Source organism: Fistularia commersonii, chromosome 1, assembly GCF_037954325.1.
Source record: "Fistularia commersonii isolate RoL2024-O1a breed Wild chromosome 1, RoL_Fcom_v1.0, whole genome shotgun sequence".
NCBI lineage: Eukaryota > Metazoa > Chordata > Actinopteri > Syngnathiformes > Fistulariidae > Fistularia > Fistularia commersonii.
The window spans coordinates 24482932-24700757 of NC_141284.1; the positions used below are offsets into that span (position 1 = coordinate 24482932).

A 217826-nucleotide genomic window follows, 5' to 3' on the forward strand; every position below is an offset into this window, starting at 1 on the left:
CATCTAAATAGATCAATTAAAAAAATCTCTGTGTCCAAAATTTGCAAGTACGGTATCAGACACATGAGAGGTGAGGTGCAAAACGATCTTTTTCACATCAGCACACCACTGAAATAAGGTGTTTAACCGTCCCAAATGTAATTGTTTGGTCAATTAACATTTTGGAAGTCTAGAAAGATACACTATTCAATTATTTAATATGCATTCATGTATACAAAGGTACACTGTTTGGCAATTATTGCAGAGGTCTAGTGAACCCACATCAAAGAATGGAAGGCCAGTGTTTCGCAGGATGCATCTCTGAGTTGCTTTGCATAGAAATAAATGAAGCCTGTCTCTGCTGATGCACTCTGCTTTGTGGGTGTACAAGGGTGTACCACCAATCTAAAGCTATGAAATGTCTGCTCTTTAATTTTTTCAATTCATTTGTCAGGTGACAAAAAAATGACAAAATGACAAAAAAATATCCATTCTCAAGTCTTAGTTCACAATGACCACCCTCTCTCACCACAGTGACCTTTTAAATCTTGATACAGTTTACAGCTCATTCTCAGAGTGTGTGTGCATCACGTGTGTGTGTGCCCACACGTATCCTTGGTTTCTTCCGCCTTGTCATTTAAACAAAACAACGCTCCTAATTTTCTAATCCTTCTGTCTACAGTTTTCAAATAAATTTGCTTTAAGTTTTAAGCACAAGAGTTTCCTGGGATTTCTTTTTAAATTGAAATTAAAATGATCCTCAGGTTCTTGGGTTCATTTTAAGCTGGGGCTATACTGTCACGTATACTCCACCGTCATCTGCATCTTTACCTACCTGTGGCTGCTGCAGAGCTTTTCACTTCAGTCAAATCAAATGAGATCTTTGTTTGCCTGTAACTCACTGTGTGTACGTTCCACTGACACGGTAGCCCAGACAACAGTAATCTCTATTGTCGTCAACCTGAACCTCTCTGTAATTAATGTCGGCATGGTGACAACCAGATGTTGTGCAGCTGAATCTAGATGAGGAGTGAAATGTGCTGTTCAGGGTGCAAGCAATGATTATTGGAGGCTGAATGGATTTATGAAAGCACCATCTCATCTGGTGGAACCTTGTTAAATCTTCTTGGACCTTGCCCTCAAAAAGAGTAATGGATTACATTTTTTCCAATCTGAGTGAGAAAATAAGGAGAGCAATGTGACATAAAAAAATTATAAAATTTAACCTCGATGATTAATGCTTAGCATACACAGCTATTGGTAACTGTTTAGGGGTTTTTTTTTCGTCACAAGTAGAATAAAAAGGGAAGAAAACATTAAATTTGAAAAATATCTCACTCTGATTTAGTTAACCTGACATGATAAACCAAGTTGCTTGCGGAAATGCCCCGACACAGTTTTCTATGTGTGAGCATGCGTGAGCATGAAAACATGTCTGACGTACAATGAAGAAACAACTTAAAACGCCGGCCACAGCAATGCGAACAATTCAATGTAAATTAGATTTGCACCCGCTGACACGAAGGTTAGAACAGGCAGGTTGATGAAGCTCATGTGGAAACTGTTGACTTTCCATTCCTCATCAGCCATTGCTGTCTTTCCCTGGAGCCCTTGGGAGTTTATACGTAGTTCCACAGTGTCCTCTGCTGTCAATTTATGTTCACAACAACTCTCTTAACAACACCCATGTTGAATGTACATCCGTTCATTCTGATCGTCTTTCCCTTTTACCATTGCTTTTACCAAATGGTTTACCATTTCCTTATCATTAAATCTTTATATCCAGTCAGCATTATTTCATCTATGTATTTATTTGCTTTACAGAGCACACAATAGATGTAAAGATGCACAACACAGGCTGGACAACAGGAGCTGCAACAGTCAAATATCTGACAGCAATTTGAGCAAAAAAAAAAGGGAATGTGAACATGTGTGTTTACAGAGTTGGTCGAGAGCTGTAGGCAGCTTTGTTTACAAGAGAGATGGGGGAATAGCATAGCAATGAGGGCGCTGGAGATAAATCTATGGCTGGCCCCTGTAAACCAATGCGTAGCAACCTCCTTTTAATTCCCACTGTCCCCTGTTTGTTTTCATTGTCTTCCTCAGGCAACCGTCAGACCCCGAGCAGACCACTGGCCTCTCAGAGGTCAGGGCCTTCACAACAGACTGATCACTATTGCCTTAGGAAACTATTTTGTTCCGCGAGGGGCTTAGCAGGGAACATCTTCTAGCTGTCCCAATCAATCAGTCCACAATCTTAAGCCGACCAGCTTGTTGTTCCAATACTTCAGTTTGTGTTTATGTTACTTTATTTATTCTGATACATCACGAGGAACCTTTGCATATGTATTTTTGATTTTGAATGCTCATACATTGCATCGTCATAGATGTAAAGATTAAGGCCTTATAGTGTGCAAGTCCTAAACTGACATCTCTTAATTACATCAAGTGAAAATGAATAAACAATAATAAAATAAACAATTCAATCAATTCAGAGTAAATTAGTGTCTAATGTCCCTAGTTTATTACTACAGTTATTATAATTAATCGTAAAAAATATATCAAAATATTAATATTATAATTATTATATATTTTTAGAATCAGTGATTTTGTTTTGGTAATGGTGGTTAGACTACAATATAAAAATGCCCTTTTTTATGATTTATTATCAATGAATCCAGCCTATGTCAGTTTAGTAGTTTAGGAACGTAATGAATGGATAACAAACTAATTTATCATTCTAAATTGCTCTCCTCTGTTGCCACATGATAGTAAAAAAATCATTTTTTTGTCTTTTTTTTGAACTGCTGAAACATAGGTTGTTCCCATTGTTAAAAACAAGGATTACCTGTTATCGGATTGGATTCAGCTGACGTAGGAAGGCATTGTTGAGCAGGAGAGAGTCAAATTTGGATCTGTGTCCAGGTTACCAAAGACTCTGTGACGTAGTTAAACTGCAGATTTACCAAGACATGCAAACAGTCCTCACTGGATACATTGAGGCATGTTTGATTGAATGTTAGAATTTTTGCACGTCCTCTCACCCTGTGGCTGATCGACAAATTATTTTTCAGATGATTCCCTATCATACTTAAGCCCAACTTCATGTAATGTGCAGGCAAGCTTAAATATTCTACAGCCCGTCCAATTATAGTTCATGTAATTGCTCTCAAATGACAACAAAACTGAATTTTTCCCCTAACCAGCCTGATTGTGAAGTTCAAACCGACAAAATCAAATTCGATTGAAGCCAATTCTGCGGGCCAACCTGTCTTTACTTAGCATCCAAAGTCCTGACCTATGCAGAGCCGAGCGTCACTGCAGCCTCAGAGCACAAGAGAGCATGTTCAGGACACCCGACTGATGCTGTAGGCATACCTTTGACCTCTGCCCTCGGGTAATCTACCTGCAGGGTGCACCATCTAAGAACAGAGGAGTGACTTTCAATTTCACACATGCAGCTCATGCATGAGGGCTAGCTCATTTGTGATTTTACCTTTTGTAAAGCGTTTAATTGAAAATGTTGACAGTTTATTGCCATTGTGAGAGGCTACCTCACCACATGGGAAGATTAATTTTAACCCTTAATTGTATTATACCAATACAAAGTATCTCACAATGCATCATGAAAAGCAGTGTTCATCCACCATTAAATGGTCAGCCACCAAGCATTACATACCATCTTGATACATGATACAAAATTGCATTTTGTTTGTATTCTTATACTGTGATCGGGGAGATTCGAGAGTGAAAGATTTGGGAGGCCGGCCAAGAAGATGACAAGACGTAGCTGGGGTTATCAGACGTAGGTTGACCTTATTGATAATTACACAGGGGGGAGAAGATGGATAGGATGTGCAGATCGGAAACAAGACAAGAGTCAATGAGATAAAACAGAAACACAGATAAGAGTTTCTTTGACTGAAAACAGACTTTGTGAACTTGATAAGTTGTGACGGTCAGTTGTGATGTCTTGTTCTCTGTCCTCTTAAGCCTGACTGGCGTGAGATCGGGATAATCCATTTTGTGAATGCTTTTACAGGAATTACTAAGAGAACACTTCCTCTCTAAGGTAGGATGAGCTTCTCAGTGTGAGACCGGACTACAAATCAGATTCTCTCACTGTCCTTCTCCTCAGACCCGGCGGAGTACATTTTGATCCCATTCGGCGAGTATCCGAGATACGGATAGTCATTCCGGGGGGGCGGGGGGGTCTGCTGGGATTCATACCGAAGCCTGAATCAGGATGGAGATGTTTAAGAAGATGTTACCGGATGTAATGTCGCAGAAAATCACAGCATATGTGAGGGACTATTGCAAGAGGAATGGCCTACTGACATTGTCAGTCTTTGCTGTTGTGACAGGCTGTGTGCTGGGATTTCTCCTCCGCTCTCTCAACCTTTCCACACAGGTATGGATGTATGGATGTATGGATGTATGGATGTATGGATGTATGGATGTATGGATGTATGGATGGATGGATGGATGGATGGATGGATGGACGGACGGACGGACGGACGGATGGATGGATGGATGGATGGATGGTAACATAATATGAGGGCCATTGTGGTTATTGAAAAGGTAGTAAGGTGTTAATTAGGCCTGAAAAAGAATCTAATATCATTATACCATCACTAAGTAAGTCCTTTGCAAAGAATTTATCAACTGTGTTGTTTTGCGTGTGATTGATGTGATTAAATGTGATTAAATGTGATTAATGGCAAGCAAAGCCTTTGTAAATATTAAGCATAAAGGCTCTGGAAGTTTAATGAGCATGACTCTCGCTTCAGATCCAAAAGCAGCAAAAAGACCAATTTATTGTTTATAAAGGTTAAGGCAACAGATAATGAGAAAATAGGTAATAAACTTCAGATTCAAAAGCAGCAAAAAGACCAATTTATTGTTTATAAATGTTAAGGCAACAGATAATGAGAAAATATGTAATAAACTTGATTAATCAATAAATGTAATGCATTAGAGGCTAGACGTGAAGGACGTGAAGGCAGGATATCAAGATTTAATTCCTTGTTGACAATTTGCTAATGCTATTAAAAGCAATCATTAGAAATGTATGAAGTTTTAATTATTATTAAATGTCGATTCATGATTTTGAATTTATTCAAAACTGTAAAATTCATACCACATAATATTGACCATGTTTTGAGTCTTAAAGGGATAATATCATCCAATAACTTGATTTTAACCCTAAAAACTACTACTGTTAACTACTATGATGGGATTGGATTTTGTAACACTGAGCTCCAAAGAGCAGGCCTAAAAGGACACCTCAAATATGCCCGCTGTCCACAACATTACTCTGCTTTTTAATGTTGTCTCTTGCCGCTTAAAGTCTCTTGTAAGCTGGATTAATTCATCAACAACTAATTAACCAAATCAATCACAGGAGAAAAACAAGAGCTTTTCACAATATGCAAATACAGACAACAAAAAGGATGCAAGACTCAGTTATGATTGTGAAGGAAAAACAGCAAATGACAAAGGGACATATTCAGAATCATTATTGTCATACCAAAGATATATTGCCAGAGCTGATTCAAGTAATCACTCTGGCGTTGAGAAACAACAGTGTAATGCATTGATATTTAAAACAGCTGAAATTCAGTCCAATGATAAAGCAGATCTTGCTACTTTACATTAGATATCATTTGTGACAGGGCTGTGCCATTATGTATCCCTTGTAAAAGCTGCCATTCAAAACTCAGCAAAGATGATACTTCATCAGATGATCATTCATAAAGGGGCATATTTGTGGTCAACATCTGAGCAGTTTAAAATAAATGTGGTATTCAAAAAACACAAATATGAGATGAGAAAAAAATACAATACAAAACTGACACATTAGTTTTGATTATATCTTCACTGGAATTCATTACCCATCATGAATGGAGTCCGAATGCAGAATTTTAAAAAGCGCTGGGGAAAAAAAATATTTTAAAGACTTGATTAATAGTAAAATAAAATAAAAATATATTGGTTTTGTTGTTTCTCTTTAACAGGCCAAAATCTACTTCTCCTTTCCCGGGGAGCTGCTGATGAGAATGTTAAAGATGCTGATTCTGCCTCTGATCACCTCCAGGTACAAACTCCCCCCATGGCTCTGCGCACAGGTGGAAAATGACTGTAAAAATCAATGTCTGTTAAAACTGCCATAGTGTTTTCCTGGATCACAGAAAACTTGAGAAAAGACAATGTTTGGCATCACCACTTGCAAAGTTTCAAATATGAATAAAAAAATATAACAAAACAGCATATTGCACTGATCACAGGCTCCATACTGCTTTTTAGACAGTAAAAAAAAAAAGTATCAACATTGCGGCCAGTTGCAGAAATTACATCAGAATTAAGGTGGTACAACAACATCTTGTTGTCAGTTCTTATATCTGCGTTTAAAATGAGAAACATTTATTTCTAAAGCATTAATTCTACCGAATGAAGATTGTTTTTGCAGGTTTTGCATTATATTTTGGTAGATAAAGCACCAGCAGTATCAATAACGTAGGAAATGTTAGGAGGGGGGGGTGGGTGTTATTTTCATTCCTACTTTGTATTTGAGAATAAATAGTTCAAGGGAAAAGACTTTAATGATTTTTAATGATTTTTATAATATAAAATTTGAACAACGGAATTGTGTTACATGCTATATGTTAATGTAATCATATGGCAATTTCTGGAACTAATGTTTGATTATGATTTTTTTTAATTTCATGAATCTATATAAAATAACAAAGTATAACTTTACACAGAAATCAAGACAGCAAACAATCAATTGAGACAATACCTCACCCAGAAATGTTAATATTTTGGGAATACTATGGATTTATTCCCTTCTTGCTAATTTTTGCAGGCTTTAAGATATTAAGATGATCAAAAAAAGAGAGCGCATTTTGAAATAAATGATGGTAACTAAATCTTCCTGGTTCTAACCAATCATGAACCCCCTGATATGTGACACAGTCTTATGTCCGGCCTGTCCGCCATGGACACGAAGGCTAGCGGTCGCCTGGGGGTCTTGACTATCACTTACTACCTGTGGACGACCTTCATCGCCGTCATCGTCGGCATCGTGTTGGTGCTCATCATCCACCCTGGGACCGGCTCCGAGAAGGAGGGCCATCATGCCAGTTCGGGGCCTGTGATGACCTCAGCTGACGCCCTGCTCGACCTCATCAGGTAAACACTCAGATATGCAATCCGGGACAGACCATTCTGACTCCCTCAAGACAAAATAGAATAGATATTTAAAAAAAAAAAAAGCTTTATTCAACCCGTAGACTTTTTTTTTAATCAAGCTGTGATATCAGACGATGCTGCGACATGAAGAGTTCAACCTCTATTCCTATATTCCTGTATAGTGTAAGACAATTGTGGAAGGGAAGCCGTACTTGCATGGCTCTGTATGAAACAGTAAAACAAAAAACAAATCCCTTGACTCTGCACAATATGTCAGATAGCATGGAAAAACATTTTTTAGGTTCCCCATCCCTGACATGTTCCTGTGTTGATTTTCATTGCACAGGATGTCATATCATCTCAATCTGTGATATCCCACCTGCTGTATTTTGTCACTGATGCGCTCCAGAATGCAGCTTTGGGGTGTAAGACCCTCTACCTGTATTGGTCAGTTAAATTCAGCACATATTCAGTTTAGAGCTGCGGGATACTCCCTGCCTCATCTGCAACAGGAAGCTGCTTAACCACAAACCCTTATGGGATCAGCGTGATCCTGAGTGCTGACATAATAGTTTCCACTACAGAGGTTGAGTCAGATATCATGAAACACTCACGAAAGCCAAAGGTATTAGGAATCGAAATCTACAACCTCCAAAAGTAACCGTAAAACAACAAAAAAAAAAAAAAACGATCTATTTCATTTGCTTGCGACAAAATAAATTAAAAGGGAATCATCGAATTCAAAAAACGGCGACATCTTCATGAAAAACGAATTTCCATTTCCTTTGGAAAAAGTTGCAGCGTCACTTCAGCTGAGAATAGTGTCTTAACTGTAATCCGGCACCTTCTTAGAAGGATCTTCCCAAGGGTTACACTGTGTGAATTACTGGCTGCTGTCTGGTGTGTGTGCAGTCGGACTTGTCACAGGCCATTCATGTCTGGGATTCACTAATACCGTCTTCCAAAATTAGATTACTGAGCAAGCGGCTATCACTGTGTGTATGTTAAAGGTTAGGTTTACATGTCAGCCCTGTTACGTGTTCTTACAATTTACCGGGCTGAGTTCAGTATTGCTGACGCACGAACAAATAAATACAGCAAGTGCTTGATGAAGCCCTGTCTCCTTTCACCTTTCACACCTGTGTCCTCTGGTGACTTGTTATCCAAGAATTAGCAAGTGTATGCAAATAAAGACCCTGGAAAAAAAAAACACACACACAGGTTAGCTAAAAAAGGCAAATTCAGAAGAAATCTGTCAATAACATGATTGGATTATTATAAAAAATAAATAATATAATATAATAAAAATATTAAGAACCTGTTTTGTATTTTAGAGATTCAACCTAATTGGCTCTAACATCATTAACATTAGGGTAACATTAGGGTCTGATAATGTTACGCTTCATATGTTTGCTTATGCTGCATGCAAAAGAGGTCAATGGTCGTAAGCTTTCAGTCTTCCTGTTGTTCCGCGTTTGTTTCTAACCCACTCGGATGGGTGGATTGACACTGAGATTTTTTTGTCCAATGTGATTAAAGTGTAGATTTTCCCTGCATTTGTGAAATCACTTATTCTGGGATCAATCAAGTCAAGTCAATCCAGAGGTTATTTATATGGTGCCAAATCACATCAGAGTCATCTGATGACACTCATCAATCTCGAAAATAATTTCCAGAAAACCAACATTCCCCCATAAGCAAGCTCTTGGCAACAGCGGTGAATACATCGATGTGGGCGGCCTAGAAAGCGAGATAGAAAAGTGTGATAGAGGGAGGAATGGCGGTTGGGAAATGCAGGTCTAATACTAATGATAACAGCGGTGTTAACAGTTGTAATAACCGTCATGATAGAAATACAGCTTTAATTTTCATAAAATAAATTACACTTGTGGTTGCCTGGCAAGGCCACTGCAGTGGGTGAAGCCACGCCACCCTGGAATCTGCAAAATCACAGAGCCCAGGGACTTGGGAGACAGTATGAGTTGACTATCATTTATGACTGAGGGCACATAAGTAAAGACATCATGGGAAGAGTGAATGAGGATACCTGATAGCACACGTGCAAAATCCCTGAAAATGGATGTTCAGGTGAATTACAAGTCATATTCTGTCCAGAATTAAAAAAAAAATAATTTCAAAATCATTCACAAATTCAAGCCATATTCATGGAATGTTGTGAATCATAAGAAATTTACATGTTGACCTGCTGGCTATAGAATAATTTAAAAAATAAAAAGCACAGATTTATTTACAGATCTGTAATTGAATATATCCACCAGAGATATATGACACTCTTTGTTTGTCGTTAATAGGAACATGATCCCTTCAAATTTAATTGAAGCTACTTTTCAGCAGGTGAGTTCACAAAGATACAAGTTGTAATTCCAGTTCACAAATTAAACCTTTTAACCTTTAATAATCCTCCTCCATTCGTCTCTTCTCCAAATCCAGTATCGAACAGACCTGATACCCATTGTGCAGAACTCCAACATAAAGGAGTCGCAGGCCAACTATGTGTACGTCATGCCCGACTACCACAACCCCCGTCTGGGACACCCGGTTTTTCTGGAGATCACGCCTGCGCCGGATATCAAGTACAAGATGGTCCCAAGCACCAGCAAGGGCATGAACGTCCTGGGAATCGTCATCTTTTCTGCCACCATGGGTGAGACCATCGCGCCGCCCAGACACAAAAACAGAATCCAGAGCTACAAAACTATTGCTTTACCTGAGGTTATTGAAGTTTAAAATGAATTATTACTAATATTATCAATGGACTTTTTAAATGACCAGTGGAACTCATCCTTTGTGGCACCACTCCTAATGTTTCCATAGTAAACGGGAAAATAAATGTTACTTATATACACAATATAAACATACAGTAAGTGCATAAATATAAATATAAATATAAATATAAATATAAATATGAATATAAATATAAATATAAATATAAATATAAATATAAATATAAATATGTGGCCTTATTGATCGACTGGCGACCAGTCCCGGATCCTGTTGCTCAATGACAGCTGCAATAGGTTCAAGTACCCTCACAACCCAGAGTGCAGGCTTGTCAGTATAAATAATGAAGAAATGAATAAATATCATGTGTTTGCTTGGAAGTGTGTGTGTGTGTGTGTGTGTGTGTGTTCCATCTTTTGAAATGGTGTAGTACCTCCCAGGTCAAAGGTTGAACACGAGATAGAGCCTCATCTTGTTTTGATGGGTCTTAAAATAATTCGGAAGTGTTAAGATAACACTATAATAATATAACATAACACTCTTAGTTTTCTTTAAAATGAATTTGTTATGATGTTGACATCAAATGAACCTTAGAGGTCTGCTTACGTAAAATATTGGACTTGCTTTCTTGCTGCCATCAGTCATGACATTTGCATCGGCGAGAGCTGACTTGAGAACCACTGGCTCTTTGACACGTCATTTCCCAGTCTGATTAATGACATTAATTATAATCCAGGTCCAGAGAGGCAGGCCAGTGTCCTGGTACTGTTCCTGCTGACTCACCAAAAACGATTGTGCGACTCAGCAGAGCAGGGGGCATAAACAGTTTGATCGATGGCGCCTGCTTTTGTACTTAAATAACATATTAAAAAAAGCCAATGTTGGGAAAAAAAGTTCATCGATTTGGTCCAACATCACTCCTTATAACTCCAACTTTGATGAAAATTTCTTTTTTATTAAATAAACAACAGAACTGTTATTTAACTCATCAGATTATTGTGTCTTTATTTCAAACTAAAAATGTTTTATTAAGCAACAGCCATCAGAATATGAAATTATTTTTTATTTAATGGCCTTATAATGTGTGGTTTTCCTAAATTAGATGATTTTTGCTAACAACTTGTCACTACTGTTTTCATAAACATACGTTTAATTTTCTTAGTTAGACACTATTAAAATAACATTGGAATAAGGAATCAATTAGAAATGTGCATTATCAATAGGAAATCCCAATAAATGGGTGGAAATCTGCAATGAAACTGTAACCATTTAGGAAAATGACCATGAAATTGTAAAATGTTCAGAACAGAATAGCCTTTTATTACCCTTGCATTTCTAAAACATAACAAAATTATAAAATGTACATGTTAATTTTGTTGCGTTTATATCCTTTACTGCTCAAGTTGTTGTGTTCAAACAAGCCTCCACGTGACCGTGCTGCATGTTCTCAGGTCTCCTCCTGGGGAAGATGGGGGAACGTGGAGCGCCGCTGGTCAACGTGTGTCAGTGCATCAATGAGTGCGTCATGAAGATCATTAACGCAGCAATGTGGTAAATTTAAACTCTCTCTCTCTCTAACACACACACTTGCAGGTGGGAAAGAAAAGGGCCCTGCCACTGACTTATGTCTAAAATAGGACACCACAGCCATATTCTATCTAAAAATACACATCATCCAACAGCTCAGTGGCGCCTGAAGTGTCCTCTCATTCTCACGGCAGGTGATTACAGCAGGAGGACCAGTCATGGATTAAGCCTGTTGTGAATGGAGTGGGGGTGAGGGGTGGAGGGTTGCGTAAAAGAGATGTGTGCTTATACGCTTACAGGTGGTAAGGAAAGCACCCTGGGTGCATCACACTCCATGTGACTTCTGAACACCTGATCTAATTAGCGTTCCTTCACTCTCCAGCATGATTGTGCAATTTTAGAGGTGTAACATATCTAATATTACAAAATTACATTTGGTGTGTTTGGGTTTTCGGCTTCCACTTGAAGTAGTAACACGTGCGAATCTATAAATGCAAGATAAGATATTGAAGAAGAACCATACGCTCATAAAGAAATGTATTTCATTCTAACTGCAAGATGTGATTCAAATGATGACTGTTGTCTGTCAAAAATCTTGGTTTTGAATATCGTAACACTGTCACAAATAACAGGAAACGTATCAGAAAGTTTCAGAAAAGGGTATTCAAATGTTCTATCACACTCTTGCCTCCCACAGGTATTTCCCCTTTGGCATTGTGTTCCTGGTGGCAGGGAAGATTCTGGACATGCATGACCCGGCCCACCTTGGAGAGAAGCTGGGGATGTACTTCATCACGGTTCTGTCCGGTCTGTTTGTGCACGGCCTCATCCTGCTGCCGCTCTTCTACTTCTTCTTCACACGTAAAAACCCCTTCCCCTTTATCCGGGGGCTACTGCAGGCACTGGTCATCGCTTTGGCCACCTCTTCAAGGTGAGGGGAGACAGTGATTGTGACATTTAACCACCATTAGTAAATGGTCCATTCACAATTTATTTCTAAATATAATGAAGACTTCTGTCTTCGCATGGTTTATTTGATTTTTTTTTTTTTTTTTTTTTTCAAATTTTATGTGGCACTCTTGAAATATATTTAATATTTTGCCAGGTATCAGTTTTTAATGTTTTATAATTGCTATCAGTATTATTTAGACAATGCAGCCTTGGGGGGAGGGGGCACCGGCCAGTGTCTCCCTGAGCCAGTCCCAAGCCCAGATAAATGCAGACAGTTCAGTCAGGAAGGGCATCTGGCGTAAAACTTTTGCCATAGCCAAACATGCAAATCGAATCTAATAATCTCATACAGGATCAGTTGAGGCCCGGGTTAACAACGGACACCATTGGCACCGATAATCTACAGGGTACCAATGTAAATTGGGCTATAGTGGGTCGAAGAAGGAGAGGAGGAAGGCGTGTTCGGAAGCAGAGTGAGAAGAGGAAAGGCAAGAGTCTGGGACTGAGAGTTAGGTCTTTGAATATCGGGACTATGACGGGAAAAGGGAGAGAGTTGGTCGACATGATGCAGAGAAGGAAGCTGGATATACCGTCTGTCCAGAAGACCAGGTGGAAAGGCAGTAAGGCTAGAAGCTTAGGGGCAGCCTTTAAGTTGTACTGTCATGGTACTGACAGGGAGAGAAATGGAGTAGGAGTTATCTTGAAGGAGGAGTTTGTTAGGAATGTTCTGGAGGTGAAAGGAATGTCAGATAGACTTTTGAGTCTGAAACTAGAAATTGAAGGTGTGATGCTCAATGTTGTTAGTGGCTATGCCCTACCGGTTGGATGTGAGTTAGAGGAGAGGGAGTTCTGGAATGAGTCAGATGAAGTGGTGCAGACTTCAATGCATGTTGGTGCAAGCAATAGAGGTGATGAAGAAGTAATGCGCAGATTTGGTATACAGAATAGGAACACTGAGGGACAGGTGGTGGTAGACTTTGCAAAGAAGATGGAAATGGGTGTCGTAAACACCTTTTTCCAGAAAAGACAGGAACGTAGGGTAACTTATAAGAGCGCAAGTAACTTATGGGAGCACGCAAGTAAAGCTGTATGGCAATAAAAAATAAGTATGAAAAAACATTCATCAAAAGCCATTTTGAATACATTTTGTTACTGTTCATAAAGTAACACAATGCATTTCAGAGACTTTCGAAAACACTATCTTCGACGCTAAGCACTAAGCGTACTAATGCTACTTCACTAAACAAGAGTTGTCTTTGTATTCTTTCATGGTGAAACAAAATATAGAGCATCTTTCTTGGTTAAGACTATAATCAAATACAAATGTTTCTTTGGGAATTTTAAACTCTCTCTGTTGGTTAAGTCTTCATGTCTCTTCACCTCTGCCCTCGACCTTCCCCTGCAGCTCGGCTACTTTGCCGATCACCATGAAGTGTCTGCTGGAGAACTGCGGCGTGGACCGGCAGATCGCTCGCTTCGTGCTGCCTGTGGGAGCCACAATCAACATGGATGGGACGGCACTGTATGAGGCGGTGGCGGCAATCTTTATCGCTCAGGTCAACGAGTACGACTTGGACTTTGGTCAGCTGGTCACGATCAGGTACCGACCGATTCCCCTGCATCCTCTTTGAGTAAGTGTTTCGTGATCATTTAACTGGACTGCTTTCCCATCAGTATAACAGCAACCGCTGCAAGCATCGGGGCAGCGGGGATACCGCAAGCAGGCCTGGTTACCATGGTGATTGTCCTGACCTCTGTGGGATTACCACCTGCTGACATCTCCCTCATTGTGGCCATTGACTGGGTTCTGTGAGTTACGCAAAGCCTACAATTTAAGAGAATCTCGCATACCATCGAGAGCAAATGGTAAATTCTGCGTTTATCTGTTTTCACCTCCAGAGACCGATTCAGGACAATGATCAACGTCCTCGGTGATGCCTTGGCCGCTGGAATCATGGCTCACATTTGCAAGAAGGACTTTGAGAGGGCGGCTGCTGCCACCACCGCTGTTAAGACTGCGAGTGCTACAAATCATGGAGGAAACTCTAAACGGGTAAACACATGACGTCAAATGACAGAGGCTATACATACATACACACACCGACATATACAAAAACATACAGTATAAAGGCCTGCAGGTAGGAACCATGTGGTCTTGGTTAAAAAGCTTAAGGTGCGGATTTAAAAACAAGCAAAGGTCATTCTCAGGCTTCTCCTTCCTCCCTCCTTGCAGAGAGATACGGTCATCTCCATAGGCAACCAGAGCGTGGCACTGTCCGACGCGCCCCTGATCGCCCACCGCTGCGACTACGTGTTCGAGGTGGACGGGGACAGCGTCATGGAGAGACCCGTGGCCTGTTACAGCCTCTGCCAAGTGTGAGAAGACAGGATGGGAAGGGGGGACATGGGTGGAGTCGGGGTGACATCGCCGCCTCCAGCACGTTGCCTGATCCTTCGAGGTTAGGATTTTCGTCTGCCATGCCCGTGCTCAACCCTTCGTGAGGTGATGAGCTTTTAACTGTCTCAACTTGGAGAAGGGGAGAGAAACCGTGTGAAGGAGTCCCACCCGTGAACCGGATCACACAGACATGGAGTGTGTGGGAACCACGTGCTGCTAACAATCGTCATGCGCCTCGAGGAAGCTTCAGGTTGAGACTGGAGGACTGCGGCTGCCTTATCAGCGTCTCAGCTCATGCTGAGAACTTGGAAGACTTGAAGGTCACTAGAGAAAAGTAGCCTGTCAAAGTATTCTTCATCACTAGTTACTCTATCTTAGTGCAATAAGTCATATGACGATCAACTTTTTTTATACCTTAAGCTTTGAATATCGTGTTGTTTTATAATAAAAAATAAATAAAAAATTAATGTGCTTTTAAACTGGTGTTATTGACCCCACCCCGGAAACAGTAATTTCATTTATATAACTGAATATTTCTTTGATTGAAATGGGATTAATGCAGGATTTTCTCTGAAGAACTTGGGATTTACAAATGTTTTGGGTTTATTTAATGCAAAGTGTGTGTGATATTTTTTTTTCCCTAGTACTTTGAAAGGAATTCATTCAGGAAAATTAGTTTATTACAAAAGAATTGTAATCTCATGAAGATTAATGGATAAACCCACCTATTTGTCTTACAAGCACCCATGATTTCTCCTTACACTGGGAACCCTGGCCTACGGCTGTTTGACCACCCAATTTAAATAGTGTCTTATGTCCAGCAGAGGGTGCTCATTGATGTTTTATTGTCAGATGAAGCAAAAAGTTGTTGGGTAGAGAAACGTAAGCTGATAATGAAGTCCTCCTAATTATAAATACAAACAACTGAAGAGCTTGTATTAAATACTGATAACTCTAAAACAATCTATGTGCCACAATATTAGGGAGTACCTGCACGCACAGGTCCTTTCAAGACAAGCTTCAGAAGACATTTCATTATTTCACGCTTGAAAAGCCACCACGTCTTTATTTATTTAAAGGATCCAATGTTAGAAGACATTTAATGGACTTTTTAAACTTTATCTGTTCAAAACCAACAAAGAATCCATTATAAACACAATGACCAAACACATCAATAAATATGCGCCACCTCTTGATGTAAAATACACTTCTTCCTTCTCATAAATTAAGGCAGAATGCAGTTTATTCTGCAAATTCCAACAAATCCCTTGCATTTTGATTGGTCAGTAGAAAAAAATTATAAAAAGACAAAAAAAAAAAAGGTAACAGTCCAGGATCACAAGAAACTCCTCCCTGCTTTTAGCAAGTTGTGAAATATTGCACAAAATTGACATTGAACTTAACAAGACCTTTTAAGACGGCGAGCTGAAGCCTGTAGTGGAATGGGCCATTCTCAGGTGATGGGAGCTGGACAAGAACTGGTTTGACTGGAGCCTTAAAACAGTGAGGCAGGTGCTCAACTGGGGAACATTTGCTATTCGGAGCAGTCGGTCAAAATCAATACACTTTTAACCTTGGCCGAAACACCCTGAAGGAAATCGTGTCAGATTGAGTAATAAAAATAAATACAAAATAAAATAAAAAAAAACAACAGTACTCCTTGCTATAAAAGGAATACTTCCTGAATTGAAACTAATCAAATGTTAAAACGAAATTCCCACTAGGCACCGATCAGATGGTTGTGGGTTCAAAAGCGGTGGGTTTCATCCCCTTGCAGCTTCCAAGTGTCAGGACACGGCTGCTGCAGAACAAATCACAACTAACCCTGACTGCTCAAATGTTTCTACTTCAGAACCTCTTTAAGTTAATCAGCGAGGACTCTAGAAGAACGTCACTTTTCAACAGATGTCATGAAGGAAATCTGGTATCAAAAAAGAATTGACTTCAAAAATAGTTTCTATTTGTAATTTAGATTTTTATCAGGGATCCAAAACTTGAAAAACAAAACTTTCATGCCACCTTCAATGAGCTCAGGTTAATCTTGTTTTGCCTAACATCAGTTGATATGTATATACATTTGTACACACACACACACACACACGCGCGCACACACGCATACACACACACACACACACTATCTATTTTTTCCCTTCAAACATCTTAAAGCCTCTCAAATCCTTTAAGTGTCAGTTGCTTTAACTTTGTCTCATCACAAATGCAGATTTACTATTGTTTAGTAAAAATAACTCCAAACCAAATAAGACGAAAAGAAACAAACGAAACAAAATGTTCAGCGAAAAGAAATTAAATTTAATAGATTTGAGTTCAAAATGAAACAACCAAAAGAAAAAGAAAGAAAACAAAGCAAATCTAATTTAAATCATTAACAAAGGCCATTAGTTTCAATCAAAATTGTGATACACTCGAAAAGAGGTTGTAACTTACATTGTAACTAATAAAAATATTCAAGGGAAAAAATATCAAAAAGTCAAAAGAAAACAAATAAACCCCCCCCAAAAAAGAAAAGAAAAACGGAGCCCTCTGAGGCAGTGATGATGCTCTCAGTGAACCTTGGATATCAATCTTAGTACCGCTCAAAAATTAAGAAAATAAAGAGAACGGTGCAATTTTACCAAATCAAAATCTGCTCACAAACCGCTTACGGTCATAAAAGTCAATCTGTTTGCTTTTGGTCCATCTAATTATCCTACTCCTCAACTGGACTTGTTTTCAACAAGACTCCTCTGAAAAAAACACTGGATAATAAAAAAGACACTTTACATGTGGAACACATCACAAGAGCATTTCCCTCCAGGGTTTGTCACAATGAAACTGTTAAATCTGACAGGGAGGTGAGCAGAACGCGTAGATTAACATCACAGACTGATCCTCGTGGCGACCCAAAACAGATTGTATGAAAGTGCTTTTGCTCTCAGATTGACTGGAGACAGTGAGTGGTATTGTTGGTCTGCGTGGCCGCTGGATTATAATTTAAGGCATCTATTTCTACATATGACAAAGATCCAGGACGGTCACACGGATTTTCCAAAAGGAAACCACTGCCTCAGAGCAAAATGTTGTCTGCCATCTTTAGACTTAATATATTTACACACATCTTCAGCCAGTGAAATGTTGAGACTTGGGAGAACAATTTCCAGAATTTACCCTCTCATTCGTTTTCTGTGGCAGCAAAGGCCTGCCCCATGTATCTAATCACCACTGTTAAACATGCAACACATATGGTCTTTAAAAAAATGTTTGTTTCAATTCTTATTCTTGGGAATACGTTGGGATTTTTTTGGCCCTCTCCATCCTCTCCCTAGAAAATTCTAACTACAGTGTCCTCAAGCCCAAAGCATGAGTTTTAAGTTCACGAAACAAACGAAAAATAACCAAATAAAAAGAAAAAAAAAAAAAAAAAAGAAAAAACAGGAGATGAGCCACAACGAATTGTTCCTAGACACTGTTCAACAAGGTGCAGAAAAGTCAACATCATTACACTTTAACTCTGAAAACACGAAAACCCCACCAGACTTTCCGGACATGAACTTCTGCTCTGGCGCAGGTTATTTCCCTCTCTTCACTACACCTGATTGTCTGTCTCTCTACTTGTGGCCTTTGCTGGTCTTAAAGGACACTTGCAATATCTTGTCTCCCAGTCGGTAGCCATTGAGACTGGCGATTGCCATGGCCGCCTCCTCGTAGTTTGTCATGGTAACAAAGCCAAAACCCTTGCACTTGTTGGTGTTGAAGTCTCGGATCACCTTGACGTTGGTGACCGCGCCAAAGGGGCCAAACATTTGCCACAGGATGCTCTCATCAGCATCTTGGCCAAGGTTGTAGATGAAGATGCACCAGCCAGAGGAGGAATTCCCCGGGACGCCCACACTTCCCATGCCTCCCATGTGATCAACACCCATGGGAGAGAACCTAAGGATAAAAATCATAAAGAGCCAGGGATATTAAGATTCGTCATGCATAGGAATGCCTTCAACAGAGGATAACAGCTTGCCTCGCAGCACTGATGACACACATTCATATAGCTTAGAAAAAGAACAATATAGCTGAGGAAATTCCCATTCAGATAGGACTTTCTTCAGTATGGTTACATTATAGTTTCTGTTTTGAAGCAGGAAAACAATGCAACCACTTTTCAAAACAATCATATTAACTGAGTGTTCCCTCACACCTTCAGGCATCTGTATAAATAGGTAAGATATATATTACACTCACTTCCCGTGTGCAAACAGGAAGTGAATAAGATTTCACACAGACTAACAGCTGCCAGCAAAGAAAAATCCTTCGATGATGAAAAATTGACATCTAAACAAAACCAGCTGTGAACACCACAGGGGCGATGTCATCACTTAAGATTCGCACATGTGCGAGAGTATGCTTTTCAAATGAAAAGTACGGTTTGTAAACTCACCTGAACCGTTGTGCCTGGTGGTGCAGAGGACCCGCAAAGCGCCTCGACTGGTTGTGGTAGAGCTGAGAGATGATCTGTGTGTTCTTCACCTGGTTTGGGTTGGCAGCAAACTTCACTGTGATTGGCTCTGCGGCGCCAGGAGGTTTTTGGCCATTTAGGTTTTTGACAGCTTCTTCTGCTTCAGCCCGCTTGTCAAAACGGATAAATGCCACCCCACGGGACACACCTGAGTAAGAGATAAAAGCTCGGCTGACTAGTTCAGGTTGCACAACTGCATTGCAGGACAATATTACCCAGATAAAAGAGTGGAAATTTGGAAAAAGCAAGGAAGTCATTCACCTGTCGTACCTGTAGCCTGATCAACAAGTACACGAGAATTAATGATGCGCCCATAGCGTGAAAACATGTCCTCCACATCCTTCTGGGTCATGGACTTGGGGAGGCCACTAATATACAGGTTGGCATCCTTTATTGTATCGGAGCTGGGTCGTGCGTAGGACACCTAGCAACAGGGAGCAATAACCGCCGGCTTAAACTCCCCTACTACACACATGCAACACAAAGTGACAAGAAACTGCACCTTCACATTTAAAGACTTGTGCACTGACTGTTCTTTACACATTTTTACAAATGCGTATATTTACAGGCCTCTTTTTAAAGTGCTTTGATTCAAAATAATCAAAACCTGCACATAAGTTTCTCTTTAGAGGGGAATAGGCTCTATTGGAAATCATTAAAATAAAACAAACAAAACCCTTAGCTGATCTTATGATTAAAAAAACTGACACCTCCGTGGGATTTCATATTAAGTCCTCAATCTGTGCAACAATGAGTCACAAGTATGAAAGGAAACTATAAAAGGAAATAAAATGATCAAAAAAAAGCTACAGAATTACATGAAATATGTTGACTCCAACAAGATGCGTCAAATACGTAAAACTAAGTCAAACTCAAAAGACATGTCAAATAGGGCAGCAAGTGGGCTGTAAAAGCAGTATCACTTCCTCGGGCTGACATGTACTAGCTAGTTAGCGGACATCACAGGAGCCACAGGAGAGTTATATGATATGACATCTTTGGTTTGAGAATTGTAGAACACCTTATTGCACGTTACCTTGATAGTTTTGGACTGTAGCCTTAGTCCATTCAGTGTACTGATAGCTCTGTCTGCATCACTAGGGTTAAGATAGTTAACAAATCCGTACCCTAAACTGTGGCCTAGAGAAAAAAAAAGGAAAACAATAAAATAAAACAAAAAAACGTTGTATAGTTCAAAAAAGTCTGCAAACAAATATTTAAAAACAAAAACAAATCTCAACATTGCATGCTAGTCTAAAACAAACAAGAAACAGTTTAACAGGGGTCAATTAAATAAAGCTAGGCTATGGTGTTAAAAAACTTGCAACTCTCAATAAAATTGGAATAATTTCAAAACAAAAATCACATTAAAAGATTACTAAAAGCCAAAATAGGCGGTTGCTGTATATATTGCCAAATAAAAAAATAAACAAATAGTTAAAAAGGCCAAACAATAATAGGACTGAGGTTCATTTTCACTAGAGCCCAACCGATACTGAAATCTTATGTGGATAAATAGTTGGACTGTTTTCACGTTTTGTCAGCAAAATGTTTAATGTATTTTTATGTAAAATGTCCCCATTAGTGATCAATTCATCACACCTTTAAGATTCACAGTTCATGGCATTTATGTGTTTTCATGATTGACTCAGCTAACAAGCAAATTACAATCAAGGTGATGTTTAAATCAAAAACTAATATTTAAAATTGTAAAGGCAGCAACAGTCTCCTGGTAATTAGATGAGAAAACCATTGAATTTGGTTGTTTAATAAAATTACACCAGCAACTATACATCACAGCCTACATTCAACCAAATTCCAAAATCTACACAAACTTGTTTCCAGCTGGGGGCCTCCTGGCACTGTCAATACAAACTGATCAGATATTTCACATGTAATATATTGAGATGACTTTTTTCCATATCAGATAAAAGCATATTCCAATACTAATATATATGAGAAACGATGATAAATTTGACAAGAGTATATCGATCGGGCTCTAAAAGTAAGTCATTCCTGAAGTAGAGCAGCCACTGATAAGACTGGTTTGAGTCTGAAACATTTATTTCTTGCCATTACAAAAGCTGTGTCAAGTCACGGCTTGGTATGTCACTCGCCATTGCTCCAGAGTGCTGCATACCTGCAACCTTGTCGCGAATCAGCTTGGCCGATTCCACCTCCCCGATGCTGCTGAAGAGACTCCGCAGCTCCTCCTGCGTCATACTCTGGGGCAGGTAGTTCACAATCAGGTTGGTCTTGGCGTCCTTTCCTTCCTCCCCTCCCATGTGGTCTTCGTAACCGTTCGACATGTCATACACCTCCTGCAGGTCGGCCAGGTAAGCCGAAAGCACATAGCAAGATAAGCACACAGCGTATGCGCATCTCAAAGGAGATATTTCCTGTGAATGGCTGACTAGTCCGTTATTTGACCAACAACATTAAACTGATTGTATTCAGCTTTTCAAATGCAACAAATTTGATCAATCACTTTCATATACAAAAATAAACTCCATATTTAAATGTTGTACAACTGAAACAAGAGAGGCCTCTGGTACACAAATCCCTAAATGCAAGTCACAATATTATTTACGGTAAAAGATTTGTGGTAACAGACAATAAGATGTGATATAAAAGTAAGTGTCCTAAAATTACCAAGAAATTGAAAATAGCAGTCAACATGAACGTTCAATGTTACATTTAAATATGAAAATTATGCGTGGGGTGATGTTAAAGTCTTAAGTAGATGTTCAATTTAAAGCAAGATTTGTTTCTGTTTAAAAAATATAATATATACTTCAAATGCTGTAGTGTTTCAACAAACTATTGGGTCTTCTGATCTTTTGGAATTGTAACTCGGGATTTTGTGTGAGTATAGCTATGGTTCCAGTTTCAGAAAAACCTCTTACCAAAAGGGCTAAGGGTCACTTTGCTTTTGTATGTACAAAGGGTTAAATCTGTCAGGCCACCCAACAGTTTCTATATTACACAGGCATGAGGCTAGAATTAAGCAACAATTCAGCCTTGGTGTAGTAGCTTGGACAAGACCAGCCTCCATATAGAGGTCTGTGGAATATTTTACGACCAAAATGGGAATAAGACAATCAACGGCAGCATAAAGGTTCATCTTATGGAACCAGATAATGAAAACCACACAGTGTTTCATGTAAAAATATTGACAATTACAGTTCAAGTATATTGACAATTGTAACAAATACAAGATGCTGGCATTGTTGTTTTTAAAAAGGATTCACTGTAGGTTTAGCAGTGTCTCATCTGGCTGATACGGGGGCAGGTCTAAGAGGAAGACAGGCTGGTGGTCAATATGACAGAGGTCCATTCATGCAACAGAGGGGTAGCAATTGTGTATTCTGGTGGGCAAGAAGCGCTGCCCAAGAGGATGAATGAAAGGGCTGTGTTGAAAGTGCCAGACATGGGCAAAGTTGGTGGGAAGTGGCATGTGCCTGTTTTGTTGATTTCTGGTGCTGTCACCTTGATTTTAAGGAGCATTGATGGTTCACATTTAACAACTCACAACATTCCCTCATACTGTTCAGCACTTTGTGACCATCATACTTGTATTTAAGTACAATTTCTTTCAACAAATGTAGAATTAGTTTGAATGTCAAAATCAATTTTGAATCGTTAACATCCATTTGAGGAGGTCACACACTATTTAAAAAGGGACTGGATCCAATACTCACTTTCAAGTACTTAATGTGTCCTCGACGAACTGCCATGAAGACACTTCACTGCTCCTGAGGCTGGGTAGGGTGCAACAAAAATAAAGTGACAATGGTGCCAAGAGAATTATTGACTGGTCTGAACTGACTGATTATATTAAAACGGCTGAAAATCAACTTCATCAAAACTACATAAAATCAAGGAAGCACTGAATGGACAAACATCATATGACACAGAAGAGTTGTCTGCTGAATGCTGTGGGGATTTCACTGCGTAACTTTTGGGTCCAGTTAGAGGTGACAAAAATCTTAGGACATGTCAACACTGTGTTGTCAAGAGCAGTATTTAGGACAGCCCCATGACAATGTGGTTCTGACTTCATCACATGGTCGCAAATCAAAATAGGGGGTTTAAAGCATATCCTGTATCATCATAATTATTACTTTTAAAGGACTAATATAATTTGATATTTGAATATCTAAGGTAAACCAGGTGACAGTGTAAGATACCCCTACACTTTTGTACTACTATACTTGTCCTTTACAATTAAAGCTGAGGATGCATGCCAGCATGTCATCGTTTCGTGAAGCATGCGCGTGCAAACAGTCAGCATTTTATGGCATAAATCACATGCGATAGTTCTGCACCAATTCGTAATTTATGCACAGAAGCGGAAGACAGTGGACATATCTGCAATTGCATTCCAGAAACGTGGAAAGTGAATTCAGGATGAGGCTTGTTTTCAATCAATGGCTCATCTTCATGCAGACAGAAAGGCTTTCTACGTTGTGAAAAGCTAACTCAGGTTACAACGAGTGGCATTGCCAGAAGATTTGCATAGCACGCTGGACCACCAGTGATGACACACAACAACAATATTGCCGATACCACTGGTTGTGACATATGAAAGGGAAAACGAAGAGCCTATTATACGTGCATTTGGGATCTTGGTTTCTGATAATTCGCGGGTTTGATCTGCAACTAGGAAACGTGCTGAGGCCTGACAGGCATGAGCACAGAGCTAACATTAGCTTTACACCATGTACGGTTGAAAGGGTAAACAAACGTTCAACCAAGCTTGCCAAACCCAAAACAAAATAATGGCCTTTAAATCAGTGGAATGTTACAATGACAAATTTCTCTCGCATGAGCAGATAGTCTTGCAGTTACTTACCGGCTTGGTAATCTGAGGCATTGAGCCCCCAGTTTGAGGATCGTTGTTTGAATGCGTTTTTGTCCCCGCGCCGAAACACCAGCGGCCTGCTATGCTAGCTAGGCCGCTGAAGCTAGCATTAGCATGCTAAAGAGGGCCGCAGCATGTCAGCCATTCGCACTTTGATACCATCGAAGTATCACGCTACCGACGGACGCTAGACGCTTAGTTTTGCATTTATCGGCATCTCAAGTCTTACCAGCTTTTGGGGGTGATAGGCGTTTCTCTGCTTTTCTCTTGCTTTTTCTCTCGTGGCGATGCACACTTTCCTACAGGTCGGTTTCGCACGCAGTGAAGGAGAAGAGAACGCCAACGAAGGAGTCCTCTGACGAAAAGCCACCACGCCCACCCCGGTGGGCCCGCCCCTGCGGACAGAGTGAATCAAACAAAAATTAATTTTATGTATTACTATTCTTTAAAAAAAACGGCCCGAAACGAAGAGATTCTTATCAGGTTTTGAGTATTTGAGGGGCACACACGTAAATTCGACTATGACGACACGCTCAGCCATCCCTTTTGTGACGCCACAGTTTCAATTTTCACTGTCGAAGGAGTGTTTTGCTCTTCTCAAACACGCACAAAAAATCGGAGTTGTTTCATGAACGTTTTATTTGTGCTTTCCTCAAAACTGCTATCCACACTAGAGGAGATTATGCTTTGTAATGTATCGAATCAGATGGTGTGAATACGCTGACGTTGCCGTGGCCTGCTAGAAGGCTTTGATGTCGCCAACTCAAAATCTGATTGGTTGAAGCAATAGCGTCATCAACACTTTTTTTTTTGTGTACAGAACTGATTGTGCAGCCCCTCTGGTCAGATTTCTTTGACTTTGACCCTGCCTGACAACAGATGATGGCTGAAATGTGATTGGTTCAATGCTTTAATATGAGAATGTCAGTCGGGAAGCGGCACAACTAGGGGAAAAGCTATGGAGGGATGTGAACAGACTATTTGGAATAATCTAATAAGGATTCATGGACAAAATATAATTAACATCTGTGATTCTGATATTTTTATTGGCCAGCAGAGAAGGCTTTCCAGGCCCACCGCTGGTTTACACTACGATCAATTTCTCATCAATACACAATTTCTCATCAACACATATCTAAATACACTGTGGACAGCAAAATAAGATTTTCACTGTACAGGGAAACACATTTGTACACTGTGCATGTGACAATAAACACTCTTGAATCTTTACTTTTGTTAATTTAGAATATGGTTAAAAAATAACGTCAACCTTTTTTTCTTTTTTTAAACTACAAGTGTCGATGCCATTTCTTTCAGATTTTGTGTGGCAACTTTTAGGTAATATCTTCTTTGTTGTATCAAAATGTAAAAGCTTTGATTTGCTGGGGGAAACAGCTGAGAACAGTGAGAGTAAGTTTTAATCTGCGGTAAGAAATGTGTCTAGAATTTGACAGCTTTAATGATTCAATTAAAATAAAGCTTTTTTTTTACTCATTCTTGCATTTTAAAACCTCGGATTTTTGCAATGAAAATATATTTATTAACTAAATTGTCTCTTTAATGATAAAAAAACACTTTTAAACCCTTTTGCACAAGACATCCAACATTTTTAAAAACCATTGATTTAAAGTGTACACCATGACAAAGCAAAAACAAGTACATCTGAGAGTTTCATCTTGACAGAACAAAGAAGAACAGCAAATAGATTTATTTGAGAATTGCTGTCCTGTCAATTTGCCTCAGAGAATATCAAGAAAATGCAATAAATCACGAAAAATACAGAATAGTACTTTCCATACAACAAAAACAAGCTTGCAGTGGATGAAACAAACACCACAAAACACTACAAACACTACAAAACATCACTAAGGATCCAGGACTTATTGACCTGCAGGCAATACAAAATTCTCTGCAGCCTTTGGACCATAAATTAAAAAATCATATCAAAATATCATGCACAGAAAATACAAATTACCAGTCACTGTGTACTTTTACAACATTTGAGCAAAGGATACACTGCACAGTAGTATTTGTCAGTATCTGATATTTTGCCTTCATATTCTGAGGGGAGTTGAACTCTCATGAGGTGACCCATCATTGCGATCGAAACAGCCTGAATAATAAATGCAAAAATAAGAGAGGAAAATGTGAGTTATTTCAGACTTGGAAAGAATTGCACAATACTTTCTTTAGCTTAGCAGAGGACTCTTCACTTCTTGTAGACCATGGAACGTTTCCAGCATATAACCCCTAAACCAGCAGTTAAATACTGAAAGCCCCTCACAGTTGATTGGAAATATAGAAAAAGTCAATATCGAATTAGAATAAATGCTCCCCACTGATATATCTAGTGTAAAGCTTTGAAACTGTAATTTGGGAAAGCACTTTAGACTGGATTACATTCACCCATTCATCCATTCACACACACACTGGTGGTGCCACAGCTGCCATTCAAGGTTCTAACCAGACCCTCTGGGGAATCTGGGGGGTTCAGTTTGTTTCCCCGGGACAGGAAGAGCCGGGATTTCAAACTGTCAACCTTCCAATTGAGATGGGAGAACAATTTTATTGATCCCAAAGGAAATTGTTGTGCATTTCCTTCGAGATAAAGAAAGTTGTTCTCTCATCTCAACTGGAAGGTTGACAGTTGCAATTGGCAGGACCGATGCTCTACCATCAGAGCCATTTTTTTTGGATGACAACCAAAGAAGAGCCCAGCAACCAACCACTCCAAACACACACACACACACACACACACACACACACACACACACACACACACACTAAGTGTGAGAAACCCTGATAAAGTTCAGGCTCTCCAGCCTGCCATTGCACATCAAATATTAACCAAAGTGTTAAAATGTAATAAAAATCTGTCCCTCTGTCCCACCTGCAAAGCAAAAACCAGAAGTGAGCTCCAGATGACAAAGTCCAACAACGAGTGAAGGGTTGACTCAAGCTTCAACTTGCAACCCTGAAGGTGAAAAAGCAAGACGGACAACTATATGATGGTGAGGGAAGGAGAGGCAGTCACCTAGCTGACTGTATATACTTGCAGGTACTTGTATGTGAACCTGTGGGTAAAGTAGCTGCGGCTGATCAATGGTGCCCTTGCAGGGAGTCATAGTAGAGTTGCAGCACGTGCGTGGAACCCTGTGACCTCCAGTCTGATTAAACCAAGCGGTTTTTCGCCAGTCCCTGTAGTTGTAGATCCCACAGCACTGCAACTGGCAACAGTGATATGGTTGTGACATATTAGAATTTTGTGAACAGTTCTCAGATCTCGTTTTTTAGGGAAGAATAAGTTTCTAAGGGAAGTAGTGGTCTTCACTCAGTGATCACTATTCATGCCCTCTGCTGTCATATTTCACTGCTGTGACATTTGTCTCTTTCACTTTCTACATACCACTGATGCCATATAACTTCACTGCTGCACCACCTCCAAACTGTCTGTCTTTACACTGTAAAGCTTTTATGCTTGGTTGTCTCAGTTATCTGAAACCACTGAGCCACAGTTTCATTGGTGTTGCAAAGTATGGGAAGCTCTGCCACCCACCTGAAATCTAGCTTTCATTTTGATCAGTTTCAGCCACTCCACATTTGTCAATGCAATATGGAGAAAAAAATTTAAATCATTTCATACTCAGTAAAATAAATTTACAAAAAATTTAATAGGAGTGCTTTACATAGTTCCAGGCATTTTAAGCATTGGATTCAATTCAATTAAATCCAAAGTGTTTATTGTAATGTACATAGTAATAAAACCTGTTTCCCTTTACAGTGAAAATCGTACTTCCCAGACTGTATGATGGGATGTTAGTAGCATTGAAGGATATAATACAAAAAAAAAAAAGAATGAGCACATGAAACGGCAGTGAATGACAGATGTAAAGGAAATATTCAGCGTGCGGTTGTCAAAAGTTTAATATATATATATATATATATATAATTTTATAAAATTTGATATAATTTTTAAAATTGTATACAGTTCCTTGAAAATTGTCCTGCCTCTTCATAACAAGTAATTTTGAGCTAATATGACACACACACCGTTTTTTGTGCATCATCCACGGCCACGGAGTTGAGGTCCTCGCTGCGGCCTGTGTATTCACGGAAAAGTTCGCTGAGAGGAGTTAATTCGGACTCCAGCTGAAAGGAAAAATGAAAAAAAAAAAGATAACAACAAACTAAAATCAAGCTTAATGCTGAATGTTTATCATGACAGCACATGAAATCACCACACAATCACTCTTAGTACCTTTGAAGAGTAGAAATAGGCCAATGCACAAGCTGTGCTCTCCAGACAAAACACCACAACCAGCAGATACACAAACTGCAACAATAGAATACAACTGAAACATTTAGAATGGTGACTCAGTTACACACACTCACACAAACACACACACACACACACACATGCAACTTACCAACCCCTGCTTGCAGGGGACAGGCCTGTGGGCAGAGGATGAACCGAGCCTGGCACTGACCAATAGGAGTACAGCACTGGCAAGCAGCAGGAAACCCAGGAGCATAATATAATTGTGGGAGAAAAATAAAGCCCTCTTTCTGTACATGAGGAGGAAGTAGAATCCAGTCATGCCCAACACTAAGCCCACCACCTGGACACAGAAACACTTTCATTCATCCCTGAAAAAAACACACAGCTTGAGAGCTTTTGAGGCTGAAAATCACAACCATGAGGCTTCAAACTATCAGAGATGGTCTATTTGCTATTTCTACTTCTTCTTCTCCTTTTGGGTTTTACCTTCAGGGGTAGCCACAGCGAATCGACCTTCTCCATCTAACCCTATTCTCTGGATCTTCCTCTCTCACACCAACTACCTTCATATCTTCTCCAAGTATGTCCGACTATCGTTTAGATATAAAGGGAACTTTATCTAAATCTGAACAGAGTGTTCTCAACAAAACTACACACAATGACATACGATGAGGTTCATGGTTAGTGAGGCACTGACTTCCATGAGGCAGGAGAACTGCGTGCTCTTCGCCGCCGTTTTATGATCGCTCAGCACAGGAAACTCGTAAAACACATACAGTTGTTGACCAAAAAACAATGTACATTGGAAATATACAAAAACTGGTGAAGTTAAATGAAAAATACCTTCATAGTGCAAGCCACTGATAAATATAACCATTTAATTCTTTTTTTCATTTTACATTTTTTTCTTTTCAAGATTGGCAATTGAGGCAGGGCCTCTCCTGCCTCCCCTGATGCACATCACTGATTACACATATATATATGTATTCATTTTTTATTTCGTCTGCACTTTTCTGAAAGTACAGTTTTAGTTCCATGTCTTGTGACATGGAGATCAAGTAAATAGAAGCTGACTGCCACTTACAAAGAGAGAGAGGTAAACAGCAGAAAACGTGTCCTCTTCAGATGTCCAAAGGTTTTCAGTGATACACAAACTGGTAGTTTTGTTTAACTGTCTAACTTTTGTCATTTCTGCATAATGACAGGGTAACCTCAAGTGTGAAAGGGATTTTCTCATTTCCATGGGTGTGTTGTGGCCAAAAAGCTGGGAAAGGAAATCAAGACACTCACCCACAGCAGCAGACAGAAAACAACCAGGATGTTTGCAAGCGCTGTTCTCGTTCGGACATTCATTTTCACGGAGAGAGAGCACAATAGGCAGTCCAAGGGAAGAAACTTCGAAAGTGGAAGCCGGAAATCAACTTCCCCTGGTTTGATATGAAAGTGACCCAAAACGCGGAAACGTTGATTTACATGATGAGTGTCACTATGGGATGGGCTCATTCACCCATCGGAATGAACCCACAGCTCGTGAGCATAGGTGAGGGTGGGAACGTAGCTTCACCTTTTGGCTCAACTCCCTCTTCAGCACAACAGACCATCGCTGCAGACGCCAGTCGATCTTCCGCTCCATCCTTCACTCACTCGTGAACAAGACCCTGACTTGGGGCAGGACCTCTTCTACGACCCGGAGTGGGCATTCCACCCGTTTCCGGTTGAGCACCGTGGTCTCGGATTTGGAGGTGCTGATCCTAATCCCGGCCGATTCACACTCGGCTGCGAACCGTTCTGGAGATCATGGCCTGATGAAGCCAACAGAACCACATCATCTGCAAAAAGCAGAGACTCGATCCTGCGGCCATCAAACCGGATCCCCTCAATGTCCTGGCTGCCCTGTCCATAAATGCCATTACATAAAATCGTATGTGAAATTAACATTTTTAATTGAGTAAAGCTGTAAGATAACCGCGGTGGAGTATAAAATTATGGAGGCATATCTTCTTTTACTTCCGTCTTTTCCCTTCAGGGGGCGCCACAGCTAATCAAACCTCTCCATCGTACCCGATTCTTTGGATCCTCCTCTCTCACACAAACTACCTTCATATCCTCACTCACTATGTCCATAAATATTCTTTTTGGTCTTCTTCTAGACCTCCAATTCCAGCATTCATCTACCAATATATTCACTACCTCTGTACATGACTGAACCATCTCAGTCTGACTTCTCTGACCTTCTCTCCAAAACATGTGCTGTCCCTCTGATGGACTCATTCCTGATCTTATCCATCCCCGTCACTCCCAAAGAGAACCTCAACATCTTCATCTCTGCCTCCTGTCTTTTCGTCATTGTCACTGTTTCTAGACCATACGGCATGGCTGGTCTCACAACTGTCTTAAGACAAGATAAACTTTATTGATCCCCATTTGGGAAATTCCTTTGTCACAGCTGCGTAAAAGTTATAATATTGAATATTATTGTATAATATTGAATATAATATTGAAAAAAAAACACAAATAAATACAGCTGACAAAAACAACATCAGGGATGACAATGGGCAACATCAAGGAACAGTGACGGTGATAAACAGCTAGAACTAAACAATAATATATAAAGAGTGACCAAAAAAACACCTGCTCTTTCATTCTGGCTGATAGTCTTCTATCACATAGTACCCCAGACACTTTTCTTCACCCATTCCAACCTGCTTGAACCTGTTTCTTTACCTCTTTTCCACACTCTCTGTTGCTATGAACTGTTGAACCAAGTACCCGAAATCCTCCAACTTCTTGATCTCCACTCCCTGTAGCCTCACTGTTCCACTCTGGTTTCTCTCATTCATATAAATATAGTCTGTCTTGCTGCGACTAATTTTCATTCCTCTCCTTTCCTACATCTCTCTAAATTTTCTTCAGCCTGTTCTCAGCTTTCACTACAGATCACAATGTCATCTGCAAACATCATGGTTCATGGAGATTCCTGTCTAACTTCATCTGTCAGCCTGTCCATCACCGCTGCAAACAAGAAGGGGCTCATCTAATGATCATAATTCAAATTCTTCTGATGCATTTTCATTTGAATCATTATCATTATATGCTTCAATATTTTGATAGGTTTGCATATTTTCGCATTTGATTGTCGACTCTGGATGATCCTTCCTCTGCCGGCAGAAACCCTGCTGAAAGATAAATAGCGACAGGGTGTCCCCTGTTGGCAGTCCGGCTCCACAACAAGCACATTGTAACATACTAGCTGTTTTATTGAACGCCAGTACTTGCTTAAAGAATTTTATAAAAGAAGGCTGTTTAATTTTTTTCCTGCCTACCACTTGTTTCCTCCACAGTTGAGAAATACTTCCCTCTTGTGATGAAGAGATTGTAAGACTCATTAATGTCCCAGCTTTCTGATAATATACAAATTTAATCTGACTTAGCCAAAGCCACTTGTTTCATAATACATCCATTAAACTCTTCCACCATCTACATTTAAATGCAATATAAAAATGCAACGTTGTCGCAGTCCAGTCTCTAGACAGCACTATTTGTGTCTCACCATGTCGTATCACATACACATGTTGAACTACATCACGCAAGGCTGTTTATTCGATTTAAGATACTTTCGAGTGACTGTCAAAACTTGCTGAAAAGTGAGGTATTCTCTTAATTTTGAAATGTTACATGGTCACATGTTGGAAGGTATATTCCTGAAGGTATATTCAGGTCATTGTCAGTAAAAAAAATAAAATGAACATAAAAGAGGTACAAGCGGGAAAAGCTTAAAGTTACAGATTTACAATAAAAACAGTATCATGTTCATTAGTTTTTCGATCAAAAAGTTATTTGCTTTGGTTGTACATTCCAGGCAAATTACATAAGCATGAATCTGTGTATTCAAACTGAAGCAAGGAGTTTTTTGGGTATTTTACCAAACATTTACTGTATTTAATCTACTTTTTACTCTCATAAAGCTTTATGAGCTTTATCTATCTAAAGTTTTTCCACTTAAAGCATATGTATCGGCTCTGTGTTAAGTGTTTTAGTTTCTTGACACTTTACATCCCATATTTTCACACATTCATTGTCTACACCGCTTATCCTGCACTCGGTGCAGGTGGGGATGGCGGGTAGGGGTAGGGGGGCTGCAGTCCGCCCGAGCTGTCATTGGGCGAGACCTCACGCGTCACGGCGCTTGGACAATATAGGGCCTCCAGTGAACCTACTACTGCCGTAATTTTTCCACTAAATATTTGATTTAATTCTTAAAATGCTCACTATTTAAATGCATTTATTTACCTTAAATGTTGTTGTACACGTGGTACCCAAACAGAACTAAAAAAAAAACAACACAGTTTCCAAATGCTCCAAAGCTCAGGTCTCCCTAGAGACTCTTTTACTTGTCTGAGAGCTGATTGAACACAAATTTGCATCGTCTTCTGTTTAGTTAACTTTCAAATGAAAAAATATGACATACAGGATATCAACACCATAAAATATACAAAAAATGCAAAGTCCCTCTCCAGTTCAGCACATTCTAATACAGCTAACAGAAAAGACGCAGAATAAAATTTCCAGCATCATACTGACGGAATATACGCTTTTGCAGTGAAGGTTTTCATATCATGAGTACGGTACAATAGTTGAGAGTATGTTGTGAATCCCGGTGACACCCAAGATCAGGAAAATGAAGTCATCCCTCTACTTTTGTAAAATAATTGGATGTTTCACAGACCAAAATAGAGTGAAAAATAAATGCCCCCCCTCCTGGAACATTTTCAGATTCGAGATTCAGGGTCAAACGCGAACAGTTGTGAGGTTTTTCCGCAGCACAAAGACGGCACTGGCCAAAGCTGGACCACAGGGCAGCCGGGGATTATTTATTTCACTTTCCGTGAAACCATCTAACATTCCGGGCCCTGTCATCACTTGCTCGTGTAACTATAGCAACAACAGGCTTAGAAAACATCTGCTTAAGCTTCAGGTTTTCTTTTACACCCAAAATATTTTTTAGGGATTTGGGGCTGGCAGTTTGTGGATAAATAAAATCCATGAATCAAGAAGTCTAACACAGAGCATGAATAAATGAATTTCTTCAGCATAAGGAAGGGTATTTTTAATCCACATTTATTCAAATTCTTCCGAAATCATTATCTGAAATCAAAAGCCTTTCACAAACATATAGACACAAGAAATCTGACACAGCAGCTCTGATCCAGCCTTTTAATACGGAATGTAACGATTAGAAATATTAAAAGAAAATGTTGGTCTCTCCTTTTCCTTTTGTTTTTTTACTGTGGATTTGTTGAAGATGATTTTTGACCAAATATTACACTGATTATATATTTGGGCAGATCATAATTTTCCAATTCAATCAAGGAAAGTAATTAGTGTATATGCAGTCTTGTTCAGCTGGGTTTGCCGACAGCAAAGTATGAGAAGTAAGAAGATTACTAGCTGTCAGTGGCAGATTTGGAAAAACAATTTGACAGAGAAAATACAGACATCCATGAAGGGAGTTTGACTTGAAACAATAAAACAAAAAAAATAAATCTAAACTGAAAAAATAAAAAAAAGATAAATTAAATTCGATGACCAAATATTTATTAAACTGAATTTAACCTTTATGTGACCTCAAGAACCCTGAGGTCATAGGAAACCTGGAAGTTTGGATAAATGGTATAAAAGGACATCCGGTTTAGAATGTATAATCACAGCACGGTTGAAAAGGTGTCATTGACACACGGTACGGATTCTGCAATGTGCACCTTTTTTCTTTTTTCTTTTTTCTTTTTTTTTTGAAAAAAAAAGCACCAATGTAAAATTTTAAGAAGCTCCAATAAAGAAACTACGGGAGGAGCAAACCCTTGGAAAGCTCTCGCAGGTCCGGCTGTTTCACTCGTCACCGGTACGATCTCCGACAGTCTTTAGGCTGAAACTTAACGGTTGCTCCTCATGGCCTCTTTTGCTGCCAGGATGAGTGGAGTGAGGCTGGACAGAGGCTTGGCCAGTTTCAGGAAAGGATGCTTCAGACACACACGGAAATACATTATGTCAGAATCAATGTATATATTATATACTGAATATATGCAGTGTATGACAATAAGATTAGAAAAAGCTCTTGTGATTCTGATACACTTTATGTTTCTCGGACTACGTTACAATTTAATACCTGCAAAAGTTCTCGTCCTGATCCACGTTTCTCGACGTCCATCTCCAAGCAGCGAGACAGGAAGGATTTGAAGACGGGAGACAGTTTCTCTGGACTCTGCAGCTCAGGGGTTCCATTGGTGGCAATTAAATACAGAGCCTAAAACAAACATAGTAGGATACTTAGGCGCCAGTTTACGGTAGTCATTTCTGTAGTCACAGAACACAGAAAAATAAAAGGAAATTGAAAATAAAAATTTAATTCTTACTGATTACAGCTTATTCCCACTCTGAAAGGTGAATTTGAAATTTCCCCATGGTGGGGCAAGTAAAGGCACAATTCTATTCTATTCTATTCTGTAATTGCATTATACAAACCGTGAGAGGGCTGAGGCCTTTAACTGCCAATCTTCTTCACTTTGCTGGTATGTAAGGTATATATGCAGTATATATAAAAATAAAATATGTCCATCCTTTCAGTATAAAGACCAAAGAAGAGATTTATGGGTGGAGTGAAAGATGACATGAAGTTATTTAGTGTGAGAAAAGGAGATGCAGAACACAGGGTTGGATGGAGGCAGATGACTGAATTCCGACAGATATCTGTCATGCAGGAGGAGGTGCTGTGGTGGAAGAGAAGACGGACAACTGACAATTCTTGCTTGAGGGTTGCCACGGAATATAAAGTCTCCTTCATTTCTGGCTTCAGGCGAAAAGGCAGTGTTTTTACTACAAGTAGCGACAGAGACAGTCCTCCAGTCTCTCTTTGTGGTCTGAACTGCAGGTCAGATAAATCAAGAAACTTGAGCATGTTTCTTGATGCCATGGGAAGTAGCTGTACTGAAGTGTCTGTAACCCTTCTAAAAACAACCTCCATCGTCATATTCAAATCAGTATGCACTCACCCTGAGAGGGTTTTCGTTAAGATATGGAGGCTCTCCCTCCACCATCTCGATGGCCATGATCCCGAGGGACCAAATGTCCACTTTTGGTCCATACGCTTTTCTTGTCACCACCTCTGGAGCCATCCAGTACGGAGTCCCTACCATAGTACTACGCTTGCTCTGCTCTGGAGTGATCTGAGCACAGAATCCAAAGTCAGCTGAACAGGGAAGACAGAAAATCATGGTTTAAGTATTTCACTTACACTGTAGCTTTCAGAAATGCTTCAGAAATATGAAATTAAAAGCACATAAAAAGACATTACAGCCCAAAACAGCAAAAATTGGGGAAGAAGAAGGTGTTGTATACAGTGGTAAATGAAATTTACTGTAGTAGTTAATCAGAAAATGTATATTTCCCTGTTAGAAGTATGAGGACATTGGCATTCATCAAGTCCCAGTGTCATTTTTCAAATATATTATTATAATACAGGGAGTCAGGTTTTCAAAGAAATACAGAACTTAATTAGTGTTTCATGCCGATGTCTGTAAGCCGCAGATATACATTAAGGTGCATAACAGATTTCTGGTTTCTTAGAAAAATATTAAAGATATTTCCCTACTAAATTATTCCTACCACAACCATTAAAAACTGGGTCTGTTTGTATATGTACTCCCTTACTGAGTTTGACTGAGCCGTCCATTCCCAACAGTACGTTGTCACTCTTGATGTCTCTATGAATGACCTGGTTGGCATGAAGAAACTCCAAGGCCTGGAGGACCTGGATGCAAAGAGGGTACAATGTAAGGGTCCGCTGAAATCACACTTCCACGGGTTCGGCTCATTAGATTTTGTAACCACTCCCTGAATTCTACCTTGGACCTAACAGAGGAAGTGGGTGAGAGGAGAATGTTGGCCCAGCTGTCGTGCATACTGAATACACCCCTTGCGTGTGTGTGCGTGTGTGTGTGTGTGTGGGTGGAGGGTGATTCTCGTGCACCCTCCTCACTATGTGCCTGCTGCCCAAACTGTGCAGTCAGGAGTGTAATCGCAGCCTGTCAATAGAGGCAGTTTTATGCTGTTGATGTTCTTAAGGATATTATTATGAAGACATTTGGAGTACCTATACTCGCTGTTAAAACACGCAAATGCTCCTCAGATGCCCGATTGTTTTCCTGTTTCTCATAACTATTTATCGCAAAAGTTATTTAGTTATTGACACTTTAATTTTCAATACCCCTGTTCGCCACAGAGGGCTTTTTCGAGTAATATTCTGTATCTTGGTTTGTATTATCATAATCCGGTATATCTTTAACTTCTGTCCTTTTCTCAATCTATTCTTTGTTCTCAGGCATTCTTTTTTTGTTTATACTTCTCTACCCTGTCAATGTGGGGAAGCTGTTGTCACATAACATCATGAATGACATCTATTGTATGCTATCTTACCTCTCTGCACACAGCTGCGATCTGGGCCTCATCCATGCACGTCTCTGTCACAACATCTGTTAGCGAACCACCAGCCAGGTACTCCATCACCACAAAGAGTTCATCTCCCACTAGGAAACTAAACACATACGGGAACAGACAACTTGATGTATAGTTCTTTATTTTTTAATTAGATTTGCAATGTGAATTTCTTTGTTACCTATCTACAAAGTTAACAATGTTGGGATTCTTCATCTCCTTCATGACCAGGATCTCATTGATAATTAGCTCTTTCTTGGGCTGCTTCTGCAGGTTGATCTGTTTGATGGCCACCTGCGGAAGAAAAAAACAATACTCTGGAAGTGTCTCGCTTAAAATGCAAAAAGTATGGACAGTTAAAGGAATACTTCACCAATATGAAATTTGTATTAGATTTTTTTTTTTTTCCAAAAAAAAGACATGGTCATGAGTATGGTAGATATGACACTGCAGCCCAAAGTAGGATGGACAAAGTGGTACAAACACAAGAAAAAGAAAGCTATAAAACAATGTCAGGGATTTTATGTTGGGCAGTCTCATCCTTAAATTTTCTCCAGATAGCAAATAAAAAAATACTGTAATTCCTACACTATAATATCTCTTTTCTATTCTTTTTATATTCAGTTGAAATAGTGAAATAGTTAGAACATTTTACCTCTTGTCCAGTCGCCACATCTATTGCAGTATAAACAGTGCCAGATGCCCTGAAAGTGAAACACTGTGATATTATGAAACAATTTTGGTTTTGTTTACTTGCACTTTTAAAAGGAAGTCAATTCAATTATCATGTCAGAAAGATATCAGTGTCATAGGTTTCTGTGGCCAAAAATGTGGTTAATGCTACAATAACAAATACATACAAATATCACCATCAAATTGCCTAAGTACATTAAATTAAATAGACATTAATGTGGGCATTGTTTGTAGACAATGAAATTTGATTAAGTAACAATACCAATAGAAAGCAACACAGTATCAACATCGGTTCTGTTCACAATTCAAAATTAAATGATGGTTTCCTGATATGAACGTTGTCATCCATCCATCCAAATGACATCATCCAAAACAACATAATACATGCTGGAAATGCAGATAAGGTTTAACATATCCCCCAATTCATATTTCATGAGAGTTTTAATTCCTACTCACCCCTGGCCAATCTTTTCATAGCGGGTGTATTTCTTTTTAGGATCTCCGATACTGACAATAGTTCCTGAGAAGCACAAAAAACATTCATGCCGGCTCTTCCGGAGCTTTGCATCTCCTCTAGAGCGTAATCTCGTGCCTTTCACTCACTGAGTTTTTCCATGATCTCCTCGTCGGTCATCTTGCCTCCTTTCTTCTTCTGTTTGTCAGCTGACTTAGAGGCAGCGTCTACCTCAGGGGCAGGGATGGGGTCTATCACCGATCTTGTGTAAACCTGATGCAACACGGGAAAGATAATGACATATTTGTGCTCTAATCTGGCACACAGAAACTTTGATGACCTCAACTTTATTGAAAAAAGATGGGTTATGAATAGAAATGTATGAGTAGAAAAGTCAAAGCTAAATTTCCATGAAACATTTTTATGGAAATGTTGGTTATTTCTGTTTAATACTAAGGTTGTTGCAAATGGGTTCTAAGAAATGATAATCAAATCTGAAAGAAAAAAAAAAAACACTAATCAGTAAGTTAAATTGCAAATACAAATCTGTATGAAATAAATGAGAAAAGCGGAGAATTACCATCTGCAATCTATCTGCTGTGCATTATCACAGCAGTAGATAAAGTTGTCATATACTGCTTATATGTATATATATTTCAATATACAGTATATAGTATATTCATCATATTATATAGATAACATATAAATACATATACATTTATTTTAATAGATTGCATAAGAACAATGGAAACGCATGTGACCAGTAAGCGCCATTATTTGAATATCGAGTGAATTGATTTCCTTCTAAAATTGAATACTATTTTTATTTGAATATTATTTGACCTATGATTTACCTAATACACACTCACTCCGACCCCTGAGTGTTCAGATCACTTTACCCTACCAGTCGTAAAATGCTATTACGAGAAACAAAATTCCAAAGCCGACCACTTTGGCATGACTTTCTTTCATTCTATTATCTCTGTAAAATGATGTTTTTCAATGCTGCTCTCCCACATTTTCAACTCGGGGAAAACACCAGCCAATTTTAAAGATATGACCCACTGATTTGGTGTGTTCTGGCCGCGGGGCCACAACTGGGGGTGGCGTGTCATCATCGTCGTCGTCATCGCCATCCTTGCCACCTGACGGGGACGTCGCTGAACCCTGCTTGCCTGGCTGCAATCACAGGAATTAAACTCTATATGTACTGTTTATTGAATGAGAGTGGAGACACACTGTCGAACTACTCACCGACTGTGTGTCTTTATCTGAAAGAGACAAAACAATGCAATTGTTGGTACCAAGGAGAAAGACTGCAGAGTTAGAGACATCTGACTTCAATTTGCTGAGGCAAAGAAAACTGACCCGATGCGGAAAAACTGAGGTATTTCTGTTTTCCACTGGTGGAATCATAGAACTTGAGAATGTCGAGGACCGCCTGAGGATTCTGCTTCTGTTCTGATTTGCTGATGTTAGAGGTTTGAAGGAGACGGGCCCACTGCTCTGGCATTCCCTGGAAAAATCCACAGCTTTAAGTCGGAAAATACTCTTGTAGATCAAATGAAAATGGAATGAATCGGATAGACAAATGTGAATGAGAGGTGTTAAACTGCTGGTTGTCAGGTCGTATCGCCAGTCTCCTGAGAACTGAGTGTTGACTGGAACGCGCCAAAGTTTTATTTTTCACAAAATTCGAACAATTCGGTGCATACGCTCACAACGTTTAAAACCGATAAGGACAATCCCTGTGACTTTCATTGAGTCATTAAGGTGAAATCTGTCTTGAACGACTCGTCTTGAAATAGTCAGCCTATTTCGATGGGGGAGTTTTTTCGTCCCAGCGAGAGGGGAAACATGGTGGTCGGGTGTGTCGCATTTCAGGCAGCAGACAGAGGTTGAGATCAATGCGTATTGGCCCAATGGCCCACTGGTACATGTCACCTGTTTCATAGGGAAGGAGCCAACGCAAGAGGTCTGGCAGCGCCACCTAGAAATAGTTAAGACTCATGTCCACACAAAGCCTTGGGTCTGACACCGAACTCCTTGCACCTCACTGAGCGCCAGCGTGTTGGGAGGTTTCCCCCACTCAACAATACGGTTGCCTCTTTCTCATCCTGTTGGGAGGGGAGGAGGTCACTGACAGCTGTTTGAATGTATGTGCCAAACTGTCAGTCGGTATCCGGCACTCTTGGGAGTCCCGGATGGGGCACCAACTGGTGATTCCATAGTTTGTAGCCAGGAAACTTCAACGCTCAGATGTGCAACCACAGAGACACCTGGTAGGGGAACATCTTGTCTGATCTAGACCCAACTGGAATTCTGCGCAAGGCACACCATGCTTGTAAAAGCACTTGATTGTTCATAAGTGCACAGGATACCAGAGCACCTTCATCCAGCGGTCCTCAAACCCCCGGGTGCGGACCGGCATCGGTCCATGGGTCCTTTGGTACCGGGCCACACAGAAAGAATAAGTAACTCTCATTGATTTAGTGTTCTGGTAAGTTGTATTTTTCATGTACTTTATGTTTGTTTTTTGGTGTATCTTATTTTGAAGGCGTGTTTAAGCATTACTATAGCGACCAGAGAGCGTATGGGGGTAGTAAGGATGTTACTGTTATGTTGTTGGCACATGTTAGGATAGGGATGGGGAATTATTTTGGCTGGCGGGCCACATTTCTTATATAATTTTCCTGTGTGGGCCGACGAAGTATCATGTAAATTGAACTAAATGAAAATTGCAATTTGAATATTTAAAGTTTTTGGCATTTTATTTCAACTTTAAAATCATCAATGATCATATGAATGTACTGACATTATTTTATAGGTAATCATCCATACAAAATTAAACAAAAGGAAAAAATAGTTTCTAAATTCAGTACTGACTGACACTTACTAAGACTTAAAAATAGTTTGGCGGGCCGGATAAAAAAGCAAAACGGGCCTTATGTGGCATGCAGGCTGTAAAATACCCGTGCCTGTGTTAGGAGGACGCTACTGATAAAGTTACATACAAGTACACAATGGATTCACATTTAAAATTATATTTACAAAATACCACAGTTTTTGTGTTGCCCGTATCATTTTATTTTGTTGTATTTATCCACCACACTGTAAAGGCCGGTCCCTGAAACTATTGTCTGATATTAAACCGGTCAGTAGCGCAAAAAAGGTTGGGGACCGCTGCCTTAGTCCACTGTTTCTTCGCATCAAGAGTAATTAGATTGGTTGTTCAGGCATCAGATAAGGATGCCCTCCGGACACCTTCCTCTCAAGGTGTCAAGGCAGGACTAACCCGCAGGAGACCTAGTGGTCGACCCAGAACACGCTGGAAGGACTATAAACACCATCAGACCTAGAAATATTTTGAGGTCACGAAGGAAGATTGTGGAAGTCGACCAGGGTTGACGCAACGACCCCACTCCAGATGAGAAGTATGACGATTTGTAATGATAAAAGATTATCTTCTAAGAACAAATGGCTTTAGTGAATTGATCTGGTCTCATATCTATAGGGAAAGCTGGCGAGATCTACAACCGATCACAGTAAGCAAACACAACGACCAATCAGAATCGAAAGGAAAGCAAGACGCAGTGGAGACCCAAAAAATGAGAAACGGGTAACATGTTACTTCCAACTGGGTATAAAGTCAAGCAGGCACTTGCTTGTTCTGAACAAAAAATGAAAATGTTAATTCATTATTGAAAACTTTTAAGACACTTACAGTGAACTCTCCAGTTACAGCGTCAAATCCTACATGGATGGTGTGTTCAAAGTCTGAGGGAGATGAGATCTCAGGCCTGTCCTTGTCACGATCTTTCTTCCTGCCTCCTGCAGAAAAGTTTACACATCAGAGTGTTGATGGTCTCCCTCCCTGCATGTAAGAAGTGTTTCTCACCTTTCTCAGAGGCAAACATGGAGATGATCTTGTTTCTGGACTTCCTCTCCTCGGGTACAGACGGCAGCGGCCGAGAGCTGTGATTGGCAGACTGGGGGTCCTTGGCTCCTCCTCCTTGGCTGCTCATCCTGACAGGGGGGGCGGGGGGCTTGTCCTCACACACTCCGCTGTCACACATCTACACACACGTACACCTGCAGATGCGGGATGCAAATGCAGATATGATGCAGTCTGTCTGCTGCACTCTCAGTGACAATAAGTGGACAATATAAATACTAATATTGTGTCATGACTGCTTTTAAAATTGAAAATTTGAAATACAAAGTGTAAATAGACATTCTATACTCAGATCGATAATATTCATATCAATAATTGTTTTGGCTGGCGGGGCACATTCCTTATTTAATTTTCATGGGCGGGCCAACTAAATATCATGTAAATTGAACAAAATGAAAATTGCAATTTGAATATTTAAATTTTTTGGCATTTCATTTTAAGCTTAAAATTATTCATGATCATATAAATATACCGACATTATTTTGTATGTACTCATCCATACAAAATTTAACAAAAGGAAAAAATGAGGAGTTTCTAAATTCAGTATTGACTGAAACTTATTAAGACTTATTGAAATATTTAAAGAAAATAGTTTGGTGTGCCGGATATAAAAAAAAAAGTAAAACGGGCCATAAATGCTCAGGTCTGTTATAGTCGCATAAAATTCTCATTTTGTATGATGTTACTTTTTCCATGCCCCTGTTACACCCTACCCTCTTGAAAACAGCAGAAGCAAAAAAACAAACTGTTCAAAAGGCGGAGGTTATCCGTCCATCCATGAGGTGTGGATCAACAGAGAGGGAACAGAGTGTGAACAGGAAGCGACGCTGAATAGGTGAAGTGACGTGTTGAATCTCGTTCACAGTTTGAAGTGAACGAGGAAGGAAAGGAGGCGGGCAGGAGAAAGAGTGGGTGAGTAAAAAAGGAAGCAAAAAGGAGGAAGGGGGAGAGAAAAGAGGCCTGAATGAGAGCCTTCAAGACGCAGACTTTTTCTACTTAGTATCTTAGTTCAAAGCAAAGTATTCCTATGTCATATTTAGCCTACCATGACTGGACTTGTTCAATATTGGACGACATTGCACACCATAGCTGAGAGGTTCGTTCGGTTCATAAATGTTACTCAAATGTGAATTTATCCAAGTGTTCTCCAAATACAGCATATCTTAGTGCAAACTGCAGTTTTATTAAAGGCTGACGAGTTTCAAGTTCAAGGGCCTCTCTTTCTTGTTTATATGTGCCTTTTTTCACTTTTGGAAGTAATTGACAGTAATGATAGATTAAATTCATTATGACAGATTTTTACTTAAGGAAACACTTGGGGAATGGTTCAAGATGTGCGGATTACTAAATTAGTAAAATTAAAGAAAAAAAAAAAATCACACTTTTGATAAAGGACTAAAAATTAACTGATTCAGGACCTAATTTCATCACAGTTACTGACTGATAAATCACAAGAAAAATATTTGGTACTAATTCAGACGGTGTCATTTTACAAGATTGCAAGCCAGTTAAATTATGAGTCATTATAAAATATATGTGACAAGTTATATCTTAATCTTAGACTTGAATATACCTTCCAGTAGATTTTGCTGCGTTTTCAATTTTATTTTACATTGACTCATATTGGGATGCACTGATTGAATAGCAGTATCGATTGTTGAAAGATCAAGTTGTTTGCTTTACTTTGTTGCTATTTATCCCCCCTGTTGCACCACAGAAACAAAGCAACATAAATTATGAACTGAAATACTGTTTAAGTCTTTCAAGGAATCCATAATTTGCTGGTAGGCCATTGGACGTCAGAAAGGTAAATATTACTCAATATATCAATGCAGCCCCACTTTGTCTTTATTTATCTTTTTATTTTCATTAAAGGGCTTTTCAATAGAAGCACTGACAAGCACTGACTCTTACTCAAAAAGCAAAAAAGGGAAAAGTGAGGCTGAAGAAATGATCAAACGAAGAAATATAGACCCCAACTCCATTCCTTTGACAACAACTAGAAAATAAGAGGCAAAGAAAGTTTCCTAATTTCAGGTCAGACGGACAGCTGCTCGGTGTGAAACTAAACTAAAGATATCCGACAAACTTCAGGTTTGAATTTCCCTTTTCATATGCCGTGTCAGCATGACTTTTCCACACAAATACCATCTTTCAACTGTATTGATGACTGGACTCGTGTCTGATACAAAAACCCACAACACCTAACTGTGACATTCGTGAAGACATGAGAAATCCAAACTGCTTTTCCTCATCACATCAGCACAATAGCACATTACACCATGATGACAAAGTACCACTCAGAGGTTTTGTCCGTTTGTTAGAGGCCACAAAACGATGACACACCAACACTTGTGGCTGAATCTTTCACAACTCTGCCACTTTCATGCATCACAGCCTGTCTAATATTTCTATATTAATTGTCACATATATGTCGGTTATTAGCATCTGTGTTGGGCATTTACTACCTTTTCATTGGTAATTATAAAGCACTTGTCCATATCATGATTATTCTACAAGCTAGACTCCATTAAAAAAGGCTGAAACTTCTGAGTAAATTAATGATTAGCAGTCTGACATCTCTGAGCACACAAGGTTTAATCTGTGAGTGGCCTTACTAAGACTGACAGAGAAAGTGTTAGGTATGTCATAAGACTCTAACCTGGGAAATTGTTAATAGCATTATTTGTTAAGCTGCAATTAGGAGTTTATGATGGAAAAAAGATTTAGTTCAATGAGTGTTATATTACATTCAGGTAAAATAAACCATTAATAACTACCTCATGTGAAAAAATAAAAAGTTGTTGCTGGTGAATGTGTGTACATTTGTTATATCCTTTTTTTTTTTCTACTTATTTTTACTTTATCAATTACAACGGTTTTGGAGCACAGGATGGGAGGTGGCTGTCTTCACCTCAAAATTCCCAGAAATGTTTCTAAACAGATTTTCTAAGAGCGACAGGGTAGCAACATCATAAAGACACAACAATAAAACCCGAGTCTAAACAGGGAAAGCCACATGCACTCCTAGCTCACTTTCCACCCATGATTTTGTTCATTCTTTCTTTCACAAGACGGCTCCTGTTACTCACCTGATTGTTGTCTCTTCTGTGTCCTACAGAAGACCAGGTGAACAACAAAAACCCCTTAAAACCTCTTTCCCTACAGCTCATTTATCCGCCCGACTCTGGCTCATCATCAGCCTTCTGTCGGTCGTTTCAACCTCCTCGCGGCAGGTCTTAGCAGGCTGCCTCATTCCTCAGCACTCTTGGACGGAACATGTGTGCTCTTGCCCCGACAGGATAAAATTAGACCCGGTCCAGCCTTAATGTGCATTTTCAAAGTCAGAGCGTGTGTGTTGGACTAAATGTTGGGTGCTGGCTGGTCAAGCTGAGACAAGTTGTCTAGCAGCAGGAATTCCATCAGAGCACGGGCTCCTCCTGTTAATCGCACACATGCATACACAACTTTTCCTCGTGCAGGCACACACACACACACACACACTCCTACACAAAGCCCCCTTTTGCCAACAGCCGCTCCACTGTGAGCTCAAGCACATCTTTTATTAAACTTGGCTTTCAGCTCAGCTTTCTGAGGGGAGCAGGAAGGTGCACAGACCAAACACTGCATGCTTACGGGTTTTCACAATAGGACAAGCCTGAAGTTGTGTTTAAAGACTCTTCAATATGACAGCTGACTGGGATATTGCATTTAATTTTCAGAAAAGAACACATGATTTTAGTGGACTTTTTGACAACTATATGATTATTATTATTGATGAGGAGTTTTTGTGATTTATCGGAACATTTATCTCCATCCCCCCCAGTTATTTCTGTATGTTTTAGCCTGATTTGCTAATAAAAGCAAACTATCAGCAGATTTAGCCACTTTAATTTACAATGATCTTAAAACATTTGGTTTGACGAAAATGTGTCAGTGGTTAGCGAAATCCGTGTAATGACATGGCAAATAATTATCTGAATGAAAACAGTAAAAATATTAATCATTATTTTCAATAATAATAATAAAAAGAAAAATCAGCAATAGTAAATCTCAGTTTCACAATACTGCATATTATTTCACATTTTCTCCCAGGCCATATTAATACCATGACTCTTTTTTGGAACAATGTATTTGTATGAAAAAAAATCTTGTTTCATATTAGTCACTGTAGTTACATTTAATTTTAAGCATTCAACTGATGTGATTTGGTTACTGCAAAACACCCAAACTAATTCAAAAAAAAAAATCACAATATCTGCTTAAATGATGGGTGTGAAAAGTGGTCACGGGGATCCTTTCAAAACACTATCGGTTTATTCTGCCTTCCTGGCTGCAGGCTGCTGTTTCCAGATACACCAGTCTAACCTCTTGTTTCTGTTCTATGAGCTTTGTCTTCACTCACTCATTGCTTCTGAGTACTTTCTATTCCCCATGGCTGGCTGCTGTCAGGGGAAGCCCACTTCCTCATCCTGGAACTTCCCGAGCCCCCGAGAGTTCACCGCAGCGAAGCAGCCGATTAGAGAGAAGCAAATGCGGACGCCCAGCTGTTTACAGGAAGTGAACAGCAGCTCTTTTGTATTCAACATCTATAAAAGGAAATTCTGACAAGAACTTCCTGGAAGAAGTGATGAACACCCCCACACTAGCACCACTCCGGTTTAGGCCCCACACACATACAAACACACCTAGATACACAAATAAGATCACACACTCACACCACTTCTACAACCACTTCACTGTTTATGGGACTGGCAGAGATTGAAATGTAAACACACACACTCACACACACTCACACACACACACACAGAGCACCTTATCCTGTTGTTCAAACACTCGCCTCACCTCTGGGTCAACATTCTCAAAATCAAATGACTGAGTTGGCAGCCTGGGCTACGTCACAGCTGTTATGATTCGGAGCAGGTCTCACCCATAAGGGCGCCTTTATGATCACAGGTAGAAAACAACCGATTAAAGGTCAGCTTTTTTAACCGAGGCTATATTTTTTTGGGCCGAGCACTTTTGGAAAAAATGTACACCGTTAATATCAGGGGGCAATTTTTTTTATATTGGTAAATCCCAATAACTGGATGCAAAGGAAAAATGCACACACATAAATAAAAGATAATACTGTATCACAGATATGATCTGCTTTAAATGTAAATTCCAAAGGTATATGCATATTGTCTGAATTTCTCTCACTTCGCTAATTGTTTTTTGTAATGCCATTAGGAACATTTTGGTTATTTCTTCATTTATTTCTGGAATAATTCATACTGAATTGAAAGGTATTATTATTGACATTTAAATTTGATTTGTTCAGGATGTTGAAACTTTATTAAACTATTTTATTTCGAAGCCATTTTGTTTCTGAACTTTATTAAAGACAGTCTTCGCTGTTTTCCGGGGATTCTTGCTGATGTCTTGTTAATTGCTGAGTTTTTGAGATTTTTGGGAAATGTTGGCCCAAGTGTTAAACATGACTAGATGGAAATTTACCAGTTGATAATCCATTGTGGTTTTGAAAAGAGTATTTCAGGAATGTGCGCAAATTTTGGAGAAACTGTAAAGAGAACCAGAATAAAAACAGAACTAGACAACTGATCTGTGACTGGAACTAGAGACTAAAATTCAGACATTCGCTTTCCTTCTATGATTTTGAACAAGAACCAAGCACAATGTTTTCATACCTTCCCCCCGATGCCGTTTCTGTTACGAAATTGGCCGTGGGCTGCTTAATCCATGAAAAAGGTAAATCTACTGGTATTGATATTGACATTAGAACTGAAGAAGTCTCTTGTATGAAGGATGAAACGTCTTCAAGTGAAGAAATTCAAGTCCATTTGCCACAACAAGAGGATTTCTACAAGAAGTCTACTAATATTGCACATTTGGATCTTAAGAGCTACTGCTGGATTTTTTTGTAACAAGAATCAAATGACCTTGTTTAGAAAATACCGTCAAACATGTATAAACAATTCGTATGAATTAGACCAGATGATTTTCATCATTATAACGTTGTTGCAATGCTTCGCACAACTACTTTCACGCATTACATAGCATTGAAAAGAAAAGAGTGCGTGAATAACACAATCTGGATTTCTTCACCGCTTTTGACATGTATCTACAGATTTATTCTCAGCCTCTCGGTCAACTTGTACTATCTGTAAGAGAATTACCAAATCAAAACTCACCGGTTGTGCTGTCAAACCACAGAAAACCGAGCAAGTAGAAACTCCGCCCCCGTTTGTGATGATCCTCAAACTTTGGCGCTTACGATTCTTCGATCGTCCCAGGAGGTGAGACAAACTCGACCGTCTTTTCCAACATTCACCCATTCACTCGGGCGATCCTCCCTTCCCCCCCCCCCCGCCTCAAGACTGCCCCCGTCGTTCCCGGGGCCCCGGGGAAGGAATCTGGAGGAGGAAGCGGAACGTCGTGTTACGGATGGGATGTGAACCTGGCGGCTTCCGTAGAGCTCCGTGGCTCAAACCGTCCGGTGGCGCGGAGAGCGCGGCGGGCAGGAAGCGCGGAATTGCAAGCGTTACTTTGTCGACTTTGCGTCAAGAGCACTGAAACACAACACCGGAAGTAGATATTATATTTTTCAAAATAAAGGTGCGGGGCGGAACACTCGTTTACTAAGCCGCAAAATAAATCATTTTAACTTGTATTTTTTGATCAGTTGATCAAAATACCACTTAAATCGTCAATCTGATTTTTTTGGGGGGGACCTAACTTTGAAAAGTATCATTTCCTGACAAAAAATGTTCAGGTTCATTTCAGGTGATTTTTCAATTTACCAGAAACAATTATTGATACATTGAAATGAAATCCTTGTCGATTGTGAGTGTTTGTGGTGGCAAAATGTATCAAATGTAATTTCTAAATCAAATTTATTTCATTTATGTTTAATTCTCAGAGGTTGGCAAAGCAGCTAATGTCCTCAAATGTTCATGTCGTTACAATTTCAACTGTTATTTGACCGGCACTTTATTTTTAAATTTTATGATTTTACGATTGATTTTATGTATATATTCATTCCATATATTTCTCTGTTTTTGCTCACCTATATCAGATTGTTCAGTCTTCATGGCCGATACGACAGTACTATTCATCCATGTCATCACTCAGGAAACCACAGGAAAATCTGAGAAGTCATTGATTTAAGAATCTCCTTAAAAAGTTGGGGGGGAATTTGTTCAAGAGCAACTAAATTGAATATTTGAATATATTACTGATAAGAAAACATTATACTGAGAATATTCCACTGAAATAAGGCCCAGTATCAGTGCACAAAGACTGATTTATCATGTTGCATGTTAAACACTAAAGAGTATGGCCTTTCAACCCGCGGGACTGAGGGCTGGGGGGGGGCTGAGACGGGCATCGTGGATGTTCAAGGTTGTTGTTGTTGTTGTTTTTATTTTTATATTTAAATTATATTTAAATTTTCATTTTTATATTTAAATATTAAAATCCTCCACGTTGTTTCCTCGTCGAAACACCACAAGACCACATTTTATTTGTGTGTTTTTTTCTTTGAGACTCATGAACAACAGCCAGATCCTCCTTAGGAATAATAGCTGATGATCCATGAGATACGCAGTGTTTATGAAACCTTTGACAAGTGATTGCGGGATTTATTCGAAAGGCCGAACTTCCGGTTATAACCGGAAGTTGTTACCGGCGTTGTCACAGGCGTCTTGATGGTTTTCCTCATGGACGGATAAACACAAAGTAGCATCCCAAATCATCATTCAGCTAAACTCGGAAATATCAACCTATCGTCTTAGTGGAAATTCAAAAGTAGGCAACTACATGTGAATGTAATTACGTATTTCATTGGGCACAATCGAGATGTCTGGCAGTAATTCGCCACCACAATAGACAGTTTGGTTTCACTATCCGAGCACAGGCTGACACGGTTTGCGTGTTTCTGCTCTCGTTTCGGATAAATTAGCTAAACCGTTGCTGTTGACGAGGTGCTTCGTACATAATACCGTTTATATTAACGGTTAATAACTGTACCGTTTTCTAATGTCGTCGTTTGTTTTTATCAGGTGACATGACTTTCCTCAGGAGGTGGTTCACGGACGTGGACCTCTTCGCGGAGCGCGGTGACACCGACGCGGGGACTTTGTCCCAGGCCATCCGGGCCGCGGCGGCGGCGGCGGGGTCGGACACTGAGGCGGACGGCGGCGTGCTCTTCGGCCAGCTACAGGGCACCGTCGTCGGCCTCAGATATTACACCGGTCTGGTGAGCATCGCCTCCAGCAGCTCCAGCACCGGTGCACTGTTTGCAAGGAGGACACCTGACAAAGACACTTTTATTTTCATTATTTAAAAGGGAAATTTTGTTGCATCGCCCCATTTAAGAATAGTCGGTCCACAAACACAAAGAAAAAAAATGTAAAAAAATTACCTGCTGTGGGGAAATTAAATACCAACTTTAGCACCGGCACAATCACTGGACTTCAAATAATCTTTGTTGAAAGGAACATTAAACTTTAGATGAATCCCAAGAAACCCTCATGGCAGTTTCAACACATCACTTTACCTGCTTTGGTATCAAAAATCACACCCTTGATAATTCTATCAAGTCTGTCGGACTAGTAAAGTATAGCGGTGAAACGTTCTGATAAAATTGTTTGAATTCCTGCTTCAATTTAGATACTGAATTTTGCACCGAAGTTCTCACTATCAAAAAACAAATAGCTGATATATGATACAATACAATATGTATGTGTTCTAATGCAACTCAACTCATTAGCCTGGAGAAGTTATTTGTTTTTAGTTTACCCTATTTGTGACAAGAAGGAAAGTCTTTTGCGATAACGCCAATAGTCACATTGGTTTTTTTTTTTTTTTTACATTAATCATGATCATCTCTTGTTGTGCGAAATGAGTGATATTTGTCAAAATTGCACTTGATTGGTGAAATTCTTCCGACCTCTCTTGGGATTACCCAACAAATACCAAGATACATCACTGGTCTTTTCTCACCAGGTGAACAAAGGGGAAATGGTGGGTTTAGTTCGAGAGCCCAACAATCCATACGACCGCAATGCCGTGATGGTTGCCAACATTTATGGCAGCCAGGTGGGACATATCAAGCGGGAGCTGGCTGCTGCTATGGCCCACGTCATGGACAATCAGTTGGCCAAGGTGGAAGGGTGAGACCGTCAGCAGATTTTTAACGTCTCTATTGATAGATTTAACTACACATATTAAGGAAATATCAGCCTACAATCAGACCAAGCACAGATCGACCAGTGGACCGCGACGCAACAGAAAAAAACTTCATTAACTCAAACTGGCTTCTTTGTCTATTTTTTAATTGAAAAAAATTAATTGAGTGTGTCTCAACGTGCATGAGGAATATTTTTATTCACTTTTAGTCTCTTAAGTAAAACCATTTCTTAATTGATGAAACGTATCATTTAAAGTATATGAGCAATTTAATTTTTTTTTCTTTTTCAGTATAGGCTACAACTGCACAACATACTTCTTAAGTTGGAGTAAAATTTGCCAAAAGCTCTCACAACTGCAGTGTGTTGATGAATGTGGACATCTTTAGTTGAAATTTGTGTGTGTATCTGGGGTCATGTCTCACTGCTGTGTCAGGGTGGTGCATTCAGGGACCAGAAACACATTCACCATGCCGGTTATACTGTCCTTCTGGGGAAGAGAGGAGAATAAAAATGCTGTGATTCAAGCCATGGCACAGCGTGGATTCAAACTCACTGCTGGTGGAATCAAACCCACAGGTACACAAACATTTTCACTTGTTTTTCATCAATGCCCCTTGTCATGTGAAAATGTGTGTTTGGATTTTAGGTTCAACTCAGAAGTCATATAGTAGTACAGGAGGCAGGCCAGTGCCACATAAAAAAGGTGTTACGACTACACTGACTGCAATGGAGGTAAACTACCAATTTTTTCAGTTGTTATTATAGTATAAACCAAAATATGTTAGAGATCCACATTTACTTTGCAACAATTGCAGAGAGTATTTTCACATTGAACCAAGTCGGCTATATTTACTGTACACTTCATGACTTTTTTTTAATTCTCTCAGCTGAAGAATGCATTTGACAACCTGTTTGAGGGCTTGATGGAAGGTAAAGATGGTGAGAAAGAAGCAGCAGAGGTTGGTGTATTTTCCTGTCCTTTTAGGATGGTTACTTTTTGAAACAAATGTTTGCGGTGTATTGTAATTATTACAGCTTAGTTCATTTCATGTATTACATGGGGAAATGTTTCATGTTTTCATGGGGAAAAAGAATGGTCACAATAAATGGAAAGCATTTCAAGGAATAACTTTTCCCAGACTCCGATCATAAATCAAAGTGCAAACCTACAGGTTCAATTTAACACTATATCACCACTGGCTATTGGTGGCAACAATTCTATAAAAAAAAAAAATCACATAAAAAGTCTGCAAGAAATTCCCTTTTGTAAGGGAATGACTTGGGATCAAATGGGGAAACAAAATCTGAGCTGTATGCTGCATTTATTCTTTTGTATACTCTATAAACGGCTTCCTTCCCTTTGTGTGCAGTCTGTGGCGACCCCCCTCCTGCCGCACCAGAAACAGGCTTTATCCTGGATGTGTGCTCGAGAAAATAAATCTGGACTTCCACCCTTTTGGGAGAAGAGAGGTGAACTGTACTACAACACTGTCACCTGTTTCTCCGCCAAAGAAATACCAGAGAGGGTTTGTGGGGGGATCCTGGCTGATGATATGGGACTCGTGAGTAACATGTGGCCATACACATGCTCTAAATAGATTGTTAGGATGATGTGAATAATCACCAACAAAGTCTGTGTTTTATTGTATGCCTTGTCTCCCAAAATGAAATAAAGTAATATTTTAAATCTAAATTGTCCACATTGCTATGTGGCCCACTTGGGGCTGATATAAAGAAATACGTGTAATGTTAAATTAGATGAGAGTTGAATGTCACAGACACCAGAAATATTTACAAAAATCAACATTGAGATTTCCCTTTGACTTTGTTTGTTTGTTTTTTTTTTCCAGGGGAAAACTCTGACAACCATTGCTTTGATTCTAACCAACTTTCACAATGGAAAGGCATTGCCTGTAAAGGAATGTGTAAGTGTGGCCCTGCAATGACAATGAATACAAATATGAAAGACCAAGAGCAGATCACATCAATACCAAGCAGGCCATTGTTATCTAGGTGGTCTAATTTTTGCATTAACTTAGTCAATATGAAAGGCAAACAGATTCATCTATATATTTACAGGCCTCATTTAAACCTTATCCTGCAAATGCATTGATGCAGCTGAGCAGGGTCCGCTGTGAGTGACTTTTGTTGAACCATTTGAAATAACAGATCTTGTTTGTTGGTGCAGGAAGACTATTCGTCACCTGGAAAAGCCAAGGCTAAAGGGAAGATGAGTTCCAAACTAGAAGGTAACCCACAACATTCAACAGAGTCTGTACAGATCTGAATTATACCAATAAAGATTTAATACGTATAAACAGACTTGATTGAAAGGCAGCTGGGGGATGCAATGTCACTGTTTCAGGAAAATGCAGAGCAGATACTGGAGCAGCAGGAAGTACTTCCCTATGCTCAGACCTGTAAGTCTGATTTCAGTGAAATTTCATTCTTACCTCATTAGTTATTATAGGTAATGTGTTTTTGAGGCATTTGTTCATTTTAACTGATATTTTTCTCTCATTATTCTACACTAATGACCTAACGTCTTTGGAGGGATTAATTCACGCTTCTTAAACATAACATTGCATATGTCAATGCTCAGTCCGCAGGCGGAAGGGGAGACAGCAGGGGTTGTTGGAAGTGTTGACACCTCAGAGAAATGTAAGAACTCTTAACTGTCTCATATAACATCTTATTACTCTGCACTGAAAATGGTGTTTGCATTTTTGTGTTTTCACTTCACATGTTTTTCATTAATTTCACAGCGATATTATTTTACTTCTTTTTTTCTCCTGTAGGTACAAGTAAAAGAACAAAAAGTAAAGGAAAGTCCAATAAAGGTGAAATGTAACAGTTTGTGTTTGTGTCCATGAATTATGAGATTTTAATTGTCAAAATGTATACATAATTTTCTCATTGTCATCACGATAAATCTTTTTTAATTCACTTTTTTTTTGTAATTTGCTTATCACTTTTCTGATGTGTTTTATAATTGTGGTATAAGGCTATGTGTAAATTGGCAGCCGGTCACCTTTTTATCAGCAAAGTTGAAAAAAGACTGACATAAAAAAAACAAATGACTTAATATTTGGCAAGCAACATGTAAGTGTTAAAACAATGACCAGGAAAGTATCTGAAAAACAGAGAACAAACGTTCTAAAACTATTGAACTATTCTGTTTTAAAAGACAGATATGTGGCGTGCCAGTTTGCTTTTATTCATATGCTTGTTAAAAAGTGGAATTAAACCACTCCTCAATTTACTTTCTCATTAGATCTTTTTATCTACAATGTGTTATGCCTGACACATATTGGAATTGGGAATCTTATGATACTCATAAGGCTACCATGCTCAACATTGCTGAGCCATTGGACAAAAACTTTATTCAGTGAACTACTTTGGTGGTGCACATTATTGACCTTCTGATGAAAAAATCCTCTTTATTCTGGGTGAAATATGTGAAATGAGTATTGTATTTGCAATGCAGAGGCACCGATGTTGCTGGAGGATCTGGACTTTGCTGCAGCGCTGACTGGCCCGGCATCAAACACAAGTGGACCAAAGAAGAAGTCTGCCAAGAAGGCCTCTCCCAGTGAGTTTTACTAATATATGTTTATACTGTGGACATCATGTAGTTATTTAGAAATGTAGTAAGTTGTGGCATTTGTGTGTCCTGCAGATGTCGAATTGTGCGCCACTGAAAGTTCAGATGACCTGTCAACAAGAACAACTCTCATTGTCTGCCCGCTGTCTGTACTCAGCAACTGGCTGGTAGAGACACACAAAGACAAATTTTGTCCATCCCTCTACATGCACACTAAATATCTGCTAATCAATTAGTCATTAGGCATGAAAAACAAATTTGCCAAAATGTAGGAATATTTCTCGATTTACTTTAATTTTCACAAGTATGTGGTGTCTTAGTCAATGAAGTTGAAATATAAACATAAAGTCACATGCGACTCGAGCAAATCGATATCTTGAAGAAAAAGACAATTTGTCAAGAACTAAGCCACGTTTTTTAAAGAAAACTAGTATTTTGACAGTATAACAACCTGAAAATTATTGATTGACAGATGAAATTACAAACAAATTAGCTTACAATACCTTTTGACCCGGAACGTGTGTACGTATTTGTGATTGTCCAGGACCAGCTTGAACAGCACGTCCGACCTAACGTGAATCTAAATGTGTATCTGTACCATGGATCAGAGCGTAACAGAAGTAAGAAATTCCTGTCCTCTCAGGATGTGGTGATCACCACCTACAATGTCCTCTCAGCTGACTTTGGGGTGAGTGAAGGTGAATCCATGTACAGACTTAAGCTGTGCTAAGGTGTTGTGCAGAGCAAAAAAATGTACAAGAGAAATTTTATGTTCTTTTAGTTGTAAGAAAACCTCCAGCTGACATGATGTAATTTGATCCTTAAAAAAACTGCATATACAGATTGTTTAAACTTATAGTATTTGATTTGTGCCCCTTTCAGAATAGGAGTCCTTTGCATGGGATCAATTGGCTGAGAGTTGTCCTTGACGAAGGGCATGTCATAAGAAACCCCAATGCACAGATGAGTAAAGCTGTGCTTGATCTAAAGGCTCAGCGGCGCTGGATTCTGTCTGGTACACCTGCATTAAAACAGATACACACATATACAAGTATTACGTGTGGGTTGCAGTCATTTGAGTTAAGATTAATATTTGACATAATTTAGAAAGTGCTTGATTTTCATCACAATAGTTCTTTAAACCAATTTTTTACCACAAATGGACAACGTTATGCATATTTTTAGAAACAGAGCACATTGAAATACTCACATCTCATCTGATGTTTGAATGTGTTTTATATTTTTATACCTCACCTTCAGGCACTCCAATCCAGAACAGTGTGAAGGACCTGTGGATGCTGCTGGCGTTCCTGCGCTTGAAACCATTTGATGTGAAAGAGTGGTGGAACAGAGTGATTCTGAGGCCTGTGACACAAGGGGACAGGACAGGCTTGCAGTAAGTTGCCCTTCACAAACACTGCTGCCTTGTTGCAATTTCTGCACCAAGGGGCCCTGCTCACCACAACCTGAGTCTCTATCGTAAGTTGTATTCCACGTACCTGTACATTTTGGTAGAATAATTATACATGGATATTGAGGGAAAGTTATCTTTAACATGGGTTAAAACAATTTTGAATGCATGACAAGGATACAGGTCAAAACAGCACAGTTAAATGAAAAAAAAATCAAGTTACAGTTGATAAAAACAGAGAATCAATTAAACATTAAAAACGACACTGCAAAAAAACATGAAAACTAAAAATAACTTGTTACTGTTGTCGTCACGGTTTGCTGAAAGCATAGAGTTTTTTCGATATTATTCCTCTATGGTACTGCATTTACTTGGCGTAAAGAAAAACAAGGATAATTAAGAGACACATTGAATTTAAGATCTATCAGTAAATTTAGGTTACTGCGACTGTGGGCAGGAATCTTCAGACCCTGGTGAAGTGCATCACCCTCAGGAGGACTAAGAGCAGCGAAGTCAACGGCCGCCCCCTGGTGTGCCTGCCTGAGAAGACCGTCTGTGTGGAGCAGGTTGAGCTAAGTCAGTCTGAGAGGGAGGAGTATGAGCTGGCGCGCAATGAAGGAAGAAAGACAATCGGCAGGTTTGTGTGTCTGTGTACACAATTTTTGACACAGCACATAAGGGTGCCTTGATAAGGCGTATCACTACTGATGGATCTTTACTGTGGTTTTCTTTTGTTTTTGTTTTTATACTTTTTGTACGCTCGCAGGTATGTGGCTGAAGGGACTGTTTTGAAGAATTACGCTGACGTCCTGGTTATCCTGATGAAGCTCCGACAGCACTGCTGCCACCCTGATCTGCTGGCAAAGACCTCCTCAGATGCATGTAAGAATCTTCACGGGAGAAAATGAAACCTTTCAATCAAGAAGATTTTCCGAATGTTGCAGAAAATTAAGATAATGATGGTGTGATTATGTAAGCTTTTTCAGGAAGTTCAGAACTATGATACATATGTTGTCTCTTGGTTGGTTTGGGATATTGTACATAAACACTGCTGGTAAATGACTTGGACCTTTTAGATAAGAGGCCTTAGACATTCATACAGAGGCTTTTCACACTTATCTGGCTAACTTGACCTCTAAAAAGTACAATTGACAAACAATCATGGTCTATCTGCACTCATCCACTCAGTTCTGAGAGCAGGATCATGTCAGGGAACATTTTGTAAAGCATCTGTTTGTCTAGACAGCAGATGTGCTGTGTTCATCTGGGTGAAGAAAAATGTTAAGGGTGAAAAATCACTCACTCCCTTAAGATTTGACTAGACAAAATATGAAACACAACTGCCCAGCTCACCTGTGTCAGGAATAGCTAAACACTTAAAAAAACCCACATGAAATAATATTTTCTCAGTTCCTTTTCAGGCCTCAGCCTTGGAAATAACCCCACATGAAGCAAACAGGTCAATTCCATATTTCACAATTTAAATGCATGGTGAAGGAAAAGCATGAGGTGGAAAAAAATGGGTAAAATGCAATTAAAGTAGACTAGCTGCAGGTGTATCTGACAATAAGCTTGTAATATTATTTCACTCATACCTGCACCAATTGGAAAATATGCAAGATATTTCTTAAATACTGCTTCTATTGTCAGCTTTTTCTTCCTTCTAAAAGCTTAAAAAAAACCTCTGTGTACATTTGCAGGTTATTTTAATGCATATCCAGTCATGTCTCCTTTAATAGTAGGCTGAAAATCAGGAAACGAAAAGTTCTCAGACACTTTCAATAACAGATATAAGAATAGCGTGGAATGGTTTTGTAATTCTCAGTTAGCTTAAAAGTTAATCTTTAACGCAACTCTAAACCTGTCTTAATGTAGCCTTAAATCGTTAAATGTCGTTGTTGCGGATTATTTTGCCAGACTTTAAGGTTGTAAGCCTACTTTTGTTTGTGATGCTCAGTTCTGTGAAGGTTTTTTTATGCCGGAAGTCGTTTTATTCGTAAAATAAAACTTGTGTGGAAAAGAAGACTTACCAGACCTGTCTTCACCTTTTCTAACAGCAGGTGCCGCATCTACACCCGCCGAGCTACGAGAGCGCTTAATAGAGAAGCTGCGGCTGGTTTTAGCCAGCGGTTCCGATGAAGAATGTTCTGTGTGTCTGGACTCCATCCGTCTGCCAGTCATCACACACTGCGCCCACATTTATTGTCAGCCCTGCATCGCCCAGGTCATCGGCACCGAGCAGGTTTGTGTGTGTGTGTACTGTACTGTATGCTGCTTCCTGCAGGCACCAAATATTATTTAGATTTCTACTTACAATTTTGCTAAAAGTGAACGGATTCATATTTCTGTTTGATGCTGATGGTGATGCCCAGGAGTCATCGCGCTGTCCTCTCTGCCGAAGTGAGATAAAGATAAGCGAACTTGTGGAGTTTCCAGCAGAGGACGTTGAGGAGAACAGCACAAACCCTCAGGAGTGGAGAAGCAGTTCCAAGGTAGAATGTTGTATCATGTAATGTAAAAAGATTGGCAGGAGAACGTAGACTTGAGTTCTCTACTAATTATCAATTCTAACTGCAATAATTGTAATGGATTTTTTATCGAAATACAGATGTTTATGTTCGTTGAAAACTATCAATCCCAGTGTCTTTGGTTCACTCAAAAGTCTTCACTTTGTCTGCCTACTGACTCATAAGTCCCAACATGTGTGTGTATGTTTGTTTTTATGTGTGAACGCAGGTACAAGCACTGATGGGGAACTTGCTCAGACTGCGATGTGAAGATAGCAGCATCAAAAGTTTGATTGTCTCTCAGTTCACACGCTTCCTCACTATTCTGGAGACACCACTCAGGTGAAACACACGGGTAATCACACACACACAAGTATAGTCAATACCTGTGTGTGTGTGTGTGTGTGTGTGTGTGTGTGTGTGTGTGTGTGTGTGTGTCCAGATTATGCATTTTTGTCATCTAAACTAAAAAGTTCTCATGGTTTCAGTCAAACAGTTAAATTGAATTTTTACATAACTCCAGAAATGAGTGATTGGTTTCTCCATACCAATGTTTGGAAACATATTAACATGTTAATTATAAATTTAGTTATTCCTGAGATTATTTTTGGTCATCAGGAGTCCTACTTAGGTTATCTATTGGATTTTATAGTTAAATATAATGAAGTTATTTGCTGATAGTTTCTCCTCTGTCTTTCTTCATCAGGGAACATGGTTTCAGTTTTGTGCGTTTGGATGGCACCATGAGCCAAAACAAGCGAGCACAAGTCATTAAGCAGTTTCAAAGCTCTTCCACCAACAGCCCTGTCATCATGCTCCTGTCACTCAAAGCTGGAGGAGTGGGGTTAAACCTGACCGCAGCATCTCATGTCTATCTCATGGATCCTGTGAGTACTGATTCAGCCCAAGCACTCAACATTTGCACACAAATTTAATGTTTCCACAAGATTTTATATGCTTAGCTCTGAGCCACCTGCTCCTGCTCAACTGGATGTGGTCAGCTCATAGAACTTAGATAAAGGCTGTATTGCAGCCTGTATCCCTCCCAGTGTAATCACCAAAATTGCTGTTCTTTTAGTGGCATAGGCATTTATATGTTGTAGCTTTTTATGTTTTCATCAGACATTTATGCATTAAGGTGCAAAATCTCTTTATAAAACAACAAACAATGCTGTCATGATTGGGCAGTCCATCTTTTGCTACTGTGTATTGTGACATTGTCATCTGTCACGTTCTACTTCTGTGTCAGTGTGTTTACTTTCACTCAACTGTGCTATTGTGTTTCAGGCTTGGAACCCAGCCACTGAGGAGCAGTGTATAGATCGTTGTCATCGTCTGGGTCAAAAGAATAAAGTCTTTGTCACTAAGGTCAGAAAACATGGACTGAAAATGTGTCTGCGTTGCGCTGAATGAGTTATTGATCACGCGATGTCCCACCAACAACACACATAACACTACACTCTGACACAAATTCGGTGTCACCCAGATAAATCCCCTTTCCCGTGCTTAAAATTACCAATTTTATCACTCATATAAGGGAATGTTGATGAAAATGCATTAGACTGGACTGTCTTTTTTTGCGCTGCAGTTTATCGTGAAGGATTCAGTAGAGGAGAACATGGTCAAGATCCAGAAACAAAAGCAGGACTTAATGGAAAAGGCATTTGGCTCCACGAATGCAGACAGGAAAACATCCCGCATAGAAGACATCAAAGTCCTGCTTGAGCTTTAGGCAGCTCACCCTGTATCATTGGAGGATCACCTTCAGTGGCCAGACATCTGAAGTCGTGTCTTGCACTCTGCTCTTGTAATAATGTCTTTATTTTTCATGCAAGTTGATGTAAAAGACAGGGTTACTGATTTGTAGTTTGATCGTAAACACTCCAAAAGTGTTCTATGCATCCAGGCTGGATAAAGAGTGAAGACTCACATGTTACAGCAACTTTCTTGTCATACCTTTCAGATTTTTGGTACATTTTTCCATCCCCCAGATCAAGAAAACATAAGGTCATGTCTGCTGATGTTAAGGGGAAAAATATTAGTAACAAAAACATGGGCTTTACGGTTTATTATGTGTTACAGATTGACAAATGTTTTGAGACCGTGCACTTTTGTTTTTTTTAAATGTGTGACAACTGTCTTTGGAAGAAATGAATAAATATTATTCAGCCATTTAAGTCAGACTTCCCAACCCCCTGTGCTACCAAAAATGCCCCTGGGATCTTGAAAAGTATTTTCTTTAGACAACCTGACACCAATATCAAGGGTGGTACTAGTCATCATATTATGATTAAAAACATGTCTTATTTTTTTTCCATTAAGATGAGTATCATCAAAAATATAGTATTTTAAGGAAAAATCAAGCAGGAATATACAGGAATAGTCATTTTATGTGCCTTTTTTGTATGAAGAGGTGCAAAGATTTTAGTTTTCTTTTTTTTCAATTACATTTTTTCAATGCTTATTACAGTGTTTGATTAAAAAAACAATGCTTTTGCTGTATTGATTGTATTTTTCAGTTTTTTTTACAAACGTCACCAAACCCAGGTGTGTGATACTCGGGCCACAAGCTCAATCTGAAATGTCTGTGGAGCAGCGTTGATAAAGTAAAACGGTTTTTATATTTGGACATCCTTCAAATTAGATATAAGTGGCATCCACCAACAAATTGTGTCATAACATATGAATTCTGAAAGAGGTATTATGTTGTTATGTTCTGAGTCTTCAGTCGGGGCTCCAAATCATATTCTATTAACCAAATTCTATAACTATCAAACTTTTTTTACCTTCTAGCATACAGACTTAATTGCACATGTAAATATTTCACATAAACCTTAGAAGCTAAACTATCAATGAAACATTTACATGACTCCCTTTTTTGAACATTTTGTTTTTCTATGAAAAAACCCCTTTAAGCAGTCACCATAAGAGACAAAGGATTACAACACACATTCCGTCAACTTTAAGGGTAACATTCAAGACTTGCCAGCTAAAAAACACCAGTTTTGTTAATTCATATTTCACTGCAGAAATGAATTAACTAGATAATTTACATATTTTCTTTCAACTTTTTTTGTACCTTTAAAGGAATAAGAAACTTTTTTTTTCCCCATCGGCATCCAGCTCATGCACCATATTTCTTCCACCAATGTAATTAAAGTGGCTGCTGGTCTTGCTACAACAGCTTAAAGATTTAGACTTGTCAACTCCATTGATCCCAAGACATGACTAGTAATGGAGTGTGAATGGAGGGGAAAAGGGGACGGTTTATCTGATTTTAACTGAAAACAAAAGATTTGTTCATTATAGTTAAATTTCAGAAACAAAGTCCAGTTGCCGTGATATGATTTGATAGACCATGATCTGGATGAGAACCTTGAGAAATGTTTTTGTTAGTCTCAAAAATGTCAAATATCTACTGATGACTGGGGAAAAAGTACAAATTTTAAAGCTGTATCTTTTCGGAGGATTTAAAGTAATGCCTTTATTACAGTGAACTTAAAAAAAATGAAATGACAAGGTGAAGTTCATATCTTTATTAGCAACGGTGTTTCAGGGAACGGGGTGCTCTTAGATGCATATTTAGAACTTAGACATGATCGGAAAACCTTTCGTTTACAGTCTTGCTTGGTTGAAGTGAGTTTGCTGGAGCAAAAACAGGTTATTGTTAAGAGCAGTAGATATTGGTTTAAGGGCACACAGCTGGAGTGAAGGCAAGGACAATTGGAAACAGGGGAGGAGGGACTCCACTAAATCCGTTGTGCTTGTTGCAGCAGCTACAGTGAGGTTTGTAAACAGTGAACAGCAATAAGGCAGCTGGTTACACCACAGGCAGGAAATTAAACAGGTTATGGCACAAAGATTCACAGATGTGGGCCTGAAAACATGCATGAACAATTTACTGGGATATCACTTGTGTAGAATGCCACATATTGTAAGAAGAAAACTATCAACATCACTTGATGATGTGGTTTGAACTATATAACAACTGACCCACATTTTAGCTCTGTGCCATGCAAAATACAAACACAATAAGACAGTGTCACGTGACAGCTGTGGACACAGTGTATAACAGCCTGAGAGGAAGGAGTGCAAAAACAAAGCATGAACCTGTTGCTGCATTTTGAGATAGGTTTGGAAAGCAGGATCGGGAATGAAGAAATCCAGCAGACGCTGCTGCCCCAATTTTCCCTTTCAACATTAGGCCCTTTCAGTTGTCTATGTTGCTGAAAAGGTTCCATATTTTTAGGAAGACTAAATCATCTCCTTCAGACACACAAGAACACTGAAAGAAAACTGACATTATGAGGGGGGGAAAAGAAAAAACTACCTGAAACATTAGTCTCACACTGGAAATTAAGCAGTTTCATCAATCACAAGCTAGCATCTCCGTATACCAGCAAGTAACATGTTGTATTTTATTGGTTGGTATTGCTATTAATTGTTAAGATTCTATGAACCCCAATACTAATCATTCGGTTTTTAGATGTAATTTCACAAAATTCAGAGTTAGAGATTAATTTTCAACCTTAGATTTGAGGATTATAGGACTCCTGGAACTAAGGACATAATTTAAGGTGTGAGTGTGTATGTATATATATATATATATATATATATATATATATATATATATATATATATGTAAAATTTCCTCTAGATTGAGAGTATTTGCATGGGCTATATGGAATTACTTTCATTTTTGTATTGTGGAATCAAGCTCAAGATTCACAAAACCAAAAGCTGATTTAGAGGAAAAACCAATGCAGTCAATTTCAAGGAGAGATTTGTACTTAAACATGCATAACTGTATTATTCTCGCCGCACTGTTGCTCCACTGAGGAAATGTTCATGGAGATGTCTCATTGACTCTCGATTGCCTTCACATTAAGTTTCAAACACAAGTAAAATTTGCAATTATAGCTTTTGATTGCCATGTTTAAAGGTGAGGATTAAAATAGCCACATCACAATCCTTCTCTGATTACCCAATAACAGACAAAAGTAACTCCATAGTGCTGGTAGGTAGATTGCATTTTCCCATGTTAGCTCTTTCCTGGTGTTTTCATACTATGCTAAATTGACAAAAGTGCTGATGAACGTGGGCGGATGATTTGCATTTCTTCAACGGAACTCGACGGCAAACAATTCAAAATGTCAGCTGGTCCAACATGACAAAATAAATGGTTTACTCTGTCATTCATACACGTTATAGCAGGTGCCTTGGTTCCTGGGATTGGGAGGGTAGGGGGGGGTTCAATCCCACACTGAACCATTGCAAGTGGTCATCTGTCCGTAACACTCCTCCCCGCCCGCTACTTTAGGAAGGAGTCCAGCTTACGCTCAATGTTGGCGAAGGAGTCGTCACCCATGTAGTCGATCTGGCCGGCTTCCCAGCGTTGCTTTCTCTCCTCCGATGAAATCTGAGGATGGGGAGGAGGAGCCGAGGCTGTCGGCTGCTCTCTCGCGTCCTCGTGAAACTTGTCCTGTGTGACACAAAAAAAGAAATAATGGTCTCATTAAGCAGAATGAGAGCAAAACTTTATATGGCCTTATTTGTACGTGTTCAGTCCTTCTAGGAGTCCTGTCAGCCACGCTTTGTTTTTTTTTAACCCGAGTCACTAAATGGTACTTCTAGGAAATACAGAGGAAATGTCAAAGGACAGTGACACATTTTGTAACCCACTTGCAGCAGTAGATTTTTTTTCAAGGATGATGTAATTTGTAGGTTTCCAGTTTTTGCATCATGTCAACATAAACTTAAAATATTGTGTAGGATTAAAAAAAAAAAAATACAACAATCTAAATTTAAAAACCCTACCAAGGAACATCAGGTGAAACATTTTCTTTATAAAAAAAAACCTGGTAATTTTGAAAAATCACCAGAGCATGATATCAAAGCACAACACACACTAGGATCTCAAATTCACTAGAACTCCTTTGCTCTGTGTGCCTTAATAAATAATTTCTTTGAGAAACCCAAGCGAATTCCAAGCATGTTGACCACCAGCTAAAGATGCTGTAAAAAATTGAAAACTATGAACAAGGTTTCTTCAGATTATTCTAAAGAAACCATATTCGAAGATTTGTTTTGAGGCACCGGTATTACTTCCCCATATTCTCCCTTCCAGGATTGGTCATGTAAAATTATCACCAAAACTCCACAAAATAAACATATCTGTTTAAATCCCATGTTTGTGTCAGTAAGTGTTAAAATCATCTTAAGAATGTTTTTTACGTTCTTCCACCTTGGTCTTAAATATTACTAGTTAACAGAGCTATACAAGACTAGGTGGTTGCAGTGTGTTTGGTTATGCTATCGCATTTTTTTCCCCCCAGGTCTTTAAACAAATCCTGATAAAAAGTCCTTCCCAAACAGTGTTTTTCCGGTAATTATGAAAAATGCTCTGACTCGTTTGACGAGATCCTTCGCCGGGATTTTACACACCTGCTTTGGTGACTAATTCACTCAATAACCTGTCACAACAGAAAGCACCGCAACTGGCAGTCACTTCATTAGTGTTAACTTGAACAAAAACACAAAAAAATACCTTCAGGTTTTTATGCGGTGGTGAGAACAGAGCTGCAGTAAAAGTCATTCATGAGTTGGTTATTTACGGGAGACTTATGCAATTTAAAAACATGCAAGAGGAAAAAAAAAAGAATCCAGCCAACAATGACATGTTGCAACACGATGAAGATATCGCAATGATGCAACACAACGCCACACGGATAAACATTCTAAAAACAAACTTAAAAAAAATAAATAAATAAAAGGCAGCACAAGTGATAATATACAACCTCTGATGCTTCTATGAAGCCGCTATTGAAGGGAGAGTCCCCATAGGCTTGCTGCAGTGCAGGCAGCACGGACTTGGCGTACAGCTGCCACCACGTGAGCAGGAAATCTGGGTGCAGTTGGGATGTGCCGGGGGAGAGGGAGTGCCCGATGACTTCTCCCCTCTGACTGTCGTAAGAGTAGTTCCACGGCTTCATGTTTCCCAGAAAGTGAACCACCTTGGCATCACGGCCGTAACTGTGAAAGGAAAGCATTTAAAAAAGGGCACGGAGGGGTGTGAGAAAGAGGGACAAGAAACAGACATACCATTCAAGTCATGTGGAAACATTTCCGGAAGAACTAGGAAAACCCTCTTGTTTGTTATTTTTTTTTTACATAAGATGCGGCACATACGATCAGCAAAGCAATGGGGGGGCCGTGGCTACTGCTGAAACGGGCATAAAGTCTTGAAATGCGCCACATTTCGAAAAATATTTCAATGAGGTAAATAGATGAAAAAGCAAAAAACAGATCTTTGAGTTTAAGAGGGGGGAAAAAAATTATGCAGGTCAAACAAAATTGTTTGGAAAAATGTCACAGTTATAAAAATATGAAAAAAGAAAAATATCAAAAATTTACTTGAGCAGTTATTCTAATGTTAATTCCTAATCCATACTCACAAATAACTCAGATCTTAAATAGTAATTTCCTGCTAATTCTAATGAAACTTCTTGATAACGTGTTTGCTTTTAGGTAATTTTAGGGTTTTTGAGGTAACGGATTCATGGAGTCTTTTTTTCTCAATTACTGGTAAATCCTAGATTTACCACAACATTTCAGGGAAAGGAAAAAAAAAAAAACAATTTGTGGTGAAAAATAGCTATTTGCAGTCATTACAAACAAAAAAATATATTGAGCCCGAAGGATAAGTATTTTTAAGGGGACAGGAAAAGTATTAGTATTAGTAAAAGTATTTATTAGACAGTGAGGCCACGGTTAGATTTCCCTCAATGCATACAATTATTGTATGCAATATAGCTACAATAATTGCAGCTAAATTAGTGACTTCTTGTGACCCAACATGCAACAGACACACAAACCTTTGAACCGACCTTGGGATTTTTATGCTTCTGAACACAAAAACATATTTAATGTTTCACCAGGAAAATCAGGGAGATAAAGATGAAAGTGGAGTTGTGATGTAACTATGCACGCTCTGTGTGTGTGTGTGTGTGTGTGTGTCCACTGACTGTTTGAACGCCGGTAGATAGGAGTAGATGGAAACACTGCTGAGGTTGTAGATGAACGGGAGGTGTTTGGAGATATCTGCTGTTGCCCAAGTGTCAAAGTAACTGTTGAGGACTCCCTGATCTCCACCTGCAGACCGAACAGAAACACAGAAACAGACAAAAGCGTTACAAAACTTAACTTCTAAGCCTTACTCGCAAATAGAAAGCAAGTTTGATTTGCATTGTTGGTGTCAGACACAATGGTTGTTTCAATGGGTCTGAGAAATTATGAGTGGTTGTAGCCTTCATTTATCAAATGTGTAATTTTTTTGTGCACTTTAAATCCATGTGATATTTACCTCATCCACCCTCTCTTCCTTGGCTTTTGAAATCCAAACCGACACAGTACATATAAATACCAAGTCATGTGTTTCCAGATCACATGCCAAATATTCCCAACAGTGTCCTTTAAAACAAATAAACACTAAGATCTATGTTGACAATAGTGGAGGGTGATGCTGCATGCAGAGATCACATTTTGTAAAATCATGCATACAAAATGATCTATGTAACACAGTGTTTGTTAACAGGAGAAAGCCAGGAATGGGCGGACAGTGTGAGGACAACGCGGATCAAGGTTAAGATTGGGACATCTGCAGTCTGAATGTGTGTGTGTGTGTGTGTGTGTGAGGGGTTAGCAAGATATCAACTGAATGATCCAGCTGCTCTGTGCTCCTCAAAGTCTTTGGTTGCAGTCAACGTGGAAATCCTTGTGGCAGTTTTATAATTCCTTCAGTTCAGCATTTGAATCAAGCTGTTTAATTTGTTTTTATGTTTTATAAACAGAAGTTGTTTTAAAGCATGATTTGTAACCCCATCCCATGTACTTAGTAACTACAGTCGAACATGAGAATTTTTGTCTGAGCGATCTGGTTGCATCCAAACAAGCCAAAACAACAGAAAAAGATTGTGCAATTACGTATTAAGACAAAAAAAAAAAATCCTGTTAAGATTCACATGTGCATTGAACTGCATGCGATTATAAAAACGGGCAAGAAAATCATTGAAATTCAGACTACTGACTATCCATTTTTCCAAGCGAAATCCTTTTTTTTTCCGCAAACATTAGCCTTAAAACAGGTATCACATGTTTGCCTCATATTTGTTGATCAATGACAATTTTACAAATTGGTTATTGAATAAAGAAAAATCTTAATACTATGTTTGGTCCCAGCAAACACCAATGTCAAGGCCTGGACTTCAATCATTTCACTAAAAATACTGAAAACAGCTGACTGTATATTATTTAAATATCTTTTTTTTTTTTTCTGCCGTGCTGTTAAGCAACAATAATCCAGCATCTTCCAAACGTCAAAATGCAAGTGTCGAGACTGACATTTCAGTGTCAAAAATAATCATTACCCTAAGGAGGTTCTATAATTGACCTTTCAGAAAAATGTATATTTCACCTAGACTTTGTCTCTCCAACCACTGACATGGACACCATTGCTTGACCTCTTTGACCTTCCACAAAACGAAATCAAATGTCCGATCCAAGGTATGGGATTGTTTTATTGTACCTTATGGATTTGAGATATCCTCTTTTAAGGTTTATTGCTTAAGTACTCCATGTTTTCCCCTGAATCTGGGCTTTATGTAAATGAGAGCCATAATGGATCCACAAATGGATTGAATTTTTTTCCCCTTCAATTAACAACTCCACATTCCTGGGTTGGGTGTCTTGTTTCTCACAGAAATGCATACCAGCTGCAGATGTTTTGTTAAATATCTGAGACAGCTCCAGTCAGGAGCAGCAACTGGAATGTATTGTGTTGGCGCACTAGTAGAAAAACATCTCAGTGTACACCATAATAAGTCTTATTAGCTCAGTGTAGGGTTCCCACTCATGTAACTCAGTCACATTCCTATGTGACATTACATCTTACAGTCTTTATTAGGGATTTAGGAGAAGTGAAGGAAAATGTGAAAGTTTGAAATGTGAAAAATTCTCAGCAATGACTTCTTGACTTTGGTTGCCCCCTCACTTTCTGAACAACAGGACAGGCACATAGTGAAGTGCAGCTTCTACCTGCTAGTCTGATCTTGTCTTGCATAGAGGTCAATCATTGATAAATTGGGTGTAAAAATTTGTTTTCGCAGTTCTTAGCCCTGTGAAAATTCTTGCATTAAACATCATAAAACATCCTGCATTGTTTTCATTTTTTGAGAACATAGTGAAGGAGGAAAATAAAATGCGGTGTCTCACCATCAAAGCTGCCGTTTTCAGCACAGAATGCCAGGAGCTTTTCGTGCGTCTCGTTGGACGGCGTGAAAACAAAAACCCCTGAGTTGAAACAGTCTGGCCAACCGGGATCGGGTGCCGCGGAAAGCTCCTCCCTGTCAAAAAGCTCATCTATGTTTGAGAGCACCTACAAATATCAAAAATAAGTTAGATTCACCAACTGAAAAAAAGTCTGGTAGTCTTTTTCAATTCAAAGGTAAAATGCATAAATATGACGAGACTGCTGTTTTCAATACATAAACAAACATCTCTAATTGAATTGCCTTTTCTTGTATACGGGTTGCTTCTCACCAGTGTATCTGCATCCATGAACACACACTTGCTGTAGTGTGTGAGGGTCCAGCAGTGCAGCTTGGTGAATGTGACTCCCAGGTCTGGACGCTTCATCAGGGACAGATGAGCTGCATCACCAGAGTCCATGACATCAACCACACGCACCTCATCAAAGATAGAGCGCAGGACCTCTCTGGCAGACATCATAAGGAGAGGCAGTTATGTTTAACGTCGTGTGTGTGATACAACATCCTTTATGAGGCTTATGCTCACTATTAAAGAGGTTTCATGCAGTGTTAGTTACCATTTTGTTTTTTTACCTGCTGGGATCACCGACATGGGGTCCTATGAGGATGACAAGTTTCCTGGTTGTGTTGTGGTTCCGTAAGGACTGTCCAAGAACCATTGCTCCTTTGGCATAGCCGTCGTTCGTGGCCAACGTCACAAAGGCTTGGTCTGACGTGGAAATAGAAAACACTCGTCATACTTCCGTCATTTCTGACAATCACGTCACGCATTCTGTCCCAAAAGGTGCTCCTCGGTTTGGAATGTTGCCGCGTTTTACAGCTTCGTGACTGGAAACTGCCAATAAAGCCAGTTGCTGATGGAAATCGTTCTCTTGGAACAAACAGTAAAGAACACTTTTCTAAAAGCATGTTGACAGTTATTGGGCAGCTTTTCTCTTCTTTAAGAATCAGGAGTCCAATAAAGTTCAGTTCTTGGATCTTGTGACACAACAAAGATTGGTTTCTTCTGGTGTTTTTCCTTTTCACAAGTGGTGCTACTGGTGCACAGGTGAAAGACACTAGAAAAAAAAACAAACCAAAACACACACTGCCTTAAAGAAACAGTGTGACAGTGTACTTTGAATATCAGTTTATTTGAATCAAGATAAATTGAGCCTTTGCTGACAACAGAACCAGGTGCTCACTTAAATGTTTAATGGTTGGATGACTTGCGTAGAGGAGAAGGGTGAGGCCTAATGATTCGAGACATTCCAATCTACCCAAGGGTAAAAGTAAAACTACCGAGAAGCTGTCTGAGGATCATTCCTGAAGGATTTGGTTTGTGCAGCAGCGGCACAAGTGACTACACAGCATAGACTTTCTGGTCAGTCATTCCCCCTAATAAATGCATTATCTATAAATTCTGTATAGCAGAGATTATTATCACTGAGATGATGGAAAATAAGAAGTTATGTACTCAAAATTCAAAAATGTAAGATGTAAAACCCTGACCAGGTAGCACAGAGACACAGTGGTTAGTACTCCTGCCTCCCAGCGTAAAGGACCCCGCTTTCATTCCCACGAGTGGCCTTTCGATGAGAGTTTTTCTCCTTACTCTCCATGTATCGGCCTGGGTTTCCTCCCACAGTGGGAAAAACATGCAGGACATTAATTTGAAGAAACTGGGAAAAACTGCCCACATGCGTGACACGGTGTGAATGGTCGTCTGTCTCTATATGAGGCCCTGGGATCGACTGGCGTCCGGTCCAGTGCGCACCCTGCCTCTCGCCCAATGACAACCAGGACTAGCTCAAGCATCCCGACAATCCTAAGTGCAGTATAAGCAGTGGATGAGATCCTGCCTGAAAACACCAAGCAATAATCAGTAGAAAGAATGCAGACGATAGGTATTTCTACATCAGGGGTCTTAGACTCGTGGCCCGCGGGCCAATTGCTGCACTCGGAACAATATTTTGTTGACCCCTGCCTGAAATCAAATCTTTGTGTTAGTGCGGCCCGTGCGTTTTTTTTATCACATGCATCAGGGTGTTTTATACAATGGGTTTCAAAAAACCAACGGGCAAGGAAAAAATGGAAAAAGTAACTTTGCGATAAATTTTTTGCTTCAAAATTCGAAAATAAAATGATTTTTTGTGACATCGTCAAAATGATCTTTTCTTATTTCTATAAAAACCACAAAAAAAAGCAGCAAAAAAAAAAAAACGGTAAAATTAAAAAGAGTGATTTAATAACCAGAATACCCACCATTAGCCTTGTAAACATTATACCTCTTCTTACATATGCTCCTAATCAATTTTCAAATAAACTCTGGTGGCAAATTTTCCCACAGAGACAAGATTTTCTCTTTTAACTCAACAATATTTTTAGGGTGTAATTTCATCAATTCTTTCTTTAATATCCTTTTTTAACATAAATTCGTCATGTATTTTTTTGGAGGGACTGTCCATTCCATATAAAGATTTTTATGATTTACCTGTTTACCTTCTTCACTCTAAAACAAAGGAAAAATTTGGACTTAGTGTTACTTCTAGTCAATGATTTTACTGGTCCGGACCCCTTGACATCAAATTAGGCCGTACGTGGCCCCCAGACCAAAATGAATTTGACACCCCTGCTCTACACTGACTTCTGTTGCATCCACCGTTTTATATAGTGCTGTGATTAACAACTGTGGATGGAGTGTGTGTGTGTGTGTGTGGGGGGGGGGGGGGGGGGGGGGTCTGTGGGGCTGCTCTTGGGCCCAAAGCCAACAGATACCATTCATCAAGCTGAATGTGTGAGTTGTTGGGTGCTTCGGGGGAAACTTGATCAAAGAGAGTTTTGTCTGGTTGCTAGGGTTTGTTTGGAGGAGCTTAAGACAAGCTCAGTGCGGCCTGTGAGATGTTCTGGATGTGTGTACGGTGTTCCCACAGTTTGTCACATAAATGACATCCAGTTTGTGAAGCACAATCTAATTTTGTCATTGTCTATTAAGACTAAGATACACTTTTCCTGGATATAAAAATACTGAATTAACCTACTGATAAAACAGTAGTTTTTGCTTTTTTTGCTTTGTAATTTGTAAACATTGCTGACGTTACTGCTAATTATACCTTCCTGCCCTCTGAGCATGTGATCGGTATGGGAAGACTGACAATAAGGACCATTTATAGTAATACAGGGGAAGAAAAAAAAAAAAAACCTCGAAGGCCACACATTGTGGCGCACGTCCACACCAGGAACATGTTCAGCAAGTGAAAATATTAAGTTAGGGAGTTCATAAAGTCAGTTTCTGAAAATAAAAGCACAAAGTGCATTCGTTGTGCTGAAGCGCATCGACAGGATGCTCTTCGAAAATTGTGAAATTGACCAAGATAGGGAGATTATGCAACGTTACTTTCAACACAATACAGGAAAGCGGAATTTTCCCCATTCACGTTGTTTTTACGTGGGTCTTTAGAAGTAATTTGCAGAGAAACTGCAAAATAGGTTGTCACTGACGGGACCAAAAAAAAAAAAAAAGTGGGGGTCGACACCTTGTTGGACTTTAATAAACGGAAATCGTCCAAATTCTGCAAATTCTTGCTTGGCATCATCGCTTATCAGTCAAGGCATTCATTATCTCCACGTTTGCTGATTATCAGCTAAAACAACTAAAAAAAAAAAAAAAGAAAAAAAAAAGGGAGGGGTAGCAAAGTACAGACACCGAGGGACGGATTTTGCAACTGGACGAATTTGTTTATTAATTTTGTTTATTTTTTTATTTTTTTAAAGACTGGAAATCAACCAGCACAACGACATTAATTTTGAAAACCGTGCACCGGAAGTGCTGCTGCTAATGGCGGCGCGCTTGATTATGGTCCAAAACCTCTGCAGCAAGTCACCGAACCAAATTCATCACGACCACAACGGTCGATGCACAGCGATCCACGAACTCAAAATCTCGTTTTCTGTCGACGTGAAAGACGAGGAAACATATACACTTGTCACAGTCTTGGAAATACAGGATAAAAACGTTTAACGGGGGGTAAATGAACTAGGTAGCGCGTCCGGTCCGGGTCGGACCGGCACGTCAGAAGAGCGGCCGAATGTCCACCGAGTCCTGGCGTATCTTACCCGACATGGTGCCCTGGAGGGATTCAGCCCGGGGGTCTGGGGTCCTGAAAACACGGTAGAAGAGTTTGCACTGCGAAGAGCAGAGCCTCAGCAGCTGGGAGCAATTCAGCGCAGGAATTAAACCCAACATTTTCCGGGTCACGTGATCAGTGACAGCTGACACGCCCCCTGCTTCTGATTGACACTTTTTTTTTGCCGTTAAAGCGACCACACTTGGTAAAGGCGCAGTAAGAATGGGTCACCAGGGGAAACTTTTCCAATTAAGATCGTGGACCTTCTTTAATTATGCACCTGAGGTGCAAGTTCTTAATTGAAAGAGTTTTCACTCCTATCAGGTGCAAGATGTGTTCATGCCTGGTGAGGCACTGACTGATGTGCCTCACCTGCCATGATAGCTCAGCACAAGAAACTAGTAGCATACATTCAGTTGTTGACAAAGACACTATACGTTGGAAATATAGTTAATATAGCAAATTTCATATAGTATTTCAACATTTTAATAGCGGCATACAGAGACAGCAATATGGTCTTGGTGCAGAGCATGCCAGCAGTCAGCCATCATTGCGCAATCGACGTTGAGGCTCAACAGTCTGCAGCCTCACCGCACGTCTCTTTTTGAACAGTAAATGTGAAAATCCAATGATTTTGAATTAAAAAAAAATCTAAAACTGGCAAAGTTAAATAAAAATATCATTATAATGCAAATCGGTGATAAATATGGCCATTTAATTATTTTTTCATTTTACATTTTTTTTCTTTGCAAGATTGGCAAGTGAGGCACGGCCTCCCCTGACTGCACATCACTGACCTGAATGCAATATGAGTTGTGGCTTTTACTTACCTTAAATATTTGTGGATGTTCTCAGCCATCCGGTCATGGTAAGTTCTTGTCAAAACCTTGTGGTCGTGGCAGCTAGACTTTAATTTCTTCACTTGAATAAATTTCATCCCTCATTCGTGAGGCTTCTTCAATTCTGATGACCTGTGTTTCACATTCAGAAACTCTCCACAGGGAAATATAGAGAAATATGTTGTAAATGTATGAGTGTTTCATTGCAGTACACAGGTTAAATTGTGAGAAAAACAGAGCTGACTGAAGCGATAGATAGAAACCACGAGATCCTTGCACAACACTTACATCTAGTGGTCATGACTTTCATAGCAATTAAAATAGAAGAGGGTAAACAGTTACGGGACAGGCAGGTCATATATTTCCTAACTCATTGACAGGTCCAATGCAAAGACTACATATTTTCCCTTGTCTGTGGTAGTTTTTAATTATCTGGATCATGTTGACAGGAGTTGCCGGATGAAAATGATTCCAGCCACAGACACCTCAAGGAAAATGGGACTGACATACGTTACAACAACGTAATATTTTTGAAAAAAACAAAAAAAAACACAATCATGCCAAACACAAGAAATTCTAAACCCATCACTCAACTCATTAGCGCTCAACAAAAACATCTAGATGTATATATAATAAAACAGAAAATGGGAGTATATACACATCTGTATTATTATGAGCAAGCTGCCCTTTAATTCAAACACCTTGAGATGAGATGAGATGAGAACAACCTTATTTATCCCGAAGGAAATTGTTGTGCCAGAGTTTCAAGTAAAAAACATAACAGTAATAGATAATAGTAGAAAGGAGGAAGAATAAGAAATACAATGAAATATGAATTGTCTTAACTGTTAACTGTAACTACAAAGACTGAAGATTCCCTGCGGCTGAGGGAAGAGGAATTAAGTAGAACTAATAACAGAGTTATATGCAATCACTGTTAGTTTTTGTTGTTTTGGTTTTTTTTTTGCACAGACGTCACTGTGATCTGTAAGCGATATGTTAGACTTCCATAAATGTGCAATTCATATGGTTGAGTTGTGTGCCAACTAGTGTTATGTGTGTTCCTGTGTGTGTGGTTTTCTCTGTAGTCTCCCTGCTGCGCATGTGCTCTAAGGAGCAAGTCAGTGAATAATGCAGGAGGCTTTTTGAGAAAGTCTTTAGCTGACTGTTATACGCCGAAACCGACAGCCGATCTAGGCTCAGGGTCGACATCCAAAACTACAGGTGGTGAAGCATCATCAGGAGGTGGAACGCTTGTCTGAGTCCAGAGACTGTAACCGGAGAGGACCTCGGAGGCACAGAGTGAAAACTGGTCAGATCAAGTGTCTGAGAGACCTGAATGGGACGTAGAAAAATGGAAGCGTTTTACATGGTCTATTCAGAAGATAATTTCAGTAATGGCATTATAATGGACAGGTATGGAAATGTCTGTACTGTGTGTGTGATTCAGGTGTTTCTTGATTCGAGGTGGTTATTTGCTGTCTTTAAGGGTGCCAGGGGTGAAAATAGGTTGAAAGGGAGAGAAAAGGGGATGGTAAACAAGGAGTGAATTGTAAAAGAAAGGCAAATTAGAGGGAAATTAACCCCAAACTAGTTCTCAGCAAATTGCTTTTCCTCGTTTGGAAGCCTCAGCTTTGCTCGGGACTGCAAATCCCTCAACCTAACTGAGACTGAACGTAAGCCCTTAATTCCATCATTTTTCCTTCTTTCTTTACAGTTTCTTAAAGGCGACTTATTATTGCTGCTAAACAATTACTTGCCAAACCTATATACCAGCACAAGGATGCTGTAGGGAAGATTCAGGACCTAAACGGATAAGTCTAATGATGCAAATTTAAAGAGAAGCATCAGGGAATTGCCACCTGGGTGTTTAACTGTAATCGGAAAAGGGTGGAGAAAACAAGAGCACGTTCTGTGTGGTAGTGCATTCCTGAGTGTTGGGATAGAGGCTGAGCACTGCAGTAGAGCGGTTTCATCTGAGTGATGCATTTTGCCCTGTGCCTCGGGTTACAGGGCTTTGTGTGACAAAAAGACAGGTTGTGCAGGCAAACGGACAGCTCATGTTTTAAACATGTTTGACCACAATGCAAAATTTGACCACAGAAGAACCAGTGACAGATGACAACATGAATCAATTGTATGACTCACATTTGTACAGCAGCAGGTGGAAAAGGATAAATTGCGTATTTACATAGCCACAAAATGACATTTTAATCCGTCTTTGGACATCAGTATTCGTTTATTACCGGTTTAATGTTTTTGAAAGGTAAACTGAACTTGAATTTTCATCTTGTGCTCAACATCTGACACGGAATCTACCGTTTGAAATCTGGTGCAGTTTGTTGATACAAACTATTACTCATCGCTATTGTGTTTTTGAAAGAGCTTTATCGAAATGCTGCTCAAATATAAATGGAGTCAGAACAGTACTTAGGCCAGGTCCCAAGACAAACATCTATTGTTCTAATGGAAATGTACTAATACATAGTTAATTTTACTGATATACTTTTGTTTCCTTTTACCAATGTACTTCATATGTAAGCTCAAAAATCAGTTTTACTTTGTATCACATACATATGCAGAGCGAATCACTGCCCCCAAATATAGGACTATGTCTTATAGGGTATAGAAGAGCCTATGTCAATGGAAGTTCCTGCTTATAAGGTAAACAAAATGTCGCGTTTAAAACAGTTGTTTTCCCATGTCAAGATATGTATTTTTGGAAATACCCATGAATGGCTCCATTTTATTGTTTGAAAATCTTTTATAGGCATTCCCTGAAAAAAAAAATCCTTCCATGGGTGATGAATGTCTTACACTATGTTGTGTTTATGTATTTCTTTGGTGCAACACAAGACACCTATTTGGCCTTGACAGAGAGTCGACATCCTGTGTGGGATAAAAAGATGACAAATTTTGTGACAGAAAACAAAATGATCACATTGAAAAAGTGTTATATGTTAACTGTCAGACTACGCCTGTCCAAGGGTCCAGGCAGGTCAAAGATCCAATCTCTGACTCTCCCGAGTGACGTCTCCCAGGAGAGATAACCAATTCTCAGCCTACCTCGGCTCCAGCCTCTTTCGTGCACTGGTGTGACGCCCGGCGCAGCTCTGAGAGGCCGAGCAGCCGAATCGAAGGAAGAGGGATCCGCTCGGAGAGGATTACAACTTTGGACAGAGTCGCACTGGCTCCTATGAAGGTATCGTTCATTTATTAAGCTCTCACCTAAACCAAAAGGACAAGACGCGGAGTAACTGAGGCTGAAGGGTGTGGAAACTAGGGTGTGTGTGTGTATTGATTATTTTTGCACAACTGAACAGTGTAAGTGTTCTTTGTCGTTGCTGCTGATGAGAAAGCGATTGGTCGATTTAGAAATATTCCAGTAAATAAAGTTGGATCTCCTCTTTCACAAGCTCCTTCGTAAAAAATTTTGAAAATCTCCATATTTACAATATGTGCATCTATTTGAAACAGTGAAATCAATACTTTTTTAAAATTTAATTCATTCAGGGTGCTTTTATTGGACAGAAAGCTGTTTTGAGTGTGAATCAGAGCTGCGGTGTGTTTCAGGTGCTGCAGGCAGAAGCTACCATGGAGAATCGTGTCACACAAATTTCCAGAGAGGATCTAGAAGAGCTCCGAGAGGCTTTTAACAAAGTTGGTGAGTGTAGCTAGTGGTTAATGTAAAGGTGATACATAATGAATCTATGGTTCCATAAGTGACAGCGAAGCTGGACTTCCATCCAGCACAATAAGCCTTTCGTATTGATGGCCTAATCTGAGTTTTACAGTCAGCCATGAAATATGACTTTTACGTAAGAATTTTTTATTGCTGTGGTTGTGAAGTTCACGTACAACAAGTGTTACCTCTGAATGTAGGGCAACAAGATGTCACACTCTATCGCTTGATCAACAAATTGACAACTACATTATGCCATTAGTAATAAGGGAAACACACATCCTGCAAAAGGAGTGTGTGCATCTCAATAAAGTTGGGTTGCTGTCGGTTGTTACGCACTGCAAAGTTAAGCATAGGTGTAGTCAGATTACATTTGCCCATCATGCAGAGATGAATCATATTAAGATAGGATAAGAGAATCAGAATCATCTTATTGCCAGTAAAAATTCAACTTAAACAAAATATATTATCGCCCAGCTGAACTTTTTAAGCCAACACCGATGTTTTGGAACTGGAGTTTTGTTATCAGTGCATTGGCCACAGTGTCAAGATAGAAGGAAAAGATTTCACATTTGACATGAAAATGAACATTGGGTTGATATAAAATCCACTGCTGAACTTAAAAACCAAAAAAATATCGACATCACAAGGCTTGTGACAAAATGCAAACACCTGTGTTTTAATATCCGGACATAGACATTGCAGCCCGCGAGCATCCAAATATCAATATCTTCACCTACCATGCAAAACATCTGAATATGAATCCGATGCTCCGTACATTTCTTAGCAAATGAGAAAGAAAATAGCTGACATGTGTATAAATAGATCATTCATTTATTTTAAAGCCCATAATATGAAACTGAAACTCGTGACCGCCACAAGGCAATGTCGTGATTCACATTGATTCACATATTTTGATGGCTAACTATCCACAAAAGTAGATATGGTCATATACAGAAATGCAACAAAAGGAAAATTCCTCCCAAAAAATCAATGTTATAATAGGAACAACAAATAATGTTATCAATCAGAACCAACAAATATCTGTTTGCGCTATTCGGAAACAAGATCAACGGCAAACATCTCCATCAAGCATCACCAAAACTTATCATTTGTGGATTATATTGACCAAATAACTATATTTGTGGAACAGATTGACCCGCTGCATCTATGTGTGCATTTCTCTGTGTCTGTTTGTGGACAGATATTGATAACAGCGGTTATGTGAGTGACTTTGAACTCCACGAGCTGTTCAGGGAAGCCAGTTTCTCCTTACCAGGATACAAGGTGCGAGAGATCATTAAAACCTTTGTCACAGGAGACACCAATAAGGATGAGAAGATCACCTTCGACGAATTCGTCTCTGTAAGAAACAATGACCTCCGACATAATATCTGCCCTCGCGTTTAACTAACGGATTGCGTTCCTTGTTTAGATCTACCAGGAGCTGAAGAGTAAAAAGCTGAGCGAGACTTTCAGGAAAAGCATCACGAGGAAAGACGGAATCCGTTCCTTCGGAGGAACTTCAGGAAACTCCTGCGAGGGAACACAGCATTCCTATTCTGGTGGGAGACAGTTTCATAATCACCGCAGGTGTAACTTTAATCGTTCAAACATGATTACAAGTGCTGGGGATTATTTTTAAGCCCACAAAGCAGATTCATGGAGAAATATTCACTGTGTTGGACTAGCCCGTTTTCTTTACGCCTCATATTCCCAAATACTTACATATACATTTGCATGAAACAATATTAGACAATATCTAATATTTTGAATCATCTTGTGCCACTGTATATTATTGTGCTGAAGACAGCGATTAGTGATGTCATAGAAAGACATGTAACATCGGGCAGGCTTTAATTCACCGCTGTGTGTGTTTGTTCAGATGAAGAAAAGGTGGCGTTTGTCAACTGGATCAACAAAGCTTTGGCCAAAGATCCAGACTGCCAACATGTGCTGCCCATGAACCCTGACGACGAGAGCGTCTTCAATTCGGTCCGCGACGGCATCGTGCTATGGTGAGGCAAACGTGACAAGCGTTAAGACAACCGTCCCTCGCCTCGTTTATCATCAGCTTCGTAGCTGCTGATAAACAGGTTCAGTGAGAAACACAAGCGTCCTCATTTCACTGATTATAAGTCTTGTGAATAAAACAAAATCATTTTTGTTTTGAAATGACAAGGACTAATGGGAGCCACTTTTACTGGTTCATTGTTTCCCTTTTTTACCATGCTTAACATTTTTTGTCCTCTTTCAGCAAAATGATCAACCTGTCTCAACCCGACACGATTGACGAAAGAGTCATCAACACAAAGAAACTTACCCATTTTAAAATGACAGTGAGTCTTTTTGTCCCAAATCCTCATACATAATTAGCCGAAGGATAATAGTTAATCAAAAGGATCAACTGTGCATTTCATTAAACGCAGTTTATGGAAATTTAAATACTTTTCCAGTCTTCACAAAGTTGCTTTGAGCAACCAGCTGAGAAGAAATTAATACCAAATGTTTTATCTAAATGTATTTGAATTAAAAAGGCAGAAGTGCGGCTTCAGACAATCAAAGTGGTGGTGCAATAGCCTATGACATGAATCTTTATTACATGCTTTTATTGCGTCTGGTTTATATCCCTCATAACTCTGCAGTAGCTTCCTCTGTGGAAAAATATGGAATCTACCAAGAATGACCTGGATTAGATTAAATTACTTGGTGTTTGTGGGAAAACCAAGAAAGAAAATTGCGTTTTGAAAGAATGAAAAGGGTTGAACAATTGTTCTTTGTATCTTTAGGAGAATCTTGTCCTCGCCCTGAATTCGGCGTCAGCGATTGGCTGTACGGTGGTGAGCATTGATGCCCATGATTTGATGGCAGGGAAACCCCATTTGGTCCTGGGACTTTTGTGGCAGGTCATTAAAGTCGGCCTTTTTGCTGATATAGAGAAGACCAAGAACGAAGGTCAGAACGCACCCACGTTCGCATCTGTGTGTCTGTATTTGAGCTCATTGAATGCTTCTAAATGTTCCCGGCGCCTCAACCCAAAGAGTGGTGAATAGTGTTGACAAAAATGCAGCACAAGTTAGGTGGCGTGTAAAGAAGGAGCTTTGCAGGAAGAATGAAGGAAATGAGTGGGCCACTAACAGAAGTGGGCTGCTTTGAATCACTAACTCTCAGCTGAGATGACAGGTTTCCAAGGTGAACTGGCCAAATTAATACTCTGTTTCATTTTTGGACTCAATCAACCATTTCATTATGTGTTCAACGATAGCCCTTATAAAAATAACATCTCGCAAATCTGGACTGTGGTTGGGAACAATGACGTCTCAGTTGCACTACTGCGTGATTTAGCTATATAGCAGCATACCCTCAGCGTCGTACCATTTCCGTTGAAATTGTCATTCCCGCATCTGACTCAGATGGTCCAGTCTAAGGTTTAGAGGCAGGTAAAGTGGGATATATCCCAAAAATGGCACCCTCTTTTAGCAAGTCACATATCAAGAAATAGTCAAATCTGTTATTTTGGAAAAAAATAAATGTAAAATTAGCACATTTGTATTTGTATTTGTATTTCTAATTTCCTTGTTACATTTGGGTAATATTGATTCAATCAGTGTGATTGAAAGAAAAATGAGAATGATGAAATTAAAGCATGAAAGGAATATTTTCTGAGTATATTAATCACATTGCGTTTCTATTTTAAGAAAAAAATATACCGGTTTCATTTATTTATTTGTTGTTTTTTTTTAATCTTGGCCATATTTAAGTCCAAGTTGAAAATCACAAATAACTGTCCTCACGCAGGAATGATTTCCCTGCTGACGGAAGGGGAAAGTCAGGACAATCACATGTCTCACACCCCTGAGGGGTCTCTTCTCCGTTGGGTCAACTATCATCTGCGGAACGCTGGGGCTCAACGGATCAATAACTTCAGTGAAGACATCAAGGTCCTATTAAGAATATGGAAACCAGCACGGTCGTGACTATTTGATGCTAATCCCTGTATTCTTGTACTGTACGTCTGCAGGATTCGCACGCCTACTTTTACCTCCTGCAGCAGATCGCTCCCCAAGACGAGATTGACTCCAAGAAGAGCATCAAGATTGATATGAGAGGCCTAAATGTGAGTCTGTTTGTTTTGCTAAAGGTTGCACATTTATGGAAGCAACTGATGTATCTTCAACTCACATTCACTCACATTCATCTTCCGTATACGTTTTCTTACTCCGTCTATGCGAATTTCAAAGGAGCCTGACTGGGATAAAAGGGCTGAGCTGATGCTGCAACAGGCGGCACTTCTGGACTGCAGGCAGTTTGTTTCTCCTCATGACGTCACATCTGGAAACAGCAAACTCAACTTGGCCTTTGTTGCAAACCTGTATAACATGTACCCGGCTCTGCATGGGGCTCATGTAAATGGGAAGACCATCGAAGACGCCGAACTTGAGGGTGAGACCTTCATGTTGATTAGCGCGAAAACGAATCCGTTCGATGGATGCCGAGGTACATCACCGATCGCGGCGAGAACTTAACTGACTTCATCACTTCTTCATATTTTCACAGCCGAATCCAGAGAGGAGAAGACATTTCGTAACTGGATCAACTCTCTGGGCGTCTCTCCATTTGTCTACAACCTGTTCTAGTAAGTTAGCCTATATATCCCTATTTCTATCCTGAGGAAAACAATATCACAGAAAGTCAACAGCTGATGATTTGACTGAAGACCCAACTGGATAAGGTTCAGAGTAGTGTCTTCTTGTGCTTGGCTTATGCAGCGACCTCTGTGACGGCTTGGTGATTTTGCAGCTTTATGAGAAGGTCAATGTGCCGGTGAATTGGAAGAAAGTCAACATGCCACCTTATCCTGCCCTGGGCTCCAATATGAAGAGGGTACCACATCCAACCACATAGAAAGAAAAAAAAATAATGTAAAATGGCACAAAATCCCTTGACATCGCAGTTTATATTTCCTCATCTGGTAGCTGGAGAATTGTAACTATGCGGTCGACCTCGGAAGGGATGTGGCTAACTTCTCGCTAGTCGGAATCGGCGGGGATAACTTGAACGACGGGAGTCCCATGCACACCTTGGCATTGGTGTGGCAGCTCATGAGAAGGTACATGCTTTTGACCGTTTTCTGTGTTTGAGTCTTTGAATTAATACTTTGTGGAGAACCTGGTAATAGCAAATCTAAAAAAAAGTTGGACTAACAAAGCATGCAATAAAGTAGTGGGTATGCATTGGATTGCAGTATATAAGTCAACTTTTCCTGCCCTTAGGTATACAGTGCTGGTTTTATCAGATCTTGGTGATGGAGACAAAGTCGGAGATCAGATCATCCTCAACTGGGTAAACTCCACACTGAGCCAGAAACACAAGGACACACAGATCAGCAGCTTCAAGGTGTGTGTATATAAGTGACGAATAATCATATTGTTGAGGTACGGCAGGGTGAAAATAAAAACATCAATATGTTACTAAATCTGATTCACTGTGGAGAAATAGCATGTCAAACAGCATGGTGACGCTTAGTTCGGTTCTGCCCTTTTTTTTTTTTTGAACATTTATTAGAACAAGTTCCTTGACTGAGTCACAAACATCCTTACAAAAGCTCATGACAAGATACACATTATACAATATTCTTTATAGGTATAATTATTTCTACCATTCATTTAGCAATTCACTTATTTCCTCAATAGCGAGCGAAAGGGTTCTGCCCTTTCAAGTGACTTGCTGACTTATGAGAAAACATGGCAATCATTCTCAAGAATATGAAAAAAAGCATTAATTCACTACTTGGCTTCTTTTTTTTTTTTTGGTAATGGCATGTTTTTCTGATTTTGTGGGGAAATTGATGCTGTTTTTCTGTTCACTTTTTACCCTTTTTATTTGATAACTAGCCATATTTTAAAGCTGACTATATCTGTGTAGGACAAGATCATCAGCACCAGTCTGCCAGTGATTGACCTGATTGATGTCATCGCACCCGGAAACGTCAAGTGGGACATGGTGAAGAAAATGGAGGGAGGAGAGCTGAAGAGGGACGACAGACTTAACAATGCCAAGTAAATGTCACAGCTCACATTGATTTTCCTGCAATTTCGGTTGATTCTTTAAAAGTTTGCTCGGTCATACCCCTCTCCCTCTTCCAGGTATGCAATCTCATTGGCCCGCAAGATCGGAGCACGAGTTTACGCTCTGCCTGATGACTTGGTGGAGGTGAAGCCAAAGATGGTGCTCACGATATTTGCCAGCCTCATGGGCCATGGACTTAAAAAGGCCAACCGCTGAACAGAGACATGCTCAAATCACCCAGGAACTACAGCACAAGACACGTCTTTTTTAACTTGCATTGCATCCATTTCATTTCATTATTTTTCTTTTACCTGCAATCTTGCTTGAGGCATCCATTAAAAGGAAATCTGTCATTTAATCCATGAAACCAATGGGCCTTTTGGTACAAGAAATAGTATGTATTCAGTAAAAACCAAAACAATAGTTTGTTTTCTGTGCTCTTATACAACAAAAATTGAGTTCATAATTTTATTTTGTTTCATTGTTTTTGCTCTTGTATTGCTGTATTATATTTGATAGAAAAGAGAAATGAAGTATTGCACTTGCCTCTGCCATTGGAGAACTTTACCTCTGTAAATGTTGTGAATGTTGACTATCGCAAATTGATTATAAAAAAATCTGATTAAAGTTACTCAAAAACTGCTTACATGAATCTTGTCTGTCGGTGATAGTAGCTAAACTACAATTGTATATGAATAAAGAGGATGTTTCCTCTCAAGTAAAGAGATATTTGCTTTGATTTTACTGATGTCTTAACAAGTCTGAGCTCCTATTTTGCCACTTTTTGTTGATCCAGCACATAATTATTATCTTTCATGTTGCTTTCCAGGCAACGTCTCTCATAAAAGTCAAGTTTATCGGGTTACTGGGTTGAAAATTGATAGGGGAATAGTGACGTTGTTTCACAACATTTATTGCTTTAATTCTTTGGCTACAATTACAATAAAATATACTGCAACATCTGCAACAAAAATGACTGCATAAAGAAAGTAAGATAAGAAAACAAAGCATCACTCATTTGGGTTTTACAACATACTGTGATATGTCAAAAACGTTGGTCCTTTCACCATTATTCAATAATATCCATTAAAAAGCGGAGTATGCCCCTGCATCATAGATAAACAAATGTCAATAGTAATGACTCATTGGCTATTTAAGTAGTAATAAAACTATATTGTAATAAATTCAGGAATGATACATTTACACAAAGTGAAATTTTATTTTTCGCGTTTGTAGGTTTTTGACCCTCGGCGGCTTCCGTACCAATATAAATACGTCATTATGGAGCGAAACTTTTGACAGTGGCAGCACACTGCTGCTTACAACCAAATGAGTAACAGTCCACTATTAGTATGATTTAAAGAAAATACTTTCCAGTCCAAAACAGCAGTGAATTGCAAATAATGGAAGGGCTAGAGATGTCTGCGATGATACCGGCTCTTCAGGAGCTTGCAAGGTGACCAACTGGCTAAAGTTAGCTAAAGCTATGTTGTCAGACCCAGGAGGCTAAGTGACATGTTGATATTGTGCTTTTTCTTCATATTAAATTGTGTTACTGCTTCGTTTATTTTGCAGTGCCAGCGCGGGAGAATACGACCAGGTGGTGCAGAAACCCCGACAGATCCTCTGTCAGTTCATCGACCGCATACTGACCAATGTGGATGTCGGTGAGTTACAACACCATATAAGAACAACTGTATCTATCCCGAAGGAAATTACTGTGCCAGATTTACAAGAAAAATAGAACAATAATAAATAAAAGTAGAAAAATTGTATAAACGGTAAAAAAATAAGAGTCTTAATGTATTACAATTTACAGTAGGTGGGTGAGTTTTTTTTTGTTTGTTTTTTTTTGAAGGTTTTAAGATTTTAAGATTCCCTGTGGCGGAAGGGAGTGGAATTAATAACAAAATCAAACCCATGCAGTTGCATTTGCCTGTGTGATTATTACAGAGAAGATATAGAGAGACAGTTATGCTTATTTATTGTGACACGTACGTTACAAAGGTGGACGAAATACATGGACAAAAAAAATCTGAGCTTAAATAAATTCAATAGTGACAATTAAAGTAACTTTTTTCGTATATATATATATATCCTTTTCTTGATTTATTTTTAATAATAACCATTCAAAAAGTAAGAAACTGTCAGAAAAACGTAGTGTAGCATAAAATACAAATTCAAAAAAAGATTTGGAGTGGAAACATAGTCATAGCCAATGGAATTCAACAATACCAATATTACAATATACTTGTTTAAATGCAGCGCTTACTAAAAGAAAATTCTAAAAATATTTATTAATACCTCTAAATTAGATAAAGTCATCCAGTGAATGTTCACTGATCTGCATTGAAAACCTGAAGATATTAAATAAATTTGACGGACTGGGGGAAGAATAAAAACTGCATTAGCGTCCAGGTCACAAGCATAAGAGGAAATACATGGAATGCTATTGTGTTATTTTCATTGTTTCTCCAGTTGCTCTTGGGTTGAATAAGAAGACCAGCTCAGAGCCAGCCTGTGTGATGCTACTGGACTTTGTGCAGCATATCATAAAATCATCGTCCCTCATGTTTGCCAATCCTGCTTGCCCACCAACTGAATATCCAGATGCTACAAATAGCTGCTTCGGTAGGACCTCCTAAAAATGATGCAATATTAAGATGTTTAACAATTCATGATGCATTATATGGCACTAATTTTTCTCTTGATTTAGATTTCAGCAAGTGGGTGGCGGTGCATTTGCTGCGTGTGGCAGCAGCTCCAGACTGTGAGATCATTCACAGCCGTGTTTCTGCTGTGCTGTGCTCTTTGCTGCACATGCTGCGAGCTCGAGCGCCGTTCATCTTCAAACTCCTCTCACAGGAACTCATCGTTTTGGTGCGGGACCTCAGCAGAATCCTCTACGTCCACGTCGTCGCGCTGGCAGGTCAAGGACATGTTTTGGGGCTTAACGAACAGAGTCAGTGGCCTGTAACGCTGGAGTGCTTCAGCATCACTGCTGTATGTGCATCGTCCTACCTCACCCCTGCTCCTCTGGAACTGTCTTCCCCTCATGCCTTAGAATCACTGGCTGCCCTGACGTTGGGTGTCATAACTGATGTACTGAGAGGTGTTGTCTCTCATCAAGACCTCAGTGTTGCCTGGGAGACGGCTTGCTCCATCCTGGCTAATGGCAACATCAGGCTGAGGAAGATCTCCATGGTGTTGCTGAGGCAACTGGTTGAGCTCGGGAGGTTTCCTAAGAGGCAGGGACACGAGTTCTTCATGGCCTACCTTAACTTACTTGACACTCACACCTTCACGGCAAACTCAGATTTAAATGAACAAAAGACTTACGGAGGAGAGCTGCTGAATCTGACCCGGTGTTTGTTCAACTCAGCTGGTGATGCTCACACATACTTTGAGCCGATTTATCTCTTACAGTTGTTTGAGTCCGTGTGTTCTCTCGGAGAGGCGGGTGTCACGTTGGGGGATGAAGTTACCAAATCATTGTATATTCTCTTTGACTTTTTACTGTCTGTTGCCCCGAATCACAAGAGCACTTCATTGTTATGGGGGCAGCGAGTAACCGAGGTCTGCAAGAGGCTAGCAGGCACCATCGGAACGGAAACTCAAGCCAAGGTACACATCTATCACATACTTCCTTTTCACATTTTTCTTTCCATGTGTTCTAGGCAGCTTTGACGTTGTCTATCAAATCTTTTTTGCAAATAATTACCTGAAAAATCACGAAAACAACCTGAAAAAGTAGTAAGAATGAATATAATTATTAATAATAATTATCAGATTATGAATTCAATGAGAGTGTTTGGGGTAGTCTCTCACAAGCACTTAACTACACATTGAATTATGAGATGCCTCATTGTACTGGTCTGCAAATGGTAATTTTTTTGACAATTTTCTTGGTGCCTTCGTGTTTTTCAGTGTGTTGAGGGTTTTCTCAGAGTTGCGTTGAAAGCTGAGGCTGCTGCAGTGATGCAGGAGTTGGAAAATGGTGAATCAGCTGCCAAAAAATCCTGTAAATCCGTCACTAATTCAGTCAACAAGACAACAAAATCACCTTTGACGTAAGTTTATTCTATTCTATTCTATTCTATTCTATTCTATTCTATTCAAAGTTTATGAACATTTAGCGCTAGCGGTGAAAAAATAATTGAGGATCGAAAATCCATTGACAGGATTTGACTCACTGATTGGCTTTTCAAGTGATATTTATTTACTTCTTATTTATTATAAGAAGACTGGGAGGAAACCCTAATATAATATTAATAAATGAAATGTAAAAAAATCAAAAAACTTTTAAGTTTGAAACCTGCCTCACCGCAAGAAAGTCCCTGGTCCGATTCTGACACAAGGCCTCTCTGTGTGGAGTTTGAATGTCTCCCTGTATCTGTGTGAGTTTCCTCCGGGCCCTGCTTTCTGCCCTCAGTCCAAAAACATGTAGCAGGTCAACTAGAGACCCTAATTTGTCCAGACATATAAATGAGAGAGTGAATGGTTGTATGTCTGCATATGTGGCCCTGTGATCTCCTGTTGGCTGGTCCAGGGTGAACGCAGCCTTTTGCCCAATAACAGCTGGGATACACTCCAACCTCCAACCGGGACCCTGAGGGCAAAATAAGCAGTATTGATAATAAATGTATGAATGAATGAATGATTAATAGATCTTGCTCAGTTTTCAATCTTGACAAGACCCTTTCTGTATACTTGTACATTTTAGGATGTGTGTCATTTTTACCATTTAGCAAATCAAGTCATGATCAAAAAGGTTTGTAGATTGTTTTAATCAAATGGGCCATAACTCCGAACAGGAGACATTGCTGTTGTTTTTTTTTTTTTTAATATAATTCTCAAAGTGTAAAACTAATGCGGTTGTTTTTCATTCTGTTTGAGCTAAGGCAGGTGATTCTAAAATTCGGCGGGCTAGATGAATCTACTTGGGTAGCAATATTATGTTTGTTGAAAGCAAGAAAATAGCAGATTATTCTTTGGTTAAAATGTAGTGCATTAGTGGAAGAAAGTGTCTTCAAAATCACCATAAAAATCAAAAAGATCCCTCTGTGTCTGCGACATAAGAAACTCTGACCTTGGCCAGCTCTGTTGCTTGCTGCGGAGGATTCCTTGGTGTGTGTGTGTGTGTGTGTGTGTGTGTGTGTGTGTGTGTGTGTGTGTGTGTGTGTGTGTGTGTGTGTGTGTGTGTGTATACATACTCATATATATATATACATATATACGTATGTATGTATTTATATGTATATATGTATGTATATGTGTGTATGTATGTATGTATTTATATGTATGTATATATATATGTATGTATATGTCTATGTATATGTGTAGAAATACAGGACTGTCTCAGAAAATTTGAATATTGCGATAAAGTTCTTTATCTGCTGTAATGCAATTTTTAAAAAAAAAATTACTTTTTCATGATATTCTAATATTTTGAGATAGGATTTTTGAGTTTTCTTAAGATGTAAGCCATAATCAGCAATATTGAAATAATAAAAGGCTTGCAATATTTCAGTTCTAATGAATCCAGAATGTATGACATTTTTGTTTTTGTAATTCCATTACAGAAGATAAAGAACTTCATCACAATATTCAAATTTTCTGAGACAGCACTGTAGATGTGTATATACATGTGAAAACACATGTGTATATACACACATATATATGTATATATATATATATATATATATATACATACACACACACACACACACGCACACATATAGATGTGTATCTTGTATCTGGTTTTCTCTATGTTCCCAGTGAGGTGGACATGTGTATTCGCAGCCTGGTTTGGTCTGCGGCGAACACTCAGCTGGAGGAGTTACTGACATTAATAAACTCCGCTAATTCTGATGAAGCCGAGACGACACAAACTCTCTGCGCTCTGGATGGTCTGGCGCTCATCCTGCACCTGGCGGCCCGCTGCTCTTCGCCCACCAGGTATTCTTTTCTCACACTCAAGTCAGACAACGAGAGCACACTAACTACTTTCACCATTTCCTTCAGTTTATATTTTCCTTTTTTTGCTTTTTCTCAGTCCATCCCCCCTCCTCTGGGTGTCCCTTGAGAATCTGGGCAGGATATTGAAGAGCTGTCAGATAGTGTTGGAAGGAAGCTCCAAACCCATCTGTGACCAGAAGTACTATCAGTCTGCTGTCAAGTCTGTGATTCGGATTCTTGACTGTACCGTCTACCTGACCAGTAGGGATTAAACTCTTACCTTTATCTCTTTTTCCAGACACACATGCAGCTGTGATGGGTTTCATAGGTTGGCCATAGTGAATTCTTCCTATTTGCTGAAACAGTTTCTTCTCACTGTTTTTGAGTCAGTAATGACAGGCTTTTGGCTCAAATAGTGATTGAAGGGCGATAAGATGTAATGCTGAAGGGTTTTATCTTTTTTGAATTCAATTGCATCCAGAGATGGGGTATTTTCAGAGGTTTATAGTCTAATTCAAAGCTGCAATCTTGGTCGTCACCGATCTCACAATGTTATTACTTTGACCTAAATTTTGATTTGTCTGTTAGAATATCGGATATCCCAGAGTAAGGAGGTTCGGGCTGAGTTTGTAAATAACTGGCGCCCACAGTGAATCTCATTTCACAACACTTTTTGTCATCTTAACTGGACGCTGTTATTATTCTGGACTCACAAAGCGTTTCGTTTTCCACTTTCACCCACACAGGGGGGCTTTGTGGATATTTCAGAGTCAGTTGTTGTCCTAAAGAAACTGTATCAGGTTTAAATGGAGTTGTACCCCCAGCTTATCTCTTTTTCTCAGAGAAGGAAAAAATATAAAGGGTTGCCTTAGCATATAAATAAAATGACATACACTGTACTTGCTTGCAAATGATGTGTTTGATAGTGTGTTTTCTTCACCACTGTGGAATTTATTTTCAGCGGGCAGACAGATTGAAGACGGGCTCCAGCGGCAAGTGTGTGCTCTGCTGTCTCTTCCCTGGGTGTGTGAGATCAAGTCTCTCTCCGCCTACGACGTCTCAGGATTCCCTCCCTGGGTGCCGGCATTGGCCGAGAGACTCGGCTTCTGTTTCTGTCAGTATTCCCGTCACACTACAACGCAGTATTAATCTTCTATGTTTCTATTTAATAGCGTTTTACCACAAAGATGAAAACTTTGAAAAATGAGAGTCGCTACTAATAGGTGGAAATATTTCTCAGAAGAAAATGACATAAGTAATAATAATAATGAAAAATCCCATAATGAAGTGGCTTTTATTAAATTGAAACTGAATTTTAACAAGTGTTACTAAATAATTCATTTTATTCATCCCAGCTTTTCTGTTTCGTTAATCAAATTGAACATTAACTATGTTTGCCATGGTGACGGACAGGCTGACAGTTGAGGTTAAACAGGAATCGCTTTTGGAATTTAAATTCTGTGAAAGTTTATTATCAGTACATTATTCAAAGCCAACCTGCATGAGGTCGAGCACAAGTGGCACTGAAACTGAATTAATAAATTCAAATGTGTTTTGCTTGAATTGAAGCCATTCAAATCCAACGGTGTGATTTAGATTAAGTTTTTGTTTACATTTATTGTGACATAATTTTTACCATCAAAGATCAATGGTTTGATTTCAGTATTCAAATTCAATTTGAGTTCAGTAATTTATGTCCAAATCCAGCTCTTCACATTTTGTTTGTTTCCCATTTAACTTTTTTTTTAAAGGTTGAAATAAGTCTATTGAATTTCTTGCTTTAAATGCAATATAATTCAAATCATACATGCTCTTGTTATTTTGGATAAAAATTGTAAAATACAGGACTGATGTCAAACTCCTGTCTGTTCAGCATCCGATGTCCGAGCCGACAGTGTGTCCCTGCTGGCCCTCATACCTGGCAGTGTTTGTGGGAAGTGGCGCGCATGCGTGTTCTCCAAGGTGTTCCAGAGTCCGGATGAAGCTGTCCGAGCAGCAGCCGTCAGGGCCTTCCCTCTTCTTCTTCACCACTTGGGAAACACTCACCTTGACCTCATCAACACAACTCTGCTGTACGTTTGCATATACGTCCACAATCCCCACACCGACACTAAAATTTTCACCTCTCGTAATGTGGAACTGTATATGATATCGATGGAATTCGTCAGTCCCAGGTTGGACGACAGCTCGGAGCAAGTGAGGAGGGAGCTTGCCAGGACTGTGGGTCAGTTGAGCTGCATTCGCACGGAGATGTCACAGCTCAGCACCTCTGGCGCGGACCACGCCGAGATCCTCTGCCTGCAAATCGTTCTCGTCACGGATCATCGTGGGAATGCATCCCCATCCCTCCGAGCATCTACCGTCAAACCCTTCCTTCCTCTCCTTCAACAACAAGCTCCAAGTAGTATTAAACTAGGTACCGGTGATGTTTTCTTTTGTGGTAACATTTTAAGATGTGATAAAAGAACATGCTTGTGTTCTACAGAGATCAAGTCAGCGCCGCTGGATCATTTTCAACCACAGTATGATTTCATTCATATTTGAACCCTATTCATTGTATTCCGTCAGCTTTCCTGGATGCCCTGCCTCACCTCTGCCAGCATGCCAATCTGACGGGTGAAGACAGCGACTCCAGGGCTGTTCTCTGTCCCATCATTGGCCTCATGGAGGACAAGGATCCGGCTGTCCGGATGCGTTTCAGCCAATCAGTGCGTTTCTTGTTAACAGAGTCCGCAAGGTCCGCAGAGTCCGCAAGGGGAGAAGTTTCTCTGAGTGAGGTGAGTAATTTGATTACAGGAGTAGGCAACCTTCAATGCTCAACCGTTTCTCACAGCGGGAGCCAGAAACACTTTCCGACATCTAAAATGAAGATAACATTACATGTACCCCCCCACCATGCTATGTATAAAAACGAAAACTAGAAAATAAAACTCTGTTTCTGCATGCAACAAAAACATTTTGAAAAAAGGGGAAAAAAGACGTTGGGTTGGGTTGAAGGTTAGGCTTTAATATAGTACTCAGTGTCTATTTGAGTCCTCCTCGTAATTATGAAATAAAAGGATGAACTTAAATTAACTTAAACGATCCTCCTGCAACAAACCCAATGTTTCTATGTGCAGTCATCCTGTTATTGCATGTACTCGGACACTCGGTCACCACAAATAAAAAAAGGACTATTTCACTGAACGCTGCAAAATATGTATTTGCAAATTCAATAGCCAATTCAAATATTTATTTTACCTTCTTAATGTGATTTTTTTTTTTTTTTTTTCTCCTGAACCCCAGTGCACAGCGTGTACATGTTAGGGTTGTGATAGCTCAACGAATTACATTCACGGATGGTGTTGCGCAATAAAATAAAATACAATTTAAATTATATGATTTATTTTCGGAGGGGAGAATGAGCAACATGCCGCAGGCTCCCGTCCCCTGTTCTTTTAGAACTTCTTGAAGGGTTATAATACTTGATATTAAACAAGTAACATTTACTCAGTACATATTTCAATAGAATTGAGATAATAATTCACTAATATAATCATTACTGAACAAATGTATCAATTGGATTAGTGCTATGAAATTTTTTTCTTCTTACCACCACAGCTTCTGGTTGCCCGTCTGAAAGAGGCATTCAGCAATGCCAAACTCAGCAGAGATGATGAACTGCGTAACACACTCATTCTCACCACTGGAGAGATTGGCAGGTACGGAATCCCACGTTGCACACGTGCATTCTAAAGTGTCCATCAAATGTAAAAATGGTTTGATTTATTTGGCTTACCAGCAGCTGCGTGGACTTTTTTTTTTTTTTTTTAGGTTATGTGCACTTGAATATCTAACATTTATTTGCAAATAAATAGGAAAGTTCTTCCAATCATATTTTTGAATGTCTTGAATAATGTGTGAATTATATTTCCCCCTTTATTTAGATATCAACTAAGTGAATGGGGTTTGAAAAAGGGAGGGCAGGTTTTTGCAAACATATAGAAATATTATAAAAGTAAGTGACAAAACTGAAAAGGACTTAGTAATTTGTTCATTCTATATCCATTTGTATTTTTCCAGAGCTTCCCAGGGTAGTTTTGTATCATTTGCCCTCCTCCGATTGCTCCACTGTCTCCTGTCCAAGTCTTCCTCGGTGTCCGTGACGGCCTACACGCAGATCAGAGCCCTGGCCGCAGCAAAAGGGCTTAAACTGCAGACCCTCTTCAAACAGTACAAAAACCCAATTTGTCAGGTAGGAATTCATGCTGAAAGAAGTTGACGGTTATTCGTGGGGTTCATTGAGCCTTGTAAAGCCAGAGAAAGTGTGCATCTGCATTCATTGCTTAATGCATGGTCCAACAAATAGCAAAATATGTTAAATGCAGCTGCTTTTTGAAATATGTGAATCGAATAAAATGGTGAGGGAGTGTCTGTTGAGGTTAAGCACACAGTGTAAATTAACTGCAAAGCTTGCATTTTGTATGTGAGTTGGAAATATTTTTATCTGTATTTGATTGTCCTGCTGTGAGTAATAACTAAAGCTGATAAAAATGCAGTAATTGCAGTTTGGGCTGCTGAGTTTCTCTCTGCCACGTCACTGGTTATTCTGCATGAGTCTAATCGTGATAACACTGTTTCTACGTGATTGTTTGTGCATGTTCACTGTGACAGCGTGTAAATACACCAATCAGTTTTAATGAAGTCCTTTTCTTTCTTTTTTTTTTTTAATACCTGTTTAGTTCCTTGTTGAGTCACTGCATTCCCGTCATGTATCAGCCCTCCGGAGCACGGCGGATCACGGCCATGAATCGGCCAATCAGAGAGAGCTGGCCCTGGATATCTTGGCTCAGATCGCGCACGCTTTTGACTATCCAGACCTCCACCACTTCCTCTCCGTATGTACATACATGCAACAATTAAGTGCAAAAATGTCTATCATTTTAGGGCAAAAAATGATTTTCGGAGTGCAAGATAGGAGGGTTGGGTCTTTTAATCCATACTTGTATATCTAGCGGACACTCCGGGTACTCCTGCCTTACCTGGCGGCCAAGGCAAGCTCGACAGGCTCCGCTCTCATTCGGACTCTGGCCAATGAGCTGAAAGCAAACAGGAGAGAGATCCTGATCAACAACTTCAAGTACATCTTCAGCCATCTAGTCTGCTCCTGCACCAAAGAGGAGCTGGAGAGAGCCTTTCATTATCTACAGGTATTAACACCATGCATGAACCTGTCCTGTTTTTGAGAGATTTCAGGGCTTAATAAATTTTGTAATGTGTTGATGTAAAAATGCCGCATCTTTCAGGCGTAAAATACAAGCATCCCCAAACAGACTTAAAAAGCACTACGATTATGAAACAAAATAAAAAGTACAAATATTTCTTAATGTTGTTGTTACTAATTGAAAATAAAGATCATCTTTTTTCCGTAGTTTGGGTTTTGGTGCTTGAATACATGACAGTCATTATGATTTTAACAAAGTGTACATTTTGCAAAACTAGCAGGGGCTGTTTTTCTTATGGTATTGATGATGATTATGAGTTTTTCCTGTCCCTACTTTGGAGGTCAGGCGGCTCCAAAGAAACAAAACCGTATACACTGTAGCCCAGGGTGAACTGTGTGGTTCCATGAATTGAGCCCCATTGTTATCAGCTCAAAATGGTTTATCATTCCAGTTTGATTGTAGTTAATGTTAACATCACCAGATCAGTGAATACTTCTAATCTATCTCTACTTTGTACCCTGTCCCAGAGTGAGACAGAGATAGAACTGGGCTCCCTGCTTCGTCAAGATTTCCAGGGTCTTCACAACGAGCTGCTGCTACGCCTGGGCGAGCACTACCAGCAGGTCCAAGACATCGTCCACTTTTACACCTTCATCCACTGATTTCCTCAGCCGGTAATCCCTTCATCCATAATGGGTTCACCCATGTTACTTAACAGTGGTTTTGTGTATTCCTTTGCAGGTATTCAATGGTCTCGCAATCCTGGCCTCCTTTGTGTCGAATGATGATCCATACCAGGGTCCCAGGGACATCACCACCTCGGAAAGAATGGTACATATCTAGTTACTTTTCGTACCATTAGTAGGATTTGATCTTGGGATAATGGTGTCTGATATAAATATAGTTAACTTCTGACAAAATATAACCTTGCAAAAATTCCAGTGTTCTAGCATATAGCTTAGTATTGGCATGATGTGTCTTGATTTTGTCAACTGTTTGGCAGGCAGATTACCTGCAGCCGAAACTGCTGGGGATCCTCGCTTTCTTCAACATGCAGCTGCTCAGTTCCAGCGCAGGAGAGAAGGACCGCAAAAAGTTGGTAAGCGCTGCATTTGAGAAGCTGAAACCGAATCTCGCCTTGAAAATGACAAGAGCGCATGGTGTTGTAGAGGCGCTGATCCTCTTACAACTGTTTTTGTGCCCGAGTGGATGATTTGCAAGTATGATTTCCCATTGTGTGCAGGTCTTGACCAGTGTTGTGGCTCTTATGAAACTGATGGGCTCCAAACACATCAGCTCCGTCAGAGTGAAGATGATGACAACGTTGCGAACCGGCCTTCGATATAGAGAAGACTTTCCGCTGCTATGTTGCCAGTCAGTACCATGCACCGCACAATACCTATCCTGATAGACTGTCAAAAATGTTCGGATTTTTTCGTCAAAAATAAACAAAAGGTTCAATACAATTTCAATATGTTATAATGTGTAACAATAGTTTTGCTCGCTCGAACTCAGAATGTCTTAAATTGGCAATTACATTGACATTTCTATGTGACATCACCCTGTGTCATAATGCATCCATTCTGATTGGTCAGAGCATGGGAGTGTTTTGTCCGGAGCGTGGAGCCTTCTCACCTGGGCCCTCTGCTGAGTCATGTGATTGTGGCGCTGCTCCCACTGATTCCTCTGCAGCCCAAGGAAACCGCAGCCGTCATTCGCTTTCTGATACTGGACAACAGGTAAAGTTCTCGGCCTTCCAGGTGATGTTCTTCGAACCTCGGACCGCACACGACAGTTTGCAAAATTCAGTCCCAATTTCTTTGGACATTTCAAAATTACGGGCTTTTCGAAACCATTTTTCCGGGCAATTATTCATTTTAATTTTTGTAGTATGCTTACATGTACTTTGAATTTGGGAAGTTTTAAACAAATACATGTATTTCTTTCAAAACAAATATACATTTATACAGCGCGTATTGAAATACTTTTGAATTAGTGTTTTTATATTCTTCATATCCATGCTGTAATAATTGATTGAGACACCAAATTTAAACTGAGCTAATCTTTTTCTCACACAAAGCTGCGCGGCGACTAACACCAGTTTGCTATTAATTGTACTTGGTGTTGATTCCTGGTGTTTACAGAAACCGACTCGCGGTTGAAGAGATACTGTAGATCAGCAAACAGAACCTGCAGTGGAAAAAATAAAAAACGTGTAATACTGAATTTATTTATTTTCTGCCTTGAATGACCCTGAAGCTCAGCTTTGTAACGTGAATGTTTTTCTCACAGGGAAGAAGTCAATGACTACCTTCATGAGATTTACTTCCTGCCGGAGCATCCTGAGCTGAAAGACATCCACACCATTTTGCAGAACTACAAGAAGGTCTGTCATGTTGACTTAAAGTCAAAGCAAAAAAGTAACAGAAAAATCGCCTGAGGTGGCTGTGAATAGTAAATTTCACAATATTGTTATTTATTATTTATTTTTCCATCAGTTAACAGCCAGCAGCAATGACCTGGCATCCACCCTTCAGCTGTCTATGAGAGCTGTGCAACATGAGAATGTTGATGTCAGGATCCATGCACTGACCAGCCTCAAAGACATGATGCACAATAACCAGGTACACCATATGACACTGCAGCACTAACAACACAAAAGCACATTTGCCAATGTGCCAATCACAGGCTGCAGGTCAAAGTAGCACTCCAGAACTTCATCATAATGTTCTGCATTGCATCATGTATGTGTTTACATATTATTGTGTTCTGTACTGCAGGACTTGCTGCTGCAGCAGGTTTGTGCAAGCGAGGCGGTGGAGCCGGTCATCTCCAGCTTGGTGTCGGTGCTGCTGAAGGGCTGTCAGGATTCATCCCCCGAGGCCAGGCTCCTTTGTGGGGAGTGTCTCGGGGAGCTGGGGGCTGTGGACCCTGGACGTCTGGACCTGTCAAATACACACACTAATGGCAACCCCAACACTTTTGTGGTAAATGATTGGTTTTATATGATCATTTTCAATTAACGCCATTTTTTAGCCACTCACAATTTTCTCTGATATAAAATCCAAATTTTTCACATCAGAATTTTTGGAATTCAACTATATTTTGTCATTATTATTTTTCGTGCTTTTAATGCTTTTCTGATTTTAGTACTTTGTGCTTTAGTTACATTGTCTTGTTTGTGCAAATATCCCTACCTTGGTCTAGGTAAACATAGTTTGGTTTAAAACACGGCAGGACGAGTTAGGTATGAGCACAGAGGCTAAAACTAGCCAAAACTATCCCTTATCAGGAACTTTCGTTATGATGCCTTCAGTAAAGAGTCAAATATCATGCATGTTGTTTTTTTTTGGACAGAGTGGAGTTGAGGATCCTAACTTTGCCTATGAGCTGCTGACTGAACTGACCAGGACCTTCCTGGCTTATGCAGACAATGTGAGGGCACAGGACTCGGCTGCTTACGCTATTCAGGTAAACAAACGAGCCACCCTTGAGCAGATGTGCGTTGGATTAATCCGGCAGCTAAAAGTCATTCTTGCCCTTGTGTGTTTCAATGTTTATCTTCACCACATACGTTCACATGAAATGTAGGAGTTGCTCTCCATTTTTGAGTGTCGAGAGGGGCGAACTGATTCACCAGGACGACGTTTGTGGAGAAGATTCCCAGAGCAGATCCAAGAAATACTGGAACCTCACCTCAACAGCCGGTATTCCCTTTATGCCTTTAGTATTTCATTTATCATACCCCAACCCCAGCGCCTCTCACCATTTTTTTTTCACCAACATTCTTCTCTATCACCTCCATGTTAATCCGCAGGTACAAGAGCAGTCAGAAGGAGGTGAACTGGTCTAAACTGAAGAAGCCTGTGTATCTAAGTAACCAAGGCAGCAGGTTCTCTGACTGGTCAGCCACATGGGCTGGATACCTCATCAGCAAGGTGAGCCGACCTTTGCTCAGACTAGCAACTGCTGAGCAGTTGTGATGAATGGCCTCCATTTGTTTCCCTTTTTGCTCATCCATTGTTGACATTGTGCTCCATGAGTTTATAATGGCAGATAAAAGAGAGACAATATGTCACTTGGGAGAAAGTAATGTTTTAAATGTGGACAAATATTTAAATTAAAAATCATGATGACATACTGTTTCATCTGTTGTGAATAACATTTTTCCAGTATGTTAGAGTCTCTAATCTCAGACTGTCTCGTCTCTGACGATGGGGTTAAGATTTCAAAAATATCATATATCGATTGATGTTTTTTTTTCCCAAACAGCTTTGGTAATCAGAAAAAATACTCCTTTTATTGCATATTAAAAATGATTGTACTTTTAGCCATGGTATTAAGAAACCGATTTCATATGTTTCTCAGGTGAGACATAAGTTAGCCAGCAAGGTGTTCACCTGCTGCAGTTTCATCATCAAGCATGACTACAAGGTCACTATCTTCCTGCTGCCTCACATTCTCCTCTACATGCTGCTGGGCTGCACCTCTGCAGAGCAGCAGGAGGTAAGAAACACACAGATGCCGTCACCTGCACAGAATGTTAAAAGAGAATTGGGAAGTCACACAACCTCCTCCAGGTGACAGAGGAGGTTCTGGCTGTGCTGATGGAGGGAGACGGACAAGGAGTGGGGTGTATGCAGGACACGGCCTCCAGCCTGTCACAGCTTAGCACTCAAACCGTGTTCAGCATGTTGTCTCATCTAACACAATGGAGCCGCCACATCCTTAGTGCCAAAACCAAACACACTGGTAAGTGATACACTGACAAATGGAATAATACAATTATTACAGCAATAACCGGTGCTCATTTTGTAATGTTGGAATTAGTGCTATTATGTAACACTGTGCTCTTATGAAATAATGTATATATTATTATGTTCTATGCAAATATAAAATCCCTGCCGCTTACGACTACAGTATTTTTTTTCTCATGAATTATTATTACTATTTACTACTACCACTATTCTTGTTTTCAAAATGATTGTGTAGTTGCGCTTGTTCATCTGTTGTAATCACGAGTAGTTGTGTCATGTCATCATCATAACTCATAGTTGTACTACCTAGAAGTGTATTCTACAAGTGTATAACTACAATAAAAGTCCATTTTACAAATACTTTGTTTACAACAGTGTAATGTAACCCTAGATTTAAAACTAATGTAGTAATTCGGTGTTCACTGCTGAATGCTTGGAATTTTAATCCATTCTGTGACCAATTCTTAACAGATAGATAAACAATGATCTCACAAACTTATTTTCCAGAAATAATCAAGCTTGGTTTCTATTATTAGCTTTGAGTAAAAAACAATATTTTCAACAGAAAGTAGGGATTACGAGTGTGTGGAGGCCTTCCTTAAGGGTATCCCACAGAACGTCATGGCCAAGGCCTCACTGCGATCCAAAGCCTACACTCGTGCCCTCATGCACTTCGAGGCTTACATCTTGGAAAACAAAGAAAATATCCAGGACCACCTCACCTTTCTGCAGGTAAAACGACAACACAACAAGCTGACGTGGGTCTCGATGTTACACAAAAGATTGCAAAAGGATAAAAACAAAGAGCAACAAAAATTAATAATTTTCTCTCCAGTGACCAATGTACAAAAGGAAGTATTTTCCCACATGTGGCCATAAAAGTGTTGTTGCCATAGAGATCACCACTTTATATTGCATTGAGAAATGAGCATAGTGTAAACATGCCAAGCCCAATGTCAAGAATCTACTTGGGAATTAAAATGTCCCATCTGCAGGGTACAGTGTATGTCCTCACTTATCAATCACAGATTAAAAATGTTTTGTGGCCCCAGGTTTAGTATTGAAAGGAGGCAAAATTGTTGCTAAAGCGAAATTGTTATTGATCTTTGTGTTATTTTAATCTCGTCAGCTGATGTTGGTTTCTTGGTCTTCTGCTGCAGACACTGTACGCTGCGATTGATGAGCCTGACGGTGTGAGGGGGGTCAACGCCCTCCGGAGGGAAGAGCCGTCGCTACGGGAACAGATATTAGAGCATGAAAGCATTGGTCTGCTCAGAGATGCAACGGCTTGCTATGACAGGGCCATACAGCTGGAATCAGACCAGGTAAACACACACGCACGCGCGTGCGCACCCACACACACACCAGCGCACACCTCAGTGTTTGCATCACCCACAATGCTCATCTTTTGTGTTCTATTTCAACCAATATATGTTAATACCATATCATCTGTCAAACTTTATCTGTGAGTTTTCAATGACTGATTTAATTACTTCTCTTTCTGTCTAGATTGCCCATTACCATGGGGTCATGACCTCTATGCTCGGCCTGGGCCAGCTATCCACCGTTATCACGCAAGTTAACGGAGTTCTGGCCAGCAAGTAAGTCAGGCTTAAAATGAATTATTATCGTAGTTTAAGTTACCTAAGTTCAGTCCATAAATGTATGTACACACTCACACATTTAGGCACCACTGGAAGTCCGAGCTGAACACCTACAGAGTAGAGGCGGCCTGGAAGCTTGGGAAATGGGACCTGCTGGAAGATTATTTAAGTTCAGGTAATTAAATAGGTGATGATGATGCTTCAATAAAGCATATCACTTACTCTCTTCCTGCAAGATTTCATTCAATAACTATTTAATCATATCACGCTGATGACAGGGGGGATAAAATGGATTCGGACGGATTTTGCAAAGTATCGGGCTTAAAAGATTATTAAGTTAAACTGCACAATCCTTTTTTTTGTCTCCAGATCGTCAGTCCAATACCTGGGGTGTCCGACTGGGTCAATTGCTGCTAGCAACTAAAAAAAAGGATACTCAGAGTTTCTTTGAGAAGCTGAAGCTGGTCAGAAAGGAACAGGTGGTCCCCTTGTCTGCTGCCAGCTATGAGTGTGGAACCTATCAGAGAGGCTATGAGTACATCATAAGGTCTGTCAGCCCTTTTATATGTGTTATTTTTGTAGTCATCTTCCGAGAACATACTGTCACTTAACATATTCCAAAAAACATTGCTGATTCAGGCTCCACATGCTCAGCGAGTTGGAACACACTTTTAAAGAGCTGCAGAAGCGGGAGGGAAGCAGTCTCAGCCCCAGTCTCAGCCAGCTACCCTCACACTGGTCAGACCGCCTTGAGATGACCCAGAAGTCTTTTCGGGCCAAGGAGCCGATTCTAGCCCTCCGTCGAGCCCTTCTCAGCCTGAGAGCACAGTGAGCGTTCCCACAGAACAAGACATTATAAGATAGAAGTGGTAAAGCTGGTACCAAAGTAGGGGCTGCAACCAAAAACAAAATCAACACGGCTGTGTTTCTTCCGCAGGCCGATGAACAAGGAGCTGCTGGGTGAGTGCTGGCTACAGAGTGCAAGAGTAGCCAGGAAGGCTGGACACCACCAGACAGCTTTCAACGCACTTCTGAACACGGAAAACACGCACCTGGCAGAGCTGGTCACCGAGAAGGCCAAGTGGCTTTGGTCCAAGGTGTCCATTCGATTGATGCATCCGTTTCATCCGGGATAGGAAGAGATTCTTTCAGATTTGTGGAGTGTGGTTTTTTTTGCCCGCGTTGAATATGTCTTAATATAATGACAATAAAGCTATTGGCAAAAACTACATTAAAAACACCTTAACATTAGGAAACAAATTATCAGACAAAGGATAGTCAAGATAGATGTTGAATGTTTTAAAAACGATAGCTTGTATACACTGATGGTATACAAGCATCATGTGATGTGATTAGTTTATTAGTGATGAACACAATCCTCACTCTCAAAATGTGAATAAACTCCTGTGTCGGTTTGTCGTCAGGGTGATGTACATCAGTCCCTGATCGTCCTGCAGAAAGGCGTGGCCCAGTGTTTTCCTGACGATGAGCCCCTGACTGACCCTCGCAGTCTGCAGACAAAAGGCAAGGCCATGCTGCTGGTGGGACGCTTCATGGAGGAGACGGCCAATTTTGAATCTAATGCTATTATGAAGGCATACAAGGTAGGGAAGTGAATGAAATATGTTTGGCTAAACTATTAAGTCATTGATATATCAACATTTAAGTGAATTAATCATTGGATGCAGCTAGCAATTTTTTTGGAGCTGAATGTGTTTTGTCTCACTGTTTTTATAACAATGTTACTTCTAGGATGTGACAACCCTTCTTCCAGAGTGGGAGGATGGAAACTTCTATCTTGCCAAGTATTATGACAAAGTGATGCCGATGGTGACTGACAACAAGCTGGAAAAACAGGGGAACCTGATTCGTTATATTGTTACATACTTTGGAAAGTAAGCGTGCAGTTGCTGTTTAAACACTGTTACAGCACATTCACAACTTTTAAACTTCCTGTTTGAAACATATGCATGGGGCTGTGTCCACACTCACAGAGCCTTGCAGTTTGGAAACCAGTACATCTACCAGGCCATGCCACGCATGTTGTCACTTTGGCTTGACTTCGGAGCCAAAGTGTGTGAGTGTGAGAAAGGTGGGATCTAATATGGTCATTAACATACATGTCCTATAAGCCATTTTCACCTCATGTTTTTCTGCACCAATCCTAGTAGTTTAATTCGCCATCCTTGTATTCAATGTGACACTAGGAAAAAAAGCCCTGGCAACTACAGCATGAAAATCTATATTAAACAAATGTTTACTTGTGAATTAGGTTATCAGTTCTGCAGAGCATGGTGGCGGGAGGACAAAAATAATTACTGCCATTTGGTACGCTGACAAGAGACTGCAGGCTGAGGGTTGTTTTTAAGACAGAACATATCATTTAAAACTGCTCCGGATGAAAGGAAATCAGGAAAAATTAGCCACTGGCGACCATAGACGAGAACACACTGCAGTTAACACCATCTGTTTCAAATTTCCTTACAGCTGGGCGAGCAGACAAACAGATGCGGCAGGAACTGGGTAAAATCAACACGGTAGTGAGCGAGCACTGTGCCAACCTGGCGCCGTACCAGTTCCTGACTGCCTTCTCGCAGCTCATCTCCAGAGTGTGTCACTCCAGCGATGAGGTCTTCACTGTCCTCATGACCATTGTGGCCAAAGTATTCCTGGCATATCCCCAGCAGGCTATGTGGTTAATGACCGCTGTTTCTAAGGTGTGTGTGTGTGTGTGTGTGTGTGTGTGTGTGTGTGTGTGTGTGTGTGTGTGTGTGTGTGTGTGTGTGTGTGTGTGTGTGTGTGTGTGTGTGTGTGTGTGTGTGTGTGTTCCATAAGAATTGAGAACAAGGGCTTTCCTCACGAGATATTGTCTTTCATGTACACAGACATGTTACCTTTATATGTGCTAACAATTCATTATGTAATTATGACTTGTACAGTTTTTCAAACAACTGAAATTTTGTATTTTTTGCACATTTTTTTGTGTGTGTGTGTGTGTGTGATCAGTCATCCTACCCCACACGTATGAACCGCTGTAATCAGATCCTGAAGAAGGCCATCAGCCTCAAGCCATCCCTGGAGAAATTCATCAGCGATGCCAACAGGCTAACAGACAAACTGCTGGAGCTCTGCAACAAACCGGTGAGCATACAGTGGCATCAGTTTCTAATCACTGAAGATTTTACCCTGATTTTAATCAGTATTTTTTTCCAAACATGCATAAATCCTTACTGCTTTTGGTTATTTTCTAAATTTACACGGAAGATTTAATTACTAGTATTGTAACTACATTAAATTTAATGATTCTAGTTTTTGCCAAGAGGTTGTTAAAATGTATTACTGCGGCTCAGTAGTTAATAATTGGATTTTTTAGGCTTCACAAATTCACATAAACACCACTCAACGATTGGCGAGCAAACTTCTTAAAAGCCGAAAGAGGTGATGTGAAAATTGCAGCAATTGAAGAAATAATTACAACAAATTTTGTAAAAAAAATAACTGAAATGAAATGAAAAAAAAGTGAAAACACTTTTTAAAAATGTTCTGATTTATCTCTGGGAACAATAAATGTAGTATAAAAAGTATATCACTTGTGGAATGGCGCATGTACAGTACTTGTGAATCTGAATGTCTGAAAAAAATCATTCAGTGCTTTTTTAAAATTACACATTAGAAACTTTATTAATCTTACTTTATTACAAGCTACTATCCATTCGACAAATGTCAGCTTGCAATCAATCTCATCGGACAGGTGAACTATAGAAATTACACCGTTCACACAAGTCATAAGCTCACTATAAAATATTGTAAAACTCTGTTGGCAGATTAGTCCTAATCAATGTTATTGATTGCTTTAAGTGAAATGAAATGGTGGTGTTTGATTTCCGTAAAGATGCATTTGATGGAAAAAAAAAATCAATGTTTTTGAATGGTTCATCCAGGTGGATGGTAATAGCATCACCCTCAGCATGAGCATCCACTTCAAGCAATTAAAACGTCTGGTGGAGGAACCAACCTTCAGTCAGATTCTGATTCCACTGCAGTTGGTTCTCATCCCTACGCTGCCCTCTACTGGTGGGGCAAACACAAAGCATGATGCCTTTCCTGGACACTGGGCCTATCTGAATGGTTTCGAAGACACCGTAAGAAATCATTGGATCATTTCTACCCATTTGCTTGCCTGCTGAAAAACTTTAAATCATAATGATTCTGAAAATATATAGCAATTTAAATTCATGTGAACATTATAAACCCTGCTAAAAACATTCATGTGTTGATGCAGGTGGAGATCTTGGTCTCATTACAAAAGCCAAAGAAGATAAGTCTAAAGGGGTCAGATGGGCGGAGCTACACTATGATGTGTAAACCCAAAGATGATATGAGGAAAGACTGCAGGCTCATGGAGTTCAACTGCCTCATCAACAAGGTGTCTATGTCTCTGTTTTCAGTGAAAAAAATTAATTCTCACTGTCATTTTATCAAAAATAGTTAATCTGTTATGTAAACTTCTTGCTATACAACTTGTAATTTCTTTCTAAGCTCTATCAAGTCACACCTCAAATATACAGAAAGTCATAATATAGTGAGAGGTCACTCGTAATCCATTACTCTTATTAATATACTATACATATACTACCTTTCATGCGCTGTCAGAAACTGCCCTCTAATAAGAAAAGAAAAACAAATCGTGGTTATAATAAGCAAAATGAGGCAAAGGTAGAATGATATAATGAGAAGAAACAATTAATAGCAATAAGATAACATCAGTAATACATTAAAACATAAATTCAACTCTTTTCTAAACTTTCAGACTGATAGAAGCTTTAAAAGGAACCTATTTATCTTATAGATTGTATTATTTATGAAAAAGACCGACATCGACAAAAATTTCCAAGTGATATGAATCTGGCTCAAGTATATAATGTGTGTGTGTGTGTGTGTGTGTAGTGCCTACGTAAAGATGCTGAGTCAAGGCGCAGAGAGCTGCATATCCGTACATACGCCGTCATTCCTCTCAATGAGGAATGTGGCATCATTGAATGGGTCAACAACACTGCTGGGCTTCGGCACATTCTCACCAAACTCTACAAGGAAAGGGGTAAACATATACAGGAAAAGACAAAAATGAATAAGGTTTTGCAAATTAAATGGATTGAAAATATGCAATGGAATTTTTGGCCTACTTTTCCAGGTGTCTACTTGTCAGGAAAAGAACTGAGGAAACTGATACTTCCTAAGACTGCTCCCTTTGAGGAAAAGCTACGAATACACAAGGAGGTGCTGTGCGCTCGACACATTCCTGTCTTCCACGAGTGGTTCCTCCGAACGTTTCCTGACCCCACATCTTGGTACCTGTTTCCTATGACCTTAAAGTGTTTGTTCGTCATCATATTTCCAAGACGCAGTTTGTTCTTTTCACGGGAAAAAAAATAACAAACATCTTGGCCCCATGTACACAGGTACAGCAGCCGCTCTGCATACTGCCGCTCCACTGCCGTGATGTCCATGGTGGGTTACATCCTGGGTCTGGGGGATCGCCATGGTGAAAACATCCTCTTCGACTCGTTCACGGGGGAATGTGTTCATGTTGATTTCAACTGCCTCTTCAACAAGGTTTGACGTTGTCTTGGTTACTGATTGTACAAAATCAAAATAACTAACAATATCTCTCACTCATCTTGTTTTATAAACTTGTTTCTGTCAATTCTCTGGTACTCCCCTCCATCTCTTCCCACCAGGGGGAGACATTTGACGTGCCTGAGGTGGTTCCTTTCCGTTTGACCCAAAACATGGTCCATGCCATGGGACCGATGGGCACCGAGGGTCTCTTCAGGCAGGCCTGTGAGGTCACACTCAGGCTGATGAGAGATCAGCGAGAGCCACTGATGAGGTACCAATATAAATACTTTGTGATGAGCAAATCATCCTACAACAGCTTGCTCCATTATCAAAGGAATGAAACTATGCACAAAGTAGGTCAGCATCAATTTAGCAAACAAGACTGTGATTATATTGTCGCTGTATGATGCAATTAGGGGGGGGAGATAGAAAATTAGGTCTGATCAGTTTTAATGTGCTTATGATCCATATTGTGATTATAAATCATAATAAACACTGTTAATGCTGTTACATGTCACTTTAAATAAAAGACAGCAAACAATTTTAAAAAACTGCTTCCTAATGCAAAGCTAAAAATTTCAATTTATATGTTTTTCACAAACAACCCATGTCTGTATATTTCTGATTCTTAATAAGTTTATAACAATAATATCTTGTAATTGATAAATGTCGTCCTCTCATTACATGTTGGTAACCACAATGAAACATAATTGACTGCTAAAAAATGCGTTAACTTATGAAATATTAATCACTGTGTTCTCTGTTCCCGCCTCATTTAGCATTTTGAAATGTAATTTTTTTCTGTTTTCGCCCTTCCAGTGTCCTGAAGACCTTCCTTCATGATCCATTGGTGGAGTGGAGTAAACAAGGCAAAGGACTGTGTAAAGCTCAGGCTAACGAAACCGGAGAGACAGTCAACGAAAAGGTTTGTGGCCCAAATTTAGCAGCTTGAAACACAATGGCATTGCTGTTGCAGTGGATCGCTTCTTTCAGAGATAATTGAATTTACTGCGCTGACCATGGAGGGTCACAAGACATGTCTGCTTCTCTTCAAGCTGGAACTTTGTTCTGGAGGAGCAGTGCGTGCTCAGATAATTTACAGCAGATTCATTTCAGTTTTTGAAAAACAGTGTTTTGCTGTGTGTGGTCCGAGGCAGTCTTATAGTGTCACTATAAAATGGATATCATTTGTACATCACCGTAAAACAGTATAATTAAAAAGCAGAGACAATTTGTGCTTAGAAGTCTTCACCTCTACATACCCTTCGGCACAACTGAAATTGCTATTGGTTGATTTACTTCCCCATCCTTTTTGTGTACATTTCAAAACATGTAATGGTTTTCTTCTCACGCTTGCATTTAATGCATGATGCTACAAACAGTGCCTATAAACAGATGATGCTGTACGGCTTCAGATTGCATTACTTGTCTGATAAGGCATCATTTGAAAACCTTAGACAGGGGTGACCGTCACTAAGCCATCCCATATAATGACTTATGAACAGCACCTGAATGTGACTAAGGCAATAACCGCCAATTCAAAGTGTAGGGCTAGTTTCATTTTCGAGTGACAGTGGGGACCTCCAGGCATCCAATAAGACGAACAAAAGGTGTAAAAAAAAAAGACGAGCATTCTTTGTTATAAGTATTAAAATGAGTGCCTTAAACTGCCAGCCGTGCATTTACAAAATGATCTGTACCTTTCATATTGTTTGTATTTGACTCGTGCATATGTATGCTCTATAGACCTTGCATTTTCACCATTGCCTCCTCTTTGACCCCCTGTCAGGCTAAAACCCACGTGTGTGACATCGAGCAGCGTCTCCAGGGAGTCATAAAGAGCAGGAATAAAGTTCTGGGTCTACCCCTGTCGATTGAAGGACATGTTCACTATCTCATACAGGAAGCAACGGATGACAAGCTGCTCTGTCAGATGTACCTCGGCTGGGGCCCGTATTTGTAAAACACACTTAACCACACACTCACAGGATAGCACTCATAAGTAATCCAGGAAAAATGTGATTTTTCCATGAAAGGAAAAGGTGTTTGTTGTAACATAAAAATGTTCCACATACTCATGACCGTTTCTGTTATGTTCATAATTGAAAATAGTTTGCTGTTGCTACTATAATAAAGGGATGTATTTTGCTAGTTATATTTTGTGGGTTAAAAGTGTGTCTTCTAATCTCTTTACCCTTCGTAATTCCAGTCAGACTGTCAGCTGGTTGGTTTAATCCCCTCTCCTTGTTTTTCACCTTGTGAACAAATGCAAAGGTCTGGTCAACACCTTCTATTCACACAACAGCCAAATGGACTAAAACTTTGATTGCAGAAGCCTTAAGTGGCCCGGAAATGAGAGTTAGTGGTTGCCAGTAAGTAGATGCAATTGAATTGCAGTTTACTCCAGTGACCAAGATTTGTGTTGTCCAGCCATGAGTTCTGACACTCAGAAAGTAGTTGTATTTTTGATTATTATATTTCTTCTCTTTGTCAATGCGTGGCTTATGTTGCGGCTTGCTTTTTGATCGAACCAGGAACCTTTCGTGTAAATTTGTGGGACAATTATATCATAATCGAGTGGATCGATATCTCAAGGAAGAGAAGCATAAGTGACTTTTTTTTCCCATTTGTCCCATTTAATAGGTCCGTTCGTGGTTTGAACGCAAGTTTTCAGTTAAAACGATCATTTACATTAATGTTGAGTAGCTCGGGGAGGGTTTAGACCGCTTATCGAGATTAAACTTTTATTTTGAAAACCGGGAGCGGAAGTCGAGGTCAGCCGTTGAATTACCCGCCGGAGATCCTCCCATCAATTTATTTCCTACGCGGTTTAATAACGCCACTTAATTGATTTACACATCCTGTGGGGGGAGTTAAATGTTAAATGTGTAAGTACGTATCATGAAACGTCCTGAAGGCTCAAGTAGATGTAGAAAATTAAATATCCCACGTCGCCAATTTGCCTCCTGTATGCTTATAAATATATATTCATCTATGGACTGTACCGCAGGTTAGCGTTAGCAATTTGCTAAAGCCCACCGGAGTTAACCGTTAAAATTCTGGCAGAACCGGGAATAACCGAACAACAACACTACACGGCTGTTATCGTCGTGGTCTCGGCGATATTGTGACCGCCCCCTAAGCTGGACTAACGGGTTGACTCCATGACGAAGTCGGCGTACCTCCCGCCGGTTGGGCTGCTAGCCTAGCTGGTCTCGGCGCTGCCGGGTCCGTGAACGTCTCACGGAGGCTCCCGAGGGAGGGAGAGCGGGCGGGCGGGAGGGAACCGCGGTGCCGCGACCTTGAAGACGTCGTCATGGACCTGACGCGGCTGGCAGCGGACGCCGGCCAGTTCATCAACAGGGCCGTGCAGGTACACAAACAAAGTCGCTTCACATGGACTTAAAGAAAAGCTGTTGTTAATAGTGATTCTGTAAATGTTCGCTCCAGTACACGGGTGAAAGCCTCGGCCAGACGGACCGGACCGAATGGGACCCCGAACTGGAGCAGCTCCTAAACCGAGCAGAGGCCACTAAGACCCGGACGGAGCAGATCATCTCACAGACGGAGGTGTTACTCCAGCCGAACCCCGGTGAGACCATCATCTCTTAAGTCGCTTATGAAAACATTGTATAGCCGGTCAGTTCATTTGATACAATTGGGTATAACAGCGTAACATCATTGTATAGCTCATCAGCGTTATCCCTTTATAGTTGCCGCAGCTGCACATCCCCCTTGTTCTTAAAAATGGGCACCATCACTCTTCTTCTCCTCCATTCCTCTTCTCACTTTAAAATCCTGTTGAATCTTCTTCTCCTTTCGGATTTTCCCTTCAGGGGTCGCCACAGCAAATCAACCTTCTCCATCTAACCCTATTCTCTGTATCCTCCTCTCTCACACCACTACCTTCATATCCCCTCTCACTACATCCATAAATCTTCTAAAATCCTGTTGAATGATCTGGGTAAAACAGGAAGGATAGTGATTATATTGGTAGAAGGATGCTGGAATTGGAGGTCTAGAGGAAGGCCAAAGAGAAGATTTATGGATATAGTGAGAGAGGATATGAAGGTAGTCGGTGTGAGCAAGGAGGATGAAGAGAATAAGGTTAGATGGAGAAGGTTGATTCGCCTTGGCGACCCCTGAAGGGAAAAGCCTAAAGGAGAAGAAGAAGGTAAAACAGCTCTTTCCATTCTTGTCAAAATCTTCATGGCGTGGCAAATGGACTTGATTTTCTTCACGTGAAGACGTTTCTTCAGTTCACAACTGAAGAAACCCTTCGGATGAGGGGTGAAATGTTTTCAAGTGAAGGAAAACGAGTTCAGTTGCCGCAACAAGAAGATTTAGATAAGAATTTACCATTGCCCGTCTTGTATTATTTGAGCACTTATTTTCTTTATGATTAAGACATGCAAGGACTTGAAATATGTTAACATATAAAGGTTTCTTGAAAGATTTCTGGAAAAGTCAGAAACCGATTTGTTCCTTTGTCAAGGATTAAAGAAACCCAAGAAACAAACAAACAAATAAACAGAACAACATATTGTGTTTTATTTGCCACAATCTCATATAAGGTTGCTGTTTGCAAAATCCTCCCATACACTGTATTTAATATTTGTGCCTAATTCAAATACTCAATGACTTACAAGGGCCAAGTAGGATGCAAATACCACAGTAATGTAATAACTGCCAAAACCTTGATAATTATTTCAGTTCTCCAAATAGATAATGACCATAATGTAATACTTTGCCAAAAATATAATCAAATTTCTGAACATGTATGCAATAACTGTATGAAATATTGCCCGGATGTGCTTGGCTTTACTTTCTTGGGAATTGCCTCCTCAAAGATGAAAGTTTTGGAAATGGCCTCTGTGTATCTTTTTAAGTACTATGATCGATTATTTGTCTGGTGCTTGTCAAAGTATACAGTTATTCTATTTAACTACTGATAATTGTTTTACCCTTTATGTTTTTCTTTTGTTGTCCTGTTATACATTTTTTCTCCTGCTGTTATGCAAGGTTTTCCTCATCATTGATTTCAGTGGGAGCAACCTGGTAAAATAAAAGTTAGATTATCTTTTCAAAAATTATGGAATCACTAATTTGTAAAGTTATGACTTCATTACATTACAAAAAAAAAAAAAAAAGCAAAATAATGCACACAAATCTATATATATAGGGCTAGGGCAAGTCATTTATTGTTCTCCCTTATTAAGTACATCCAATAAGTCCTCTGTTTTTACTCCAGCATAACAGCTCAGATCACTGGTTGTTCTTTCCCCGTTAGACTCAGCTTAATGGAATTATCGTTGGATATGGTCTGTAATTAAATAAGAGGACCAGTGGACTGCCAAAAATAAACCCTCAAGGCTAGAGTTATTCAGCTTAAAGATTTCTTTTTAGCCTTTGCAGAATCTGCTCTTTTTACATCTTACCTGAATCTGCATGTAACAAGGGCCAATGTTTTCAGAAAGCTTCTGCCAAATTTTTCACTTTTCATAATGCTGATTTTTTTTAGGGTATTAAGGTTTCAGGGAGGTTGTTAAATGTTAATCCCATTGTTTTGACTGTTTAACTCCTTGTTGAGCAGGAGCGCGGCTTGAGGACCGCCTATATGAGCATCTGGAATGGAGTACACCCCCCCGACCACGAGCCCATGAGGTGCTGGGAGATCAAATGATTCAGGCTGGATTGGAGATGGGGACAAACACACCCTATGGTTTGTATGATTCAGATTTAAGACCTACATTTTAAATTCTTTTCCTACAGACACAAGAAAAAAACTCACACAAAGCCAAACACAAATGACACCTCATGTACAACAAACACATTAACACTTCTTCCGCATATAGCAGTGTCAATGCTGCTCACAAGCATTCAAAAACTTTTTTTTTTTTGTACTGCCCCACTACACACATCCCTATTTTGCACTACCTCCATCTCCAATTTCTACTGTTATCCGTGTGATATTTATATTTGTACATTCTCCAGGACACCTTAATCATTTCATTTTTACATCCCACATCTCCTACTGTACACTTGTTATTTCTATAACCACTCTCTCCACAAGTAGTTTCTTTTGTTCCTTTCACATTTTTATATTTTGTTTTTACATTTTGTGCATCGACTTGCTCATTTGGATCTTTATCTTTTATTTGCATATTCATTTCTATTATTACTATTTTCACACTTTTCTACCCCATAATGCTGCTGTAATAACTGAATTTCACCATCGTGGGATCAATAAATTCTATCATATCGTATCTTACTTTCTAATATGTTGAACTATATTTGAAAATATACTCCGCTTGATCTGCAATCTGTTTTATGATCAGGAGCGACACTACTCCGGTGCGGAGAAGCTCAGAGGCATTTCGGAGAAACCGAGAAGAAGTTTGTCCAAAGTGCTAACATTCACTTTCTTAATCCTCTCCGGTCTTTCACTGAGAGGGAATACAGAGTCATACAGGTATCACGAACACACATTTTCCCAATCATTGTGTTTGTTTGTTTTTTTTTTTTCTTTTTTAAAACTTTTTCAGATTAAAGGATTTCTTATGTACAGGTACTTTGTGAATTTGAATCCGTTTTCCCTGTGACTGTCCTCACAGGATGAGCGCAGGATCTTGCTGAATAAGCGCTTGGATTTGGATATAGCCAAGAACAGGCTAAAAAAAGCCCACGAGGCTGAACAGGAGTCAAGAGTGAGTTATGTGTGGAGAACGTTTAAACATTCTTTGAGGTTTAGACATGATGTGTCACAAATTTCCAAGCTCACATGATATACAAAACACTGAAAGTTATATGCAAGTTTTTTTTTGTGTGTGTGATCCGAACCTTACAAAGAAACAAAAAAAAGATATTAAATGGGGACTACTTTCAGGAAATTATTAGAAGCTGCAGGCGTTAGAAGAAGAAGAAGAGGCGTTGGTCACTAACAGCATAAAAACTCATAATGCAGACAAACTGTAACAAAGAAAGGTCTGGCAGAAAGTAACCCTTCATTCCCATGTGTTAAGTTTGGACTGAGACACACCATCAGTTTCAGCATGTCTCTTAAATGAAGTCCCACTTCTGAGTGTGTGCTGGATTTTCAAATTAGTTTGTTTATTCACATCATTACAAATATATTCTTGTCAAAATCTTCTTGTCGTGGCCACTTCTTGTTGAGCCTCTTGGATGAGGAGGTGAAACGTCTTCAAGTGAAGAATTTGAAGTCCAGTTGCCACGACAAGAGGATTTTGACAAGGATTCACCGTGACCTGGATGACTGAGAACCTCCACAGACATTTCAAATAAATGTTTTCAACAAGGAGGCCTCTAGGATGTGAGTTGGAATTATGTGTCAGCATACAGTGAATATCTAGTGCACCAAATACAATGTTGGACAAAATCATGGCCATTTAATACATTGATTAATTTTCAGCAATACAACTATCGGGTTCAGATAAAACATTTCTGTTCATTTCTGTCATTTTTGTCAGATGCTGAACGCAAGCCCATTGGAAGTTGACTACTTGTCACATGTGTCCTACATGTTCAGCTTCCTGCGTGTAAAATGGCTGAAGGTAAGTATGCCTCGAAAGTCCTGCACTTGTAGATTCACAGCTCAGGTTGCTTTTTAGTCACTGTCTCACCAGCATATTCTTTCATTCTCTTCAAATCAGATGTGGGCTCAGGAAATCTCACAGGTGAGTTCATCTTTAGATTGAGTGCACATAGACTGTGCATCTCAAATATTCTCCAAGCTCCAAGCATATTTTGTCATAGTTAATTCAATTTGCGTAAGTTGTTGTAAAACACATATTGACAGACAAGAGATTAGGGACTTTGATGTACTTAAGCTAATACGATTAATTTCGTGTGTGTGCCTGTATGCAGGCAGAAATGGAACTGAGGATCTGTCAATCTTTGTTCGACCGTCAGTCAGAAAATACAAAACAGCTTCTGGAAGGGATTAGCAGTACTCATGTAAGTATAGAACCAATACCGTTCCATGCTAAACGATAGTCCCAGTAAGTGTGTATTAAGTGGATTGTGATGTCCAGAACCCCATACTAATATGTTGTTGTTGTTTTTTTTAATTACTCTCATTTTCTTTGTTCTGTCAGACCAACCACTTGCAGAACCTGACAGACTTTGTAGAAGCTCAGGCCTCTTACTTCGCCCAGTGCAGCAAACATACACATGAGCTTCAGAAGGAGCTGGCGAGGTCTGTGCACTTCACTTTTCAACATATAAGTATATATGATATAAGTATTTCAATGAAATCCACTACCAGCTTAACAGCACTCTGATTTACAATAGTATTTGCCTTTATTTTTTTTTCATTATTTCATACAGTGGTCCCGAGTTATTAACACGAGTGCTATCAAAATCTTTGGCTCCTCATTTTCTCAGAAAAGAGGGAACATTTTCAAGGTCTCTCTAGACCAAAACAAGTCTGAAATGTAGATTTTATCACTCCGGAGATGATTCCTTTTTATTTTTTGAGAATATAGCAAGGTTTCTAAAGTCATCTGTGAGCAACATGATCCATAAAATGTATCTATAAGGCATACCTCATGCAACAGGTGTAAAGTGAAAGCGGCCAAAAATGACAAGCGGCAAATCATATTCGGTGTTTCACATCAGCAATTTGGTAATTCATTTGTTTCTCCTCACAGTCTTCCGGCCGTCCTCTGCTCCAACAGCTGGCAGTCAGCAATTACTCATGCAGCTAATGAGCCATCGACAAGCAACCGTGGAACAAATGAGCCGGTAGCTTTAAATGAGGTCACTCCAGTTCCCGTAGTGGTTCACCATCTTCCGGACTTTGACCAAGACACGTGGACAGCACAACCGCCGCCTATGACAGGGAAAAAAACAACAGATAACTCTGTAATCACACAGCCACTTAACCAGACAAATGATAACAACAACAACAACAACAACAACATCGCCACCACTCTCCCCGCTGACAACCAGGCAACAAGCCGCCCTTCAGCAGTCGACCCTGCAGTCAGTGACACTTGCACATCCAATTCAGATGCTCATACAACAAATCATACATCAGCAGTCAGCAGCAATACAGATATCCAGATCAGTGGAGCTACTTCTGACCCTCCTCCTACAAGCCAGACAGCACCAGTCAGTGTAACTCCTTTGGTCACCGATTGCGCAGGCAGTGGGCTGACAACAACAGCCCCCTCGCCCTCACAGCTCAGTGGAACTGCAGATGAGTCTCAAGCAGAAAATGCTAGTGAAACCCCGAGTGAGCAGTCCTCCGTTAATGGAGAAAATGGCCAGGAATCACAGGGCAATCAGGATGGGGCGTCCTCGGGGAGCCGAAATGGTCCTTGAAATAGAGCCTCTGCTGATTCAGAACACTGCTAATTGGCGTTGCATATCAGAGACTTAATTGTTCACTCCTGGAAAACAAGATTCTAACATGAGGCACAGGGGGTTTGTCAGATTGTCCCCTTAGGAGGCCCCTTTATGGTTCCTGACAACCTCTCACATATCCACCCCCACTGAGGGTCCTCCTATGTTCCAATTGTCATCTGGAACTCACCAAAGTGGATCTGCTAAGGGGCCAGGGTTTTCTCCTTTCAACTCACCAAGGATATTTTACAAAGCAGTCTTTATGCCCTTATAATTTCAGCTCGTACCTGCCGAGAGGTTTCTACCAAGAGACCTTTTCACAGTAACCCTCCACTGTATTTATTATCCTGTTTCAGCAAAAATCACTTGACTTATTATGTTGCTGTGTAACACTTAATTTCCCCAAAATATTCGATGAGTTTAAATGATATATTTAAAAAGATGAGAGCGACAGGTGAACGTTTGTCTGTATCTGGAGATGAACAATCAATAGATTTCTTTGACTATGTTGTTAGTTACCCCCAAAAAAAGTTGAATCCAGGGTGAAGTGAAAAGTAGTAGTTCCTCAGACGAAGAGGCTGGCCTGTACTCCAACTTATGTAGTCGTATCTTCCAGTCGCTGATCTCCTTACCTAATATTTTTAATGCGCATTCAGGTCAACCAAAGAACAAGAAATGCTCAGATCGCAATAGTATGATGTTGTCATAATCGTGGTCTTTCACACTGTGATATTGTACTACTCTCACTGTAGCCTTTAGCCATATTTATATTCTAATCATGTAGGATTATAATGACTGTTGAATATTACCGTTGCTGTAAATGTAATATTTTATGGCCAAGGTTTGACTGATAGATCTCTTGTGATCGTTTAAGTCAACATTTTGTGTAATTACGTGTTATTACGTACTTCAGTTTTGAGAAATGGGAGATCAGTTGATTATTGTGCCAAGTTTGTGTGAGTGCTTTTATGCAAATTCATGTGTAAGTCATTAGAAGCAGGAGAAAATTGACTGCCGCTACTTGCAAACACCCTCCAATCGACTCCAATCGACTCCCCGTGTAACTTGCCTGTCAGTGAGTTTGAGAAGACTAGAAGAGATTTATCAACCGGGGCTAATGCTTTTCTGTGCTACAGACCTGTGAGATTGTTCAGTTACACACTACCCGCTAGCGCTCAGCTGCAGTGCTCCGCCTTCATCTGTTCCATTGTTTCACACATGGTGGTCCTGCATCGATCCACAAACAAAAAACAGCAAAAAGCAGGCTTGAAATTAAGACTGACAGGGGACTGGACTGGTACTCAGTCTATCCAACTTTTTTTTTGGGCGCAGTCTTGATTTTATGTTAACCTGTTTGTCTCGATTACGATCCTTCCAGATCACGATTCAAAAGGAGCTGCCAGGCAGGAGGTCTAGTGGAAGACCAAAGAGAAGGTTTATGGATGTAGTGAGCGAGGATATGAAGATAGTTGGTGTGATAGAGGAGCATAGAGAGAGAGTTAGATGGAGAACATTGATTCTCTGTGGCGACCCCTGAAGGGAACAGCTGAAAGGAGAATATGTTGCACAGTTCAAGCTAGCTTTATCCAGCCCTAAAGATTATTTTCTAATTAGAAACATACTCCTTCAAGCCAAAACCCAAAGGGGTCTTGTTTGTGTTGTACAAACGGATATATTGAATTAAATAGTTACAGTACTTAAGTGTACCATGTTACTTGATGAATGAGGACTGGAAAGTATAAATATGCACAAACTACTATTGGCTAAAAAAAGTGAAATAACAAGTCAAAGCATCCTCTGTGAGTGTGATTTTGTGAGTCATGTTAAAACCATTCTATGTTTACAGCCCAAACCTACAACACCTTCAAATAAAGGTATGTGTGCATTTATGTTTGGCTCGTATTTCTTCAAGTTAAGGTCCTATTTTTTCCTATTGAAACAGCATGGCTTTGGTTTCAGTGTTTGAAATCCTGGCGAGTCGAAAATAAGTGAGGGCTGAACGGGACCTTTATGCTGCATGTTACAAAATCTTCTTTTTCACACACACTTTGGGTGTTTCCCCCTTTCACCTCCAGCACCCAACACTCATATCACATATTCACATTTGGCCTTCGACCCCCTTTAAGCTCCCACTAGGTGAAACACATTTCAGTGTCCAAATGTTTACTCTGTTCGTAGTCAGCCCTGCTATACTGTGGCGTGGGTCCACTCTGGGGACCCTGGATGGAAATATACATGTAACACTGGACGGCTGATGTAATCCCCCCCCCCCCCAGTCTACACTTTTGTCCCAAAATATAAGGTGTTTGGATAGCCGGAGTTTTCACATTCACTCCACTGCCAGCTCTATCTGCCCTTACCTACGCCTTGATTCACATGAGCTGACGTCACTTCAGAGCTGGCAGTTTGAAAGTGGAAACAAAGATGTAAAGGATGACGTGGTGCTCGAATCAAGCCTTTGTCCCACTCTCAAGGTGTTGCTGTTGCCGTTGAACCGTCTGGTTCCAGCCGGCCTTTCCGACCCAGACTGATTGACACCGACACAATTATCCCTTGTTTGAGACCTCGATCAAACCATCGAGTGGCCGTCCATTGATATTTTGAATGTCTCTAAGTAAATCCATCTTCCAAATCCATGTCATTAATTGTATTAACTTGCTACCAACAGATGTTTAACATCTGAGATTGTACATTGTACATGCCACATGAATGAAACAGTTTTTATTCCTATGATAATGAAAAATTTGAATACAATTTAGTTAGAGAGGGCCCTTTGGGTCTCAGTATTTTCGAGTGAGCCCAAATTGTGTGATACTGATTGGATTCCGGACCGAAGGGAAGCCTGCGGTTCAATAACGGCATTTGCACTTACATCACATCACCTTGTCCATTTCGTATTTTGCGAAGGCTCACAGGAGGCGCTGTCAGAACTACAAGACGGATTCAATAATGTTACACCCCTGCAACCTTTCCTCTGACTCAGCCGAACAAGAATAGATCCTCATCAATCTGTCCCCGGCCGCTCATGACTCTGCTTCCGCAAGACCCGTTTTCACTGATATGTTGAGTCCCTGCTGTTTTTTCCAGATTTTTAAAAAAAATTTTTTTTAGACATTATCCCACATTTCTTTCAGCAGATAACATTTCCCAGGAAGGAATGTAAAACCAGAATGATGGATGCTGTGTGATTAAAATAGGCAGATCAAGAAAGTGACAGGTTTATACTTGTGGAGCAGCACTTTGGGGGCTCTTTGTTTAATCAGACTGGATGAAGAAAAGCAGAATATATTTCAGACAATAAAAAATTAGTAACTGAATATAAATGTCAAGATACACACATAATGATGACTTTATTTGTAAATTGATCAGACGATCATTTCATAGACATTATATACAGTTTATAAAGTATTTATTGGTCATTTAACTGGATCAGTTATATTTTGGATTGTGCTATAAGCCACATGAAAATTTTATACATGTGTACAAATATCTTGTATGGCTACAAGGTAAGATAAGATGGATTTGATTGATTCCACAAGGAAATGTTATCGTCACAGCAGGACAAAAATGATCGAAGACTGTAATATAGACACTGAAAAATATAAAAAATATAAAAATATAAAAATTCTTGGGTTTTCTCCTCCTTGCAAACATCTTTCACCCAGTTTTCCGCCTGCACAAAAAACAACCCCCGATGCCTTTTTTTTCCCCCTGAAAGGAGAGCGCTGATTGTTGCTCTCTCCTAAAAATCCACCTCTCAGCGTCTCTAATACAGCATTCTTTTAATCCCCATTTTTCTGCTTCATATCCTGCTAGCCTGGAGGGTTTAATGCAAGGTGTGGCGTTCAGGTGGTGGTGATGGGGAGGTAGTAAATACCGTCTGGTGGCTGCTGATAAATGTTGATAGCGGGTCGTCATCATCCAAATAGCTTTATAACTGAGAATGACAAGTCTGTATCCCAGACACTGATAACAACCTGTTGAAAATGCCACCTGTTTATTACCCGGCAGGATTTTCATACCTCGTCAAGTTCTATTGTGACTTAACTGGTGTGCTGACAGCATCCTAACTTTGTTATGTTGTGTTTTGTGAGAGGACGGGGGGCAACTTATCTTTCAGCTCATCTCTTCCTCTGCATGTTCTTTTCCTGAGATAAAGCTGCCACCGCCGTTTCCATCCTTCACCCAGATTGGTCCCGTTACTTGCAAATAAATAGACATTGACAGTGACCGGCGGACGTGCTGATGTCTGCAGAGGAAACTGAGTCTGCAGAGCACGGAGGTCAAGGCTTTTCGTCTGACCTGCACCTTCTGACCAAACCTGTCTTTCATGATTATTAGGTTGGCGAGCTCTTCATTCTTACCCTTCTTCTTCTTCATCTTCCTCTTTTGGCTTTTCCCTTCAGGGGTCTCCACAGCCAATCAACTTTTTCCATTTAACCCTATTCTCTGTATCCTCCTCTCTCACACCAACTACCTTCATATCCTCTCTCGCTACGTCCATTAATCTTGTCTTTGGTCTTCCACAAGACCTCTTGCCTGGCAGCAGAATTTCCAGCATCCGCCTACCAATATACGCACTATCCCTCCTTTGTACATGACCAAACATCTAACATGTGCTTTTCCTCTGATAGACTCATTCCTGATCCTATTGATCCTGGTCACTCCCAAAGAGAACCTCAACATCTTCATCTCTGCAGCCTCTAGTTCCGCCTCCTGTCTTTTCGTCATTGCCACTGTTTCTAGTCCATACAGCATCGCTGGGCTCACCACTGTCTTGTACGCCTTTCCTTTCATTCTGGCTGTTAGTCTTCTATCACATAGTACCTCTGACACTTTTCTCCACCCATTCCAACCTGCTTGAACCCGTCTCTTCACCTCTTTCCCACACTCGGTTGCTCTGGACTGTTGACCATAAGTACCTGAAATCCTCCAACTTCTTGATCTTAACTCCCTGTAGCCTCACCACTCAACCCGAGTTCCTCTCACACATATATTCTGTCTTGCTGCGACCAACTTTCATTCCTCTCCTTTCCAGAGCATACCTCCACCTCTCTAGATTTTCCCCTTCCTGTTTTCTGCTCTCACTACAGATCACAATGTCATCTGCAAACATCATGGTCCACTGAGATTCCTGTCTAACCTCATCTATCAGCCTGTCCATCACCACTGTGACCAAGAAGGGGCTCAGAGCTGATCCCTGAAGAAGTCCTTCCTTTACCTTGAACTTTTCTGTTACCCCTACAGCACACCGCACCACTGTCTCACAGCTAGCATACATGTCCTGCACCCGTATAATATACTTCTCCACTCCAGACTTCCTCATACAATACCAGAGCTCCTCTCTTGGCACACTGTCATATGCTTTCTCTAGGTCTACAAAAACACAATGTACTTCTCTATTAGCATTTTCAAATCAAATGCTGCATCTGTAGTACTCTTTCTAGGCATGAAGCCATACTGCTGTTCACAAATGCTGACTTCTGCTCTCAGTCTAGTTTCCACTACTCTTTCCCATAACTTCATTGTATGGCTCATCAACTTTATCCCTCTATAGTTGCTACAGTTCTGCACATCCCCCTTATTCTTAAAATAGGCACCATCACATTTCGTCTCCATTCTTCGGCATCTTCTCACTCTCTAAGATCCCGTTGAATAATCAAGTCAGAAACTCTAACGCTGCCTCTCTTAGACACTTCCACACCTCCACAGGTATGTCATCAGGACCAACTGCTTTTCCACTCTTCATCCCCTTCAGTGCCTTCCTTACTTCACTTTCACTAATTTGTGCTACTTTGTGGTATACAATAGTCACTTCTTCTACCCTTGCCTCTCTTCAATTTTCCACATTCATCAGCTCTTCAAAGTACTCTTTCCATCTTCCATCACTCTTGTAGCATCTTTAAATACATTTCCCTCTATCCTTAATCACTCTGACCTGTTGTACATGCTTTCCATCTTTATCTCTCTGTTTCGCCAACCTGTATAGATCATTCTCACCCTCCTTGCGATCCAACTGAGCATACAAGTCATCGTGCGCCCTTTGTTTTGCCTTTGCTAACTCTATCTTTACCTTACATTGTATCTCCCTGTACTCCAGTCTGTTCTCTTCAGTCCTCTCAGTATCCAACTTCTTCTTTGCTAACCGCTTTCTCTGTATGAACTCTTGCACTTCCTCATTCCACCACGAAGTCTCCTTATCTACTTTCCTTCCAGATGACACACAAATACTCTCCTAACTGTCTCCCTGATAACACTAGCTGTTGTTGCCCAATCTCACCCTGACCACCCAGAGCCTTTTTCAACTTCTCCCTGAAAACCAGACAACACTCCTCCCTTTTCAGCCTCCACCACTTTGTCCTCTGCTCTGCCTTTGTCCTCTTGAGCTTCCTTCTCACCAGAGTCATCCTACAAGCCACCGGCTTTTGTTGTCTGTCTACACTCTCGCCTACAACTACTTTGCAGTCACCGATCTCTTTCAGGTAACCTCATAACCCGGTCCTTGGCCAATCCGGTATGATCTGGTTATTATGGTTGATTCTGCTCCTTGCCCCCCTGAGGCTGGCTCGCGGAGACACCGGCCAGAGCCGCCCTGAGGCTGCATTGAGCTCTTCATTCTTACACCCTTAATGATAAATCATCAGTGTCACTAGGCAACCGAATACCATCATAATCCCAGAGTGGGTTTTTTTTTTCCGTGTTACTTAGCAACAAAGTCTAATGCCAGATGATTGGAATATACTCATTGCCACCTTGAAATGTGACACTGACTCTGCTGTGCTGCAAACACTTTGGCTCGTAGGTCCAGTGGTGATACATAGGTGACACGGGGTGTGAACAATTCATCCACATCCAGATTGTTTGCAGAAGGAAACAAGGGGGCGGCTGTGGCTCAGTTGCCCCACCCCTCTAATCGACAGCTTGGCGGGTCGATTCCCAGCTCCTCCTACCGCCAAAGGAATGCGAGCGTGTGTGTTTGAACGTAATCCAGTGAGTGTGAAGCACTTTGAGACCGCATGGTGATGAGCAACTAAGGTGACTATGTAATCCCGGTGTCGATACCAAAATGTATTTTTTTCCAAAACCCCACATGAACTGGCACCTGGGTACAGCTCAGAGATTCTTCATGCCTCAGTTAAAAGTCAGAGAGCTCTTAAGTCATTTTGTGTTTCTTCTTACTTGAACCCTGAACTTAGGTTACAACAAATACTACAACATCAAGCGTTTCATGTCAGTCATCAGCCGCAAAATGATGAGCCGCCTGTATGGGAACGCGGTCAGCTTCTCCCGTAACTGGAACATAAATAGAACGATCGAGCATATATTAAACATATCGTTTGCATAGCAACGAAAATAGAAATAACTTTTAATGTATTATTTCAGCCAAATAATTAAATAAAGGGTCCAAGAATAGAGCTGTGGGGAACACCACATGAGAAGTTCAGACTGAAAATAGGTCAAGAGTGCTGTCCTAAATGGAGAAAAAAAAAACTTGGGGGTGAAAAATGCATAAACTGCAGAGTTCAATCAAGTCAAATAAAATTCGAGCTGGTTTAGGAACACTGAAACAACTCATTGTTTTCAACCGAGGAGCCGTTTCTTCTATCAGCCTGGAAACTTGGGTGAGTTTCTTCACAAAAGCTTCTTATTTGGGTTTAATATGTGTTGATGATGAACATTTTTCATTCAAAGCTGCTGTTTATGGAGACCAAGATGCGCTCCAGCGTGTTTTTAAACGGAGCAGTTATTGACTCGATTTTGCGAACCGAAAGCCCAAAGCACCTCTCTAGAATTTAGCTGACAGGTGCAGAAGTTCACGTGTGGGCCTCCTTCTCTGATTATGGCATCGACATTGGCTTGAAATGTGACGACGAGGCAGGTAGTTCATCTTAAATAATGATATTCTTTGTCCGGGGAGTGAAATGGACCACGTTGACGTCTACTGCAATTCAGTTTCGAAAAGATGCAGTTATAGCTCCGGCTGCTAAATCGATCTCCATCTGCTGCTAAGAAGCAAGGTCATTTTCAAGTATTGTTTTAAAAGCTGTTCTTTTCTTTTACACAATATGGCCAAAGCCGTGTGAAGGTCAATATGGTCACTGTCCCGGAACTTAGTGCGTGTTTAAAACAAATGTGCCCGGTCATAAAACCATGAAATCAAAATTCAATTTTCAGCGGTAGGTTGGCCATTGAAAGAAAACGATGATGTTGTTCTATTTCCTGGCAATCTGAGGTTTTCAGTTAGATCGGCATGATGCAAATGAATCGAGAAGCATCTCCAGGGGGTTCCTCAATATGAGGGTTCCCCCACCCTCCACCCCCAAAACAGGCTATTTTTGCCATGAGTGTTATGAAAGAAATTACCTTTTTGTTATTGCTCTGCTAATTTCCTGGGGGTGAAATTCGCCCTGGTTTAGTTTTTGTCAATTTTATCTTTCATTTTGTAATATTTTCCTTTTTTTTCTTGTCGGAAAAACAACAGCTCTGTAAATGTTATCTCAAAATGTGTCATATTTAGAAAAGTAATTGCCAAGAAAAAAGAAAATCACTTATAATGTAACATCATACATAGAATAGAGCTATTATTTGAGTGTGTGTTGCACGCAGTATTTATGTGTTCAAATGCCCCCATAGAGAGTGGAAGTCATGAGTTCCTGACACTTTTATTACTGGGCCTAGAAATGTTTGAGAACCAATCAGCCAGTGTAAATATGACCGTGACAGTGCGTTGGAAGTGTGAGCAGAGAGGGAAAAAAAAACGGCGCTGAGTGTTTCATATGGAGGCAACTTACGGGTTTCTGTAAAATGTGCACACATTCAAACCATCCGCCGTTTAACTGGAGTCTCCCTCTCCTCTTCATCGCCCTTTTTTCCACTCCGACCCTCTCTGTGCTCCTCTCACGTCCCCCCCCCCCCCCGTGATGCCTCTATTTCCCGCTCAGTTTAACTCTTGACGCATTACCTCCACTCGGCCTCCACATCACCCCCCACCACCACCACCTCCGTCTCGCCCTCCCTGACACCCTCCCTTTTTTTTTTTTCCTCCCTTTTGCTGAGTTTATAAGTCAGCGGCCGCCAACAGTCGTCTCAGTGTAAACAGCTTTACCGAAGGCGGTGAACAAGAAGTGCAGCCGGACCTCAAACTTCAACTTGAACATAACAGATCTTGAATCCCGGGCTGACACGCGGCGTCATGTGCGCGTGGAGGATCTGGCCTGTCCTGTGTGTGCTCGGCTGCGTCGGCGCATCCTTGTGCGCCGATGACGCGGAGTACGACGGGGACTACGAAGAAAACTACGAAGAAAACTCAGATAATGAGATTTCACAGGATGGCCGCGAGGGTATGTCGGGTTTTGTGTTGTTTCTTCCAAACTCGTACAAACTCGTTAATTATGAGTATCTGTTGTCTGTATGCAAATTCACATCTTCATGGCTACTATGCTTGTTTTAGTCGACAGAAAGGGGGCAGAGCGTGAAAATATCGGGATCTAAAATGTTCAAATAAATTGAAATATTGGCAATGATAATAATATTTTAAAAGAGAACGCGACCATACAATAACAGCACAGTGAATTAAGGCGTGTTAATCCAATAAGATGTTGGAAAAATATTTGCTACGTAGTTGCAAAATGTGTCAAGTTGTCATTTGTTAAAGGTCATATTGCGAATGTGATTGTTTGAGATGGTGCTGGATATGAAAATGTATTAACCTTATGAAAATGCATTAACCTTTATTGAATACCAGGCTCTTACCTAAGTCTTTTGTGAGTATTTGCATCTATGAATGTTAATTAGGATGATGAACATGTGTTAATTAAGATTAACAAATGGGGAAGTGAAGCATTTAGGAGCATTGATTAAGACACACACACACAAACACACACACACCCACACACACACACACACCAAAGGAAGCTGCTGTCATGTTGCACTGACATTGCGAAACTATATCTTAATTAAAACTTGTATTAAATGCAGACTTCTTAACACGTGTTATATTAACAAATATTGTATTTTGTATTATACACCTAATTTTGCTTGTATCTTGAATAAATTCTTACGATAAAAAAATGATGCATTTGTGAGTGATTAGTGTCGAATCAAAGTATCTATATTTTACGTGTGTTACCTTGATTTTTATATAAATCCTTGTCATCTCTATCCTTAGCGGACTCTCAAAATTCACCATGCCAGACAGCGGATTTCTCCCGCTGGGAAAAGGTTTTCATCGCTTTGGAGGACGCTCACATGAGGCAGAACATGCTCCTGGAGTCAGTGGAGAAACATTGTGGGGGAACGGTCTTTCTCAGGAGGCAGATGGACCAAATGGCCAAGGGGACGTGCCAGCAGTGTCTGCCCGGCTTGGTGTCAGCGTGCCACAGGCAAACCGAGCGAGCCGTGCTCAAACTTCAACACGGCTTGGTTGAGCTACGGGAGGAAGGCGAGGAGAGGGCGAGGGGGTTGAACGCCACATTGCAAACGCTGCTGCGCACCATCCGGGGAGACGGTGTCCGGCTGGGGCGACCGGAGGGCAGCGGGGTGAGGTCCTTCCCGTCCGGCGTGGAGGAGCGGGAAGTGACTTCACCGCTGGACGCGGCTTCTCTGGAAAAGGCACTGGTTGCCGTAGCAACAGAGCTGCACGGGATTCACCTGCGGCTGAGCAGAGCGATAGAGCAAACGGGATCGGGGAAGAAGGCCAGAGGAGACACATGAGAGAGACGAAAAACAGGGGAAAAAAAAACCCAAACGGTTTTTATATGTACTATAAATACTTCTTAAATGAATAAAACAAATGACACAACTTAATTACTCTTACGGAAAGGTTTCCTCCCTCCTCCCGCACAGCAATTAACCCCGGATCTTTGTTTTTATGTTTCCGCTCTGGCGACGGTTTAGTCGTCTTCAGCGAGTCCGAGCGGCCGCCATCGTTTAAGTTACATGTGTTTACTCCTGTATATTCGGCACCAAGGAGAAAACGGGTGAGTGATTTTGAATAATATTGGATTGTGAGCAGGCCTCTCCCAAATTCTGAGCGCTTTGATGCTTTGACTCCATGAGTGTTGATGTAAACCCGCTCCCAACCAACCGCACACACACACACACACACACACAGATGCACACATTTATTGTTAAAACCCCACAGAGCATCCTATGTTGACATTCACAGTTGGAGCGCAACGGTGCTAGTTTTTGTTCCACGTTACCTCTTTGTTGTTTTTATCATATAATTATTACTTTATCACAGATGGGAGGGTTTTTTGTTTTGTTTTTTTTACATTTCTGGTCGCTGGATGTATATCCGAAAACAAAAGCACACGGACGAATTTTGATAAATCAGAATAGTTTTATTTAAATCCAATGTCACAGATGTAATAATTGTGTAACAATGCATGAAATAATGAAAACTAAAAATATACCCTAGACACCATCTTTAACAAAATCTCATAGTTTTGTGCTGCAAGCCATTTTTTAATAGAAAAGTTTGTTTTTGGAGTTTTGGACATTTTTGGAAATTTTCTGTGCCAGTCTGTCGTTAGTTTCTGTATTTAGGATGTTTTAATCGCAGAAATACTTTAAACAGACGTTTACAAATGGATCTTTACGAAGTATTTAAATACAAAGTGTACTTTTTAAGACTTATGGAAATCGGAATTGACATGTTTCTTCATCGCAGTTTTTCTGAAAAGCAGCATTAAGTTGTAAGTTTGAGTTTCTTATTGGTTTGTGTGAAAAACTAATGTCACCGAAACATCTCGGGGATACATTTTACGTCTGCGCATTAATGCCTGACCAACCAGGCAGGATGATTTATATGCAATAAACCCAAATATTTTTCAACAGTTTCTCTTTTATTAACTTGTCAAATGTTTGCGGTCCTCAGTTGCTTCAGTTTTATTATCATTTCATCGTGATGAAGCATTTATTCTGAAATTCAGGCGTGCCGGTGAATCTGAGCTGACACTAAAATGGATTCACCACAGTGTCTGGCCTATTTTAATGAGGAGGCGCTCTTGTTATTGTTATCTTTGCCGTGTTGAGTTGCTTTCAAGGGCTGAAGAAAAACCTCAAGAGGAGAAAAATAAAATGGTATATAAAATCGAGAAAGAAATCACGCTTGTTTTGTAATGACTGTTCCTGCCCGGAGGATGGGGGTTTTTATCCACGGGGGGTCCGGTCCAGTCGCGTTTCACCGGCAAACCTTTCATGTGTTGTTTTTGTCATCGGCTATCGCTCTCCCGCTCCCCCGCTTCTTATCTGTAAGCCAATTCCATCATCTTCTCTCTCTACACCCATTTATCTTCCTCTTATTGTGAGTCTCACACCTCTCTGTTGCTTCCCGACTCCTGTTTACTCTCTCTCTCTCCTTTCCTCCACAGCAGCACCTGCATCAAAATAGATGCCCGGATCGGCCCGGCTTGGCCGTTAGGAGTGATTGATATCCCGGCGAGAGGAAGCAAATATAATAACACCCACGTACGGTCTTAAAAAAAAAAAAGCGAGATCTCGATTATGAATGACATTCACGTTCACCGTTGAGATTTTGATGTCGATTCACGTATTCATGTTAACAGACGACACGATATCGGCACTTTCTCAAAAAAAAAAAAGAGGACAATACAAAATTGATGAAGCTCCAAATAACATTTAGCGGTCTCTTTTTTTTTAACTTTCTGACAAATGGAGTCTCACTGAGGTGAGCGCCGGAAGTGTGGCGAAGAGGGAGGTGTCTTATTTAATGGGCGAATCGAGAATCTCCTCATATTCTTCCCTTTGGCGTCTTCCGCCCCCGCGGGAGGGGAGCAGCTTCATGGCGACGAGCCAGCCGACGCTCAGGACGACCATCACGTTCCCGACGACCTCGGGGGCGGTGGGAGCCGTCGGCAGCACGGCGAGATGCACCAGCATGGCCACGGGGACCTCCAGGCTTTGAGAGGCGGACACCAGAGCGGGGTGAAGTCGAGCCAGGGCGTGGGTCGTCCCTAGAAAGGCCGCTGCCGAACAAGCCACCAGGCCCAGGACCAGACCCCAGGCCGGGGCGTCGCCGGGCCAGGACCAGCCCTCCTGGAGCAGGGCCAGCGAGCCGGGAGCCAGGACGCAGCCCGTCCAGCTCACGGTGAAGAGCGCCGTGCCGACTCCCACTCTCTCCTTCAGGGAACGGTATCCGACCAGCGCCAGAGCCATCCACAGCCCCGCGAGCGCGGAGAGAGACCATCCGAACGCGCCCTTCCAGAACACAACCGGGTCAATGGGGGAATCCGTATTGCTCTCGTCCGCCGTGGGGAGTAAAATCAGCCCCAGGCCGCAGAGACCCGCCGCTACGGTGATTCCATCGGCGAGTCCCAGACGCTCCTCCAAGAGCAAGAAGGCCAGAGTCGCAGACAGCGCTGTGGTCGCCAAGCGCCAAGTCGTCGTGGCGTTTCCGGAGGAGACGAAGGTTAAGGACGAGTAGGCGCAGCAGAGGGAGAGGGAATAGGTGACGCCGTAGCAGAGCAGGCGTAGACGATAGCCTTCCGGTCCCAAAGGGTTCTCCCCCTTGTGGAGCGGTACGGCCAGCGATAAGAGCTGGATGATGGATCGAACCAGCAGCAGGAAAAGGGGCCCGAGGCCGAAGCGTTCAGAGGCCAGTCGGGTGAGAACGATCAGACAGCCGTGAGCAAGAGCCGCCCCGAGCAGCCCCACCCAGGTGAACCGAGACGCTGACACCGACGCCTCGCCGAAACTCGCCAGCTGTTCCCCCACGCCCCGTCCGGACCCGGACCCGGACCCGGACCCCCTCGCGGCTCTGGCCGCCCCGTCGCTCCCGTCCCCTCCTCCTCCTCCTCCTCCTCCTCCAGCAGCGGCGTGAGGCTTGGCGGTCGCGCCCTTATCCTTGTCTTTGGAGCCGAACAGAGCGAGAGGCCACCGCCTGCCCTCCGTCAGCTGCTTCCTATCTGACGTCTCCTCCAGGAAGGAGCCGAAGTCCTCGAAAGACGGAGCATCGTCGTAGCCGTCGTCTCCGGGCTGGGGGAAGTGTGTGTGCACTCCGGGTTGAGGGGAGTAAGGAGTGTGCGTGGCATATTTGGCTGTGACAGTGTGGGGGTGGATCTTTACTCTCTTCTTGGAGCCGCTCAGGAGGTGAGTGGACTCCATGGCGATGACTCGGAGGGAACAGACACCTGCGAGGGAAGCGGAGGCACACTTTTTAGAGATACATCCATATTTGATACGCTCTCTCTTCACAGTGACACTTGCTCTATCCATCCCTCCCTCCCTCCCTCTGAGAAGTCACTTGATATTCATATATATTTCATATTGAGGTTAATAATAGCAAGGGCTCCCATCTTCCCATCTGTCCTGCATGTGGGAGGATAGATTCGGTAGAAATGCATCGGTTTAGCGGGTCTTCGCGGGTAATGCAACCTCGTTTTGAGGGTTTGGAGATTTTCAGCGCTGACAGTTACATAAGCACGTCCCTCTCGCCTCATTCGTCTTTCCCTCCACCGGAACCGATTCATTCCCTCGTCGTTCCGTCTTTGTCTCTCGACAGACGTTTCAAGATAAATGTTAAAATACTGTTCATGTCTAGCGTGATGCTCGGCCTCCTGTTAGAATTATATGCATGTCAGCTTTCCATGAAATGAAACTATTATCAAACAGCTTTCTGTTATGGCTGCTGCCAGCTGGTTCCCATCACTCCCCCCGCAACCCCGTTCTCCGTCTTTCTGACATTTCTCCTCCGTGTCCGCCTTTTTATGGATGCCAAACTGTGAGGTAAGAATAGCTCCTCGCAGCAAAGCGGTATAACGGCACAGGTGCAGCGCCGTGTCTCGGGTTGTAAGACCCCGAGGTAGTTTGCTGGTTCATCTGCGGATTCTCACACGTGACATCATGTTTATGGATGCGGCGTACGAAGGCCTTATAGCCCTCCAGTTGCAAGATACGTTTCAATGGAAATTTGGCCCGGTAAGGTGGGATTTTTTTTTTCCTTGCCCTTAGAAAACTTGCTTCTTCCGAACACATACATACATTCATTCATTCATTATCCATACTGCAAGGCCTCATATGGACACACACAACATTCACTCTCTCATTCACATGTCATACACAGATATAACCATTCATTGTCTTATTCATATGTCATGCAGGCAGATCTTACTCTCTAATTCACACCATACATATATAAAATTCATTATATCGAGACATTCATTCATTCAGACATCATACAGCGACATAAAACTATTTACTCTCTCATTCACACAGCCTTTCGAGAAATGCAAACATTCACCCTCTTATTCACATGACATATAGAGACATGCATCCATCATTCATTCACATATCATATATAATTCATATAATATTTTTGTGTCCTATAGAGAAATTCAACTATTCACTCTTTCATTCAGATGTCATATACAGACATGCACCAGTCATTCATTCATACATCATATAGAACAGCGGTTATTATTATTATTAGTAGTAGTATTATTGTTATTATTTTTTATGCAAGTCTGCACAATCTTTTTTCTTTTGAAAAATGACCGAATTTTCCATCTATGACTCACCCTTGACGCATGTCTAGGTCACGTGAAACATTAACGCTAATATTTAACCCACAAGCAAGCAAAATGAGTAAAAAACAGACGTCTTTGAAAGGCCAAGAGAGGAGGAAGAAGAAGAGCTCATGACCACCAAGAAAAAAAAGCTGCATCTAACAGACATTACCAGGAGACCGTCTTAGAATATGGATTCATTGTGGAAGCCGGCCTAATATGCGGCAACCGGCCGTCCAACGAGGGGATGAAGCCTTCAAAACTGCTTCGCCACTTGGAGACTGAGCGCCCTGCATTAAAAAACAACCCTTTGGAGTATTTTGAAAGAAAAAAGCGTTTTATTAATGTGAATATGTATTTATTCGCCACACTTTGAAGGCCGGTCTCGGAAAATGTTATCACATTAAACCGGCCCGTGGTGCAAAAAAAGGTTATAGATCAAGGTTGGGCAATTATTTTGGCTGGCGGGCTAGATTTCTCATTTTATTTTTTATGTGCGGCCCAACTCAGTATCATGTAAACTGGACAAAATGAAAATTGCAATTTCAATATTTAAATTTTTTGGCATTTTATTGAAACTTTAAAATCATTAATGATCACATAAATGTACCGACATTATTTTGTATGTAATCATCCATATAACATTAAACAAGAGGAAAAAAATAAGGCGTTTCTAAAGTCAATATTGATTGAGAATACCTATTAAAATATTCAAAGAAAATAGTTTGGCGGGCCAGATAAAAAAAATAAATAAATGAAAAAAAAAAACGGGTTGTAAAATGCCAAGGTCTGCTATAGATAGAGACATACATCAGTCATTCATTCACATGTCATATAAAAAATTCACCATTCACACTCATTCACATTTCACATAGAGACATATATCAGTCAGTCATTCACAAATTATATAAAGACGTACAACCATTTCCTCTATCATTCACACGGCCTACAGAGACACAACCATATTTAAAAACGCATATTTTTTTTCCAATGTGGGTTAACAATCATCACGCCAGTGCAACATTAACGCTCATAGCTGCTCTTTGAGGCTTCAATCAGATAATCAAGAGAGGAATTAGGGCTTCATTATCCTGCACAAAGGCTTTTCAGTGGTCTGGAGTTCAAACTCGCCGGCTTTCAGTTGTCAGGTGGGTACCTGTCTCCTTAAACCTTTCTCCCCTCAGTATTCAGCTGCATTACACGCAGTCCGAAATGAAGGTGCATTGAGAGAGATCGGAAGATCCTGTGGATTTGTGACACGTTTCAAATGAACCATTATGGAAATGAGTTTGACTTGTCGTCGTCAAGTCCGACCCGTTTTTCACTTTGACGAATATTTCACTCAAAAAGGAAATAATTCCAGTGTGTAGTTTACAAAAAAAAAAAAAAAACAGCCGATGACGCCCGACGACGCAAATGTGACACGTGCGCCATTTCCCCAATTTTTGAAGGAGATCGTGTGACGTTGAAATGGATCTTATGGGTAAAACGCAGGCGGGAATCGAATCTAAAAATATCGGCATCGATGCGAAACGGCTCCTGCTCATGACGGACAACCTTGAAAGAAAAGGAAATGTGTTCTGTTATAAAAGCAGCAGTGCATCTATCTGCAATCTCCCGAGCGTCATGGAAACGTTACTCCCCTTGGAAAAAAGGTCAGGAGCCACAGCAGTGATTTGACACCAAAGCGTATTTGAAAATGTAATATGATTTCATGCTAGATATGCTTCCTTTTTTCTCCAACAGGCATCATCTTGTATGTTTATTTTTACTTTTTAGTTTCATATCCCGGCTGCAGATTAAATGCGAGCGGTGTAAAAAGCTTCTGGGTGTTTTCAGCTGTGTGTTGACTGACAGCCTGTTTAAATCACTTGATTCAGCAGTAGAAATGAAAAACGAAGAAATGAATCAAGTCGGTTTTCACGAAACTGGATCTGTTCCTGCGTGAAAACACGACCCAGACGTAGATCAGGAGGTCTCGCTCTCAGACCGATCTCTTCCCGGCCATAAAATGTCCTGGGTGATGCAGCGAGCCTCTGCAATGCTGCTCCTGCTGCTCCTGCTTTCAAAACCTTCACCATTTACAAATAACTGAAAAATAATAATAAAAAATATTTTTCTTATTTTAAAATGAGCCACCACCATCTACCAGTAGACCTGCAGGCTGGGTGGGCAGAATCTGTCAGAAATTAAAAAAAATATATATATATTTATATCTAATATGACATTTATGTGCAACCTATCTATTCATTACATTTGATCACAGACCTAAATGCCATTCATGTCTTTAAAATAAATAACACTAGAAGCCAGTTTAATCTTAATTTCAAATGCCAAAAATCCAACCAAATAGTTCTGCCAAATATTAGATTCTACAGAAAAAGGAAAAACTCACTGGTATGCAATTGTGTGAAGTGATTACAACATTATTGTGTAAATGTTGCCCCTGTTAGGTGTGTGAGGGAGAGTGTGTGTGTGTCGGGGTGGGGAGGGGGGGGGGCGTCGTTATCGTCAAGGTTATCGTGGTGAGGCGACCGTGTGACGCCAAGGGTTTCAAACACACGCACGGCTGAGCAAGAGGAGGAGGTGATGCCTGAAATCAGTCAGTCAGTCACTTTGCCATCATTCCCCCTTCAACCCTTCTCGGGGGCGTGGACGTGGACGTGGACGCGGACGCGGTCTGGAACCCGCGAAACACTTCTTTTTGTAAAGGGGGGGGGGGGTGCCAGACTCGTCCTGAGACGGCGCCAATTAGAGACGGGCGTTATTACATGGTAATTACAAGGTTATAACCAGTAATTACACCGGATGTCTTGTTATTAATAGTCTGTTTGAAAGAAATTAAAACACACACACACGGACACACACACACACACACACACACACACACGATCAGTTCTCACCTGTTTTCCGGGTCCTTGCCGGAGGGGGTTGGATTCACTTTCGGCCAATTTCAGTCATCGACGCTCCATCACCTCTTCCCGGCCATTTGGTCTCCAGCATCCAGCATCCAGCATCCACCCATCCGCCCTCCTTCTTCCTTCCACCCGGTCTCTCCGTGCAGCTCTGCGTCACCTCAAGGGCACCTCACTCAGCTCGACTGCGGGGAGTAGATGTGCGCGTTTTGTGCGCGACCTTCTGCTGCTGCTTCTGCTGCTGCTGCTCCTCCATCACTCGTCCGAGTGCTGCCACAGCCTCACCGGAGGGAGAGAGAGAGGGAAAGAGAGAGAGACAGACTGATAATGACGTCTGAGCATGCGTAACGTGCATGAGTATTGCACATGATTTTTGTATTACATGCTTATGCATGTTTTCCCCTTGAACACAACCTCAATAGAATCCAAGTAAAAAAAAACAACAAATAAATGCATAAATGTAATATACCATCCATTTTTTTTTTTTTTTTTTTTTTTTGATAAAAATCTTTCCTCCAAGGTTTCAGACCATCAGCTGCAGGTGTAGGAGACGGTGGCGAGACCGACAGGAAGCAGAGCTGGTGGGAAGCGGGGAGGAAGATGAGGAGGAGGAAGGATCAGGAATGAGTCCATCAGAAGGACGGCACATGTTAAATGATCCGGAGTTAAAGTCAGGCTTGGACGTAGACAGAGGAAGGATGCTGAAGATCTGGGTAGAAGGATGCGGAAGTCGGAACCATCAGGCCGGAGGTCTAGAGAGGAGATTTCTGGATGAAGGGAAAGCGGACAGGAATAAATGACTGCATAATTCTTCATTCTGAGTGTCGGTGGAGTCCTTGTGCACAATAATTCTCTGAATGTGCAATAGTTTCATTGTCTTCTGCTCAATGACTGTTTTCCTGCACAACAACCCTGATTTATACACATCGTTATTAAATATTGTTTGTGTGTTTGTTTGTTTGTTTAGAAGTTTATTAGGACAGTGCACAATTACATTAAGCACAGAGGCAGAGATGTTTTTACTGGATTGTAGCTCATAGCTAATTTCCATCTGTAATCCTGGACAATACAAATATAAAACTGTACAAAGTAGACAATATATATAAAATATACAGATAGGCAATAAAATAACTATACAATATATAAACAGGCAATAAAATATGTATTTTGCAAGTTGAAAGTGCTATTGTTGTGATATTGTTGTGTTATTATTACTTTGGTCATCTGGGGGCCATCAGATGTTACCCAGAAGGGTATATAATCATATACATGTAAATACACGTGTATTTATTTTTTTTACATATCTTTAACTGCATTTTTATTTATTTATCTTGACAGTTTTTTTTTTTTTATTTTATTTTTATTATTCGCTATTTTGTTCTTTGTTTATATAGGTGACCCATATAGCACCTGCAATGTCACTCGATGTCATAATCCACTGATATCATTTTTTCTTTCCTTTCCCTGAGGAACATTTTACCTCCGTGCTTGTTGTCTGGATAAAAAAATAACTTTACTGAAAGTCATTGGGTCTCTATCAACCCCGGTTTTCTCCCAGTAGAAACCTTCTCACTGGAGGGATACACGTTGGAGGCGGTGGTGAATCTGAACACGTTCCAGCGTCACAATCAATAATTACAAGGTTACAGTTTCCAAATTCTTGTCGTGAGGTGATTTTTTTTGATTCCCTGAGCCAAGAGCCGTCAATATTTGACACCTCGCAAACTGCCCCGGTGCAACCGTGGTCTCGAAGGACCTCACGAGGCAATTTTATAGAAAACAATCCCATTTACGTGCACATGAATATAGTCTAAGTGTCATATTGGGATGTGGCACGGTGACGTTTGACCTACCAGTGCTTAATTCATTTTCACCGAGGGCCACATCAGCATAATGGTTGCCTTCATAGGACCACATGTAATGGAAACAGTGTAAATTTAACCAACTGTGGTGTAAAATAAATGTAACTATTCTTTTATGTTAAATAACTTTGAATATATTACTTATTGAAATGCAAAATGATACATATGCATTTCCATCTTTTTTGAAACAGCCTTCCATCTACATCCACTATTTTCTCCCTGTGCATTTAGGGATCATCTGTATTTTTAATTTCCGCTCAAAGTTGGCATTGATGCAATCTAATGGCGGGATGCTGTGGCTTGACATGAATTGTTGGAAATGTAGATTATGGTCAATGCACGCGTTTGACTTTTTTATTTTAACACAATCGGACCTTTTAAGACGTTTCACGGGCCGCATAAAATGACATGGCGGGCCACGCTCGAGTTTGACACATGTGCTCTAGAACCTACACGTCCATAAGTAAACAAGTATAATGATGGTAAATACAGCCAGTGGTGCAGAGGTTAACGCCTGCACGTCACAGCTAGAAGGTCCCCGAGTTGATTCTGACAGAAACTCCATGTGGAGTTTGCATGTTCTCCCCGTGGGTTTCTCACTGTCTCCACATTCTCACAGCCCAGAAACACCTCGGAGGTCATTGGAGACCCTAAATTGGGCAGATGTCTGAATGAGAGGCTGAATGGTTGAATGTCTCTATATGTGGCTCCTTGATCAAGTGGTAAGGGTCCAGGGCAGACCTGGGCATTTTATGGCCCGCGGGTAACGCACTGTATGTCCTGTTTTTGCCAAACTATTTTCTTAATATTTTCAATCAATATTGAATTTAGAAACGCTTTATTATTTGCTTTTGTTTAATTTTGTATGGATGATTACATACAAAATAATGTCGGTACATTTATGTGATCATTAATGATTTAAAAGTTTAAATAAAATGCCAAAAAATGTAAATATTTAAATTGCAATTTTCTTTTTGTTCAATTTATACGATACCTAGCTGGCCCACGCATAAAAATTAGATAAGAAATGTGGCCCGACAGCCAAAATAATTGCCCAATTATTGAGACCCTGTGACCCTGACTGCAGGATAAGAGGTAGACAATGAATGAATGCATGAATGAATGAATACAAGCATCCAAGCAAGGCTTTCTTCTGTGTTAACAAGAAATCCATAACCCCAACTCTGGTTTAGAGTCTTACATCCCTGCATTTCCAGTTTTAATTTCTTAAATCTCAGACATGCAACTGTTTACACATCTGTCAAAAAATTGACCTAAAACTCCCCTCTTTCTCTCCTTTTAGTGCAAAATCAGATGATAGTGCCTCAAGGCATTCCCAAAAATTGGAGAAAGGGAGTGATGGCAAGCCATAAATGATATTGCCTCCAGATCGTTTCCCCCCGGGGGTACAGAAAGTGTTTTCCAATAAACACGTCCGTGTGCAGAGTCTTTGGGACACTCATCTCCGTCCACGGATTGAATAAAGGGAGGAGCGTTTTATGTTTAAGAAGTGACAAAAGTGAAGTCACCAAGAAGAGGGTGTGTATTTGAAATGATCTCACCAAAGTTTCTAAATAAATAAGCACCACACATTTTTCTCTGACTTTCATCTCTCCGCAGGGTAATTGCATTGACATTTATGCTGCCCGTAATACAAGCTCTATTAACCTTCACCAAATGCAGCGTGTTTATTTGGACTCCGTCCTCCTGTTTGCCTCCAGCTGCAACCATGCCGCCAGCAAGTGAAGGTGGTGCTTCTGAGAAACTGTACGATCAAGCTTGGCAAGAATCCACTGTAAAATTATAAAAATAAAGACATTAAAAAAAAACATCCCCCAAGCAAATTCACCTAAATTCTACTTGCGGTGGGGGAGGTGAAATTGAATTTCGAAACAAATGCAGAAATGTCAATTGAAAAGTAACAGCAAGTGATTGATAAAAAGAAGGATAAACATGATCATAAAAATAAGATTGTGGTAATGGAGTAAAATATGAGGAAAAATTTTGTTCTTTTTCTTATGGCAGAAAGGTGTGTTTAACAAGTCAAATATAACAAATTGGTATAAATAATAAAACAATTAGCCATGAGACAAAATGGGTCATATAAAGCTTTGAGATCACAAAATGCATTTTTGAATTGATATAAAATTAATTTGTTTATAATGTAAATAGTGTTGAATTCTCCTGAAAGTCATGGAACAACAAGCGATTCCTTTTATCGACTCCACAGTTTGTCGTTTCCCTGACGACCGGTTGATAGATTTTTATAATTGTCGAAGCTCTTGCCTTTAAATCCAAACGTCGGCTTAGAAGACTTCTGCTAACTCACCGTCTCACCTAGGAGTCTCTCTGGTCACCGTGAAACTTTGAAAACATTTTGTGCTAAAGCACCGTTACCATGGCAACGGTACCAAAATGAACAGGATTATCTTTTAGCCTGTACCTGCGGCTACATTTTTTCGGAGCACTTTACTTTTGTCTTCTTCTCTTTGTTTGTTTCTTTTTCTCTTTCTTTCATCCATTCATCCAACCCTCCACCAAGGTTGGGTTTGCTCTCGGCTACCTCTCCAGAGATGTTTCCATGGTTACGACGAATAAAGAGTATTCCGGCCCCGGCTATTTAGGGCACCGTTTGAATCGACTGCTCTGCAGCCAGGTTGTGGGAATTAGCTCATTTCCAGACTCGACACTGCGGCCCCGTGGGAGGGGGCCGGTGTCTTGCAGTGATGGGAATATACTAGAGGAAGCAGAGATGAGCTGACAGCAGGCAGGAAGCGGGGAGGGAAGCGCGGCGTGCTCGGCTGACGGCTGAGAGCGAGGCCAGATGGAGGGAAGGGGGAGAGGGAGTCGGAGCCGGGAGGTTTCTGATTAATTCGAGCTGTCGCGAGGCGAACGTTGAGGGTTCCTCTTTCAAAACCGACCCACTCCGTTTATGCGTCTCTGGTTTGATTTAGTCAGTTATGGGGGACAAATTGAAAGGCCGCTGAAAGGGAAAATAAACTCTCCTTGAGTGTTGTTTAATATCGGCTCATCTGCGTGAATATCTCTTTTTCCTTGCCCTATAAATGTAGGTGTGTTGTGATGTTCCTTTGCTAATTTCACACCACTTTGACACCGAACGCAGAGCCAATCCTGCTCCGTCAGTCAGATATCACAAAGTACGGATTTGGACTGATCGCAAGGATTGAATTCATGCGACACCCAATACCACACAATTTGTTCAGACTGAAAGTGGGCTCAGTTGAGACGGACAGAAAACTGTCCACTACTATTAAAGTTGCCTGGGGACAATCACAGCGATAGTGTAAATCCTATTTTAACCCGGCAGGTTTTGACAGGCTTACTTTTCTAGCTGTTCATTGCCTGCAGGTTGTTTGTAGAAACAGAACTCAGTCATTTTCATAGCAACCACATTGTTGATGCTCGGAAAAAACAAATTCCAATGTTGCCTACTTGCACAGCGAGCTTCTGGATGCCATATTTGTGTCCTTATTTGGATTCAGATGGCGTAATTTGTGTTATTTAACCTCAATTCCCAAATGATTCGATCTTTGTGTTGACTTTGACTTTAATTTGCCTCTTGTCTGAAACAGGCGAGTCGTTTTGCGTTAGCGATGGCCCACGGCACCATTATTTGATCAGAGGCCAGGTTGATAAATAACTATGACTATTGAGTAATAATCATATCAGATTTATCCACACTGAGTGTAAGTATTGTAAAAAAAAAGACCCATAAAAACAAATCAAGGGATGCCAGATAAATTAAGTTGTTCAAATATTCAGATTTCATATGTTCTTGTATCAGTTGTCATACAATTGAACGTATCAGAATAAGTATTTGGAAGGAAAAAATGAAACAAGAACTCTGATGTGATTTTTATTCAGCATATATTAGTATTCCACTGTCTGAGGTAATTATGTGGGTCTGCTTTGGGTGCCGGGTGTTTACAAACTATAAAAAGAAAACCCATAAGTCAAAGCTATGGGGTCTTTGGATGTCACAGGGCTTCTTCTCATTATGGGAGGAGCTGATGAGAGCAGAAACAAGCGAAGCGCAACAGAACACATTCATCAACCGGAGTCTTGTGTTGGAGGGCAGAGGCAAGGGAGCCCAAAACGCAAGCCCTCATGGCGAGATTCAAATTGGCATCGGATGAGAAGCTACACCGGAAAATTAACAGCCTGTGGATGTGTTCATTGTGACACTCACTGCACCAAAAAGAAACCCTCGGCCCAGTCAACCATCACACGGGTGTGCGTGTGTGTGCGTGTGTGTGCGTGTGTGTGTGTGTGTGTGTGTGTGTGTGTGTGTGTGTGTGTGTGTGTGTGTGTGTGTGTGTGTGTGTCTGCGCATGCATCTGTGCTCCTGTGCAACACAGAGGGAGGCGGATGTGGTGTAAAATGACTGTTTGGTGCAGAGGTGAGGTTGTGGTAGACTGTAATGACTTTTTTTTCCAGCCTCTCATACATTTTGCATTACTACGGCAGTGGAAAGGAAGCAAAAAAAAAAGGGGTTAAATTGGGAGAGAGGATCCGGTTGAGAGGGATATGAGAGAGGGGTGTTGACGATGCCGACATAAAAATACAACACTGTACAAATTCTACTGGCAAGGTTAAAAGAGTAAATATAGAAACAGCCACGTGTTTGTTAACAGCCTCAGAGATGACATGGGTCAGAGAATACATCAGACCTTTATTACATAACTCTAAAAATGATGAGCCTCGGCTCAAATAAAGGAAAAACAGTTGGAAATGCACAGCTATCATCAAAAAGCCCCCCAGGCTTCGGCTCTCCTACAGGTCGAGATGTTTGTTTGCGTTGGCTATTGGAGTAATAGCTCGTGATTACCTTGACACTTTAAAATGGTTTGCTCTGCTGATGGCAGACGACCGACGTTGCTATGGTTACATCCCTGAGAAAAGTTTTCAGATGAGGCGAGATGCTGCAACTGAGTGCATTACTCACGTACATCTAAGTATACCCGTGTTCAGGTGAGTATATCCTGGTGTTGGACGTGTAGGACCGACACCAGGGTTTATATGAATTCAGACATTTCGATGCTCAGTGTCTTGAACTCATCGCTGCACGGCTTGAAAATGAAGGTGTCAAACACGGTCATGCGCTTTAAATGTTCAGCAGATTGAAACAGATTAACATGGGTAAGTGTCTGGAAAATGACTTTAAGTGCATCCAACCATTCATGTTGAGGATTCTGAACAGAAGGGATGATCAAAAGCCCAGCGCCCACAGCAAAATACTGCAATACACTGCAACGCACACACACACACACGCACACACACACACACACACACACACACACACACACACACACACACATACAGCCAAGTTTGTCTGAGTGTGTCTTAACATTTGCAGCCAGGCGCTTTCTTTCAAAGGTCGATGCGTAACACGTACTTACATTTCAAGGTAGATTTTTGAGATCTGTATTCATGACAGATGCAGTATTACTCAGATTAATGTGAAGATATGGATTTTTGCAATAGCTTGGCTGCTCAAAAAATGTATTCATTTATATTTAATATCTGAAAGAATTCCCTGAAACCCCAGTACATTATAATAGTCATATTTACGTCACTTTTTATACTTTACTGTATGGAATAACAAGCATTTCCATCGCAAAACACAATCAAAACCATCATGCATATCTTCCTTGATTAAATAAATAGAAAGCATTATTTAGATTTTGCAGGTATCTGAAGATCTGTAAATACATCGTGTAAATCTGTACAAAATTATGTATCAGAAAGAATCCAAACCTTCAAAAGTATGTATATCATTGACATAAATCAATTTTTTTCCAGTTATTATTTGGACATTTTTCCATATTCTAATTGAAAGTGACTCCAAAAATTTTAGCTCCTTGATCACTACAGGAATGTGGAAAACACTACCCAAGCTCTTCAACTGAGCGACATGTGCCAGTATTGTGTGTAAAGATGTTGATATTCCTGCCAAGTGTGTTTTATCATGATTTCTGGCACTTGGATTCCAGCGCAGAGATTTACTGAAGGAGTGTAATATTCTCCCTTATTCAAAACCAACATCTATTAGCGGTCAGGTTTTAAAAGCGGAACAAGTATGACATCTTCTTAATTGACATGTTCAGGAAAATGCAATCAAGTGTGTAATCTATTCAAATAATGTGATATGTATATATATTTAAAATTGATAACTTTACACAATGGCCGCGCAGTTATTAGTGCATCCGCCTCACAGCAAGAGGTCCTTTGTCCAATTTCCAACTGTGCGGAATTTGCATGTTCTCCCAAAGCCTGCATGGGATTCTCTGGATTCTTCCCCAAGTGCAGAAATATGCAATAGGTTCATGTGGTACCCTACATTGGCCTGACAAATCATCTGGCGACTGGTCCAGGGTGAACCCCGTACCTCTCGCCCGGTGACAGGTGGGATAGGCACAGATAAAGAATGAATGAATTTTACACATTTATCAAGCTTCACTTATTTTGAGCTCCTGGTCTGAGTCGAGGCGAGGCGACCCATCCACAATCCAATAAAAGGCCCGTTATACGAAGCCATTTGTGAAATTGTATGGTTGTTCTCTGCAGACGGTGATGCCTCAGTAGCTGACAAGGGCCATATGTAAAGAAAGTCTGTCAAATAAAGAGCTCAGATTGGAACAATATATCAGAACTGGGCTCTGAGATTGGATTGCAATTCAGATGTGTTGGCAACATGATGACATAAAAACTGCTGAGCTTACAGCTATTTTTTTCAAACTCAAAGTTCATGTTTGGTACAGTAACGTCATGATCCTGCATACTTAAATGCTTGTTCAGTATGGAAAATAAAATATTATGTCTTGTCAATCAATAAAACATTTTTAAAATAAGTCATTGAACAGAGACATTTCTGTCTCTCCTGTGATTATTTTCTTCACTAGATCCCCTGCTGCCATAAAAAAAAAAAAAAAAATTATATGTATGTATATTTTTTGCCTCATTTAACTCAGAGGTTATCTAGTTTTAGCAGGTTGCTAATTTTCTCAGTTGACTAATGAGTGCTGTGATAATTTGGTTATTTTACATCTATTCCTCTAATTATTATGCACATAAATTGTGAAATATTCATAATTAACTATTAAAGAGGTTCATCATGTAAAAATATGGCAGTGCCAGTAAATGAGATTATCTCCTACAGAGCTGCAAGGAGTCTCACCATTTCTTTTTTCACTGTTGGTGTCCTGCAGCTGCTCTCCGACCTCTCTCTGAAATGACGGCAATAGAAAATCTTTTGGTTTTTCCATTATTGAGTGAACGTTGAGACCATAGATATATGAGTCATTTTGTTGTTTGATCAAGGACCTCAGCATGGTCACTGAATTACTGAGACTTTCCATGAAGTCCTTTCATTTAAACTTGAAACCAGGGCCTCCAGAAAAATGTGGTGCGTGTGTGTGCATGTGTGTGTGTGTGTGTTTATGTGTGGACAGTGACCACCAATTTAGGGAATGAGGCATGCTTTGAGCAGCCGAAATGCTGAATCACGCAAGTTCAAATGAAAATGTAGGTTTGGGTTACAAATCAAACTAGGATTACAGATCCTGTCGGAAAAGATTTTTCAAAACCAGGTATTTTGATATCTTAAGTCTATAAAAGTATCTGTTCCAACACTGAATGTATGAATGTTTGAAACAAGCCATATCAAATTGATAAATATATCAAGATTATACATCTAGTGCAGGGGTGGGCAATTATTTTAGCTATTGGGCCACATTTCTTATTTTATTTTTATGCGCAGGCCAACTAGGTGAACACAATGAAAATTGCAATTTAGATATTTAAATTTTTTGGCATTTTATTTCAATAAAGTTATTTTCAAATTATTTTATTTTCAATAAAATAATAAATAGTAATATAAATGTACCGATCAACATTATTTTGTGTGTAATCATCTGTACAAAACAAACAAAAGGAAAACATATATTTCTAAATTCATCTTAATTGAAAATACTTGTTAAAATGTTCAAAGTAAATATTTTTTCGGGCCGGATAAAAAAGAAAAACGGGCTGGATGTGGCCCGCGGGCCGTAAAATGCCCAAGTCTGATCTAATGGTTATGTTCATGGTAAATCACCAGGGTAATCATATGAATGACTGTCAGTGCGGGTCCTGTTCTGGAAAATCTTGGAGAAGGCTGATATTTGATATTTGATATTTGATATTTGTTTGCCTGTGTGTTTGTTTGTATAGAAAAAAAAGATATTCTGTTACAATGGCAAGCAACATTGTGTCCATCACATGAATGTCCACCCTGAACATCCCTTACATGTACGCTATGTTCTTTTACTGTATGAACTAAAAGTTTGGCTCTAGTATAATCAAATAACTAACAGACACTTTTTACATTCTTAGAGTCATTTGAGCTGTGTTGTCAGGTCTGGTAAATGTCATAGAATTGCATGGAGAGAAAACAGGTGTTGCTTTGATATCACAGATATTCTGTTTTTTTTCCAAATATCGAGAAGAGGGCAAGGGGGAACAGGAGAAGGAGCGATACGTTTCAAATAACTGGAGGTCAGAGGTCACTGATGCACCCAACGGCAGATTGCGAGAAAGGCAGGTCCCTTTTAATACACCTTAACCCACATGATGTAAATTTAAGAACTAAGGGAAAATCTTCTTTGTCTTTCGGCTTTCCCCTTCAGGGGTCGCCATAGCAAATCGACTTTCTCCATCTAACCCTATTTTCTGTATCCTCCTCTCTCACACCAACTACCTTCAGATCCTCTCTCACTACGTCCATAAATCTTCTCTTTGGTCTTCCTCGAGACCTCTTGTCTGGCAGCTCAAATTCCAGCATCTGTCTAGCAATATATTCACTATCCCTCCTTTGCACATGACCGAACTATCACAGTCTGGCTTCTCTGACCTTCTCTCCAAAACATCTAACATGTGCTGTTCCTCTGATAGACTCATTCCTGATCCTATCCATCCTGGTCACTCCCAAAGAGAACCTCAACATTTTCATCTCTGCAACCTCTGGTTCTAACTCCTGTCTTTTCGTCATAAGAAATAAGGGAAAATACGGATGCTTTTCAAGTTATTAGACATGCATTTTTTTTTCAAGCCTTCCTCACCAATTATTATTACTATCCTTCATATTTCAGACATACAGCGCCCCAAGCAAAAATGGCAATGTTTAATTGTGCTGCCTCTATTTTATTTCCAAAGCTAAATTGAAAGTCTTAATTTTTGATGCTGTTGGACAAAAACTATTTTTGTCGCAGTGTATGTGAGCAAAACAGAGGTTTATCCAAATATTTCTAACACTGGATTCAATATCAGTTAGTTGTTTTTTTAATTTTAATTTTTTTTTTATATGCAGCCTGTGAAGATCTACTCACATCCAACACACTTAATCAGAAAATCAGCAACTATTTAAACATCTTTTAAATTGTGCGTCCCACAGAGTGTCTTAGATGCGGTTCTTCAATATAAATTGAGAAGGGGAAGCCCCCCCCCCCGGCCCCCAGTGCGCGTCCCCGTGCGCGCCCCCGTGCGCGCCCCCCGCGCGGAACGCTTTAGCGCCCCCTGAGGCGCGCGTCCGCCGCGTGTCCGCCGCGCGTCCGCCGCGAGTCCGCCGTGTCCGCCAGGGGGCAGCTGTGTCTCGGTCTGAGCGTGCGCCGCTCGCGCTGCATCACAGAGAGGAAAATACCACCAGATGGCGGTTTAGGATTGCTGCTCTTCTCTCAAGGCGCGGTTCCGCTCGCACGGCCAATTTTCAATATTAAAATACGCACAATATTAAAACGAAAATCGATTTATTGTTTCAGAAGGCGATAATCGATTCGGGGATGGTCGTGAAAGGTAAGTGACATGTGTTTTTGTCGTGTTTTGTGCGGCGGGTAGGGAGACGGAACACAGATTAAAGATGGTGGACACAGAAAGGGAAGACTGGTTGGTTGGGGGATGGGCTGCTAGCTGCTAACGGAGGTGAATGTGCTTTCTCTCTTCCCCAGTTACATTATATGCTAGCGGAGCCGTTAGCTTGCGAGCTAGCCCTCCAAAAATTTTCGGGTAGACAACTTGCCAGAAGGGCAAGTGGTTGCCGCAGGTCCGGCCTTTTTTTTCGCCTACCACCCCCCCTCGCCAGCATTTTCCACCCGGTGCTGGAGTTTGGCTTGTCAACAAATAAAGAGCCATGCGGTGTGACGTGTTTTCTTGCTCTTTTTACAAGGCAGGATTCAGAGCATCACCCCTCATTTGCTCAGTCGTGTTATGATTGTTACGGTCTTGCCCCGCTGTCGTCCGGTGCATTTTCACTTTGGGGGGTGTTATCCGTACACATCCCACGCTGTTATTCACAATGCTCCTCCTCAGCCCGTGACAATTTTGCACACTCAGTTATGCACAATATCTTGCAAGGATCTGTTTCTAGTGGCTACTTTTTTTTTCCCCTCCCTGTCAACATCAGCATCCCAGCTCTCCCTCCCCCCCCCTCTCTCGCTCATCGCCTTCAAGTTTTCAAGAGTAGCCGACTTTGTTTTTCACCGTTATCGAACAGGTTGCTAGTGTCATGATTGACACACACGTGGATCATTTTTTTTTACTTCACGTTTGCACGGTCGACTCCAGTGCGTTTAATAATATTATGGCGCTTCTCTCCCTTTTTCCCGCCCCCTTCTGTGCGGGAAACAGGCAACACTGAGCGGAGGGAAATATGAGTCACATTAGGGGGGATGGAGGGGAGGGTGGATGGGCTCGACCGTCCAACCCTCACAGGTTTATATAGGCTTCAGTCCTGGCCATCCCATCCCGCGGCCAACCAGACCTGTGAACACACTGCTATAAGTAGTTTGGGGTTGTTGATATTGGCTCGGTGTGCCTTCTGGCAGTGTGCATGCAATCTCTGGATTGTTGCATAACTGCTTTGTTTACAGTCAGCCATGTGATTTCTCATCCAGGCTGTCTTGCACTGGTCCCTGCAGCTCGCTTGCCTGCTAGAATGTCTGCCGCTGTCACTCAGCATTTTTACACCAGCGCTACACAAATCACTTGCCATTTCTGCTGCAGAACATGTTGAGCAGTGTTAGCGTTTGAAAAATCGCTGCCGTCCGATTTTGCTTTTTTACCCCCCCCTCTCTCTCTTTCGCGCGCTCTTTTTTTCTTTTTTTTTAACCAAATGATACAGATCTCCCATATACCAATTTATATTGGATAATTTCAGTCAAAGTTCTGTTTTTTTCTTTTCTTTTAAGCATATTCTTTCTGTAACTAACAAAGATGTTATGTGCAAAGACGGGTAAAATAATTTGGATGGTGTATTCACAGTCAAAAAATAAACAACATAAAATATCCCATGCATGCTGATTTAATATATTACACATTTGCCTGCTTTAATTAATTGAAAAATTATGTTGAACTTTTTTATCTGACATAAGACATAGCCATACACATACTCATATTGTACAAAATTGGCACTTAATCATTAGACGGGATGAATAAAAATGAGGTGTCTCAACACAATTGTGTTGGTTTGTGGATTTCTTATCATTTTTAACACATAAATATATATTGTTTTTTTAGTTGTCTTCTATGTTTAAAATGAGTTGTATATGCGCTTAGCCTGAAAATTTGTGTCTTCTCATTCTTTTCTCTTCTCACTTCACCCATATTTGTCCAGAATGGATTTCGTAACACAAGTTCCCTCACTCCAAGTACTGTGTAATCTGTGAGTTAATGTGCAATTTGTATATGTACTCCCCGGATACATTGCCTCAATTGCAACAGGGCACATGAGGAAGACAGCCTTCTTGCCATCTAGGCTGTCGTCCTCATGTGCAAGCTATTATTTTCAATATGGATCAAATTCTTGGTCAGTAATCTGATTTTTAAAACACCAATAAACTGTGAGAAAAAGTCACAGTTTATTGGCAATTTCCTGCAACCAGATATGTTGTCATCAGATGTTGAAATGTTCTTTGTTTTATAAGCAACCTAAAACTCAGCATATCTATTGCTGTACACTGGAAACCTATTGAAGTAATTGTAGCAGCTCTTAATGAGATCAATTTGAGTATTTTTCTGTATAGAGCAAGAAAGAACATATTGCATTTCAGATGTATACATCTTTACCATTTAATAATTGGAGTAAAGCCACTCCCAGGACAATTGTGTTTTGCCTTTTGTTGGAGCCACATGTTTGTTACGGCTCAGGAGATTATGTAATAGGTTTAATATTTGACTGAGCTTATAACACTGTGACCTTGATAGGAGATGTTGGCTTAAGGAGAAGTAATATTTCCTTTTTTTGTCTGACTATCTAAAATGTTCAGCCCAGGAGAAGGACTTGCAGAGAGAATCAAAAATATTAAGCTTTTCCCCATCATTGCCTCTGCAAGGAGGTCATGATTTGGCACCATTTGCTTTTCTGCTTATGTCTGTAAAAAAAAAGTACCAAGCCGATTTTCATCAAACTTGGTTAAAGCTGGAGACTCTGCCAAAACATTTTTGGTTAGTTTCAACTTATCTTAACCTATCAAGCGTTGGTCCATTACCAACTAATTCTGTTACGACACTGTACAATAGTGCAAATTTTGACCATTTGATTTTGGTCATGAGTTGCTTCACTGATGTGGCAAATATAAGCTATCACTCTTGCTCACTCACCCGACAATTTATTAGGCATAGTCAAGAAAAAGTCTATTAAAACTTGTTGAGGGAAGTGTTGATTTGTTTCAATAGTTATTTTGGAGGCTGTAATTTTGGGTCAGTTGAACCCTGTTAACCACATTTCTGCACGCAGTGCAGACATGCTTCCTTGCTTGAGCAGCTGTCTGCTTGCAGACACTGGTCTATGTGGTTGTATAATGCTCATGGGCCTTGTTTTTATCTGCATGGCCCAGGTTTAGAGCTATAGTGTTCACAAACCAAGCCATAGTCTTTGGGAGAAGGGCCTCAGTCAGTCAGATGACTAGATGCTGGAGACGCTCTGCAATGAAATTACACATCTTCTATAGATATTGGATTAACATTTTTTTATTTTGGTTGAGATGACACTGTACTGATATTGAATGTCACTGACTAAATAAAACTACCAGGGTTCATCAGTATAATGAGAACATTTTAAAATTGTGTTGAAAAACTGGAAAAAAAAACTGCATCCTACCGTTCCATAGTGAAATCTGGAATAGCAAGGCTTTTCCTCTTTCCGTTATATTGGTCAACGCATTCTTCTTTTTTCTTTTTGGCATATTTTGCAGGTATGTTCCTTTAGCACTTCAGGCCCCAGTTTAGTGCATATTACTTCTTTAAAAATACATGTCAAGAATTTTGTGTCAGAGAGAGACATAAAAAAAGATCTGCACACTAAAAACTGCTTCCTACTTTGTCAGAAGAAACAGTTGAAGGACCAGGGGCCAACTGCTTTATTACATTATCGTAATATGTCATTGTTTATGGCGTGAAGCTGTGATGCATGAAAAGGGTAATAAAGTACAACAAAGCATCCAGGGCTGGATGAGCTTTTCATTGCCTTCTGGTCTTTTCCTCTTCATCAGACACACCAGAGCTTCGGCTTCTGTATGGATGTAAGATCTTGTTCTGTCCCACATCCACATAGTTAAAGGGACAGTTTAACCCAGTACTACAACATTTATGATGATAATATTCAAAAGACCATATCATTTATGTGTTTTTTTTTAATCTAGAGTGTTTGACTAAGTTGCAGAATTTAGAGGAATTTTTACTTTTTGAAATTCAGTGGAATTGAAGAGTCAAAGCTCCTAAAAGAAAGAAATAATCCATTATTCTTCAGAAGGAGCAGTTACAACTAATTACAACTATTTTGGTCACACCAGACTGCAAGTCTAATTACCTTAACAAACAGACAGAGAAACAGGTGGGATTGATTTTATCCAGAAAAATGTAGATGGATACTTGTACTCACATGTTTTAGGTAAACAGACCGCTTTTTCATTGTCCACTCCTAAAAACCCAATCTTGTGACGCTTGGAGGGAAAACAATATGGTAAAGTGTTGAGAAGTGATACTTGGCTATTTTGTATATTGATACAAAATAGCCAAGTAGCTATTTATTATTAATCTATTTGTGGAATAACAACTGAACCAGCCAGGTGTAAAATTTCTTGCCAGTGTTTAATGACAGTGTTGGTCTGTCTGCTTTCACTGTTCGATTTAACCGCTACAAGAGTGAAAAGAACAGATTTAGGACTTGATCTTAATGGAAACCATTTTCATTGTTGCAGTGGATAAGGTTATATTATTTTATGTCATCAGCATAATTAAGAATGGCATTAATAATGTTGGTAACTTTATAACCAGGATGCTCCTGTGACTCCCACAACTGCCTCTTTGATGCTCAACTGGGGAATAAGGGGAAAGAAAAAAAAAAATCTGTCAGAAACACCTCTTACCAATGCCTTGATTTATGCATACATTTTTCTGAAGAGGGATCAAAAACATGCAGAGCTTCTTCCCTGTCTTCCGCAATGCCTTCGTGGATTCACATTGTAAGAGGTGACTACATACCAGAGACAGTTTATTCATATTTTTCCCCATTGAGATATTATCTTGTGTGATGCAGGTGGTGTAACATCTAAATAAATATCCCTAAAAGTGAAACACCTTCAGAGGTGACAAGTCAAAGGAAACAAAATTATGCAATTTTTCCTATTCTGCACAAATGTAATTTCTTTCATATCTCATAGACTTATCAGACAGACACAGCTACTTTCAGGCTGGGTATGAAAAAACAACACATAGTGTAACTACGCAATTAAATTATCTTGTCCTCATTGTACCTTAATACCTTTGTATGGAGAGCAACCACAGAAAAAGAACTTTTTCCTCCTCATGCCTTTTGGTTGCACATGTCTTTCGAGTGCTCAAATAACTCGTGATGTGTAAACAGTACGATAGTGCTGTGGGCATAACTGTCTGACCCATAACAAGTTCATACACTATGGCTATGTTTAAAACACTAAGTGTTTCATTGAACTGTGAAAGTCTCCTACTAACACTAATACACTAATGCCAAATGAAAATAGTGAAATAAAAACTCTGTCAGTTTCTTGGTTTTGGCAGTTTAGAACTCCATATATCAAAATTGTTCTATACTTTGTAGTCAGACATGCTGAAGGGATGGCGTAACATACCTCATAGGTAGGACAACACTTCTATCAGATTGGTAAAACTTCCTGCTGTCAAATAATCCCTAATATAAGTACCTGAGAATGTTGCTGTTGCCTTCCTAATTAGAAAGAAAATTGTGCCTTGACATATTTCTGTGGAGATATGACAGGCCACATAATGTGATAACAACTGGTTCAATTTCCAGTGTTACGAAGAAGGCAAATTCGTTTCCTGAGTGTGTATGTAAAAGAATGAACACCCAAATATCAGTTTGAAGATTCATGGGATATTTAATCGTACGTCAAAGGCAAGGTTTTGTGAGTGTGTGTCTGTGTGGAGTTTTATGGCATCCCTGGCATTGCTGCATGGCTTCGTGGTTGCTAGGCTGAGCAAACAGCTTTTACCTGCAGCTGACGCATAAGTGTATTTGCATGGCTGGCATGTCCTATTCACAAGTTTTCCAAAGAAAACAATATAAATACTTTCCAAGCCAAGACTTCCTTTCAATTTATACATGAAAAATAATCTGCAAAGTACAACCTAAAAACCAGGATTTATTTTTAAGGATGTCTTTTAATGAAGTCATTCTTGATGCATGCGGTTTCAGTCTGAGGTTTGTAAGTTTATTGGGACTTGGAAGAAGTACTCGCTTACTCAAAGTTGTGACCTTCGCCTCTTTGTATCCCTGGTCTGCTGCAGGGATCGGTTCTCAACCTCCAGCGCTGAGTGGCTATTTCATATTTCACCACATTAGTGGAGTAGAATGATAGGGTGATCAGAATCTTCTCAGAGGCTTCAGATTTAGTTAAAGGATTTCATTTGGTTGATACCTGCTCAATGCCACTGCATATAAAAAGGTCTAAGAGACACATCTCGGGCTGTATTACTCAAAAATCATTATTGCTGTCATCGCAGTTGGAGAGTCATAGCTTGAAAAAAAACAACCTTTTTTCATTTCCCTCCTGAGAATCCTTGTCTCACCAATGACATAGAGCAAACAAAATGAATCATAGAATAAACTGAATGTGTGTTTTTCCTTGAAGGTTGCATCCTGCCAAAGAAGGCAAATGTGTCTACTGTCTGTCTGGAATCAGTTGTTGCTTTGAACACCCTCTTCAGCCCTGTAATGTCAACCCTTCTAGATTTTCTGCCAAAAATCTTATCTATCCCAACTGGATTAGTAAAAAAGTAAAATAGTCAAAACTGTAAGTACAATAACATTATTTGGCTCTAAAAGCATTTGTTATCCATAAATTGTTTGATAGTTGCACCACATGGAAATCTCAAACCTGTAATAATATTGAGGAGTTTGTCAGAACCAGCTGTACAAGATGTGAAATTGGTTTCACAAAGTTTTCAATTTAATCTCCTATTCATGTTGAACTGTCGTTGTTTTCAGTTTGAAATGAAACAAATGATGAAATCCAACTTCGGACTTGATACCATTAGACATCAAAAGATGGTAATACTGTGACATATTCTCGATATTCAAATTTGGACTATGGGAAAATGTTTTTGTTTAATACTATAATTTAAACAATTTAAATCAAATGGTTAGCATTATATGGGGGGGGGGGCAAACTACGGCCCGCGGGCTGAATCCAGCCTGTTGGTCTTTTTCATCCGGCCCGCCAAAGATTGGTACACAATTCATACTTGATGTGAATGTTTGAATGATTAGATCAATTAATGTGGGCGCTCAGACAGTAGATTATTTCATTTTTGGAGCTACTTGAGCACACTTGAGAATTTTCCTTAGCTGAATGACACAGATTTGGATAAACTGTGGATATACTGACACACATGAATGAGCTGGATGTGAAGCTACAAGGGAAAAACTGGTTTGTGCATGAGATGCAAGCAAACGTCAGAGCCTTCAAAACCAAGCTGGTTTTACTTTCAAAGTAAATGTCAAACACTGTTCAGACAAATGTCAGATGGGTCTGTGAACGAATGTGTTTTTATTTATTTATTTTTTTTATTTTATTTTTTATAATATGTATAGTATCTTGTGCTCACCCGGCCCGTCTATCAAAAGTCAATGCAGCCCCTGAGCCAAAAAAGTTTGCCCACCCCTGCATTAGATGTTTTAGATGAAGACTGACTTTCATCGAAATATTACAAGGTAACACATTTTGGGATACAGATGTATGATGTATGACTGTATTTTAGTTGCTTTCACTGCGTTAATGAAAATAGAAAAGTATCGTACATCCATGTGTTTTTGATCAGCACCAAAATCTCATCTGTTCTTCTACAGGCTAATCCTCCAACTCTCAGGTTTAGTGCAAATCTGCCTGTTATTGTTTGCTTAAACCTGTAAATAAAACAGCAATAAAAACATCCTTGATAAAGTCAAGTAAACTAGGCGCACGAGGATATTTTAAATTCTCAAGGTTCCTTCACATTTTCCATTTGGGTTCTGTCTAGTAACTGAATGTTCAAAGTTTGGTACATTTTTCAAAATACTAGAGATGGAGGAATATACAGGGACTAAAACAAGCTTAATTTTTTAACGGTACTCTGCTGTTTTTTGTCCACCCCAGCTGCCTCAGCATTGCAGCTCTGCTCTCCTTAATCACAGCTGCTTAAACACTGAGGTTGGCAACATACACATATTCCCTACACTGATGCAAATTATCAGCAGCGAAGAGCAGTGCACAAACCCTCTGAGTTGCAGCTTCCCAGTGGGCAGTGACCCTCGCCTTTGCCCATTAAAATGACAGATATGTTGGCCAGCAAATTCTGTCAGCTGCTGATAATTAGTATGAGTTCTTGAGTAATGACAGGCCAAATGTAACTGTCGTTGTTATTACAGCTCTTTCACAAGCCTATATCTTTTCGCATCCAATGATAGTTCATGAGGGAAGAAACCGCTCCTTTGCAACATTTTAATCTATATAATTTGTACCAGGAGAGCCAACAGAGTGATCCATCTCTCTCCAGAAGATTACATCATTTTAGTATTCTGAATCCCCAGTTAAACTCTGGCTTGTACGATCAAAGTTATTACATTTTCAAACTCGGTCCGTCATCTGATTTTAAAATTCAACATGATACCAGTCTAAAGAAACCGTACACCTACAAGACCTCTATTGACACCACAACAAGCTGCAAATGGTGTCAGTATAATTTACTAATAAATTACAAAAATGTAAAGTTGAAAAAAAAATAGTTTAAGAAATAAGTAAAAGAAACTAAACACTCAGCTTCATAGTGGATTGATGTGTTGCATGCAAACAACTGCAAAAAGAGAAGAGTAGCTGGTAACATATCACTTTTGTAGAAAAATAATCGCTGTCATAAAACCTGTCTCATTGATCCACAACTGTTAGTCAATTTGCAGGTTCTTTTGTTTGTCTTGCAGGTTGTTTGTCATGCAGGTTTAGCTCCTGTTACCACAGTAGTTTTTCTCCAATGATGATTTATTCTGCGTTGTTGTTTATCATCTGACTGATGATCTGTTTATATTACATTGGTACTTTTGACTATTAAGTTACAAATAAATGAATTGATAACTACAATTTTTTAACACATGAGACTGAAAATGTGTAGAAGTATCAATACTTTTCACATTTCCAATTCATGGCATCATATCCAGATATGAAAGTGTGTTACTGTTCTTCTTTCATTGTGATCAATGTATATTATAAGGATATTTAGGATATCTAAATAGATTTTGGTGAGCCAACTCTCAGTATGAAAGAATCACGACTATGGTCGAAGCCCAAAACTATAATCAGTACTTCCATGGGCATTTGTAATTTCCAGTATTTCCAACGTGCACAATGTAGGTCATTGTAAGTCTTATATCTAGCCGGTTTCTGTCAACATTTGGCCTTGTAATTGCGTGTGTGTTCGTATAGTTTCGGAATACTGCCTAAAGTCTGTGTCAGAAAAGCTCCAACAATGAGATGCAAATCCATGGAACAAGAAACAAGCAAGCGTTAGTAATTCTGAATTGAGTTAACATGATTTATGTGTCTGTCTTGCCTCTTCACCTTGCTCACAGTGAATGTATAACTGTACATAGCACTTTCAGCAGTGGTGTAATGGATGATAACACTGTAATTTCCATCACTTGAAAAACATCCTTTTGAAAAGCCAAAGGGGTGGTGGTTTGATTTCCTGTTCATCTGAAAGGAAATGTGTATGTTTATCGTTCCATTTGAATGTTTGTCAGTATGTCAGCATGTGGTTTGATGGCATTAATGGGATGGGTTTTCAAGATAAAAACATCCAATTTGATAAAATGGATGTTTGACTGTCAGCTCTGTAGGCAGTTCAATTTATTTCAGCACTGTAAATTAAGCTCAGTAGATGGGAACACCTTATTAAAGCGACATATAAAAGGCTCAAAGACAGCCAGCAGCGCTTCACTCAGGTTGAATCCAATGGGGAATTTAAGGTCGTGTGAACGTTGATACTGTGTGTATGCATCACATTATTAGAATTCTGTACATTAATATTTCTAAAAGAAGATGGTATTTAGCTGCAAACAAAATGTTTTCCCTAAATATCACACATACTCATAAAATTCCCGTGCACTGAAAAAGTGACTGAAGCTGCAAATCATGCAATTGTTCTTCTTCACACTTGGAAATAATTTGTTCCTCAGTATCTTGGAAATATTTGGGTTGCATGGATACAGAATTGCATTCCAAAATTAAGAGATCTCTAAGGTCTCTGCTCCCCCACCAGGCGCTCCGTCAGTACTTTGTGAATGGAAAAATGACTTATACATTATTGATCATTCTGTAGGACACTTACATTTGCCTCTTTTTTTGTAAGGCAAAGATGGATATCCTTCCGAGATCAAAATCTGGCCCGAGACCAGACCTGCAAATCCATGTGATTGCACTTATCTAGTCAGGGTCAAGCACCAGCTTAGAGCAGCAATAAATAAATACCACCTCAGCTTTGGCAGTGGCAGTGTGTGTTTCTGAGTGGTCAGTGCTATTTGTGTTGCTCTTGCTTTATATCGATTCACTGCTTTTTTCTAAGTGAATTTTCTGGCTGTACAGAGTATAACAGTCGGACATATCTTCATGGAAAAAAAGTTTTTGTTTTTCACTGTGTACAAAAAACATTCAACAATCTTCTCTGCGCTTTTAAAAGACATAAAATAAAGCTCAGGTTTTGAATCTGAACAAATAAAGGAAATTGCTATTATTTGTAATATGAGTTAGTTTGAGACATGGTCCAAACCATCAAATGACTTATAAAGGCAAGTAACAAATAAAGACAATATTGACTGACGTTGACTCACATGGCACTGGCTAGGTTTAGTCATGAGGCAGCCGTATCTTTTATGCTATTCACTGACATTACTTTGTATTCTTCAGGCCAATCTGCCTCACAGGCTGTGTGAAGGGGATTAGTGGGTTCCCCCGAACAGTCTGGTAGCCTCAAACCGATAAGTTGGCCTTAAACCTCCTTTTATTCCCTGCTTAAGGAATATTATCTTGCCGGAATGATCACAATGTCAAAATGATCAAACACAATATCAGATAGACCAACTACCGCCTCAGCAAGTTTAGTCAAGGTTAAAGACTAACCTGTTGGACTGCAGGGGACATATTCATTTAAAAATTGAACATTGTTATCTGAATTTAGTTACCAATTTTTTTTTACCTGTTATCCTTGTATTTGCCTTGTCCTTTTATCAGAGATAATGCACATTGGACTGTTAGCCCTCTGTAAGTGTGTTAAACGTTCACTCTGCTTTTGACAAGAGTTTTCGTATTTAATCGGTGATTTAATGATATTTGATCATCATGATATTAACAAGTTTCTGCCTCTATGACAATTGAATACCCCAAGTTTGAAAACATTTGATCCTATTAGACTTGCTATTTTTCCACACTGTCTTAAGTGTTGACTACCTATTTACTCACTGATAGCTTTGAAAAAGATTAATGGATGAATCTGCCATGAAAAGCACTATTATTCATGAAAAATTTCTTGGCTCAAACCTTCCATAACATTTTACACGTAGGTTTTTTTTGTTGTTTTTTTTATTTTATTTTATTTATTTATTTATTTATTTTTATTTTTTTATTTTTATATTTATCTTTTTGCTTTAAAACTCAACATAATTATGTCACATCGATTCATTCCTTTGAATGTTTTTTGTAAAAAGCAACAAGAAAACAAAGTGAACTACATAATGTGGATTGAAGACATAATCACTGATACAATTTGCATAATGAAGTCACCAATCTTTAAAGCAGAGCAAAGTAGCTGAGTGTCATACAAATGCTATACAATTATCTCTGTTAAAGCAGCATATGTATTTGTCATTTTAATCGACATTTTTAAATTGTGATTTACTGCAGCAGTCTGTTGTTAAAATTGATTGCCAAAAGGGAATAGCAGGCAAGTTGTTTTTTTTTTGCTAGGAAATGATATTCCTCAACCATGAAGAAGAAATAATTCATTCCCTGACATTGGGATGACTCTTATTTCGCCTGATAGTATGAATCTTTTCTATGAATTAACAGCTACTGATTAGTGGTTGATTGGTCATGTCAGTATCATTATTTGACAAATTAATTGTGAGCAGGATGAGAAAAGCCCAATCGGGCATTTAACTAATTACTTTGATTTATTTGTCTCAGCATTGCCCCATACTGTTAATTTCTTTGCTGTGTAAATACCTATGTGGCTTCTGGGAGCAACTAATTTCCTTTTCACAACCATTTGTAGGATTGTAACTTCTCACAGCATTATTGAGCCAGCACTCAGTATAAAGTTAGTGTTACTGTTTTCTTTTTGTTATCTTCTCTTTATCTGTGTTGGTGTCAAACACCTGGCTGGTATTTGCATACACTGCCTTCTGTGAGCAGCCATCTGCCTCTGTCAAAGCTCTCCAGACTCTTTTTTCCAATTTCCCTCACTCAGCTCACATTTGGGCAGTCATTAAACCCTTCAGCTGCTTGCACATCATTACACCATGACAGTTCTTGTTTTTTCTTTAACAGCCTGCTCTGAATTAGCAGGATTTCTCTGACCCCTGTGAAATATTTGATGCAATGCAAGATCATTGGGATTTAATAATGACTGTGAGGACTAAAAGCCCCCCTACACGAAGTCATGGGCAACACGGCTCTGAAAAAAGGAATAATTTTGATTGAAATTGGGGCAGCTGTGGCTCAGTTAGAAAAGCGGGCATCCCTCCAACAGGAAGGTTGGCATTTTGATTCCTGTTTCCCCCTGTCTGAATGCTGAAGTGTCCTTGGGCAGGACACTGGACCCCCAGTAGGTCCTGATGGTCTTGTTAGTGCAGCTCCGCTGCCATCGGTGTGTGTTTGTGTTAATAGGTGAACAATATCCAGTGTAAAGCCCTTTAAAAACCACAAGGTGATGAAAGCACTATGTAAGTGGAGACCAATTGCCCTCTATTTGTTTTGTAATTTGTCCATGTTGATTTGTAATCTGCAAAATCTAATTTTCATTTAATTAGAACATGGATTTTTTTTTTATTCTTGGGGTACTGTACCACGCATACATCTTCCCTTAAGTCTATAGTAAAGGATGCAGCACAGCTGTTTCATTTGGAATGGTATTTTGATGCACATTCCGCCTTAAACAAATGTTTTCATTTAAATGTGCATCAGACCAGATTACAGTTTTGGGATTTGTAAGAGGGAGAATGAATGCTGGCCAAGGTGACAAAAGGGGCTGAGGCTGAAGAAATGAGTTTCTCATTCTTTCCCCCCATGTTGCTGTTAAATATTCTCCCTCTCCCTGTTACCCCCCTGCCCCCCCACCTCTCCTTGCGGCTCCATTTTGCGGCAGCTGCGCAGGCAGCCATTGCACAGAGGAGAGAAGCATTGCCTTTTCCCCGTCTCTTTCCCCATTCCATCACCCTGCCACTTTTTCGTGTGATCTATTCATACTTTATTCGCAGAGGTACTTCTCAAGAGATGGGGGGGGGGGGGGGGGGGGGTCTATTTTTCAGCAGAGATCTTATCACTTTGTGCACTTCACACAGCATCCTTCCCCTCCTCGTGTTCAGATTTGGTGTGCAGCAGAGAGAAAGTGTACAGTGGATTGTGGCAATAACAGATGGCACACGCAGGACCATGACTATGTGTCACACTTTACGACTCCTGGTTGGATGGTAATCTCCTGTGTGACACAGGCATAATCTGGTTAAACCAGGCGGCCACAGTTCGCCTCAAGGCTGTGCCTCATTATAACAGCATGGCTCTATCGTCTTAATATGTATGGAGGCTGGCAGTATGATAAAGAGCAATTATTGTCCGTGTGACTCAGCTCATTGCCGTGGCCCAGGGGGACCGGTCGTGATTCATGCTCACTAGGCAGGCTTTGGTTTCCTTCAATTTGGACCAGTGGCTTAGTTTTTAAAGATTTCCTCTTCTGATGTAGGTACAGTTTTGACACTCCCTCCATTCATAACTAGGGGTTGGCATGAGCACATATAATCGCTCATTTTCTATATCTGAATGTCCTTACAATGAAGAAGCATTTAATCTTTGTTCTGTCCTGTTCCAAACCTTTACTTAGGGAGAATAAATGTATTGGTGATTGAAATATCACTTCAGTGGACAATATATAAAAGTACCATTTTAAATGAAAAGTCATACATTTTTGTTTGTCTGTTTTTCCCATTTCTTTGTTTCCCAAAACCAAGCGATTTGGATTTGCTCATTTTTGGATTATTAGTTCAAGGGTTTTTTTTGTATGAATTTGTGACTTTAAATTTGCTTCACTTGTGTCAGACCTGGACATAATGGTCTTACAAGTATTGTAACATATTACCCGTTTCAGCAGCTGCTGCTCTATTGCAATTCGTGACATCTTATGATCCCTTCAATTTTGTTTTTTTTTGTTTTTGTCATAAAATCTGTCAAGTAACCTGGAACACTTGAATTTGTGATTGGCTTTGGGGAAAATTGTAGAACCAAGAAAAGTTCCATGCTATTTTTTATTTGTTCATGCTGTCACATTTCTTGGCAAGAAAATAAAAAGAATCCATTCAGACTGAAAAACACCCCGAAAAGAAATCTGCCAAGAAAATGTCATTTGGTTTACTGCAAAACCAAACACATTGTAAAAACCTTCAGAATACAGAAATGTTGCACCGTTGATTGGTAGTTTATAAGAGAGGAACTCATATGAGAGAAATGATTCCAAATTAAAAATTGGCAAAATAAATGTGTGTAGTGACATCTAAACCAATCTTAAAAATCCAAAAGTTAGAATTATTTATCTTGTATTTAACATTGACTGTGCTGAGCATGAGACTGGGCAACCTGAGGACAGTGCAGCCCGAATAATGTTGATACACCTTCACATTTCTTTCAACCTTGCACAGTTGATGCTGTCAACTCTCAAACAAGTGATGGGACAAAAGAGGCGCCTTGGCCTTCAGTTACAAGAGGAATGATTGTGGTTGCTATTCGGCATGTGACGTTCAAGCAAGCAATGTGAGCAGGGTTACAGTATGCAAGCAATGGTCATGAAGTCACAGTATAAATTGAACAGTTCCTCCAGTGTAAACTCCCCTTCAGTCCCACCCAGTGGTTGCTGTGTCAAAGTAGGGAGAATTTTTTATTTCTGTCCATGAATCCATTGAGTATTGAACATAAAATACTTTAACATGGACGAAAGCTTGACAACTATGAGTAATGGCTGATTCTATGATTTGCCACTAAACTTCCCTACTATTAAATTGTGTGTGTCTCCACAGCCCTCAGTTGCCAATAGTAGACAGATCATATGATCATATCCTTTACAATAGGCTCTTTCTGGTAGGATGTGTTCACAGCTGTAATGGAATGGACACAGTTACTATTTTTAAATGCCCATATATACCATGCTCTCATATGACTGGCCATTCCTACAATAATTGTGAGATAGAATAACATCCGTTCAGCATTGATTTTACTCTGATGTGTTTGATGCTGTGGATTAATTTACTTGCGTGAAACCCTTTGTTCAAACAAATGTCTGATGTGCAAGTGGTAACAGCAGATTGAAAAAACTGGTAAATTGACTCTTATTGTACAATCTTTTTTCTATTTTATTCTACTCTTGTGCAAAAATGCCAGTGACCTTTTCCTCTCTGGGATTAAGGTGTCAAAACATGGAGGAACTGGGGAGTAATTATCTTGCCAAAAGGACACTTCAGCAGAGACAAACATGCAATCTCCCAATTAGCAGGCAGCCCCTCTGTCCTCTCAGCCATGTTGCCTAATGTTCCAAACTAGTGTGGATTTCTATTGGGGCTGTTAGCCTCTGCTGAAGAATGTATGTTGACCCATGCTTTTTTAATGTAGGCTGAAAGTCTATGTGTCTTTTTCTGAAACATGGGAGGAGACACATGCTAACAAGTATTTAGCAGAACTGGACCTGATAACAGTCCAGTTCAATCACCATACATTTGAAGAAACACTCAACAACTGAGTGTGACATTGTCACAGGGAAACTTACTGGTAGAATAATTGCGGTAGTATTGCAGTTTAGCAGGTTTGACAGCTTTGAAGACTAAACAGTGGATCCGTGTAGAACTGCTGTCATATATTATGGTCAGATGCTGCACGGATTAAGTATATGCAGTGTATATGCATCACTGACTTACATGTGAATAGATGGTCTTAGTGCCTCAAGGACATCCAATTATACTGTTTCACAAGGTATTAGCGCAAGCGGTCTTGTAGGTTATTGCTTCCTGATGTTGAGATGTGCTTTTGTGTATTTAGCTTGCATCTGTCCTTGGACTGTCTGATTTTGTAAAGCACGACTTTAACTGAGATATACCCTGACTGCAAATCTACTTCAGAAATTCACACAGTCACGATGTTTACATTCAAATAATCAAGCAACCATGTTACCCAACATCAGAAAAAAAAACAATAAATAATTTTATTTTAAAAATGTATGTAATAGTTCAAAAAAGGACATTCTTATGGATTTTGAATTTTTTCAAGTAATTCAGCGCATTCTTCACTTCTCAGCTCTTAAGGAGACAGAACCACAACACTAAATACCCCGCATCTGTATGACAAGAGTCAGACAACATCAGTTTCATAGATTAGAAATAAAATGTAGGTCAAACTGAACAAAGGATCCAACATCCTCGTGGTAATGATGGAAGAGAACTCTGCCACAGACTGACTGACTGTTTTGCACTTTGTGCAATGTGGAATGTGCCTTTTAGAAATATGACAGTATGAATGTGATCTAATTTGTGTAAGAATTTGGCTCTCCTATTGTTTCTCATTTGCAATTCTTTATATTTAATCTGGCATGGAACAATGTGGATTGTCACTTCAGCACCTCTAGTGATGAAGAATCTTTTATGTGAAATTACTATGGTTATTGTGGCACAAAATGAATATTTGACAGTATTCTGATCATTTTTTTGTAAAACATTTGAACAAAAGTTCTGTCCCATTTTCAAAATATGACAGATTATCAGAGGGAACCAGTTTAAAAGAAAACGTTTCATTTTCAGCTTCTTAGTGAAACCCAGTTTTAGGAAATTGGATAGCATTATTTTTAGCTTAGTAGTGATGGTATATTCCACTGTCAGACTCTTAGAAAGGGGTGCGCGCCTATTTAAGGTAAAACCCCCATCAAACATGTTATAGGAGCTTTTTTAAACTTTAACAAAGATTCTATATCCCAGAAGTAAACAACTAACAGCCCCAAATTGCATGCTAAATATTCATCTTCAGCACAGAAGCACATACATTGTTCAAATTCAAATTAGAAAAACTTTATTTGTCCCCTATTACTGTGACCACAATTTTACAGTTTTGTGGGTCGATTGGAATCCAGCCACTTCTTACTGGCTGAATGTCGGATCCTGTTTATATTGCAAAAGCTATCTTCCCTCATTTTTCTTTTTATACTTTAGAGCATGAAAAAAACATTTCCTGTGTACTGGTACACCGACCAGTAAATCTAAATTAAAAGGAAAATCATTTCAAGACCAGCCTTTTTGGTGAAGTTTGTTGTTGTAAATCTTTTACTGAAAGCTATAGTTGCTGCTTTAACTTAAGGTGGCTATACACTGAAGAAGTAAAATGTTGCTGTCGAACTTTCTGATTGAGTGAAAAGAAGCAGCTCAAAAATGAAAACTGATCTTTAAGTAATAAATGATAGGTAGTGAAGCTGAAGCCTTACAAGTTTTAATGATGCACACATTTTTTCCGTCTGTTTATCCTTCTATATTTTTTCCTCTGCTCTGATGCATTTTGCAGATCTGATCTGTGAAACAGCTGTCCTGCCGCAGTCTGATACAAATTTGAAGAATAAGCACAACCATATCTGATTCCGCAAGACTTTTGGCTGAGTATTTAAGAATCATCGTCAGTACACAGTGTGACAAATACAAATGTCTAGATTTACAAAAATATCTGAAGTTGGCATGCTTTTATGTTGCTTGGATGTTGAATCCTCTTGGGCCTGCATAACGGAATTTTAAAACCGAAAAGCTTGTTCAGAGTGAAAGTTGAACCGTCCAATAGATATTGGCCACTTGCCAGTGTTTTCCGAACGAAGGAGATCTAGCATTTTTTTGAAAGTGGGGGTAAACATAATTATGTTGGCTTCAATATTTAGTTCCAATAATTCTTTGACGTGCTCTTTGAAGCTTTTATGAAGTTATTAATGTGCATTTTTGTCACATAAAACAAGCTATGTAATAATATTTAAACACCAAAAGTGTAATTGTCAGCATAATGTGGTCAAAAAGATGAAACAAAAATTCGGTTACAAATTGGCAAGTCAATGCCAACTGTTGTACTGTACAGAGGGGGTTTCATTGCTGGACACTACCATCAGCTGCACATCTGATTAGACGGATTTGATCAATAAACAACTTACATAATGAAGTCATAATTAAAAATGATGTATACGTCAATACTGCAGCTGTATGTTGTTACTGCATACATCCCAACAAGATGAAACATGCAGTTGGCAGTGGCTGATGTTCATCTGGTGATGTGATTGTATAGATATTATTTTATATTGTTGTTGTCATTTATTTTTGACCATCAGTGCCAATGGAACAGAGTAAAAGTTACCTAAATAAACTATGAGCAACAGCAGCTTATTTCTGTTTCAGTCAAGTGCTCCACAAATGGTACATTCAAAATTTTATTAGCCTGTTTGTTTTTGGCTCATGTCAGATTGTAAAATCGAAAACATCCCGACAAGGTCACGATTTCATAGAAGGACTTTATTTACCCGTGGAATACATGCCGATCACTGCTCCCACCGGCACGAAACATACAGTATTATGAGTGACTGTTTGCTCAAGAGGCCCTTCATGTACTGAACAAGTTAAAAAGAATGGATGGTAACTAACCAGCTGAAACGATTTTACATTTCTTTGTATAGTGTGCTTTCCACATTATCGAGCACTGTTTTATACACACTATTTCTTCCATAACAATTTGAAAATGCCTAAAGCATTAACAGTAAGTACAGGCGTTAGTAAGCTCACTACTCTGTGTGGCTAGTACATGCCAGTTGAAGAATTGACCTCTCAACTGCAAGGCATGATACAATCCCACAGGACACCAGGTCAGCCAAGATTGAATTAATTGGATCTATTCTGATCTATTTTTCATTCCTCCATGTGCCCCGGGGTCGCCACTCTACTTTGTTCCCAGACAGTCTTAGACTTAATTCTTCCCTCTTGTGTCAAAACATCTTAAATCTATCACAAAGGATGATGTGCGCTGTGTTTTACAAGTGCAGATAACAACTGTGGCTTAAATTCCCCATGAGATGAAAGGGTCCAGATAAAGGGTTTTTGTTTTTTTTGTGTTTGGAGCAATAATTACAATGATTATGACTGTTGAGGGAAACATTACATATTTAGAGGATTGGGCATGTTGCCAGGGAAACCAACATTTTAAAGACTAGTGCTGTTCAGAGTAGTTAATGCATTTGGCCATTTGTGGAGACACGGTACTAGATTGGCCTTTAATAGAGGAACTAGTCAAATTCAAATGTGCATGGGCCGGCACACAGGTGTAAGAGTCATGACTGTCTCAGTTTCAGTGCAGTGAAGCATCAGCTCAGGCAGTTGCAACATCAAGCAGCTGTAGTTTTGCCAGTCAAAGTATCCAGTGCTGCACACTAGTTCTTTCCATTTCAGGAAGAGGTGTGGGAATTGTTGAAGGACTAAATTTCCTGTTGCATATAATGTTTTATTTTATATGTGTGATATTTTAAGCATCAAAGGAAAAGATTTATTGTATTATGCATGCCTTCTACAGTTGAATGCACGGAGCAGATTATTTTTTGTCAGCTACTTATTGTCCACTGTGGTGGGAAACTCATAAATTAGTCATCACTGTCTGTTACAAACTCAGCTGTAGTAACTGGAGTGTATCTCTGTGACAGCTTACTAACACAGGCCCTGATGACGATTTTTAATCTTCACTACGTCCCCTTTTTGTGACTTTCTTCTAAATCCAAAGGAGACTGGACAAGAAAAATGCTTCCGGGTGAGATTGTTTCTTAGGTGGTTCAAGTTAAAAAAAAAAAAGAACTTGAGTTTTATTTTTTAACTCAAAAGCTTTTCAATTTTGTCAGTCTCATTGTTGGACAAATAACTTCACAAGAGGACTCTCTTTCTACCTTGAGAGTTGCTCCTTACTTGGAATTGTTTTTTCACTACAATTAATAAATGGAGGAAAGACATATTTTTAAGGATAGTCTGCAGGCATACAAAAATTTGTAAACTGTTTGGATAAGTCTTTTTGTAAAGTAATTACTGGAGCTAATCCATTAACTATGGAAGGTTAAGGTTTGACAGTTGCTTTATTCTTATAGAAAGCAACAAATTAACATCATAAGGCATTTTAAAAATGATTATGCTAAATGTAAAAAAAAAAAACCCAGATCGAGATCTATAAAAACATGTTCAGATACTTTGGATTGCCATCTTTGGAACAGCCTCAAAGCTTGTCTGCAGTTTCAATCGAACTGAAAAGAATCTTAGATAAGTGTGACCAGTATGTCCATGTCACATAATATTTATATTACAATCATGATTTATGTTTCGAACCCTAATTCACATCCGTAGGTACTTGAGCAGAATGTAGTGAATTCATGTACTTTTTCTGTCCGCTTCAATTGAATGACTGTTGGCTTTTATTAAGATATTCCAGTGCATATCTTGTAGTGGCTTGCAAAAGTATTTATACCCCTTGAATTCATACCAAACTTTACCACATTTTGTTGCATTATGACCACAAACATAAGTATATTTTAATCTGAATTTCATAAAATGAGCAACACAAAATGGCACACAATTGTGAAGTTCAAAGAAAGTTATATATGATTTTTTTTTTTTTTTTTTTTTACAAATAGAAAAACTGAGAAGTGGGGTTGTGCAAAAGGATTCAGCCCCCCCGAAACAATATTTTGTGGAATCCCCTTTCTCTCCAATTGCAGCTGCAAATATTTTGGGGTATGTCTACCAGTTTTGCACATCTAGAGACTGAAATGTTGGCTTCTTTGCAAAACAGCTCAAGCTCAGTCAGATTAGATGGAGCGTGTTTGTGAAAGGCAATTTTCAGGTCTTGCCACAGATTCTTGATTTGATTTAGGTCTGGACTTTGACTGGGCAAGCACATGAATATTTTTTGTTTTAAACCATTCTGTTGTAGCTCTGGCTTTATGTTTAGGGTTTTTGTCCTGCTGGAAGGTGAACCCCATTCTATAGTCTTTTGGAGACTCTAACAGGTTTTCCTCCCAACATTGCCCTGTATTTGGCTCCATTGGTCTTCCCATCAACTCTGACTATCTTCCCTATCCCTGCTGAAGAGAAGCACCCCCAAAGCATGATGCAGCCACCCCCGAATTTGACAGTGGGGATGGTGTGTTCAGAGTGCTGTACAGTGTTAGTATTCTTTCACGCCTACTGAGTTGCATTTTGGCCAAAAGTTCAATTTGGTCTTTTCTGATCTGAGCACCTTCTTCCACGTGTTTGCTGTGCCCCCCACATGGCTTCTGGCAAACTGCAAACAGGACTTCTTATGGCTTTCTTGCTACTGTTCCATGAAGGCCAGACCAATAGTTGTCCTTTGGACAGATTCCCCCACTTGAGGTGCGGGTCTGTGTAGATTGTCCAGTCACCATGGGCCTCTTGGCTGCATCTCTAAACAGTGCACTCCTTGTTCGTCCTTTAAGTTGAGGTGGATGGCTGTGTCTTTGTAGGTTTGCAGTTGTCATATTATTTCTATTTGATGAATGATGGATTTAACAGTGCTCCATAAGGTTTTCATAGCTTGTGAAATCTTTTTATAGCGCAACCATACTTTATACTTCTCCACAACTTTATTGCTGACATAATCTGGTGTCTTCCATGGACTCTCTCTTAACAACCCTATGAGGCTGTTGCCAAACAGCTGAATTTGTACTGTTACGTTACACACAGGTGGACTCTATTTAGCTGTGTGGTCAATGTTCGATCATTGAACAATCATCAGGCATCTTTTGAAGGCAATTGGTCACACTCAGAGAGAAGGGGGCTGAATACAACATGCTTTTCAGTTTTTTATTTGCAAAAAAAAAACAAAACAAAACAAACAAATTAAAATCATATGTAACTTTCTCTCTTTTTCACAATTGTGTGCCACTGTTCAGTTGGTCTTTCACATAAAAATCCCAATAAAATGTATTTATGTGTGTTGTAACCTGACAAAATGGGAATTTTGAAGTTCGAAGGGTATGAATACTCTTGCAAACCACTGTACCAAGATTTCTGGAGTATTAATACATATTTGATTTAGAGTTATGCACTTTCAAACATCGAAATAATAAGAATGAGAATATTGTTTCAAAACTTAACATTTAGAGGCCACGTTCATCTGTGTGAGCATGTTTCTAGATAAATTTGAACACGACACAATTGCGAAGAAGACAGAATTTTTCAAGGAAAATTTTCTTTTCCTTTTTTTCCCCCAAATTGTGTACAGTGATCACAGCTTTCCTTTGTTTTGTTTCGTTTTCATCATGGTATTCCCTTGTCACAATGGGTAGTGTTCATTTACCCAAGTCCATGAATGCATATTGGTTATACAAAGGGCAATTGTGATTATTCTTTTTCTGATGTTATTTGTATTTGCTTCAGTCCCATTATTTTCTGTTAAAAACCTTACACAGTTGAAGTCTGTGGTATGGAAACATACTGTTGCCACACTCTCTTGAGATAATGGCCAATTATAGCAAATTCAGTGCAGGTTATAGATGTCAGAAGGATCAGTCTGCAGGGCCTAGAAAAGAAGGTGTGTGTGTGTGTGTGTGTGTGTGTGTGCGCGTGCGTGCTTGCGGGTCTGCGTGCGTGTGTGTGTGCTCGCTAAAAAAATAATTGCAACACCAGCACTTTCACTGAAACAGAGTAGAATGCAAGTGTTCTGTCACTGAAATATTCAAGGTCTGTGTATCTGGATATCTTTATATATAGACATATATATAAATATATATATGTCTATATATATATATATATATATATATATATATATATGTGATCATCGGAAGTTTTGCTGTCACAGAGTGCGAGGGTTTGTGGGTGTCTGTGTGTGTCTGATTGAACAAGAAAGAAAACTTAATAAAGGCACTTTGAAATTACAAAACTTGTTTTGTAAAGAAGAGTTTAATTGTATTTTTCTTTCATTACGGATCCATTGTGAAACCCACTAGATCAATGTACCGTGTGCTTAATCAAGGTGGAACATTGAATCAAATTACCAAGTATATTTTTATCTCTGTCATTTATGCTTCAGTTGCTCTGTATGGTGATGAATCCTTCAAGTAAGTGAAAGAACAAGTAAAAGACATTGGGATTTTAATGACACATCGTCCAATTTAATATATATATACATTTAAAGAAAAATGAGAAATGTTTTTTCTGATTCTGTGCATTATTTTTAAGTAGCAGTTATTCCCAAGTGTATATGTTTGTTCAAAGACATGGCAGTCAAATGTCTGTACAAGAACTCCATTTTGTGTTTAATAATACAAATCTGATGTCTATATCTGTGCAAATTTCATACATATTAGATTAGTTGTAATTTTCCTCCTCAATTGCTGCACCATCAATAATTACTAAAAATAAAATAACTGTAATGGATATTCAGCTGTCATATTTCATAACAGCAAAGTGGCAAGAGGCAGCAGCTAATTTATTTGTCGAAATATCTACTCTCTGCTCCTTTCACACCTGTAATCATATGGATGAATTCCAGAAAATCTAAAGTTTATCATGTTCTTGAAAGGGACAAGAAAGAACGTGACCAATTAACAGCAGATGAAACTTGTAAATTCTATTTGATATTTGTTTTTGATGATAAAGGCAACAAGGACAGTATGCTAACTGTCCAGGGCATGTCTTCACAGGACATGCTAGCCCATTGCAGAACAAAAGATATTAAACACTGACATCTTCCGATTCTGTTCAGCCACCACCAGGTAATCAGCTTTCTAAATTTGCTGTACTGTTCTATTATATGATAATGGTGCACTGTTGAGTGTTTTCTGTGGTCCCAATCCCAACATCTTGGTGGCAAACACTGCTTAAACTTTTAAATACATCCATTCATCGAAGCCTGCCCGATTTTCTGCATCTGCTTCTGTTGCGCAATTCTGCTTATCCACAAACCATTTTGTCAACAGTCTCGGCTTGAAAGGACCTATACGTCATCCTGCAATTCGCGGATGAGCGTGGTCAGCCTGGTCCGTCCCTGACCCGGGTGATTCTGTTGATTCAAGCTCTGAGTCCAACTCTGGAAAAAAACACTCTGGCATGCATGATAAGGTGTTTTGTCTTAAACTATTTTTTTCAGCGTTATAACATTAAAGTAGATAAAGCAATTCACTGCTAGAGCCTTAATGTAGTCAGAAAACATTCTTTGTTTGCAGATCATACTCTCTCCCATTGTTATTGTTTGTTTTAGTCTATAACTCATTTGCAAAGCTAGAAACTCATACCAAAGTATCAAACAAGATACTAAGATCTTCATATGTGAAGATATAGTAAAGCCATATGATTATGAAATATTATGCGTAGAGGCGATTGATTTAAAGTGTTTTTATTGTGATCAAACAGGGTGAAATATTGTGGATAATTTTAAAGACTGCGTGTAACATTTCTTGTACTTATGAAACATATTGCTGCATTATAACCCGTGGGGCAGACGCTGTGTTGTGACCCCGAACCAGATGACTCACCCAGAAAATAGCCCTCCGTACCCTTGTACCAATTTATGTGCTTATGGCATGAACTGCTGTGCTGTGACTCTTGTGGCAGACATAACTTCTTCACATCTCACGGGAAACCAAAACTCTCGATGTGTGGAAAGTTACACCTTACCCCTCCCCTACATGCTCATAGTTCACCCTTTTGAAGCCTGCTTACTGAGATTCGGACACAGCAACAGTGCTTTGACCGATTCTGTGTTACCATTTCTTTTGTATGTAACAATTTTTCCTTTATAAACCACTTCCATACAACGTATGGAGGAACACTCCATTGCAAACTTAATGATGTGTGTTCTGCCATTGCGATGGAAATATACTGCTGACTGGAGTTGACCTCTGCACCGTGTATTATTGGATGTACAAATTAGATAATCCACCACAGGAGTTTACTTACAAGTCACACACTGGCGTTGGGGCCTGACATACTTTAGGTATGCTAACAGGTCCTGGCAGATTATTATTTGTCACTTATGTCAAAGTAAGCATGAGACCTTTGTTTATAATATTAAAGGATCATTGTGCTATGAACTTTTAACCAGAAAGTAATTCAGATTCACTGATAGATATTCAGCATTATCAGTTGTAATATGGAACAAACTTTCAGTTTCCTCAACTATCATAACTTCTGTCATGTTGTCATCACTATTATTATCTCTGTTCAACTCACTGACTTTGCTAATGTGATATTTCAGGAACGTTTATGTTTGATTAACTTGATCACTAAATACAACAATAAGTTAAACTTTGCAGCCCATTTGCCTGCTGTCACCACCATACAGGGGGTGTGCCTTTCAAAAATGTTCTATTTGGTACTCACAGAGAAATATAAGAAAATAGTTTAACGATTATCTTCTCTCAATTGTACTTGTCAAAGTACTCAAACTGTACTTGTTACCAGCTACCCAATGAGAAAATGGAGCTGCTCAAATTTAGTTTAATTTGCAAGATATGGGCTTGATGGGTCATCTAGCAAGCGCCAGGATCTACCTACCATATGAGTGCAGTGTGAGGCTAAACATTGAATTTGGCGAAGATCTGTGACTGGCTATTACCAAAATGTGCTAACACACAAACATTTATTTCATCCACTCTTAAGCATGTTCATAGAAGTAGAAACAATAGAAACATTCCCAATATTTTCTGGGGAGTTTCTTGAATTTTCATTCATCCACTCACAATTTGCAAACTTCTGATTAAGATGTGTGCATAAATTGCAACAATGTTGCAGAGGAATTTAAACAAAAATACATACAATAAAACATATGATTTATGTTACTGCACTGAAAAATAGTATTGAGAGAAAGAAGCAGAAGTGTACACTTTTCTTTAAACAAATACGGATCTTAAGCAATTGGTTTTGCATTAAACAAAATGTTTGTATTGCCACAATTGCAATAACCGCTGTTGTGTATTGAGCCCTAAATAAGTCAGAACAAAGCAAATAATAGCTGAAGTCATATGAATATTACTGTACATTCCACAAGCTTAGATTTTTCTTCCTATAGTGACATCCATGTATTGAAAACTGTTTTCAATCAAAAGTTGATTGAAGTGCCTCAACATATTACAGTCCTGGTTTTTAGAGTGGGGAAGGTGAGTAGTGACATGCAACTCTGTTTAAACATTGAAGTAACTTTGAATGACACTGAAGGAACCATGCAATGTGTGAGTCACATTTTGCTATACACTGATTGGATCTGTAAACTGTCCTGTTCTGTCTTCCCCTACCCCTCACCCCCCTCCTCGGTTTGTTCCCTCCTGTCTTTACTCAACCAATCAAATATGCCGTAACCGCCAGGCTTATGACCCACACCAGTTGCTATAGCAACATGGGCCTGCCTCCTCAAGAACATGTCATGCATTTTAAGTGGTTCTCAGATGCTTGCTCACCGTCTCTCTGTTGTGTCTACTTAAGGGAGAGCGCAAGAGACATCCAGATGATAACGTCACTCAGTCAACTATGGACTTTCAGTTTCAGTGAGGCAACACTTGTAATTGCCCCGCCTCACCTTTGCTCTGTATTAGATGTACAGAGCAAGAGTGATACATCCATAAGCCGGATACCAGTTTGTAGCTATGTTGTAACGGCGGTGTATAATGGAAGGAAAGAAATGCATGCGCTTAACACAATTTTACAAGGATTTTTACAGTGGTTTACAATGGTTCAATAGTGTTTGCCTAAAAAAGATAAATATTCAGCTTTGAATTCTTACTAAATACCAAAGCCATAAAAGTAAATTTCACTAAAAGCTACTGTATTCACCTATTTCCTTTAAGAAATAAATCTTTCTTAGTTTCTTAGTGCTACTTTAGACCCATAATGTTCAGTTTCTCAGAGGCTCAATGGCATAACTGTCACAGGTAGAGTAACAGTCATAAATTGAGTATGACCTCTGTTGGCATAGTTGCAAAACTTAATGTGCAGGTCTATAACAGCGCAATTTCTCTTGGTCCCGTTTAATAACCTCTGAGAGGAAACGTAGTCATACACAACACGCAGTTCTACCAGTTGGAATGTTTCTGGCAAATGTTGGGGGAAAAAAGCACATTGAGTTTCTCTACAGCATGAGTTGTATTAATATGGAAAGACAGGTGTATAACTTTGATCACTCCTGTCTTAAATTTTTGATTCAATCCATACATTTCTGTGTTAGCCTCAGTAAATCCGTACTCTGATGTATAGAAGACATGGGTCTCCATTCATATGACAGATTGCTTCGGTAAAAAGTATTGCTTTATTTGATTCTTGGACAAAGCACATGTTTCACACAAAGATGAACATGCATTTCTTACCTGCATCGAAAAGAACTGGAGACTGTGCTGTGAGATGGTACATTTTTGATGACAATTCTTTGCTTGTTGGCAGATCCAATAATTACTTTTTCAAGTCTGTTAAAGATATAAAACATCTGTGGTTCAGAAATTGAAAATGCATTTTAATAATGTATTTTGTTGATAGGAACCAGGAGCTTCTCCTGTTGAAAAATGACCCATAGAGGGATAGTTTTTGGGGGACCCTTGCATTGCAGTGTTATGGGTGGCCACTGAAGCAAATTGGCTCAACTCTCACATGATGCCTCTGACTGTTGAATTATTATCCCATCAATAAGGAAGTCGGCTTAGTTTTGGATCAGTTTTCTCACCATCAGTTCTGGAAATATTGAAAGCTATCCACAGGGAAAAATTATTTTATGTGACATACATGTAAAAGGTGTAAGCTGTCACTTCATTGTTTTCCATTCGAAGACTTATCTTGTCATTAAAAATAAAAGAAATTAAGGACTGATTGTGACAGTTCGGGCCTGCTAAAATAAGGAACATTGTATCAAGCGACTGGTTGGTACTTAACGTCTCAGCTTATCTTTTTACATTATTACTAAATTATAAAATACATGCTTTATTTACAGTCTTCCTTTCATAAAAATAATTTAAAATTGGAATATATTTGCTTCGTGAGTTTGCAGGTTATGGCACCTAAAAAAAATGGACTGCTCTGACAAAGGCCAAGAGTGTTACAATATGAATGCAGATGGCAGCTTCTATTTAATACTCAAATTTGAGGAATATTTGATGCGACTCTTTGCAAATTATTCATAGCTTCCTTTTCAAAGTTGTGTGTGAAAGTGTGATGGGTGAGAAAGGAAAAGAGTGTCCCTGTGTCAAGAGAGCGGGGAAACCCTCTGTGCATATGAGATTGTTTAGTTGTCGGGTGATAATGGGCTGTGCAGACTCCGAGATCACACGCACACAACCTTCTCCTTTTCCTTACTGTGCAGATCATGATAGGGGAAAACATGTAACCGGAGCTGATTCAAAAAAAGAAAAAGGCCACTGCTGTCTTTTTTTACAGAACGATAATCCAGTGATGAAAGGGGCTGAGAATCAGAGCGGGGTGAAAATAAATGTACGATCTCCTTCTCTAAAGCTGAGAGGAGTATTAATGGGTGGGAAAGTGATGACATATGTTACACAATCAGAGTGAACTTGTCTCCGCTGCTGTTTGTTCTGTCAGTCGTCTTTGGTTGCCTGACTAGATTATCTGTCCATTAGTCTTCTAGGTCTTGTAATAATTGTCGACAGTTTCTAAGTGTGTCAGTCACTTACTTGAAAAGTATTATGACATCATTTGTTAGTGGTGTCTTGCACTGTCAGCTACAGCAAGAAGCTCTGAAAATGTAACATGGTCTATGAGGAGGGTCCTGTACATCAATAAATAACCTAATTTTAAATGTGGTTGAATGTTTTCATATTCCCTTAGAAATGCATGGATATGTACAGTATATGTCCTACATGTCTCAGAGCCACCTGTCATCCTGTTGTCACCTTTTTGCAGACGTTTTAAGTTGTCCATGCAGTCCAAAAAGTGTTCATCCAGTCAGATAGAGCTATGAAACTAACTCACATTTGTCTCGGTTGGTACGTGTTTACATTATATCAGATTTGTGTTGTGTTTTATTTTCAGACTTCACCTTTATTTATCCAAGGGAAATTCTATTCTGTTGGCATACAGTGGTTGAATCAAAAATCACTATGATGCCCATTTTCTTGTGAGTGATATTTCTTACCTCCAATAAAAAGCTAATCAACCTTGTGCTTTAAGCAGATAATTTTTTTTACATCTTGATATTGACTTTCAAAAATTCTTTTAAACTAAAAACTCAATTGCCTTTTCCCAATATCAATTTATATGAAAAGGTATTTGAAAACTGTCATGAATACCCATAAACCTTTAGAGTGAAATTACTTTGTCAACTTTCTTGTCTGAGATCGCCTGTCATTCTTGATTAAACCTGTTGGCTGTCTCAGTGGACAGAGCTCAGCCTGTTATGATGCTGTTTGCTCAAGTGTTTCCCAGATATCAGATAGCTGTTAACGTTATCAACCATCTTACTAATTATGTTGTCGTGATCATCAGTGACGCAGAGCATTTGAGCAGTTAGATTTCCATGGTAAACAAAATGACTCTTTGTTACATTCAAATGTTCACCCATATCCACGTGCATGGGCCTCTCCAGCTTGTTTAGGTCTTTTTCCTCACAGCAGAAATATCAAGTGATAATAGTGAGAGGAAGCTTGTAATGAATGCCAACTGTTACTTTACACCCAAAGCATTTAAATCCTTTTTTGCAGGTTAACCCTGTCAAAGTTTTTGAAAGACTGACCTCTGGACACATTGAATAATTTTGAATGTGACTGAATGCAAAGTCTTACAAAAATAAAGACAGTGCTTGCGCAGCTCAAATTCTGTTCCACTTGACTCCCCTCTTGCAGTCTTGAAGTTCACAGACTCTGTATGTGTGTGTGTGTATGTGTGTGTGTGTGTGTTTCCTAACAAGGCTACTCCTCAGTACAAACACTGAGGAAGACAGTATTTAAATACACACTCTCTTAGCCTGCCCCCTACTGTTGCCCAGACCTACTTTCAAACAAACACACATACACATACACACACTCTGGGGAAAAAGCTCCCTTAAAATGCTCACAAAGTGCACAGAACAATCCTGATAGTTTGCTGCGAGTTAAATGAGTGTTAGGAGATTTTTAAAAAACCCACAAATCACAAATTAAAACATAGTTATGCCGTTTGGAATTAGACTTTGGAAAGAGAACTTTGTGGATCATACTGCCTCTTGTGACTAAATTAGGTATTACACTTCTTGTGCTCTTGGCTGTTATTAGCATATAAACACATTTAACTCATGTTGTAATTGACAAGGCCCCTGGTAATCTGGTTGTGGATTTATTCCCATTGATTGCTCTGATTGCAGGAAATCAAGGTGGTGATTTCCATCACCTGTGGCATGAGTGATTTTTCCAACATTTGGGACACATTTTTGTCATTAATCTCTAGCCTTTGTTAAAGACTGTCCACTTATTATCTGAGGGAAGCGCTTGAAGGGAAGTCTTGCCTTTTCTTACTTTCCCAAAGATCAAATATCTATTCTGAGGTCATTTTTGGTCTCACCCTTACATCAGTATGGGTTTATTCAAAGTAATAACAGGTATCATTTCTGAAATTTAAAGAGAATGTTTGAAGCTTTGGTGTTTTTCTGAAATTGTTAATCAGCTCAATGTGACCAAATTCTCCCTTCTTGCCTCAAATACTTTGCTGTTGTAGTTCTCAAAGTGACCAGTTGGTGTCCTTCTCTCCCCATTTTCCCTCTTAGTCACATTGTTCAGTCTGAGTGCGAGATCGAGCTGCCTATCTCTGTTTATAGCCATGTTTTACATTTGACACCCATCAGACTGAGCTGTCAGGCATGTATCAGAAGTTGGTTCATGCCAGATAATTTTATGGACTGGTTAATAACACTGCATCTCCTGTCAGTGGTCTTGACTACTATTTGCATATATTTATCTTGTGCACATTCTGACTTTTGCATATCATGTGAGATTGCCGTAAACTTATGCATGATTCTCCTCTTTTTCAGGAGCTGCGGACAGTTAAGTGCCAGAGTGAGGCCAGTCCTGGAACCTCTCTTCCCTCCCCTCCCCCGGACACCCCTTCCCCTTCAGAGGCGCTGCCCTGCACCTGTACCTCCGGTCCTGAAACACACACAGCCCCCAAGAGACATTTACATACAGTTACATACCTTGCCACCTCCAGTCTACCAGGATGATCACCTCAGAGCTACCTGTTCTACAGTGAGTTAATTACTTGTGAACAGAAAATGTATGAGCAGAGTAATGGTGAAATCACCCCGAAAAACCCTGGGATTATATTTTAAACATCCGGCAGTTTTACAGAGCTATTATCATACATGCCATATGTTTGTATCCAATCAGCAATATTTGTAATTTGGAAATGGAGCATTTTATCTGCTCTTTGGCTAAAAAAAAAGATTCATGTCCATGAATGACAGGATTTTGTTGTGTTTCTGCTCTCTCAGAGACTCATCAAATGAGTCAGGGGCAACAGATGCAGTGGGCTTAAGTATGAGCATGGGTGAGATGGAGGATCCAGAGGTGAAAGGCAAGAAAAAGAGAGGGAGGCCTGGAAAACAACCCATGGTATGGTTCAGTATGTAGTGATAAATTTTGTGTGACTGTTTTGTATGTAGACCGCTGAGGAAAAGGCCTTCCATTTTTGATGCTTGTAGCTGTTTGTTGACAGTGAGGGTTTTTTCTCCTATATAATTGAAAATTCCCCTCTGCAGACGTCCAACAAGAAGCCTCGAAAGTCATTCACAGACAAAACTGTGAGCATGGCTCGAGGGCGAAGTAAAACAAATGGTGTGGCTCAGCATAATGGAGACAGCGTGGACCCCGTCACCCTTTTCGAAGTGGTCAAATTGGGCAAGAGTGCAATGCAGGTGGGTGCACATCCACCCAACATAGTCTTCAGTTAAATATTTAGTCTGAAAGATTACTTTTGAACAAGACCTGTGTTTCACTTGCTCATCACTAGTTCCATTGAAATTAAATCTGAGGGATCTGTGTAGTAGGTTAGCAAGTGAATTCTGGTTTCTGAAGTTCTCAGTTTTAATGTGTATTTGGGAATTTCACTCTTTTGCTGCACAGTCTGTGGTGGACGAGTGGATCGAATCGTACAAACAGGACAGAGACTTGGCACTGTTAGATCTGATCAATTTTTTCATCCAGTGCTCAGGCTGTAAAGGTAAAAGCGAATTGCAGATCTCATTGCAAGAAGAAATACCAAATCTGATTTTAACCTACACTGGAATTTTCTGATTTGTAGGAACTGTGCGCATTGAGATGTTCAGGAACATGCAAAATGCAGAGATCATTCGCAAGATGACAGAGGAGTTTGATGAGGTAATGAATTTTCAATATTACAAATTTGCTCAATGAATTTAAATTCTTAATATGGACACAGTGACATTTCATATCACTTTATTCATACCAGGCATTAAAACACATTGAGTCATCCATCTTAATAGCAGGCAGTGCATGACCAGTAGAAAGAACAGTTACAAAACATTTAAGGTAAAGAATATAATCTAGTCAGCCAACCCGAGTGCATTGTGACCATATTCAGGGTTTTCTAACATCCTTGAATACGTTAAAAATATGGAATACATGAAAAAGAGGGCATTTGCTATTGAACTGACAAGTGCTGGCAATTGGATCAAATAAGGGTCTCTTGCCTCAGAGGCCAAAATAATGCAAAGTCAAAGCAGCATTAGACTGAAAGAAAAATACTTGACATCTTGATTTACCATCAAATGGGGAAACTGGCCAAGCTGAAGGGCAAAAACAAGGCACTTAAAAAAAGTTGTAACTCCGGCAAGACAGCCTTTGGCCCAAAGGGGTAAAGTACTTACTCTTGGCAGTCATTATCAAATGTTATCATGGCAATGTGGTTTTTTTTTCTGAGAAGATGTTTCATTTCTCATCCGAGAGACTTCCTCTGTTGTTGTAACTCTGGGGTTTTATTTAGTTTTTGCTCCACTGAGCTCCAACATGATGCCACTCAGGTGTGACCGATCTGGGCAATCCGAGAAGCGCAGACATTGCCATCTTCTTCAACAGACCAGGGGAAAGCCTCTTGTAATTTTTTTTCCTGGAGAATAAGTTGAACCTTTTTTAACTCATAAGAAACTCCCTAAAATAAAGTAAACGTGTTCTTAATGTATTGAGTTAAGTTACATGAAAATTGAAAGAAAGAAAAATTAAGAAATCAACACAAAAATTGCTGATGAATATACCGGTATTTATGTTTTACAAATACAACCTGACAACGTGTTTAAGAATGACCTCAAAACGAGGTTTAAACATTCATTTGTCGATTAATTCTTCAACTATTACTGAAGCGTACCCTGGACAACTTGGTGGGCCATCACGGGGCCACATAAAAAGACACACAGGCATTTGCGCTCATTCACAGATGCAATTTTGTCACCAGTTAATTAACTGGATTTTTTTGGAAGATATAGGAGAAAACCCACAAATAGCGAGAACATGCACACCCAGAAGCTGACGGTCAGAATCAAGCCGCTTAATCCTATCATGGACACTTACCAACATATTTACTCCAGGTGTAGACGTGATAATGGTAAAATCACATCCACATACCATCTGAATACAGGATGCCTGCTAAAGCCCACAATATGACCAGCTAGATTTACCAAAACAAACAATGTCTTCCTCATAAACATTTCAGCACAACATTTGCTTGTCAGTGCCAAAATCCGCTGAAGGGCAGCCAGGCCATCTGATCACAGACAGATTGTTTTTTTTTTCAACAGGACAGTGGGGATTATCCTCTCACTATGCCAGGGCCCATGTGGAAGAAATTCCGCTACAACTTCTGTGAATTCATCAGTGTATTGATCCGCCAGTGCCAGTACAGCATCATCTACGACGAGTACATGATGGACACGGTGATCTCGCTCCTCACCGGGTTGTCTGACTCTCAAGTCCGAGCCTTCAGACACACCTCCACGTTAGCAGGTGATTGCTCACGTTTGTTGCGTATTTTTTACTCTTGACTAAACGTTGCATCTCAATGAAGCACAATTGCACTTGTAAATTATTTGAATATACTTACATTCACGATACTTCACATACTCCTCTGTCCTCCCTATTGGGATTGTTCTTACTGACTGAAGTCTAAGGCTTTTCAGTGTGTGTTTCTATCTGAGCCTTGCTTTGTGTTTGTCTCTGTGTAGCCATGAAGCTGATGACAGCGTTGGTGAATGTGGCCCTAAACCTGAGCATCCACCAGGACAACACCCAGAGGCAGTATGAAGCAGAGAGGAACAAAATCGCTGGCAAGCGAGCCAATGAGAAGTTAGAGCTGCTACTGCAGAAAAGGAAGGAGGTTAGTTTGTGATTGATGGGACTTTTAACACAGTTGCATGAATGATAGCTATTGAGAGCATAATGAGAATTTCAGGCATTCTCTACAGATTACATATGACTTATTGCAGTTTAAATTCAAATTGTTTGAAACCGATAATGATGTCCACCTCGTCTAATTGAAAGTCAACAGCATGTTGGCAATAATTGTTCAATGTCCTGCTATTTGGAAATAATGTGTCTCTGTCTGTCTTTTCCGTCTGTGCAGCTTCAGGAAAACCAAGATGAGATTGAGAACATGATGAACTCTATCTTCAAGGGCATATTTGTCCATCGCTACAGGTACAGTCGATGTCTGTGCCAGTATTTCACTTGTGTTCACAACACACTGGTTTTCAATAGTAATACCGAATAGGAGCCAGCTCTCAGTCAATGATAGGAGTTTAGTGTGGCCGTGGAAATGACTGCACATCGATTTGTCATTTTGATTCCCAGAGATGCCATTGCTGAGATCAGAGCCATCTGTATTGAGGAGATCGGGGTGTGGATGAAGATGTACAGTGATGCTTTCCTGAATGATAGTTACTTGAAATATGTCGGTTGGACATTGCATGATAGGGTGGGTCATGAAAACATTTTCAATTTTCCCTTCAGCTAATTCATATGGAGACGCTTATGTTTACCTTGAGTGTATAAGGATCTTCTTCATTCGCACATTTATTAAACCTCAGCTCCCTTTCTTAGCAAGGTGAGGTACGTCTCAAGTGCCTGAAGGCCCTGCAGAATCTGTACACAAACCGCGAATTATTCCCTAAGCTAGAGCTCTTCACCAACCGCTTTAAGGTAACACTGCAACAGTGAAAACAAGAGTCATTTTGAAACCATTTTAATAATTGGAGAAAAATGTGCTAATGGAACCCGGTACATTTACTTCAACAGGACCGTATTGTATCTATGACACTGGATAAGGAGTACGATGTGGCCGTCGAGGCCATCAGACTGGTAACGCTCATCCTGCAGTGAGTTACCTTATTTTTCCTTCCTACTCAAAACACCCAGGGATACAATATTTGGAGCGTTGCAAAAATGATTAAATCAAATTAGTCTAGAATCACAGGATAATCATAAGAAGTCAAACTCAATTTGAATAATATGGCAGCTTACTAATTTCAAGCTGAATTTTAGGTAATATTTGACAATATACTCATTCATTTTTCGTGGCCGGATAACAAAACTTTTTAATTTGATCATTATCAGAAGTTTCTTTGTTTATTTGTTTGCTTTTTAGCAGAATATCGCTTCACCTTTCAATGTGGCAGTATAATGACCACACTGATGATTATCGTAACCTCTCAGTATTTCTCGCACGTAAAATCTGGATGTAGAGTTAACCTGCTGATTTTCGGTTGCAGGGGCAGTGAAGATGCTCTATCTAATGAGGATTGTGAAAATGTGTACCACCTGGTTTACTCGGCACACAGACCGGTGGCTGTTGCCGCTGGAGAATTCCTGCATAGAAAGTAAGTCTGTCCAGGGGACTTTAACGATGAAGAAATTGTCTTTGAATGTACTTTTATCAACTGATTTGTGATTTAGTTCCTATGTTCTCTCTTCTACGAACAATTTCAGATACAGTTTAATGGAATAACCAGTGGGATACTCAATTACTATCATAATTGCTAACAAATTCGCCATTGGTCCAAGAAGAACGGAAAAAAAATGTCCGTTAGTGATTGCATTTTAATGCCTTTTATGGGAGATAGAAACCACTTTTCCAAGGAGCTAAGATTGTGATATTGAATTAAACGCAGCAGTGGATATTCAGGAGCCTTAGATATTCCTGAAAGCAGCAAACTGGGCCTGCTATCCAATAAAGATTTTCGCATCTCCACTAATTAATGTAGTTCTGCACAACCTTTGATATACTACGAAGTAATGAGGAATGATGAGCGTATCTGGCCCTGGGGGAGGAACAGGAACTTCATGCCTGCCCTTTTGGACCAGTTCCTGATATTCTCACCATAGCAATTAGTGGAAATATGCACAAATTAGCATTTTCTTTTGGCTGTTTTAAGGTTGTTGAATTTTTCAGTGCCTTCGGGCTCAATCATGAATGTTTTTGGCCCCATCGCCTTTCTAGTGTTTCTCTTATTCTCTTTACATTTACTTTGTCGTTGACTTCATTTCCTCTTTGGTACATAGTTTTTCACTTTCTTCCTGAACATATACATTTGCATTACATCTCCTCCATTTCTCAAATTCTTAGATTGTTCAGTCGTCACGACCCCCAAGCTGAAGAAGCACTGGCCAAGCGCAGAGGGAGGAGTAGCCCCAACGGAAATCTCATCCGCATGTTGGTGCTGTTCTTCCTGGAGAGTGAGGTGACCTGCAGATTTTAATCACATCATATACATACTTGTGTAAATGCAAAGCGGTGTACATAAAACTGGTTATCTGACATAGTAGCACTGTAAGAGACAGTATCATAGAACTAAAATAAATGTTTCATGAGGTCACCCAACCCTTGTGCCATTAAATTTGGATTTCATACCTTGAGCAAAGTGTTTTCCAACATTTTTTCTGTACATTTTCTTCAAATTTTCAGCAGTCCAATTGTGGTTGATAAGTTATAAAGGTACAAAAGTAAAAGGGATTCTCCCCCTGATGAGCTGGGTTAATAACTTGCAGTTTTTCGATTCACTCCACTCAAAAATGGCTTTCATATAAAAGCAGTGTGGGAACAGACTATTACTGGACTTTCTAATGCATTATGCAGACGGCCTTTCACGAAGCCGTAATTGCATCACTTTGACCAAGAACAAGGCCATTAAAAAGGGAATCAGACAAAAAAAAAAACAGTTTTTCAACCATTAACAGAAACCTCAAAGAAAACCCGGTGTCACCGAAAATTGTTTTCCACCCCATCAAAAGGCTCAGAACTAAGGAGAGGTTTGACAGGCCTCAAATGACACGGGCAATCAGAAACCCAATTTATCTGAGCTCTCAGTCCATAGTCAGCTCAAATATAGCATCGAGAACATCGAGTACTGAGTCATCAAGCCTCAATTGAGAAAGAAAGACGTGGTGCAACTCTGACAGGTCAGGTGGTATCAGGGAAGATCCTGAAAAAGTGGCCCAATACAATGCTGTAACAAAGGAATTTCCCTATGGGAATCAATAAAGTTTATCTTATCTTACTTGCATGCCAAAAAAAAGTTCAAAAATTAATCTCTTCTACAGTTGATTAAGTAATGAAGTGAAATTAATCAAAACAAAAAAGACTTTTATGGCATTTTTGCAGTATGTGTACTGAAAAAAAATGATTTCAATCTTTGCTAAGTGCAGCAAAGTCTCACAAAAACATAAAACTACAAGTGGTGAAATTGTTTTGCCATCATGATAGACCCAAAATAGTGCATTCCAGCCACATCTTTTATCAGAAGGCCTCATGGGAAAAAAAACAAAACGCAATATTCTGTACCAATTACTTTGTTTGTGTGTGTGTGTGTGTTTGCGTGCTTATGTGTTTGTGTGTGCGTGTGTAGCTTCATGAGCATGCAGCCTATCTGGTGGACTCATTGTGGGAAAGTTCTCAGGAGCTGCTGAAAGATTGGGAGTGTATGACTGAACTTCTGCTGGAGGAGCCAGTGCAGGGAGAGGAATGTAAGAGCCCCTGAAGTGCTTTCAGACTTTACCAGCTGACACCAGCTGAATTCACATTCTCTGAAACAAGCTGGGAGAGCTGGGCAGTGAACATATAATAGGCTCGTATTGTGTATTTATATATATTTTTTTATATATTTTGTGGTATATCAACGCACAACATATCTGCCTTGTGAAAAAATCATAAATATTTTATTTCCGTGTCACCTTGTTTTAATCAGAAGTAGACATTCAATGTATATATATTTTTTTGTAATTTCTAACAAATAATAAAACAAGTTCTTGCTTATTTGATTTTCCCTCTAAAAGTAAGCCGCTCTCTTTCTGATTCTCTGGCAAATTTTAGTAATTTTCCCAAAAAATCCATGATCCAGGATATTTCCATATATAATCCCACTGCCCACTTTAAAGATGCTTTTCACTTTCTCGCAGCCTGACCTTCAATGTGTTTGTATTTGAAAATTAATTTCATTTATCTTTGTCTCCCTCCGCCTCTGCTGTACTGCTTCACTGTCTTTTTGGCCCTCAGTACTGTCGGATAGACAGGAGAGCGCCTTAATAGAGTTGACTGTGTGCACCATCCGTCAGGCGGCGGAGGCACACCCACCTGTTGGGAGAGGCACTGGCAAGCGGGTGGGTCTGAAAATCCTTACTATTTCAACATTCACTCTGCGTTTTGAAATAATGAATGGAGAGTAAAACTAATGACATGAAAGGCTTCTTGATATATATATCAAGAGGTCTCACACCAAAAATGTTGTTTTCCTGCTTCTCCTATTTATACGCCTTAATCAATCTTAAACCGTGTGTGTTTGTGTAGGTGCTGACAGCAAAGGAGAGGAAGACCCAGATAGACGATAAGAACAAATTGACAGAGCACTTCATCATGGCTCTGCCTATGCTGTTGTCCAAGGTAAGAAGTTTGCCAGCTCGGTGTCGGCAACAGAGAGACTAGAAGCAGTAATTAAGAATGGGGCTGTGTGATTGATCTGTTTGTCGAAAGAATTGATTAAGGTTTTACTGATGCAGCCACGAGAAGCGTTGGGGAATCTGTTCCAGTCCTGTCAAATACGCTGGATAAATACTTAAAGTGGCTATTTGAAAAGCAGAGCAAGTACGATGGAACCTTGGCTCTCGAACACCCCTAATCACGAACAAATCGCCCCACGAACAGAGTCTTAAACCAAATTTTGAATCGACCCGTGAACAAGCTCTCATTGCACAAACACACACACACACAAACAAACTCGCCGCTTTCCTCTGTGTGGCATCGTAGCATAGCTGCAGTTGTGTGTATTACTCAGCATCGTTAACATCGGTCATGTTGCGTTCTCCTCTTAATACGCTTTTTTTGTGCTTTTTGCATTAAATTATCTCTCATCATATCTACCAAGAAATGGAGAAGTGCTAGTGATTAGAAGTCTAAGTGTGTTACAGAAGATCTAAAGGAGGAAACAATAGCTATACATGAGCGTGGTCTTCGCGTTACTGATCCAGCTAAGCACTATGACGCAGCTTAGTAACCATCTGTACAATCCTAAAGACTGAAGATGCGCTAAAGACAGCTGATAGTATGTAAAGTATGTTTTTGGGGCTGGAGAACGGATCGATGGGATTTACATGAATTTCAATGGAAAATAGTAATTCGGTTCACGAATGTCAAATAACACTGTATTTCCGTGCAATGAGCCAATGATATGAGAAAACAAAGTGGGGATTTTGGCCTTTTTTTCCAAAGCATTATTTCCTTGTGAACTCCTGGCCCTTCTATCGCCTCTCCAACAGTACCAGGCAGACTCAGAGAAGGTAGCCAACTTGCTTCAGATCCCCCAGTACTTCGACCTGGACGTGTACAGCGCTGGCCGCATGGAGAAACACCTGGATGCCCTGCTCAAGCAGATTCGACTCGTGGTGGAGAAACACATCGAAACTGACGTCCTTGAGGCTTGCAGCAAGACCTATAGCATCCTCTGCTCTGAGGAGTACACCATCATGAACCGCGTGGACATCGCCCGCTCGCAGCTAATTGACGAGATGACTGATCGCTTTGCGCACTCTGTGGAAGAGCTCCTGCAGGAGGTATGACGGAGTGTTTCGAGGGCATTTCAGAAAAAAATATGTTCTCGTCGCCCAGGTTGTGCTCTCCGTCTTATTTTTAAAATGTCTGAAAAAGAGAGCTTTAAATAACAGATTTAGTCCCATTAAAAAAGGGGAAAAGGTGTTGCATGCAGGGAACACAGGACACAGAATTAGGTTGTGTGCATTTTTTGTGTTGTGTTTGAAGGTTGTGCTGTGCTGATTTCTGTATATATTTCTGTCATTTTCTTTGCTGTATTGTAGGCGGAGGAGGCTGATGACGACGACATCTATAATGTTTTATCGACTCTCAAGAGACTCACTGCTTTCCACAAGTAAGGCATTCTCCTTGATGGATCCTGTAAAACATAAAACTTAAATGACCGTTCTAGTCCAGTTCTTTTAAAATGTAAATAAATAACTGTATGAGATCAACCTGATCCCATCGGTTTGTCTAAAATCGAATGTGATTATCTCTCCAATTCTGCCTCAGTGCTCATGACTTGACACGGTGGGATTTGTTCGGTAACTGCTACCGCCTGCTCAAGGCCGGCATCGAGCAGGGCTCCATGCCGGAGCAGATCGCTGTCCAGGCGCTGCAGTGCTCCCACTACTCCATTCTCTGGCAGCTGGTCAAGATCACCGAAGGGGCTCCCAGCAAGGTGCTGAACACACCTCTCCGACAGAGCTCGAACACCACACACCCACAGCGCAGACTTCTATATGATCAGGGGCTCAGATGCAAGACCTCCTTGTCGGAGCCTCGGCTGTCCGAAGGGACGGGAGCTTATCTGTATCTCCGCAGTGCTGATCAGCATCAGTATAACAATCTGTCTGACCACTGGACGGGATCCCGATCCTCAGAGAAAGCTTATCCACGATCCGTCTCATTTAACACCAAAAAACACAGACATCCCATCTTAGGCCTGGTTTTTGTATGGTTCTTGGAAGTCTAATTTGCTGTCGGCTGAGAAGTGTCAATCACTTTCCAACTGCAGGCCTTAAATACAGCAGACACATCCGGCATTCCATTTCATGTTCTGCCACTTCTATCAAGAGCAAACAAAATAATTAACAGGTTATTTCTCAATTTATAATTGGATGGAGTTTTAGCAATTACGGATTTCCTAATATTAGATTTATCTTGTTGTTTGAAATTGAAAGAAAGCAAGAATGTGTTTTTGAATGGTGCCGCAACCACCCTTGTGGTTAAGTCTTGCTTCATAGGGAGAGGTTTCCAGGCCTGATTCCAGTGGCTGAGTTTGTTAGTTCTCCCCATGCCTGCGTTGGTTCTCTGAATGAATCGGAATGAAGATGAGAGCAACGAGAAATGAATGTTCCCGGAGAAGCCAACTTTTGGGAGACCTTCCAGACTGGTCTTAAAAAAGCGTCCTACAATAAAAAACATGAACACCATCGTGTCATCAGGGTCCCATCCGTCGCGTTTCTCTCTCCGGGATTTCTAACCTCATTGACAGTATCAACCCGCGGCGACACAGATTTATTGATTTTCCTGCTCAATTAAGTTGATTGATGGTGTATTTAAACCGTTTAGCTCGACAGCCTGACTGATAGGATAGTAAATTCTTTGTTATTTGTGGGACTAATTACGTGTCTGTATGCGTGTTTGCAGGACGATCTGGTTGCTCTCAGGAGAGTGGTGAAGTCTTTCCTGGCTGTCTGCCAGCAGTGCCTGTCCAACGTCAATACGCCTGTCAAAGAGCAGGTAAAAATTTGCATACCTTTCACTTCTTTACTGTCTTTAATAGTCAGAGGAAAAATTGCACACTGTGCAGAATTCACATTTTTGCACATTGATGTTGTCAAAAAGTGGAGGTTTCACCCAAGTCCACATAACAAAAAATACTACAATCTGTAAAATTTGGTTTACATGTGATCCCCATTTTATAGGGATAAAGCATTGCATCATTGAAGCTTAATTAAAATGAAAGACAGAGATTTAATCTGTTTTTTTGATAACTTTAGAATCCGTCAGCAAAAAAAAAAAGAAAACATAAATTCAAGGATTTCAGTTTGTTTTTATGTTTTTGCCTTATATTATTCTAATAGCTAAGTCCATTTTAATTATGTTTGTAAAAAGGGAAACGGTTGGGCATCTAGCAAGTGACCCCAAAAAAAATAAATAAATAAATAAAGTTATTAAGCCTTGATCCAAAGGCTAAAAATGACTGTCCTTCGTCCGCTTTTCTTGTCTGAAAATTTCAAGTAAAGGAAAAGCACATATTCCTGCGTTCCAGTTACATTCATTCTACATTTTCCTTTGGCAATATTTTGTTGCACTTCTGGCAGTTTTGTCCCACGAACCATCTCTCTCAAGCCCCAAACTGTTATTCCTGCATTTCGCTCAGGCCTTCATGCTTCTGTGCGACCTGCTGATGATCTTCAGTCACCAGCTGATTTCCGGTGGCCGAGAGGGTCTCCAGCCGCTCGTCTTCAACCCAGACAGCACCCTGCAGAACGAGCTGCTCAACTTTGTCCTGGACCACGTCTTCATCGACCAGGACGACGAGAGCCAGAGCATGGGTGAGAGAGACCGTCAAAACCTCCAGGCCTCTAAGAAGAAGCAGAGGAGTAGGAAATGTGAATTAGTTGTCTGCTCTTGTTTCTAAGAATATTCTTTATCTCTGTCCATCTTAGAGGGAGACGAGGAGGATGAGGCCAACAAGATTGAGGCCCTCCATAAGAGGAGGAATCTGCTGGCAGCTTTTTGCAAGCTCATCATCTATGACATTGTTGACATGCCGGCAGCTGCAGACATTTTCAAACACTACATGAAGGTGAACATTCCTCTTGTCATTCGCTTTATGTGCTTAATGATTTATAGATAACTGAATCTTTTGTGAAAGACAATCGTATCGGAAAAGTCTAATTCTCATTCCTTTTGTTTAGTGCCGAACAGATTTTGAAGCAATTTATGTAGTGACCAGGTATTTTCATATTTGCTGTTTGAATGAGTTTGCAGGTAGTTAAATCATAGACGTAATTAAATTCAATTCACTAAAAATACTGTTAAAACAGAGGGTCAGAAGGTATCATAGTCATGCAAGTGGAAAGTATAAATCTGCAAATTAATACACAGTTTCACAAGGTACTCTTATGAATATCCTCTCTATTGTTTTCTCTGAAAAAGATGTATTCGGTTATCTTTTGAAAATATCAATGAATAAATAATGTAAAATGCTCACACTGAATATCTAACTACGTCTTTCAACTGTTGGTTTTCCCTAGTATTATAATGATTACGGTGACATCATCAAGGAGACTCTCAGTAAAACGAGACAGACCGACAAGATTCTCTGTGCCAAAACGCTCATTCTCAGTCTGCAGCAGGTGAGACTGTGACAAAGACGGGCAAATATGTTATTGGTTGTGAGCGCTCCCTGAAAAACCGTCCGATACCATATTAACGGTAACGGATTCCTGTGTGTTTGTGTGCGTGTTCTCAGCTGTTCAATGAGTTGCTGCAAGATCAGGGTCCCAACCTGGACAGGACGTCGTCCCATGTGAGCGGCATCAAAGAGCTGGCCCGCCGTTTTGCCCTTACCTTTGGACTGGATCAGATCAAAACCAGAGAGGCCGTCGCCACGCTACACAAGTGAGATCCTACGAGTTCAACATCCAGGGCGAAATGTTATTCAGGATCATGACCGACTCAGACAGACAGACAGGAGTCTGACTGACTCGGAATTGATAACTAGTTTTAATGTGGCTCAGTTGCAGGTTTAGTGATTTTTGTTTTAAGAAAATACATCTTTGTGATGAAAGATAGGAAAATATCCTTGTCTCTCACTTTCAGACTTTTGAGATTTTTAAATTGAGAGTAGAACCGTTTTACAGGATTCACATGTTTTTTGTTTCCCCACTCATCATATTGTGTCTGCCTTGTGTGTCAGGGATGGAATAGAATTTGCTTTCAAGTACCAGAATCCACGAGGCCCAGAGTTTCCTCCCATCAACCTGGCATTCCTGGAGGTCTTAAGTGAATTTTCTTCCAAGCTTATACGTCAAGACAAGAAGACAGTGTAAGTACCTCTGTGCTTTGTTTTGTTTCCTCCACAGTCAGCAAATATCCTACTAGCTGACCAAATGTTACATTTTTGTGCCGGAATGCTCAGGCACTCGTACCTGGAGAAGTTCATGTCGGAGTCGATGTCAGAGCGTCGAGAGGACGTGTGGCTGCCGCTGATCTCCTACAGAAACAGCCTGCTGACGGGAGGAGACGAAGACCACATGTCAGTCACGTCGGGCTCCAGCAGCAAGACGGGCTCGGTCCGTAGCAAAAAGGGCCGACCGCCACTACACAAGAAACGCATCGAGGGTGAGCGGAACGGTCGAGGCCTCAGTACTTGTACTAACACGGTTTCTGACTCTTGAGTTGTTGACCTTTTTCAATGTGTCCATTTTCAGAGGAGAGCAGCGTGGAGGGCTCGTGGATGATGCGTAATGACACCTTACAAACACCGGGGGCACTGCAAACCCCTCAGCTCACTTCAACAGTGCTCCGGGAGAACAGACCAGCAGAACACATGCCAGACCCCGACTCAGAACCTGGATCAGAAAACGACTTCGTACACAAGTTAGTGCTTGCCCATGCTACACTGTATTGTTACCCAAAACACACATACAAAGCGTATTTATAATAACAACAACTTTATAAATCCGGTTGGGGAAATTCACTCTCTGCAATTAACCCATCATGGATGAACCATGAGCTGTACGTATGCCATCCTCCAGCAGTAGGGGAGCAGTTAGAGGTTCAGTGTCTTGCTCAACAACACTTCGACACACTAGGAGGAGCCGGGAATTGAACCAGAAATGTTCGGTTCCAAAGACGATCGCTATGCCTCCTATGCCACGCTACCTCCAGCATCAAAACAACAGCATCAATTATTTTTCATCCTGTCGCACCGCAGTTTTGGCTTTGAGTCACTCAGCATTTTGGGACGATGTGGAACCACCAGGGGAGACATAAATGTTAATGTCCTGTCGTCCTGTCTTTAGCCCACAGATGCAGATGTCGTGGCTTGGGCAACAGAAGATAGAGGAAGTGAACAGGAAGGACCGAACGGCCATGAACTACATCAAGTCACGCAGCAATCAGGGTGTCCGACAGACTGTGTAAGTGTCAGGTTTTAGATTTGTAATAAATAGCAAACATGTTTAGAAACAAAAGGCCGCTCTCTGACAACACATCGCTCTCTGGCTTAGGCGCGGGCTGATGGAGGATGATGCGGAGCCCATCTTCGAGGACGTCATGATGTCATCACGGGGACAGTTGGAGGACATGAATGAGGAGTTTGAGGACACGATGGTGATCGACTTGGTCAGTCGCTTGACCCTCACAACCAAAGAAATGCTTGACTGTATAGGATCTTTGAAGAGTTTTTTGATCTTTACAAAAAAATCATGTGTTTTAATGTGCATTTTAATTTGTCCAGCCTCCATCAAGGAACAGACGTGAAAGAGCAGAATTAAGACCGGACTTCTTTGACTCTGCGGCGATGATTGAAGATGAATCGGTAAGAAAAAAAAATCACATTCACATCGTTTTCCTCTCATGATCCGGACGGACAGACATGCAAGAGATGTTGCGCACACAGAATACATCAACAATATTCAGACAAATATAAATATTACGCAGTAACTCCAGAAGGATAGGCATAAGGGGGTAGAATTTAAATGACTTGAATTTGGGACCCCCTAGTGGTTGTATGAAAACACACACTGTCACGGACAGTGATACTCCGTGCTCACTGGAGAGCAGTTGTGGTTAGTTTTGTTTACATTTTCTGTCCTCTTTTTTCTTTTCTAGGGATTCACCATGCAAATGTTCTGATCTGGCAATGGGACAAGGATCAGGAGCCGAAGCCCAATCGGAAGTAAACAGAATGGGGGGAACGTCTAATCCGGATCACCTGCTAATCACACTCTTATGAAGAAGGAAAAAACATTGTCCGAGTACTTTTCTCTTTCTATAAGAAAATGATGGAAGGTTGTTGATGGATCCCGCACCGTCCGGAAGTGTCGATTGAAGACCCGGTCTGTTCTTTCAGGCAGGCCAGAGGATGTGAAACGCAGTCCAGATCAGCGAGGTGTGTTTTCCCACTCCTCTTCCTCCTCTGTGGACTGATGACGCTAAAATCATCCTGCAATCAGCTGATCAGCACCTGCAGTTTTTCCGATTCTAATTCACAGATGTACAGTTGTTGGGTTCAGTCTGTACAGCCCCTCTTAGTTTTGGTGTCGCACTTTGGTCCATCGGGTTCAAATCCCACCGTACGGATCTCAACACTAAATGTTCTATATCTTTGCTCTTATGACCACTCACTGACCCTTCCCCTCTCTCTGTTCGCCATCCGAGTCCTTGTATGTGGTGCTGCTGGTGTTTGACGCGAGTGTGTGACCTTTGTGTGTGTGTGCGTGCGTGCCTGTGTGTGTGTATGTGTCAAGTGTAGGTGATGACGATTGAGTGGTAACGCACAGGAGGTCAACAACCATCGCGGAGGAGTGAGGTAGCTGTCTTTCGTGCACGTTATTGCAAGTGTTGTCGGTGAAGCCACGCCCCCAACTTTGCTCAGACAAAAGCCCTGCCCCCTCGGATTTGGAAACTCTTCCGCGCACACACACACACACACACACACACACACACACACACACACACACACACACACACACACACACTCTGAATAACGGCTTTTTGAAGTAAACAAAAAAAGGAAAAAAAAAAGAAACATATTTTGAATTCTGTAGCTTTAGTACTAAAGTTTTAAATCCAGTGTGTCTTTTGTTTTTTTGTCTCTTTGTACAGCTTTTTTCTTGAATATGTATCTTGTTCGTTGCCAAACTGTGGCCTACATACTTATATTCCAGAACCTTCCCCCATCCTGTATCTCATATCTAATGGTTACTAAGCTCAGATTGTCGCCGTGGGATACCAGCTTTCAAACGCTGCACGGTCTGATTGTAATCGTAATCTTTTCGTCACGGTCATATTTTCACAAACAGTGTTAACTGATCAGAGTGTGTTCAAGATTTATTATGACCATTGTTCATATCCAGTGATAGATCTTTATGTCTGACCTATTTGTTGAATGTGGTTCGAATGTGTCCAGCCATATCTTTATTCTCCCACTGTTCAATCATGCCATGTTTCCCATTGGATGGCTTGGCAGTTCTGTAAATATCAGAGACAGTTGGATCTTTTCTGCAGTGCAGTTGACATCAGTTGCCCTAAAAATGCTCTGAAAGCCTGTTTTTCTGTGAACCTAAATTCTTTTTAATAAAATAAATCTGTAATCAATTTAACAACCTTTGTTCGTGTGTGTGCGCGATAGATTGTTTTTCCTTAGAACGGATTTAAGTATAAAGACCTTAAAGATTAATACCACAATATTCTGGACCAGAAACATTTTTTTTTTCACTGACATCAGCATGTATGAATTAAATCATTTTTCATCTTTGGTCAACTAAAAGAATTTCTCAATTCTTTTTTGGGACTTTTGCTATCCTTGAAAACAGGCATTTAATTGCCAATTTACCTTTTTTTTTTTAATAGGTTCACTTACCTGAGGTGATATGAAAACAATCCCTCAACGTAGTAAATTTTTACCCATTTTGAGAATGTTTTCAAAAAAATTGTCTATCTTTTGATCACTTAGTCCACCTGTTGTGCAATAGTGGCTTGAGTGGTGACTGTGCTTCCTCAAGATTTAGAACGGGAAAACAATAATGTTTGATGGAATAATGAATAAAAGGAAAAAATTCCTATAATTATGGCCAAAATTAATTTTCTGTCCCCATCTTACATTTTTCATCGTAACCAATTGTCCTATGATTACCCAATTGGATTCATTTATGAATTAATAAGTTAGTACCAAAAGTAAAAAGGTCAATAAACACACATCATGCCATTGAAGCTGTGATTTATTTTACAAAAAAAGCAGGTCTTCCTACCAGAGAGAAAAGGCACCGTTTGAGGATGAGTGACATTTTGAAGACCTAAAACACAAGGAACACCCATGGAAGCACAAGGTCTGGTAGGTATATATTTTCTACTAGAATAGTCACTGATAGCTATTCCTCCTTTCCTATTCGTTCATGATTGTAACAATACAAGTAATGGCCAATATGGCCACTACTGATGTGGGTCATTAAATGTATTTGTTCTTCCTACTTTGCATATTTCCTGTTAAGATACACGCCATGGTTTTGATCACGTTGTAACAAACGTTTCTTCCCTTCAACTCCTCACAGCTGACAGTTGAGTATATTCAATACACATGACAACCAAGATTCTCTGCTACTTCAAGTCTGAACATCAGGAGTGTATCTTATTTCAGTCGAGGTGCCAACCTCCTGTTGTATGACCACGTTTGCGGAGTCCAAACGGCGGGAATCCAACTTTGGGTGTTTCACAGAGGAATGTTGGCGTGTTTCTTCCAAGGGTTGACCTGCTTCTTACTCGCCAGCACCTCCAGATCCCTGCAGATCATCTTGCGGGTGGTAGACGGCTCGATGATGTCATCCACAAACCCTTCAAACATATGATTGGATGTTCAAAGTCATGTGATTTCAGACCAAGGCGGGGAAGAAAAGAGGGAAGAGGCGATTTCCTACCTCTGACAGCAGCAGGGAAAGGGTTGGCAAACTTCTCTACGTATTCCGCCTCTGCCTCAGCCTGATTGTTCTTCCCTCGGAAGATAATCTGAACTGCACCCTGCCGGGGAATGAAAGAATCCACATGCACTCTCAGGTCAGAGGAAAGATATGATAAGGGCAAAACAAAGGGGCTGTTTGTACCTTTGCACCCATGACAGCGACCTCAGCCGTGGGCCAGGCGTAGTTCACGTCTCCTCTCAGGTGTTTGGAGCTCATAACGTCATAGGCCCCTCCGTAAGCCTATAAAACAAACATTTATGGAGTGAAGAAAACCATGTCAACCTTAAGAGAATTCAAAAGCAACTTTCTCAACGCTGATGAACGGCAGAATTTACTGGAATATGGAAAGGCATTTTTTTGATACAAACATTAATAAACCAAGGGTCTCTCTCGTACAATAACAAACATAAATTCAAAGAATCGTCAAAAGATAGAGGAAAGGGTTTTCCTGCTCTCTTTAAAATGTGTCTTGTTTAAAATGTTTTCACACCTTTCTGGTGATGATAGTTATCTTCGGGACAGTTGCCTCTGCAAAAGCAAAAAGCAGTTTGGCTCCGTGTCTAATGATGCCTCCGTACTCCTGGGCCGTACCTGTGGAGAGTCATCGCAAGTGTGTTTGAGATTGCATCTTTAAAAAAAAACAAAACAAAAACATCCAGATGTCTCTGATTTCAGATGCAGGCAGCTTCAGCGGTGACACGAGGGGTGGGAGAGCTACCTGGCAGGAAGCCCGGCACATCCACAAAGGTGATGATGGGGATATTGAAAGCGTCGCAGAATCGAACGAAACGTGCTCCTTTCACGGATGAGTTAATGTCCAGACACCCTTGGATTTGGAGCAGAGATAAAGCTAACTGAGAAGGTGCAAAGGAGGAAATTATTTCAAATGACCTCCGGCGATTGTTTTCACTCACCAGAGGCGACTTTTGGCTGGTTACCCACGATGCCGACGGTGCGTCCGTTCATGCGGGCGAATCCCACCACGATGTTCTTGGCGTAGTTGGGCATGATCTCGAAGAAGTCCTGCTCATCCACGATCTGGACAGGTTGAAGAGGAGGAAGTTGGTCACAAGGAAGGCAATGACACCAGACTGGAGCTTGATGTGAACTTGAAATGAATATGTGCGAAATACAATTTTTGTAAATGCATACGGAAACACTTATAGTTGTATTTAACTGATAAGCATTACAATTATTAACAGATCAATTAATAGAGCTGTGTGTGTATGTGTGTGTATCTCTTACTGCATGAATGATGTCCAACATGTCGTAGGCTTTCGTCGATTCAAAAGGGACAATGGTGTCTAACGAAGGAACCAGCCGGTCGCTAAATCAGAGACCGGTCGTCAGACGCCAGTTTTTGAAATAATAGTGAGCAGCTCTTCTGGGAAAGTGACAGGCAAAGCGATGGGTCACCTGGAGTCGTGGCACTCCCTGATGGGAGCCGCGTCTTGGTTGCTGAGTGGCAGGAAGTTGAAGAATTCACGCAGGTTGAGCAGAGCCTCCACGTCATTCTCAAACGCACGGTGAGCCACGCCTGAGGAGAGGGAACTGTTTTTAGCTCAGGGACCTAAAATAACACTGAAAACTACTGATCATAATGAACTTTTATTTACATACTTTCTTGCTTTTGAAATTATCACTCTCTCTCTCTCTCGATGTTAATAAGAAAGGAAATTGTTGTGCCAGAGTTACAAGAAAAACATAATAATAATAAATAATAGTAAAAAAATAAGAGTAAAAAAACAAACAAAAAAAATGACATTAATGTTAATGAAAAACAAGCCAATTGACTCTGGATATAAACTTTTAGAAACATTTAGTGCAGCGGTCGGGAACCTATGGCTCGCAGGCCATAAATGACTCTTCCGGTGACGGCATACGGCTCCCAGACAATTTTGAGTTGGAAAAAAAAAAATCAGTTTGGAACTGATTTTAAAATACCTTTGACATTTCATCATAATACTGTGTCATTTTAAAGTAAACAGAAATTAGTTTTGAAGATAAATTTCACGGGTCACCCGTTGGTCGGATCGGGAACCAATGGCTTCTGGGTCATTGTAAAGGTGAAGAAATCGATTTTATCAGATAGCCAACTAGTTTATCCGCTTCAACCCTTGTAACGGAAAAGATTGCATAAAGAAAAAAAGATGATGATGACCGTAATTTCCAGGCTGCGTGGACAGATTTGCATTTGTGGAGAGAGCAGGATCTGCAGTACGTCTTACATGCAATGATAAAACTGCATCGATGAAACGGTCAAATATACAGCGGCACTTCGAACAAAAACCATGCAGCACCAGAGGTCGCATTAAAAGCATGGCATACTTTAACTTATTATATGTTAAAAATACTATATGGCTCTCGATGAAATGTATTTAGAAATATTTGGATTTTATGGCTCTCCCAGTCAAAAAGGTTCCCGACCCCTGATTTAGATCATCATGTAGCGCAAGAAGGCCAGACAGGGAGCAGGACAGAAACCTGACACGGTGGTGTGCGTCTTGGCTCCACCCAGCTCCTCTTGAGTCACATCCTCATTGGTGACAGACTTCACGACATCTGGCCCAGTGATGAAAAGGTATGACGTGTCCTGAAAACACACACACACACACACACACACACATACACACGACTTGAAACAAGGATGTCGACCACAACATTACCATAATTGCTACTTTGTGTGTTTGAAAAACAAGAGAGCCCTTTTTCCACAACAGACACTTGAACTTGCCAAAGAACTAAAAAATGGCTCGATTCCATTTATCGACTCAGTGAGCGGCGTGAATAAAAGTACCCATTACAGCACTCCGGCACACAAACACTCTCATCGGTTCCCCTGCCCTTCTTAGCAACTTGGCCATTATTCTAAACAGAACCACGGGTGGAATTCCACTTCAGCGAGTCAAAATGCCTGCCAAATAAATAGGTCTCTACCGGCTGCGGAGAGACTGAATCAGCAGGATGTTTGCAGCTGCTAAAACACAAATTAAAAACCGAAAAGACGGAAGGGAAGCAGAACACTGTGTTATTCTAAACTTGTATGCGACTCGATGTGATCTTTGTGATTTGACGGCGATGTTCTCTGTGCACGTCCGTACCTTCACCATGAAGGTGAAATCCGTCAGGGCAGGGGAGTAGACTGCACCACCGGCACAGGGACCCATGATGAGGGAGATCTGGGGGACGACTCCTGACGCCATCACGTTCCTCTGAAAAGGGTGAACATTTTTTTTTTTTTCCAAAAAGTCTGGTTTATGTCAGAGAAATTTTGGGGTATCCTCCAACATTGGGTCTTTTCTAAGATTTACTTTTTCGATATTCCAATGCAACAAAATGGCAACAAGCCTTGACCACTAGAACTCTAAATGTTACTTTTGGCTACAAATTGGATTAAAAAAAAAAAAAAAGTGCACATCAAGCTGACAAAAAAGGAATGTATGTATGTATATGGATTTAAGATGGCTATTTGGTAGAGTGGTGACTTCTGAATAATGACTACTGGTACTTTGGATCTTCAGTGACTGAATTGCACTTTTTGTAAGTCGCTTTTGATAAAAGCGTCTGCCAAATGACTGTCATATAATGTAATGTAAACAGGAAACATATCAAACTGGCATACCAGGAATATATCTGCATATCCAGCCAAAGACTCCACTCCCTCCTGAATCCGAGCTCCTCCGGAGTCATTCAGCCCAATGACAGGGGCGCCAACTGTCATGGCCTGGTCCATGATCTAAACAAACACCTGGGAGTTTGACATTCTGAAGTGCAGTTTTAAGTAAACAAGACAACAAGCTCCTTCTGTTCTCTCCAAAGGGAACTGGAAGACCAATAATGTATTTTGAAATTGATCTTTATGAATGGGCTTGTGCCCCTATAGTTGGTACTTCAGGTAAATAGAGGGTAGCAAACAAGCTAGTTTTCTTTCACTGATGTAAATATAAAGTGCACAGCAGGGTCTTTTTTGTTTGCCCTACGTGCACTAATCCAATATTCTGTTGAGTCTCTCAGGGTGTTTTACCTTACAGATCTTCTGTGCGTGAGCTCCCGACAGACTCCCACCAAACACTGTGAAGTCCTGGGGGAAACAAACAAACAAGATGAATCTAAATAACCTCAATGTGTAGCATGAACTAATCATATCATACCTGACTGAAAACATAGGCCAGCCGGCCGTTGATCCGGCCTCGGCCTGTCACGACGCTGTCACCGGGGAACTGGCAGGGAAGGGAAGGAAAAAAATGACTTGATGATAAAAATGCAGAGAAATATAGAACACAAAGCCATCGCAAAGGCAAACCTTGTTTTGATCCTGCTCCATGCCAAAGTCGGAGCAGCGATGCTCCACAAACATGTCCGACTCCACAAACGACCCCTGGTCAAGGAGAAGCTCCACTCGCTCTCGCGCCGTCAGCTTGCCCTGGAACGCAGCATCAGATTACTACAAAACTACTGCAAGTACCACACAGGTCGAGTACAACATTCAATGAATTACAAATGGCTGAATAAGGCAATGCAATCATTATTACAGGAAAAAAAACTTTTAACAGTATCTTCCAACCCCCCATCAGACTGCTAACACTGAATAGGAGCCACTTGACTCCCCCTCAATTTATAATAGTTAGCGTTTCTTTTTCTCAGTAAGTATTTATTGCTTAAATTATGACTGTGCAATAATTTACTCACTGCCTTTTTTTTTTAAAATACGTCTGTCAGCTGTCTCCGATTCATTGTATTGTCTAGTCTTATTGTCAGGTATGAAGGGAGTGTACAAAGTAATTTTTTACTTTTACTTATACCACTTTAACACTTATATTGTTTATTTTAAGATTGTATTCTGTGTATATGTATGTCTGCTTGGTGTCCTTGAGTGTCGAGTATAGATCATTAAATAACATGTATGATCATTGTTATTATTTTATTTTTTTTTTTTTAATGAAGTATTTCATTGCATTGTCTGAATCACCATATGCCTAAAAGCCCATATGACATTAAAAATCTGGAATCTTAATTTGATACGTTTAGATTTAGCCATTTGTTCTCAGGCTGGGCAGAATTAAAAGAAAATACAATGACACTGAAAGAAATTTACAAGTGTAATTCAGGATTTCTGCAAGGGTGAAAAGTGCCGTGTTGGAAACTCAAGACAAATACACAAGAGTAGTCTCATTTAATTCCAAGTGTTTGAGTGAATACATACTTAGTTAATTTATTTTCATGTGTTTTATTTATGTTTGTAATTCGAGCACTGCTTAGCACGTTATGGCTGGTATGAGTTTGTAGGATGATAGTAACATCTGTTGCTCAAGGGCAATGACACTCAGCAACGTAGATGTGTATCGCAAACTTTAAATGTGAGCTTCTTTATATATGAGCATCTTTAAATGTCTGCAACCGCTGACTTGAAGCCGCTGATCCAGTCATGCTTGAGTTCAACCTCCCTGTCAATGTATGAGCTAAACGCTGAGTGACTTTACCCTTTTATGTTGCGCGTCGATTCTCTTGTGACCCCCCCCGATCAGCGCGGCCTTCCGTTTCTTGTCGATCCTCTCCTTGACGGACAGCTGGCCGACCGAGTGTCCGCGGGGGTGCAGCAGCGCCGCGACGGCGCCGTGTTTCCCCGGAGCGAAACCCATGAGAGTCGATCTCAGGCCGTTGAGCAAGCCGTGGCCGCTTCGAGCAACACAGAAGGCCGCCATCATTGCTGCGATGGACATCCGGGAAGGGGCACGGATTTGAGCCAATAGGAAAAGGGGGGCGTTCTCCTACAGCCAATCAGAGTAAATAAACTAATCACATGTCCTGAAACGTCGGTCTGGGTCTGGTTTGTTGGGCAGGTCAATTATTTTTTTCCACTTTTTTGTGCTAATTCGCTGTTTATTATCCCCGAATAATATGTATCAGTAAAATAATATAAAGGGTTGAGATTGTTGGTAACCATCTTCTCACGTTAAGAAACTGGCTTATGTTTTGTGTTTCTGTCAATTTTACTGTTAGTGTCCTTTCGTTCCTTTTAACTTTATAATGGCATTTTTAATACGTCCATCTTTAGGCCTTTAATATATTTGCTATGCACTTTGTATTTTCTTCCCCAAGAAGCAAAATGCTTAGAAAATGTTTGTTCCATTATTGTGGTTAATGTTTTATGTTGCTATGTATAAAACTTTCCCGACATGGAATGTAAAGGTGACTGGGTTCGGGAATGAGTGATTTTTGCTTTGCAGCTCCACCCGCCTTTCGTAACTACTTTTCTGAAACAATAACAAAGGTTTCACTCTTCAGCAATGACGTTTGACAAATGAGTGGAAATGGAGTCCATTTTGCTATTTTCCCACAGAGTTTACCTTTATATTCGCTTCCTTTATTTAAATGGTATACTTCTAAAGTGACGAGTTTTTTTCTTCTTATCTTGTCAGCTTTTTACTTCAAGGTGACTGCAGTGAGTAAAGGAAATATTTGCTGCTTGGTTAGGTCTCATATATTATTGAACATGTTGTTTGAGTCAGCACGATTTGTCACTTCACTGGATAACAACAAAATGAAAGATGAAAAATAACTTGTTTATTTTGGAGCTTTTAATGACATCGAAGATAATGATGGACTGCATGGTTAGAAAAGGAGGCGCTGTGCGGAATTAAGACGTGAACCGTTCGTGCACTGTGGTAACCACGGTAACAAAAGGAAGTCTCGCGTGAGGATCATGACTGTCGAGAGGGGTTGATGCGAGGAAGTCGAAAATCGAATGATTGATGCTATTGTAAAACGGCTAGTTAACTATGTTCATTTCGCCGCTTCTCAAGTATTATAATAAAACGAGCCAGGGTCGGCAGTTTTCGTCTTACAATTTACAGATCCCTCCAACGCGTGGGATATAAGGACGGTCCTTGGGATTTTGAGGATTCGATTGCTAATTTGTGTGGCTATGCTAATGCTATCGAGTTAGCTTTGTTTACATCAAGTGCGCGCCTGGGATCTATTAGCTAATTGCTAACTAAACAAATTTGTGGTCTTAGTTGCCGTTAACCATTCACCGCGACGACGACGAGGATACCGTATTGGATACTGGATGTATTACATGTCTAACACCGACCATCTCGTGTAAAACGTTTAGCCGATGCCCGCTCTACTGCTAGCTACATAATGCTAACCGTTTGGTCATGGACTGCTTGACCATACGATACGTTTGCTAGCCACCGGGCCGTATTGAGAATAATGTGAGTAATTTCTACGACTCTTACTTAGCCGCATCTAACAGAACCTCAAATCGCGGTCTGTAAGATTTCGCTGCTGAATTTGAGCAACTACGAAGCGGGGATGCTAACGCTAGCTAGCCACCTGTCTGGCTAACGTCGTGCGCGTTTAGCGATAACCGCTTCACCATGCCCGCTGTCCATTAGCGTTTTTTTTACACATTCGCATGTTTGTATTGCAACACACGGGTGACAGATTGTTTCTCCCGCTGGCAACTTTATATTCCCTCCATCGAGTCTGAGACTCTTTGAGCGTTTGCTCTCATCTCAGTGAGTGTGTGGATTTTTTTTTTTTTCCTCCGGGCCGTGATTCTTAGACGCTGCGGACTACACCGCTATGAACCCCGTTAGTGCAACCGCTCTGTACGTGTCCGCCAGCCGGGCTGTCATGCAGTGTGACCCACGGCAGCCTCACACCTTTGCAGACATGTACAACCTCCTGCCCTTCTTCCGTCAGTCCCTCGCATGCCTCGTCTGTGGTAAGCATCATTAAAATATTAATAAGTCCATACGTTAGTCGTAGTCAACCTCGCCTCAACGGGGGGTGACGTGTTTTGCACAGTCCATTGATTTATCTTAACTGATATCCTAGTGTTTCATCGCTGCCCATATTGACTGAAGTATCTGTTGTGTGCTTTTGCTTGCAAAAGGCTTGACACGATTTGACGTGCTCACCACCGTGGTCTCCTTAGCAACCCAGCTGAGCCACAGTCATCTGTTCCCTTGTCAAGACAGATGACTCCTCTGTTGTGCCTGCTGCAGAGCCATGTGTTTCCTATTCATGGTTTATTTACGCTCATCTTAGGTAGCGCTTTTATTGACATTGGCACATCACGGTCCATTGTGGCAGAAGGATACGAAGCACCACTTCTTGCCATTCGTGGGTTGAAACTCTTGCCGATATCGTTCTGCAAAGTCCCAGACTGCATCTGAATAAACGAAGCACCACAGATTTATTTGGTTTTTCACTTTTAACTCACCGCCTTTGGTTGTTCAGACACATTTTGGTGATCCGTGAATGCACAATGGCTGATCCAGCCTAAGAGAGGATAAACTAACAGTAATATTGGCATTTAATATATTGAATTAAACATGTTTTTTTATATATATTTATATAGCAAAGTGTGTTGATTTTTTTTCCCCCAGTTCTTTACAAAACTCGTGGATCTGCAATGGGTAAAGATCAAAACACAATACAAAAATAATAAAAAAAGTGGAAATATCACAGTGTCTTAGGAAGAAAAAGTACTTCCAAGATATAAATCATTCTTATGATATTCCGCAATTAAACACTCACAAAAATAATGTTGGTTGTTGTATATTTCTCTTAAAAAAACAACAAAACACCTCAATTTTGTGTATTCTACTTTGAAAACCACTGCTAGTGCTGCCAATTATTTCATGACAGTTTGATATTGGGGCTGACACGATTAGCTGGTTTGAAAGTCAAGTTCTTGAGAAATTAGTCTTTTGTTATCACTTGACATTACTTTAAATTAGTGCAAGATAAAGAGGCTTTTTTTTTTACATAATTCTGACCTTGGTTCGTTGCCTGCTGGTAAGTGCAACAAAGCAATCTATCAGGTTGGGCTCTTGAATTTTGTCACTGTCTTGGTAACAAGTGTGTACTTGAAAATATTCAAATCATATTTTCTGTTGAAAGTCAGGGTTAAAGCTGGTCCGAAATTAGATTCAAAGAAGCCTCTTGTTTTTGTCTCAGGTAAGCTGCTGCAGGATCCCATTTCTCCAACACATCCAGAGTGTCAGCATTATGTTTGCTTGGGCTGTAAAGGCCAGAAAATGCAGATAAGGACATCATGCAACAGATGTAAGGACTATTCCTGCTTCCAGGAAAACAAGCAGCTCTCCCTCCTCGTGCAGTGCTACAGAAAGCTCTGCCTCTACGTCACTCATTCGCCTTTGCTGCCATCAATCAGCAGCCGTGTGGGTGGGAATCCAGAGGTTATGGCCTTGCTGGAGGAAGTGCTCATGTCACATGAAGAGGAGATAGAGACAGAGGACAGAAGCCTGGTACAAGAAGATGTGAATCCCCCTGCTCCGGAGTCCCTGACCCCCACGGAGGCGCCACCTGTTCCTGCAGAGCTCTCAGCTGTACCCCAGAGCTCCTCCTCCGAGCCTCCGTGTTCCAACGGACCGCCGGAATGCAATGGGGAGATGCTTGAAGACCTAGATCCTTCTTCTCCGGAGCTCGAAGTATGTGAGCTGGTAGAGGAGCAACCACAGGCGGGCCTCTCTGTAACCGATGCTGATTGTGGCGGGCTGGAACTGAGTCTGACTCCCGGGCCGTTAGCACCAACTCCAGGCACAGTGTGCTCACTCAGGGATGGGGACTCAAGCAGCAGGGAGTTGGAGGAGGGAGAAGTGTTGCTCCTCAGTGTCGAGGAAGTCTTACAGACATTAGACCCCCTTCAGCCCAGCGGAGATGCTCCTCACATACAGCCAGAAAGGACACACACCCATACGCACATCGCCACAGACCGAGCACACGCTCAAATGTATATTCAGCTGGACGCAGCCCACAATTACACACAGATTCAAACCGACAGGACTAATACACTGGCGAGCCACAGCGCTCACATACACTCATCTACATTCAACCCATCCCCGGCTTCCAAGCCCCCACCGGTTCGCCTTAATCGCAAACGATCTCGCTCGGAGAGTGACAGGGAAAAGGTGAAGCCTCTCCCTATTACCTCCATTCTGCAGGGCTCCTCCTCACATATACACACTCCAAACCCCGCTCCGTCACTGCACACCCAACCACACACACCCTCCCTAACTGTACCAGCACACACGTACTCATCCCTTCCCAATGGGGCGCCTCCGAAGCCCAGCCGCCCCCCACAAAACCACAGTAAAGGTGCCAGGAAGCACGTCGATCCGGGCCCAAAGAAAACACACACCAAGGCCCGCAGTGGTGGAACCTCCAAGAACAAGGACCGCAGCAAAGACCAGCGGTTGCTGTCAAGCTGCCTGGTGCCCCCAGCGCCAGTCAGGCCTCCTTATAAGAAACCAGTAGAGAAGAAGGGCTGCAAGTGTGGCAGGGCCACTCAGAATCCCTCGGTACTGACCTGTAGGGGGCAACGTTGTCCCTGTTACTCGAACCGCAAGGTGAGACGCTTGCCTTTCTCTAGATATGAAAATCGAACTTCGTATTTCCCTCCCAACCAAATATGTTTTTTACCGCGTTGTTTAAAGTACAAACATCCTCCCAGCCATTTATGCTTAATCCTTCGTTAGGTCTTTTGTGTTAGCATCAGAATTTTACTTGCAGGCTTTACGTGATGTCAATGCAACGGACTAATAGCCCACCGCTCCTTGCACGTGTGGTGGTATCTCTTTCAGGCATGCTTGGATTGTATCTGCAGAGGTTGCCAGAACTCCTACATGGCGAATGGTGAGAAGAAGCTAGAGGCCTTCGCCGTGCCAGAGAAAGCCTTGGAGCAGACGCGACTCACGCTCGGCATCAACCTCACCAGCATCACGGCAGCTGCGGCCCTCCGCAACCCGGCAACCACCAGCATCCGCGCCAACACCCTGCTAAACGTTGCCACAGCAACAGGAACCCCCGTAACCACCGCCTTTCTGTCACCCAGCCCTCCCCCGGAACCCAACTACGAGGACAGTCTGGAGCTGCTGATTGGATGAGAGGCTGTGACTCCCAAAAAAAAAAAACAAAAACCATAGACAGCTCGGTGCTGATTGAATGTGACAGACGATCATTGTGTCTGTCAGACAAACCAGGACCTCCCCTCCAGAGGGGGAGGTGATCTACGGCAGCTATAGGTCTGTCCTGTCCTGTAATCTGCTCTTCTTCTGTGTTGGAAAATGCTGAGTAGTAAGACTAGCATGGGTGTGCCAAAGCCTCCTGTATTGTGCCTGTGTGTGTTGTTGCCTGTCTGTACTTAACCACCTATACTCGGTTCCAAGGCTGTTCTGTATTTCAGAGGTGCTTTATGCTCATAGACCACAGTCATACTGTACGAGGCAATAGGAACCCATACCAGGTTAAGTGTTTGTCGTCGTGCGCGCACAGTGCAGATGTGAGTGTGTATGTGTGATTTCTAGACAATATTTGGTGCATAATAACAAAAACAGCATTGTTATACCACAATCACTTGTCACCTTTTTCCAGTTTAGAGTGTTTGTTTAAGGAATGCATAACGGATATCAGGACTGCCCTCACTAATCTCTAACCTAATATGTGCTCTCATCCTAATTATGAATGAATATTAAGAAATGTCTCTGGAGAAGTTTTCATCTCACACAAGACTTCATGCCTTTTTTTTTTTTTTTTTTTTTTTAATCACATCCACTCACTCAATTTGAAGTGCTGTTAGCTGTTAATGAAATTTGTCTTAATGAACCAGACTGATGCAGGCCTTGTCCTGGCAGCACTCGGCTGGATCCACGGTTTCTTTGCAAGTGTGTGTGCGTGAAAGAGAGCGAGAGAAAGAGATTGTACACGTCGCTGTGAGTTCCCTGTGATCAGTGGCAAGGCGCGTGATGTGTTGTTAGCACTTAAGTCTTCTGATTGGCCAAATCAAAACGAAGAACCCGTTCTCGGTAACCATAGCAATAGGAGCACCAACAAGGAGCCAGCCACCAGCTCTTGTGCGCACACGCAGTTGTTTACAGTACAGTGTCTTCTAGAATATTACTCCATTTTGTTTCGATTGTACATGACTGTGTGTCTTTAGATTAACTGAAGCCATAGGTTGTCAGTAACAAGGCAAAAGATAATACGTGTGCATTTTTTTTTTCCTCCAGATGTAGTGTCCTGACTGATTAGTGACCAACTGAAAAGACTATTTTTGATACCAAGTTTAGAGATTTGGTACCATCCTTTTTTTTTTCTGTCGTTTTGGTTAAAGCACCTTGAAACCCCTCCTCCAACTCAAGAGGCTGCGTGTTGTCCGTGTTTCTGTTTACTGTCTCAGCTGTAAGTACAACGTGTTTGTCAGTCCAGACGTGGTGACCAAAAAGAGACTGAAGGAGAGCGAAAGGACTCAGGCTGACCAAACAAACACCTTGGTTCTTCACTCATAGACCAGGACGAAGCAGGTGGATTGACATTGCGATCAGTGAATCTGATCTATCTTCCTGCGTATGTTTTCAAAATGTATTTCTTTTGGGCATTACTTGAACCCTGATTAGTTTTAGTTTTGTTTTGTTTTTTTAATTTGTTTTGTTATATTTTTTTTTTAATGTAAAAACTTGTTTGAGGAGTGACTCTTATTGCGGAAACATTCACTGCCATAATATGGAAACCTGTAATACAACAAGAATTAAATGATAGTTTTTTACTTTTTCAGTATTGTGTATTTTTTGTGTTGATGCGGAATCGCACTTTTGCGCAGCACGGCCAAAGTTATCAATGATGAATCTTTGTTTCTAATCTGAATTAATCTTTGGAAATGAGTGAAGTATGTATGGCACACTGGGGATATATGTTTGGACAACGTTTATCAGTCCTTGAATAATAAATTCATACAATGCAAATATAGTAAGTTTAAAATTAGCCAAATGTTATGTAAGGTAAGTCAGATAGATATATCCATAATCTTGCCTATTATTTCAATCTAATACTCATGTATTGGATGCAAACTGGAGGACTTAGCCTCAGATTCATGATATTTGGTCTTTTTTTATACACTATCCTTCAACTAATAGGAAATGAGCAATTATGTAGTTCAACACACATTTGTGCATTGATATTTATTTAAACTGTTGCTATTAAAAAAAATGGATGGGGGTTTGATATCACTATGGATACCTGAAGAGTTGTAATACATTCATTTAAGTCCATCGATCTGATTTCAGGTACTTGGTGTCAACAGTCCAGAGCAACGGAGAGTGCGGAAAAGAGGTGAAGAGACGGGTCCAAGCAGGTTGGAATGGGTGGAGAAAAGTGTCAGGGGTACTATGTGATAGAAGACTATCGGCCAGAATAAAAGGAAAGGTGTACAAGACAGTGGTGAGACCAGCGATGATGTTTGGACTAGAAACTGTTACAATGACCAAAAGACAGCAGGCAGAACTAGAGGTGGCAGAGATGAAGATGTTGAGGTTCTCTTTGGGAGTGACCAGGATGGAGAGGATCAGGAATGAGTCTATCAGAGGGACGGCACATGTTCGATGTTTTGGAGAGAAGGTCAGAGAAGCCAGACTGAGATGGTTCGGTCATGTACAGAGAAGAGATAGTGAATATATTGGTAGACGGATGCCGGAATTGGAGCTGCCAGGCAAGAGGTCTCGAGGAAGACCAAAGAGAAGATTTATGGATGTAGTGAGAGAGGATATGAAGGTAGTTGGTGTGAGAGAGGAAGATACAGAGAATAGGGTTAGATGGAGAAAGTTGACTCGCTGTGGCGACCCCTAACGGGAAAAGCCGAAATCCAATTTCCAAAACCTAACTGGCACGTCTTGTCATATAATGTGATGGTCACCTTGATAAAACCTCTATGTTAAGGCAGAAAATGTTTTCAACCACATCAAGATTCCTCTTCAGGGGATTCAGTCAGTGACTGATGTGCTTTTCTGTTTTCATCCATCTAGTCCACTACCTTTATATCAACATGAGTGATCTGTGCGAGAAAAATGAAGCATTTTTCTTTGAATTTATGCCACAGGAAAAGGGCCACTGTGCTGATGCGACTTGTTGAAAAATATCACCGAAAAGAAAAACTGAATATCTTGAGCTATTTAAATAATCCAAAAATAACTGAAACAAACACAATAAAGGGTAAAGTCCAGGACTGCCCCTCCTGTAAGATAAATTGCAGTTAAAAAAAATCAGTCCTGGAATATGTACACACAGACACACACATATCCCCGTCTTGACCCGCGCATACCAGCAACATGACATCGATGGTTTAAATACAACCCTGATACATTGCCTCCCCTCATGAACCAAACCCATACAAAACACTCCTCCATACCGGCCTACACATGTTGCACTCCAGGGTCACCCTCCACCCCCAAACTCCAAAAGATCATCGATTCTCCCAAATCCTGTTTGACCATCGATGCTTTTTTGGCATGTGTTCAGCTCAATGACAGATGGATTCGAGGTGAATTTCTTATGAAGAAAACAGAAACAGCGGTCCACCTTAAGTCAGGCTCAGTGTAGTGACTCACACACCATCCAGGACTTTTTGGATTCTTCGGGCTCTTCGTGACCTGATTATCCGCTGAGCTGGTTAGATCCAGAAACATCTTGTTGTGGTGTCTGTGTATTTAACATGTTGTATCATGCGGCTTAGCGAGGACCAAATCAAGCGGATTTACTCTAGAAAGTCACATTTTGATTCAGTATCAGTGTTTCCTTCAAAAGACAGCGTCGCTCCAGGCAAATCTGTAAACGCATCCATGAAAAGGCAAAAGCCGCAGGACAGCTAAACAAATATGTAGAAACACTGCTTTTATTGTAAGTCTCAATAAATGAGACCCTTTTTTTTTGTCACGAGACAAGTCACATTCAATGGCAATGGAAAGATTCGACAAAAATGTTAAAAACTTTTATTTTTACAGCAAAGTAAATTGCAAACTTTTATCTCATATGTTCCCTTATTTTTTCCCCACAGAATTATTGGTTTGTAAACAAAGTGCAATTCGGCAACGTCACATATTATAGTCTCCTGTACGGTTTGCCAGTGGCCACTAGATGGTGGGGTTGATCTTGTTGGAATAAATTTGCTGTGATGCAACTTTCAGGGCAAAATATACACAATACATCACATTTCGTAAGCCGAAAATCCCATTCTAATATCAACATGTAAATGAACCGGTTAGGCTCGATCACTTTATAGGAATACATTGGAATTATTTACAAACCAAACTGAGCTAATCTGTTCATTAGCTAAAGAGATGCATGGCAAAGGCGGCTTTCTGAAAAACACTCTTCTTGAATATCAAGCAATTCCAGATGTATTCGAAGTCTGCTTTATCTCCTTAATGTTTAAAAGGCTTTACAAAACATTTTGAAACCATTAAAATAATGAAAAGCAGCAGCCACATATAGGTCATGCCAAGCTGGAGTCTTGGATGTATCTCATTGACCTAAAAGTCAAAATATTTGCCAGGCGATGACAAACGTGACAACCGTTTCCTCATTTAAGTGAAAACAATGTGTTCTTTGCATTGATAAGTATTATATCACTTATATCAGTTTCTAGTACAATAGATGTTTTGTCCTAAGACTGACAACTTTCCCTTTGGCTCAGAACCCCCCCCCCTCCCCGCACACACACAGACACACACACACACCAGATTTCTACCATTCTTTTGTAACATTCTTAGAAGACATGTTAATGATTGAGATCAACTGGCTGAAAGCGTAAAAGAAGATGAAACAGCAACAACTCGCTTCTCAGCCGCGACACAAAGTCAGGCGCGTTCATCGTTTTAAGAAAACTGACATTTTTAACAAATGAAGTGAGAGGTGAAGAGCCTCTGTCTCGACTGAGTTGTGACTGAAATATTTCTTTAATATTCCAATGTGGGAACCAGATTGTGGAGGACTGAGCAGGTAGAGATTCTCTCTGACCAGAACACACACACACACACACATGCAGACACACAGACACACACGCACACACAGAGTTGCAGGTGTGGTTGACCATCCCATCCTACTGGATCTGAGCCACAATAATAAACCTTTGGCTGGTGTTATGTGTGCAGGCGTGGCCTTCTCCCTCTCAAAAATTGTACAGTGAACAAAAAAACATTTGTCGAGAGCACCCGGGGCTTCCAGTCCCGTCTCATAATCTTCCCTTGCCGTTGCCGCCTTGCTCATTTAACACAGAAATGTATTTATATAACCTTTTAATCCAAATTGACTGAAAGCTTTCATTCTTGACCGCATTGTCTCCTGGCAACTGGATAAACACCCTGAAATCAATTGCAAACTAAAACCTGGGAAAATAAATATATATATATTACACATCAGTCTAGATATGCCACAATGGTGTTGGTGTGACTAAAAGCAATGGGATGTACTTAAGATGTCTCTTTTCCACACCATCTTTTGGTTTTGGAGCTCCTGAAGCGTCATGTGTATCACGCCGCCGTCTTTCCGTGTAAATAGCAGATCGGAAGTGAACAATGAGACTTGCGGGCCAAGTAACTCGCTTTCCAACTCAATGGAGGTCATCGATTGACAGTATCAATGGTGCTGCGACCCATTCAGTGTACACTCCCAGAACTGTGCGTTCACATCCTGTTACGCTGCTTGTCGGCTTTGCAACACAACTTTTTTTTTTTTTTTTTCTTTTTCCTTTTTTTTTAAAACTGTGACCCATTCATTTGGAGCGGCAGGCTCGTTCCGCCTTGCCATTCCGGGTGTGTCTGAGAGTCTGCCGCTGCGGCTCAGTTTGATCTCGCACCACTTCCAAGGAGAACATTATTCCTTCTACTCTTCTCCCGTGTTGCACCCTCAAACGGACCTTCCTCTGTAGAAGCAAACACCATGTTCTTCTCCCTTTTACCCTACCAGGAACGCCCCGAAGTAGCTGGCCCTCCCGTCCATTTCCATGGCGCTCGCGTTGCTGACAGTGATGAAGAGGCGATCGGCCGGCTGCAGGAACGCCGTGCCCGCCTGATGCAGCGAGAAGAGTCCGGGCTCGTGGCCCTGGGGCCAGCACGCGCTTCTGGACGATTTCATCAGGAGGATGGGAACAGTGTAAGAACTCATCTGCAGGCCACAAACACAAAATGACAAGATTAGAAAGGGACCATACCGAAGACAGGAAAAAAAAAAAACATAGTAACTGATCTGATATCATGGTCCTTCCTGTCTGACACATCATGATACTGATACGCATATTCCCACAGAAATCGTAATTTGATATGAAACATGCGGGACGGAGGCGCAGTGGTTAGCACTTCTGCCTCAAATAAGAAAAAGTCCCAGGTTTGATCCTGACAGGAAGCCTTTCCATGTCTGAGTTTCCTCCCACGGTCCACAAACATGCAATCGCTTCATTGGCGACACTGAATTTCCCAGCGCCAATTTCCCAATGGTTGTAGGATTCTATGTGCGCCCGTCACCTTGAGAACAGTATAAACCAGGGGAGAGCGATTATTTCAGCTGGGGGGCCATGTTTCTGATTTCATTTTTATGTGCGGGCCAACTAGGTGAACAAAATGAAGATTGCAATTTGAATATTTCAATTTTGGGGCATTTTATTTCAATTTTAAAATCATTAATGATCATATGAATGTACCAACCGACATTATTTTGTGTGTAATTTTCCATACGAAATGAAACAAAAGGAAAAAATAAGTTTCCAAATTCAATATTGATTGAAAATACTTCGGAAAATATTCGGATAAAAAAGCAAAACGGGCCGGATGTGGCCTGCGGGATGTAAAAAGCCTGAGTTTGGTATAAACAGTATAGATAATGAATAATTAAATGAACGAACAACTATGAGATACAAAAAAGGGCTTAAAATATATATTTTTGGTGTGCAAAACCTGCAGTGAATTTAAGGTTTCAGCAAGTCCCAAAGCATCGGTAGGACTATTCCACTCAATTTTAGTCACTTTATATCGATGAATACATTTGCAACTGGCCGGTTGTCAAGTACAGAGAGGACGAGAACCCACGCAGGCACGGGGGCTTTGAGGCAGCTGCGAAAAACCATTTCACCGCTGTGTTGCCCTTGTTAAATACGAACATAAAACATAAAATAAAATGTGTGCAGTAACAGTGTTTTTCTTGGAAAAGAAATGAAGACAATATTGGCGTGACCTTCCGACACTGGAACTACCCAGCTTGCCATTAGAGCGTCCTCGTCTAGTCGGTAGTCGCTATTAGCGTGTGGAAACTCGCAAGACGTTAAAAAAGGGTAAATCAGAGATTCCGATGGTCGGGCCTCATTACTGAGCACCTGGCGGTCTTTTAAATGCTACTCTGCGTTTTTTTTATGTAGCCTCGATGTATTTTTATACATCCTGTTTTCTTCGATGCCACGCCAGCGGAGACGGGGCCGTGAAAAAGTATTAGCGCTCTGTTCTCCTCTCCTCTGAAGCTGACATTGAAAGCACGTCGGGCCGTTGGATCCGAGGTCGGCGTTTGAGGGAGGAGATGGAAAAAATGAGTGGGAGCAGAAATCGAACGGGGTTTGCCAGGGGTGCGTCTACTTGGACCAGATGAAGACGGCGGGGACGCGTGACCTAAAAAGTTTGGGAACTGCTGTGTCACATTATTGAAGGAGCTATTCGAGGATATGATTGTTCCACAGTGCATTTCAACAATGCACATCTGAAAAAGAGGGATTTACAGCCTCGACTCGTATGCGCTTCTCGCAGTTCCAAAATGCAGAGTCAGTTATGGTACATATACTGCGGAGACACATCACGGAATTTAATTTAGACCACATGTTCTTGCTTTGGAGCAGCTCTTCACATTGTTAAAACTGTGTTACCAAAGTCTGCTCTGAAATTCCTGCTGCCAATTCTCATTTTGCAGACACAAAAGTGCCCTTCAACAGATTCTAATGCTTATAAAACACTCCTTTTTTGACTTCAGTGTCGTCTTTGGGACGGTAAACCAAATTGTAGCCTGACCTTTTTGTATATATACTGCACCAGCTCTGCTCCTTCCTCCTTTTTTGTCTCTCCCATCTCCTTATTGGTTTCCCCCGCCTCGGCCTTTGCATCCACGTCCGTCTCGCCGGTAGAGGTGAGTCTGAAGTAAGTCTGGGCGTAGATGTAGTAGAGGCCTGCTTGCGACACCAGCAGCTCTCCTCCACGCAGCTCCATGTTTTGCAGGAAGGACAGACCTCTCTGGCCCTCCCAAGCCCTGACACGCTGCCCCAGGTATCCCCTGTTGCCGTGGGAGCCTGCAGCATCACGCGCACAAAAAACACACACGACGCAGACAATTACAGAGACGGCCCACTGTGATTTTAGGCATCCGTAACTATGTTTAAACAGTTAATGCAAGTCGACCGCCAAGAAAATAGAATAATCGCTTCGGATCAACACGTTACTTTCAAACGGACTGACGGAGTTCTTGGCTATGAGCTGATCGAGGAAAAAGAGAACGATTTTCCTCTCTCTGCCTGGTTTTTAAGACGAATGACAAACATATGTCAAAGACCATGTGGGGGTCCCTTGCAGAAAAATAGACGATCGAACTTCCAGATCTGGGATATTTAGAAAAGACGTCCGAATCCCCAAATCTGACGAGATTTTGTTTGCACACAATTACGCCTGGAGACGATTCATACGGGATAATTAAGATCTTTGTGTTGATGAATGACGGTTTAAACGGTCGGAGCGATCTGGAAAACACTATCCCACACATGATCACATGTCACCCGGGTAAAGAGCGTGGTCCCGATGTGCTCCAGATGTAAACTCCGCTGCGGGAATGAACATTAGGAGTGGTATTTCATCAAGTGGTGGATTCGCAAGTTCAAACACACGCGTCAACATTTTAATAAAGGTCAGCCACTGCTTCCCATGGGCCGATATTCACCTCGCTGAAAGGAGAATCTTTCTTTCTTACGACGGCGATTTTGGCGGACGGGAATAATTTCCCCCCCTAAAACTGTATTCGCCGCACCGGAGAACCAGTCATTTATCTGACAGGTGGAAAATTCAGCAGGATGTTCCAGGTTGTAACCAGAATAGAGCAGCTGCGCGTCCACAGGCTCTGACAGACATGTGGGCGGGGGGATTACCTAACCTGTGAGCAACTTACGAAGCCTCAAGCGCATTCTTCAACCTCTGGGGTTGGTGATGCGGCTCAAGTGTCCACACGTCCATTAGCGTTAAGCGTTCAAAATCACGATACTCGTCGTGCGGGACGGAGGCGGTCTTCTCCGATATGGTCTGAGGGAATTTTTAATCCCAACTGTACGCACCTTCTGCCGTTGGAGGCTCTGTTGAGGAAACCACAGCAGTCACATGGGCGGCAACTTTTGGAAGGGGGAGTCCTTGGACCCCAGGGGTGAGGATAGGCAGCACTCCTGTCAGTTTATCTGCGGCAAACAGGGACAGATGGATAACAGACTCAGATAGGCTACTTTAAGCGAAGGCATTTGTTCCTTTGCACATTAGCAGCGGCCAATAGTCAATGCCGTCTTTGTTCCGTACCTCTCACAAGTGATATCTCTTTCTGGAGTCTGTCCGCCATCGTCTGAAAGTCGAGAGGAAGGCAAAGAAATGAAACGTGGAATGTTAGAATTGGGTTAGAGTCTCACAGCACAAATCTTGAAACCGAAGTGACCAACAGGGAATCATCCCGTCCTCCATCCGGGTCTACAAACATCACCCCTGGTGACCTGCAATTGCATGATTTTCCACTGGCTGAGTCAATGGTATGTAGAGCTGTATTCTGGACAAAATTCCCACTTCATCTTTGCTTTCATATTGGATTCGCCATTTCGCAATTGTGGCACGCCACCGCAGCGTAGCGGTTCCCCCCCCCCCCCAGTCTCCGGTTAAATTCCGACACGAGGTCTTCCTGGCTCTCCGATCGACGGGCGACTGGTCCAGCGTGAACCCGACCTCTTGCTCGATGACGGCGGGATAACGAATAAACCGATGAATGAACGAAAGCCTTAATCTGGGATTCAAGAGGCATCCCTACAGCGCTTCCTCCCAACGTCCAAAACGGAATCGCCGCAGAATGGCCTCGGTCTCATTTAGGAGTTAGTAGATGGAGTATTTACAGGCCGATCTTAAACCCCCTCCAACCGGTCCAGAACCGATGAAATCCGCAGTGCAGGCTGTCTCTTTAACCCCAGGGTGAGTTTTGGTTAATCGCTTTCACGGTTGAAACTTGCTGCTATTGTTGGCGGCCTTTCCTCTCTAAAACGCTTGATGTTTGATATCAGTGAGTATAAAACCCCGGCTGAATGAACACCGAGTAAAAAAAGTTAAGCTTTAACTTTTGGTTGCATAACAGGCACTGTTTACACTTCACACGCCGGTTTTCGGGAAATGTCTCCCAACACATTCCTGAAATATGCTCATAATCAGTGTCTGGTGCAATACATAACAATATGACCCATTATTGATTTAAATTCAATAATATAATCCCAGCAACTAATTGAACTGATGTCATTTTGTGTTCAAAAAAAAAAAAATGAATGCAGCCTTCTGATGCACTCCTCATTCATTTCACTGATACAATAGTTTTGAAACAACTGATTTGTCCAGATAGTCATGGAAGGTCTTGAACGATCATAACGAAAGTTTGATCTCAAACGCCAACGGTACATGTCTTTTCTTCCGCGGAAAATGCTTTTGCCTTCTTTGGATTCAGAGAAAGGCTGACTGTCTAATGATCGACCCGGAATTGTCAAGCAAGAGATTAACAGCAGAATAGATATCTTAAATCGCGTATATCTTCATCTGGATGGAGGGAATTTGGTCAAATTATTTTGTGCTGTTTATCATGATTCATTCATTTGTTCATAGTTTATTATACCACTTGTACCAGGGTTGGGCAAACTTTTTGCCTCAGAGGCTGCATTGACTTTTATAATTTGACAGACAAGCTGGGTCAGCACAGGATACGATCCATATAAAAAAATAAGAAAAACAAACAAAACGCATTTGTTAACAGTACATATCAGACTCGTCTGACATCTACTTTGAAAATAAAACCAGCTTGGTTTCGAAGGCTCTGACGTTTTCTTGCATTTCATGCGCAAAACGGTTTTTCCCTTGCAGCTTCACGTCCAGCTCATTCATGTGTCAGTATGTCCACAGTTAAGGCTAAATCACAAAGCCAATCTGTGTCATTCAGCTCAGGAAGATTCTCAAGTAGCTCCAAAAATTGAATAATCTCCCGTTTGAGCTCCCACATTCATTGATCCAATCATTCACATTTAGTTTGAATTCTGTACCAATCTTTAGAGGGCCGCATTAAAAAGACCAACGGGCCGGATGTGGCCCGCGGGCCGTAGTTTGCCCACCCTTAACTTATACTGTTCTCGTTGGGCGAGAAGCGGGGTTCATCCTGGACCGCTCGCTAGTTGATCATTCGCTAGTTATACATTTACACAACCGTTCACGCATTCATCTACACGTTATAAAGAGACATCCGACCATTCACTCGTTCATTCACACGCCCGAACAATTTAGGGTCACCTATGAACCTCCTGCATGTTTTTAGACTGTGGGAAGAACACGGGGAACCTGGAAGAACGCCTCGTGGACCTGATGGTAAACATGCAAACTCCGCACAGAACCCCCCCCCCCATCCTCCGTCAGAATCGGATCGGGGACCTTCGTGCTGTGAGGCGGAGGCGATAACAACTGCCGGCCAATATTAAGTCTATCAATATGATTGATTAGTCCCATCTTGCCTGGACCTGGAGCAAATGCTGTCCTGGTGGTGTTGTTTTTTTTTTTACAAGTCAATCTGACATGCCACAGAA

The 217826-nt window shown here is 40.4% G+C and overlaps 15 protein-coding genes across 19 annotated transcripts in view; 8 read left to right on the forward strand and 7 right to left on the reverse strand.

Annotated features, from left to right (window-relative positions):
* The first annotated feature begins 4140 nt into the window (after positions 1-4140).
* Positions 4141-18217, forward strand: slc1a8b (solute carrier family 1 member 8b). The gene is made up of 11 exons (XM_086156159.1): positions 4141-4390; positions 5997-6076; positions 6955-7170; positions 9483-9525; positions 9622-9835; positions 11364-11463; positions 12137-12370; positions 13796-13990; positions 14065-14199; positions 14290-14443; positions 14624-18217. The coding sequence occupies exons 1-11, from the start codon at positions 4226-4228 to the stop codon at positions 14768-14770; spliced, it is 1683 nt and encodes a 560-aa protein (XP_086012285.1). The 5' UTR covers positions 4141-4225; the 3' UTR covers positions 14771-18217.
* elavl1a (ELAV like RNA binding protein 1a) lies at positions 15829-24515 on the reverse strand. Of its 4 annotated transcripts, none has more exons than XM_086156190.1 (7): positions 24389-24515; positions 22997-23056; positions 21436-21616; positions 20332-20435; positions 19566-19719; positions 19218-19443; positions 15829-18718 (listed from the first exon to the last, which is right to left on the reverse strand). In XM_086156190.1, the coding sequence occupies exons 2-7, from the start codon at positions 23030-23032 to the stop codon at positions 18394-18396; spliced, it is 1026 nt and encodes a 341-aa protein (XP_086012316.1). In that variant the 5' UTR covers positions 23033-23056; positions 24389-24515; the 3' UTR covers positions 15829-18393. The 4 variants fall into 4 exon arrangements, with proteins under 4 accessions (XP_086012316.1, XP_086012308.1, XP_086012303.1 ...); XM_086156182.1 differs by having other exon boundaries at positions 19557-19719; XM_086156177.1 differs by having other exon boundaries at positions 21436-21627; positions 22996-23056.
* On the reverse strand, positions 23042-29776 carry LOC147237932 (tetraspanin-3-like). Its single transcript, XM_086147208.1, has 10 exons — positions 29729-29776; positions 28587-28778; positions 28418-28492; positions 28210-28308; positions 27234-27386; positions 27050-27133; positions 26175-26272; positions 24389-24554; positions 24151-24276; positions 23042-23056 (listed from the first exon to the last, which is right to left on the reverse strand). Exons 2-10 carry the CDS (start codon positions 28755-28757, stop codon positions 23042-23044), a joined length of 987 nt encoding a protein of 328 aa, XP_086003334.1. The 5' UTR covers positions 28758-28778; positions 29729-29776.
* Positions 29777-33540: 3764 nt separating this feature from the next.
* On the reverse strand, positions 33541-48405 carry LOC147237933 (serine/threonine-protein kinase PAK 2-like). Of its 2 annotated transcripts, none has more exons than XM_086156200.1 (15): positions 48222-48405; positions 41971-42164; positions 41797-41903; positions 39441-39588; positions 39327-39343; positions 39138-39251; positions 38222-38345; positions 38075-38138; positions 37581-37629; positions 37107-37219; positions 36908-37025; positions 36143-36242; positions 35485-35681; positions 34602-34739; positions 33541-34455 (listed from the first exon to the last, which is right to left on the reverse strand). In XM_086156200.1, exons 2-15 carry the CDS (start codon positions 42146-42148, stop codon positions 34369-34371), a joined length of 1554 nt encoding a protein of 517 aa, XP_086012326.1. In that variant the 5' UTR covers positions 42149-42164; positions 48222-48405; the 3' UTR covers positions 33541-34368. The 2 variants fall into 2 exon arrangements, with proteins under 2 accessions (XP_086012326.1, XP_086012334.1); XM_086156208.1 differs by lacking the exon at positions 48222-48405 and adding an exon at positions 45120-45442.
* Positions 48406-49736: 1331 nt separating this feature from the next.
* Positions 49737-61245, forward strand: hltf (helicase-like transcription factor). The gene is made up of 25 exons (XM_086156244.1): positions 49737-49836; positions 50091-50287; positions 51037-51203; positions 51655-51797; positions 51868-51953; positions 52109-52180; positions 52592-52783; positions 53072-53146; positions 53410-53470; positions 53587-53641; positions 53824-53882; positions 54020-54061; positions 54709-54813; positions 54901-54992; positions 55370-55513; positions 55708-55840; positions 56086-56221; positions 56694-56873; positions 57003-57118; positions 58294-58478; positions 58609-58728; positions 58973-59085; positions 59450-59630; positions 60031-60111; positions 60332-61245. The coding sequence occupies exons 2-25, from the start codon at positions 50096-50098 to the stop codon at positions 60473-60475; spliced, it is 2874 nt and encodes a 957-aa protein (XP_086012370.1). The 5' UTR covers positions 49737-49836; positions 50091-50095; the 3' UTR covers positions 60476-61245.
* Positions 61246-62264: 1019 nt separating this feature from the next.
* Positions 62265-73311, reverse strand: gyg1a (glycogenin 1a). Its single transcript, XM_086156255.1, has 7 exons — positions 73164-73311; positions 69642-69777; positions 69340-69514; positions 69013-69175; positions 66768-66894; positions 65541-65775; positions 62265-64225 (listed from the first exon to the last, which is right to left on the reverse strand). The coding sequence occupies exons 1-7, from the start codon at positions 73291-73293 to the stop codon at positions 64055-64057; spliced, it is 1137 nt and encodes a 378-aa protein (XP_086012381.1). The 5' UTR covers positions 73294-73311; the 3' UTR covers positions 62265-64054.
* A 4293-nt stretch (positions 73312-77604) lies between these two features.
* On the forward strand, positions 77605-84390 carry pls1 (plastin 1 (I isoform)). The gene is made up of 15 exons (XM_086161164.1): positions 77605-77677; positions 78900-79060; positions 79131-79260; positions 79581-79713; positions 79953-80034; positions 80485-80650; positions 81494-81636; positions 81717-81812; positions 81937-82138; positions 82253-82331; positions 82465-82579; positions 82672-82805; positions 82969-83092; positions 83621-83754; positions 83842-84390. The coding sequence occupies exons 1-15, from the start codon at positions 77608-77610 to the stop codon at positions 83978-83980; spliced, it is 1908 nt and encodes a 635-aa protein (XP_086017290.1). The 5' UTR covers positions 77605-77607; the 3' UTR covers positions 83981-84390.
* A 705-nt stretch (positions 84391-85095) lies between these two features.
* Positions 85096-109049, forward strand: atr (ATR checkpoint kinase). The gene is made up of 48 exons (XM_086156231.1): positions 85096-85220; positions 85340-85431; positions 86243-86395; positions 86481-87388; positions 87692-87834; positions 89543-89722; positions 89820-89983; positions 90684-90836; positions 91596-91794; positions 91891-92138; positions 92291-92499; positions 93323-93423; positions 93785-93956; positions 94444-94599; positions 94717-94911; positions 95454-95549; positions 95668-95757; positions 95930-96025; positions 96170-96300; positions 96522-96665; positions 97219-97312; positions 97425-97550; positions 97707-97913; positions 98284-98397; positions 98518-98633; positions 98744-98864; positions 99295-99432; positions 99507-99678; positions 100249-100415; positions 100844-101008; positions 101193-101284; positions 101371-101462; positions 101657-101834; positions 101927-102115; positions 102225-102384; positions 102712-102891; positions 103040-103182; positions 103282-103379; positions 103775-104004; positions 104294-104428; positions 105229-105429; positions 105570-105713; positions 106235-106385; positions 106479-106635; positions 106747-106900; positions 107026-107177; positions 107726-107831; positions 108696-109049. Exons 1-48 carry the CDS (start codon positions 85168-85170, stop codon positions 108867-108869), a joined length of 7839 nt encoding a protein of 2612 aa, XP_086012357.1. The 5' UTR covers positions 85096-85167; the 3' UTR covers positions 108870-109049.
* A 124-nt stretch (positions 109050-109173) lies between these two features.
* LOC147237938 (endophilin-B1-like) lies at positions 109174-118161 on the forward strand. The gene is made up of 10 exons (XM_086156221.1): positions 109174-110279; positions 110357-110498; positions 112500-112628; positions 113245-113378; positions 113521-113613; positions 114394-114477; positions 114577-114600; positions 114791-114880; positions 115021-115121; positions 115576-118161. Exons 1-10 carry the CDS (start codon positions 110223-110225, stop codon positions 116249-116251), a joined length of 1530 nt encoding a protein of 509 aa, XP_086012347.1. The 5' UTR covers positions 109174-110222; the 3' UTR covers positions 116252-118161.
* Positions 118162-125277: 7116 nt separating this feature from the next.
* LOC147237939 (pentraxin-related protein PTX3-like) lies at positions 125278-127596 on the forward strand. Its single transcript, XM_086156280.1, has 2 exons — positions 125278-125613; positions 126441-127596. Exons 1-2 carry the CDS (start codon positions 125466-125468, stop codon positions 126983-126985), a joined length of 693 nt encoding a protein of 230 aa, XP_086012406.1. The 5' UTR covers positions 125278-125465; the 3' UTR covers positions 126986-127596.
* slc35g2a (solute carrier family 35 member G2a) lies at positions 127597-135120 on the reverse strand. Its single transcript, XM_086156268.1, has 2 exons — positions 134706-135120; positions 127597-130428 (listed from the first exon to the last, which is right to left on the reverse strand). The coding sequence occupies exon 2, from the start codon at positions 130400-130402 to the stop codon at positions 129002-129004; it is 1401 nt and encodes a 466-aa protein (XP_086012394.1). The 5' UTR covers positions 130403-130428; positions 134706-135120; the 3' UTR covers positions 127597-129001.
* Positions 135121-146282: 11162 nt separating this feature from the next.
* On the forward strand, positions 146283-193798 carry stag1a (STAG1 cohesin complex component a). The gene is made up of 32 exons (XM_086156291.1): positions 146283-146428; positions 177400-177613; positions 177859-177979; positions 178126-178281; positions 178490-178586; positions 178668-178744; positions 180178-180382; positions 180601-180752; positions 180999-181072; positions 181226-181349; positions 181475-181573; positions 181670-181749; positions 182143-182250; positions 182997-183111; positions 184276-184393; positions 184923-185026; positions 185214-185306; positions 186179-186472; positions 186734-186804; positions 186963-187131; positions 188103-188195; positions 188839-189013; positions 189128-189267; positions 189719-189820; positions 189937-190085; positions 190384-190512; positions 190606-190808; positions 190898-191066; positions 191492-191608; positions 191699-191813; positions 191929-192009; positions 192303-193798. Exons 2-32 carry the CDS (start codon positions 177585-177587, stop codon positions 192324-192326), a joined length of 3783 nt encoding a protein of 1260 aa, XP_086012417.1. The 5' UTR covers positions 146283-146428; positions 177400-177584; the 3' UTR covers positions 192327-193798.
* A 597-nt stretch (positions 193799-194395) lies between these two features.
* Positions 194396-200876, reverse strand: pccb (propionyl-CoA carboxylase subunit beta). The gene is made up of 15 exons (XM_086156304.1): positions 200629-200876; positions 199452-199571; positions 199300-199368; positions 199173-199229; positions 198771-198884; positions 198250-198360; positions 197633-197741; positions 196565-196685; positions 196394-196475; positions 196063-196186; positions 195867-195974; positions 195639-195739; positions 195290-195388; positions 195107-195206; positions 194396-195023 (listed from the first exon to the last, which is right to left on the reverse strand). Exons 1-15 carry the CDS (start codon positions 200866-200868, stop codon positions 194902-194904), a joined length of 1677 nt encoding a protein of 558 aa, XP_086012430.1. The 5' UTR covers positions 200869-200876; the 3' UTR covers positions 194396-194901.
* Positions 200877-201862: 986 nt separating this feature from the next.
* msl2a (MSL complex subunit 2a) lies at positions 201863-207733 on the forward strand. Its single transcript, XM_086156316.1, has 3 exons — positions 201863-202880; positions 204122-205533; positions 205768-207733. The coding sequence occupies exons 1-3, from the start codon at positions 202739-202741 to the stop codon at positions 206068-206070; spliced, it is 1857 nt and encodes a 618-aa protein (XP_086012442.1). The 5' UTR covers positions 201863-202738; the 3' UTR covers positions 206071-207733.
* Positions 207734-209879: 2146 nt separating this feature from the next.
* Positions 209880-217826, reverse strand: part of LOC147237944 (tumor necrosis factor ligand superfamily member 10-like) — a 10578-nt gene continuing 2631 nt past the window's right edge. Inside the window, exons 3-6 of the mRNA XM_086156328.1 lie at positions 215533-215575; positions 215301-215417; positions 213997-214271; positions 209880-212116 (exon numbers count right to left, since the gene is read on the reverse strand). Of these exons, the coding sequence (XP_086012454.1) occupies positions 211907-212116; positions 213997-214271; positions 215301-215417; positions 215533-215575 (645 nt within the window). The 3' untranslated portion in view covers positions 209880-211906. The remainder of the gene's footprint in view (positions 212117-213996; positions 214272-215300; positions 215418-215532; positions 215576-217826) is intronic.

Coding starts and splice junctions, on each gene's coding strand:
- LOC147237932 (XM_086147208.1), bottom strand. CDS start 28,757: ATGACTGGATTCTACTTCCTCCTCATGTACAGAAAGAGGGCTTTATTT. Junction 24,555..26,174: donor GACAAATACTACTGTGCAGT/GTATCCTTTGCT, acceptor CTCTGTCCGCAG/GGGCGGGCCCACCGGGGTGG. Junction 24,277..24,388: donor CCTATCACCCCCAAAAGCTG/GTAAGACTTGAG, acceptor GGCCCTCTTTAG/CATGCTAATGCTAGCTTCAG.
- gyg1a (XM_086156255.1), bottom strand. CDS start 73,293: ATGTTGGGTTTAATTCCTGCGCTGAATTGCTCCCAGCTGCTGAGGCTC. Junction 69,515..69,641: donor CATGTCGGTGATCCCAGCAG/GTAAAAAAACAA, acceptor GATGTCTGCCAG/AGAGGTCCTGCGCTCTATCT. Junction 65,776..66,767: donor TATCTACCGGCGTTCAAACA/GTCAGTGGACAC, acceptor TTCCTTTCACAG/TTACGGCCGTGATGCCAAGG.
- slc35g2a (XM_086156268.1), bottom strand. CDS start 130,402: ATGGAGTCCACTCACCTCCTGAGCGGCTCCAAGAAGAGAGTAAAGATC.
- slc1a8b (XM_086156159.1), top strand. CDS start 4,226: ATGGAGATGTTTAAGAAGATGTTACCGGATGTAATGTCGCAGAAAATC. Junction 6,077..6,954: donor CTGCCTCTGATCACCTCCAG/GTACAAACTCCC, acceptor TATGTGACACAG/TCTTATGTCCGGCCTGTCCG. Junction 9,526..9,621: donor TTGAAGCTACTTTTCAGCAG/GTGAGTTCACAA, acceptor CTCCAAATCCAG/TATCGAACAGACCTGATACC.
- LOC147237938 (XM_086156221.1), top strand. CDS start 110,223: ATGGACCTGACGCGGCTGGCAGCGGACGCCGGCCAGTTCATCAACAGG. Junction 110,499..112,499: donor GTTACTCCAGCCGAACCCCG/GTGAGACCATCA, acceptor CTTGTTGAGCAG/GAGCGCGGCTTGAGGACCGC. Junction 113,379..113,520: donor GGGAATACAGAGTCATACAG/GTATCACGAACA, acceptor CTGTCCTCACAG/GATGAGCGCAGGATCTTGCT.
- pccb (XM_086156304.1), bottom strand. CDS start 200,868: ATGTCCATCGCAGCAATGATGGCGGCCTTCTGTGTTGCTCGAAGCGGC. Junction 198,885..199,172: donor ACGCACAGAAGATCTGTAAG/GTAAAACACCCT, acceptor GTGTTTGTTTAG/ATCATGGACCAGGCCATGAC. Junction 195,389..195,638: donor TAACTATCATCACCAGAAAG/GTGTGAAAACAT, acceptor TTTGTTTTATAG/GCTTACGGAGGGGCCTATGA.
- LOC147237939 (XM_086156280.1), top strand. CDS start 125,466: ATGTGCGCGTGGAGGATCTGGCCTGTCCTGTGTGTGCTCGGCTGCGTC. Junction 125,614..126,440: donor TTCACAGGATGGCCGCGAGG/GTATGTCGGGTT, acceptor CTCTATCCTTAG/CGGACTCTCAAAATTCACCA.
- elavl1a (XM_086156169.1), bottom strand. CDS start 23,032: ATGGCAGTTCGTCGAGGACACATTAAGTACTTGAAAG. Junction 21,628..22,995: donor ACACATTAAGTACTTGAAAG/TGAGTATTGGAT, acceptor CGGCTTACCTGG/CCGACCTGCAGGAGGTGTAT. Junction 19,444..19,556: donor TCAGGCTACAGGTACGACAG/GTGAATGACTTC, acceptor TCTCTTACTCAG/GTGTGTCCCGTGGGGTGGCA.
- msl2a (XM_086156316.1), top strand. CDS start 202,739: ATGAACCCCGTTAGTGCAACCGCTCTGTACGTGTCCGCCAGCCGGGCT. Junction 202,881..204,121: donor CCTCGCATGCCTCGTCTGTG/GTAAGCATCATT, acceptor TTTTTGTCTCAG/GTAAGCTGCTGCAGGATCCC. Junction 205,534..205,767: donor CCTGTTACTCGAACCGCAAG/GTGAGACGCTTG, acceptor TATCTCTTTCAG/GCATGCTTGGATTGTATCTG.
- LOC147237933 (XM_086156200.1), bottom strand. CDS start 42,148: ATGTGTGACAGCGGAGTGTGTGAGGACAAGCCCCCCGCCCCCCCTGTC. Junction 36,243..36,907: donor TCGCAGCTGTGTGCAGAGAG/GTAAGATAGCAT, acceptor CTTTGCATCCAG/GTCCTCCAGGCCTTGGAGTT. Junction 34,740..35,484: donor TTAACGAAAACCCTCTCAGG/GTGAGTGCATAC, acceptor TGTTTGTTTTAG/GCTCTGTATTTAATTGCCAC.
- stag1a (XM_086156291.1), top strand. CDS start 177,585: ATGATCACCTCAGAGCTACCTGTTCTACA. Junction 190,513..190,605: donor CGTCAAGACAAGAAGACAGT/GTAAGTACCTCT, acceptor CGGAATGCTCAG/GCACTCGTACCTGGAGAAGT. Junction 190,809..190,897: donor ACACAAGAAACGCATCGAGG/GTGAGCGGAACG, acceptor GTCCATTTTCAG/AGGAGAGCAGCGTGGAGGGC.
- atr (XM_086156231.1), top strand. CDS start 85,168: ATGGAAGGGCTAGAGATGTCTGCGATGATACCGGCTCTTCAGGAGCTT. Junction 97,914..98,283: donor GCAACCCCAACACTTTTGTG/GTAAATGATTGG, acceptor TTTTTTGGACAG/AGTGGAGTTGAGGATCCTAA. Junction 99,433..99,506: donor CCTCTGCAGAGCAGCAGGAG/GTAAGAAACACA, acceptor AACCTCCTCCAG/GTGACAGAGGAGGTTCTGGC.
- hltf (XM_086156244.1), top strand. CDS start 50,096: ATGACTTTCCTCAGGAGGTGGTTCACGGACGTGGACCTCTTCGCGGAG. Junction 50,288..51,036: donor TCAGATATTACACCGGTCTG/GTGAGCATCGCC, acceptor TTTTCTCACCAG/GTGAACAAAGGGGAAATGGT. Junction 55,841..56,085: donor GCGGCGCTGGATTCTGTCTG/GTACACCTGCAT, acceptor CCTCACCTTCAG/GCACTCCAATCCAGAACAGT.
- pls1 (XM_086161164.1), top strand. CDS start 77,608: ATGGAGAATCGTGTCACACAAATTTCCAGAGAGGATCTAGAAGAGCTC. Junction 79,261..79,580: donor AACACAGCATTCCTATTCTG/GTGGGAGACAGT, acceptor GTGTTTGTTCAG/ATGAAGAAAAGGTGGCGTTT. Junction 81,637..81,716: donor ACTTCAGTGAAGACATCAAG/GTCCTATTAAGA, acceptor GTACGTCTGCAG/GATTCGCACGCCTACTTTTA.